The 232,753-nt window shown below is 57.4% G+C and overlaps 5 protein-coding genes across 11 annotated transcripts; 3 read left to right on the top strand and 2 right to left on the bottom strand.

The window, feature by feature from the left end:
* Window positions 1-3,749: 3,749 nt before the first annotated feature.
* Window positions 3,750-56,685, top strand: GIT2 (GIT ArfGAP 2). 6 transcript variants are annotated; one of them, XM_062182574.1, is made up of 20 exons: window positions 3,750-3,915; window positions 7,932-8,065; window positions 10,495-10,607; window positions 11,161-11,266; window positions 13,278-13,364; window positions 13,515-13,645; window positions 17,361-17,455; window positions 26,928-26,973; window positions 28,044-28,092; window positions 31,108-31,180; window positions 31,422-31,519; window positions 32,481-32,592; window positions 34,891-35,033; window positions 36,833-36,982; window positions 40,455-40,703; window positions 42,247-42,336; window positions 46,196-46,278; window positions 47,224-47,412; window positions 52,940-53,003; window positions 53,473-56,685. In XM_062182574.1, exons 1-20 carry the CDS (start codon window positions 3,864-3,866, stop codon window positions 53,683-53,685), a joined length of 2,277 nt encoding a protein of 758 aa, XP_062038558.1. In that variant the 5' UTR covers window positions 3,750-3,863; the 3' UTR covers window positions 53,686-56,685. The 6 variants fall into 6 exon arrangements, with proteins under 6 accessions (XP_062038558.1, XP_062038559.1, XP_062038557.1 ...); XM_062182575.1 differs by having other exon boundaries at window positions 28,041-28,092; window positions 36,833-36,937; XM_062182573.1 differs by having other exon boundaries at window positions 28,041-28,092.
* Window positions 56,686-63,429: 6,744 nt separating this feature from the next.
* Window positions 63,430-76,857, bottom strand: TCHP (trichoplein keratin filament binding). The gene is made up of 13 exons (XM_062182298.1): window positions 76,796-76,857; window positions 75,859-76,052; window positions 75,333-75,543; window positions 74,782-74,838; window positions 74,168-74,236; window positions 73,569-73,742; window positions 70,433-70,545; window positions 70,254-70,320; window positions 69,178-69,350; window positions 68,466-68,547; window positions 66,831-67,016; window positions 66,205-66,348; window positions 63,430-65,523 (listed from the first exon to the last, which is right to left on the bottom strand). Exons 2-13 carry the CDS (start codon window positions 76,050-76,052, stop codon window positions 65,491-65,493), a joined length of 1,503 nt encoding a protein of 500 aa, XP_062038282.1. The 5' UTR covers window positions 76,796-76,857; the 3' UTR covers window positions 63,430-65,490.
* Window positions 76,858-87,859: 11,002 nt separating this feature from the next.
* On the top strand, window positions 87,860-111,767 carry GLTP (glycolipid transfer protein). The gene is made up of 5 exons (XM_062182109.1): window positions 87,860-88,024; window positions 105,425-105,483; window positions 106,189-106,322; window positions 108,579-108,729; window positions 110,724-111,767. The coding sequence occupies exons 1-5, from the start codon at window positions 87,922-87,924 to the stop codon at window positions 110,904-110,906; spliced, it is 630 nt and encodes a 209-aa protein (XP_062038093.1). The 5' UTR covers window positions 87,860-87,921; the 3' UTR covers window positions 110,907-111,767.
* A 9,545-nt stretch (window positions 111,768-121,312) lies between these two features.
* On the top strand, window positions 121,313-159,610 carry TRPV4 (transient receptor potential cation channel subfamily V member 4). The gene is given in 18 exon segments (XM_062181965.1): window positions 121,313-121,369; window positions 134,964-135,380; window positions 140,321-140,493; window positions 145,355-145,507; window positions 146,587-146,727; window positions 147,633-147,931; window positions 149,100-149,279; window positions 150,167-150,325; window positions 150,595-150,687; window positions 150,913-150,986; window positions 152,651-152,816; window positions 153,009-153,075; window positions 155,172-155,488; window positions 157,673-157,800; window positions 158,474-158,595; window positions 159,359-159,438; window positions 159,440-159,481; window positions 159,483-159,610. Coding segments are annotated over 17 exon segments (2,619 nt in total). The 5' UTR covers window positions 121,313-121,369; window positions 134,964-134,994; the 3' UTR covers window positions 159,522-159,610.
* A 9,958-nt stretch (window positions 159,611-169,568) lies between these two features.
* Window positions 169,569-214,513, bottom strand: FAM222A (family with sequence similarity 222 member A). 2 transcript variants are annotated; one of them, XM_062182549.1, is made up of 3 exons: window positions 214,354-214,513; window positions 191,398-191,525; window positions 169,569-171,920 (listed from the first exon to the last, which is right to left on the bottom strand). In XM_062182549.1, the coding sequence occupies exons 2-3, from the start codon at window positions 191,477-191,479 to the stop codon at window positions 170,641-170,643; spliced, it is 1,362 nt and encodes a 453-aa protein (XP_062038533.1). In that variant the 5' UTR covers window positions 191,480-191,525; window positions 214,354-214,513; the 3' UTR covers window positions 169,569-170,640. The 2 variants fall into 2 exon arrangements, with proteins under 2 accessions (XP_062038533.1, XP_062038534.1); XM_062182550.1 differs by lacking the exons at window positions 191,398-191,525; window positions 214,354-214,513 and adding an exon at window positions 189,866-190,348.
* Window positions 214,514-232,753: the final 18,240 nt, after the last annotated feature.

Genomic DNA, 232,753 nt, shown 5'->3' with positions numbered 1-232,753 from the left:
ACCCCCAACTCCACGTCGGGAAACACACTAGAACCCACGAGGCCGAGCTGAGGTCCTCTCCCTGAGCCGCGGGTCTCGACGTGGACACCTCGGTCTACGCGTCACCAGCCTGTTCCCCCCTGCTCCGGTGACCCCCGGATGGTTCAGTCCACAACTGGGCCTCGTCCATTGGCTCTGCAGTCAGGGGGTGACGCCAGGGGCCCGGACCAAACCATTCCGGCTCCTGACTCCCTTTCGGCCTTTTTGGACCAGGGCAGATCCTTCCACGGTGGGTCAGAAGCCATTTTGGAAGCGGGCAACACCGCGCGACGTTAAAGGAGGAACTTAAAACCCCCGGAGGAGTGGCTTCAAAGATTTGCAGAGGAAGGCGACGGCTCTTATCTTGGGATTTCTCCACCTCAGCATATTTTGAGCATGGATAATTCCTGGCGTGGGGGCTGTCCCGTGCTCCGTTGGGGTTGGCGAGCAGCATCCTTAGCCTCTCCACCCACTCCCTGCCGGCAGCACCCCGCCGAATATGACGTCTCCAGACATTGCCAAACGGTTCCTGGGGGAGAAAAGTCGCCTTCAGCGCATCCGCTGTTCCACCCTGGGCTGTCATTCAGCGCTATCGACGGTGTCGGTGTGTTCGACGTAGGAGTGTTCAACTACCATTTGCATTCTGGCTGATGCATAAGTCCCCACGGTGGCCACAGTTTGCAGATATGAAGTCATCCTTTGGGTTGCGACATCAGGCACTACGTCCCCTTCCTGGGCTCAGCCAGCAGCCCGGTGGCCTCGCAGCAGCGGGAGCTCCGCGTTGCTGCTTGGGCTCAGCTGTCTGCTAGGAGGCCACTTGGCCCTGCACGGTTCCCCAGCGCATTCTGAGAGATTCCCCCCTGCCTCGGATGTCTGCAAGGGCAGCTGTTCAAGAAGCCTGGCCCAATCCATTCTCCGCGCTTGGGCGGCCCGGGAGGTTTGTGAGTTGACGACAGAGCAAATCAGGGTGGCGCTGGAGGCCCCAGCTGTGGGATGTGTGCGGATCGCGGGCCGCACCCCACGTCTTGGAGGCTTAGTACCCGGGAGAGAGGTACCCCAGAGCTCCTGGGGGACGTCTCGTTCTTGGAGAAGCCTTGTGGCGCTCAGCCTCTCTTCCGTATCCCAAGTTTGTTCCCTCATCACTCTGAAAACCCCCAACGGCAGGGACCACCTTAGCTTTTGCTTACCGACAGTGCCTCAAACTAACATGAGGGTACTACAAAAAAAAGTGTGTGGAAAAAAATGGGCCTAGAAGATAAGTTTGTCTCGGTGCAAAAACTTTTTGAAACCCATGCATAGAAGAGGGTCTTCAAGAAGCTCATGGGAAAATGCATACTAGGAAAAAGCTACACCCGGATAAAGATTTTTGCATCCTAATAAACGTATCTTTTAGTTCCAATTTCCATGAGCTCTCTGCAGCTCCCTTGTAATACGTGGCCTACAGTAGACACCCAATAGAGACCACAGCTCTGTTCACGTGTAACAAATACAAGAACTATTCATTAGTATTATCATCAAATCCCTTTTCTTTCACACTGATTTTCTTTTTTTTTCTTTTCTTTTCTTTTTTTTTTTTTTTTTTTGACAGGCAGAGTGGACAGTGAGAGAGAGACAGGGAGAAAGGTCTTCCTTTGCCGTTGGTTCACCCTCCAACGGCCGCAGTGGCTGGCTCGCTGCGGCCGGCGCACCGCGCTGATCCGATGGCAGGAGCCAGGTGCTTCTCCTGGTCTCCCATGGGGTGCAGGGCCCAAGCACTTGGGCCATCCTCCACTGCACTCCCTGGCCACAGCAGAGAGCTGGCCTAGAAGAGGGGCAACCGGGACAGAATCGGTGCCCCGACCGGGACTAGAACCTGGTGTGCCGGCGCCGCAAGGCGGAGGATTAGCCTGTTGAGCCGCAGCGCCGGCCCCACACTGATTTTCATTTCATTGTGTTTATTTTACAGCATCCTATATTCTCCGTAAGCTATTCTTAGTCTCAAATCACAACTATATAGAGAAAAGCAGTAATCAGAAAATATCAATAATAATGCTATCACTTACTGAGGGTTTATTATGGAGTAGGCATACCACATTTCCCATAACTTACGGAATCTGTTCTTAGCCAGACAGTAAATAGTTAGCTTTGCTAGTCACATATAATTTTTCTGGTGTATCCGTCTTTTCCCTCTTCCTCTCCCTCTCCCTCTTCTCCCTTGTTTTCTTGCGATGTTTTACAAACGTAATGTAAAATTCACCAGGCAGAGGCCAGGGAAAAAAAAATCGGGAAGGTGCTTGGCATAGTGATTAAAACGGCTGCAGCCACACCACAGTACCTGGGAGAGATAACCGCTTCAGGGTCCTGACCCCTGCTTCCCACTAACACGGACCCAGGGAAGCAGAAGCTATGGCGGAAGTAGCTGGGTCCCTCTCACCCATGCAGGAGACCTGGACGGAGTTCCCAGCTCCCAACCCCGACCCTTGCGGGCATCTGGGGAGTGAACTCACAGATGGGGGGAGCTCTCTTGAGTGCCTTCTCTTTCTCAATCAATAAATAAAGCAAAAACCAAGTCATGGACTAGAGGAAGACCACCATCTCCATTTTAGTTTCATTTTTTAAAAAGATTTATTTCTTTATTTGAAAGAGTTACAGAGACACAGAGATCTTCCATACCCTGGTTCACACTCCAAATGGCCACAACAGCCAGAGCGAGGCCAGTCCAAACCCAGAAGCCAGAGCTTCTTCCAGGCCTCCCACTTGCGTGCAGGGGCCCAAGGACTTGAGCCACCTTCTGCTGTTTTCCCAGGCTCATTAGCAGGGAGCTGAATCGGAAGTGGAGCAGCTGGACTGAGAACCAGCGCCTATATGGGATGCCAGCGCGGGGGCTTTGCCCACTAAGCCACAACGTGGCCCCAACTATCTCCATTTTAAAGAACCGCAGTATAAGGAAGGAATCATTAATACAGCTTTAACTGACTTTTTTTTTTTTTTTTTTGACAGGCAGAGTGGATAGTGAGAGAGAGAGACAGAGAGAAAGGTCTTCCTTTTGCCGTTGGTTCACCCTCCAGTGGCCGCTGTGGTCGGCTCATAGCGCTGACCCAAAGCCAGGAGCCAGGTGCTTCTCCTGGTCTCCCATGCGGGTGCAGGGACCAAGCACTTGGGCCATCCTCCACTGCCTTCCCGGGCCACAGCAGAGAGCTGGCTTGGAAGAGGGGCTACCGGGACAGGATCGGTGCCCCGACCGGGACTAGAACCCGGTGTGCCAGTGCCGCAAGGTGGAGAATTAGCCTATTGAGCCACGGCGCCGGCCCTTACCTGACTTATTTTATTGTATATCTACTCCAGCACAATGTAAGCTCTAGAAAGGCAGGAGATCTTGTCCTTTTTTTCTCGCTGACGTTTCTTCAGTGCTGGAAATAATGTGTATAACATAGTATGTGCTCAATAAACATTTAATTCTTGGTGAAATTAATTATTCCTGTTTGAATAAAGGACAGACGAATGAACTTGACAGCCATTGATTGCCTCGAGGAGTTGACTGCGCTGCTTCCCCGGCTATTAATCAGTGCTCCACCCCGCGAATTTCTAGGAAGGAAGATCTAAGCGCTGGAACAGAGGATGCTGTGGGAGGCACCTGCCCTCACGCAAGATGGCGGCAAAGGAGCTTTGCCCTTTCCGGTCACATGACCTGCCAGTCGCCAAAGGGCGCCGCCCCGCGCGTGCGCGCTGCGCCGTGGCTGTGAGGCGCTGAGGGGAGAGGCGCCGCCGCCAGCGCCGCCGTGGGGACCCGTTAGAGCGGAAGCGCAGCCGCCGCCGTCTTGGCGCTCCTGGGGCCCCCTGGTTCCCGGCAGGTGGAGGCGAGAGCCATGTCGAAGCGGCTCCGGAGCAGCGAGGTGTGCGCTGACTGCAGCGGGCCGGGTGAGTCGCGCTGGCCGGGCCCGCTCCTGGCCCGGACCCCTGCCCCGGGGCCGCCCCCTCGTGTCGGGCGTGTTCCCGCGGCTGAGCCCCGCGGCCGGGGTCGCAGTGGAGGGAAGCGGGGCCCCGGGGGCAGCTTCGGAGTGGGACCCGTCCCGGGCCTGTCAGAGCCGGGCGGGCCGGGGGCCGCCGCCCTCGCGTCCTGCCCTTCGCTGGCGTCCCCTCGGTCCCAGGCGGGCCAGGGAGGCGGCGGGGGCCGGGGCCGCTCCGCGAACAGGAAGGGGCTTGGGCAACGCACAGGAAGGCCAGTTACAGAAGTCAGATGCAGCGGCGGCTGCAGGTGTCACCCGCGAGGGGGCCCTGGCCGGGGTGGGCGCCGCTCCCGGAGACCTGGCAGGGGGGCTCGGGTGGGTGCCTTCCCCGCCGCCGCGGACCCCGCGGCCGCCACTCGTGGGGCGCAGCCCCAGGACGCCAGGGTCTGGCTGACCCCCCCCTCCCCGCCGCCTGCACTGGGGGGGGGGCAGTGCCTGTCTCAAGTCTGGGGGTCCAGACGGCCTCGGGTTCGGCTGGGTTTTGCCTCCTGGGGTGACCTTGGGCTGGTGACTTCACTTGGCCAACCCGCGGTTTCCTCATTTTTCCCATGTGGATAATTGGGAGTAATGCTCAGTGGTTAGCTCAATGAGGATCCACTCATCTAAGCCCCCCTCCCCCTTCTTCGTCTAAAGTCTCCTAAAGCTAAGGTCGAATTTCCAAGTCGTACATTAATTACACAAACAGAAAAGCACAGTAGAAGCGTATCGGGCGCCGAGATGCCGAAACCATTCTTCCCGGGCATAATATGCAGGTTTAGAAACCAGAGCCGTCCCAGCAGTCGGGACCGAGCAGGTCTCTGGCGCTGGCGCTGGCGCTTGCATTGATCAGCTTTGGGTTTGCAGGAATCCGAAGATAAGGTGGCTTCTTTGGCAGTGGCGCCCAACGAGTAATCGTGATTAAATCATCGCACATTCTGTTCTGATCTGCATCTTGTCGTTTGGAAGCAGAGACTGATTTTAAATAGCGCCGTGATAACTCAAACCTTATGTGGCTACTGCACTGCCGGTGCCGAGCAGGTGGTGGTAACCGGTTTCCTTGGCAGACAGAGAGGAGATGGAGGAGTTGGAAAAAGATGTGTTGTATAAACCCGATCAGCGTGGGCTATACGAACTCCTTTGTTTTGTCTGAAGTTGCTGTGTGTTCCACTTCCGTATTTCCTTGCCGGTTTTCAGTTGAGCTTTGCGCGGTGTGCTGGGTGCACATGTGTCTAGCTTCAGACTTCCTCTCAGAATGCGTGGCTCCTCGGGAGAGGCCAGGGAGCGCAGGAGCGGCTTCTCCCTGCTGCCCTGCCTGCTGCCCTGCCAGTCTGCGGCGCCTTGTGCATTTGAGAACACTTTGTCTTCCCCTGGATTGTTTTAGTTGTTGTCTGAGGGCCTGATCTGCAGAGAATTGAGTCACTTCCTTCCTGTTTTGAATATAATTAGGCTACCTTGAGCTGCTCTGTGCACTGGAGCAGCTAGGGATTTGTGTGGCTTTGCTGTCAAGTCCTAGTGAAAGCATTGCCAGTCTTAGGGTTAGGGCTGCCTTCGAGATTCTGGCGAATGCAAAGCCTTCTCCCCCCCAAAAATGCACCACACTCACTCTCTCGCTCAAGATTGACTCAACACAAAATGTACGTGACGTTTCTGGGAGGAGCGCATTACACACCGTGTTGAAGGCTGTTTGGGGCTGCCGTGGAGCCTAGGTTAAGAAACCCCGGCGTAGAACATGCGCACAAGCTGCAGTTTCACCCAACCTCATTCAGACAAACTCAACTTTGATTCTCTGTCTCGTTTATATTTTAATATACCTTCCATGGGGTTCTGATCCGTGACGTTGAAGTGATTGGTCAAGAATCTTGCTAATGTACAGCACATCCTTTTTTTTTTTTCCTTGTTTAATTTCCTCCAAGAATACCATGAATCCTGCGAATCATGTGAAAGCCAGAACTGTGCCCCAGCGTGGTTTCTGGTCATCAGTAGGAGTCTGGAAGTGCAGAAAGTGGCGCGTCTGGTACATCCTGCGTCTTGGTGTGGCCGGCCTTCCCTTCTTCGCATACTAGCACTGACAGAGCTCCACGTCTTGACTTGTTTTGTTGCTGTTTTATTTTGTGGCCGAGATTTAATTCACCATGATCATGTTTCAGTAAATATTTTACTTTTCTTTTCATAAGCCTAGTTTATTATAAATACATCGTACTGAGTCCATTTAGCTGAAAATGTCATTGTGACACTCAGACGGCATTTGTGTGAAACATTGGATGCTTTTTTTTTTTTTTTTTTTTTTTTTTTTTTTTTTTTTTTTTGGACAGGCAGAGTGGACAGTGAGAGAGAGACAGAGAGAAAGGTCTTCCTTTTGCCGTTGGTTCACCCTCCAATGGCCGCCGCGGTAGGCGCGCTGCGGCCGGCGCACCGCGCTGATCCGATGGCAGGAGCCAGGTGCTTCTCCTGGTCTCCCATGGGGTGCAGGGCCCAAGGACCTGGGCCATCCTCTGCTGCACTCCCTGGCCACAGCAGAGAGCTGGCCTGGAAGAGGGGCAACCGGGACAGGATCAGTGCCCTGACCGGGACTAGAACCCGGTGTGCCGGCACCGCAAGGCGGAGGATTAGCCTGTTGAGCCGCGGCGCCGGCCAACATTGGATGCTTTTAAGAATTTTCAGTCAAAAACTTTTTTAAGAGATCATGCATTTCGGTGGACTCTCAAAGCTCTATGCATAGTATTTAGGAAATGAGTTTTAAAAGGTGTGGGAGCTGACTTAGCTGCGTATTTGCTGTGTGAGAGGCACTTGCCTTCCTCTTTATGTTCTGTCCTGTGATGTGCTGTTATTCGCATTTGACCCATAGTGAGGACACTCAAGAAGAAACTTGCCTGAGATCATTGTGCAAGAAGCTGCAGAGTTGGGGTTCAAACCATGGACTGCTTGTCTCCAGAGCCAACCCTCGTAACCACCACACGCTCTGGCTCCCAGGATTTGTCTTTGATTGAAATCATAACTTTTCATTATATGGTTTGAAAGAGTTTGAATAAACTGTTAAAAATGGTAAAGATGATGTACATGCATTTTAGAGATTTTTGTGGACATTGAAGAATGTTAAAATATAGCCCTTCGACCAGGCAGCTTGAGTGGCACCCATTGTCACACCGTGGCGAGTCCGGGGAACTGCAGAGGGCCGTTCTCCACTTGGGCTCTGCGTACGCAGTGTACATACCCAGAGCCGTCCCGCTGCCCTAAGTATGAGCTGGTCCTTGTTTCAGAGGACATCTGAGCAAGCTCTGTGGGATTTCAGAGGGGAAAAAGTATTTCACATGCACCATCTTTGCCTCCGTGATGCCACTTCTTTTCTGTTAGATCAGTTGCAGAATCGATCTCGGCGGTTTGTTGCAAACAGCTAATGGGTACCATAGAGCATTTCCCTGTCCTCAGAACCACGGCAGCGAGGGCCTCCCTTCTGTCCCTCACGGGCTTCTGCTCCGCATCTGGGTGTGCTGGTTTGTAGCAGTGGATGAGAACAGCCGTGTGGTCCCCGTTGACTTCCCATGATGCCTTGTGCATAGTTCACTGTCGGAATTGTGTCATCTTGCTGTGTGGAGGTAGATAAGCAGTGATTCATCTGTACCCTTCCAACTGTGCCTCTGACGTTGACTGAGTGTGCACCTGAGATGGTAAATCTGTGTTAGAGCCAAACACTGCGGCCCTGAGTCAGAAAAGAACCGCCTCATTAGGGCTTCCGCTCACGATTTTAGTCTCAGTTAACATTGTACCGAGTCAGCCGAGGTGGGGATGGCATCACGGACAAGATCGCTGGCTGGATGCGCCGACAAGCATACTAATAGACAGCAGAAATGTCTTGTTTCTCTAAAGAGACAAACCTCAGCCATCATTTGCCATCTGGCAGGTTAGAAGCCAACTGACGCCCTCCCCACTGAGATTGCCTTCTCTTTCCAGATCCTTCCTGGGCATCCGTGAACAGGGGCACGTTTATCTGTGACGAGTGCTGCAGTGTCCATCGGAGCCTGGGGCGCCACATCTCCCAAGTGAGGCACCTGAAGCACACGCCGTGGCCTCCGACGCTGCTGCAGGTAAAGCAGGGCAGTGCCTCCAGGCTCAGGGTTCGGGTTCGAGGACCATTGCCTTAGTGCCTACAGTTTCTCCCAGATCCCAGGCCCCACAGATCCTAGGAAGGTGTCTGAGTTGTAACTGAAGAGAGGAGCAGTGCCCACCGGTCTTACGTATACGTAGCATCCATAGGAGTTTATCATTTCAGATTGTTACTTCTGTCCTGACACCGATCTCATCCCCAGTGTTCAGTTGTATGCAGATGGATAGTCATTACAATGCCATGGGGATGTGTCACTGCCAGCCTCCTTGCTAGTGTCACAAGAAACTGTTTCTAAGTGATCCTCCTGTTCCATGCACCGTTTTGAATGTCCCTGCAGGCCACTGTCTGAGAACCTTTTCATTAATGTGCTTCCTCCCGAGCACCTGCTGATACAACACTCCCTCCCTCTGATGGAGCACGGGCTGAGATTTCTCAGCAGTTCCCGAAACATCTGAACCAAGTTTTCTGCAAGGTCTTGTTACTAGCTGGAGACCAAATTAAGTTCACATGTTTGGATTGCGTGCCTAATACTCTGTTAAGTGAGCTCTTCATTTTATTTGGGGTCCAGTGTCATGTCACCTGCATTTTCATTTAGGTGTACACATTCTTCAAGTTCCCTTAGAATTGAGGAGTAAGCGTATGTTTTGCCTTCATGTGTCCTTAGTAAATCTATGGCAGCTACATAACCTGTCTCTTGAACTTGCCTGTATGAACCAAGGGACCAAGAAGAGTGGATTTGGATCTCTGTTGTGAAAAGAACTCTGCTAATTTAAAAAACAGGCAGGGCTATTTTCGAGGTCGTGCTTTGAATGAAGTTGGGAAATGGGGTTTATTAGTCTTTGGCTTAGAAGTAAAAAGAGGTGTTTATTTCTCTCAGTTCTGTCATGCTTAAAAAGTCAGATTGTAGTATAGAATCTGAATAAAATCCAGTGAGATAGGCAGTTTAAAATGCCAGGGTTGTCCAGAAAGTGACAATTCCCAAAGTATGATATGTAAAGCAGTACTTGGGACAGGTACAGGAGGTTCTCAATATGTATTTTCATAGTTGCATTATTCTAATGTGTATAAGAAAACTATTTATCACATCAAACCATAACTGTTAATGAAAGTTTTAAAAAGTGAGTGGATTGGGCCAGTGCTGTGGTGTAGCTGGTAAAAGCTACCCCTGCAGTGCCAGCATCTCATATGGGCAACGGTTTGAGTCCCAGCTGCTCTACTTCCAATCCAGCTCCCTGTAATGTGCCTAGGAAAGCAGTAGAAGATGGCCCAAGTGCTTGGGTTCCGGCACCATGTAGGAGACCTGGAAGAAGCTCCAGCCATTGCGGCCATTTGGGGAGTGAACCAGAGGATGGAATACCTGTCTCTCTCTCTATAAATAAATAAATAAAAATCTTTTTTTTTTTTAAAAAAAAAAAAGGGAGAGATTGGGCCGGTGCTGTGGCACATTAGGTTAATCCTCTGCCTGCAGCGCCTGCATCCCATATGGGCACCAGTTCTAGTCCCGGCTGCTCCTCTTCCAACCCAGCTCTCTGCTATGGCCTGGGAAAGCAGTAGAAGATGGTCCAAGTCCTTGGGCCACTGCACGCATGTGGGAGACCCAGAAGAAGCTCCTGGCTTTGGATCAGCATAGCTCTGGCCATTGTGGCCATCTGGGGAGTGAACCAGCGGAGGAAAGACCTTTCTCTCTGTCTCTCCCTCTCACTGTCTGTAACTCTACCTCTCAAATAAATAAAAATCTTTTTAAAAAAAATGAGAGGATTGTAAAAAAATGAATAGTATAAATGGTACATGGGGTTGAAAACTTTGAAAACAGTATTTGATTGGGTTGAGAGACACTGCCCTGAGGTGTCATCGTCTGGAAGAACAATGCAGTTGAACCCATTAACGTGTTTAGCACTCCAGCTGGTCAGAGTGCATCCCGTCCACAGGCTCATTGTTCTCATCCCAAAGTTAGAAATCCAGGCAGTTGTGGTGGTGCAATAGATTCAGCTGCCACTTGGGACACCTGTGTCCCATCTTGGAGCGCCAGTTCAAGTCCTGAGTCCTCCGCTTCCAATCCAGCTTCTTACTGATGCATCCTGGGAGGCAGCAGGTGATGGCTCACGTGCTTGGGCCACTGCCTGGATGGAGTTCCTGGCTCCTGGCTTCAGGCTAGCCCAGCACTGGCTGTTTGGAGGCATTTGGGCAGTGAACCAGCAGGTGGAAAATTCTCACTCTCTTGCTCTCACTCTCACTCTCACTCTCTCACTCTTTTTCAAATAATAAATCTTTAAAACCAGAAAATAGCCATCTAAGTTCCATCCCAAATATGTTAATGTTTGTAGTGGCGCTTTGTTTTCCCAGTTACTGATTCCCATTGAATATTTGTGAAAATCAATGAAAACATGATTTCACATTGCTTGCTTTCAGATGGTTGAAACCTTGTATAACAATGGTGCTAATTCTATATGGGAGCATTCCTTGCTGGACCCTGCCTCTATTCTGAGCGGAAGACGCAAAGCTAATCCACAGGATAAAGTACAGTGAGTGGAATGTTTATAAATACTTTTTTCTACTTAACACATGGAGCCCACCAAAAGGAGTGCAGCTATTTTTGATGAGGCTTCCCCAGGGCAGCACGCGAGGCACTTGGCCCAGCTGTGCTCTGGAGATGCAAATGCGAGGGGCATCATCACCTTCACCTCTTTCTCACAGCTACGCAGGAGCCGAGGCGTGGAGGCCGGTGGTGTGATCAGGCCTAAGCTTAGGTGCTCAAAAGATGTTCAGACTAAAATTTTGGTTCCAGGCACCAGTCTGCTGGAAACCTCCTATAAAATGGGACTAAAATGCCACTTCCTCCCATTGTTGCTAAGTTAATTAAGAAAATAGAAATGTGCCGTAAAAGCAGGTGCTGTGCAGCCCGGCCCTTGTCAGGACTAATGTGTTTTCAGGCTTCGGGCCTTAAACACCGCTGAAACGCATTTCAGCATTGTTCATTCCACTGTGGGTCGCTTCCTCTTCTCTTTACAGTGCTAAGAATGGGGAATGTTGTCTCTGAATGGCAAGTGAACTATTGTCTTTTTTATTTCACATCAGTCCCAATAAAGCAGAATTCATCAGAGCCAAGTATCAGATGTTAGCCTTTGTGCATCGCCTGCCCTGCCGGGATGACGACAGCGTGACCACCAAAGACCTGAGCAAGGTGGGTCGCGCCATGAGACCCCCCCAAGGGCTGGGCGACATGGCATGTTGTTCTACCTGGGAAAAGTGTAAAAAAGAAAGGGAGAAAAGCAAAAACTCACTTCTGTATGTCCAACAATTACTAGCAGCTGGTTTCTTTTTGCAGTGGTTTTGTCTTTAATCTTAATTCATGTGGCGTCTATTTGTGTTTTACCAATAATGATTTTGAAGTTACACGTCAATACATTTTCTGCGTGTTCAGCCTTGAAATAGGAACCATCTTGGAGTTGTTTCTAAGGTGGGGCTAGAAAGTTTGCAGGGCAGTTGCTGGTTTCTAATAAGGGCTAGGAAAGAATACGTAAAGGGGTAAGGTCTTCAGGTTCGAAGGTTGTGTAGTGAGTCAGCTTTGGAGAGAGAGTGTGACTCAGGGTGGTGTGCACAGCATGGTTTATTGTAGGTGAGGAGTGAGTCGATGGTTTCTTTATGAGAGCCTTGGGACGTCTCTAGAGATTCTGTGAGTTGCACATCTACGTCAAAGCGCTGCGCTTGACAGTTGCTCACTCACATCAAGCACAGTCTCCTGCAATTCGGAATTTTAAAGTTTGCGTTGAAATGTGTATAATTGTTATTTTTTTCACTAAGACTTTTTTTTCCCCCTCTCTTTTTTTAATGAAACTTTTTAAGAAGGCCTGGGTACAGGCGTTCGAGTAGCTCTCTGCTTTCCTATGGTAAAGGCCACCATGTCATGGACAGTCCAGGGATAGACTTGAAGGAGGCCGCTCCTGCACAGAGGAGCGTTTCTGCAGCGGTACAGGGTGTGGCCTGTTTCCCACCCTGGAAGAGTGTCCTGGGGACACTGTGACGGAATGCGGAGTCCTGGAGTTTACACTGGGCACAAGCTGAAGCCCCAAAGCCCGAGGTTCAGTAACAGCGACTAGAAACAGCACTTTCCCTCTCCTGGGCTCCCTGCTGAGCACCTGCTGGTACTGGTGAACCTTCACAGTGACGCTGGGACCCTGTAGCATTGTTATCACTGTTTTCCAGGTGGAGACTGCAGGTCAGCTTGCTTAAAGAATTTTTGTGAGGCCACGCAGCTTGAAAGGGGTGGGGTTTGAAACGCAGGTCTGTAAGACTTGAGAGCTGGGAGCAGCCGCCTCCTCACACTGCCTCACTCAGGTTCTGGTTATGCTGCTTGCGTGGATGAGTCACGTGTCTGGTTAGGTCAGCCTTCACAGTCCTGGTTTCCTTATCAGTAAAGTGGCCCTGTTACCAGAGAACAGCAGGGTTCTTGTCTTCGCGTAACAAAGAATTCAGGTGTGAGACCGAGAGTAGTGGAAAGTAAAACAGCAAGGTTGATTAGGGTAGAGACATCCATAAGAACGGATGGGCACCTCTCCAGACAGAACCTGAGAGAGAGTGCCTAGTCGCTCAGACTGGGGGAGAGCAAGTTTGGTTGAGTGGAGAGAATACATCTGGCCAGGCCAGGCGGGCGGCTCAGCAGAGAGGCAGCGGGCTGAGCTCGCAGTCTGGTTGAGGCTGGGGGGTGGGTTTTAAGGGGATGAGTCTTGACTTCCTGCTTCTCCTCCTGGAACAAAGGACTTTTTGGATGTAAATACAAAAAATTCCTTTCTGAGTTTTCAGACAGGGGGAAGCCTGGCTGGAGTTGCCCCACCTTGGAGGAGCCCTAAAGGAAGGATGGTTATTGGGTAGAAGGGGCGGGGCATTCGAAGTGCAGATACTGGGCTGTACCTGGGAGGTTATCGGGATGATGCGCATGCTGGGCCTCGATGTCAACTCCTTAGGCCTTGTCACATACATTTCTGACTTCCTGCCTAACAGCCCCACTGCACCTTCCAGCCCACAGGTGGCCATGATGGGGAGAAACTGCTCAGTCCCCCTTATTAAACCTAATAAATAAATAAATCTTTGAGTACATGTTTCTAATGTGGTGTGTATTAAAATAGTTACCATCAGCTCTTGTAGATCACCATCAACACTTTTAACAAATACTGTTTTTTGCTTGTGTTTTTCAGCAACTCCATTCAAGTGTGAGAACAGGGAATCTTGAAACCTGTCTGAGGCTGTTATCTTTAGGAGCACAGGCCAACTTCTTTCACCCTGTAAGAAAACATGACTTGATTCAGATTCCATTCAGTGAATGATTTCAGATTGACACTAAATGACTTGTGAGTTGTGTTTGTGTTGTCTTTAGTTTATTTCATTTGCTTTTTTGTTTGTTTTTTTGTCTACCACCTACAAATGATTCTTAGGAAAAAGGAAACACCCCCCTCCACGTAGCTTCCAAAGCAGGGCAGATTTTGCAGGCTGAATTATTGGCAGTATATGGAGCAGACCCCGGCACGCAAGATTCTAATGGGAAAACACCTGTTGACTATGCCAGGTAAGAAAGGGAGCTTCCTGCCACTTGTCTCTGGGTTGTTTTATGTGAGTGTGATTTTTGCTAAGTAGCTAATTGTGTATCATTGCAGTATAACCTCTTTGACAGTAGTGTTCTGTTACTTTGCCAAAGAAATATTTCAAAGGCAGCTGAGCTCAGCCTGGAAAAGGGCAGGATCATAAAGCAGTGTGTTTGGCTTCTCCCCTTTATAATTCAGTGGTATTTGAGCCCCGCTCAGAGTCCAAATCAGGTGTCAGAAATTACAGAAATCACTCTTTTTCTTAGTCACTGTCTGAACTTAATAGCCAATTTGTGGCCAGATCTGTGGTTAAACAATGTAATAAAATGTTATTGAAATCTTTAAGTAGTGGACATCTGGGTGCTCATTGTAAAAAGTCTTTAAATTTTTCTTTATTTGAAAATTTTAATTGAGATGCTGGAAAAATAAGCAGGCAGTATTGACTATTATTTAAAGGACTGCAGATCTTTCCTCCTTTTTCCGAATTACCTTTTCCAAATTACCGTTATTTACTGGCAAGCACCGTCCTCTGCTCCACGTAGGGTAAAATGAGCAAATGACAAACTTCTCCACTCCCACCCCGTTCCATCCCCCCAGAATTTACTTTTTGTTGGAAGAGATGATTCATAAATGCCTGAAAAAGAGTTAAACAAGGCAAGAGAGTACATGATTTATTGTCAAAAAGGATAGTTGGCCTTAAAAAGCATATATAGGGTTTCTTCACTGTGGCCCACATCATTAAGTTTCTCTGGTGGCCTTTGGAGAATAGATTGTGCTTGGGTATGTGAAGTGGGGGCTGAGGTGTCCCGGGTGAGAGGAAGGTGCGAGTCAAGGTTGGGAGGCTGGGATGAACAGGGCGCATTTTGCACCTCCACAGGCTGCATGGGGGAGATTGCGGTGCGAGTGGGGATAGCCATGGGAACGCGTCCTTCAGACCCGGGGGGCAGCGCTTGTACGGTTGTACGGTGTGTCATATTTTCATGTCGCATTACAAGAGGAAAAACACTCAGCCCGTTAAATCACGGGGCCCCAGCTATCATGGGCTACTTCCTGGTTTCACAGATGTTAAAAAGTGAGAAAAAGATGTGCATCCCAGGAATCAGAGGTGTCTGGGAGGTAGGGGTTTGTAGTGCCTCAGATCATGGAAAGGGAAGCTGGACTGGACCTTCGAGGAGGAGGGAGCCTCAGTAAATCATCGTCATCGTCGTCATTCCTTGGAGTTTCCTCACTGTGCCTTGCATAAAACAGGCTTTATTTTTTTATAATAAAAAATGTTTATTTAATAAAAAAAAAAAAAAACCCATTCCCCAAACCAGAGTAGGAAGAATTAGGTATGACAAGAGCCAAGGCGTTGTTCTTTTTTTTTTTTTTTTTAAGATTTATTTTATTCATTTGAAAGACAGAGTTAAAGAGAGAAGTAGAGAGAGAGAGAGAGAGGTCTTCCATCTGCTGGTTCACTCCCCAGATGGCCGCAACAACCGGAGCTGTGCCGATATGAAGCCAGGAGCTTCTTCCGGGTCTCCCATGTGGGTGCAGGGGCCCAGGCACTTGGGCCATCTTGTTCTGCTTTCCCAGGCCATAGTTAGAGAACTTGAAGGTACGGAGGTAAAGGAAGCTGCAGGTATGAGCCGTGCTCTAGGTGGATCTGTCTGTCCCTGGCTTAAAGCTCTTGATGTAGTTACTGGACTCTCGTCAGAGGCGCTAGCCACACAGAATCATCTGGGGAAGGACCTTTTTCAAAACATTGATCCTGGTGCACACTCCCCCCCCCCGCCCCCCATGTTCTTACTCGTTCAGGATTTCCAAGAGTGGGGCCTGGACATGGTACAAAGGCACTTCAAATAGTTCTTGGGAAAATGAAATTATAAGGTCTATTTAAAAGTTCCTGGATGGGGCTGGTGTTGTGGTGCAGCAGGTTAAGCCACTGCCTGTAGTACCAGCCTCCATGTGAACACTGATTCCACTTCTAATCCAGCTCAATGCTATGGCCTGGGAAAGCAGTGGAAGATGGCCCAAGTCCTTGGGCCCCTGCACCCATGTGGGAAACCCAGAAGAAGCTCCTGGCTCCTGGCTTCCACCTGGCCTGGCCTGTGTTGCAGCCATTTGGGAAGTAAACCAGCAGATGGAAGGCCTCTCTCTGTCTATCCTTCTTTCTCTCTCTCTCTCTCTCTAACTCTGCCTTTCAAATATATTTTTTTAAAAAAAGGTTCCTGGATAGGGCAGATGTTATGGCACAGTGAGTAAAGCTTCCACTTGGGATGCCTTCATCCCATATTGGAGTGCCAGTTTGAGTCCTGGCTACTCAGATTCATATCCAGCTTCCTACCGATGCAGCTGGGAGACAGCAAATGGTGGCCCAAGTCCTTCGGGTCCTGCTGCCTACGTGGGGGACCCAGATGTCGTTCCTCCTGACTGCTGGCTTTGGCCAGGCCTAAGCCAGACATTTGGAGAGTAAACCAGCACATGGAAGATCTGTCTCTATTCTGTCTTTCCTTCTGTCTTTATCACTCTGCCTTTCAAATAAATAAGATTTTAAAAATTTCCTGGAAAATTGGCATTATGGAAAAACTGAATTTAAAAAACTTTTTACAGCAAAATAAACATCACTATTTTATATATATATAAATATATATTTATATATTATATATATATATATTTATAAAAAGTGATATAAACATCACTTTTAAAAATTTATTTGAAAGAGTGACAGAGTGACTCAGAGATCTTCCATCTTTTGGTTCACTTCCCAAAGGGCTGTCACAGTGGGAGCTGGTCTAGACTCAAGCCAGGAACCCAGTGCTCCAGGAAGGTCTCCTAAATGGGTGTCAGGGGCCCATCTACTTGAGCCATCTTCGGCCGCCTTCCCAGGCTCACTAGCAGGGGGCTGGACAGAAACTGGCATTCCAGTATGGGATAGCAGTGTTGCAAGAGACAGGTTAACCCGCTGTGCCACGGCACTGGCCCCTAAATTTATCTTTTGATTCCATTTTTTATTAACTTTTTAAAATACCCTCATCTGTTGTTAGAAATTCAGTAGTAAAATTTTTAAAACTTCTGCCATATTAATTTTATTGTCTCGGCTGGCACCACAGCTCACTTGGCTAATCCTCAACCTTCGGCACCAGTACCCCGGGTTCTCGTTCCGGTTGGGGCGCCGGACTCTGTCCTCATTGCTCCTCTTCCAGTCCAGCTCTCTGCTGTGGCCTGGGAAGGCAGTGGAGGATGGCCCAAGTCCTTGGGCCCTGCACCCGCATGGGAGACCAGGAGGAAGCACCTGGCTCCTGGCTTCAGATCGGCGCAGCGCACCAGCCATAGCAGCCATTGGGGGGGTGAACCAACAGAAGGAAGACCTTTCTCTCTGTCTCTCTCTCTCTCACTGTCTAACTCTGCCTGTCAAAAAAAAAATTATTGTCTCACCTCAGTAAATGAAGTTATTCTTTGTCATAAGTCTTTGTGTTCCTTATTAAGCATTGTATCTTATACATTAATACCGGAAAGGGCTAGATCACATGGGGAAAATCGTATATAAAGGTGGGACTCGAAGCAGAGCTCGACAGTTACCCTCACACAAGGTTGATTATGCTGAAAAGTCAGGTTTGATAAACGGCTCAGGCGTCTCAGGAGATGCCCTTGTACTTTCCTGTGGGACAGCCAGTGAACACGGGGCCACATGAATGGTACTTTGTTTTCTCTCGGTAGGCAAGGAGGGCACCATGAGCTGGCAGATCGCCTCGTAGAAATACAGTATGAGCTGACCGACAGACTGGCCTTCTATCTCTGTGGCAGGAAACCAGGTGAGTGAAAGGATCCCAGCTTCCCCGCACCTGTCGGGAAGCTTCTGGAAAAACAAGTTGGGTCACTATGGTTTATGACCTCTGCTTTAACATATCCTGGAGAAAATCGTTAATCAGGTTTTCAGTTTTATGTAAAACACATAAAGTTAGTCCACTTGAAGTTTTAGTTTCTGAAACTTTATTTTAGCTCTAGAGAAGTGGCTTTCTCAAGAGTCAAAAAGGGTAATTGAGCCAGAATTGAATATGCATCACATTTGTTGGACATCGCAGGACTCATAGAGGAGTAAAGCCGTAACTTTTGCTGTTATTCGAAAAATTCTGTTAAGAATTGGAAAGAAGTTCAAAAGTGAACTTTGCCGTTGGCCAGCTTTGTCTTTTGAGATAGGGAACAGGGCTCAGCAGACTGTGGTCTGTGGACCACATGTAGCCTTCGCCTGTTCCATTAACAGAGTTTGGTTGCCGGGTAGCCTGGGCATTCATCCTGTTGCTTTCCCTCAGCGGCAGCAGAGTGAGCGCGCTGAGTGATCGTGGCAGAGAGCAGGCAGCCCCCAAGCTTGGTTCCTCTACGAGACAGTGCACCAAGCCCTGGTGCGTTTCTCCACATTTGTGTACGTGGTGGTTCTCCATGCTCGTTCTGGGTGAGACAACGTGAGCACGCCCGACCCTACCCTGCCTCTCCTGCTAAGTAGAACTGAAATCCTCAGACCAAATGCCCAGTGTAGTGTCTGAGAATTCTGAAAAAGGAAGTCAAACTCTTGGTGAAGGTCCTGCTGATTTTATCTCAGATGCATCTTTAGCAAGAGCCTGAAGAACTGCTTAACAGGTGCAAAGAAGCCTTCTCCTTTTGGTCTGAGGAGCAAGAAATGGAACTTCTAGAGGACACAGAGTAGGGGGATTCCCCTGGGGTTTTTCCTCCCCCTCCTCCTCCTCCTCCTCCTCCTCCCTCTCCTCCCTTTTTCTCTTCTGTTCCTCTCCAGCCGCTGCACAGGAATGTGGCTGTAGTAGTGGCGGCAGCAGCAGCACAGGCACCCAGACCTCTGACCAGGGATTTAAGGAGAATCCATGTTGCTTTTCTTTTTCTCTTTAATTTCTCACTACTTGCCCAGGAGGCAGAATCTAATCTTGTTAGTTGCCTGCTAAACCAGAAATGTTAAGATTTTCCGTAGAGGTTACAGAAGACCTAGTGTCTCTCAGCACAGTATTGAAAATGCCCAGGCTAACAACCATCATGATTCAACGTGGGAAGAACCAGGAACGTCTCCTGGGCTTGCACAGGGGAAGCTGCCATCAGGTGCAACCCAAAGATCACACAAATGTTAGAATTATCAAAGATTTTAAGCAGCTAATAACACCATGCTCTAAGAAGTAAGAGTGAACGTTCTTGGAATAAATAAAAATATAGAGAGTTCCAGCCAGAAATGGAAGATACTGGAAAAAAAAAACAAATAAGAATTTTAGAACTGGAAAATACAAACTCTTAAAAGTTTGAAACTCAGTGGTGTGCTTATGACAGAAAAGGCAGCAAATTGAAAATAGATCACTAGAAATTATGCAGTGGGGGCGGAAAGAAAGTAGGAGGAAACAAAACTGAAAGAGTTTCAGGGACATGAGGGAAAATACCAAAAAGTCTGACATTTGTATTAGTGAACTCTGAGAGATGAGAAGGAGTGCTGTGTAGAGGAAAATTATTTGAAGAAATATCAGCAAAAACCTCTTAAATTTGGTGAAAGACATAAACTTCGAGATTCAAGAAGCTCTGTGAATCCCAAAGAGGATAAATTCAAAGAAACTCATACTCAGGACATGTAAAAATCAAACTAATGAAAACTCAAGTTGAAAAAAATGTCTTGAAAGCATCCAGGAAAAAAAACACACATGTTACATAGAACATTGATTGCATGATTATGGCTTTCTCATCAGAGAATGGAAATGAAACAGAATGTTAAAGTGACAAAGGAAAATAACTGTGAACCCACAATTCTATATCCAATGGGAAGAACCTAAGAAAATTAACTGATCTCAGAATTTCTAGGAAAAATTCTTTGGATGGAAGGAAAATGATACCAAGGAGAATCTTGGAACCTTGCGAATGAATGAAGAGTAACAGAATTAAGTATCTGGGTAATATAGGCTGTTTTCTGAAATTCAGATATATGACAGCAGAAAGCAAAAGTTAAAATGTTATCCGGAGAGATTTTAGCATACTTCTCTTGACAATAACTTGAAAAGAGGAAAGGGAAAAAGAAATGTTAAGATTTTTTCATGCTACTTGAAACGATAAAAATGTTATTTCTAAATAGGCTGAAAAGTCAAATGTATGCATATTATAATCTGTAGTGCAGCCACTAAAAAAGAGTATACAAAAGTATGTGATCCAAAACTCTACAGATGAGTTAAAATGGAATGTTAAAAATTACTGGTTTTCAAAAGCATTTTTTTTTTAATTTATGTGTTTGTTTATTTATTTATTTGAAAAGCAGAGTTACAGAGAGAGAGAGATCTTCCATCTGCTAGTTCACTCCCAAAATGGCCTTAGCTCCATTCAGGTCTCCCACATGGGTGCAGGGGCGCAGGCGCTCAGGCCATCCTCTCTTGCCCTCCCAGGTACATTAGCATGGAGCTGGGTCAGAAGTGCAGCAACCAAGCTTGAACTGGGGGTCATGTGCGATGCTGGCATCACAGCAGTTGCTGAACCCACTGTGCCACAACACCAGACCCTAAAGCCTACTTTGATTTAAAATAGTCTATAGAAGAGATGTGGGCATTTGGCATAACAGTTAAGACACCACTTGGGATTCCTGCATCTCCTATCAGAACACCTCAATTCAAATCCTGGATCTTCTTCCAATTCTAGCTTCCTGCCATTGCACGCTCTGGAAGTAACAGGTGATTACTCAAGCTCCTAGGTTCCTGCCACCCACCTGGGAGACCCAGATTGAGTTCTGGGATCCAGGCTTTGGCCTGCCCCAGCCCCAGCTGCATTTAGGGAGTGAGCTAGTGGATGGAGGATTTCTCCCAAGCCCATAATTTTTAAGACACAATACTCTTCTTTTAGTAATAGAAAGAATGGATAGAAAACCAGCAAGGATATAGAACTAAACCAAACAAAAAACCTAGTGGGTCCAACAGTGGATACCCAACAGCATCACAGTCTACATTCTTTTCAAGTCCTTGTTGAATATTTTAGACAGTCCATATTCTGGATTGAAAAACTAGTCTTCACAAATCTAAAAAAATTAAGATCAGGGTGGGCATCATGGCACAGCCGTTTAAGCTGCTGCATAGGATCGCCACATCCCCTATCGGAGTGCCTGGCAGCAAGTCCTGCCTCCACTTGCCATCCAGCTGTCTGCTAACTTGCACTGTGGGAGACAAATGGATAGTGGCTGAAGCACTTGGGTCCCTGCCACCCATGTGGGAGACCCAGATGGAGCTGTACCCTCCTCGCTTTGGCTGTAGAGAAAGAACCAGCAGATGGAAATATATTTCTCTTTCTCTCTCTTTCTCTCTCTCTCTCTCTCAAATAAGTAAAAAATAAATAAATAGACATTTAAAAAAATTAAAATCCTACCAAGTATATTCTCTGACCATGTGGAATTAACCTAGAAGTTGATAATAAAAATAAAATTGGAAAATATGCAAAGTGCCTTAAAATTTTTAGACAACACACTTCTAAATAATCTGTAGATCTAAGAGAAGGTCTCATGGGGAAATTAAGATATTTTCAACTGAATTAAAATGCAGTTAAGCAAAATTTGTGGAATGTAGTTAAAGCATTGCTTAGAGGAAATTTTATAACCTTTTTTTTTAAAAAAAATTATTTATTTATTTGAATACAGAAAGAGGCAGAGAGAGAAAGAATGTCTTCTATCCACTGGTTCGCTACCCAAATGGCCGCGATGGCCGGAGCTGAGCCAATCCGAAGCCAAGGGCCAGGAGTTTCTTCTGGGCCTCCCATTCAGGTGCAGGAGCCCAAGGACTTGGACTGTCTTTGCTTTTCCCAGGCCATAGCAGAGAGCTGGATTGGAAGTAGAGCAGCCAGGATTCAAACCGGCGCTGCAGGCGGTAGCTTTACCTACTATACCACAGTAGCCTTACATTCTTAGTTAAAAAAGAAGAAAGGTCTGAAATCATAAGCTTCCCCCAAACAAACGTTGAGAAAAATAAACCTGAAGTAAGCAGAAGGCAGGAGTCAATGAAAGTCAAAGGGAAACAGTAGGAAAATATCCGTAAAACCAAAAGCTGATTCTCCAAAAAGTTAAATACAATTGATAAATATATAGCTGTGCTGACCGAAAAAAAGGAAAGAATGTGAAGATGGAGACATTTCTACAAGTCCCACGATTGTTAAAGGGTCATTTAAAAATCTTGTTGGGGTGGGCATTATAGCACAACAGGTTAGGCTGCTGCTTAAGATGCCCACATCCCAGGGCCAGCACTGTGGCATACTGGGTAAAGCTGCCACCTGCAATGCCAGCATCCCATATGGTCACCAGTCCAAGCCCCAGCTGCTCCACTTCTGATCCGGCTCTCTGCTATGGCCTGGGAAAGCAGTAGAAGATGGCCCAACTCTTTGGACCCCTGTACCCGCATGGGAGGAGCCAGAGGGAAGCTCCTGGTTCCTGGCTTCAGGTCGGCACAGCTCCGGCTGTGTGGCCAGTTGAGGAATGAACCAGCAGATGGAAGACCTCTCTCTCTCTCTCTCTCTCTGTCTCTGTCTCTGTCTCTGTCTCTCTCTGCCTCTCCTTCTCTCTCTGTGTAACTCTGACTTTCAAATAAATAAATAAATCTTGAAAAAAAAGAATAACAGAAACTTAAAATAATAATAATTAAAAAAAAAAGATGCCCACATCCCACATCAGAGTGCCTGGGATGAAGTTCTTTCTTCTGCTTCCAATCTAGCGTCCTGCTAATGGGCCTGGGGAGCAGCAGGTGAGAGCTCAAGTGCTTGGTCCCTGCTCCCGTATAGGAGACCTGGATGGAGTTCGGGCTCCTGGCTTCAGCCTGGTCCAGCTCCAACTCTCAGGACTTTAGGGGAGTGAACCAGGGAATGGAGATTCTCATTCTCCCTGCCTCCCTCCCTCCTCTACCTTTACATTCTGTTAAAACCCCATATTTCCAGATGGTTTCCCTGATCACCAGGCAGAAGTAATGTTGCCATGAAGGTATACAATACATGTGATTTATGATTTACATGATTCCCTAACTTTGCAGGTGACTTTTACTGGATATTTTTAAGTGTTTGGAATGCACATTTCAAGTTTTCTTCATAATGTGAAACATTCAAAGAAGAAACAACATTAGTTTTTCATAATTAAAAAAAAAAAAAAACAGAAGGAAAGAAACACTTTTCAACTTAGTTGATGAAGCTAGCGTTACCCTGATACTACTCCCAGCAAAAATGTAGCCCTCAGGAACATGGGCAGACATCCTTCACAAGTTAGCAAACTGAATCCAAGAATAAATAAAAAGAAACACACACTAATCAAATACAGTTTCCAGATGTGCAAGGCTGATTCAGTGTTTGAAAATCAGTTAAGACTAAAAATGAAAAATCATTTAATTACTATCAGTTAATTCAGAAATGATATTTCACCGAATGTAACATCTATTAAAGATCAGGAAAATCTTAGCAAACAAGGAGTAGACAGGTGTGCTTTCACCTGATAAAGGGGATTTCTAGAAAACCAGCAGCCAACGTCATCCTAATGGTGAAAGGCTGCTTTTGTCCTCCAGAGGAGCAACACTAGGGTGTCCGGTCTTAGCCATTTCTAGTGAGCATTGCATTGGAAATCCCAACAGTGTCACAGGCAAGAAATAAAGGTGAACAAGCTGAAAAGCAGTAGACCCTTTCTGTGCAAATGGAGTGATTTCCATGTAGCATCTACAAAAAACGTTTCTAGAACTAACTTAGAAGCTTTGCAAGGTTGTGGAATACAAGATCAGCAGCCAAGAAAATCAGTCATATTTCTTTAGACTAACAGTGAGCAATGTTAAACTGAAACTTGGAAAACAATACCATTTACAGTGGCTCCAAATTAAATGCTGGGTATAAATCTAACAAAGTGTATGTAGGAGCTGTGCTGAAAATTACAAAATGCTGATAAAAAAAAAAAAATCAAGGAACACCTAAATAAGTGGAGAGACAAACTGTGTTTATGGATTGGAAGACTCAGTAAAGTTAACATGTCAGTTCGCCACCAAATAACAAGTCAGTTTCGTTCATGTCAGTATTTTTCACAGACAAACCTTCTAGTTCTAAAAATGTAAAGAAGACAAAGGAACTACAAGGTCCAAGACAGTTTTGCAAGAGAAATTATGTGGGAAGAGGCATACCACCCAGTCTGAAGACGTGCTCTGAATCTGTACAATACTCAAGACAGTGTGATATTGGAGACAAATTACATAGATCACTGGAACAGTATAGAGAATCCAGAAATACACAAATAGGTTCAACTGATTCTCGACAAAGATGCAAAAATAATTCAATAGAGAAAGGTTAATGTCTTCAACATATGGTTTTGGGACAACTAGACAGCCATTTACGGAAAAATGAACTACAATTTAAACTGCACACCTTATACAAAAACTAACTCAATCATAGATTTAAAGATAAAACCTAAACCCATACAACTTATCAAAGAAAACATAGGAGAAAGTCTTTGTGGTTTTGGATTAAAGTTCTTAGCTATAATGCCAAAACAAGTCATAAAAGCAAATATAGGCCGGCACCATGGCTCACTAGGCTAATCCTCTGCCTGCAGCACCAGCACCCCAGGTTCTAGTCCCGGTTGGGGCACCGGATTCTGCCCTAGTTGCTCCTCTTACAGTCCAGCTCTCTGCTGTGGCCTAGGAAGGCATTGGAGGATGGCCCAAGTCCTTGGGCCCTGCACCCATATGGGAGACCAGGAGGAAGCATCTGGCTCCTGGCTTCAGATCGGCGCAGCGCGCCAGCCGTAGTGACTATGGGAGTGAACCAATGGAAAAGGAAGACCTTTCTCTCTGTCTCTCTCACTGTCCACTCTGACTGTCAAAAAAAAAAAAAAAAAAAAAGCAAATATAGACAAATTGTATTTTGTGAAAATTGAAAGCTTTCCCAAAAAGAGTGAAAAGACAAGCAAGCCACAGCCTAGGGGAAAACATTCAGAAATCAGATATGCAATGAAGAACTCATATCCAGAATAATTGAAGAAATCTTTTTTTTTCCCAAGATTTATTTATTTATTTATTTGAAAGTCAGAGTTACACAGAGAGGAGAGGCAGAGAGAGAAAGGTCTTCCATCTGCTGGTTCGCTCCCCAATTGGCCACAGCGGCCAGAGCTGTGCCAATCCGAAGCCAGAAGCCATGAGCTTCCTCCAGATCTCTCACATGGGTGCAGGGGCCCAAGGACTTGGGCCATCTTCTACTGCTTTCCCAGGCCATAGCAGAGGGCTGGATCAGAAGTGGAGCAGCCGAGTCTCAAACCAGTGTCCATATGGGATGCCGGCACTACAGGCGGCAGCTTTACCCACTATGCCACAGCACCAGCCCCTTAAAGAACTCTTATTAAAAAAAAATTTTTTTTTAATTTATTTGAAAGGCAGAGTTATGGGGTTGGGGGGGGGGGGGGAGACAGAGGGAGAGAGATTGGTTCACTCCCCAAATGGCTGCAATGACCAGGGCTGAGCCAGGCTGGAGCCAGGAGCTTCTTCCAGGTCTCCCATGCAAATGCAGGGGCCCAAGCACTTGGGCCTTCCCCTGCTGCCCTCCCAGGCGCATCAGCAGGGAGCTGGATCAGAAGTAGAGCAGCTGAGGGGCAGACACTGTGACATAGTGGGCTGAGCCTCTGACTGCGGCACTGGCATCCCATATGGTCCCCAGTTTGAGTCCCAGCTGCTGCTCTGCTGATCCAGCTCTCTTATGGCCTGGGAAGGCTGTAGAGGATGACCCAAGTACTTGGGCCTGTACCTGCATGGGAGACCTAGAAGAAGCTCCTGGCCCCTGGCCCCTGGCTTCAGATTGGCCCAGCTCCTCCATTGTGGTCATTTTGGGAGTGAACCAGCAGATGGAAGATCTTTTTCTCTGTCTCTCCCTTTCTCTGTGACTCTACCTCTCAAATAAAAAAATTTTTTAAACTTTTTTGAAAAAGTAGAGCAGCTGAGACCCGAACCAGCACCCATACAGCATGCTGGTGCCTGTGACAGCAGCTTAACGCGCTGTGCCACGGCACCAGCAGAACTCTTAAAACTCAACAGTAAGAAAACAACCCAATAAAAACTAGACAAAGAAAAGATAACAGGTGGGGGAAAAATAATAATACATGAAGATAAGCTTAGCATCATTAGGCATTGGGAAGATGTAAATTAAAACCGTAATGAGATACCACAACATACTTATTAGAGTGACTAAAATTTGAAAAACAAAACAAAAACTGATAGTGCAATCCTGGGACGACACAGAGCAACTGTAACTCCCATCTGTTGCTGTTGGGAATACACAGTGAGAGAGCTGTTCTGGGCGGAAGTCTAGCAGTGTCTTACAAGTTACACTTGGCAGTCCCACTCCTCTAGGTTTTCCCCCAGGAGAAATTCTTACGTTTACACAGAAACCTATATAAGCGTGGTCATAATGGCTTTATTCATTGAAAGATGGCTCAGTCCCTGAGAATTGCATTAGGACGTGTTAGTAACCATCCTAGGAGTAGAGGCCCTTCCTGCGTCTGCAGAAACAAACTGGCCGAACCCTGTTTTAGACTAATTTGAGCTACCAAATTGAGTGAAGTTTTGCCATCCCATAGAGCAGCCTGGTAGAAGCCTGCTCCAAGCTCATTCAGCTCTCTAAACCCTCTTCCCAAGGCAGAAGATCATCACTTCTACTGGGCGTAGACTCATACAGACTGGAGTGGGCATAGGTTTTCCAGTTGATAACATCTGGATCTCTGTACTAAAAGAAAATGGGATATGATCCTTGCTACTGACCAGGTCTTCGGGAATTTGTAGCCAGTCTGACAGTGTTGGTACCCCTCCCCGCTATGTGATTCATGATGACAAAAATACTAATTGCACATCTTTTTTAAAGTTTTACTTATTTATATACTTATTTATTGTTTGAAAAGCAGGATGACAGGGAGAGATACCAAGAGGTCACTCATCTGCTTGTTCATACCCCATCTGCCCACTACAGTCAGTGCTGGGCCAGATCAAAGCCGGGAGCCTGGAACCCTATCTGGGTCTCCCATAGGAGTTGCAGGGATGCAAGTACTAGAGCCGTCACCTGCTGCCTTCCAGGGCCATATTAGCAGAAAGTTAGATGGAGAGCAAAGCAGAGACTCGAACCCAGTCACTCCTACCCGGGGCACTGGTGCCCCAAGCAGCATCTTAACCGCTCTGCCAAACACCGGCCCCTCTGTTACACAGCTTAAGTTGAGAAAATGCATGGTGTTGCTTTACAGATCCCATGCCCATGAACAATCTGACCTGGTTTCTGTTTCAGATCACAAAAATGGACAGCACTTTATTATACCTCAAATGGCAGACAGGTAAGGCTATTGAAAACCCAATTTGATCCGTCACTAATGTTGCCTCGGTTGTATAATATTTAAGTATATATATTTTGTGTTTAACAAAGCCCATGCTTTTTTCTCTTTTATGGCTGTACAGTTTGGAAATAAGACGGCTGTAAGTAAACCATAAAACACTTAAATTTGAAAGAACACAAGCAACAAGTTTACTAATAACTTTCCTACTCATAGTTGAAGTCAGTGATATTGCCACAGCTTTCGTCAGCTGTGAACGTTTATGGTGTCTGTGGATTATAAAGTCACAGAATGTTCGTGCTGTAAGAGTTGATACTCTTGGTCTACCACAGTGGGGGTCGGCAGATGTCTTGCTAAGGGCTCAGTAGAAAACATCTTCGATCTTGTGAGCCAGGCCGCCTGTTCCACAACGACTTGCCATTGTAGAGGAAAGCACCTGTGGGCGCGCTGTAGGCTAACAGGCTGTTGCAATGACATTTTATTTCTTGACACTGAAATTTGAATTTCATACGATTCTCACATCTTCTGAAATGCTACTCTTCCTTTTTTTTTTTTTTTTCCCTCCCAGCCATTTAAAAATGTAAACATCGATTTTAGCTCATGAGCCAAGCAAAAAAGGCCATAACTTGCTGGCCCCTGGTTTGCGTGATCGGGGGGCCCCCCTCATGTGGCCAGTTAGGTTCGCACAGACGCTGTCAGGGCTTAGGAAGTGACAGCTGCGGGGGCAGATGCCTTCTTCCCGTTCCAGTGGCTCACGTCTTCCTTTTCATGTGTTCTTCTGTTATTGTGCTTTTTTTTTTTTTAAATACTTCAAACATTGTGACTTCTCACATGAAAGCCTGGGGTTTAACCTGGCAATAGCTTTCATTGTGTAGGAGGTGGATGGTGTTTTTTCCTCGTCACCGTTTTTACATGCCTGTGGTGTTGCTAGGAGGGGTTACTTTCACCAAATGGGGCCATTGAGTGCTTGGTTCCAGCAGTGTCTGTGGACTGAGATTCGTGTTTTCATCCCTCGGGTATCTACAAACATGTTTTATTTATTTGCTTATTAGTGTTGTACATTTTCTTAGCAGCCTGGATTTGTCTGAATTGGCAAAAGCTGCTAAGAAGAAACTTCAATCCGTGAGTATCCCTGTTTACTAGTGAACTCCAGTGAGGGCATCAGCGTGTCCTGCTGGCCCCTGGCCTCAGTCCAAGTTACCTGTTGCGTCAGATGACTTTGTCTCGTGCTGTCAGATGTTGTCAAGTGAGAAGCAGACCGTTGTGTAGGAGCCAGTGAAGACGGCAAGCACTGTTGAGTTTAGACTCTCGAGTTCTCTGGCTCTGCTTCCGGAGACCCCATTTCTGTCAGTGTGATAGGTGAAGACTGTGTCTTTGGCATTGTTTCTGCTCTTGAGAGCCTTGTTTTCTGTCAGTGTAAATGAGCAAGTGGGGTGTGCTTCCTCGGGATGACTTCCTAGAGCCTCCCAGAGCGCTAGGGAATGAGGAAAGCTGGCCCAGGCGTGGTGATGAGAGCCGTAGACGCGCTCAGTGCCGCTGGGCACCAGCCGTAGTTGTAACTGACTTGCCCTTCCCCGTGCCATTCATCAGAACTTTCCAGATCGACACTTGGAGAAGCCAGTAGCCCTGGCCCATGTGTTTAGAGTTGGCCCAGCTCAGCAGGTTGCAGCCTCCCTATGGACTGTGTGTTTCTCTCCAGCCTGCCCACCTCTGCCTTAGTTAGGACCCTGGCAAACTCCCCTGGGAACAGCAGCACTTTGTGCACCCCAGGGTGCTTCCTGGCCACACTGTGCTCCTCAGCTGCTTGCTCTCTGGATCAGAGCCGAGATTTGTAACTCTTCACATCTGGGGGCGCCAGTGCCGCCTCCCGCCTCAGCTTGCGCTGCCTCCCGTCATGCATGTGTGTCTCCGTGTTTCTTTGTGGGCGACACTCTCTGAGGCCAGGGGCTGCCACGCCCATGGCCTCTTCCACGAGCCCTTTTTGCCTGTGATGTTTGCCTTGCCCAGCTTCCACCCCTCACCATTCAAGGAGCAAAACTCTGCCCCCGACGGTGTAGGTGGTAGCTTTCCCGAGGCTCCCGATTTAGGACTCCTTCCCCTGCTCGCAGAAGACCCTCTACCAGCACTCATAGGATAATAAGTACTATAGGTCACATAAAATGAGTTTATCCTTGCTAGCATTTAACTGTATCATGAAATAAATGTGTTTTATGCAATTTGGTGTCTCTGTGTTCTATATCTACAGTTTTGTGTGCCTGTGTTTTGTTGCCTTTCTTAAATTAAGGAGGTCATGTATTAAGACACCTTGGGTGTCAGCACAGAATATTGTATGGTTTCCTTTTACTTATAACATGTAAGCGAGCTTTTGTTACAAGGAGCTGGACCCTAGAGAGAGCCCAGTTTCCCTCCGACCGTGTTGCATGTGCTAGGCTGGAAACTGCGTGAAAGCTGTGGTTTTGTCTGTAATCTCGGTAGCATGTAGTGGGCGTTCAGTAAACATCTGGGGCAGAGTTAAGGACAACTCTCCGAAACTCGGGTTCTGGGTCAGGCAGGTCAGGTACGTCTCATGCCTGCCAAGCTCCTCAGCCTTCCTGGGCTAGCTGTTGTCCCTTAGCAAAGGGAGCTGACGATACAGCAGAGCTGTGACGGGAAGAGCAAGCAGCTGTTCCCTGTGGGCCCCCGCTCTGGGGTCTCCATGTCACAGGGGTTCATTCTTAGCAGAGCCTGGTCGGTGTGCGTCCTCCGGTACCTTCTTCCTTTCCTCCTCTCCCTCCTGTTCTTCCCTATTGAAAAGCTGAGAGAAATATAACAAAGATGAGTACATTTAGATTTCTTGAATGAGAAAATATTAGCGTTTTATGAGCTTAAACCTGGATCTCTGGTCCCTCATGTACTTACTTTGTAACTTTAGGCAAGCTAGTAACTTGCAAGCCTCAGCATCCTTTTCTGTAAAACAGAACGGTAGTGGCCGCTGTGTTTGTAGAAGTGTTAGAAGCACCACAGCTCCTGGGATGCGAGCCTCCCGTCGGCGTTGGCTGCTGGGGCTGTGAGTAACAGGGATGTTCGTGCGGAGTCACTTAGAGGAAGAAGCTGGTTGTGAAGCAAGTTCAAGTTCCCAGTCCCTCGTCTAAACCAGCTCCGGGTTCTTAGTGTTCATTTTTATTTATAAATGTCATGTGACAACACACTACCTTGGATTCAGGCTCAGTATTTTGGTATATTTCTTTCAGTTTTTATTTCAAATGCATGCAATTTTTTTCCAAATGGAACTCTATCATTACAGAATTTTATATCCTGCTTTTTTCTCCTAACAACATATTGTGCCTGTTTTGCCATGTTCCTCTGAAGCCTTGGTAGCCAGCATCATAAATCGTCACATAACACACTTGCCGTCAGTCTGGGAGATGTTTCCTGGCCCGGTACTGCTTGTGGGGTCAGGAATACTGTAGGGAATTTAACACATTCAGCATCGATCCTCTAAGAATAGGGGGTCCCCAAGTGCTAAGTTTCGGGGTGAGTCATGAGGGCACAGAGACCTGGAGCTGCTCTGGCAAACTTAACCTTGTCTTGGTGGGAAAGGCCTGTGCTGTGTGGCGCGTCCCCAGCTGCTTCCATTGAGGGTGCTAGCACCACAGCCCACTGACGAGGAGGGCAGCTCGGTGCAAGGGTGGAGGGCCACCACCGTGGCAGGTGGCGAAGGAACGTGAGCACGGTCTGTGTGCATTTTTGTGTGTTGGCACATTGTGTTCTCTCAAGATGGCATGTTTTTACTGCCTTAACCTGCCGAGGACTTAGGATTTTGACAAACTGGCCAATGCTGCGAGGAGCAGAAGAGATCACAGGGTGATAGCTTGGGAGGAGTGAAGACTTGGAGCCTGCTTTTTGAGATTAAGCACTTTGGGGATACTCTGGGCTCCTTACAGCATCCCTGTCTGTATGTCACCGAGCAGCGAGGCTGCTGTGGTGGACAGATGCTTGTAGACCACCATACGATTTTGAAACTTACTGTCTGTCTAACACTGGGTATTGGCTAAGCACTGGCTTCGGGTGATAACAGGGTGAATTAAGTCCCAGTCCCCTCTCGTCCTCCTGGTGTTAATCGTTGTCCCTTGTGTTCCTGATATTTTTTACTTTCAGCTAAGTAATCATTTGTTTGAAGAACTTGCCATGGATGTGTACGATGAAGTTGACAGGCGAGAAACTGATGCAGGTGACTTAACATGTGGCTTTCTCTGCTAAGCTTCTGTTATCAGTGGGCAGTGACAAGCTGCCAGCCTCAGTGTTGCACTTGCCCGATTCCTACCGTCCTGATACCGTGTGTGTCGACATTGACTTTTGAGTGTGTTGGCCTCAGAGTGTGCTTTCCCAAGTCTCCCTAGTAACGCGTGAGCCGAGCCTCCCAGAGGAGCAGGTGTGATGAGATTCTGTCTCTGGCTTTTTCCTCTGGCTAGTCTGGCTTGCCACACAAAACCACAGCACCTTGGTAACCGAGACAACCGTCGTCCCCTTTCTTCCGGTCAATCCCGAGTACTCGTCAACACGAAACCAGGCAAGTGGTTCAGTTTAAAAAGTAATTAGTAGTTGTATTGGGGTGGGTGGGTGGGGATGGCTGTTTCCCAAGACAAGTCATTTAAATTTTTTGATTGACTAAAATTTCGTACTTTTTATAGTCAACTCACAAAATGATAACCAAAGCAATAGATGTAAGTAGATCACTGGAAAAGAATGTGTAATAACTCACAGATGAAGTGTGAATGGCTTACAAATATACAAGAACATTCACTCTTAGCAGTAATCAAAGAAGGCGACATAAAGGTGTTTGCCAAAGTTTCCTCAGTCAAATTAATAAAATATAGAGGATACTCCAAGCTTAAATGAACATGGCAGGGTGAGCTATCTCATGCTACAGATTTTATGTTGCTGTAGACTTCAGAGAAGCAATTTTTTAAAATTAGTTTCAGAATCCTCAAAATCCAGCACATTCCTTTGGGAATGTCCTGATAGCAGCAGGTCTGCACGCTGGCTCTCCGAGCGCTGTGTGTGCTGATGAAGTGTTAGCACCAGTCCCGGCACGCTGCTCAAGGAGCGACGCTGAGTCAGTGAGGAAGGTGCTGGAGGTTTTGTGATTATAGGCCACAGGTGAGGACAGAGCCCCTGTGTCCAGACCGTTCACCTTACTTTGAAATTGAAAGATGTTACTCCACATTAATTTTTTACTACTAGATGTACTTCAAAAAAATAAAAGAATTAATCATTTTATGTTTGGTCACAAGAATACAGTACACATTGTGAATATTTAAATGTTAGGAACTTCTCCCATATAAAGGATTTTTTGTTGTTGTTGTTTTTTTTCTGAACTGTTAATATTTGAGTCAGTTATGGCTGTGATGGATCACAGTTTTGTTGGGCAGGAAGGGCTTTGCAGGAGTTGTTGATAATCTGACCAGCTTTGTGGTCAGATAATGTGTACTTACACTGGGGAACATGGGCAATTATTTTCTCATCCTTAGGGCAGACAGAAACTAGCTCGGTTTAACGCACACGAGTTTGCCACGCTGGTCATCGACATTCTCAGCGACGCCAAGAGGAGGCAGCAAGGCAGTGCTCTCTCTGGTTCCAAAGGTAACTGCTCAGGCCTCTGAGGGCTGCGCGCTTCTGTCCTTCCAAACTCAATCCAAGTGTCAGTTTTAAAGTCGCACGTTACTGAACGCAGTCCTTCACATGGCAGCTTCGAGCAGTCCTGTAAGTTTGGTTGGAAGTATATTAAATGACTTGGCCTTTCTTATAAATTATATCCTGAAATGAACCCGGGAGTTGGACTAGCTCTTGTTAAAGAACATAGAAAAAATTCCTGATTAGAATTGCATCTTACCTGCTGTTGCTTCCTAAAGTCACTTAAATCAATTAAAATTTGCTGGGGCCTTACACTGGCTACGAGGGGCCCTTTCATTTGTTGGCTTAGTGCCGTGTTCACGTTTTTGTGGTTTTTGCTAAGGCTCTTAGTGCCTCAAAGAAAAATGCGTGTCCAGTATGCGTCATTTAGGTGTACTGTCTATTGCTGTTGTGAGCTCAGTGTCGAGTCAGTGGTCTGCAGTAGATAAGGGTCTTTAAGCAGAAGCACACACGTCTCACAGTTGAGTATTGATTGGTTAAGGAAGGGTCATGACCAGAGGCTCTCGGGAAGCTAGCCCTGTATTTTCCTTCGGAGGGTACATATTGCTAATTCAGGCTTTGCAGCCATTTTTTGGAGCAGGACTTGCAAGAATAAGAGATTGACTGAGTGTGTATAAATATGCTTAGAAAAAAGACTTCAACACAAAGCAGTGACTGTGAGTGATCGCTCTACATTTCCTATATCGAATCTTAGTACTCTGTCATCAGATTATATTTGTTTTTAAATGTTAATTTAAAAATTAAAATAAGACCTAGTAGGCCAGCGCCTACTAATCCTCCACCTTGCAGCACCAGCACACCAGGTTCTAGTTCCGGTTGGGGCACCGGATTCTGTCCCGGTTGCCCCTCTTCCAGGCCAGCTCTCTGCTGTGGCCAGGGAGTGCAGTGGAGGATGACCCAAGTGCTTGGGCCCTGCACCCGTATGGGAGACCAGGAGAAGCACCTGGCTCCTGGCTTCGGATCAGCGCGGTGCACCGGCCGCAGCATGCCGGCTGTGGCAGCCATTGGAGGGTGAACCAACGGCAAAAGGAAGACCTTTCTCTCTGTCTCTCTCTCTCTCGCTGTCTACTCTGCCTGTCCAAAAAAAAAAGACCTAGTCCTTTTAAGTAACCATAGTTCATCACAAATATACGATTCATTATGCTATCAGGTAAGTAATATTAGAAATCAGAGGTTTCCTTCAGTTGCCTGACAGGAATTGGAGAGATGTGGGTGGTTGGTAGAATCTTACGTAGGCAATGTCCAGCGTCCCATAACACAGCACTGGTTCGAGTCCTGGCTTCTCTGCTTCTGACCAGCTCCCTGCTGGTGTGCCTTGGGAAAGCAGTGGGAGATGGCCCAAATAACTTGGGCCTCTGCCACCCAAGTGGGAAACCAGGATGGAGCTCCTGGCTCCCAGCTTGGTCTGGCCCAACCCCAGCTGTTGCAGCCATTTAGGAAGTGAACTAGTAGATGGATGATCTCCTGTTCTCTCTTCCTCTCCCTGTGTCTTTCTCTGTCACTCAGCCTTTCAAATAATAAATAAATCTTAAAAAAAAAAAATTGGGATGCTTTGTTTTGAGTTCAGGCTCTATTCCCTGATTCTAGCTTCCTGCTTGACACTCACCTGACAAGGCAGCAGGTGATGGCTCAAGTACTCCCTGGCTTCAGCCTGGCCCAGCCTCTGCTGTTACAGGCATCTGGAGAGTGAACCATTGAATGGGAGATCTTGATCTCTCTCTTGTTCTTTCTTTCTGTCTGCCTTTCAAATAAATAAATAACTTTTAAAATAGTGTGTTAGGGCCTGCGGAATGATGAGTCCTGCCCACCATGGGGGATATTCCGAATAAAATGAAAGTGTGCATCACTGGATTCATTTTCCTCCCTTCTGTCTCACTGGGATTCAGGTGACTGGGACCAGGGTTCCTGTTCTCTAAACCTTAACGGTTCCCTTTCTGTTTGGACTTGTGACAACTTCACCTTCAAGGTCTGAAGCCACACTCTATCAGTAGCAGCTCAGGGACCTTTCCCGCTAGTCCGAGCCTCAGCCCCTTGGTTTGCCCACAGGCGGATGAGGGGCTGCTTCAGTCGCTCTGCACAGCTGTCCGTCTGGGGGGTGACTTCTCTGTCTGGCTGTGATGCTGCTATTCTTGTCATTTTTCTTTTTGTCCTTTAAGTGGCTAACTCTCCATTTTTATCCTCTCAGTAGTTTTTTTGGAAGGAAAACAGTTTTAAGCCTGAAGTAAAGCTCTTTGCTTCTGTTGGTAGACAATGTGGAGCTCATACTGAAAACCATCAGTAACCAGCACAGCACCGAGAGTCAAGACAATGACCAGCCAGACTATGACAGTGTGGCTTCAGACGAAGACACGGATGTGGACACAGCAGCAAGCAGAGCAAACCGGCAGAAGGTGAGCGGGCACACCTCGCACAGAGGGCTCTGCGCTTCTTGTCGAAACCCCTCTTCTGCAAAATGGCCCTACGCGTCAGGCACCAAGGCTGTGGGGCTCAAGTTGGGTTCACTGTAGCTTGGGCCAAGCAGAGGTGAAGCAAGGTAAATGGTTTGCAAATAGGGGTCCTTCGCCCTGATCAGCTGCTGGAATCACAGCCCTGCCACCTTGGGGACTTTGTAAGGCCTGTGAGGGGTGACCGGTGTCTTTTAGTCACTCAACAAATGTTGATTAAGTGACTTCTCTGGATAATACTCCACTGAGGGAGGCCTAGTCCCTTACCCCTCAGCATGTCCCTGTCTGCAGGAGAGATGGGTGAGGCAAAAGGTACAAAGTGATGCGCATGGTATGACTCACAGACGGGCGGAGGGCGAGAGAGGAGGGGGAGCTCAGTGCTGAGGGGCGCCGGGCTGGCTCTAAGACACGCCCAGGACCCAGGGGCTTAGGGCCTCTGGAGGAGGCAGAGCAGGGTGGGTAGGGCAGAGAAAAGGCGAAGTCAGGGCACCTACAGAGACAGCTTGCCCTGCAGAGGGGCAGCCTGGAGAGCTGGGACTCAGGTGTGTCAGCAGGCCTGTGACAGGAGCCTGGCCTCACACACAGTCCATAGCTCAGAAGGCTTCAGACAGGGCAAGAGGGCAAAGGTCAGAAAGTAAAAGGAGGGAACCCAGGGAAGACACTCCCCAAGAAGTCCTGATAAATTGGAGTAAGCCACCTCAGGCCCTAGGTGAGGAGGGTCCAGGGGAAAGAGAGACCACGGCATCAGAGTGAGCCAGGGAAGGGGGGCTGGAGCCCTCGGCAGCCCACCCACTCCTGCATCCCCACGGCAGGCCCACAGGAGTATTCCACAGACGTTGACGATGGGTCATTAGGAAGGCAGACTATGTAGAACGGTCTGGGCAGTAATCTGGAGGTTTGAAGTGGAGAAACAGAGTTACAGATGTGTCTGGAATTTTCCAGCTCACATGACTGAGATGGTGCCATTGGCAGGTGCAGGAGAGGCCCCCACCCAGGCTCCCTGGAAGCCGCCTGGTTCCATTACAGGACCCTCGTGATGGGCCCTCTTGATTGACTGACCTCCCAAGGCCTGCACCCTGCACATGTGCTCTCTCGGGCTGAGCTCTGCCCTCAGCCGGAGCGTTCTTCCAGACATGTGGGACTGGCTCCTGTACCTCCCAGGCTCTCATCCACACCGCACCCCCTCAGAGGCTTGCCCAGCTCCCTGACTAACATGCAGCCCACTTGCACCCCTCTTTCAGCTCCTCAGCCCCCAATCCTGCTCCATTTTACCTTTGCCCACAGCACTAATCACCATCGATCACACCATGTGTTTACTTATTTTTATTTCTCTCTCTCATGCTGCTGGGATGTAAACACCATGGAAGCAGGAGTGTTTTTCTGACACATCCCAAGCACTTAGGATATTGCCTGGTGCTCTCTGAAAATGCTGGAATGAACGAGTAACGAAGAAGAGTGAGCAAGCCAGAAAAGCAGACAAGACAGGACAAACCTCCGTAGACAGCTGTCAGCTTAGATATGTAGCCCTGCTGCCCATCCAGCTAGAAAATAGTGAATTAAATTTTTTAAGTATAAAAGTGACCCAACTTTTATGTTGTAGTTTTGTATTACTCTCAGAAGCCTTGATTTGGTTTTATTAATTTTGCAATCCAGTTGGCGTGACCAGAATTTGGAATTCTTTAGCTGTTAGTCTTTAATGTTATCATCGTCTCAGATTGTGAACATTTTCCCCAATTTATTTTTAGAGCCTAGATTCAGATTTATCAGATGGACCAGTCACTGTACAGGAATTTATGGAGGTCAAAAACGCTCTAGTGGCTTCTGAGGCCAAGATACAACAGCTAATGAAGGTGAATAACAACTTGAGTGACGAGCTGAGAATTATGCAGAAAAAGGTAACATGTTAATAAATGCCAGGGCGGTTGACTTTTAATCCCGTAGCATAAGGAAGACCCCTAGGCACCATGCTGTGGTCAGAGGGAGGATGAACAAAGTTACCGTAACACACCTAGAATTCTTCAGGCGCACCTGTCACGTTGGAGGCAAGATGTGTTTGAAATGGAATAGTCTTGATGAGAAGTGTGTCCAGAGTAAGTTCTCCCAGTCCGTGAACCCCCCTAGCCTGTGCCTGCTGGAACCTGGCTGCCCCTCCGTGGACGTGGTTCTTCCTCTGGCTGGTCCTGAAGAATCACCACATGGTGAGACAGAGCAGAGGAAGTCCTGGGTGTGTTTACACCCCACGCACACCAGGCAGGGGGGCTTTCCCATTCACACCACGCTGACTCAATGCCCGCCCCTGCCTTGGCAGCCCTGGCCCACATCCCTGCTTTATTTTCCCTCCAGACTGACCACTTAACTGTGGTATCGTTGGAGCCAGGAGCGGGGCCTGCCTGCTGCAGAGTAGGTCCACAGTCTGCTAGAGCTCTTCATCTGCAGCGGCAGCAGCTGCGCACTTAGCCAGGAGCGGTCGCGTCTGCCCAGCACTTGAGAGAATCAGAACTGAGAGCAGCGTGACTGAGTAGCAAGCAACAGACTGAAGAGGGGCTTGTGCATGCAGTAGTTTCTGGAAAGGCTAAGGAAACAAAGTGGGAAAATCCCATCATCCAGTTCTCTGAGGTTCTGCTTCCCTAGGCAGAAACCAGTCTGGCTGTTTCTGCTGTCCTTGGAGGAGTCATGTTTCAGGATTGTCTTCTAGCCCTGAGGACTGTGCTGGGCCCGTGCTTCTCTGCTCGCCGAGGAAGTGGGCGTTGAGCCTCTCCGCCTGGGGCAGTACAGGGTGCTCTCAGTGCTGAGCTCCAGGTCATCCTAGAGACCCTGCAGTCACGGCCTCCAGTGCCAGGAATGAAGGGGACCCGAGCTCCCGAAGGCCAGGCAGCCCCTCGGGAGCCTCCCCACCGTGGAACAGCACACACCATGAGCCCCTCTGCCGTATTGTGCAGGACTTGTGCTTCCTCTGCTTTTCCTGAAATATATTTCGCTTAGTGGTCTGTGCTCGTAACTGGACTGATAATTCTGTTGAGATGGCTCTTCCTGAAACGTGCTGGCCTGGCCATTGTTAGCCCATCAGGCATCACTTTTTTTTTTTTTTACCCTATGATTTTTTTTTTTAACTATAATGCTCCTTTCAGTACTTGTGGAAATCACCAGAGATAACCAGTGTCTCAAAGCCCATGTCCAGAGCTGCTTTAGAACTGAGAAGTGCAGTCACTTGCCATTGCTCATTGGTTGTCTCTCCAGTGATTAGAAAAATGCTTTTGAGTTCTAAAACCATTAAATTAGCTTCACTATCTTAACTTTTTATTTTCTGTTATGCTCCTTCCAAACAAAAGTATGTGGCCTGGTTCTTAACAAAATAAGCGTCGCTAAATTTATCCGAGGATATCTGTAAATTCACAGGACTAAAATTTTTAAATATTGAAACCTGGAACTCTTGCTCGTCTGAAAACACCTTCCAGAGAACGCCCAGGCTGGATGTTTCAGAGGTGTGACCAGAGCCAGGGTAAAGTTGCAGACCTGGAGGGCTTGTCTAATAGTCTGCCGCTGGAGGCTTTTGTGCAGACAAAGGCGTGGGCAGACACACCAGGCCTCTGCTGAAGCAGGTGTGTTGGTGAACGCTCCTCGGGTCTTTGGGCCTTGACCACTTCATGTTAAGCTCTGGTTCCCTAATCAGTCATGTTGACAGGCCCCGCATGCCTGTCTGTCCCCTGGAATGCAGGGATTTCCAGTGACTGCTTGTCATTGTGCAGCTGTTTCCTGTTTGGAAAGCGAGTCGCAGACCTAAGGTGGAGCCCGAGAACCTTTGTGGTGTGGAAGCGAGCTGGCTGTCCTTACTGGCTGTCTCCTCGAGGAATCCCAAGTCACCGGTCTGGCTCTGGAAGTGGTAGCAAGCTGCTTTTCCAGAGTCCTGGCACTGTGAATGTCAAGTCTGGGGTGTCTGTTATGGAGCAGAGATGTATTGATTTTATTGGGAAGCTAGGGAAGATTTTATATATAGTCGTATGTATCTGTATGGTTGACACAGTAGCGTGATTTGTATCTGATCTTTCACATTTAACAGTTGCTTGGAAAAGATGATAATTAACGAAGAGGAGCCGCTACTATTGGTGTGTTTTTCACAGATCGGTGCTTTCTAAGTCAAAATTGAAAGTAACTCCTAACATTGAATGGGTTTGCTGTTGACAAAGCAACCGTCCTCTGGCACAAGCACTGTTGCTTGTGGACTAAAACCTTGGTACCAGTGGGGAATTGGTCAGATTTTACAGTCTCTGTCAAAGAGTAGACAGCTGAACATCCACCACACCCAGCGTATAGAGTGTCACGGAAGATAAAGGAGCACCAGAGGGCAAGGACACGTGCAGAATGGACACGCTTCCTGGTGTTCAGAGTGCCAGGTGCTAAGGAGTAACGAGCTTCCCTGCTGACCCCTTAACTGCTCTTCAGACCCTGCGAAGCAGCCCGCATGTGAGGAGTGGAAAGAGCACACAGGGCCTCCAGGTGACAGTCCCTACATAAGTGACATGGTGCCAGGCAGGTTAGCATGTCCAAAACTGGACAGCACCATGGTCATGCTTTTTGAGTGACACAGCCGCAGGAAAGAGAGGCCAAATATTCCAGCCCTGGCTGAAAGACAGTCGGTCACCAGAGGGAAGCGAGCGCACTGCGCGGAGCACTCACGTGAAGATGCCGCCCTTGCTCTGTTGTCCTCTTGATGCAGTGTTAATATAGCAAAGTCACCATGACTCGGGGCCTTACCCCCATGCTGAATTATTTGGACTATCAAGAATATTATGTAATAAAAACTTATCATAATTTTTCTTGTTGGCCTTTGGGAAAGCACTAGCCAATCTGATTTTTCATAAACTGAACCTCAACTTCTTTCTTGCTTTGCAAAGCAAGTCTGGTTACCTTTGTGCTGCTTCCATGGTGTCTGCTGTCGCTTTGGGCATTTGCAAATTGCTCAGGGCTCATTTTAAAAGCAAGTTACCTCAGCGATGTTTTAACAATCTCAAGCCCTAGCTTGAAACAGTCCTAAAATAAATAGTCCAGGATATAGCTTGCCTGCAAACAATTCCCAGCCCCACCATGACAATTTTTTTTTTTTTAAATTGGGAGACATTTAGTTTGCAAAAATTCCGAAGTATGATTTTCCACATTCAGAAATGAAACTTGAATTTCCCTCATGATGAAGTCAGTCGATTGCTCTCCCTCATTCCAGAAGAGAGTTCTTGTTTGTGGTTGCGTTTTTACTTTGAAGTCATCACCTGCTGCTGTTCTTGTGTAAAGCTGGTAGCTGTATTCGTTTATTTGGTGTTTGCTTTTTCTGCTTGCTATAGAAAAACACAGTCCCACGCCAAACATTTCTTTCAGCTTCAAACACTGCAGAGTGAAAATTCGAACCTCAGGAAACAGGCCACCACCAATACATGTCAGGTGCAAACTGGTTCTGAGTACCCAGATCCTTCCAGCCACTCTTCCTTAAAGCGACGTCCGTCTGCCCGGGGCAGTCGGCCCATGTCCATGTATGAGACGGGATCAGGTCAGAACCCGTATCTCCCAATGGGAGAGGCGAGCCACCCCGAGGAGAGCAGGACGAGACTGCAGCCCTTCCCAGCACACGTAAGTAACCCCACTGGCGCTTCTGCCCTGTGCTCTGTACAGCCTCAGCCTGACTGCTCTGTTCCCCCCTCTGAACCTGTGGATCCCCATGCCTCTGCTTTAGCAAACTGAGCTCCGAGAGTTGCCCTGGTGTTTGCTGCAGTAACGTCCACGGGTGCTTGCCATGTTCCCACAGCACACGGGGTCACGGGCTAAAAGCTTCCCAGTCAAATGGGCAAGTCAGGTTCCACCTCGACTCCCACACCTGCCCCCCATCCCCACCGTATCCATGATTCAGTTCCCACCATCCACCCCCTTCCCCATTTCCTGAAACAGAATGGATTGTGGAGATCACCAGCAGAAGTGAGTGCGGTCTTCAAGGTAGACAGGGACAGGCCCTTCTATGATCTGGAGCGCCTAGGCTCCAAGATGCCTTCTCAGCATTTCCCACTTGAGCAGGCGGTGTCTGTGGCCAAAGGGCAGGTCTAGGAGCTCCAGGCCTTCGAAGCCTGTCTGCTACGCTCAGTGTGCCTGTCCTCTGCCCCTCCCCTTCCTGGACAAAGTGTGGCTTTGTCATAGCATAAAAATGAAATATGAGAATGCTACATCCATCTTCCAAGTGCTGAATTCCAAAGACTGTACTCTGTAGCAGGGCTCCAACAACCTCACTTTACCATGAGACAAGCATTGCGTTCTGAGGTATTCAAGTATGTTATTTCTCTTGGGTTAATTTATTTTAAAAATCTTGTTTTGACAAAATGTTATGTTATAAACTTTCCAATGTGAATTTTTTTCCAGAGACTAATATTTATGTTTTCGAGTGTCAAAGTTCTTGTTTCTTAAATCACATGTATAGCAGTTTCAAAACATTATCAGGGTAACTGTAAAGTTAAAGGATTTTAAATTGCGCCCTAGTATAATTTTTGTCAAGTTTTACCATGATAAAATTACAGCATTGTTATATTGTGCCTGCAAGTCCATTGTTTCAGCCTCTCTCTAAATTAGTTGGGTTTAACATTCTAAGGTAATTCAGCTGATGCATTTGTTGGAATGTGGATGCCATTTAATTAAGAATCTTATGTTTGTAGAATTGAAAACAAAATCCAGGAAAAGCAACCTTTGTTATTTTTCGTAATGTCCTTTCTATCTTTGAAAAATGTAGAATGTAAACATGTAGTGTTATTGCAAAATGTCTACAACTATGGTGCTAAAAGTAAGATTGGTATCATACGTCCACCTATAATCATTTGTACATTTTTCTTCTTTCATGATACTGGTCCCAGTGAAATGAATTCACTTAGTCTGTCCATTTAGAAAAGATTGGCAGATGTGACAGATTCTGCCAGGTGATGGCTTTTCCCTCATGCAAATGTAGCCTTATTAAATTCACAGTCATTCCCCAAGGTGTTGCAGTAAGGGATTCAGTGTCTCTGGGGACTGCCCCAAGCTCTCCCTGGCACCCCAGCCTCATCTCAAATTGTGTGGAGGTCTCGCATCAGTTGGTAGGTGGTCGGATTTTTGTTTGTTTTGTGTTTTCCCGAGTGTGTTTTCTTTCCCCTTCCAGATCGGGAGGAGTGCGCTTGTGACCTCCTCTTCGTCTCTGCCTTCCTTCCCCTCCACACTTTCCTGGTCGAGGGACGAAAGCGCCCGAAGGGTTAAGTACACTTGAATGGTCTGCTCTGGAGGAGGGGCAGTGCTCCTGGGCGCTTTGTGCTTGGGCCCGGCCCTCCTGTCCCTGCTAACTGCCCTCCGCCCTGCATGAGGGAGGCAGCGCTTCCTTCCTGGTTTCTCACGGCACACGCGGGCACGCACGCCTGTCTAGAGGGGCGGCCTCCCTTGTCTAACTCCACCTTGCTCGTTCTCACATCATGATTAACACAGTGCGCAAATCACCCAGGGGCATCTGTTCTGAGCACACTGTCTTTTTAAACCATAGGAAAATTAGCTGGCTGCTGGTTGAAACCTTCGTAGGGCAGATCGGTCCAGTTAGTTCAGAGCTACACTTACTGGACGGAAACGCCTGTATCTGAACTCCCTGAAGCACTAAACTGTCATACATTTGTTTTTGAAACCTCTGACAGATTTTGTGTCCGCACCACACTTGACAGACTAAGCTTTTAGTCTGCATCCTGAAATCAGAATTGTACCCCTCATGGCATTGGAAGTGGCTGTTGGCATAAAGCTGTTCACTTGTGTTGGTCAAACCCAGCCTGCTGGTATACAGTGTTTCTCTGTCTCTCCCCACCCCCGATTTATTTTATTTGCAAAGCACAGTGCCAAAAAAGAGAGGGAAAATCAGAGAGAGGGAGCGAGAGAGAGACAGAGAGAGATCTTCCATCTGCTGATTGATCTTCCATCTGCTGATTGACTCCCCGAATGGCTGCAATGGCTCTGGGCTGGGCCCGGCCAAAGCCAGGAGCCAGGAACTCCCACATGGATGGCAGGGGCCCAAGTCCTTGGGTCATCATCTGTTGGCATCCCAAGCACTTTAGCAGGGAGCTGGATTGGAAGAGCAGCTGGGCCTTGCACCAGCACTCTGATACCGGATGCCCGCGTGGCAGGCGACAGCTTAACCCTGTGCACCACAGCGCTGACCCCTGGTCCACATTCTCAGTAGCAGCGTGTGGTTCTGAGAAGTTCCTGTTAGAGTAGTTGGGCAACAAGTGTTCATCTAGCACCTCCTTCCGTCACCAGCCTTTTGTAAGTTAAGGGTCCTGAGGACCTAGGTGACATGGTCCCTGCTCCCACAGAAACCATCAACTTAAAAAATATATATTTTCATGCACAAAATGCAACATGACTGCAGCTTGGAAAAACCATGAGAGCGAGCAGGCTTTGCAGACCTGCATCCAGGTTCTGGCTCCCTCTGTCTGAACGGAAGGAGGGTGGTGTCTCTGTGGCTTTGCACAGGGCCCTTGTCTCTTCCTTCTGCACCCAGAGGATTATGGGGACTCTTCCTCGATACTGCCGTTGGTGAGGGGCTCAGCACAGCCCTTCTGGGATTCTTTACAGCACCTGAAGCAGTCTGACCAAAAGATGTCCTGATGCATGGGACTTAGTCCTCTGGGCAGGCCTGAAACTGAAGCATAGCATTTCCATTGTGGTGTTCCAGTTAAGAGAGTCGTGAGGTGTCTCATTTGAAGTTTCATTAATAAGAGTCAAGTCAACTTTTCACTCACTGTGAAACTTTTGTTTGTTTTTTTAAAAATTTTTATTGGTAGCTTTGAACATCATTGCAAGGGCTGCTTGCTGAGACAGAGCTTGATACGAATTCACAGCCATTTAAACTGATAATCACACTTGTTCCTGACAGCTTCGTCACGGGCTTAGATTTTTCTGGCTTATCTGTATTCAGAGAAAGCTGCAGCTGTATTCTATTAAAGCCACTGAACCAGCACCAGCTATCAGGTAACTTTTCTGTTAACAGCTGTGGGAGGCAGCACTTTTAACCATAGCTCTTGGCTCTGCATGTTTACAATCACTTTCCCGAGATTAAACGCTGGCTGCCTTGAAGTCCTGGCCATAGGCTTTGCTCACAGCGGTGGAGGACTCCACGTGTAAGTAACTGACTTCCGGGGCGGTGGTTTCTTGTTGAGAAACATTTCCTGGACGCTCTTACTGGGTGTGTGAGTCGCTACTCTCCTCAACAGTTCCAAGTGCAGCTCGGTACTTTTGTTCACCGGGGGTTATATAGTTGACTTAGAGTGATCAAATTGACATCAAGGAGGTGAAAAGATCCATTATAAAGATGTGGAGTTTTCTGGATTTAATTCTATTTGCTAGGTTTTTTTTTTCCTCTGGAGTGACCCTGGATGAATTTTTCAGTATAATTATTTAAATGCAAGTTTTTTTACATTCCATTTATATCTGTGTATGTCTATGCACACATCTATGTATGTGTGTGTGTGTGTATATATATATATATATTTCATTAAAAAAATTTAAAAGTTAGGTGTTCCCTGTGAAGGGTGAGAATCGTTTGTGGGGATGCAGGGTTGGTTTTCTGAGGTCAGAGCTGGGAGACCATAGTTTGACTCATTGTTCCTGACTGGAGGTGGTAGCAGACATTGATCTTGCATTTGAACTTGCAGTGGCCAATAACACTGATTCATTCACAAAATCAGGACTGATTCCTGGTAGGCGGTATAGCAAAGGAATCTCAAGAGTATCCCAGACTTTACAGAACTTAGCTTAACAGATGTCCCACATGGCTCCACGCCAGTGCTTTTCATCATTTTCCCAGTGAATCCGAGGAGGTAAAGTAGGAGTCCATGCTGCATTGTAGGAGCCCAAAGAAAGTGTCCTGCATTAGAGTAGCCAGGGAATAAAGAGCGTCCTGGGGGATGTGACAGACTTCAACAGGCAGAGGAGCATTTGCCCTGGGACAGGAAGCAAACTGGGTGAGTGGGGAGGCACCCCCGGCTTGAGGCTAGCTGTCTTGCTGCTCCCCAGAGGGCCCAGCAGTGTATCAGTGGTGAGCGAGTGACTAGACCTCCCGGAGGCCTTCTTCAGCTGACTTAATTCTGAAGTAGTCATCCTTTTGGGTGAAGCTACAGGGCCCCCACGTGTTTCAGCAAGACTTTCATTTTCAGCTACATGCTCAATTTTATTGCAGCATCCATAAAATTCCTTAGTCACATGATTTCATGAACTTGGATGAAATTCAGGGTAGAAAGCTGGAAATAGCAAAGTAATCTGCTTAGGCTTTGAATCAGCTTCTGCCAACTCCTGTTCTCGATGAAGGGGTTATCACATATGATAAATACTGAGGGAAGATCATTTTCTCTTAGACTCTTCCAGAACTAACATGGTCTCTTCAGAGGAATGTGGTCCCCATCAAGTTTTTTCATCCAGGAAGGCCCTGTGTTTAGCAGGGCTGCCATTTGCTCAAAGTATTTTTGGAATTCCTCTTCTGAATCTTATCCCAGTTTTGAATCTCCACAGTTGCCTGAATCTGTGTATTTTAAGGAGTAGATATTTCTGGAAACAGATGGAAGTGGTTTGAAACCAAGTGTCATACTGGATTAATCCATTGGTTCACAAACAACATGTGGCCATGAGTTAGTAATCGTAGTTTACTCGTGTGGTTCATGAGAGCCACCTCCAAGGGCTCGGAGGGCCACAGTGTCTTGAGCAGTAGCTGTCTTCAGAGCCCTAGGCATGGGGCACTGGAGCCAGCAGGACACAGGATACCTGGCTTCTCACTGTGTTAGAAACTCCATATTCCATCAGGAACTAAACAAAGGCATGTTGCCTTGATGTCTGTGTTAGCTTCTACCAAGGATCTATTTACGAAGTAGCCACTGAGCTAAGAAGAAAATGGTGCCGAGAGGAAATGAAATCATTTCGGGATCTGCTGCTTGTCTTTTACTAACTTTTCAGTAAAGGGTTGGCTCCTGCCCCAAGAGAGATCTGGGCATGGCAGCCATGTAGCCTAACAGGTAATGATTCCCAGGGAAGACTCCCAGAAAGGGTCTCGTGTTCTAACTCATGGGGGTCCCCTTTTCTTGTAGGCCTCCAGGCTGGAGAAGCAGAACAGCACACCTGAGAGTGACTATGACAACACCCCCAACGACATGGAGCCAGATGACCTGGGGTACATCTGCAGGATGAGGGCACGGGGGCGGGCTGAGGGAGACATACCAGAGGCCTGGTAGCAGACCGAGGGCACTCACCACCTCCTACCCGTTTTCCCTACATTCAGACTCCTAAGGTCTTGGCGTGCGTGGTTTGCCCGCTCGTCTCACATCACTGACCAAGGGCCTCTGTTCTTTTGCCAGTGTGTCCTGTGGTCCTGTGTGTATCTAGGTATCTATAATGTGCTTAAGTTAGTGCCTCACGTTGTCGTCAAGCGGCATTCTGCACTTGTACCCCACAGAATTGGCTCAACTAGGGATGGATTTCTCAGGCCACACCCAGCCAGTTATTCCCTCCCCTTGGTCATCCTGTCCATAAGAATCATCATTTCCATCCAAGGAATTGTGGAATCAAACAGCCTGGGGTGAGCTGTAACTGCCCCTTGATGAAACAGAGCCTTATGAGGCCGGCGCCGTGGCTCAACAGGCTAATCCTCCGCCTTGCGGCGCCGGCACACCGGGTTCTAGTCCCGGTCGGGGCACCGATCCTGTCCCGGTTGCCCCTCTTCCAGGCCAGCTCTCTGCTGTGGCCAGGGAGTGCAGTGGAGGATGGCCCAAGTGCTTGGGCCCTGCACCCCATGGGAGACCAGGAGAAGCACCTGGCTCCTGCCATCGGAACAGCGCGGTGCGCCGGCCGCAGCATGCTACCGCGGTGGCCATTGGAGGGTGAACCAACGGCAAAAGGAAGACCTTTCTCTCTGTCTCTCACTGTCCACTCTGCCTGTCAAAAAAAAAAAAAAAAAAAAAAAAAGAAACAGAGCCTTATGGAGAGTCTCCTGCTAGACAGGGTGAAGGAAACCCAGACTCGGCCCTCTCCTGCCTTCAGGCAGACGGCATGGCTCCAGGACACACGAGCAGCTAATGAGCACCTTCAGTGTCTAATTCAGCCACTTTAATGTCCCCAGGTCAGGCCGCAAAGGACGGCAAAGGAGTATGGTGTGGCCAGGTGACAGCTCAGTAGCAGACACAGCAGAACCCCACACAGCCCCAGGCCCCAGTCTTCCCAGCACGGAAGACGTCATACGGAAGACAGAACAGATCACCAAGAACATACAAGAGCTCTTGAGAGCAGCCCAAGAAAATAAACATGACAGGTAAGGGGGCTGAAAACCCTGCATGGGGTGGGCGTGTGTACTCGCCCTGCAGGGATTGTTGGGAACACGCTGCTCCAAGGCAGAACAACTGCGTAAGCATCGTTGGGTTTTTAGTGTGATCTTCAGTTGTTGCATCTTACTATGAAGCTCTTTTGAAGATTGCTCTGGAAATAAAATTGCAGTGGATTTGGAGTAGTGATGGGCCTTGTTCTAGATGGAGAAGAGAAGGTGCCTTATTTGTATTTGTGTAAACCTCTAAGACTCTCTGCCTGTGAAAGAAGAGTGTGTTTCCTATGAACAGAAACTCATGTTGCAATTACTCTGTTTTTCAAAATAAACATTTTGGCATTAACATGTTAAGCCACTCCTGTGATAGTAACATCCCATTTGAGCACCGATTTGAGTCCTGGCTGCTCCACTTACAATCCAGCTCCCTGCTAATGGTCGTATTAAGGTATTGGAGGGTGGCCCAAGTCTTTGGGCCCCTGTCACCCATGTGAGAGACCCAGATGAAGCTCCTGGCTCCTGGCTCCTTGCTTCAGCCCTGGCTGTTGTAGTCATTTGAGGAATAATCCAGCAGATGGGAAATCAATACCTCTGTCTCTGTCTCCCTCTCTCTGTAACTCTGCCTGTAAAATAAATAAATCTTGGGCCAGCACTGTGGCATGGTGGGTAAGGCCACTACCTTCAGTGCCAACATCCCATATGGGTGCCAGTTTTGAGTCCTGGCTGCTCCACTTCTGATCCAGCTCTCTGCTATGGCCTGGGAAAGCAGTAGAAGATAGCCCAGATCCTTGGGTCCCTGCACCCATGTGGGAGACCAGAGGCAGCTCCTAGTTCCTGGCTTCTGCTTGGCCCAGCTCCAGCCATTGGGGCCATCTGGGGAGTGAATCAACAGATGGAAGACCTCTCTCTAAGTCTGCCTTAGATAAATCTTTAATAAATAAATCTTTAGAAAATAATAAACATTTTTTAAATTCTGGGTTTCTTTTTTGAAGATTTATTTTATCCAAAAGGTGGAGTTAGAGAGAAAGAGAGACAGAGACTGAGAGAGATCTTCCATCTGCTGGTTCATTCCCCAAATGGCTACATCAGCTGGTGCTGGGCTAGACTGAAGCCAGGAGCAAGGAGCTTCATCCGAGTCTCCCACATTGGTGGCAGGGGCCCTAGCACTTAGGCCATCCTCTGCTGCTTTCCCAGGTGCATTTGCAGGGAGCTGGATCAGAAGTGGAGCAGCCGGGATTCAATCCAGTGCTCATATGGGATGCTGGTGCTGCAGACGGCAGTTTAAACCACTGCACCACAGAGCCAACCCCTAATTCTGTTTTTCTATGGACTTTTATTTATTTGAGATGCAGATAAGAAAAATCTCCCATCTGCTGGTTCATTCCCCAGATGTCTACAGCAGCTGGGACTGGCCTGGCCAAAACCAGGAGCTGGGAACTCAGTCCAAGTCTCCCTCATGGGAGACAGGAACTCAGTTACTTGAGCCATCACCTGCTGCCTCCCAGAGTCTGCAGCAGGAAGCTGGAATTGGGTAATCAGAGCCGAGAATCCAACCCAGGCACTCCCGTGTGGGATGTAGGCATCGTAACTGGCGTCTGACCTGCTGGACCAAATGCCCACCCGCTGTAGGTGTTTGTTACTCTACAGAAGGCACTGACTCAGGCTCTAACAATGCTTATGTTCACGGGGAGGAACTTCTTCAGGAACTTCTGGGAAGTTGTGAAGCCTTTTGAGTGACATCCTGTTTCCCACAGCAGGTGAAATGGAGACGCACTCCTTAAACATTGTTGAACCCCATCCCCCGAGCTTGGAAAAGCAGAAGAGTTGGCTCAGTCACAGGGCCAGCCTCATCTTTCCATTAGGTCAAGAGTTTAGGACCTCAGTGAAGAACTTGTGTCCGTGCCTGCCTGGACAGGAGGCAGTCCAGGCGCACAGAACTGCCTGCCGCGTCTCTGTGTTCCCCTCCTGGGAAAGGCGCGTCCGTACCTGTGGCTTCCCCGGTGCTCCTGGCCCTGCCGGGCGGCCTCCCCTATCTGCCCTGATTCTCTTATACAGCTCACACTTGCCCCAGTGTCACCGTTTCCCGCTAGGAAAGGGAGAAAACAGTCTGTGTGTTGAAGGTCAAGTGAGTCTTCACGGAAAGACCGCGGGAGGCTCCCTGGAGGAACCTGCGGAAATTCTCAGCCCCTTCCCCAAAAGAATGCTCACCGTGGTGCTCCCTCCTCTCTGAGACGTCCTCTGTCGCCCAAGCCTCTTGAGCCTCACGTGTCATAAACACGTAGGCCCTGTGCGTGGGGTCACAGCCTTGGCAAAGGTGACTTGGTGTCTTGTTGCAGCTGTTCCACAGCTTTCCAGAACGTGGTTCTGACAGTGGTTAGTGCTGACCCAGGCACACTGCTTCCCAGTGCTCTCCCCGTTTATCACTGCTTCACTTCTCGTTCCCTCCAGCTCAGAAGTGCTGCGCTTGTATTTCAAGCTAAACTGAAAATGTGCTTACATTGTGTGGCTCTGATAGTTGTCAGAAATATGAACATCTGCCCCAAGGCCATTTCTGGCCTCACAGATTGCAGTGTGGTGCTGGTATGATTTGGGGGTTTTTTTTGTTTTGTTTTGTTTTGTTTTTAATGTACAAATCGATTCAGCACATCATCTTTTGATTTATATTTTTAAGACCATATGAGAATGATGCAGAGGTTTTGCTCATTAGTTCTTTTTTTTTTTGGCTTGAAACCAGAGTTGGTGGGATGGGCACTGGGCCTAGCATTTGGGATTCTGGCCCACAACTCGTGTCCCACACCTGAGTGCCTGGGTTTGAGTCCCCATTGCTCCATGCTTCTGATCCAGCTTCCTGCTAATGCAGTTGAGAGCCAGCAGTTGATGCCCAAATACTTGAGCCTTTGCCACCCATCTGGGAAACCCCAGTGGAGTTCTAGTCTCCTGGCTTCAGCCTGGCCCAACCCTGCCCGTTGCAGGAATTTGGGGAATGAACTAGTAGATGGGCAGTCTGTCCTCTCTCTGTCACTCTGCCTTTCAAATAAAGAAAGAACTTTTAAATAATTTTTTTTAAATAAAGTTATGAGCTTGAACTCCCTCTGATGAGTTTGTGCCTTGTTGAGGACTTTCTAACATAGTGAACTTTTGCGAGAGATGGTCTTAGAAAGCTTCCTTCTCTGTGACAGGGGGAGAGGGTGCATTGTGTATCAACCTGAAACTAGCCAGCCGTGTGTGAGGCTTACAGGTCTCATTCTCAGTCAAGGATCTTAGAAGGTAAATTTTTTTTGAAATACTTATGTATTTATTTGAAAGAGTTACACAGAGAGAGGAGAGGCAGAGGGAGAGAGAGGTCTTCCCTCCGCTGGTTCACTCCCCAATTGGCCCCAACAGCCAGAGCTGCCCCGATCCAAAGCCAGGAGCCAGGAGCTTCTTCCAGGTCTCCCACACAGGTGCAGGGGCCCAAGGACTTGGATCATCCTCCATTGCTATCCCAGGCCACAGCAGAGAGCTGGATTGGAAGTAAAGCAGCTGGGTCTTGAACCGGCGCCCATATGGGATGCTGGTGCTTCAGGTAAGGGCATTGACCTGCTGCGCCACAGCACCAGCCCCAAAGGTAAATTTTTAAAACCCAACACGTGGGTTCTCATGTGGCCAAGCCAGTGGCATTCAGAACAGTGTTTTCCCAACGTGCTCAAAAGGGGCTTTTCTTGCAATGCTTTTCCCACATAGCGTTTCCCTCCTAAAACAGGGCTCAGTCCCCTTAGAATCGAAGCCCAGGCATGGTGGCGATGTGGTACCCAGGAACCATTGCTCCATACCATCCGTTTGTCTCTCTGCACCTCATAGCAGGTGCCACTCAAGGTGCAAACCTTTTTAAGGTGCAGGAATTAGCCCCATCTGTTGCTTGTCGTAGTACCAAGAATGAGAATCCTGGATTAAACCAAAGTCTTAGTTCTGCAGTCCTTGTCACAAGTCAGAGTGCCACTCACCTGTGTAGGAAAGATGTGAGGGGTGGGTATTTGATGCAGCTGTTAAGCCACTGGTTGGGATGCCCACAACCTGTAACTGATGCCCGATTTGGGTCCTGGCTCTGCTATCCGTTCCAGCTTCCTGCTCATGTACACCTGGGAGGCAGCAGGCAATGGCTGTAGTTCTTGAGTCCCTGCCATCTATGTGGGAACCTGGGTTAAGTTCCCAGCTCCTGAGGAGATCTGTGTCTGTCTCTCTCTGCCTTTGCAATAGAACTTTTTGAAAATAGATTTTAGGGGCCAGCACTGTGGCGTAGCGGGTAAAGCTGCCGCCTGCAGTGCCAGCATCCCATATGGGCGCCAATTTGAGTCCTGGCTGCTCCACTTCCGATCCACCTCTCTGCTATAGCCTGGGAAAGCAGTAGAAGATGGCCCAAGTGCTTGGGGCCCTGCACCCATGTAGGAGACCCAGAAGAAGCTCCTGGCTTTGTATCAGCACAGCTCCGGCCATTGGGGCCAATTGGGGAGTAAACCATCGGATGGAAGACCTCTCTCTCCCTCTGCCTCTCCTTCTCTCTCTGTGTTATTCTGACTTTCAAATAAATAAATCTTTAAAAAAGAACACAGATTTTAGAAGATCAGTTAGGAAAAAGAAAGATGTGAGTCCATCACCTGTTGTCAGAAGCCAGGCTCAGGCACTGGACGTCGGGTTTGAGCTTGGCCCCTGCTCTGAGAGCTGAGGGACCGGGGCAGGTTCTCTCTGGTCTCACATTCCTCTTTTGAAAAATGGGTGTCATAAAAACTTTCTGCCTCACTGGCTGTTGGGAGCGTTTGTCAGTTTCCGTAAAAGCCATGCTTCCACAGCTGTGGCTCTTGTTGTGCTGTCTGTGGAGTTTCTAGAAGGCCAAGTGGCCTGGAAGAAATGATGAGGACAGGCAGACTTAATGTGCTTTGTTTCCTCAGAGCCCAGCAGTGAGCGGAGACTGTTGGGACTGCACTGGCAGCATTCTGTTACATACAAACCAGCAGTGCTGACTTGCTGAGAAGGTAGATCAGTGTCCCGACAAGCCTGCTAGCAGGCCACAGGGAGATTTTCACTCCTCAGCGACTCCGATGCATCGGGGTGGCAGGGATTTAGAAGTGTCTGTGGGCCAAATGACACCCAGGCGTTGGTGTAGGTTGCAGTCCATGTGTAAAGGATTTTTTCAGTCCTGTGTTTCTCACGAGTGGCCTCTTGCAAAGAAATGCCCTTTGCCTTCCTAGAAACTGGGAATGTAGAACACCAACCTGAGGATGTGCGAATGTCTTTTTTTTTTTTTTTTAATTCTGTTTTGTGACTCTGCCAGTGTACACTTCATCCCTGGAGGCTGGTTCTAGCAGATTGGGTGAACTTTCTGGAAAGAAGAGGGGCCGTGGGCTCCTGCACCGGGGGCTGCACAGGGGCTGCTGCGGCCTCAGCCCCTTCCGTGAGGGGATAGAAACAGATACCCTCAAGTGTTCTCCGCCTCGGGGTCATCTTCCTGTCTCTGAGTGGAATAACCTCTTCTGTATTCTTTCAGTTATGTGCCCTGCTCGGAGAGGATACACATCGCCGTGACAGAAATGGCAGCTTTATTCCCCAAAGTAAGTCGTCTCCTCCTCACTGGGTTCAGACCCTTTTCCATGAACCGCAGGGACTCTGTGACTTCATGTTGTGAGGGTCCTTCCGAAGGTGCTGGCAAGTGGGCTTCAGGGGGGGTGTGTCCCAGAGGCCTTCTCAGGCGCCCTCCTGTGTGAGGCCGAGGTGCTCACAGGCAGTCCCGTCGGGCTTTGAAACGCGCTTGTCCTGCACCAGAGATGCACGAGTGAGTGCTAGCGGGGAAACCTTTCACCCGTGTGGACTGGTGTTCCCCAAACTGCCGCCGAGCGCACGCGCTGCAGGCGCTCACACACCTCTCGCTCCTGCCATGCTCACTGCGCCGCGCTGGGAAGGCGCTTCACCAGCGGCCTTGCGCTCCGTGGAACCCCTGAGCTGTTTGCGGGAGAATGTGTGTCCCTTGCTCTTGGACGCCCACCCCATAGTTCATGGCAAATGGCTGTGTTTTCTGTTTAGAAACCCAGGTCTGACATGGTGAAGACTTCCCTTCGTTTGCTGACATCCAGTGCCTACCGCCTGCAGTCAGAGTGCAAGAAGGCCCTGCCGGGGGACTCCGGCTCGCCCACGGACGTCCAGCAGGTCACGCAGCAGGTCATCCAGTGCGCCTACGACATCGCCAAGGCCGCCAAGCAGCTGGTCACCCTCACCACCAAAGAGAACAACAACTGAACCATGCAGCCCCGTCCTGTTTTCTAGACTTTCTACAGCCCAGTTTCAAATCCAGACCTGGAATTCCTCAGATTTTTACAGACGCATTGGATGATGGTTTAAAACTTTTTAAAAGAAAACACAGTATTATTTTTGCATGTTTTCTAACAAATTTTCAACTATTAATTTAACCCACTTGCCTTATTTTGTGCCTGTTTGCCAGTGTTAGTTCCTGTTGTGTTGTCAGCAGCTGTTGAACTGACCTTGGACATCCAGAAGTGGAGCTTCGTTGTTTGTGGGAGCTCCCCCATCCTCTGCCGCTCTCAGCCTGTGGCTAAAACGGAATGAGATTTCTAGTGAAACATTTTCTTGAGAGAGCTAGGTTTAGAAAAAAGAATCAACACAGCATCCGTTCCCTACCAAGCATCGTGCGGTAGTGACTCGTCCAGCCTCCTGCAGAGTCTTTGGGGCGTCTCCAAGTGCGTGTGCAGAGAGAGGACCTCGTCACTTTCTGAAAACAGTGCGACAGTCTCTCTTGGAAGGAAACAGTGAATTGACCCATCTCTTCTCGCCCTTCTGTCGTGTTAAATGTTATTTAATGTCTTTTCCCCGTGGTCTCCCGTCTCTCCCGTCTCTGCTGTCTTATGACATCCTGAAGTCTGTGGAGTCCGGTGAAGCAGTCCTCCTCCGCTGTGTATCTGATTCGGCTCCGTGCACCTGGGAGTGCCGCCCACACTGCCACCATGGCCAGGCCTCCGCCCCCCCCACCCCTGGAAGTCAGGCGCTTAGCGTCAGCCTCGCCAGCCGGAACTGGTCTGGTTCCACCCACTGTTGAGATGTCACTGCCAGGTACTGTGGGGATGGGAAGTGACTGCCCCCAGCGTGGGGTCACACCTTCCACCCGGGACTCAGCGCCTCCTTTCACCGCCACAGCCCTCTCTCCAGAGCTGCTCTGCGCCCCTCCTCATTTTTAAGGACTTCAAAGGTAAGACGTGTGCAATCATCCGAGTTAGTTTCTCCTACGTTACCTCGCCGGTTCTTAAAAACAGGACATCACCTTTCAGGGACTGCTTGGAGAGAGTGCCGTAGCTGACTGCCAGCGCTCGCAGAGATCCGAGAAGGCGCAGGCTGAAGCCGTAGAGCGTGCTGAGTTTACCTTGTGGCTCGCTGGAAAGCTGGCTCACAGCCTCAGTGCTGAAGCGCATTCCTCTGCCTGCTGAGAGCCGCGCTTTCCTCCTGGCCTGACCTGAAAGAGCAGGGGCTGTGAGTGGACGGAGGGGGTGCCAGGGGACAGCCGGGGAGCCCACGGCCCATCCAGCTGGCCCAGCATGGCCCCACCCATGTTGCCACTTAGAAACGGCAGCCTGGGGCTGCCAGAGCTTTGATTTGTCAGGAGACACCAGGAATCTGGATGTGAGAGATGCCCCCTCCGTTTATGAAAGTGGCCAGCCAGTCTGAACCTCTGCACAGAATGTGTGCCCGTGAGCTGCCTGTTCACCGCCTCGGCACGGGGGCCTGTATGCTGTGCCGTGGGAGGGCCTTCCTGGCCACACCTGGGTCAGCCTCTGAGCCTTACCTGAAAGCCAGCCAGCCTGCCCTTGTTACGTCGCTGCCGGTATCCCTGTGTCCCTGCCTTCTGTAGTGGTCAGTCACACACACGAAGAAATCAGAATCATTAAGGTTGCCTCAGCACTTGCAAAAGAAGCCGCTGTGTTCACAGAACTGGTTCGTCAATGCCTTGCTAGTTTGGACGGCACACTGGCATGGCCACGGTGGTGTGTGGTTTACTGGTCAGGGGTGTGGACACTTTTGTCAGTTTTACTACCCTGTGAGTAGCGTAGGGGAAGGGTCCACATCGCCAAGACTCATCCGCCTGTCTGCCCACGCAGCCCTAAGTGCCCTGTTACCGCTGGGTGCCTGGGATGCCTTCTGGAGGGGCCTTCCCCCACCCTCCCTCCCCCACCCGCCGTAAGCTCCAGCTCCATCTAGAACCTCACCCGCATGCTTCCACGCCTGGCTGTGCCCCCTGTCAGGCTCCCCACTGCAATCCGGAGCCTGTGCCCTTGGCCTTGTCTGCAGGAAGTGGAGCAGCGACTTCCCTGGGACTCTCACCCTGCAGCAGAGCACATTACCTGGGAAAGTGGCCGTGAGACCGACAGAGCACGTCCAGATATAGGAGAAGCCCTGGAGAGTCTGTGGTTCACCCTGCAGTGCCAGAGCTGCAGCAGCGGATCCGAGGCTGAGTGAGTGACACACAGTGACGGAGAGCTGCAAGTCCGCCCTCTGTCACGTGCTCTGTGCACTTCCTTGGCCACCTCTCAGATCCGGCGGCAGAGTTCTCTGATCCTGTTGGCAGACCGCACCTTGTCTGAACACTGGCTCCGGCCGCCTCTGCACAGGGACCCCACAGCCTCGCACTCAGGACGTCTGCGTTCCGCAGTGTGTGTTTTCAGTACACGTGCTCAGTTACCCGTCTCCCCAGCTCACAGGACAGAGGTGCACTTTATGAAACTGGCACGTGGCTGCACGGAAGGAAACCGCTCTGCCCGCTTCGCTCCTTTCGCTGAAATCGTCTGCCTCAGAAATGCAAATAGTTCTTACTCGCCAAAGAACCGTGAATTGGGCCCACAGATCAGACACAGCCTTTCATCAAATGGGAACTATCAACGCACAAGGCAGGAGCGGTTAGCTCCGTTCCTCCACGATTTCAGCTGCAGAACCAAGAACGAGACTGGCGCGTTTGCATCCTCGACAGCACCCGTGAGCGTCCGGTGATTCAGTTTCGTTTCTCTCCCGTCTCTGTTGAAGGTGAGCCTGGTTCTACAGAAGGGAGTGCTGCGTAGGAAAGACGAAATGCCTTTGGTTCAGATGTGCTGTGTCCGGGCCGCCCGTTCTGTGCTCATTTTCCCTCTTTAGTGTACATTCTGTTTCTGTAATTATTGTACCCTTTTAAGTGTTGTAAAATCGTTTTGGACTCTGTGCCTGCTCATTATGCAATAAACAGGCTCTGTAAGTGTGTGCGTGGTGATGCGCTTCCCCCTGGGGTGCTGAGGCTCCTGATCCTTGGCAGAGCGTGGGGCAGGGTCCCCTCCCCTACCGCTGTAGTTAGCGAGAGTCGGGTTCAGGGTGCCTCCTCCCGGGCCCTGCTCCTGACACCGTGTTCTCAGCAGATGGAGCTTTTCTGCAAAGAAATCCTGCGTCAGGCGCACGGTGCCTCCCTGTGTCTTGTAGCAGTGTACCTACTTCGTAAGTCTGATTTTCACAGTCAAAAAAATTTGTTTAAAGTTTTTGTGTATTTGAAAGAGAGAGGCCGGTGCCGCAGCTCAATAGGCTAATCCTCCACTTGCGGCGCTGGCACACCAGGTTCTAGTTCCGGTTGGGGCACCGGATTCTGTCCCGGTTGCCCCTCTTCCAGGCCAGCTCTCTGCTATGGCCCGGGAAGGCAGTGGAGGATGGCCCAAGTGCTTGCGCCCTGCACCCCATGGGAGACCAGGAGAAGCACCTGGCTCCTGGCTTCGGATCAGCGTGGTGCGCTGGCTACAGCGCACTGGCCGCAGCGGCCATTGGAGGGTGAACCAACGGCAAAGGAAGACCTTTCTCTCTGTCTCTCTCTCACTATCCACTCTGCCTGTCAAAAAAAGAAAGAAAGAGATCACCCATGTGCTGGTCCATTCCCCAGATGTCTGTAACCGCTAATGCAGGGCTGTACCAAAGCCAGGGTCCTGGGACTTAATCCAGGTCTCCCATGTGGATGGTAGGGACCCGAGTGCTTGTGTCATTGCCGCTGCCTCTCCAGGTGCACGTTTACAGGAAGTGAAGTCAGGAACAGAGCCCTGACTGAGCCCAGGTGCTCTGATACGGGACATGGTCATCCTGAGCAGTGTCTTATCCCCTACCCCAACACCCGCCCCCCGTTTTCTAAAGATTTTCTCCATCTATTTGAAAGGCAGAGTGGCAGCTCTTCCTTCTGTTGTTCGTTCCCTAAATGTTGGAATAGCTAGGGCTGGGCCAGGCTGAAACCAGGAGCCCAGAACTCCATCCAGGTCTGGCCATGGGTGCTTAGGTACTCAGGCCGTCATCTACTGTTTTCCCAGGCGCGTTAGCAGGGAGCTGGATTGGAAGCAGAACAGGGCTAGGAGCAGTGCTCCTTCACAGGCTGTAGGCATTGCAAGCTGCAGCTTTAACCCACCACATCAGAGCCTGCTCCAGTTTTTAAGAATCTTTTTATAGTTTTCTTTAAAGATTTATTTATTTGAAAGAGTTACACAGAGAGAGAGAGGTCTTCCATCCATTGGTTCACTCCCCAATTGGCCGCAATGGTTGGAGCTGCGCCGATCAGGAGCCAGGAGCTTCCTCCGGGTCTCCCACGTGGGTGCAGAGGCCCGATGACTTGCTTTCCCAGGCCATAGCAGGGAGCTGGATCATAAGTAGAGCAGCTGGGACTCGAACTGGCACCCATATGGGATGCCGGTGCTTCAGGCCAGGGCATTAACCTGCTGCACCACAGCACCGGCCCCTATAGTTTGTTGTTGTTGTTGTTGTTGTTATTTATCTGAAAGAGTTAGAGAAGGAGAGACAGAAATCTTCCATCTGACTGAAGCCAGGAGTCAGGAGCTTTTTCTAGGTCTCCTTCATGGGTTCAGGGGCTCAAGGACGTGGGTCATCGCCGAGAGCTGGATCAGAAGTGGAGCAGGGCCAGCACTGTGGCATAGTGGTTAAGTTGCCACCTATTCCCAGTCCTGCTCTCTGCTGTGGCCTGGGAAAGCAGGAAGATGGCCCAAGCGCTTGGGCCCCTGCACCCACGTGGGAGACACAGAAGAAGCCTCAGCTTTGGATCAGCGCAGCTCTGGCTGTTGCAGCCATTTGGGGAGTGAACCAGCGGATGGAAGACCCCCCCTCACCCCCCCCTCCCCTCTGCCTTTGCCTCTCTGTAACTCTGCCTCTCAAATAAATAAAAAAATCTTAAAAAAAAAAAAAAAAGTGGGGCAGCCGAGTCTCAAACTTGCACTCCTATGGGATGCCGGCACCACAGTTGGCAGCTTAACCCACCACGCCACAGCATGGGCCCTTATAGTTTTCTTTTTAACAGTAGTTGTATTTGTAGGGTACAGTGTGATGTCTTAGTACCTGTATACATTATGGAGTAATCAAGTGAAGCTCCTTAGCATATCCATCACCTCAAATATTTATCTTTTCTTTGGGGTGAGAATTATTTATTTATTTATTTTTTTGACAGGCAGAGTGGACGGTGAGAGAGAGACAGAGAGAAAGGTCTTCCTTTTGCCGTTGGTTCACCCTCCAATGGCCGCCGCGGTAGGCGCGCTAGGGCCAGCACACTGCGCTGATTCGATGGCAGGAGCCAGGTGCTTCTCCTGGTCTCCCATGGGGTGCAGGGCCCAAGCACTTGGGCCATCCTCCACTGCACTCCCTGGCCACAGCAGAGAGCTGGCCTGGAAGAGGGGCAACCGGGACAGGATCGGTGCCCGAGAATTACTTTTTTAAAGCCCAGCTATTCTGAAAAATACAGGAAATTACCATTAACTGCATTCACCTTGCTGTGCAGAAGGCCCCAGGACTCGTTCTTCCTGTCTAACTCAGACTTTTAGACAGCTAAGGTGGGCAGGCCCAGCATAGGCACTGTCATCTCCTAATGGGTGGCCCATCAGGCTGTGGCGTTAGTTGTGCAGGTTCACGTGGGGACTGACGGCACAGGCACAGGGGTTCATCAGACTCCACCGTCAGGAGCAGTTTCGGGAGAGGTAGGGGACTTGGGTGCTAAGTGGGAAGTCAGGGGAGGGTGCAGCATGCTCCCCCGGGGTCCCAGCCGGCATGGGAGGACCCCAGACCTGCAGTAAAAGGCAAGAGTGGCCTGGCTCTGGTTCAGGGCCTGGGAACCCTGCACACCTCACACTCCCACAGGCAGGCCCTGCACGCAGCAGCCCCACCTGCTGTCTGCCCAGATCCCCCGACTGCCGGTCCCCCAAGCACAGCTTCTCCCCAAGGTGCCTCCCTTTCCCAAGACCAAGTGACTTCCTGTTTGAATTCAGCCCTCCACGGGCCCCAAGGAATGAGCAGTTACCTGGCCCTGGCTTCTTTCGGCCAAGTCCCGCGGGCCTCCTCTCTCCCAGAATGCCCACAGGTTCTGATACCTAACCTGATCTTGCAGTCTGCACCTGGCAGCTCTTCCCACCCTCCCCGTAGCACCTTCTGCTGCCTGCCCCTCCCAGACCCTCGCTCTTTGGGGGCCTTCTCCCCTCCCTGCTTCCTTAAACCAGAGGGACTGTGTTCGGCCTCCGGGCCAAGCCCTTGGTGTATTTCCCAGTGAATCATCAAAGCAACCTCATGAAGGTATCCTCCTGTTGCGGATGAAGGAACCAAGGCTCAGCCCTCAGAGCCCAGGTAGTGGTAGAAGGAATCAGCACAGAGCCTGTGCCCTTAACCGCAGGGCTCTGCTGGCACAGGTGGGCGTCCAGGACGAGGACAGCTGCGGCAGACGGCAGGCCTGGAACCAGGAGCGGGCGAGGAATGGCTGTGGCCTTGGCAGAGGTACAACGGGAAGTCTGGGGCAGAGACGGCGTGGTTCTCTCTACGGGAGTGCTGGGCTCGGCCTGGCAGGGCCCCCAGGGAAGTGCTGCTTGCTGTGGGGCCCCCACCCACTGAAGAGACCCTGGGTGGCCTGGGTGGCCGGCTGTGTGTGTCTGGCAGTTGCTGCTTTTTGCCACAAATATTTGTTTCAAATGAGGATATCCGGTACTTAGCGCTGACATAGCACTATGATCTGTGCGTGGGGCGTTGCCCAGTGCAGCTGTTGGGGTGGTGGGAGGGTCTCCCAGATGACACAAGCACACGCGCTGGCCTGCACCGAGGCAGCAGCCCTGTGCCTGCCACCGGAAGCAGGAGGGCTCCCTTAGGGGGAGGAAGCCTTGGGCTCCGTGAGGGCCTGTGCCTGACCTGCCCCCCACTGAGAGGAGTGTGTGGTCAGAGGTGGTGTCCTGGGGGCACAGCCTCTCGGCAGTGCCCTCGCATCTCCAGGCTCGTGTTGAGATAACATTCCAAGTGTGCTCACCCAGCCACGAGGGGTGGGCGGCAGGGCCCGACCCCAGGCCATCCCCGTGGTGAGCGGTAAATCCAGCAGGGTGTCAGACATGCCTGCCTGCGATGACGAAGCCACCGCCCGTGTAACCGGCACCAGCTCACGAAACAGCGAGCGCCGCCTTTCTCTCACGTGTCCCTGTGGGCCCCTTCCATGTGCTGAGCTCAGCCAAGCCTCTGCGCGCGTCTCCAGCAGCTTGGGTTTGAAAACAAGACCTCTGCTGCGTTATGAGGTTCAGCCGTCAACGTGTGTGGCTCCAGGTAGGTGGTTTTTTATTATTATTATTATTGAATCATTTTATTTACTTGAAAGGTGGGGGTGGGGAAAGAGAGAGAGAGAATCTTCCATCTGCTGGTTCGCTCCCCAAATGGCCACAAACGCCAGGGCTGCACCAGGCTGAAGCCAGGAGCCAGGAACTCCATCGAGATCTATGTGAGTGACAGGGCCCAAGCACTAGGGCCATCTTCACTGCTTTCCCAGGCGCATTAGCAGGGAGCTGGATTAGAAGTGGAACAGACAGGAGTCAAACCAGCCCTCGGCAAGCAGCGGCTTAGCCCGCTGTGCCAGCCGGCCCCTAGCTGGGTCATTTTTCTTTCATTTAAATAGTTTTTATTTAGTTTCAAGCTAGTTCATTATCAAGGTATAGTATTGACTGAATGACTTGTCTCCCATTTTAGTGCTGGGCACTTGAGTTCATTCCTGGCTCTGTGAGGATTCTGTCTGGGTCCTTGTCTGACCAGCCTCCATAGGGTATACAGCTGGCTGCGGAAGCCAGGCCGGAGGACGCCACCGCTTCGTCCTCGGCACAGGCCGGCAGGGTATGCCCTGCTGTTCACTGCATCAGCACTGCTGTAGGAAACCTCTGTTACCTGGCTGGTCCGTCCGCACTGCAGCCTTAACTTCCACGTCTCTGATCTGTACTATGACTGCCTGCCTTGCACTGTTTAACCATTTAGAGTTCCTCTTTCGTGACGTTCCTGCTGGACAGTTCACCCGTTTTTCTGTTAGATTCTGTTTGTTTCTGTCTTATTTGTTTGACAAGCATCTACTGTTGGTGACAGCAGGGGACTGGACCAGGCTCAAGCCAGGAGCCAGGAGCTCCATCCAGTCTCCACATGGGTGGCAGGAGCTCAAGCATTTGGGTCATCGCCCACTGCCTTCTCAGGCACATTAGCAGGGAGCTGGATTGGAAGTGGAGCAGCCAGGAGTTGAATGGGCGCTCCAATAAGGGTGTCCCGAGTGGCAGCTTAACCTGCTGCGCCACCCGGCCCCTTGGAAATCATTCCTAAGAAATGCTCTGAACACCAGTCCCGTGTTGCTGGTCAGGGTCGCTCTTGCCCACGCTGTGGCTCGTTTCCTCTCAGGTCTCTGTTGAACACAAGCTTTTAAGGCAAATGGACCAGTCCTTTCCATTGCGGTTGGTGCTCTGTGGTTCAAGAACGCTCCCCTGCGCTAATGGCTGTGTGTTCTGACATCATCACACAGCGGCCCCTGGGCGCTTCCCTGTGTCCCCCAGTGCCTGCAGTGCAGCATCAGTCAGGACACGGCCCCTGGTAAAACGCAGGCCTAATTCAGAGCACCGATGTCACACGCGTGCATGTGCGGCTCCGTGCCATCCCGTCACACGTGGGTTCCTGTGACCACAGTCAGGTTACAGAACTGCTGTCACCACAGATGTCCAAGGGAGAGAGGAAGGCCTCTTCTACCCACTGGTTCACGCCCCAAGTGCCCACCACATCCAGAGCTGGGCCAGGCCAAAGCCAGGAGCCAGATACGCCATCCTGGTCTTCTGCCTGGGTGGCAGGGGCCCCAGCCCTTGAGCCATCACGTGCTGCCTCCCAGGGTGCCTGAGCATGGAGCTCAGAGTGGCTGGGACTTGAATCCGCACTGGTAAGAGAATGTGGGTGTCCCACGCTGCAGCTCAACTCTGCACCACACGAGGTTCCCCCTCTAAAGGTTACAAACATTCCATGTGGAAAATATTAGATACTTCAAGAAGTTTATGGACAAACAATTAACTTTAGGGGTAGACATTTACTCTAGTAGTTTAACATCCCTAGGACCGGCACTGTGGCGCAGCAGGTAAAGCTGCCACCTGCAGTGCAGGCATCCCATGTGGGCACTGGTTCGAGTCCTGGCTGCTCCACTTCCATTCCAGCTCTCTGTGATGGCCCAAGTGCTTGAGCCTCTGCAACCATATGGGAGACACAGATGAAGCTCCTGACTCCTGGCTTCGGATCAGCCCAGCTCCAGCCATTGTGGCCATATGGGGAGTAAACTAGCAGATGGAAGCTTTCTTTCTCTTTGCCTACATCCCTCATTGGATAACCTGGGTTTCTAACCTGGCTCCAGCTCTGGACTCCAACTTCCTGCTAAAGCAGACCCTAGGAGGCAATGGTGATGGCTCAACTGATTGGGTTCCTGTCACCAATGTGGGACACCTGACTTTTCAGCCTGGCCCCGTCTTGGCCATTGAGGGCATCTGGATAATAAGCCATGGGTGGGAGCTTTGTCAGTCTCTCAAATAAATATACCGGGGCCCCTGCCCACAGTGGGGACCTGGATTGAATTCTGGGTTCCTGGCTTTGGTCTGGTCCAGCCCCAGCTGTTGCGGACATTTGGGGAGTGAACATCTCCCTCTGGCTCTCTCTGCCTTTCAAGTAAATAAAACGTTTCTGGTGAATAAAATACCCGTTTATTTTGGCATAAAAACATTTAGCAAGTCACACCTAGTTTCTTCACAATATGCATTTTCTATGGAGATTCTGAGGGCCCCTGGGAGAAAAGCGCCCATCCTGGAAGACTGACCAGTGCAGCTGTCGGGGCCGCAGGAGCAGTGGTGTAAATACTGTGGAACAGGAACGTGATTTCTAGGCTTTCCATTCTCTTGAATGCACAGAACGACATCCCAAGCCCACGGCCCCGGCGCCAGCCATCTAGAGCACTGGTTCGCACCGCGCTAAGACTGGAAACAGCGTGTCTGTACCAGTCTGACTGGGTGTTCCATTTCCTGGGCCAGCAGGCCTGTGGCGAGTTCCAGGAGGGAACGGAGGGCCAGCCGAGTGGGGTCTTGGTCCTGGGTGCGGGAGGCCAGGGAAGACGGTGGGAGGTTTTCACGTCAGGAAAGCGGGGTGCGTTAGTGACCACACACAGCCCCGCTGGTGGTGACGGACGGGCAGACTGCAGCTCAGAGCAGGATGTCTGACCTTTGTGGAGGACTCTGAAGGACAATCGGGAAACCATTTGAGGTAGAAAAGGGTGCTTGGAAACAAGAAAGCCGACGTGCGTGCGCAACCACAGCCCAGGCACAGCACACACGAGCCAAGGGGCCCATCTACGGGCTGCAGGAGAAACGGCGAGACAGTGATAGCGCCGAATTCAGAAAACAAATAGTTTGCCCATTTAAATATTAGGGTAGAAAACAATTTTAATGCAAGCAAGAAAAATTATCTCCGTGCTTCAAAAGCAAAAAATTAAAATTAAAAAAAAAAATGTATTCAGTAAATATGCGAGTGTCTGTGACCAGGCGCGCTGGTGCTGACAACATGACTGCTAGTAACTGGGTTCTAACGCAAGCGGAGGCGACAGCACCACTCTCACAAGGGAGCTGAGTCCAGCCTGCGAAATGTGACCAGTGCTAGACAACGTGCAGAGCCGCAGGGGACGCAGGTCAGTCAGGCCATCTGTCCCCGCCAGCCCACTCCACAGCAGTGACTGCAACAGGCCCAGCCCGGGAGCGCGGCCCTCAGGCACGCGTGACGGGAGCAGTGCTCCAGGGACGGTCTTCAGAGACGCAAGACAAGACAATGCAGAGCAGCTTCAGGGCGGTCTGCAGCTTTGTTCCCGGGGTGCAGGGGCAGGGAACTGCTGCAGCCCTGCACTCGGGCTCTCTGGTAACCATGGAGCGCGCTCCCTAATTAGCTGTAACTGACTGAGAAGTGGGATCCTGACCACAATGCACTAAAACTCCAGAGTATGAAAAATAAATTTAAAAGATACAGGTCATAGAAATACGATTATTGAAGCAAGGAACTTGAGCTGTTTGTAGAGGTTAATCCAGAACGGTCACACGGATACAACGGCGGGAGACATTTCTGGCCAATTTGTGGCTCTGAGTCTGATCTCGTTTCTTCAGGTTCAGCGTTCCTCCCGCTGGGCGTGCAGTCCCTGGAGGCTGCTTGTGGCCAAGACCTCCCTGGGCACGGGGGGCTGTGAGGGTCATCCCCACGGGCTGGGTCGCCGCCCCACAGCCCCACTGAAATGCCCCCCAAAGCTCCCTCATTTCTCACGCCGTTCCACAAAGCACCCCCAGGCCACAGCAGTTTTTTCTTCCAGAATACAAAAGGCTCGATCCCTTGGGGACCGCTGAAATCAGCTGTACCAAACGCTGCAAGACCGCTTCCAACGGACAGCGACGAGGCTGGAGTCGCTGAGCGCGGGCGGCAGGAGAGCACAACTCCCAGCGCTGCGTGCCGGCCGACACTGTTCGTGAGCGCGTCACGAGGACATCGACAGCACTGTCAGCACGTCCCGCTCAGGACCCTTCTTGAGTAAGAGCAGGGAAGGGTCTCTGGCTGGGAGCTGCACGTCCCCACAGCTCCGTGCCTGGGCCCCGGTGCCCAGGTCGCAGGCAGGGCCGACCCCCGGCCCCCACAGAACCTGGTGCGGCTGCTGGGCGGCTCTGCGTCGAGGCTTCAGCATCGTTGCGCGCCGGGTGTCCGGTACCAACCGCGTCAGTCCCAGGCAATTCTGGGGTGTCCGTGAGCCTGAGGAACAAGGAAGCAGACGTGGGGGCGGTGGACGAGCACCTCAAGTCAGAGCTAGAGCGCGACACGAACGGCTCTTCACGCCCAGCTGGACGCTCTGCCCGACACGGAAACAGGCTCTCTGCGGTGGCTCCGTAAAGCCAGCCCTGACACACCTCCTGCGCGCCCTGGGAAACCCCGTCCCGAGACACTCGCTGTGCACGGCCAGGGGAGCCGGGGAGACGCTGCTCCCTGCGGTGGCCTCCCGGCTCGCATCTGTTCTACTTGGCTTTGGGACTCCCTGACCCGGAAGGGCCAGCCTCCTCCCCTCACAGCTCATGACCTCGAGAAGGCACCGCGGGGCACCAGGCGGCTTTCCTGTCTCACCAGTCGGGAGCCTGCCCCTGCTCTGTCACCTCTCCCCAGCTGTGGCCACCACCCTTCTCAGATCGCTGTAGGCCCCCAGACAGGCTGGACAGGCACGCAGCATGGTGGCGGGGTATCAGAGTCTGGGCTGCCGTGGCAGGAGCCAAAGCAAAAGCGTGAAGGCTGTTGGAGGCCCAACCAAGGACTGAAACAGACCCTGCGCCGAGGTTCCCTACTAGTCAGGAGGAGACAAACCCAAGAGGAGTGCCCAGAAAGAACCGAGACGGCTGCACAGCTCAGCGGGGCTGTGGACACGCCTGGGAGGCGCGCTCCTACCTTGGGCCGGTAGCCACGCTCGGCCATCATCTTCGCCTCTTGCCGCAGCAAGGCGTCCGACAGCTGCTCTGCCTGCCTGGCCTCCTCTTCCTCCTCCTCCTCCTGCTGGTCAGCTTCCCGTGCCTGCAGCTGGCGCTCTGCAACCTAGGCCCAAGAGCAAAGTCACCCCAAGGCAAGGCCCCCGGGGCACAGCCCTGCGCCTGCTCAGCTGGGCTGGAGGACCAGAGCGCTAAGGAGCAGGGGCGGCAGGTGCCAAGAAATGGGAGGGGACCCTGGGGACTGGAAAGACTTGCCAGCAGCCATCCGGGTCTTATACAAAGCTCCACACGTGGCTGCGTGTTGGGCAGAAGAACCGTGTTCCACCTCAGGTTGTGGAATTGGGTAAATGGAGAACTGTGGCCCAAGGAGCCACCTGTCTGCAGGTGGACAGACAGGCCAGGCGTGCCCACCAGAGGCGAAGGACCCTGTGTGGGGTGCGCCAGGGCTTCAGCTGCAGTACCCAGGGCCACCAACGCGAGCGAGCTGTGCGGAAAGTGCACCGGCTCTCAGGCCTGCCCTGCAGCGAGGCAAGGACGCATCCCCCCGTGCAGAGCTGCCTCCCGCCCAGGGCCCTGGCTCAGCCCCACCTGGGCTTCCAGCTCCTGCTTCCTGGCCGACTTCTGTTCTTCACTCTGCTCCTGCTCCCGGCGAGCCGCCTCCCTTGCCTCCTCCAGACTGCGAATGAGTTGCTCCCTGTGCTTTAAGGATTCCTCTTGCGCCCGTCGGTTTCGTTCAATCTTTTCTTGTATTTGCTGTTGTCTTCCCGCCAGGACCTGGCCTCGGCAGGAGGGAAGCAGCAGACTTCAGAACAAGCCTTGGCCAGGCAGCTCCGCAGGCGACCTAACCCTCAGCCTCAGGTCTAAAGCCCTACAGGGCGGCCAGGCCCTCTGCAGGACTCGCTCAGCGTTGACCATGGGTGCCAGGATACAAGAGGTGCTCCCCGCCCACCCCGACACACACAGGTGCAGACTCGGGTGGAGTGAGACTCGTTCCCTAGCAGTGGGAAAGCCCACGAGCCCTGCAGATGACCACAGGGAGGGTCTCGGCTCATGGGGTGACATCGCCATTCAAGGCCCCAGAGCAGCGTGATGTCTTGCACCAGTCTTGGACGGCCTTGGGAATCAGAGAGGCACCTGGGAAGCCACCAACACACCCAACAGTCACGCTCTCGGGAGGGAACCTGCAAAGCAGCCATGACCAGGACCCAAGCTGAAGCGAGGAGCATCAGCGGCCCCTGGGGAACACCTGGTAGTCACAACAGTGAAAAATCGCCAATGGAGGCCCCAGTTCCCACCGACAGGCACACGGGACTCCCTGTTCTAAGCCACTCAGAGCTCTCAGCACACAGGTGATACAGACCACCCGGCCACTGGCGTCTTCCACACGTGCTCTCCAGACCATGGCTGGTTCTCCGTGCCGAGGGAGAAATCCTCAATGTGTAAAAGCCCAAACACTCCCGGCAGCATTGCTTATAGTGGCTAAAAATGAGAACAAACGAGAACGCACCACACGGCGATGGAAAGGCACGCTGGGGAGGCCCCCAAGAGGACGCGTGGTAACACAGTCTGGCCGCTGACACGACATTTACACACGGGCAGTACGTGGAAACGCTCGCCACTGAACAGCACAGTATGACAGTCACCGGCACACACGGAAACAGGAGTTGAAAGAAAGATGCCAGTGGCTATGCCGAAGACAAGGCTCGGGTGCTGTCAGTTTTACTTTCTGCAAGTTCGTTCGTTTTTTTTTTTTGTTTGTTTCGTTTTGTTTTGACAGGCAGAGTGGACAGTGAGAGACAGAGAGAAAGGTCTTCCTTTGCCGTTGGTTCACCCTCCAATGGCCGCTGCGGCCGGTGCATCGTGCTGATCCGAAGCCAGGAGCCAGGTACTTCCTCCTGGTCTCCCATGGGGTGCAGGGCCCAAGGACTTGGGCCATCCTCCACTGCCTTCCTGGACCATAGCAGAGAGCTGGCCTGGAAGAGGGCAACCGGGACAGAATCCGGCACCCCAACTGGGACAAGAACCCGGGGTGCCGGCGCCACAGGCAGAGGATTAGCCTGTTAAGCCATGGCGCCGGCCTGCAAGTTCTTTCACCGAGAGTTTCCAAGCCCACGTAAGATAACTGGAAGAGACTGTCCCCAGCAGTGCCGGTGGGATCAGTGCTCCACGGTGGACTCCAGACACCTGCCTGGGGCCCCGGGCCTGGAGGAGACGCTGGCTTACCTCGCTCATGAGCCTGTCGCGTGCGCTCCGCTCTCGGGCCCATTCGGCCTCTCTCTTTTCCCACATCTCCTTGGCCTCCTCCCTGGGCAAACACAAAACAGATGGCAGAGGCTCCGCACCGCTGCTGCTGGCCTGCAGTGAGCCAGAGAGCACACAGGGCCCAGCACACAGCCCCCGGAGGACCAACCTTCCTGTCAGCTCTTCCCCCAAGCTCTGCAAACCTTCCCGGAAGGACTGCCTCGGTAGCTGAGGCTACCCCTTCTCAATACCTCATCTCCTAAAACCACTGCAGGCAACTTACACAGCAGCCCCTGGAGTGATGGAGACCACCAGGCCCGGGCAGGGGGAAGGCACCGCCAGGGCCTGAGCCCTGTGGCCATGCACTGGGGTCATGGCCAGTGACCTCCGTGAGTGTCAGTGACCGTGAAGCACTCGGCACAGGGCCCGGCACGCGGGAAGTGCTCAGTGGTTGTCACCTATCACGTGACCATTTCAGTCTATGGGTTAGGTGTCGAGGGCCAGGGCCCACTTTCACAGGCCCAAGAAGCCTGCAGCTTCTGCACGACTTAGAGCAGTTTCCCTGCAGATCGCCAAGATTTTACACCAGCTGAGCAGTGTCGTGAGCCGTCGTGACTTCCACCTGAAGTGACTGAAGGACACGCTCCCACAGCCAGGCCCACGCGCGCCCCGGTCAGGGGGCCTGAGAGCCCACCTCAGCAGCAGCTGCAGCTCTGCCTCCCGCGCCCTCTCCAGCTGCAGCTGCTCCTCGATGGCCTGCTTCATCCAGGCCGCGTCGGCCATGGCCTGCTGCCGCCTGGCCAGGTGGGCGCGCTCGTTCTCCTCCTCCTCCTCCAGCAGCGCCTGCAGGATCCGCTTGTCGGCCTCCTGGGGGAGGCAGGGGCAGCTCAGCGGGCGGCCTGCATGGGGCCCTCTGCACCTGCAGCCCACAGAGGCCCCTCCTCCCTGTGCCCCGTGTCCCTGCACGGCGTCTCAGAGCAGGGATGGGAAGGCACAGAACTGCTTCCAGACAGCCAGGGAGGGTTACACACCCGTGGCCCAGGCTCAGAGCCTTCCCGTGACTAAAGAGAGACCCCTCCGGCACCACAGGCCCTCAGCTGTATCTCACGGCACAGGTCCACGTCTCAGAGCAGGACTACAGCGACACAAATGCACAAAGTGCTTGCTTATCAATGAGGTGGCTTCGTCAAAACACCTAACGAGAGGACTGAGCAGCTCTTGGTAATACGGCATGTTCGGGCTCGGCGTTCTGGCACAGCAGGCAAAAACTGCCACCTGTGACACTGGCATCCACATGGGCACCGGTTCAAGTCCTGGCTGCTCCACATCCAATCCAGCTCCCTGCGAATGTGCCTGGGAAAGCAGCGGAGGATGGCCCGAGTCCTTGGGCCCCTGCACCCACTCTGATTTGGGATACAAGTAGCCGAGTGGTGTCTTAACCCCTGAGCCACGGGCTTGCCCTGTTTTGTTTACGTAACAGCTGTACTGACATACAGTTTCGTGTTTTTATATGCACTGTGAAATGAAGCTAGTTAACAGACCCATCCTCTCAAAAGGATTTTTAGGTGGCAAAAACACGCAGATCTGCTGTCTGGGCTTCTGTGGAGCACACAGCCCCTGCGCTGTACACGACGTCTCCAGAACTTGGTCACCGCACAGCTCAGGGTCTGTCCCGCTGAGCACCTCCCCGCCCCCGCCCGAGGGCGCCCTCTCGCTGAGCGTGGCGCACATCTCGGAGAGGGTGAGAAACACCCAGGCTCTCAGACTCACCAGTTCCTCTTGGATCTGCTGGGTGCGCCTGCTGAGCTGGGCGTTGTACTGATGCCGCAGAAAGCGCCTACGAGAGGGCAAAGTATGGGTCACCGTCCGTGTCGTGACACGGAGGATGGACACGGCTCGCTCTGCTGTCTCTCACGGCTCCCGTGTGGGCCGGCCAGGCCCGCACCCACCCCAGCTCGGCCTTCTGCCGCAAGGCCGCCATCCGCGCCCGCTCCTCCTCCAGCTGCTCCAGCTGCCAGCGCTGCCTCAGCAGGTTCTCCTGCTCCTTCTTCAGCTTGCTTGCCTGTGGAGACAGTGAGCGGGCCCTGCAAACCTGACGCAGCGAGCGTGGCTGGGCTGCGCGGTGCTCAGGACCCCCGCCCGCCGCCAGGGCCCAGAGCCCCACAGCCCAGCTTCCCTCCCCCCCCTCGTCCCATCTCAGCAAGAGGCCCCACCTCACGGGTCTCCCCTGCCCGGCCAGGCCAGGAGAGAGGGCTTGTTCCGGCTCTACCGCTAGCACCTAAGATAACCAGTGGACACTAAGTTCTGAGTCCCCCAGGCCTGGGGAGGGAAGGAGAGAGAAAGGGGCACAGGGGCCTCGCTCATCTCCAAGGGAAGACCCAGCCCTCACAGGCCAACAGCACAGCGCCCGCAAGGGGCAGCCTCCGGGACCACGAGCCCGCAGACCCCACGCCCGCCGCCTGGGGAAAGCCGTGTGCAGGCCACGCCGCGGAGTCCTGTCTGTGTGAGGCCCTGGGAGACCCACGCTCCCACACGGGCTGCACAGAAGGCAGGCCAGACGAGCGAGCGCCCGGCCGTATTGCGGCACTGCACTCCCACTGTCCTCACTTCTCAGAAGGCGGCCCTGTTTGGTTTGCCATTAGAGAGGAAGAGAGAGAGAGAGCGCGCCCTTCCCGCGGTTCACTCCCCAGAGGCCCCCAACAGCCAGGCTCGGGTGGGGAGGAACGGACTGGAGCCACCCCTGCTGTCACAGTGTCTGCGGCAGGAGCCAGAGCAGGGATGGGCGAGGCGGCCCACCCCTGGGCCACGTGCCCGCCAGAGCAGGGATGGGCGAGGCGGCCCACCCCTGGGCCACGTGCCCGCCAGAGCAGGGATGGGCGAGGCGGTCCACCCCTGGGCCACGTGCCCGCGTCGAGGGCTTTTGACTATTGTTTAAGTCTGCTTATTTCTTTTTCTTTACTTGGAAGGCAGAGCAGGGGGGAGGAGCAGACATAGCTTCCATCTACTGATTCTCTTCCCAAATGTCTACGGCAGCTCAGGCCAAATCCAGAAGCCAGGAGCGCCATCTGGCTCTCCCTCATGGGTGGCAAGGACCCAAGTACTTGAGCCATTGCTACTTTAGCCAGGGTATGCACTGGCAGGAAGTTGGATGGAAAGAAAACAGAGGTGGGAGTACATCCCAGGCCTCCGCAGCAGCTGCAGGCCAGGGGCTGGCGCTCACCTCCACCTCCCACAGCCCAGGGGCTGGCGCTCACCTCCACCTCCCGCAGCCCAGGGGCTCGCGCTCACCTCCACCTCCCGCAGCCCAGCGGCTGGCACTGACCTCCACCTCCCGCAGCCCAGGGGCTCGCGCTCACCTCCACCTCCCACAGCCCAGGGGCTCGCGCTCACCTCCACCTCTCACAGCCCAGGGGCTCGCGCTCACCTCCACCTCCCGCAGCCCAGGGGCTCGCGCTCACCTCCACCTCCCACAGCCCAGGGGCTCGCGCTCACCTCCACCTCCCACAGCCCAGGGACTCGCGCTCACCTCCACCTCCCACAGCCCAGGGACTCGCGCTCACCTCCACCTCCCACAGCCCAGGGGCTAGCGCTCACCTCCACCTCCCACAGCCCAGGGGCTGGCGCTCACCTCCACCTCCCACAGCCCAGGGGCTCGCGCTCACCTCCACCTCTCACAGCCCAGGGGCTCGCGCTCACCTCCACCTCCCGCAGCCCAGCGGCTGGCGCTCACCTCCACCTCCCACAGCCCAGGGGCTCGCGCTCACCTCCACCTCCCACAGCCCAGGGGCTCGCGCTCACCTCCACCTCTCACAGCCCAGGGGCTCGCGCTCACCTCCACCTCCCACAGCCCAGGGGCTGGCGCTCACCTCCACCTCCCACAGCCCAGGGGCTCGCGCTCACCTCCACCTCTCACAGCCCAGGGGCTCGCGCTCACCTCCACCTCCCGCAGCCCAGCGGCTGGCGCTCACCTCCACCTCCCACAGCCCAGGGGCTCGCGCTCACCTCCACCTCCCACAGCCCAGGGGCTCGCGCTCACCTCCACCTCTCACAGCCCAGGGGCTCGCGCTCACCTCCACCTCCCACAGCCCAGGGGCTCGCGCTCACCTCCACCTCCCACAGCCCAGCGGCTGGCACTCACCTCCACCTCCCGCAGCCCAGGGGCTCGCGCTCACCTCCACCTCTCACAGCCCAGGGGCTCGCGCTCACCTCCACCTCCCGCAGCCCAGCGGCTGGCACTCACCTCCACCTCCCGCAGCCCAGGGGCTCGCGCTCACCTCCACCTCCCGCAGCCCAGGGGCTCGCGCTCACCTCCACCTCCCGCAGCCCAGGGGCTCGCGCTCACCTCCACCTCCCGCAGCCCAGGGACTCGCGCTCACCTCCACCTCCCGCAGCCCAGCGGCTGGCACTCACCTCCACCTCCCGCAGCCCAGCGGCTGGCACTCACCTCCACCCTCCTGCAGCCCAGCGGCTGGCGCTCACCTCCACCTCCCGCAGCCCAGCGGCTGGCACTCACCTCCGCAGCCCAGCGGCTGGCGCTCACCTCCACCTCCCGCAGCCCAGGGACTCGCGCTCACCTCCACCTCCCGCAGCCCAGCGGCTGGCACTCACCTCCACCTCCCGCAGCCCAGGGACTCACCTCCACCTCCCGCAGCCCAGGGACTCGCGCTCACCTCCACCTCCCGCAGCCCAGCGGCTGGCACTGACCTCCACCTCCCGCAGCCCAGGGGCTCGCGCTCACCTCCACCTCCCGCAGCCCAGGGGCTCGCGCTCACCTCCACCTCCCGCAGCCCAGCGGCTGGCGCTCACCTCCACCTCCCGCAGCCCAGGAGCTGGCGCTCACCTCCACCTCCCGCAGCCCAGCGGCTGGCGCTCACCTCCACCTCCCGCAGCCCAGCAGCTAGCGCTCACCTCCACCTCCCGCAGCCCAGGGACTCGCGCTCACCTCCACCTCCCACAGCCCAAGGGCTGGCGCTCACCTCCACCTCCCGCAGCCCAGCGGCTGGCGCTCACCTCCACCTCCCGCAGCCCAGGGGCTCGCGCTCACCTCCACCTCCCGCAGCCCCAGCGGCTGGCGCTCGCGCTCACCTCCGTCTCCCTCAGCTTCAGCTCCTCCATCTGCTGCAGCAGCGCCTCGGCCTGCAGCCTGTCCTCCTCCTGCCGCCTCTCCTGCTCCGCTCTCAGCCGCTCCAGCGCCTCCCTCCGCGCCACCTCGTACTCGTTTTCCTGCCGTCTGCTCTCCTGCTCCGCGGTGGCCTCTTGCTACAAGGAGCAGAAGGAACCCGGGAGGTCAACACGTGTGACCCACAGCTGGCCACGTGCCCGCTCCTGGGCGCGGTTCTCGATGGAAACCGCAGCAAGGCCAGGGGGGCTGTGGCACGGGGCTGACACACAGCGGAGGGGCTGGACCACGTCAAGGCCCCTCCCCCTGCCACAGGCTCCACGCACTTTCTAGAATGGAGCCAGAGGCAAAGCAGTGGGGGCGTGGAAGGGGGTGCTCATCCTGGAGGCGCCGCTGTGGGCCAGCATCAGCGTTCAGGAGACGAATTTCATCAACAGAGACTGCCGACAGCAAAGGTTCGCTGCAGGCCGCCCGTGCCCCCTCCCACTCCCCGGCCCCCCCACCCAGCCTCACTCTGCCAGACTCACGCCGTCCCAGGGGCATCCCCCAGAGGCAGGGACAGTACCTGCTTTTTTTCTTCTCTCTGCGCCTCCCACGAGTCCACCACGTGCTTCCTGTGAAGGTCCAGCTCGACCTAGGATGACAAAGGGCAGACTCCGGACTCCCTCCCCGGCTGCCCTGACGCTCGCCTCGGGGACCGCGTGCTGCCTCCTGTGCCACCGGCCGCCATGTGGCCCTGACTGCCCATGTGAGGACCCGCGGCAGCCCGGCTGACCGGCGGGGGAGCAAGAGTGGCCCTGAAACAGCAGCCGATTAGGAAGTGCACGGAGCAGGTGTGAGCACACCTGCCTGGGAGATCCCAGTGCCCCGGGGCTGAGCAGGGAGGCTGTCAGCACACACACACAGGAAAGTACCCCTCCCCGGCCTCTGAGTGGGTTGGGAGCCCGCCCCCTGCCCATCTGCCCAGGCCTGTGCAGGAGGCAGGCGGTGTCACTGCACGGGGAGCTCCCCGAGAGCAGGCCCCACGCGCCAGCGGCAGAGGGCACAGCCGGGGCACCGCCGCGGCCAGGCTGCCCCAGGTCCTGCGCGGGGCTTTGCAGCCAGCACAGACACATCATTAAAAACAGCCAAGGCGTGACTTCATCCACAAGGCAACTCGATGGGAGGTTCTGGGTTCACCTCTCGAAGTTCTGGGTTGTTCTGTTTCCAGTGTTCATACAGAAGCTGCTCTGCGATCTATCGGGAAAGCACAGAGATTCAAATCCAATCACGTTCGGACAAGGCTCAGTGGGGTCGGCTCAGGCTAAGGGCTCCTCCGCACCCACGACTCTGTGAGCCAGACTTCGGGAAGACCCGGATGGCAGTGCCAGGGACCCCCGCAGAGGTAACAAGAGGGGGTCAACTGTTCCACCCGGTATTTTTTGCAAGAGAAAGGGGAGCAGCGCCAGGCCCCGTGGGGAGTCAGACCTCGAATGAGGCACTAGGATTCATCTGTAATGATGTAAGGGGCGAAAGAGAACAGAGCTGATTGAACAAAACTCTCCCCGCCCGCCAGCGTGGAGCGAGCCCTGTGCCCTGGCGGCTGTGGTGTCGGGGGTGGGTGTGTGTGTGTGTGCTGTCACAGCAGGGTGCCCGGGCTGGCCCATGTATGCAGCTCCCTCCACGCTGTGAGCACCCGTGAGAAGGGCACGCGCTGCCCCACCGCCGCCCGCGGCCCCGCGACCAGGTACCAGTTTCCGCTGCTCCTCTCGGGCGGACCGGAGGTGCCCGTGCCGCTCGCGGAGCCGCCGCTCCCGCAAGCTCACGCTCAGCCGCAGCTCCTGCAGCTCTCTGGCCAGCAGCTCCTGCTCCTCCAGCACGAGCCGCCGCAGCCGCTCCCGTCGGGCCTCCAGGCTCCTCCTCTTCTCCTCCTTCATCTTCTCGCGCTGATAGGCGTGCATGCTGGGGAGAGGGAGCCCGCGGTCAAGCGCTCGCGCGCGGGCCACGGCTCTGCTCGGTGGGGAAGACGCACGTGGCTCCCTCGGGGTCGTGCAAGGGTACGCGTGCTGGGAAACGCCTCGTGGGCTTGCACAGGCGTGTGCTGTGACGATAACCAGGGCCCCCGGGCAGCCCACGTGCCGGCACTGCACACGCGTGTCTGCACGTGTGAGTCTCACGACGGGGGCTCTGAGACGAGGAGGCAGGTGACAGGGCCGGGATCTCGAAGCTCCGTGCGCTCCTGTGTCTCTCTAAGAACGGGCAGACGGGCACAGTTACCTGCGCAGGTAGGAGGCGCTGGAGCTCCACTCGGCCTGCTTGGAGCTGCAGATGTCCGACAGCCGGAAGTAGCGGCTGTTCGCGTCCCACTGCTGCCGCAGCCGCGCCGCCTGCTCCCGCTGCCGCTGCCGCGCCGCCTGCTGCTCCGGGAGCCTCCGGCTGCACCAGGACGAGGGCAGCGTGGGGAGGGCCATCTGGTTGGGGGCGGCAACGGCGGGAACACGGGGTGAGTGCCAGCCCCGGGGGCCCCTCCGAGCTTGGCCTCAGCCCTGGGCTGCACGCAGGCATCGCCTACTGCAGCTTTAAGAAATACGTTTGTGCGTGCCCATCCTGACCGGGGGAGGGGGCTGCCAGTGGACGGCATGAGCCGGCCGGCCCTGGCTGTGGGCCGCCCACCACCCGGGGCCGGCCTAGCAAGGCTGCAGGAGGCACAGCGGGCAGCAGGGACAACACTGAGGGGACCGTCCCTGGGTGCCAGGCACTAGGCGTGCACGCCGCCTCCCCTTCGCGCAGCCACCCCGCCATCCGGCACAGAGGGAAGGGCCTTGCCCAGCATCACAAGGACAGGAAGTAGAGGAAACAAGGCGGTCGGGACGCTTGGAGCACAAGCTGTCACACCGGGAGCGTTGTGGGGACAGCCTGGGAGAGGACTGGGTCCCCTGGGCGACCGGGAGACCCCCCCCCCAACGCAGCAGGTGCGCCCGGGCGCGGGGTGGGGGGGGAGGCACACGAAGCCAAGTCCACGCCGAGAACCTCAGACGCAGAGCCCCCCGGGGGCCTCGGGCCCGAGCGCGCTGCAGGCCCCACACACGCCGAGCTGGCCTCGGCCGGGGCAGCAGGTGCGGGATGGCCACCGGCCCCCTGCGCCGCCCCCGCACAGGGCGCACCCCGCTCGCAGCCCCGACCTCCACATCCGGGGCCCCACCGCCGGACTCACGTTTCTCCCGCACGCCCCAACCCGGCCCGCACAGTTCCCGCCGCAACACCGACGCCGGCCGTTTCCCGTCCGCTGGTTGCCCCGGCAACCGGCCCGAGGACGGAGCGCCGCAAGGGCCAAACCACCTGCAGCGCGATACCGGACGCAGGCCGAAGGAAAAGGAGACTTTTTTGTTCTGGCGCCCCCTGGTGGTGGGCGGGAGACCAATCGCAAACGTCTAAAGAATCCACCCCCTCCCCAAATCCAGGATGGTGGTTACCTGGAAGGCGTGAAGGTAAACTGTAAAGGGGGCAGGAAGTCAAGGGGAATATAAACCAGTGGTTCTCAAATAATGGCTTTACTTGGGAGTCAACCAGGGAGCTCTTGGAAGCCCAGATGGAGCTGGGTGTTTGGCACAGCGGTTGAGACTGGGACGCCTGCATTCCGCATCCCAGGGCCTGGGTGAGAGTCCTGGCGTGGCTTCCCGCTAACGTGCACCTTGGAAGGCAGCAGGTGACGGCTCAGGTGGCGGGATTCCTGCCGCCCGTGTGGGAGACCCAGATGGAGTTCCTGGCTCCTGGCTTCCTCCTGGCCCAGCCCTCACTATTGTGGGCGTTTGGGGAGTGGACCAGCCTATGGGATTTCTGTCTGTCTGTCTATCTACCTGTCTCTGTGTCTCCAGATGCCCAGGCAGATCCCACCAGGTGCCCTGAGAGTACCTATGTTTTTCGAGGTTCCCCACGTGTACTCAGTGTGCAGCCAAGGCTGACCACTGGCACAGTGGATACAAGTCATTAGCAGCTTTGTGCTGTAGTCCTAGATCGGCAGTGGGCTCAAGGCTCAAGCGTGTTTGTTGTCTGTTTTATAACATACGTGTGCCACCCGTCCCATGACAAAGCAGAGACGTCATCATTGTCTTTCCCACTCCCGCTCCTGTCCTCCACCCCTTCATCCATGTCTGGTGGTGCCTGGAGGCAGCACAGCATTCCGGTTGGCAGCGTGGCTTCCGTGACCGGGATGCCCAGGTTCCAGTCTCCACCTCGTAGCTGCAGGGTCTGTGCCTCAGTTTCCCCGCAATGCAGAGCACCTGGTGGGTCCCTCTCGAGCACAACCGAGAGTCGTCTTTCACAGCTGTGCTCCATGCGTGGGGTTCCCCAGGGTTGCCCCCAGTGTGGCTCAGCTCGGGGCTGTTCTTCCGTGTTGTGGGCAGGGAGGAGGAGACAGCTCGGCAGGAGTGGCCCTGCCAGCACAGCAGCCCGATCGCTGAATGTTTATTTTTTTTAGAGACTTATTTACTTGAGAGGCAGAGTTACAGACAGCAAGAGGGAGGGACAGAAAGGTCTTCCATCTGCTGGTTCACTCCCCAAATGGCTGCCAACAGCCAGAGCTGGGCCAGGAGCCAGGAACTTCCTCCAGGTCTCCCAGGCAGGTGCAGGGGCCCAAGCACTTGGACCATCTTCCACTGCTTTCCCAGGCCATAACAGAGAGCTGGATCAGAAGGGGAGCAGCCGGGACTAGAACCGGCACTCACATGGGATGCCGGCACTGCAGGCGGAGGCTTTAACTCACTGCACCACTGCACTAGCCCTTCTGTCTTATTTATTTATTTGACGGCGTTATAGTGAGAGAGACAGAGAGAAAGGTCTTCCTTCCGTTGGTCCACTCCCCAAATGGCCACCACAGCTGGAGCTACGCCGATCCGAAGCCAGGATCCAGGTGCTTCCTCCCGGTCTCCCATGCAGGTGCAGGGCCCAAGCACTTGGGCCATCCTCCACTGCCTTCCCGGGCCACAGCAGAGAGCTGGACTGGAAGAGGAGCAACCGGGACCAGAACCCGGCACCCAAATGGGATGCTGGTGCCGCAGGTGGAGGATTACCCAAGAAAGCCACAGCGCCCACTCTGTCTTAATTATTTAAATAATTTAAAAATGCATGAAAAGGTGAGGAGCGCCTCACATTGAGTCTCTTCTCTCCCCGCCCCTCAAAAGAGAGAAGAGGCTGCCGTGTGGCACAGCAGCGTAAGGCGCTGCTTGTGGTGCTGCCATCCATATTGGAGCGCTGATTCGAGTCCGGCTGCTTTGCTTCCAATCCAGCTCCCTGCTAATGCACCCAGGGAAAGCAGTGCAGGATGGCCCAGGTACTGGGGCCCCTGCACCCATATGGGAGACCCAGATGGAGCTCCAAGCTCCTGACTTCAGCCTGGCCCAGCCTCGATCATTATAACCGCCCTGGGAGTGAAGAGCAGGTGGACGATCTCTGTGTGTCTCTCGGTCTCCACTCGCCCCCCTGCCCCATAACTCTGCCTTTCAAATCGATGAAGACATCGTCAAGGAGAACTGGGGAGAGAAGGGGGTGACAGGGAGCGGCTCTGATTAGCGGAAGCGGGCCAGCACTGACTGCCCCTTGAGCCCCACTTCATGAGCAGGTGGCACCCCTGGGGCGTGCTTACCCGGGCATGTCGACCTCGGCCGCCACGGCTCCTCTTTCCACCCTGGGCTGGGCTCCCCAGCTGCACAGGTGGACAGGTGTGCCAGGATCCCAGGGGTGGCGCTCAGACCCCCAGCTGTGAGCCTTAAGAATAATAACAGGGATCAAGAGATGTCCATGAGAAAAACCACATAAAAAGGTCTTCACACAAGGCTGGTGGGGGGTGGAATTGTGGGGGATTTTCATTTTTAGTCTCCTGTGTTTAGTTTCACAATGGTTACTGTTGCTTGTTTAATTTTTTAAGCTTTTTGGGAAAGATCTCTTTTTTTTTTTTTTTTTGAAAGGCAGAGAGAGAAAGAGAGAGAGAGAGAGAGATATCTTCCCTCCACTGGTTCCCTCCCTTCTTCCCAAATGACAGCAACAGCCAGAGCTGGGCCAGGTCAAAGCCAGGAGCCTGGAACTCCATTCACGTCTAGGTGGCAGGGGCCCAAGCACTTGGGCCACCCTCCGCTGCCTTCCCAGGCACATTAGCAGGGTGTTGGGTTGGAAGTGGAGCAGCCAGGACTCAAACCCGTCCCCCTAAGTGATATCGGCCTGCCAAGCAGCGGCTTCACCTGCTGTGTCCTGACACTGGCCCCTGGGAGCAGATTCCTTTGCCTTTCTAGACTTCTTAACGCCCGCCACACTCCGTGGCTCGTGGCGTGGCTACTTTAAGTATCTTTCTGGCCAGCCACAAAAGTCTCTCTTGTTCTTCTGAATTCAGTCTCATGTCTCCTGCTGACCACAGCTGGGAAAGCGGCTCTGTCTCTAAGGCCTCAGCGCCCCCCTGGATAACTCTGAACACCCTGCCCCATCCCCATCTCAAGGCTTTTAACCTCACTCCCCTCTGCAGTCTCTCGTACCACGTGAGGGTCCTGGGGTGGCAGGTGCCCACGTCTTGGAGCGACATGTCCCTTGCTGCTTCCCAGGGTCTGCACAGGCAGGAAACCGGAGTCAGGGGCTGGAGCCAGAAATCTAACCCGGTATTCCTAGAGCGACACAACCACCCTAACTGCGGTCTTTATCTTTCTTCCTTTTAAGATGTGTTTATGAGTTTCTTTAAAAGGCAGAGTGAGGAGGAAGAGGGAGTGAGAGAGAGAGAAAAAGAAAGATCTTCCATCTACTAATTCATTCCCAAAATAGCCACAAAGTCAAGTCTGGGCCAGGCTGAAGCCAGGAGCCAGGAACTCCAGCCAGGTCTCGCACGTGAGTGCAGGGGCCCAAGCACTTGGGCCATCTTCTGCTGCCTTCCCAGGCGCGTTAGCAGGAGGCTGGACTGGAAACAGAGCAGCCAGGACTTGAACCTGCACTCCCATACGGGATGCCACAGTCAGAATCACAAGCAGCAGCTTATCCCACTGCACCGCCCCGACACCCCACTAACTGATGTCTTATAAGTGCTCGGCTAGGACATAAACACCTGGGGAAGTCATTCGTCCACCTCACTGTGGTCCACTTCCATTTACTGCCCTTCGGCCACGTGTGTTTTATTTCTCCGGGACACCAGGCACCTGCAGAAGCAGGCAGGGCAGGGCAGCCATGCGCACAGGTGCAGCGTCCAGGGGGACCAGGGGCCGAGAGGGTGGTCTGGGACTAAGTCACAGGCTCCAGCTGGCCACACGCCCGGTGCCGCGAGCCCCCACCCCATAGCTTTCTAGAAGAAATAATTAAGCATCTTAGTGCTTAAATCATTTTCCCATCACTCGCAAGTGATGGATTTTTCCAGACTGGCATTCCTGAAAGTGTAATTCTTTTAAAAAATAAATACCGTTGACTGGCGCCGTGGCTCACTAGGCTAATCCTCCACCTTGCGGCGCCGGCACACTGGGTTCTAGTCCCGGTCGGGGCACCAGATTCTGTCCCAGTTGCCCCTCTTCCAGGCCAGCTCTCTGCTGTGGCCCGGGAAGGCAGTGGAGGACGGCCCAAGCTTGCGCCCTGCACCCCATGGGAGACCAGGAGAAGCACCTGGCTCCTGCCTTCGGATCAGCGCGGTGCGCCGGCCACAGCGCGCCGGCCGCGGCGGCCATTGGAGGGTGAACCAACGGCAAAGGAAGACCTTTCTCTCTGTCTCTCTCTCACTGTCCACTCTGCCTGTCAAAAAATAAAAATAAAATAAATAAATAAATAAATAAATAAAATAAATAAATACCGTGAGGGGCAGGCTTTGTGCATAAAAGGCAAAGCTGCCACTTGGAATACCCACGTCCCGTACTGGAGTGCCTGCACTTCCGATCCAGCTGCCTGCTAATGCGCACCTTGGGAGGCGGCAGATAATGGCTCCAGTACTTGGGCCCCTGCCACTCATGTGGGAGACCTGGATGGAGTTCCTGGCTCCTGGCTCCAGCTGGGCCCAGACCCAACAGTTGTAGGTATTTGAGGCAGTGAACCAGCAAATGGGAGATCTCTCTGTGTGTGTCTCTCTCTCTGTCCCTTTGCCTTGCAAATAAATAAAAAGTAAATAAAGAATTAAAATAAATATAAAACAAACCGTCCAATTAGCACTCCTCTCGGGAGTTCTGCCTGGGTAACCACCCTGCACTCTCATGCTCTCTCTCTCTCTGTCCCTGTACCAGTAGAACAGGTGACACAGGTAGTGCCACCGTTCCCAGCGGCCCCTGGAGGTCTGGTGGCCCCTTCTCTTCGGGATCAGTGAGGGGTGAAGGTGACTTCTTTGAGCTGGTGTCTTCTCTTGTGCTGCGTCCTCTGGGGCTCACCTGATGTCTCACCTGAACCTGCTCTGTCCCGGCCAGGGCCAGCTCCTAGAGAGTGGCCGACACTGGACACAGGTCACACGAGAGCCTGGTCATGGGCGAGACACGTGGGCATTCGGCTGTGTGGCCGGCACACTGGGTGCTCTTGTGACATCCCCCCCCCCCCCGCCCCCAGGATGAGACCCAGGCTGCCTTTCCCCCTCCTCTCCACTGTGTAAATGACCCAGCGGCGACTTCCCCCCAGCAGCTGAGAAAAACTGCTCCAGCCTTTGGCTGCAGTGGGCCGTGCGGTAGCCGAGATCGGCAGCGGTGGGGCCCGGTTGGCAGGTGTCGCTGTGGCTCTCATTAGGCGGAAGCCAGCGGCAGCCAGGCCCTGTGCTGCAGCAAGGTGGCTTGGCACGGAGGCTCGTACCACCCAGAGGAGTTGGCACAACAAATCCCATTTGGCGCAATTTAGTCCTGCTGGAAACCCGGCAGTGGGGAGGCGACACAGTGCAATCAGTCCCCTGCGCGCTCGCCAGGCCTGGGGAGAAAGAACTCAGGAAACAGATGGGATGCATCGTGACGGCCTGGCTCCTGGAGGGCTGCCTGCCTGCTGACTGCCGGCTCCCCTGAGCCGCTGGTGGTGGTCCTCATCGGACAGCCGGCTGAGGCCTGGAGGAAGGGGGTGTGTGAGGCAGACAAAGCGCTCCCCAGCTTCTCGCGCCCCGATCCCCACAAGCTGGGAAAACACACTTTGCAAATATAATTAGGTGCGGGATCTCGAGATGGGGAGGTTATCCTGGATTATCAGGGCGGGGCCTAAATGCCTTTGAAGAGTCCTGATTATCTAGTTACTAAGAGCAGAGCGCTCCCATCTGCTGGTTCCCCCTCCCAAATACCTGCAGTGGCCCCGGCTGGGCCAGGCCAGAGCCAGGAGCAGGAACCCAGTCCTGGACTCCCACACTGGAAGCAGGGATCTAACCCCTGAGCTGTCATGGCCTCAGGCTGTGTCCTGTTAGGAAGACGGTATCAGAATCAGAGCTGGGACTCCAACCCAGGCCCTCCAACATCAGATGTGAGCGTCCTGCCTGGCAGTTGTTTGTGTAAGAGAGAGATGCAGGGAGACTTCCCACGGTCGGGAGGAGGTCGTGTGAGGACAGAGCAAGAGGCTGGAGAGGTACAGCCGTGCCAGGGGCACCTGGAGCCACCAGAAGCTGGCAGGGTAGGGGACGGATTCCTCTCCAGGGCCTCATGGGGGCGCGCCGTCTGGCCAATGCCTGGGTTTTGCACCCCCTGACAATGCTTTTGGATGTTTGCCCTCTGGACTGTGATAGAATGCATTCCAGCTGTGAAACTGCCCTGTGTGTGGCCATCTGTCCCAGCGGCGACAGCACACCCCAGGTCGGGACTTGCCCCCGGGCCACATGGCTAGGACACGGGGTGCTTGGCATGGCATTGCATACAGTCAGTGCTCAATACATGTGAGCGATGATGATGAGGATATTGATAGTGGTGGTGCCCGTGGAGAGGCTGTGTTTATGGGATGAAATAGCAGGAAGGCCGTGCGCTGGGCAGAGACGGGCCGCCTAACCAGGCTCGGATGATTCAGTTTGGGAGGACGTTATTAACCCTGGGTGGAGCTGATTCAGGAACATGATGCAAGCGTGCTGGCTGGGCATCTCACCCCCACAGAGTCAACTCCAACCCCTACCATTAACTCCACTGGCCACGCTGGTCCTGCTGATCTGTTTGGCTGGGGGGTGGGGGTTTGCGGCTGGTGGAGAAGTTGTCGTGGTCCAACAAACCCAAACAGACCAGGTGGCTTTGTTTTTTATGTAACTCTCTGTCCTCCTGATTCAGCCCCGGGGCCATTAGGTGGATCCCAGCAAGATAAGCAGGAGCAGTGATGAGGGGGAGGAGGCCCGGGCTGGTGCAGGGAGGAGTGCTGGGGCCCGGATGGCATTAGAAGGGGTTGGGCAGGAGGTGCGGGTGGCCCAGCACAGGGGGCTGCGTCCTGCAGGTGAGGGAGGGGGGTCGTCATGGAGCTCCCGTGGGGAGGGAGCCACAGCAGCAACAGGAAATGGTTACGGATGAGGGACTGGTCAAATAAGTGAGCGTGGGAGAACCAGTGAGAGCCCCAGGTTTCTCCCAGTCTGCGAGGGGAGTTACAGATTTGGAAAGGGCGGGGAGGAGAGCTAAGCCTGAGAAGTTAGATAGGATGGGAACTACTGGGGTGAGGAGCACGGTTTTCAATAGTGATAGATGACTGCAAAAGCACAAACAGATGCATGTAGGTGTGTGTGTGTGTGTGTGTCCGCCGGGAGGACCCAGCAGATGGGACATCCCAATGACCAAAAGCACGCCTAGATCTTGGTTTCCAAGTATCATCCTCCCACTAAGGAACTAGGGCTCTTTGGCCAAATGGTTGATTGCGGATGAAGGCGAGGAAAGCACAAGACGAGCCCGGGATATCTCGTGCTGGAGCGTGATGGGCACGCGGCAGAGCGACGCACGAGCCAGCTCATGGCCACTGGCGTGGGCCCTAAATGGGACAACACAAACCCCAAAATAAATAACAGCAACAGATTATAGCCATGGAATCTGCACTCCGTGCCGATGTAAATACGCAAGAGGGAAGTCTGATGGCTGCTGGGCGATGCACCTCATTCCAGAGTAGGTCCCTGCTGGTAGCAGTCAGCCCCGACCTCAGCTGCTGCCCCACTGCTTCCTCGCGGCCATTATGGCCCAGCCTGTCCAGCTCAGGGACCGCCCACAGGGGAGGCCTGGATGGAGTTCCTGGCTCCTGATCCCTGACTCCACCCTGGAGTGGACCCGCAGAGAGCAGATCTCTGGCTCTCCCTCTCTCTCTGTTGCTCTGCCTTTCAAATAAATAACATAAACCTTTTAAAGATAAATCCCCTATATTTTGGGAAAATAAAATAATAAGAACGTGATGAATTTCAGAGGGAGAGGTGGGCTTTCCAGTGGAGGCATGGAAAACACGATGTTATTCAAGTGATCACAGTCGGTATATTCAGTAAGGGAACAAGTCCAAACCGCGTGCACCTGTCAGGAGGCAGTGGGAACAGCTCGGCCCTGCACCTGCCATGTTGGTGGTGCACAGCCTGCACAGTCACATCCCACCAAAGGAGACAGGGAAAATCTAACTGTGAGGAAACAGCGGACACAGCCACGCTGGGGGCCGCCCACAAACTCCCCATCCTCTTCAAAACGTCAACGTCGCCGACCTTCAGAAACAACCGAGAAATGTTCCAGGCGCGAGGACACCCCTGAGATGGGCTGATTGCATGCAGCCGGCCATCCTAACAGGATCCACCTGCTACGAAGGACATTAGCGGGACGAACAGCAAACCTTGAGCGGAGTCTGAGGATTTGATGAGAGTGAAGAATCGGGGTTGATTTTCCGTGTTGGCGATACCCTGTGAGTCTGTAGGAAAATGCCTGGTCCGGGGGAAACGCACGTCACGTCGTGGGTGATGGAAGGGTGTGCGGTGTGGTAGCAACACGTGTGCACAGGGTTCAGGAAAGAAAGTTGTTCGTACTGTACTTGGATCTTCTCTGTATCTTTGAGATTTGTGTGGCTTATATAATGTTTCTTTTTTTTAAAAAAATATATATATTTTTTCATTTGAAAGAGTTACAGAAAGAGAGAGATCTTCCATCCGCTGGTTCACTCCCCAAATAGCCCCAGTGGTCAGAACTCAACCAATCCAAAGCCAGGACACAGGAGCTTCATCCAGGTTTCCCACATGGGCACGGGGGCCTAAACACATGGGCCATCTTCTGCTGCTTTCCCAGGCACATCAGCAGGGAGCTGGATCGGAGGTGGAGCAGCTGAGACTCGAACCAGCTCCCTTATGGAAATGCTGGCACTGCAGGGGGTGGCTTTTACCCGCTAGGCCACACTGCCGGCCCCTACACCATGCTTCTTAGATTTTTGAAATTAGTTGCCAACACGTAGAAGTCAACCGACGGATGCCTGCAATTCCAGGTCTTGGGCTTCTCTTGAGGAATCTGAAAAGCTAAGAACTCTGGGCAGCGACTGGTCAGCTGAGAAGCCCCGGGCCCTCTCCGTGGGATGTGTGACGGCCAGTCCTCCAAAGTCCTCACCCCTCCTTATGGCCTCACATCTGGCCCAGAGGCACCAACTATGCTACCAGCTTGACCCCTGGCACTAGTTCATCTCCTGACCTAAGCTGTGGGGACAAGAATCCACCCCAGATGGGCAGATGAGTGGGCCAATGCATAAACAGAACCCACCCCAGACGGGTGAATGGGCCAATGGATAAACAGAATCCATCCCAGATGGGCGGGTGAGTGGGCCAATGGATAATCTTCAAGACACTTCATTATCCCAGAGCAAAGTCCCGTCTCGGGACATCAGGTACATGTTCTACCCAAAGGTGCTTCCAGCAGCCATGGTTTCTGAGCGGCTTGCCCAGAATGGAGCAAATTGAGAAATCAGGGTGTCATCTGATGACAGAGGCCGGCGTGTGGGCTGTGATGTCTCCACAGACTTGATGGAGGCGCCTGAGAAGTGGGTGGGGTTCTGGCACTGGGTTGGGATGCTGGGCAGGCCAGGGAAGCTTTGAGAAGTTGGTATTGTTGGATGCCTGAGGTGCCGAGGTGGGGCGGGGTGGGAATGAGCCAGCGCAGACGGCCCAGGCCCCTATCAGTGGGAGATCTGAGTTGATTGTGCCATGGGGAGATCTGACTTGATTGTGCCATGAGCAAGAGGTGACGATGGCACTGTCTTCCCAAGCCCCTATCACTTCCTGATCCTCCTAGGGTCATGGTCATGCCTCTCATCTGCCCCCTGAAAGGCTCCATTGAAACGATTATTAACAAGGTTTGGCAGGCATTTTCCTGGCTCTAGTGGTTTATCATCTCCCTCAACGTGAAATCCAAAGTCTCCCCTGGTACCGGTCTCACCCAATGTACTCCAGTCCCTGCTCACCTCCCTCAACAGTGAGCCCTCAACTGCTATGTCGCCACTGCCCGCCTCTCCCCGGTCCCTCCAGCTTCTTGCACACAGCGAGGGAGTGACAAGTATTTATCCTGGAATACAGAAGAGGCTCTCAAGAACAGTGTGAGGACCCAACTACCTAAGTGAGTTCAGTGAATTGCAGTTCAGATCGTGGGAAGCACCTGCCGCAGGTGGTCGAGTTTGACTGGGCTGGGCCCAGTAGGGCATACCCGCCTGTTGAGGTCGGCCCGGAGCCCAGCTTGGGGAATCAGGACCCCAGCTGGGCAGTGTCTGAGCGAGGCAGTGTCCAACAGGTTTGAAGTCCCTGAGGCTGAGCAATCAACCGGTCGAGGTCCCCCTCCAGCTGGTTGTAGAGAAAGGGAAGAGAAACGCGAGGGATGCCCCCACGGGTCACTTAGCGTGGTTCGGAGACAGCCCCTGTTTAGGGGGGCGGCAGGGGTTCCCAGGGGCGCTGGCTGGGTTGGGGCTGTATCGTGGGCTGGTGGGTGGATTGTAGGCTGTGACGGGGATAGCTTCACCTTCCCAGACGACCCAGCCCGAGCCGGCTTGCCCGGGTTGGGAGGGCGAAGCCCGGGGCGGCGAGAGACACACCTGCAGCAGGTTCACCTGGGAGCGGCTCACCTGGGCGGACCGGGACTCCACGAGTCGGCGCGCTTCCGCATCGCCCCGCCTCCCGACCAATGGCGACGCAGGGGCCCACGGCGGCGGGCGCGGATTGGGCGGGCTAGCGCGGCCGCCGGCGCTGATTGGGCTCCAGCGGGAGGGGCGGGGCGGCGCGCGGAGCGGCTTAGGCGCTCGGCCGGCGGGCGGCGCTGAGCGCCCGGCTACGAGGGCGCGGCGCAGGCGGAAGTGGCGACGCTGGCGTCCCCGGAGCCTGCGGCGGGCGGCGGTGACGGCCCCAGAGCGGACGGCGGCGGCCCGGGGGGCGGCGTGGACGCCCGCGGCGCCGGCTGGGGCATCACCGCGGGCCTCGATCCCGAGATGGCGCTGCTGGCCGAGCACCTGCTGAAGCCGCTGCCCGCGGACAAGCAGATCGAGACCGGGCCCTTCCTGGAGGCCGTGTCCCACCTGCCGCCCTTCTTCGGTGAGCCGGGGTGAAGGGGACAGCTGGCAGCAGCCCTGGCCCGGGAGTTCCCAGACGACTTGCACCCTCCTTTGCCCGGGCATGCCCGGGACACCCCTTCCCGGACCCCCAAGTCCTGTTTCCCCAGCCTCCGGCCCCCAGCCTCTCCCTGGCCCCGGCGGCTCCCCGGTGCCCTCTGCGCTGACCCCGACACGTAGCCCTCCATCCCGCGGGCCCCTCGCCTTCCTCCTTATCCGCCTCGGACCCCCATCCTCCACTTCCTTGTGCTCTGCCTGCTGCCCAGCTCCCCCCGAGACACCCCTTAGCCTGGCGGCGTCCCCAGCCCCTCGTGCCTCGCCCCGTGTCCCATGCCTTCAGCACGACCCCTCCTCTTGCAGCGAGTCCTCCCATCCCCTAAGCCCCCTCTTTTCCTTACACCCCTGCATCCTCCCCCTCCTGAGACCTCTGACCACTTCTCCCCCCCATTCCAGAAGAAAGACACCGCCCACCCCACCCCCACCCCCACCCCCATTCCAGAAGAAAGATACCGCCCACCCTACCCCCCAATCCGCGCGTCCCGGGGCAGGGAGCCTGGTGGGGTAGGGCAGGTGCAGGGGGTTGAAGATGCCAGCGACCACTGTAGAGTTGTGCGTGCATTTAGCGGGGCATTGGGGCGATGTCAGCCCTAGGGTGCTAGGTGCGGATCCCGCACTCCCTGTGGACTCCCAGACAGGAAGACTGTCCCCCGTGTGTCACGGCGAAGGTGGTGTTGGGAGCACGAGGGAGGTTTCAGATCCTCTTTCCTCTCTCCAAGCCCTGGATGGAAAATGGGAAATTGAAGCCAATGCCTTTGCCTTTTGGGTCCCGGGAAGCGATGCAACCTGAACCTCTGCTTTCTTCCCTCCCTCACACCGCTGGGCTCTCCCAGGACCCCGCCCTGCAGGGTCAGCTGGTGGCCTGGCAGGGCAGAGTCCAGCAAGAACCCACAAGCTGGCTTGGACGGGAGGGAGGGGACACCCAGAGCAGTCACTTCGCCCCGAAGTGGATGAGCATTGGGTGTTGTGGGCGGGGATTCCCGCAGAGCCCTGAGCTCCAGGTGCTTGTGGTTATGGGGGGGACAGTTCCCCTGCGCCTCCTGAGCCTTCCTGTCCTCATCTGTGAAATGGGGATGCTCATGTCCTAGGCCAGCCGTGAGGAGTCGGGAGGGTGGAGCACCAGGGCCCTAACTGCCGAGTGATCTGAGTTGTGCAGGCAATGGCTTCGTTGTATTGGATTTTTATTTGTTTTTCCACTCGAGAGGCAGAGGGAGATGGAGACCTTCCATCTGCTGGTTCCCTCCCCAAGTGCTCGCAGCAGCTGGGGCGGGGCCAGGCCAAAGCCAGGAGCCAGGAACTGAATCCAGGTCTCCCACATGAGTGGCAGAAACCCAGTACCTTGGGTCCTCACTGCTGCTTCCCAGGGTCTACACGAGCTGGAGCTGAGAGGCAAACCCAGGCATCTTACCCAGGAGGCTAAGCGCCTGCCCTGGTGAGGGTGACACCCACACCCACACACATACATACACACACGCATGCACACACACACAGTTGTATATCTATACTTTGTTCCTGGGCTGACTTTTGGTTTCTTTCTACAGTAAGTGATTAGTTGGTGTTGGAGTAAGGGCAGCTGCCCGGCCGGTGTGGTTCTGAGACCTGGGAAAGCAGCCTGAGGGCAGAGTCTTGGTCTTTCCCAGCCACTGCCACTCCCCAGGGCCCAGAACGGTGCCGGGCGCATGGTGGATGCTCCGTCGGGGCTGCTAGGTGCATTGCACTTCTGTCTGCTCAGAATCGCCGTCTTGGGCCAGCGGCTTGGGAGTTCTGTGGCTTTAGCGTTGAGGTGCTTGTCTGCGTGACAGTTCTGCTTTGCTTGTCTGTTTCTTGGGCAGTTCTATGAATATTGCAAGTCAGAGCCCGCTGGCCCTGGACAGGGGTCGGGATCTGTTTGAGGCAGGCAGCTTTGGCCCTTAGGAGCCATCAGGCAATGCTGGAGACTTCTGGGTGGCAGGCTGGATTGGCATCTCACAGGTGGAGATGAGAGGTGCTGTTACGCACCCTGCAAGGTGCAGGACAGGGCCCTACCACAAAGAGCCGTCCAGCCCCAAATGCCAGCAGTGGTGAGGCGGGGGAGTCCCCGGGGGCCAGCTCTGTGGCCTTTTCTTCCTGTGTCTTCAGTGGCATCACAGGTCAGGTCTGTGCAGGGGGGCACTGTCATTGCATGCGAGGGTCCGGGGGCTGGACAGGAAGAGGGGAGGCGGTGCTGGAGCCAGCAGCAGTGTTGGGCTGGGGAATATCTCCTCCTCCCTCTCCCACCAGTCTCAAAGGACCCTTGTCTTGGCTGCAGCCCCTGCGCCGTGGGTGTCACATCTGTGGACAGAAGCACCATTTATCCCAAAGCCTCTGTGGGGTCAGTCCACAAAGGGTTAACCACCACAGGGCCCCTGCCCACTGTCCAACAAAGAGGATGATTCTTGGCCTGCTTTTAAGGGAAAAAAAAAGTGAATTGGGGGGCCTGGGGTGCAGGCCCGGCTCCACTCCTGATTGCAGCCTCGTGCTGACACACCCCTGGGAGGCACCTGCTCCAGAAGTTGGGTCCCCGCCCACTCCTGGGCGAGACCTGGATGGAGTTCCTGACTCCTGGCTTTGGCCTGGCCCCGTCCCAGCTGTTGTGGCCATTTGAAGGGAGGAACCAAGAAATGGGAGATCTCTCTCTATTTCTGTCTCTCTACCTTTCAAAAAAAAATAGTTATTAAGTAAGTAATTCATAGGTGGAGAATTTGTTAAAAGGGCAAACCCATTCTGAACCTTTGTGTGGGCCCTCCTGAGGGTTGAGATTCAGGTTGGAGGAGGATCTTTGCACCAGTAGTTTCTCTCCAGTGTTGACGGGGAGCCCCTGCTGGCCCGGGCTTGGGGGCACCTGGACCCGGGGCCACCAGGAGGGCAAGTGCATATCTTGAATGGACCTGGCCGTGGGTGAGGGGTGCAGGGAGTCCGATTGGCACTGTGGTGCCGGGTGACTCCTGGCCAGGGCATTTCCACTGTGGGCATGGCCGACGGTTGAGCTGGGTCATTCTTGGGGCAGGAGGTGGAGGGGCACCATTCAGTGCCTCACCTGTTGTAGAGCAGGGTAGATGTGGCCAAGTGCTGAGAGCTGTTTCTTTAAAATAAATTCTAGGGTGGGCGTTGCAGCACAGCGGGGGAATCCCCCACCAGAGGCATTGGTTCACATCCTGGACCTGCGCCTCTGATTCCAGCTCTCGGCTAATGCACACCCCGGGAGGCAGCAGGGCATGGCCCCACGTGGGAGACCCGGATGGAGTCCAGAGCTCTTGGCTTTGGCCTGGACCAACCCCATCTGTTGTAGGCATTTAGGAAGTGAACCAGCAGGTGGAAGGTCTTTGTCCCTCTTCTCTCTTTCTCACTGTTGTTCTGCCTTTGAAATAAATCATAACAAGAAAATAAAAAAGGATTGAGAAAAGTAAGGAAATCTTTTTAAAAAAAAAAACTTAACTCTGCAAAGAATAGCAGGTGGCAGCTTTACCCGCTACGCCGCGGTGCCAGCCCCTACATCTGTTTTTGAAAAAAAAAAAAAAAAAAGTATGTGTCCTGTTCTTCCCACCTCATGACCAAGCATGGCCAGTTTTCCGTGTCAGTCATCGTTTTTCTCATAGCTGCTTGGAATTCCATTGTCTGAATGTGGCCAACACTTGTTTAACCAATCCCCTGCGGTCGGACATCATTCACTTTGCTGTGTGTATTTTGTTATTATTCTGGTAAACAACACTGCTGTGAACATTCTCGTAAATATTGCTTTGCACGCTTTATTGGTTGTTTCTCCTTTTTTAAAAGAGTTTTATTTATTTATTTGAGAGACAGAGTTACAGACAGGGAGAGAGAGAGAGAGAGAGAGAGGTCTTCCATCCGCTGGTTCACTCCCCAAATGGCCGCAATGGCCAGAGCTGCACCAATCTGAAAGCCAGAAGCCAGGAGCTTCTTCCGGGTCTCCCACATGGGTGCAGGGGCCCAAGGACTTGGGCCATCTTCCTCTGCTTTCCCAGGCCCTGGCAGAGAGCTGGATCGGAAGTGGATCAGCTGGGACTCGAACCGGTGCCCATAAGAGATGCTGGTGCCACAGGTGGAGGCTTAGCCCACTATGCCACAGCGCCAGCCCCATTTCCCCTTTTTAGACGTGCATTTACTGGGCCTCAGGACATGAAGGCTTTTAGCCCGCGGGAGCAGCCGCAGGTCCCAAACCTTCATCAGGTGTGGCTGTGGCAGACTCGGCAGGGCCTGGTGGCTGCTATTCCGCTCCAGTGGGCGCGGGCTGCGCATCGGTCTCCTGCTTGCCTGGTGCAGAGCAGCCACCCCCCGGGCTCACCCCTGCTCCATATCTCCAGCCCGCATCTCTCAAGCCATACAGGTTTTACTACGGCCACTTGGAGGCCGGCACTTTGTCCATCTTTTCTGTCTACTTTGACCCAGTAATCGGACCTCGGCTGGCCGATAGGTTTGCAAGGCTGACTCGGTGAGGCCTGCGCTCTCATTTTTGAGGTCGCCTCTGCAGCTGCATCAACACCCGGAGGGCAGGTGGGGAGACTGAGACCTTGCTCCATCTTGTCGCTCCCCCCTGGCTCCTCATCACCCTACCTCATGACCTGTGCCATGGCCTCTCTGAATGGCCAGCAGCCCCACAAATGGCCCTGGGCCTGCCCTTGGCTCCAGCGCTGTCCCCCTGTCAGCACAGTCCCCTCTGCCGGTCCCCCATGCCACTCTGCAGCTCACCTCCCTTTCATTTGCCTGGCTGGGTCCCACTTCTGAAGGTATCAGCTTCCAGTCGCCTCCTCCGGGAAGTCGTCCCTGACTCCCCTGGACTCCTATGGAACCTCTCACATTCTGGGCTGCTGAACCTTCTCGGTGCCTAGCACCTGATGGGCTCGTGATAGTTGCTGACCGAACAACGCGTTTGGTTCCGTTCCCGCTCTCTGGGTTCTTGCTGGAAACATTTCGCCTTCCTCCGTCTGAATTAAAATACATAGCCTGTTCCACGTCCTGTACCTGTGGCAGACATTACTAATTCATCACAGTACCATTTCCCCTGTTGAGTCTAGATACAACCTCAGCATCTCTCTTTAGCACAAGTCCTCCAGGCCAGTTAAAGTCCATGCATAAGCTGACACCTGTTTGCGCTCCCTGTTGAGGAAGAAGGCAGAAGCGGAGGAGCCAAAGGTAATGCTTCGTGCCTCTGGGTTCTTGAGATCCAGATTCTGTGGGTGGTTTTGGCTCGTTCCTGCCTCTTCGCTTGCTTCAGCAGATGCCCCTAGAGCCTGGCCTTGCAGGCGTCCGGCACGCACGAAGCATCCTGGAGTGAGCCCCGAAAGAGTGGGTCCCCATCACTTCTGCTTGCTCCATTTAGGGAAGCCCGTGGCAGCCTGGAGAATCATCTCCTTGCCTTGCAGCCAAAGGAACCGGGGCCAGAGAGGTTAGGAGACTCGCCCAGGGTCACACAGCCCCTGCATGGCCAGGGAAGCCAGCGCAGACCTCAGGCCCCTGACTCCCTGTGCAGTGTTCTTGCTGTCAGTGTCACCCCTACCTGGAGAGGAGCAGCCCCACGAGGAGCCAGCCTGCTTGGCCGCTGCGGAAATCCGTGGTCCTCCCAGGAGCCGCAAACCTGATGTACGGGTTTCCTCTGAGGGTGTAACTCACGCCCGGCCTCCCACTCCTGCTTGTTTGAGTGCAGATTAGGAGGACAGAGGTATGGGCGGCATCGCCCCAGAAAGCTCAGCGTTGCCTTTAATTGGGGCTTCGGGAGCCACCCCCCCCGCCCTCCCTGCATCCCACATCTGGGAGGTGGGAGCCTCCCTCAACAACAACCAGCCCTGGGGCGTGGGGCGGCTTGCCACAGCCCTGCCACACTCTTCTGTTTTTATCACTCTTTATTTGAAGAAGAGAGACGGATCTCCCATCCGCTGCTTCGTTCCCTAAATGCCCTGTGCAGCAGCCAGGGCTGGGCCAGGCTAAAGCTGGGAACGAGGAACGGAATCCGGGTCTCCCCACATGGGTGGCAGGGACATGGCCACTTGAGCCACCTGCCACCTCCCGGGTGTGCATTCACAGGAAGCTGGAATTGGAAGCGGAGCGGGAACCCAAGCAAGCCCAGGCCTTGATGTGGCTCTCAGTTGTCCCAAAGGGTGTTTTAGCCATTAGGCCAAATGCATGCAAATGTATGTTTAGTTTTGTCTGCACTTTTATACTTTAGACCATTTTAGCGAAGACAAGAAACTGTGTGTGTCATTCTCACATTGCTGGGTCGTCGTCATTTTGGGTGAGTGTGTTGAGGGCCCAAGGGGATGTAGGTTTGTGCCTAGGAAGGAGGCAGGGAGGAAGAAGCCACCGTGGTGGGGAGAAGGCGCCAAGTCGCCACCTTCTGCAGTGGTTTTTAGGGTTTCAAGACCTTGACGGCCGGCACCGTGGCTCACTAGGCTAATCCTCCGCCTTGCGGCGCCAGCACACTGGGTTCTAGTCCCGGTCCAGGCGCTGGATTCTGTCCCAGTTGCCTCTCTTCCAGTCCAGCTCTCTGCTATGGCCCGGGAAGGCAGTGGAGGATGGCCCAAGTGCTTGGGCCCTGCACCCGCATGGGAGACCAGGAGAAGCACCTGGCTCCTGACCTCGGATCAGCATGGTGCGCCGGCCGCAGCAGCCAGTGGAGGGTAAACCAACGGCAAAGGAAGACCTTTCTCTCTGTCTCTCTCTCACTGTCCACTCTGCCTGTCAAAAAAAAAAAAAAAAAAAAAAAAAAAGACCTTGCCGTCCAGCGTGCACTGGAGGTGCATCCACAGTCGTGCAGTGCGCACTGGGGCCACGTTGCTGGGTCATGGCCATCACGTCACCTGTCCTGGGACCCAGAAGCTCCACAGCCCCCATCTGCCTCACAGCCTGTGAGCGGGCCCATCTGAGGCTCACAGGGAGAAGCACTGGGGCCTCTTGTCCTGGGACGCCCGTGCTCTGAGCACCGGGCACGGCCGACTGGAAGAAACAGTGCGGTGGGCAGCTTTAGCACCACAGCAGGGCACCGGGGACACGCTGCTCAGCTGGTTGGTTGGTTTAGAAGCCAAAAGTCCAAATGGCACAGTGCAGGCTCTGGCGGGGGCCCCGTGGGGGTGGCAGGCACATCCCGAGGAGGGGTCACGTGGCCAGCAGAGTTCCAGAGAGCGAGGGAGGCCAGACTGGGCTCAGAGCAGCCCTCTTGGGAGAGCTCTGCCTTCCTTTTTTTTTTTTTTTTTTTTAGTGGGAGGTAAAACAGCAAGGTTTATTAGGGAAGGGACATCTGAAAGGACAGATGGGCACCTCTCCAGACAGAGCCTAAGAGACTGGGGAGGAGGAAGGAGGGAAGTTACATGTTGAATGGAGAGATTACACCTGACCAGGCCAGGCGGGCTGCTCAGCAAAGACGCAGAGGGCTGAGCGCACAGTCCAATTGAGGCTGGGGGTTTTTAAGGAGATGGGTCTGGCTTCCCCACCTCTGCTCCTCTTGGAACAAAGGGCTTTTTGGATGTAAATAGAAAAAGAGCTCTGCCTTCTAAGAGGTGCCAGTGACTGCTGACCGGTCCCCAGCCTGCAGCCGCCACCACTCCCGGCAGTGCCACCACTTCACATGTGGGCCTCTGTGGGACACTGCATATCAAAAGCTCAGTGCATGTATGCTAGTATCCCACCAAGCCAGCTGCAGCCTGGGCTCTGTAGGGGTCTCGTATGGCCAACACTGTGTGCCCATGTGCAGCCACGCCCCCTTCTGTCCCGCAGCCACAGCTGTCACGCAGGGAAGCCGAGCCTGGCTGCGGGGTCTATGTTGGGAGCTCTCAAGTGTGGCACCCGGTGTTGCGGTCAGCCTTCAGGAAATAGTCTTCCAATAAGGAGCCACCTCGGAGTCTTGATGACCGAGGGATGGCCAGAGTCCCGGCTTGCGGCCTGGCTGCCTCTCTCTACAGATTCGCCCCCTAAATGCAACAGCCACCACTGGGCCAGGCTGAAGCCGGGAGACAGGAACTCAACCCAGGTCTCCCACGTGGGTGGCAGGGACCTGAGTACTCAAGCCGTCGCCTGCTGCCAGTGTTAGTGGGAAGCTGGCTCCAGGGGTCAAAGCGAGGCGTCAGACCCAGGGATGCCAACATGGGACACAGCATCTTAGGCAGCGTCTTGCCCTCATGACTGAACACCCACCCTCACCTGGCTATTTCAGTCTGGGAGCTGTCACTGTAGTGCCCTTGCTTATAACGCCTGAGGGCCAGCACAGAGTGCAGACCAGCGGCTTCCCCTAGCCCGGGCTGGGAGGTGACATTAGATCACCCTTCTTTTCTGTGTGTGGAAAAGTCTGGCCCCAAGGTCAGCACACGAGGTGGGGCCTCTGCCGATGGAGGGAATGGAATAGAGGTCGGGAGGGAAAGACCCACGTGCGTGCACTCCTGCCTGTCCTGCTCACCTCCACTGTGCACCTGTAGCAGTCCACTGGGCACCCGGCGAATCCCATCAGGCCCTCGTGGACCCACAGCCTGGGCACCCAACCCAGCAGCGGGTTAGGGAAGGAATGGAAAGAACGCGTGACAAAGGACTCCGTGAAGTGTAGGGCGTGACCCCAATCCCAGCCAGCCTAACCCCTGTGCTGTGCAGCTCCCCGGGTCAGGGGTCAGACCAGCCAGGAGCAACTCATTTCTAGTCCCCATGACGACCAGAAGCAATGGAGTTGGCTCCGTGTTAGAGAAGAGGAAACCGACATACACAGGGCTAGAACGTATCCTAACGGGCCCTGGGGTGGGGGCAGCCCTGAGACAGGCAAGACCAACCCCACGCCAGGGGACCACCAGGTGCTGTGGCGGCCCTTTCCAGCTGTGTGTGTGTGTTGGGGGAGGGAACCGGGCAGAAGTTCCCCCAGGGCCCACAATGCCTTTCTTTCAATGAGCCCAATTGGAATGAAAACATTGCTTCCCGTCTTAGGTTTCATTGTTTCAGTTCAAAAACTGCAGGCTTGAATGTTGCCTCCTTTTGTTACATGCTTACAATGTTCCTCTATCAAGGTCTCTTTTTAAATTGTTGCCACGTTAACTGTATCTGGGCTTTTCCAAGTCATTAGCCAGCAGCCTCTCCCGGGCCCTATAGAAACCAGCGCGTGCCCGTTCTGGCTGCCCTGCGCTCCAATGTGATTCATCTTCTGCGTTCCCAGCTCCTTACTCTACTCCCTCCTGAGATCTATTTTTTAATGACACGAAATACATTTGGAGTGATTATTTTAGGACTGGGAGATAGCTACTAATTTTACTCCTATCAGTCAGTCAATCGCTCTCTCTCTCCCTCCCTCCCTCTCTCTCCTTTGTTTTCTTAGTGGCTGGCATCATTATTTGCTGGGTTTGCTCTCCGAGGAGAAGCGGGGCCTGCTGGGGAAGGGGAAGATGATATAATTTACAGTAATAAGCAGAAGCCGTAAGGCCTTCTTGTAGACGGAGCGCAGAGTGGGTGCCGCGAGCTCTGTTAAGCCCTTTGTTTGGACAATGACATTGAAGCCTGCCAGCCACCCTGTGATGTGAGGTGCACGATTAGCTTCGTTTTGCACGCAAGGAAACCGTGCCTCTGAGAGCCACACAGCAAGGGAGAGAAATCATCTTCCCCAAACAGGCACTTGTGACAGAGTTGCTTGTCATGGAGGTAACTTTTTTTTTTTTAATTTTTTTTTTAAATTTTTTTATTTTTGACAAGCAGAGTGGACAGTGAGAGACAGACAGAGAGAAAGGTCTTCCTTTTTGCCGTTGGTTCACCCTCCAATGGCCGCCACGGTAGGCGTGCTGCGGCCGGCACACCGCACTGATCCGATGGCAGGAGCCAGGTGCTATCCTGGTCTCCCATGGGGTGCAGGGCCCAAGGACTTGGGCCATCCTCCACTGCACTCCCTAGCCACAGCAGAGAGCTGGCCTGGAAGAGGGGCAACCGGGACAGGATCGGTGCCCTGACCGCGACTAGAACCCGGTGTGCCGGCGCCACAAGGCGGAGGATTAGCCTAGTGAGCCGCAGCACCGGCTGGAGGTAACTTTTAAAATTGGCCTTTTATTTTGAGAGGCCAAGACAGAGAGAGACAGAGAAAGCCCTCATCTGATCCACTCCCCAAATGCTCAAAAAATGGCCAGGGCCAGCCTAAGACTAAAGCCAGGAGCCAGAAATCAGTGTGGGTCTCTCGGGTGGCAGGGACCCGAGGACTTGAGCCGTCCCTGCTACCTCCCGGGGTGTGTGCATCGGGAGCAGAGCCCAGGCACTCAGATACGGGGCGCGGGCACCCCAGCCAGCTCCGTGACCACAAGGCCAAACACCGTTCCCCGTGAGCAGCGTTTTGAGTTGTGCTGTGGATTTCACAGTGAGTTTAGAACAGGCTTTGGGCTGGGGGCCGCGGCCACTGCCAGCACCCTCGTCCTGCAAACCAGGCATCCTTTCTGGGCTGTGGCAGCCCCACCCTGAGCCGTGGCTGAGTTGCCTCTACCGGCTGCCAAGGGAGCACCTCCCATTGTGCTGCTGGTAACCCAGAACCTGTGAAGTCAGCCCGGCCCTGCATTATCCAGCACTGGCAAACAATGGAACTCGAAACAGAACCGCCCCAGTGCCAGCTCCCCGGGCCCCCGTTCCTCCTTGTTGGGAGGTAGAGCTTAGGACCAGGGCAGGGCTGGCCCCTCCTGAGTCATCCAGGCCCATGCCCGCTGGTGCATTTCACAGTCGGAGCTGTTGCCGACCAGGATTGAGATGGTGGCCGGGGGGGTGGGGTGCGGTTTGGCCACCTTGTTGCCCAACCTCGGGAACCTCACTGTGGCAGGAGGCGAAGGCGCTGAGGGCTGGCCTGGATGGAAGGCTCCAGGTACCTCCCGTGGTCCTGCCCAGGATGGACAGGTGCTGTCCAGCTCCAGGGCTGGATAAAGAGGAGAGGGGTGCGGTCTGTGTGGCTCTGTGGACAGTGCTGCCCGTCTGAACTGGGGCAGAGACCCAGACGGAAGCCCCGATGGCCCCCGTCTCAGAGGTCGCACACAAAGCCCTTCTTGGTGCCAGTCTCCTTTGCTCACAGGGGATTCTGGCCCAGTTGGCTGCATGGTTCTCAGCTGGCTAGCAGCGTCCGAGCTCTGCAGACAGAGCTGGGAGACCCTGAGGACACAGCATCCAGAGCCGTGTGGTGAAGGCCGGAGGGGCCTGCGGCATGCTGGGTCACCCTTGGTCACAAATCGTGTCTGTAATGATGGCCCTGTTGGGAAAGGCACAAACAGCTTGCTATGAAGTCAGGGACATTTGGGTTACATCCTTGCTGAGTTCCGTCCAGAATGGTTGAACTAGGGAACGTTGGTGCGTTCATCAAATTATTTGGCTGATGGGAAATAGTTCACTGTTTTAATTTATCTTCTTTCTGTTGTTGAGCTCAATATCAGTCAATGATTGAGATCAAGCACCTTTTCATTTCTTCTGTGAATTGCCCATTGTTGTACCAGGCTGGGGTTGTATTTTATTGATTTCTAAGAACTCTTTACATATGAAGGATGCTGCCCTTTTAAAAAATCTGTTACTATCTGTTATGCAGACTGCCCCTAGTTTGCTGTTTGACTCTGACTGGGGTCGGGACTTCCTCCTTGTCCTGTATGGGTAGTTTCTGGATTTCTGTCATCAGATGTATTGGTCTTTTCCTTATGCTTTCTGGGTTGAATAACATACTTGGTGGGGGGGAACTCCCACTAAACCGAAGGGTGGCCATTTGACAGGTGTCCCAGCCAAGCAAAGCTTTTCCGTATTCAGAATCTGCCCACCCGAGCCTGCTCTGTGAAGTCAGACTGGGCGATCAGGCCTAATTTCTCCTTTTCTCTGGCATGGTGAGAGGCGAGAATCCTGTGCAGGCTCCCCCTTTCCCGTCCCGAGCCAGATGGGTTCTGAGTGACGTTTTTATTAAAGAACCTGCTTGTTAATAGTCATGGGGGGAGGGGGTGGTGGTGGGAAACCCGAGTTAACTGCAAAACTGGAAAAACAAGAAGGGCGATCCGGGGAGCAGGTCGAGGCTGAGCAACCAGCTGGGCCGAGTGAGCTGCGTGCGGTGCGAGCAGGGAGAGCTGTTAGAGCCCGTGAGCTTCAGGTCCTCCGCCTTTCCTTCCAGAGCCCCACCACCACCACCAATTTCCCCTGCGTTGCCCTGACCCAGTGGAAACGTTCTAGAAGGGGAGGTGAGGCTGCGGCGGGGCCAGCGTCGGCTGTGCCCTGCGTCACGTGTGACCCTGAGCAGCTCCTGTGGCGTGCCTGGGCTTGGTGTCCTTGGACTGCGCCGGAGGCAAAGGCAGGAGGGACTCTGAGGCAGCGCGGGCGGAGGCCAGCACACCTGGCACGGTCCCTGCAGGCGCAGTGCCCACCCTGGGCCAGAGTGGCGGAGTCCCTCAGCCAGACACTCCAGAGCCAAGACCAGAGCCCAGGAGGACCACTGATGGTGGCGCTCTCTGCCACTTCCCCATCTCTCCCAGACACCACGGCCATCAGTGAGCGCGTGGCACACACACAGAGGGCCTGGCCGTGCCTTTCCTGCCAGGGCTCCCTCTGGGCATGGCACAAAAAAGTGGATCCTGGGGTCCTGTTCCCCTGAGCCTCCAGCCTGCCCCCTTCCCATGGGGTTGGCCTCCCGAGCCGACTCTGGCCCCCACCCCGGCTGCAGCAGCAGCCGCGACCCTGCGTGGCAGCCACAGCATGATAACAGGCACTGTGGAGCCCCAGCTCCTGCTGACTGGCAACCTCGTGACCCTCAGAGCGCTCTGTCAGGGGACCTGAACAAAAACCCTTTCTCCTGTCCCCTGGGTGGGGGCCGCTCCGAGCCCGGGAAGCTGCGTAGCATTTCCCTGCGTCTCTAGAAAGCTCAGGAGCTCAGGAGCCACCCTTGGCTGCTGGCGATCCCCTGCCAAGCCCCACCTTCCCACTTCTCCCTTTGAGCTGCGGCTGAAACCCAGCCTGGAACCTGCCCTAGCCACCAGAAGTTTCATGTTACCGGCAGGGAAACTGAGGCCCGAGTTCCCTACGTATGCCCCCTGCCGATTGGGTTGCACAGGGAGCCTAAGACCAGGGCAGGGGCTTTGCTGTGAACCACTGGGCAGTGCATAGAGTGAGAGCCTGGCAGGGAAGCAAACAGCGACGGATGCCACATCCGCCACCCTCCGTTCCCTCATCTGTGCCGCACGTGTCGCCCAGGCACTGCCTGGGGTCAGGCGTCCATCTGGGTGCCACAAACACAGCATGGAAGCAACCCAGTCCCTGCCGCTCTCCGAGCCTGGGGCTGGTGGCTGTAGCGTTACCCACGTAGCTGTAACTGCCGGGACGACGAAAGGGGCGTGGAAGGGAACGGAGAGGGGAGAAGGATGGCTTCCACGAGCAGAGGCACAAAAGGCTTGGCATCGTTTTCCCAGTGTTTTCTACGAGGCAGCAGCATTGGAAGAGTGTTTACCGCGAATACTCGTACACCCACCACCTGTTGTTGTACTGTACCGTCTGCCCGCCCCCTCTCCATCCATCAGCCCACTGCAAACCTTGGGCGTTTACAGAGTTTTGAAAGATGAGGGTTATAAAGCCGTCGGCTGGAGCTAAGAGCAGCCCGTCCTTGGTACCTGGCACCAGTGAGCTTGGCTGGGAGGCACTATAAGTGGAGGACAGAAGATTTCGGCTCTGTTGCGTTACTTAAGTCTGGGATATGTTGTTCTCTGGGATGCCAACGATTGTATGGTGCTGGAAGAGAGAACCTTCTAGGGCTCACAGGTGCGTCAGGTTCAAGGACAGGTTCATGGAGCCATCACCTCTTGATTGCCATTGGCAGCTTATCTGGGAGGACAGAGCACCCAGGATCAGGCTGCCTGGACCCTGACCCTGCACCTAAGAGTGGCTTTTGACGTGGTCACCCTAGGCAGGGCCCACAAGCAATGAGAAGAGGCACCGTAGCAGAGAGGAGACCGCCCATAGCTCTGGCTGACGGTCATATGCTGGGAGCCTGTGACAGGACGAGGTGGCAGAAGTAGCAGCCAGGCCCAGGAGGGACCGGGAGGAGAGTGGACAGCGGCAGGGGGTGGGTGCAGGCCGCATGGGATTCCCACTCAGCAGCTCAGCAGAGGTTCATTGTTGTAAGGCTCAGCAGACGTCTCCCAGGACCTTGCTGCCTGGCCTGGTAATGACAATGAAGACGTAAAAATAATCGAAGTCCATGTATTTGGTGTTCAATGTGTTTTGTGTTTTTTTTTTTTTTTTTTAAATTTTTACCTATTAAGAGACAGAAGAGATGGACAGAGAGAGCTTCCATCTGCTGCTTCACTCCCCAATTACCCACAACAGCCAGGGCTGGGACAGATTGAAGCCAGCAGCCTGGAACTCCATCTGGGTCTCCCACGTGGATGGCAGGGACCCAAGTACTTGAGGCGTCACTGCTGCCTCCCGGGGTGCACAGTAGCAGGGAGCTGGAATTGGGAGCAGAGCTGGGCCCCAAACCCAGATGTTCCAGTGTGGGATGCGAGCTAACCACTGGGCCAAGCACCCACCCCTCGGTGCGTGATTTTCAGTTGCTACAGCTCTGAGATGAACACTGCTCCTGCCCCATTGCTCACGGAGGAAACCGAGACCCTGGAGGCACAGAAAGTTGCCATGGAGCAGTGGGCTGAGAATTGGGTGGGGGTGGGGGGATCTCTGGCCCCCCAGCCCGCCTTCTTTCCATTTGGTCTGGGAAGGTTTCATTGAAAGTGTTGGATGCTGCCTCCCAGGGCTCAATTTGCAGCTACTGAGTGTCCCTGGGGCCCAGGCAGCTGGGCTGTGTCCCCTGGGGTTGGGCCTGGACCTGCAGAAGTTCCTCTGGCCGGGCCTTTCCTCCGTGCCACGCTCTAGAGGGAGCTTGGTGCCGTGGTGCCGTCCCCTGCCCAGGCTGCTCACCCCTTAGTGCAGTCCAGGGTTCCAGGCAGAGAAGGTGTGCGAAGGTGTCCGCTGTTGGATGATGCTCCGGCAGGCGAGGGGGTCTCCAGTGTTCATGGAAAATGGAAGGAAAAGGCAAGTTATCTTGGTGTCAAACATTTTTGAGGTCTGTGCCTGTCTAAAGTGTGTGTTTCCCATGCACACGTCACAGTGTTCGGCACCGGAACAAACTTACCTTTCGTTCCACCTCCCACGCACCTGTTGAAGTTCCCCGGGTTATGACTCGCCAAGGAAGGGGAAAGCCTCCATTCCAGAGCGGTCCGACTCCAGCAAACGAAACGTGTGCTTCGGATAGGAGCCGCCCGGAGCCGTCCTCGCCGCACCGCCGTGGTCGGTTCTGTGTCCCCATTGGCTTGACAGGTAGCAGGAGGCTCAGAAAGCTGAGGGGAGTGCCCAAGTCCAAGTGCATTGTGCCTCCAGGGGCGGGGACTCCCTTGCTGGTGAGGTCCCCGTGCCCGGGCCCCCCCCCCCCGGGTTCTCAGGGGCGGGCGCAGGCCTGTGGAACCCAGTGAGGTCCTTGGGAAATCCACCCCCCTCCTCCCGGCCGGCTGGCTGGTCAGTGATGCTCTGCCCTGTAGGTCTCAGTGGGTTTCTCGTGGCGTTAGTTCTCCAGGAAGCTGTGTGTTGCCGCTGCCCAGCCAGTTCAGGGCTATCTCAATGAATGTGTAAATAAAATTACAGTTCCTAGGCCGGCGCTGTGGCTTAACAGGCTAATCCTCCGCCTTGCGGTGCCGGCACACCGGGTTCTAGTCCCAGTTGGGGCACCGGATTCTATCCCGGTTGCCCCTCTTCCAGTCCAGCTCTCTGCTATGGCCCAGGAGTGCAGTGGAGGATGGCCCAAGTGCTTGGGCCCTGCACCCGCATGGGAAGCCAGGAGAAGCACCTGGCTCCTGGCTTCGGATCAGCGAGATGCGCCGGCCGCAGCGGCCATTGGAGGGTGAACCAATGGCAAAAAAGAAGACCTTTCTCTCTGTCTCTCCCTCTCACTATCCACTCTGCCTGTCCAAAAAAAAAAAAAAAAAAAAAAATTACAGTTCCTTGGTGGTGCTCGCCGCCTTTCCCGGGCTCATGAGCCACCAGAGGGCGCTGTAGTGGCGCAGGTGTGGGCCTGTTCCCAGCTCCGGCTCCTGGCCCCAGCTGCCTGCCCAGGCAGTGGCCATGGCTCAAGGACTGGATTCCTGCCACCCACTCGGGACATCTGGATTGAGTTCCTGCTCCCGGCTTTTGCCCCCAGCCCAGTCCCAGCTGTCGTTGGCATCTGGGGAGTGAGACCAGCAGATGGAAGTCCTGGCTTATCTTTGTCCCCCAAATAATGCTTTTAAAGATTTGTTTATTGATCTGAAAGGCAGAGACAGACAGGTTTTCCACCTGCAGGTTCATTCCTCGAATGGCCACAATGACCAGGGCTGGGCCAGGTCGAAGCCAGGAGGTTGGAAGTCCAGCCAGGCCTCCAACATGAGTGGCCGGGGCCCAGCCACTTGGCCATCTTCCTCAGCTTGCCCAGGTGCATCAACAGGGAGCTGCATCAGAAACAGAGCAGAGAGCAGCTGGGGCTCAAGCCGGCGTCCGATGTGGGTGCTGGCGTCGTGGCAGTGGCTTGTCCCACTGCACCATGGTGACAGCCCCCCCCCCCATTAGTCTTTAAAATCAGGAAAGGACAGGGCTGAATGCTTGGCACGGTGGTTCAGACGCCTCTGGGATTCCCCAGTCCCATGCTGTGGTGCCTGGGTCTCAGCCTGGGAGGCAGTGGCGATGGGTCCCCGCCAACCACAGGGGAGCCCCAGAGCGCGCTCCCTGGCCCTCGGCTGGGACCCAGCCCAGCCCTGGCTGTTACTGACGCTGGGGAGCGAGGCAGCAAATGTCACTCTGCCGTCCAAGTAAAATAATCAGTAAGAAAAATAATAAGAGATCGTCACCATCATCGCAGAAACTTGTCTTGGACCGTGGTGTTCTAGGGAGAGAGTGGTGTGGGCACAAGGATTTGTCCCCTGGACCTTCCACCTGCGTCTTTTTGTTTGAAAGATTTTTAAAACTTTATTTGAAAGGCAGAGTTACAGAGACGGGGCTCGATCTTCCATCCGTGGGGTCACTCCCCAGATGGCTTCAATGGCCGGGGCCACACCAGGCTGCAGCCAGTAGCCAGGAGCTCCATCCAGCACTCCCAGTGGGTGGCAGGGGCCCGGCTATTTGGGGCATCTTGCACGGCTTTTCCAGGTGGCAGCTTGACCGGCCAAGCCCCAGTGCCAGCCCCTCCTTGCACCTGAAGGCTCTCAGGTGCCCTGCTTTCCACCAGCTGGGAACAGCTCTGCTCCCCGGCCGTGCCCGGTGGCCTCCTCCCTGGCCCTCCATGTAGCCCCTGCCCTTGGCCGGCTCCACAACTCTTCTCATTCCCCCCCAGATTGCCTTGGGTCCCCGGTGTTTACACCCATCAAGGCGGACATCAGTGGCAACATCACGGTACGTACTTGGCCCGGCAGCCCCAGCCCCTGTCCTTTCCCCTGCCCCTCTCCTCCCCTCCCCGCCACCTGTTCCACTGTAGGCTCCCTGGCCCCGGGGAAGGGAGGGGCATGTGCGGTCCCTTGACCTTGACACCGAGCCTCCTGCTTCTTCCCTGAACCCTCACTAAACAGGCGGAGCCCAGAGTCCCTGGCGGCTCTGCCTCTCCCAACGCCGCCCCGGGCCTGGGGCACGCCGCCCCACGTCCGTTCTTCACCCTGGCGGCCCCCTGACACTGCTCTGTCACTAGGCCCCTTTCACAGATGAGAAGGCTGAGGTCAGAGGGGTTGAAAGACTCACTCGGGCCACACAGCAAGTCAGGGCTGGGGCTCAGGCTCAGAGGCCTGTGTCCCCGGTCACCTTTGCACCCGGAGAGCCCGTATCCTCTCATCCCCACAAAAGCGAAACTCCAGGTGCTGGGCGGGGGATGTGGGCTCTGGAGCCAGCCGGGGGCCTGGGCCGCTGTCGGCTGTGCGACCTGGGGCTTGGTGCTGCCCGTCTCTGAGCCTCGCTGTTGCTGCCGATGGCAGCCTCGGGGTTCCCGCCACGGCGAGCCTCATCCCTGCCCTGTGTGGCAGGCGTGAAGGGAAGGGGGCACCCCCGGCCCGCCTGCCTTCCCCAGGGATGGCCCCACCAAGGTGGGTGACCCCGTGTGCTCCCTTTCAGAAAATCAAAGCCGTGTACGACACCAACCCCACCAAGTTCCGGACCCTGCAGAACATCCTGGAGGTGGAGAAAGAAATGTATGGAGCGGAGTGGCCCAAAGTAGGGGCCACGTTGGCGCTCATGTGGCTGAAAAGGTGATGGCGCGGGGGCGGGGCCTGCGCCGCAGGGGATGAGACGTGGGCCCGCGGGAGGCGTAGCAAAGTGTCGGCTCCATCCTGGATGTTGTGCCAACACCCTTTACGTGCCTGACTGAGCTGTGCCCGCTGTGAGTCAGCCGTGGTGACTCCCAGCTCACAGAGCAGGCCGCGTTGGCTTCTGGAAGCTACATCATGTGCCCAGGTCATCCAGGCACAGTTGTGCAGGTTGTGCACTGCACAGAGGTGTCCTCTTTGGGGCCAGTCACGTCACACACACACACACGGTGGCTTCGTGTCTTGACTGAAGCGTGGCGACCTGGGAGAGGAGCCCACCTGACTTGCCCTGGCATCCTGCGGGCTGCTCTGAACCCAGCCCTTAGCTGTGCAGGGGCCACAGGCCCCAGCCGCCGCCCCACAGGTGCTCCCAGCGCCGCCCCTCTCTGCCCCTGGAGCCACACAGGTGTCCCTCCCTGTCTCTCCTCTGGCCGCTGGAACTCGCCCCCTGCACACACAGCGCTGCTGGCGGGGAGCCGAGAGGCCCAGGTCTCATTAGCGCCCCCTACAGTGCTCTGCGGGCACTGGCGTTCATGCGCTTCTCAGGAGGAGCCAGGCAGGTGGGGCAGTCCCATCTCCCGCCAGCTAAATTGCTGTGGGCAGAGCCCGGCACCCGGGGCGTGTGCTGGCGGCCGGCGACCGGCCGCAGGTGGGGTGAGGAGCGGCGGCCCGCGGCCCGCGCGCTGCTGGGCCTGGCGTCAGAGTCTGGAGCAGAGAGGGCAGGGAGGGCTTCCTGGAGGAGTGGTGCAGAGCGGAGTCCAAGTCTGAGCGGAGCGGTCCCAGTGGAGGAGGTGCTCAGCCCGCAGAGGGGCGGGGCGTGGGCGTGGGCGGGGCGGTCCTAGTGGAGGAGGTGCTCACCCCACAGAGGGGCGGGGCGGGGGCGGGGCTGGGCAGTCCCAGTGGAGGAGGTGCTCAGCCCGCAGAGGGGCGGGGCGGGGGGCGGGGCTGGGCGGGGCAGTCCCAGTGGAGGAGGTGCTCAGCCCGCAGAGGGGCGGGGCGGGGGGCGGGGCTGGGCGGGGCAGTCCCAGTGGAGGAGGTGCTCAGCCCGCAGAGGGGCGGGGCGGGGGCGGGGCTGGGTGGTCCTAGTGGAGGAGGTGCTCAGCCCGCAGAGGGGTGGGGCGTGGGCGGGGGCGGGCGGTCCTAGTGGAGGAGGTGCTCAGCCCGCAGAGGGGCGGGGCGGGGTGGGGCGGTCCCAGTGGAGGAGGTGCTCAGCCCGCAGAGGGGCGGGGCGGGGTGGGGCGGTCCCAGTGGAGGAGGTGCTCAGCCCGCAGAGGGGCGGGGCGGGGTGGGGCGGTCCCAGTGGAGGAGGTGCTCTGCCCGCAGAGGGGCGGGGCGGGGGCGGGGCGGTCTTAGTGGAGGAGGTGCTCTGCCCGCAGAGGGGCGGGGCAGGGGGCGGGGCGGGGCAGGTGTGTGAGACACCTGCGCTCCCCACAGGTCTGGCCCAGCCAGGGCTCTGACCGGGAGGCAGGAGCTGGGAGCGGGGAGAGACGAGCCGTGTCAGCCTAAGCGGGGGTCCCCAGGAGCTGCTGAGGGGCAGGAAACGGGGTCAGAAGGAGCTGGGGTAACCCCAGCCTCGCTGCTGATTGGCTGGAGCTGGGGTGGAAGAGGCGGGACCAGGCGGGATCGAGCCCCGTGGCCTGCTCCACGTCCACACTGACCCCTGCTGGACAGAGGCTGTGATGCAGGACATCGGCCCCACCTCACAGGGAGGAGGCTGGACTCAGTCCTCAGGCCCAGCGCGCCTGCCCAGAGAACCCCCTGGCCTGACCTCCAAGTCCCTCAGGGAGAGAGCAGCGCAGTGCACCCAGGGTTCCCCGGGGCGACGGTGAAGGCAGGAGCTTGGCCCCGTGACCCAGCCCTTTGGCGGAGCCTCAGGGCCCTCTCTGTGAAATGGGCTCATGGGGCCGAGGGCGGAGGCGGGGAGCTGTGTGCCAAAGGCCTGGCGCCGCTCGCCCTCCCCGTCAGCCTCGCCAGGCCCCGAGGGAGGGCCTGAGTGGGTGTCGGGTGCGGGAGCCGAGCGTGGAGGTTAGGAAGAGCCGGGCAGGTACCGGGCCAGGGATGTGGCGGCCAGCGCTGCGACCCTGGGCGTGGATCGGACGGCCCAGCGGGGAGTTGGGAGCGGCCGGGTGCCGGGTGCTGGCTCCGGCTCCGGCGGCTCCGGCTCCGACGGTGCTAAGAGCCGCTCTGTCTGGGCTGCAGAGGCCTCCGCTTCATCCAGGTCTTCCTGCAGAGCATCTGTGACGGCGAGCGCGACGAGAACCACCCCAACCTCATCCGTGTCAACGCCACCAAGGCCTACGAGCTGGCCCTCAAGAAGTACCACGGCTGGATCGTGCAGAAGATCTTCCAGGTGAGCCTGGTCTGTGCCCCTGGGCTGTGGGGCGGGGCCGGTGGCCTGAGGGTCCCCATGGGTGCTTGGCCAGCCCTGCTCGTGCCTGGCGGGCACAGGCCTATGAGGGAAACCCCGGGCATCCCAGGGCATGGCTCCCCCCACCCCCCGACTTCACCCCTCACAGCAGGGGCCCAGTCCAGGGTGAGGGGGACAAAGGGGACAGCCACTGCGAGGTCCCGGGCCCGCAGGGTTCCTGGTGGCCTCTGTTGGAGTGATGGTGGCCAGGGACCAGCCCTGGCCTCCTTAGCTGTGGCCCCCGGGGTCACCAGGCTGAAAGGCCCACGCAGGGACCCTGCATGCCGTGGCTGGCCCTCCACCTCCGGCTGCGTCTCATCCTGCTGTGCGTGGCCTCGCCAGCCTGCTGTGGCTGCCCCCGCCTGCCCCTCCTCCCTGCCAGGAGAGTGGGGCTCTGATGGGCAGGGCTCTTCCCCAGGGGCCAGGGCTGCTCACGTGGGCACCGTGAGAGTCCCCTTCCCCCTGGGCCTTGCCCGCTGCAGGCCTCACTGTCACCTGCCCACCCCCGCTAACGGTGGTGTGGCCTGGGCACCTGGCCTTCCCCAGGGCACTGCACCTGCCCCAGTTCACAGATGAGCAAAACAGCGCCTGGACAAGTGAAGAATCTCGCTCAAGGTCCCCCGGTACCCACGCAGGGAGCCTCAGTGTCCTCAGCTTTCAAATGGGCATAAAACAGGCCCTCCAGGGGCCGCCGTGATGTGAGGGGAGTTAATCCATCCCGGAGCGTGGCTCAGCTCCTGGAAGCCCTGAAGCATTATTATTATTATTATTATTATTATTATTATTATTATTTTGACAGGCAGACTGGACAGTGAGAGAGAGAGACAGAGAGAAAGGTCTTCCTTTTGCCGTTGGTTTACCCTCCAATGGCCATCGTGGCTGGCGCACTGCAGCCGGCACACCGCGCTGATCCGATGGCAGGAGCCAGGTACTTATCCTGGTCTCCCATGGGGTGCAGGGCCCAAGCACTTGGGCCATCCTCCACTGCACTCCCGGGCCACAGCAGAGAGCTGGCCTGGAAGAGGGGCAACCGGGACAGAATCCAGCGCCCCGACTGGGACTAGAACCTGGTGTGCCGGCGCCGCAAGGCGGAGGATTAGCCTAGTGAGCCGCGGCGCCAGCCAAGCCTTATTATTATTATCTTTAAGATTTGTTTCATTTATTTGAAAGCCAGTTACAAAGAGAGGTAGAGGCCAAGAGAGAGAGGTCTTCTATTCGCTGGTTCATCCCCCAGATGGCCACATGGGCTAGAGCAAGGCTGATCCGAAGCCAGGAGCCAGGAGCTTCTTCTGGGTCTCCCACGTGGTTGCAGGGGCCCAGGCACTTGGGCCATCTTCCACTGCTTTCCCAAGCACATTAGCAGGGAGCTGGATTGGAAGAAGAGCAGCCAGGACTCAAACCAGCACCCATATGGGATGGCAGCTCTGCAGGCCGGGGCTTTAACCCGCTGCGCCACAGCGCCGGCCCCAGCCTTATTATCACACTTCCCTCCTCCCTTCAGGTGTGGGTCTGAGCTGGGTGTCTGGTTGCATCTCCCTCCCCCCCCCCCGAAATTCTGTGAACTTCCAGTGCTGTGCACTCGTGTCTCCCCACCCCACCCCCTCCAAGAACCCAAGGACAAGAAGGAGAGGCCCCAGCGGGTCAGCAGTGGTCTCTTGGGTCTTCTAAGCAGTTCGCCTCTCCCAGAGGGAAGAGGCCCACCCCTGCTGTGCACCTGCCCCGCGCCTGGCGCCAGGCCCAGCACTGCCCTGATTGGCTGCCATCGCTGCCCCATTATGCAGATGAGGAGATGAGGCTCAGAGCGGCTAAGGTGCTTGCCCAGGGCTCCCAGCTAGGTGGCGGCACGAGCGAGAATTTGCGGGAAAACGCGTCTCCGTCTCGCTTTCCAACGCGGCCCCCGCTCACGCTGTGCCGCCTCCCCTCTCGCCCGCCCCAAGGCAGCGCTCTACGCAGCCCCCTACAAGTCTGACTTCCTGAAGGCGCTGTCCAAGGGCCAGAACGTGACGGAGGAGGAGTGCCTGGAGAAGGTGCGCCTCTTCCTGGTCAACTACACGGCCACCATCGACGTCATCTACGAGATGTACACCAAGATGAACGCCGAGCTCACCTACAAGGTGTAGGCGCCGCCCGGCCCCGCCCCCGCGCAGAAGCAGGTGCACCCGCGTCACTGTGAAGCCACCCACCCGCGGCCCCCGCGGCCCCAGGGCAGCCCGGAGGGGCCCGCCGGGGCCTGCAGGGGATGGCCCTGGCTTTTATAAAGTTTTTTTTTTTTTTTTTTTTTTTTTTGGTGTAAACTAACAGAGCAATAAATAATGACCCTCCTCCCGGATCTCCTCTGTGTGGTGGGTGGCCCCCACCCCCACCGGCCTAACGTCCCTAACAGATCAAGTGCTGGGGTGTCCGTTCCTGGCCCCCTGCCCCGCGCAGCGCAGGGCGTCCCACACCGGCCTTCAGACAGAAGCACACGTGCCCCCGGGAAGGTCGCAGCCCGAGTCGCAGCCCGAGCCGCGGCCCTGGCGGCCGGGACACTGCTGTCCCCCGCTGGCCTTGGCGGGGCAGTTTTGTTTTGTTTTTAACTAGCCGAACCCAACCAGCAAAGCTGTGCCAGCCGGGAGTGTTTTCTCCCTCCGCTGCCCAGGCGCACAGGTGACCTTAGGTGACAATTTGCCTTGTCCCCATGTAACCATGGTTATCTTCAGGGACGCATCTCGGCCTGGGAGACCGGCCACGTGCCCCGCCCTCTGGGGGTGGCAGAGCCCCGCCCCCTGCTGCCGAGACCCCAGACTCCGCCTCACTGCCTTAACTGCCCTCCCCAGCACTAAGAGCTGTATTTTTGCAAGAGTTGGGGCGACCAGGGCAGCCCCAAAAGAACTGATGCGTGTTCATGAGGAAAAAAACAACAACCAATGAAGAACAATTTGGTGATTTTTATGCAGAAATGAAATAATCCATAATAAACAAATCTCTATTTTGGAATCTCATCCGTGTGCTGTCGTGGTACCCGAGTTCCCTGGCCCTGCAGCCCAGCCCAGCGCTGGGGACTGCTGACCCCAGATCCGGCCAAGGAGCTGTGTTCTGGCCTCTGTGGGTTTTAAAAATAGAGCTGGTTGCCACATTGCGAACTGGGACGATTTCACATCAAACTCTCAAGTTTCCTGGATCTTTCATACAATCAGGTTGCCTGGCAAGAGCTGAGAGACGGCTGCCCCCTCGGCTGGACAGGCCAAGGAGAGGAGTTGGGGTGGGGTGGGGGTGGGGGAGATCCTCCACTTTGCCTCAGTCTCCGCCCGGCCCTGCTGTCCTCCCGGCCCCGGGCCCCAGGGTTATTTGCACGTTTTCTGATGGCAGAGTTAAATGCAGAGGGATATGCTGGCTCTGCTCATCGCTGCTCCTGCAGAGCTGAGGGGCTGGTGGGCACGCTGGACCGGCGAGTCGGGAACAAGGACTCAGGGGCCGCGTTGTGGCACGGCAGGTTAGGCCACCCTTGCAGCACCATATCCCGTATGGGCACCAGTTCAACACCTGGCTGCTCCACTTCTGATCCAGCTCCCGGCCAGCGCACCTGGGAAGGCGGCAGAAGCTGCTCTGTGGGAGACCCGGGTGGAGCTCTGGGCTCCTGGCTTCTGTCTGACCCAGCCCTGACTGTTGTGGCCATTTGGGGAGTGAACCAGTGAATGGAACACCCCCTCCCCTCTTTCTCTCCCCCTCCCCCTCTGTCACTCTGCCTTTAAACACCACACTGGTGACACAGATCGGTCAGTGCGCAGAAGGAGCCTGGGGTGCATCTGAGGAAGTCGGGGCTTGTACTGAGGCCCCGTGGAAATTGGGAGGATGGACAGGGGGCATGCCACGGCACAGGGTGAAGGATGGGGACACACCATGGCACAGGATAGAGGGACAGGGGACACTCCACCGCACAGGGAGGGGGGACAGGGGACACACATGGCACAGGATGGAGGGACAGGGGACACACCACGGCACAGGGTGGGGGGATGGGGGACACACACAGCACAGGGAGGAGGGACGGGGGACACACCGCGGCACAGGGAGGAGGGATGGGGACACGCCACGGCACAGGGTGGGGGGATAGGGGACATGCCACGACACAGGGAGGAGGGACGGGGACACGCCACGGCACAGGGTGGGGGGACAGGGGACATGCCACGACACAGGCTGGGGGGACGGGGACACGCCACAGCACAGGGAGGAGGGATGGGGGACACGCCACGGCACAGAGACCTGGGCTTGACCCAGAGCAGGCTGTGTTGAGTCACAAGGGATCTGAGCTTGGCTCTGAGAGTCAGGGAGCGCTCTCCAGGGTCTTGTACCCAATCCAATGCCATCCAACCTGACAGCTTGTTTGGGGGTTCTAACCGGGGAGGGAAGCAAGGCTCTGAATACTATGTGCATACTCACGTACTCTTCCCCCCTTAGCTTGAGAGAGAGAGAGAGAGAGGATTCCACCACTGAGAGAGATTTCACCCCCCAAGTGCTCACAACAGTCAGGTCTGGGCCAGGAGCCTGGAGCTCCATCTGGTCTTCCTCATGGGAGGGAGGGGCCCAAGCAGTTGAGCCGTCACCTGCTGCCTCCCAGGGTCTGCACTGGCAGGGAGCTCGATCGGAAGCTGGGGAGCAGAGACTCGAACCCGACACTCAGATACGGGATGCAACAACTTCACTGCCACCCCGAACGCCAGCCCTACTCTTGGTTGCAGAATGGTGCTCCCTGGTCGAGAAGGGTCGCCCTCTTGGGACAAGCTTGGGGCGACGAGGGAAGAAGGGCAGTGAGGGATGAAGCAGCCAGAGGAGTGACACCAAGCCAGGCAGTAGTAGGTGACAGGTGTCAGCCAGACCGCACCCGTCCATCTGGGGCGGATTCTGTTTATCCATTGCCCCACTCACCCATCCATCTGGGGCAGATTCTGTTTATCCATTGGTCCACTCACCCGTCCATCTGGGATGGATTCTGTTTATCCATTGGCCCACTCACCCGTCTGGGGTGGGTTCTGTTTATGCATTGGCCCACTCATCTGCCCATCTGGGGTGGATTCTTGTCCCCCCATAGCTTAGGTCAGGGGATGAGCTGGTGCCAGGGGCCAAGCTGGTAGCATAGTTGGCGCCTCTCGGCCAGATGTGAGGCCATAAGGAGGGGCGAGGACTTTGGAGGACTGGCCGTCACACGTCCCACGGAGAGGGCCTGGGGCTTCTCAGCTGACCAGTCGCTGCCCAGAGTTCTTAGCTTTTCAGATTCGTCAAGAGAAGCCCAAGACCTGGAATTGCAGGCATCCGTCGGTTGGCTTCTACATGTTGGCAACTAATTTAAAAAATCTAAGAAGCATGGTGTAGGGGCTGGCAGTGTGGCCTAGCGGGTAAAAGCCACCCCCTGTGGCACCAGCATTCCCATATGGGAGCTGGTTCGAGTCTCAGCTGCTCCACTTCTGATCGAGCTCCTTACTACATGCCTGGGAAAGCAGTGGAAGATGGCCCAAGTTCCTGGGCCCCTGCACCCACATGGGAGACTTGGATGGAGCTCCTGGCTCCTGGCTTCACCCTGGCCCAGCCCTGGCTGTTGCAGCCATCTGGGGAGTGACCCAGCAGATGGAAGATATCTCTCTCTCTATCTGCTGATGCCTCTCCCTCTCTGTAACTGACTTTCAAATAAAATAAATACATATATTTTAAAGAATGACCTTTGTTGTGTCTCTGTGTGCCAGGCCGGGCACTGTGTCTGAGGCTTGGAGGGATTTCACCTGCCAGGTGCTGGGAGTCCTGGGGTTGACCCCAGAAACAAAGCCAACCAAGCGTCTCTGTCTCCCCATTTCACCCTGGCCAAAGTGGGACTGAGTTCTGCTGAGGCAGGGACGGAACAGCACACATTGAGCGCTGGCTGTATACCAGGCCCTGCAAAAGTCCTAAATACGGGGGCTGGCATCGTGGCACAATGGGTCAAGCTACCACTTGCAAGGGCCAGTTCCAGTCCCCACCGCTCGGCTCCTGTTCCGGCTCGCGGCTAATGCACCTGCGGAAGCAGCCGAAGTCAGCCCGAGGGCTTGGGCTCCTGCACCCACGTGGGAGACCTGGATGTAGATCTGCACTTTGGCGATGCAACCATGTGGGGAGTGAGCCGGCGGATAGAAGATTCTGTCTCTCTTCTCTGTCACTCTGCCTTTCAAATAAATAAATTCATGTTGAGAAAGGGCCAAACACGCATCATCTCACAGCCAGCTGTGACTGGGCCCCTGTGCTAAGAATCTCCGGGCGCTAGGGATGGGGCAAAGGGGTTCCCCGGCCCGTCCTGGGGTCACCGGGGTTTCCAGCCGACTCCACGTCTTCCTCAGCCATGTCCACTTCCGGTGCCCACCAGGACGCCCCCACGCCCAGGCCGGCCCCCGGCCGCCCTGAGCCCCACAGGAGCCCCGAGATTCTACCCGGTTTGTTCAATCTTGCGTCGCTGCAGTTAAAGCGCACGCAGCCGGTCCCTAGGGACTACCTCCTACTCGCCGAGACGCCCCCGGCCCGATCGTCTGGCCCTGGCTCAGCGGTCCGAGCCTCGGTCTGCAGCTCGGAGGTGCTGCCGGCCCCGCGTCACAGGGCTGCGGGGAGGCTGCGGGGCGGGGAGGGGAGCGCGGGACCCGCGGACGTGACTGACGGTGGGGGGCGGTGCAGGCAAAGTCCTCGGGTCCCGAAGTCCTGGCTCCGCTGCTAACGCGGGGAATGGCCTCGGGCACCTCGTCCAGTGCGGACACCGACGGTTCCCGGCGCACCAAGACAGCGAGGCCGCGTAGCCACCATCGGCCGGCTGGGGACGCACGGAGGAAGGACGTCGTCCCTCGGTTTTGTTGGTTGGGGAGTGGGCTCTCCTGGAGTGCACGGGCCTGCAGTTCCAGCGGAGGCAGGCAGGGGGCGCGTCCGCCCGCGGCATCTCCAAGGGCTAACTTGGGACAGCTCGGCGCCCCTCTAGCAGGAGTATTGGGGGATTCAAGTCCAGGTTCTGACACTTTACAGCTGCGTGGCCCAGGCCAATGTGAGTCTCTGAGCCACAGTGTCCACGTCTGTAAAATGGGACACATACACGTTTTCCTGCAGGATGACTTTTTTTTTTTTTTTTACTTATTTGAAAGACAGAGTTATAGAGAGAGGTGGAGACAGAGAGAGAGGTCTTCCATCCGCTGGTTCACTCCCCAGATGGCTGCAACGGCCAGAGCTGCGCCAATCCAAAGCCAGGAGCCAGGAGCCTCCCCTGGGTCTCCCATGTGGGTGCAGGGGCCCAAGCACTTGGGCCATCCTCTACTGCTATCCCAGGCCACAGCAGAGAGCTGGATCGGAAGAGGAGCAGCCGGGACTCGAACCGGCATCCCATATGGGCTTCAGGCCAGGGCATTAACGTGCTGTGCCACAGCGCCGGCCCCTGGCTGACTTAACAGAGTAAATGTAAATGCTCAGCACACCGATGTCTGTGCTGCAGCCTGCCAGGCGCTCCTGGCCCCCAGGCCAGTTGGTCAAACCCTAGCCTGATCACTCACTCCTTGTTCGTAAAGGGCCCAGGTCAACATGTCGCCGAGGAACGTTCCAGAACTTTCCACACCAGGCGCATGCAGTCCGGTGTTAGTCCTTGCTCTGCTCTGGTTGGCTGGGCCTCCGTTTCTCCATCTTTAACATCAGGGAATTGGAGCCGAGGCTGTGGCCCAGTTGCTTATGGTGCCGCTTGGGACGCCAGCACTCACGGCAGAACTCTGGGTCAAGTTCTGGCTGCCCCGCTTCTGATTCAGCCCCCAGCTAACACTCCTGGGAAACGGTAGAAGATGCCCAAGTATGTGGCCTCCACCACCCACGTGGCGGTTCCTGGCTCCCAGCTTCAGCCTGGCCCGGCCCCTGCTGTGTGGCCACTTGGGGAGTCACCTGGGACACAGCTCACCTCAGAGTGCCTGGGCTCAACTCCCGGCTCCAGCTCCTCATTCCGGCTTCCCGCTAATGTCGCACCCTGGGAGGCCTTTGGGGAGCAAACCAGCAGACGGAAGATCTCTCTCTCTCTCTCTCTCTCTCTCTCTCTCTCTGCCTTTGGAATTAAAGATAAATACATAAAGGGCAGGTGATGAGGAGAGGGGACTCTGGCTGGTGCGGAGGCTCTGAGGCGGGAGAGCGAGCAGCAGGCTCAGAGGACAGAGAGGGCCTGGTTCTGCAGAGCCAGGGAGGCCGCCCATGGCATGGAACCTACAGGTGCCGAGGCTGGCAAGAGATTGATTTTGTTGTCTGTTTTTTAAGGGGAGCCTACATGACTATGACTGGCTGGGACCATGGCCCAGGTGCCCCCTTGCCTCCCTGGGTCACGGCCTTTGGATGGAGGCTGGCGCTGGGGCACCTGTGGCCATTGGAGGCTCAGCCACACCCACGGCCGGCCGCTGCCCAGAGGAACGACCTGGGCGTGGCTGTGCCCATGGCAGCGGTCACCCAAGGGGAAGGGCTCCCTCCCCACCTGGCCTCGGGTTTCTGCCCCCAGGGAACATTCCAGAAGAACCTCATTGTGCCTGGCAGGGTGGGGCCTCCGGTGCTGGGCACAAAGGCTGGCTATTTGCACATGGGGGGGACAGAGGAGCTGCCTGTCCCTGGCTGGCCTCGATAAATCCTGTTGCTGAATGGGGCGTGGGTGGTCTCCTGACCTGCGTGACCGGGCAGGTCCCTGCGCCGCCCTGGATGGGCTTCCTCTCTTGTGGCTGGGAGGAACTCTTGCGTTCGGAGCCCTCCTCCACGCTGCCTGGCACACAGCAGGTGCTGCCTAAATGCACAGTGCTAGTGGTGGTGCCTGGAGGGTGCGGTCTGAGTTCAGAGCTTCTTGGGCTCACAGCCTGACTGCACCCCCACAAGGGCTTTTGTTGTGCACAGCCTTGGTTTGTCCATCTGCAAACTGGGCAGGAGGAAGGGAAGAGACACTGGTGCACGCGGGGCTGGGGGCAGGGCGGGCGGGGGCGACAGGGCTCTGCAGGAATCCAGCCCCACAGGAGGTTTGGCTGCCTCCATAGCTCGGAGGGCCACTGCAGGCCCCTGGGGACCTGGACACCCACTCTTGGCCCAAGTCCAGCTCTGGCGCTGTGCAGCCACCAGCTGAGCCCGTGGAAGAGAGGAGCGGAGGGGGCAGAGGCAGCACAGCAGGGCTGTGGGGAGGCGGCGGGCGTGGGGCAGAGCTGAGACCGGGACACCTGCTGCCTCCCGGGCGCGGAGGTCACAGATGAGGGAAGTCACAGAGAGGCAGGGACACCTCCCAGAGTCACACAGCTTACAGTCGGGCAGAGCCACACCCAGGTCCTCCACTGCCCATCACCATGCTCTTCTCCTTTTTTTTAAAGATTTATTTTTAATTTATTTGAAAGGCAGAGTTAGAGAGAGAGAGAGATTGAGAGAGGGAGAGAGACAGGAAGAGGGAGAAAGAGAGGGGGGGGGAGAGAGAGAGGGAGAAGGAAAGGGAGAGAGGGAGAGGGAGAGAGGGAGGGGGAGAAGGAGAGGGAGAGGGGGAGGGGAGGGGGAGGGGGGAGGGGGAGAGGGAGAGAGAGAATCTTCCATCTGCTGGTTCACTCCCCAAATGCCCACAACAGCCAGAGCTTGATCCGGACCACAGCCACGAGCCCGGAGCTCCATCCAGGTCTCCCACGTGGGCGGCAGGGACCCAGGACTTGAGCTGTCACCTGCTGCCTCCCAGGGCACACATGAGCAGGAAGCTGGGATCCGGGGCAGAGCTGGGACCTGACCCGGGCGCTCCGATATGGGATGCGGTGCCCGGCTGTGCCGGTCACAGCCCTGACGTCATTCCTTTGTGCTGTGGAGTTCTATTGCGTCGTGGGATGCAATGTGTCATGTTTGTCCGTTGCAACCAGAGGCGTTCCTCCTCACGAGCCATGTCAGGGGTGCTCCTGCTGTTGCTCTCGGCCCTGTTCCTGGGGTGGCGCTGCGGGCTCGTGTGGCAGTTCCGTGTTTAGCTTTTCGGTTTCCACAGCGGCCGCACCCCCTCTCGTGCCCGCCAGCCAGGGGCCGAGGGCTCCAGGTCGTCCGCATCCTTGGCCCCACTGGCTGTCGTGTGGCTTCTGGAGCTCAGGCTGTGACTGCACGCCACACTCTGCCGGGCCTGGCTGTGGCTCCTGCTGGCTCTGGGATCTCAGGCCGGGGACCCGGACGTGAGAATCCCACCCTCCAGGCTGTAAGGCCACAGGCAGGGTTGGCAGCTGTGTCAGAGCTGTGCCAACGATAACGTGTGCCCAGGATGCGTTTTTATTACTGGGTGCCCCGGTGTTAAGCCCCTCAGATCCTGACCCATCTGGCTCACCAGTTCCTCCCCCTGGCATACAGCAAGCGCCTGGTAAGTGCAGGCCCTGCATGCAGTGGGCACTGCATATGTGCATGCCTGGCAAACAGTAGGTGCCTGGTAAATGGTAGCTTTGGGATCCGTATGGAAGGAAGGCCTGTACTTCCGGGAATGGAAAGTTCCTACCTGTACTTCCATGGGGGAAAAGTCCTTGTCAAGGTCCCTGCGGGGGCCTAAAGGTCAACCAATGAGGATCAGACCCGCCTCAACCTTTAACCCCCATGCCCTGAATCTATAAAAGGAGCCCTCCCAATCTCTGACGCACAATGTTCTGTCGGGACCGGGGAACCTCGCCCGGGAGCAGAACCCCAGTAAAAGCCTGTGAATTAATTGATTCATCTGCCTGGGAAGACTTGTTATATGCCGGACACCTTGCAGTAAACACAGGCCCTTGGCTGATGCCCAGGAACCTCCCGTGGCAGAAGTGGCTGAGCCTACCTGGTGCACCGTGGGGTGCCAGGCCGGGTCCCCATATCTTCCCTGTGACCTTCAGCTGGTGCTAAGGCCTTGACTTTTTCTTCCTGGCTGCTAGGAGTCTTCGGTCCTTCCAGGGCAGAGGCTGGGGGTGGGGGGTCCCAGCTACAACCTGACAGCAGCCGCATCTCGGCCAATGAGGTCCCACTGGGTGTCCCGGGCCCAGCACCTCCCCTTCTCTTCCTGCTGCCCCCTTCTGGTGAGACACTTCTTCACGCTGTCAGCCAGGACGAGGGCACATCCGCAGGTTCATGGGAGATGGAATTGAAAGGTAAGTGTAGGGGCCAGCGCTGTGGCACCTGCAGCGCCGCATGCCCATACGGGCGCTGGTTCAAGTCCTGGCTGCTCCACCTCTGATCCAGCATCTCCGTGATGGCCTTGGAAAACAGTGGAGGATGGGCCAAGTGCTTGGGCCCTGCACCCAGGTGGAGACCCGGGGGAAGCTCCTGGCTCCTGGCTCCTGGCTCCTGGCTTCAGATCGTCTAAGCTCCGGCTGTTGTGGCCATTTGGAAAGTGAACTGGCAGGTGAAAGATCTCTCTCTCTCTCTCTCTGTCTCTCCCTCTCTCTGTTTGTAACTCAGCCTCTCAAATAAATTAACAACTGTTTAAAAAATTTATTTATTTGAAAGGCAGAGTTAGAGAGAGAGAGAGAGAGCGAGCTTCCATTTGCTGGTTCCTCCCTAAATGGCTTCAACTGTCAGGGCTGGGCCAGGCCAAAGCCAGGAGCCAGGAGCTACATCCAGATCTCCCACGTGGGTGCAGGGCCCCAGGTACTTGTGCCATCTTCACTGCTTTCCCAGGAGCATCAGCAGGGAGCTGGATCAGAAGTGGAGCAGCCGGGAATCGAACCCCGGGCTCTGATATGGGATGCTGGCATTGCAGGTGAGGGCTTCACCCGCTGAGCCACAGCGCGGGCCCCATGCGTTAATTATTAAGATTTGCTTCTTTGTAAATGTTTCACACTGGTGGTTTGAACACATTGCTTCTGCTTAGTCTCTCTCTCTCTCTCTTCTTCCCTCCCTCCCTCTCCCTCTCCCTCTCTTCTCCCTCACCCTCTCCCTCTCTCCTTCTTTCTCCCTTTCCTCCCCACCCCAACAGTTCTGAAATTCCCAGGGAGCTCCTGTGACTGGCCAGCTGACGAGAAAGGACCTGGCCAGCTCAGCTTAAGGAAAACAATGATGGAAACGGCCCAAGTGTCCCCCAGGCTCCGTCCGGACCTGGTGCCCCCAGCATCTTCTCGGTGATGTCCACGTGTCCGTGGGGACCTCAGGGACTCGCTCAGGCCTGCTTGGAGAGCAGCTACAGATGCGAGGGCTGGGCCTGCGGCAGTGAGCTGCCCGTCGGTGGAGGCATTCAAGCGGTGTGCTTGTGCCTCGGCACCGCGCCGTGCCAGGCTCCACGCGGTACTGAAGGCACGCACACACGTGTTCACGGCAGAACGTCGGCGGCCCGGCTGGGCTGGCAGCTCCAGGGTCGCGCTGGGTGAAGAAATGAGTGAGTGAATGAATGAGCAGAGGAAACAGTGCCGCCCCAGGCTGAGCCCCGTCCCGCAGGAGCCCGCGGGGGATCAAGACGCCCGTTTGCCAGGTGGGTAAACTGAGGCCGCCCCCCGGAGGCGGGCGGGCCGCGCGCGGGGCCGGCCAGGTGGGCGTGGTGCCGGCCGGGGGCGGTGCACGGGGCTGGAACCTGAGCCGCGGGAGGAGCGCCGCGCGGGCGGGCGCCGGGATTCAGGAAGCCGCGGCGCCCGCCGTCCCGGAGGTGAGTAGCGGCCGGGGCTCCGGGGGACGGGCCGGCCGCGGACCCCTCGTGGGCCTCTGGGGCCGTCTACGCAGCGCGTCCGGCTTGGGGGACTCCCGGGGCACCGAAATCCCAGCCGGGTGTGTGTGTGTGGGGGGGCGGTGCCCGGAGGCTGGAGGAGGGCGGCGCAGGTCCGCCTGGATGTCCCCCGGGCAGGCACCGCTCCTGAGTCTCGATTTCATCACCCATGAAGTGGGCGCCCACGTGGGCCCTGGGGTTGGCGCTGGGGGTCTGGGGAGGTCTCCGCCTGGCAGGGCCCTGGGGGCCCCGAGGCCTGCAGCCCACCTTGGGGCGCTCCCGTCCTGGGGATTTGGAAGAGAGACTGGGAGTGGGGGTGCCCTAGGGTTTGGCTTCTGCTTGGGGCAGTCAGAGGGAATTGGCCATGGTGCTCCCCAGGGCCACTTCCTGGCTCCTTAGTGCCGGAGATGCCTCCTCCTCCAGGGGGCCCACAGAGCTTTAACCTCCAGCTCCACCCAGGAGACTCCAGGGTGGTCCCTGAGGGCGGGAGAGAGACCTCCCACGCTCGCTCCCTGCTTGCCCAGGGATGCCAGCCCCTCAGCCTTGATGAGCTGTCTGCTAACCCAGCTGGCCCCAACCCCCACCCTCGCCTCCCCAGTTTGCCTAGAGGAAATTGAGGCCCAGGTGCTCCCACCCCCAGGTCCAGGGGGATTTCAAGCCAGGGGCTCCCCAGCTCCAAAGCCCTCTGGGGCACCCCAGCCTGACTGCCCAAGAGCCAGTTCTACACACAGGGTCTGGTGCCCACAGGGCGCCCAGGGTGGAGCCCTGTGGCTGTTCTGGCTCAATGCCCCAACCCGGACCTTGTGCTGGAGGAGGGGCTGGCAGCCGGGTCAGCAGATGCCACCTGCAAACCTTGTTGGGGAGGGGAGGGGGCGCCAAGGACCCGGCCAGGACTCAAACTCTGCCACTGTGCCCCAGCGGGCAAGGGCAGGGCATAACTTGGGGACCGCGGAGAGTGAGAAGGGGCCGGGCCGGGAACCCCTTCTTCCCCACCCCGGGTCGGCAGATCCAGCATGAACGGCACGTGGCAGGCGGGAGTTCAGCAGAGTGAGGCTGCCTGGGACCCCTGCCTGGCTGGAGCCCGAGGGGTGGGGGCTCAAGCTCCCCAATGCCCGGATGCCGCCGCCCCCGCATCCTGCTGCCCCCCCCCACAGTGGGCACTTGGCCAGGTGTGCACCGGTGGAAGTCATGTTGTGCTGTGTTGAATGAAGGGGCACGGGGCTGGAAGGGGTGGAGAACGGTGGGGCAGGAGCGCCGAGCAGACCCAGAGTGATGCGGGAGGTGTTTGCACCGCACCTCTGCGGGGAAATGTGGAGGAAAGGGCATTCAGGTAAAGGGGACGGCACAAGCCGAGACATGACTGTCACCTGTCACCTGGTGGGCCAGCCTGGGCTTTGTCTGCAGCGTGGGATCCGACAGGCAGGGGCCGAGGCTGACCCAGACGCCCTGCAAGTCCAGGCTGGGAGGGACAGGGTAGTTCGTGTGGTCTCGAAAGTTCCCTCTGGCAGTGACGTGGGAAAGATGGGAGCACGCCAGAGAGGCGGCTGGCCCCCTGGCTGGGGCAGCCGTCCAAGCCCCAGGGTGCCGAGTGGAGAGCGGCAGCCGGGAGAAGGCAGAGGAGGGAGAGAGACGCACACAAGGTAGCCTCCCTGTGCCCGGCGCGTAGTAGGTGTTCAGTAAACTGCTACCACACTGATTGCGGCTGATCGTGGTTGCTGCCTGAACAAATGTTTTTGAAGGGGTCTGGGTCCCTTGTGTTCCTTTGCTGTGCCCAGGGACATTCGGCCTGCACGGAGTTGCCGTCTCTCGACCCTGCTGGCTGCCTCAGTTTCTCCAATCTGAATGATAGGCAGCCAGGGGACGGCCCCCCCTCTTGTAGCAGTGGGGTCTGGGGAGCTGGGAGAATGTTCATTTCACCCCAGCCGGCCCTAGGCTGTGCCGCGCATCAGTGATTTGCTGCAGAATTCCCCTGTTAAAGATTAATTCAGATCTCTCGAGATACTTGCGGCCCCAGGCCCTGCAGCCGCTGCTCTGAACTCTGGGTACAAGGTTCTGTGGCTTTAGCCAGGCCAGGGCTGCACCAGCAGTTCTAATGGTGGCGAGCGTTTCTTGGGCACTGACTGTATGCCACGCTCTCCCAGGACATTTGGATACAAAACAGTTGCTGTACCCATTTTTCAGACGGAGAACTGAGGCCTGGGGGAGGAAGTTGCTTGCACGAGGTCTCTCCGCTGGGATGGGAACTGGGATCTCAGTCCTGTGTGTCTGGTTCCAAAAGCAGTGCCCTTCGCCTCCAGGGTGGTGTGTCCCTGTTTGTCTGCGACCTCCTGGAGGAGCTCAAGGTCACGGATGTTGGCGTTAAGACAGGACCGGGCCCACTTGGGGAAGTCACCTGGCCTCTCCGGGCCTCGGTTTCCCCATCTGTCAAATGGGGCTGTCGGTTCCCCGTCTGCTATTCCAGGGCGCGGTGTCCGCCAGCCCCCATCACCCCTACGGCATCCCCTGAGCGAGGCGGATGGAAAGTAGCAGTGGGGCAAAAACCAGACTTGCACCAGGCTGATTCTTCTTCAGCCACGAAATCTTTATGGGCCTTGACCGAGCGCCAGGAGCCGTCCACGTTTCCCGCTTGCCTGGTTGGTTGCTGAGAAGCCAGAGCTGGGGCCCGACCGTGCGGGGTCAGAGCCCAGCTCCCGGGCAGCTGCCTTCCTCCTGTTGCCTCCGTGTGTTCATCTGTTCAGTGGGGACGATGGTGGCGCTGGCCTCGTGGGGTGGTGGTGACGTCTGCTGCCCTGTGTTCCATCTCACGCTGTCGCAGCCCCTCCCCTAAGCAGGTGGCAGGGGCAGGACGGCTTGGTCTCATTTTACAGCCACAGAAGCTGCGACTCAGAGTGGGAAGGAGTTTACCCAGGGCTGGACCTGGAAGCCAGAGTGACTGAGGTGTCCTAGGGTCCCTGAAAAGCCCAGTGTCTGGCTCAGCTTCCTGCCCAAAAAGCCACCTTGAGCCCCCCTCAGTTCACCTCCCAGCTCTGCCGCCTGCTGCTGTGTGACCTCAGAAGGTGGCTCAACCTCTCTGTTCCTGGAGCTGCCACTGGGGATGGCTGGAGGTCAGAGCGTCGCCCGCTGGAGGAGGCTTTGGGCTATTGTGGCGGCCACTCCCGTCCTGGCCTTGGCTGTCCTTGGGTCCCCTGCGCCGGCACCCTGGCCCGGCAGGAATGACGAAGGGAGAGGAGCCCTCGCTCTCACCGTGACCACGACTTCCTTGCCGCCCCAGCCCCTTCCCGGCCGCCTGCGCCTGCTTCCTCCTTGGTGAGGGAGGTCACAGGAGAGCAGGCCAGGCCACAGGAAGCCCTGGCAGCTCTGCTCCGCATGAAGTCAGGGCGTTGGAAAAGGCGCAGGAGGAGGCGGGGCGCCGGGCGGTTGGGCAGACAGGCGGCCGGCGCGGAGGGGCTGCTCTTATTTGTGTTTGAGAGTGAGTAAGGCTCTTCCTGCCGCCCACCCGCCCCGCCTGCTCCCACACAAAGAGCCGCTCAGTCGCCCCAGTTTGTGCCACAGGGTGGAGTGGCCTGCGCCCCACCCGCCACCCTGGGCAGGGTGGGGCCCGACCACCTTCGAGACAGCTCCCGCTTTGTGTGGGTGTGCTTGTGTGTGTGTGCACTTGTGCATAGGCGTGCGCCTGTGGGTGTGTGCTTGTATGTGCATGTGTGTGTGTGTGTGTATTTGTGGGTGGCGGTGGCCCCAGGGACTCTGGGGAGACCCAGGCAGGTGAGGAGGCGGATGGTGGGCATGTGGCCGACCGACCTCAGGCAGGGACCCGCCAGCCTGGTGCGCTGCTCTCTCCACTCCACTTGGCACACAGATGTGGCAGGGAGTCCCTGGAGGTAAGGGGAGGGAGGGAGGAGGGAGGGAGGCGGGCTCTTGCTTCGGTGAGTGTCCTGGCCTCACCTAGCCTCAGTTTTCCTCATCTGTGAAATGGACTCTGACAGTGGTCACCCTTACAGGAGTGTTGATCTTGTAAGTCAGAGAAGAGGTGCACATAGTAGGTGTTCAGGAAGTTCAAGGACGGGAGGGAGGAAGCTAGCTCGCTAGTTACTTGGGCGGAGATTCGGCTTTTGCAACTCGTCCATCTTAGGTAAAGTGACTAAGCTTGTCTTTGGCTTTTTATCTGAATTCATTCACACGTTCCTTCATTCAGCAAATTCTAGGGAACTTCAACAATTTCAAGAATTAAAAGATAGATTAGTGGGAGCAGGTGTCGTGGACGCCTGGATCCCACAGCAGGGTGCCTGGGACCGAGTCAGCTTTCACTCCAGCTCCCTGCTAATGCGCCTGGGAGGCAGTGGATGATGGCCCAGGTCCTTGGGCCCCTGCCACCCACATGGGAGACCCAGAGGGGGCTCCTGGCTCCTGGCTTGAGCCTGGCCCAGCCCTGGCTGTTGTGGGCACTTGGGGAGTGAACCAGAGGATGGAAGACCTGGGTCTCTGTTTCTCCCTGTCTGTCTGACATTCTGCCTTTCGATCCAATCAATCAATCAATCAATCGGGTAAGTTTAGGGGAGATCATTTAGCCTTGCAGTTAGGATGTTGGTTACGACACTTTGTGTCCAACCTCAGAGGACCTGGATTTAACACTTAGCAGGAGGTCCTGACCCCCAGCTTCCTGCCAGTGCAGACCCCGGGAGGCAGCAGGTGATGGCTCAAGTCCCTGGGTCCCTGCCCCCAACGAGGGAGACCTGCAAGGAGTTTCCAGCTCCGAGCTTTAGCCTGGCCACGGCAAGCATTCGGGGAGTGAACCAGTGGATGGAAGCGCTGTCTTTCTTCCTGTCTTTCTCTCTGTGTCTCTGCCTTTCAAATAAACACAATCTTAGAGATAACCCCGGGTTCCAAGCACGGATCCCAGGATAAGGGGAGAGGGATCAGTTTCCTGCTTGTCTTCGGGGCCTAATTATCTGTTTAATAGTAAGAGCGGCGCCCTGGTTCACAGCTGTGGCTATTGAACGTGGATTTCATGGGCTTGCGGAGTCGCGTCTCCTGGGCTTGCGGGAGGTGCAGAGGAGCTGCGCGCGCAGGCGCATCCCTGAGTGTGGTTGTGCAGGGACCCCGCAGGGGTGCCGAGGCAGTGTCACCCTCGCTTGTGATGGCACGGCCAGGAGAGCGGAGTGGGGCAGGAGGAAGAAGTGGGAGGTGGCGGGGCAGGCCATCAGTCTTCACGCCTGTGTCCCTCATCAGAGAGCCGGGCTTGGACTCCCACCTCCAGTTCCTGCTAATGCAGAGCCTGGGAGGCAGTGGTGAGGCTCAAGTGCTTGGGCCCCTGCACCCATGTGGGAGACTCACATGGAGCTCCCAGCTCCTGGCTTTGGCCCGGCCCAGCCTCAGCTGTTGCAGGCATCTGGGGCGTGAACCAGCAGATGTCTCTCTCTCTCTCTCTCTCTCTCTTTCTCTCTCTGTTTTTCTTTTTCTGCTTTGCAAACAAGGAGATCACGGGTGAGCATTTGGCACAGCAGTTTGGATCCACATCCCACACTGGAGTGCCCAGGCTTGGGGTCCTGCTCTGCTTCTGATCCAGCTCCCTACAAATGCACACCTGTTACCTGGATCACTGTTACCTAGATCCCTGCTGGAGCTGCGCCGATCCAAAGCCGGGAGCCAGGAGCTTCTTCCGGGTCTCCCACACAAGTGCAGGGGCCCAAGCTCTTGGGCCATCTTCTGCTGCTTTCTCAGTGTATTTGCAGGGAGCTGGATCAGAACCGGTACCCATATGGGATGCCGGCTCTGCAAGTGGCGGCTTTACCCTGCTACGCCACAGCACCAGCCCCGCCAATGGATTTTAAAGCAGTTGTTTGGGATCCTAGCCACATTCTGTTCCCATTGAGCTGTGACCCCAGCTGGGCCTTTTGGTCTTTCGGAGCCTCGGTTTGCTCATCCATGATATGGGAATCACACTAACCCCTGCCTCTGACAAGACATGGGAGTGAGCATTGCTCAGGTATTGGATAAACCTCAGCGCCTGCCTCCTTTCTCCCAGGACTTTGTCTGTCTGGAGACAGTAATTTTTTTTTGACAGGCAGAGTTAGACAGTGAGAGAGAGAGAGAAAGGTCTTCGTTCCGTTGGTTCACCCCCCCCAAATGGCCACTACGGCCGGAGCTGCGCCGATCCGAAGCAGGAGCCAGATGCTTCTTCCTGATCTCCCATGCGGGTGCAGGGCCCAAGCACTTGGGCCATCCTCCACTGCACTCCCGGGCCACAGCATAGAGCTGCTTGGAAGAGGAGCAACCGGGACAGAATCTGGCGCCCCAACCGGGACTAGAACCCAGGGTGCCGGCGCCACAGGCGGAAGATTAGCCTAGTGAGCCGCCGCGCCAGCCTGGGGACAGTAATTTTTACCTGGGAGAGCCATGGTGTGGTTGAGAACAGAGGTGCCACGTGCTGAGCACCAATGAGGGTCGGCCCCAGGTGATGGGGGATTCAGCCATGAGCCTTGGCCACCGATCCAGGCCTTGAGCGCCGCATCAGCGGCCAGCGTTGGTATCATTGGCATCAGCGGGAATGCGAGGCAGGCTGGGGCAGAGAGAAGATCTCTCGATGCTTTCTCACTGCTCCTGCCGCCTGCCCCTCCTCTCTCCTCCTGTTGGCCATCCCCAGGGCTTTTGCCCCTGGAGATGGGTGGGAGGGCCGTGTGCGGGGCTGGGTGGGTGCCTCGTCCTGTTGGGGCTCAGTCTCTCCAGTGGAAATAAAGTGCCGTGAAACCGTATCCAAGGGCAAGGTCGCTGCAGAGCCACGAGCCCGCCCTGGGGTGGTCATTGTCACCTCCATTGTACAGATACAGAAACTGAGGCCCAGAGGGAGCCAAGGGACTTGCTCAGGCCACACAGCCAGCGAGGGGCAGGCGAGGAATAGAAGAGTTCGGGCAACGCTCCCAGCCCTCCCTGGGTGGGTTTCTCCATGGCTGGGCCGGGGAGGAAGAGGTTCTGAGGGTATGATGAGGGCCCCTGGCTTCCGCCTGGGGCCAGATGGCGTCTCTCTCCTGGCAGGGCTGAGGTGGAGCCTGGGGCTGGGTGTGGCCAGGTGGACTGGGGCGGGGTCTTCACGTCCTGGAGCTCCTGCCATGCCCGAGAGCCTGGGCTAAACCCTGGGTGTGTGTTTAATCCTCCTGTGCCACGAGCAAACTGAGGCCCAAGGAGGGAAGCGGCGTGTCTGAGGTCACGAGCCAGGCAGGGCCGTGCGCACTGTAATTCATACAGCACCCAACTCAGCCTTTCCAAGTGTACGCCCCGTGGCTCGTTAGTGGATCCGATTGATACAGACAGACGCCATCACTGGTTCCAGCATCGTCTCATCACCTCCCAAAAGGAGCCTCATACCTGGGAGCCGTCGCCAGCCCTCCCCTCCCCCACCCCTGGCCACAGTGAATCCGCCAGCGCCTATGCCCAGGGAGTCAGTGGACTCCTAGGAGGTGCAGCCTGCCGTGTGCGTGGCACAGTGCCCTGAGCCGCGAGGCCACACTGCCTCCCAGTAGCTTCCACCCCGGGGCAGGGGGCTTGGGAATGAAGGGGTCTCTGTGACAGCCGGGGCGGGTGTTTGCATGCATCGCCCCGTGCCCCCAGCCCAGGGCTCGCCGCTGACCCTGCCCTCCGCAGGGCCCGGTGAGTCACCCCAGACCTGCCCCACCCAGGCCCTGTGAGTGTGGAGGGGGGGCGGCCTCCTGGGTGGGGGGCACCGGGCAGGACACTGGAGCTCTGTGTGCCCGGGACAGGCGGCCAGTGTGCTGAGAGCAGGAAGCGGCTGGGCCGAGACCCGCTAGGTAAACACAGGCGGCTGGGGAGTGTGCCCGGCGTGGCGTGATGCCCCTGCGAGCCGCGGGCAGCCTGGCAGGCGGCAGGTTCCGCCGGGCCAAGGAGCCGAGCTCCCAGCCGGCTGCTCCCAGCGGCGACTGCCAGAGTCCCACGCCCAGGCTCTGGGTGCAGCAGCCCTGTTCTTTGGAGCGGTCACACCTGCTCCAGCCTGTGGGGCGCCCCCCCGCCCCCCCACCGGCACTAACAAGGCGCCGATGTCCGCCATGCTGGCGGCAGCTGTCCTGTCCCGTGCTCTTGCCCCCAGCGCGCGCTCCATGTGGGGCACAGGGCTCTGTGCTTCTCCTCTTATCTCAGTCCACTCTCAAGACAGCCATCCTGGGACAGGCGCTACCATCGTCGCCCCTTGATGGGTGGGGAAACTGAGGCACAGAAAGACCAGAGACTGTGCTGGCTCCCCCTTGTCTCGCCCTCCTCCTCAAGCCCCTCCCTTCTTCCACCCCGCCCTTCCAGAGCCCCTTGGTCCTTGGAGAGTGCCTGTCAAGCTGCCAGGTTGTGGGGCCCCGAGTGGGACAGCGCCAGGCTCAGTCTCCTCACCCTGGGCGGGGAGGGGTTGGACACCTCTGGTGCTGTCTCTCTGGCCCCACCCCCAGCTCCCTCTAAGCCTCATCTGGCATCGCAGGTGCTCCAAGGTGTGCTTATCAGAGGGCATGTGAGGAAGTATGGGCACCACGGGGTGGGCGAAAGAGGAAGTGGCCCTGCCCTGCCCACCTCGCCACCCCCCACTGCCGCCTCGCTTCCCCCAGCCCCCCCACCCCAGGCTCCCGCTCCGCAGCCTCATCTTCTGCGACTGAGACGGGGGGGGGGGGGGGGGGGGGGCGGCGCCTGTGCGCCATCTCAGAGGTCCCTGGTCTTACAGTCTCCAAAAGCAAACACATGCCCACGCCCCATCCTGGTGGGGCGCGATGCTAACCCCTGGGGGCACCGCGGACGCGCCGTAGCCCCTAGCTCCCGGAGCAGAACCCCGGCAGAACGCTGTGTGAGTCACTGCCCGCGTTCCATCCTGAGAGCAGGGAGGCACAGGTTGTTCTCCGAGCGCGGAGGACCGGTTTGGACCGGGCGGCGGGCGTCGGGTAAACTGGGAGCCGCAGAGCGAGTAGCAGCCGGGCACTGAAGGGACAGCGTGCCAGGTGGAGGGAACAGGCCCACAAAGACATGGAGCGGGGCGAGCCATCTGCCTTCCCTCCTGGGCTGCGGGTTCTCAGAGGTTCTCCTCTGTGTCTCCCTGATGCCCTGCAAACCTGTGGCGCCCAATAGATGCCTGTAGGGCTGAATTGATCCCCAAAGGGAGGGAGCGAGAAAAACGGCTCCCTGGAACCCTCGCCCCAGGCCGGGGTGGGGCGGCCCTGCCCGCCCAGACTTGCCCCAGACTTAAGCAGCTTTCCTCGGTCACGGTCACGGAATCAGGAGGATGGGATTTGAGAAATGCGTGTCCCGGTTTCCATGAGCTCAGGCGGAGCGGCGGGTGACGATGACGGTGGCTCTCTCGCTGCCCTCCACAAGCAGAGCCAGGGTAAGCCAGCGCAAGCCAGCGGGAGACTCCCGGCCTCTGTGGAATCGGAGTGGCCAGGGAGCGCAGCTGGCTGTTCAGGGAGCACTGACGCGGTGCCAGGCGCCTGGACCCCACGAAGATCCCCTCCGGGGGTATGAGGCTCAGAGAGGCGGAGGAACTTGCTCGAGCTCACCCTGCTAACGAGCAGTGGCGCCGGGGAGCTGCCCTCCCTCCCCCACCCCCCCCACCCCCCGCTCCAGCCCGTGTACAGGACAAAACGCACACCCTGGCATGGCCCGCTGGCTTTCAGAGCAGAGGTTCAGCCAGGTTCCCAGGAAGTCTGGGGCAGACAGTGACCCTCGGGGACCCTGGACCTCATCCCCAGGCTCGGGGACCCCCATGCCCCTTCACTCGGCAACCCCCGCCCTGCACTGAGCCCCTCTGGTCTGTGCGGCTCCCGCACCACGGGACATGACTCTGCATCTCACTTTCTTTGTTCTATTTCCCCGCCACAAGGTCAGCCCCAGGAGGGATTTTTATCCTCTGCCTCCCACCTGTGTCCCTCGTTCCTTGCACGGAGGCCGGCGCGCAGTAGATGCTCAATAAACTTTTCCCTGACCGAATGAGGAGGAGGATGGTTTCCGATCCTGCTCCTTGGGGCCTGAGCCCACCCTGCTGTGACCTCCCCTCCCCCAGGCCTCCCCTGCTGTGACCTCCCCCTCCCCCAGGCCCCCTTGCTGTGACCTACCCCCCCCCCCCCCACCAACCAGGTGCTTGTATCCAAACAAGGAGCTTAGAGGCTTGAAACGCAAATGCTCCAAGGCCACCACGGCCCGGACACGCTGCTGTGACACTTGTGTGTGCAAAGCTCACACTTCTGAGCTGTACCCCAGGCGGGCACCGCAGGCAGCAGGGTGCTGCCGCCTGCATGGGGTTCTGGAGAGCGGTGTCCAGAGGCCAGCCTGGCACACAAGGCCTCCCTGGGAGTCCGGCTCACCATGGCCCCATGCACACACATGTGCACACACACACGGAGAAAGACACGAATAAACACGGCCTTCACACACACAGGAGCCACGCGGAGCCACAGGCGGCCTCAGGCCGGCTCCGCGCCTGCGCCCGCCGCCCTCTCTCCCGAGGCTGGCACGGGTTAGGAATGTGTAATCACAGCCTTCAGGGCAAACGAGAACAGGGACTGAGCTCTTCCCCAACCACAGGGGACAGGGCAGTCTCTGGGGAGGGCACTGCCACAGCGCAGCAAGGCCGTGTGTGCGTGCGTGCGTGTCTGCACACGTTAGAGTGTGTAGTTGCACTCACACTGGGGTGTGCACGCTCCTGGGTGGTGTGGGGGGAAGGAGTCCATGGCTAGAAGTCCAGGGGTCGCCTTCAAGGCCATTTACTCCCCAGAGAGCCGCTCAGAGCTCAGTTTACTCGGCTGTACAATGGGAGCAATCGCCTAGCTTTGCTCACCTGGTTCCTGGGAATTCAGTGCACAGGTGGCTGGGAGGGGCGCCGTGGGTGGATTTTAAGGTGGGCTGTGGCCGGCGCCGTGGCTCAACAGGCTAATCCTCTGCCTTGCAGCGCTGGCACCCCGGGTTCTAGTCCCGGTTGGGGCGCCGGATTCTATCCCGGCTGCCCCTCTTCCAGGCCAGCTCTCTGCTGTGGCCCGGGAAGGCAGTGGAGGATGGCCCAAGTGCTTGGGCCTTGCACCCGCTTGGGAGACCAGGAGAAGCACCTGGCTCCTGGCTTTGGATCAGCGAGATGCGCCGGCTGCAGTGGCCATTGGAGGGTGAACCAGCGGCAAAAAGGAAGACCTTTCTCTCTGTCTCTCTCTCTCTCTCTCTCACTGTCCACTCTGCCTGGCCAAAAAAAAAAAAAAAAAAGTGAGCTCTGCAATCCCAGGCTGTGTGGGGGCGGCAGGCAGAGGACAGGGAAATGGGGCCATGTGGTTGCGATGATGATGGTGATGGTGATGGTGAAGAGCAAATACAAGAACCAACGTCCACCACGTGTTTAGTAGGGGCCACAGACCCCTGATCTGCCCGCCTCCCTGAAGCCCTCCAAGGTAGAAGCCATCATTGCCCCCACTTGGCACCCATGACCCTCCCCTCCCAGGGGGCACTTGTGAAGCTTGGATGAGACCCTGGAAGAGCTCGGGGTGGTTCGTGGCCCCCAGTCATGCCTGGGAACCTGAGGGGTTCCGGCAGCCAGGACTCTGCAGCACATACCTGAATCGGAATTCTGCCTCTGTCGCTAGCCTGCTGGGAGGCCCTGGGCAAGTCACCTAACCTCGCTGAGCCTCAGTTTCTGCATCTGTAAAATGGGGATCGTAGCAGCTGCTACCTCCAGGGCAGGGTTTCTCAACCTTTGCACAGCTGATGGTTTGGCTGGATCATTCTTTGTGGTGCGGGCTGTCCTGCGCTCTGTTTCGTGGTGTCCTCCTGGCCCTGACCCCCGTGCAGTGGTGACAACCGAACATGTCCCTGGACGGTGCCTGGTGTCCCTGGTCTGGAGTCACCGTGACGACTGGGTGAGCCTGCACGGGTGACACGCCCAGGCCTGAACTTGGCCCAGACGAAGCTGCAGGACCCCCAGAGTGGCGGCTTATTCCCTGACTGCTTTCTTGGGGAGCGCTTGGTGTTCCCGCCGTGCGATTGCCCACGGCCACACAGCGCCAGTGAGTGGAGGTGGCTGGCCCCCTCCTCCTATTTGAGGGCTCCCTAGAAATCTGAGATGCTGACCAAGCTGGGGTCCCTTAGGGGAGAGGCTGCAGGTGTGGTGCAGGGCCTGGAAGCCAGAGACCTCTTCCCCTACATCTGCGTGGCTGCCCGTTTGAAGCCACAGTTTTCTCATCTTGAAATAGGAACAAATGGCTGGTGCCGTGGCTCACTAGGCTAATCCTCCACCTGCGGCGCCAGCACCCCGGGTTCTAGTCCCGGTCGGGGCGCCGGATTCTGTCCCGGTTGCCCCTCTTCCAGTCCAGCTCTCTGCTGTGGCCCAGGAGTGCAGTGGAGGATGGCCCAAGTGCTTGGGCTCTGCACCCCATGGGAGACCAGGAGGAAGCACCTGGCTCCTGGCTTCAGATCGCGCAGCGCCGGCTGAAGCGGCCATTTAGGGGGTGAACCAACGGAAGGAAGACCTTTCTCTCTGTCTCTCTCTCTCACTGTCTAACTCTGCCTGTCAGAAAAGAAAAGAAAAGAAAAGAAAAGAAAGGAAGAAAGGAAGGAAGGAAGGAAGGAAGGAAGAAAGAAAGAAAGAAAGAAAGAAAGAAAGAAAGAAAGAAAGAAAGAGGAACAAATGATACTTGGCTTTAAGGTTTATGTACAAGACAGGTGCATTCCTTGCCTCCTGGTGCTTCACAGTGTAGGATTTCTCTATGCCTCGAATGACTGGAATAAAACCTACAGACATTGGGGGCATGCAGCCTGAGGGAGAAGGTGGGGGGTAAGGGGGAGGGCTCCCCAGAGGAGGGTGGGAGTAAGCCAGACAGACAGGGAGGGGAGGGGGCAGCATGGTGGAATGGATTTTGTGCACTCGGGGCCTCAGTGTCCTGTTCTGTGAGATGGGGGTCAAGGTGCTGGTGCTGGGAGGTCTCACCCGCACGGTCACCCGCCCATGTCTGCTGAGCACCTGCTGTGTCTGTGGGGAGCGGGGAGCTAATGGCTGTGCTGGGCAGGTGCTCACCCAGATGCTGGGGTGCATGTTCTCTACTGTTTCTTCCTCGAGGCCTGGACGCCCCCATTTTTCAGATGAGAAACCAGGACGGGGAGATGCCGACTCGCACACGCTCGCAGTAGCTAAGACTGGATGGGGCCTGGATTCGAACCCTGTGCTGTAGGGCTCTGACGCTGGCCTTGAGTGGTCAGTAGCAGGCTCCCAGCTTGAGGTGCAGGGCCTGGTGTGGCCTTGGAGGCTTTCGCTCCTCTGGCGGGTGCCGGGCAGGGCCGGGAGGCGGGTAGCTGGAGCTGCACCCGAGGCAGAGTCGAGTTTCCAGGTCCTTGAATGAGGCTCCTGTGGCGCCTCCCGCCTGGGGCTGGCCGCTGACCACATCTGGGAGCGGCCTCCGCGGGCCCCTGTCATTACAACGGTGGCTTTGAAGCAGCTGGCAGCAGCGCTGTTTTCCCACGTGGGAGGGGGCTTCCTGGAGCCCTTGCCACTGGCCCAGCGCTGCCCAACTCCTCTCTCACTCCCCTGCAGGCTGAAGAGTGCAGACGGCTCTGGGGCTGGCATGGCAGATCCCAGCGACAGCCCCCGGGCAGGGCCTGGGGAGGCGGCTGAGCCCCCCGGGGATGAAAGCGGCACCGCTGGTGGGGAGGCCTTCCCCCTCTCCTCGCTGGCCAACCTGTTCGAGGGGGAGGATGGCTCCCCTGCGCCCTTGCCCGCGGATGCCGGGCGCCCCGCTGGTCCTGGTGACGCACGGCCCAACCTGCGCATGAAGTTCCAGGGTGCTTTCCGCAAGGGGGTGCCCAACCCCATCGACCTGCTGGAGTCCACCCTGTATGAGTCCTCGGTGGCGCCGGCGCCCAAGAAAGCACCCATGGACTCGCTGTTTGACTATGGCACCTATCGTCACCACCCCAGTGACAACAAGCGGTGGAGGAGGAAGGTTGTAGAGTGAGTACTGGGGGCTGCCTGGCTGGTGGGCTCTTCCTCTGTACTGAATCCATCCGTCTACCCCCTCACCCATCCACCCATCCTGCCCACCCACCCACCCATCTTCCATCCACCTACCCATCCATCCATCCACCCACCCACAACCATCCACCTCCCTACCCATCCATCCTCCTGCCTGCCCACCTGCCCACCCACCCATCCATCTGTCCATCCACCCAACCATCCATCCATCCACTCAACCATCCACCCACCCCAACTATCCACCCCCCATCTACCCTCCCTCCACTCATCCATCCATCCACCCACCCCAACCATCCACCCCCCATCTACCCTCCCTCCACCCATCCATCCATCTACCCCACCCACCCCTCCATCTTCTCCCCCAACCCCCCCATCCATCCTTCTATCCAACCATCCATGCACCCAACCACCTTCCATCCGCCAGTTCACTCACTTACCCTTCTGTCCATCCATTCATCTCACTCATTTGTACAACTACTTACCCATCTGTCTCCTCACTCACTCATTCATGCACTTTTTCATCCACCTACCATTTATCCCCTTACCTGTCACTTGTGCACCCATACACTCATGTAACCAGTTTTCCATTTGTTAATTATAATGCACTTATTTATACATATACTTACCCATCCAACACCCACTATTCAAATATCCTAGTTAAACTTCCATCTGTTACATGTCCAGCCATCCCCCATACAAGTAAATCTACCTACCATTTACTAATCCGAGTATCCATCCATCCTCTAATCTGCCTGCTGTTTATACTCACCTAGTATTCAGCTAACCAACTATTCATAATTCATTCATTTATTTCCAGTGCTTGAGTGGTAGCCTGCCTGCCTGCCTGCCTTCCTCTCATCTAACTACAAGTTTGTCAGCTCCTTGTCCACCTATTTGTCCATTCAGTCATTCATTAGCAGACTCATCTATTCATTCATCCATCTTTTCATCCATTTGCCTATCCATCCATCCATCCATGTATCCATTCATCCATTCACCCATCCATACATCTATCCTTCCACCCACCTACTCATCCACCCACATACTCATCCACCCATCCATCCCTCCATCCACCCATCCCTCCATCTGTGCATCCATACATCTATCCTTCCACCCACGTACTCATCCACCCATCCATCCACCCATCCACCCACTCACCCACCCATCCACCCACCCATCCACCCACCCATTCATCCATCCATCCATCCATCCATCCATCCCTCCATCCACCCATCCATCCACCCATCCCTCCATCCGTCCATCCCTCCATCCATCCATACATACATCTATCCTTCCACCCACCTACTCATCCACCCATGTACTCATCCACCCATCCATCCATCCACCCACCCATCCATCCATCCATCCCTCCATCCACCCACCCATTCATCCATCCATCCATACATCCATACATCTATCCTTCCACCCACCCACCCATCCACCCATCCAACCCTCCACCCACCCACCCATCCACCCATCCACCCACCCATCCATCCATCTGTCCATCCCTCCACCCATCCATCTGCTTTCTGCTGGTGGACAGTCCAGCTGCCCCACCCGGGTCTTCTCCAAGCATCAGCTCCATTCCTGGGCACCCAGTGGCTTTCCTGGGGCTCTGGGAGAGCACCAACCATTTCTCTCCCATGGAGAAGGCACAGCTGTAAGTGAAGACAGAGAGTGGGGAGAAGCCGCCCAGGTGGGGTCCCAGTGCATGGCCCCCTGCGATGCGTTCTGTGCCAGACCTGGGAACTCCCAGATGAACGAATGGGACCTCCTCCTCTAGCGGGTTCTGCTGAACTGCGTCCTGCGGCCCCGGACTCAGGCGCCAGGGCCTCTGACTGCTGTGCAGGTGGTCTTCGGCACCCGCAGGTGTCTGTGACCTGCCGACCCCGTGCCTTGTGGGGCTGAGCGCTCCTTCCTGGTCTTTAAGGGAGTCCAGAAACTTCTCTGTGTTCTTGGAAATTTGGGGGTGGGCGTGGGACTTACAGGCTCCATTACCTTCCGTCTGCTTGGCCGAGCCAATGTGGGGTATGGCCCTTTCTAGGTCCTGCCCTGCCTTCCTGGATTGACCCCGACTTGGAAGCTGCCCCTTCCCCCGAGTGCGCTTTGAAAACCCCTGCTGGCCCCGCTCTGTGTGTCACGGATGGACCTGCAGCCTGCCTGGCCCTCTTCTGGCCGCCCACTCACCCCGGCTCGTCTGCTCTTGAATGGCGTCTGTTCACCATCTCACGCCCTGCGTGGCTGGGCGCTGTCCTCTTTATTCCTGGATTTCCTTCAAAGTCCTTTTCTAAACAATGTTTATTTTTATTTATTTGAAAGGTCTTCTGTCCACTGCTTCACTCTCCCAAATGCCTACAATAGCCAGGGCTGGGCCAGGCCAGAGCCAAGAGCCCAGAACTCCATCCAGGTCTCCCACATGGATGGCAGGGACCCAGATACCATTACCTTCCAGGGTGTGCTTTGGCAGGGAGCTGGAGTTGAGAGAAGAGCTGGGACTCAAACCCAGGACCTGCAGGAGGGCTCACTGGGTGCTGGTGGATGCAGTGTCTTCCTTTGCTGCCCCTCAAGCTGTCCTTCTAGCCCCACCCCCACCCCCATCACAGGCAGTTGGATCTGGAGGCGCTGGAGGATTGGGGCCGGGGGGCGGGGATGTGGCTGCACATCAGGGGGCTTCAGAGACCCTCCAGGGCTGCTACAGGGAGTCTGGCGGGGGGGGGGGGCTCTTTTTATTTGTTGGCTCTGAGCTCGAAGTTCAAGAGCAGGTCAAGTGGGGGCTGCCAGGTGCCCTCATTAGAGACCGCCCCAGTCTCTGCCCCTGGTGAGCAGGAAGCACCTGTTAGTCACCCATTGGTGCCAAACGCCCACATCCCGGTGCCCCCTTGGGTGCCTGCTCTGAGATGGGAAGCTTGGGCCCTGGCAGGGGAAGGAGGGGGTGTGGATGTCCCTTCTCACAGGGACAAGGGCTGGGAGCAGCTAGACGCAGGCCTGGGCCCCCCTTGCAGCCCCATGCCCCCCGCCCCCACAGCCTGCACTGGCTCACTCTTCCTGGCTGCCTCCGCCCTCCTCTCTCAGGCTTCAGTTTAGGTCCTTCCCTCTCTCCTTCCTCCCAGACTCTCGGCCTCCATCTTTTCCTTACTCAGTCCTCTTATTCATGGAACAAATCTTTCCTGTGGCCCCATGTGCTGGGCACTTGGGCCAGGGGAGGATGGGACAGAGAGGATTCCTTCCCATATGACACCTTGGCTAGTGCCTTCTCTCCTAGAACCCAGCACACAACAGGTGCCCAATTCATGTTTGTTGAATGACCGAATGAGTGTCTTGAAGCCCTCCTCATCTCAACGTCTCTTCTTTCTGTCTGATCCCCTCCCCCAGCCCTCTCTTCCACCTGCTTCTGTAGTTAGTGTCCTTTCAGGCACATACAAGCACAGGACACAGAGTAGGTGCTTATTAATCATAGCCACATTCTTTCTTTCTAACATTCATTGAGTGTTTACTGTATGGCGGGCACTGGGCTAAGTATCTGTGTCTCAAATGTTTGTTGAGTGAATACATTGAGTGGGTTATGAAATGAATGAATGAAATGCTTTATCTTTAAGTCTACTGTTCCTTTTTTTTCTCATGGCTTTTGTCTCTTTGCATCTCTCTCTGCCTTAGTGCTCAGTAGATGACCAATAGATGAGTGGGTGGATGGATGATGCAAGGGTAAATGGATGGATGAGTGGACGAATGGATGGGTGGATGGGTGGGTGGATGGATGGGTGGGTGGGTGGATGGATGGATGGGTGGGTGGATGGGTGGGTGGATGGATGGATGGGTGGGTGGGTGGATGGATGGATGGGTGGATGGGTGGATGGATGGATGGGTGGGTGGATGGGTGGATGGGTGGATGGGTGGGTGGATGGATGGGTGGGTGGATGGATGGATGGGTGGGTGGGTGGATGGATGGATGGGTGGGTGGGTGGATGGATGGATGGGTGGATGGGTGGATGGATGGATGGGTGGGTGGATGGGTGGATGGGTGGATGGGTGGGTGGATGGATGGGTGGGTGGATGGATGGATGGGTGGGTGGGTGGATGGATGGATGGGTGGGTGGATGGGTGGATGGGTGGATGGGTGGGTGGATGGATGGGTGGGTGGATGGATGGATGGGTGGGTGGGTGGATGGATGGATGGGTGGGTGGATGGGTGGATGGGTGGATGGGTGGGTGGATGGATGGGTGGGTGGATGGATGGATGGGTGGGTGGATGGGTGGATGGATGGGTGGGTGGATGGGTGGGTGGATGGATGGGTGGGTGGGTGGATGGATGGGTAGGTAGATGGATGGATGGGTGGATGGGTGGGTGGGTGGGTAGGTGGATGGATGGGTGGGTGGGTGGATGGGTGGGTGGATGGATGGGTAGATGGGTGGGTGGGTAGATGGATGGATGGGTAGATGGGTGGATGGGTGGGTGGGTGGGTAGATGGATGGTGGGTAGATGGATGGATGGGTGGGTGGGTGGATGGGTGGGTGGGTGGATGGTGGGTAGATGGATGGATGGGTGGATGGGTGGGTGGGTGGGTGGGTGGGTAGGTGGGTGGATGGATGGGTGGATGGGTGAAAGGGTGGATGGTGGGTAGATGGATGGATGGGTGGGTGGGTGGATGGGTGGGTGGGTGGGTAGATGGACAGTGAATGGATGAGTGGATGGGTGAGCAGGCTGTTTCTTGCTGATCGCCTCCGCCTAACATGCGTGGGTCCTGCCTATAGTTTTTGGATAAAGCATCCCTTGGTCTTCCCAGCCATCCCTTGCCTTTCAGTCTGGTCCCTCTCCAGGGCTTCAGCTATTTCTCACCTCTAACCCCTGGATCCCCAAGGCCAGGGACTGCTGGGCAGGCAGGGGATGCACCCTGCATCTTCGCACTTTCCGACCCCTCCAGGAAGCAGCCACAGAGCCCCAAAGCTCCCGCGCCCCAGCCGCCTCCTGTCCTCAAAGTCTTCAACCGGCCCATCCTCTTCGACATCGTGTCCCGGGGCTCCACCGCCGACCTGGACGGGCTGCTCCCCTTCCTGCTGACTCACAAGAAGCGCCTCACGGACGAGGAGTTCCGGGGTGAGCTGCCCAGGGGGCGTAGCAGCGAGGAGGGGGGAGCCAGGGGCTGGGGAGAGGCCTGGCTTTCGGGCTCCCTTCCCCCTCGGCGTGTCCCTTCGGGTTGGCAAAAGTGCGTTGGTCCAGAAGAGCACTGGACAGGGAGTCCTGTCCTGCACGTCCTTCTCCACGTTGCTCAGCCTCTCTGGGCCTCCGCTGGTTCACGCATGCGGTGAGTGTGGCAGGTGGCAGAGTCGCCTGGGTTCAAGTCCCGCCTGCACCGCTTGACTACTGGGTGTCTTTTCCGAGTCCTGGTTTCCTTGTCTATGCTGGGTGATGATAGCAGAGTCGTGGTCCCTAAGGATAGATCATTTCACACCATGCCTGGGGGCCTGGGAGGGGAGCCCCAGAGGGGTAGGCGGGGCCTGGGACCTGGGCTTCCGGCTTCAGCTTTTGAGGGCTCTGCTCCACCTGCACCCCTTACCCTAGGCTGGAGCCCCGCCCACCCTGCAGCCCTGTCCAGCTCCCGTGGCTGCTCCAAGCGAGGGGGCCTCTGAGCCCCTTGACCCACTGCGGCCCGTGCCGTTTGAGCCCTGGGGAACTAAGTTGCCCAGGATTGCATGGATCAATAGAAAATGGTAAGAATCCTGACGCCAGCTGCCCGGGAGCGCCTGTGTCAGGCCGGCCGGCTGGGGTCTGTCCATGCTTGGGTCTGAGAAAACTACCAGGAGCTCCAGACAGGCCACGGTTGGGACTTCAGCACCTGTGAGTCAGTTACGACCCAAAGCAGGGTGGCCGGGTCTGCGCCTCGCGTGGACCGATGTCCACTGCAGTGGGGGTTTTCCTCATTTATTATTGTTTTTAAAAAAGATTGATTGGTTTGAAAAGCAGAGTTACAGAAGGACGGAGAGACAGAGAGAGGTCTTCCTTCCGCTTGTTCACCCCCTAAAAGACCACAATGGCAGGAGCTGGGCCAGGCCAAAGCCAAGAGCCAGGAGCTTCTCCTACGTGGATGCAGGGGCCCAAGCACTTGAGCCATCTTCCACTGCTCTCCCAACCGCATCAGCAGGGAGCTGGATGGGAAGAGGAGCAGCCGGGACTCGAACCAGTACCCATATGGGATGATGGCACCACAGGAGGCAGCTTAACTTGCCACGCCATAGCACCAGCCACAATTATTTGTTTTTTTTAAAAAAGTGTATTGATTTGTTTGAGAGACAGAGATGCAGAGATGGACAGAGACTGAGACAGATAGAGGGAGCTCACTGGTCCACCCCTCAAATGGCCACAGCAGCAGGAACAGGGCCAGTCTATAGCGAGAAGCCAAGCACACAACCCAGGCCTCCCATGTGGGTGTCAGGAGCCCATCACTTGAGGCGTCACCCCTGCCTCCCAGGACGTACGTTCGCAGGAAGCCGGAGTTGGGGGCCAGAGCCGGAATTCGAGCCCGGTACTCTGATGTGAGACGTGGACGTGTGCATCGGCAGCTGAACTGCTAGCCAGACAACTTCCGCTCAGCACCCTAGTGATACAGCACAGAGTCCTTGTGTCCATGAGAAGGGACTGCTGGGGGGTGGGGGTAGGGACAATGCTGTGGCGCTCGGAATCCCGTATGGGCACCGGTTCGAGTCCCAGCTGCTCAATTTTTTTTTGTTTTTTTCGACAGGCAGAGTTAGACAGTGAGAGAAAGAGAGAGAGAGAGAAAGGTCTTCCTTCCATTGGTTCACCCCCCAAATGGCTGCTATGGCCGGCACACTGCGCCGATCCGAAGCCAGGAGCCAGGTGCTTCCTCCTGGTCTCCCATGCAGGTGCAGGGCCCAAGCACTTGGGCCATCCTCCACTGCACTCCCGGGCCATAGCAGAGAGCTGCTTGGAAGAGGAGCAACCGGGACAGAATCCGGTGCCCCAACTGGGACTAGAACCTGGTGTGCCAGCGCCGCAGGCAGAGGATTAGCCTAGTGAGCCACGGTCCCAGCCCTCAGCTGCTTCACTTTTGATCCAGCTCCCTGCTGATGGCCTGGGAAAGCATAGAAGATGGCCCAAGTGCTTGGGACCCTGCACCTGCGTGGGAGACCTGGAAGAAGCTCCTGGCTCCTGGCCTTGGGTTGGCCCAGCTCTGGCCATTACAGCCATTTAGGGAGTGGACCAGTGGATGGAGGACCTTTCTCTCTGCCTCTCCTCTCTCTCTCTCTCTCTCTCTCTCTCTCTCTCTAACTCTGCTTCTCAAATAAGTGAGTATTAAGAGAGAGAGAGAACTGCTAGAATCATCTAAAAATACTCATTCGTGGTCCCCAGCCCGGCAGTGTGGCTTCCCTGGGGGGCAGTCTAGGACTGGGGGGTCCGTTGCCCCTTTCTGCCCTTGGCGTGTCCTGGCGGCAGGGCGCTTGCCGTCACTTGGAGCGCTCCTGCACCTCTAGCTTGGCCAGGTGGCCCCTCGTGGCCCGCCAGGTCTGTTAGCCGAGGGAGGGCGGTTCCGGGCAGAGCGGATCCTGTGGGATGGACGATGGCACCCCGGCCTGCTGCAGGGCAGAGCAGTGCCCACGGGGCCACCCACGCCTCCAGCGACTCCTGAGCTTGGGATGGAGTCCAGGGCTCTTGGCCTGGGGGTTCTGGTAGGGGCTTGTGAGGTGGGGTCTCTGAGTTGCTGGTGAGCGTGACGGGTGGGGGTAGATTTTCCACCATCCAGGGCCCTGCACTTGCTAAAATTCCTTCTACAGCTCTGGACCTCCTTGTGTGTTCATTTTCCTGAACGGGGTCCCCCAATTCTATAAGCCTCAGGCCCTACAAAACCTGGACCCGCCCCTACATGTGTTTCTGGCTACAGGGTGATGAGTTCATACGATTCCCAGGGGAGTCTGGGGACCCCCCCCCCTTCCCTTGCCAAAGTTGCACAACCACCAATTTAACAATTGTCAACTTAGGGCCCTGGGGTTCAGATGTCCCTGTGGCCTGGGCTGCTGCGCCCCCTGGTGGCCAGACCCTGGAACGCCATGTCTCGCCCCATCTCTTGGAAGATGGCCCCTCTGACAGCACACCCCAGGGCCCAGGCCCAAAGACCCCAGCCCCACTATAGCCTGCGTCTGCAGGTGCACAAGTCCAAATCCAAGGTCTAGTGCCACTTTGGGCTGCCTCATTGCCTCCTTCATTGAACGTTTATCACCTTGGCTAGTGGGTATTGGGCATCTGCTACGTGTCGGGCACTGGGCCAGGATTGGGTGAGCAGTCTGCTCCCAGGATTCCGGTGCCTGTGAGAAGCTGCAGTAGGAGGTTTGGCCCAGGGAAGATCTGTGAGAACTCGTTGGAGGAAGTGGCACCTAAGCTGAGTGAGTGGCAGTTCACCAGGTGAAAAGGAGAGGGAAGTCAGCATGGTGGAAGGCCCTGTGCTCTCTCACCATGCACTCAAACCCGGAGGCTCTGAGCATGTGCAAAGGGCCCGTGGCTCAGTGCGTTGGCGTTGCAGCTCTGAGATGACCGTGCTAGCCACTGTGTAGAAAGTGGATGGAGTACGTGAGGGAGGCTGAGGGGTGCCGACAGGGGTCTCAGGTGTGTGAGAGGGGGTGGCTGGGCCAGGGCAGTGGCGGTGGAGATGGAGGGCTGCAGGGGCTGGGAGAAGCGGGAGGTCAGGTTGATAGGACACGCTCGGGGTGGGCGTGCGGCAGCAGGAAGGGCATGGCCAGGGTGATGCCAGGGTTGTGGCCAGCAGGGGGTGTCATCCTCGAAGACAGGGATGCGTGCAGACTGGGGTTGGGGTGCGGAAGGGGATGCTGAGGCCAGCACAGGCAGCTCCAGTGGCCCTGACAACGGCAGTGAGAGCATGGTCTGAAGCCGCCTGGAAGCTAGGGCCCAGGGCAGGTGCGTGTGTGTGAGTGTGTGTGTTTGTGTACATGTTAGTGTGTGTATAAGTGCATTGTGTGAGTGTGAGTGTGTGTGTGAGTGTGAGTGTGTGTATTGTGTGTGAGTGTGAATGTGTATAAAGGTGTGTTGGTGTGTGTGAGTATGTGGGGTGTGTATATGTGTACATTTGTACATGTGTTGTATATGTTAGTATGTGAGTGTATATGTGTGAGTGTGTGTTTATGTACATGTTAGTGTGTGTATAAGTACATGTGTGTGAGTGTGTTTATTGTATGTGAGTGAATGTGTGTAAAGGTGTGTTGGTGTGTGTGTATGTGAGTATGTGTGTGGGGTGTGAATGTGTGTACATTTGTACATGTGTTGTGTGTGTTAGTGTGTGACTATATATGCATGAGTATGTGTGTTTATGTATATGTTAGTGTGAATAAGTGTGCATGTGTGTGTATGTATGTGTGTATGAGTGTATGTGTGTGTATATATGTGTATGTGTGTATGACTGTATGTGAGTGTGTATATATGTATATATGGGTGTGTATGCGTGTATGAGTGTATGTGAGTGTGTATGTGTGTGTGAGTGTATGTGTGAGTATGTGTATGTGTGCATGTGTGTATATGTGTGTATGTGAGTGTGTATGTACATGTATGTGAGTGTGTATGTACGTGTATATGAGTGTGTATGTGTGTGAGTATGTGTATGTGTGTGTATGTGTGCATGTGTGTATATGTGTGTATGAGTATATGTGTGTATGTGGGTGTGTGTATGTGTATGTGGGTGTGTATGTTTGTATGAGTGTACGTGTGAATGTGTCTGAGTGTGTGTGTGTGTGTGTGTGTGGCGAATCCCCAGGGGCCCTGGCGGCATTCGGGGCAGGCCCTCCACCTTAGGCAGAAGGGGAGCAGACTCGGTTCTGGGCTGGGGAGGAAAGCAGTGGGGGCGGGGCTCCTCTGGAAGACCTGTGCAGTACTGCCCAGCAGCTCAGGGCCACAGGCTGGGGCCCGGCCTCATGCTGTACCCCTGCTGCCCCTCCAGAGCCGTCCACGGGGAAGACCTGCCTGCCCAAGGCCCTGCTGAACCTGAGCAACGGCCGCAACGACACCATCCCCGCGCTGCTGGACATCGCCGAGCGGACCGGCAACATGCGCGAGTTCATCAACGCGCCCTTCCGCGACATCTACTACCGAGGTGCGGCCCTGGGTGGGCAGGGGGCCGCGGGGTGGGGCAGGGGCCGCTCTTGCTCATCGGACTGCACAGCTTCCATCTGGCCTGCAAGCACCGGCACGGATGGATGATATGGGAATGGGTGGGTGGGTGGTTGGAATAGTGGACAGGTGGACAGACACATGGATAGGTGGATGGATGGATGCTGGATGTATGAATGGGTGGGTGGACGGATGGATGAATGGGTTGATGGATGAGTGGATGTATGAATGTACAGATGATAATGTACTGAATGGATGGATGGATGGGTAGATGGATGGGTAGGTGGATGCTAGATATATGAATGGGTGGGGGGACGGATGGATGGACCGCTGGGTGGATGGTCGGTTGGATAGACTAATGAATGGATGCTTAAATGGATGATAGTTGTATGAATGGGTTGGTGGATGGTGGATAGATTGGATGGACGGATGGGTAAATGGGTGGACAAATGGATGAGAGAACAGTACCCATTCCTCTCAGCTTTGATCTTCGGAGTCTCACAAGGATTCCAAGATTCTGAGATGCATCGAGCCCTGTGGTCCATGAACTTGGACTTCTGGGCCTAAGATGGGACGGTTCTGGGTCCTCTAAGGCTCTGTGGTACTGAGCCAGCAGCTTGGAGAGGCAAAGGCAGCCCTGGTCCAAGCTCCTGGTTCTATGATCTGTGATTGTAGGAAGTAGAATTAACCCTGCAGAACCCTGGATGTCAACATTCGAAGCCAACAACTTTTCTATCTAGAATCCCAAATTCTGCAAGACCCAAATGCCATTGTTTCCTCTAGAATTGAGGCATTGAGCGAGTCTGAGAAACTCTCTCCTCCGAGAGGGGAGGAGCCCCCGAGCTGGGCAACCTTTGAACTTGGAATTCAGATTCCTATTGTGGCCGATCCAAGACCCCGGGCTCCCAAATCCCACGTCCCAGGGAAGGTCTGCCAGACCGCTGGCCGCCCACAGGTGCTGCTGGCCGAGGCTCTGGCCCGCAGTTCCACAGCCTGGGTCTCAGCCCAGCCCCCCCACTGCCCTGCCAGCGCCCAGCTGACCGCCCCTCCCCCACGCCACAGGCCAGACCGCCCTGCACATAGCCATCGAGCGCCGCTGCAAACACTACGTGGAGCTGCTGGTGGCCCAGGGAGCCGACGTGCATGCCCAGGCCCGCGGCCGCTTCTTCCAGCCCAAGGACGAGGGGGGCTACTTCTACTTTGGTGAGCAGGGTCCTGGTGGGGCTGGGGGCGCACGGGAGAAGCCTGGGGGTGCAGACACGGGGTCCAGGTTGGCGTCTTCAGCCCAGACAACTCTGCAACACCTGGAGCCTGGCTGACCGGGGGCCCGTCAGTGGCACAGAGCCTAGGCTGCACGCCGGTTCTGCTTCCTGTGCCTGAGTGCCCCAGGAGAGCTTGGAATGAGGGATCTGAGTTCAAATCCTCACTCTGCTGCTTCTCAACCAGGCGCCCTTGCTTTCTGGAGCCTCTGCCTTCCCATCTGGGCAATGGGGTCATAGGAACCCTGAGCTGCCATGGGCTCTTATTGTTTAAAAAGGTTTATTCATTTATTTGAAAGGCAGAGAGAGAGAGAGAGAGAGAGAATCTACATCTGCTGGTTCACCTTTCAAAGGTCTACAACAGCCAGGGCTGGGCCAGGCTGAAGCCAGGAGCCAGGAGCTTCTTCCAGGTCTCCCATGTGGGTGCAGGGGCCAAAGCACGTGGGCCATTCCGCAGCTTTCCCAGGCCATAGCAGGGAGCAGGATAGGAGGCGTGGAGTGGCCGAGACAAGCACCAGCACTGGAGAACTGTTCTTCCTTCCACCCCTGCTCCCGGGCACACGTCCGGTGTGTCCCAGGGACAGCACCTGGGGAAGAGCCGGCCCGTCACATGTCCCTGGCACTCACAGCCTCCAAGCTGCAAGGCCACACCCCCATCGCCACACCCCGTGGCCCCAGCATCTGCGCCAGTGTGCAGTCGCCATGTGATGCCTGCGCTCTGGGTGCCGTGTGCCTGTCACACTCGGGTGGCGTGTCGGTCCCCGAGTGTCCCCAGCCGCAGCCCCGCCCGGGGGCCCCCTTCACTGACCTCCCATCCCCCACCCCCGCCCCGCCCCACCCCGCCCGCAGGGGAGCTGCCGCTGTCGCTGGCCGCCTGCACCAACCAGCCACACATCGTCAACTACCTGACGGAGAACCCGCACAAGAAGGCGGACATGCGGCGCCAGGACTCGCGCGGCAACACCGTGCTGCACGCGCTCGTGGCCATCGCCGACAACACCCGCGAGAACACCAAGTTCGTCACCAAGATGTACGACCTGCTGCTGCTCAAGTGCGCCCGCCTCTTCCCCGACAGCAACCTGGAGGCCGTGCTCAACAGCGACGGGCTCTCGCCCCTCATGATGGCCGCCAAGACGGGCAAGATTGGGGTGAGTGGGGGGCTGGGCCCAGCCGCCACCCCTCCCCCCCTACACACACGCAGGGGCCACGGCACCCTCCTCCCGTCCTGCTGACCCCCAGAGTGCAGAGGCCGCAGCTCAAGAGCCTGCTACGGCTCCCTAGTGTCCAGCCAAGCTACTCCGATTCATCCTAGAGCCTCTCACCTCGTCTCACCCCCACGGCCCCACGGCTCCGCCCACTGAGTCTCAGGGCTCCAGCCTTGCTCTGCTCCCAGCCCTGACCTGCCCAGTGGCCCCACATCCATGGCTTCACCCTTTTCGGCCTCACAGCTTTTCAACCCCGGATGTTTGGGGCATTCCTATGCATTCCTGGCCTGGACCAGCTAAGTCCCCCGGCCCCAACACACACACTGTGACCACTAGAAATGTCTGCAGACATTGCCGAATTGTCCCCCAGGGGGCAGCATCGCTCTGCCGGAGAACCAAGGCCGGAGCGGCAGGGAGTCAGGTGCACCTGGTCTAAGCCGGGTCCCTGCCACGCCCGCCCCCGCCGTGGGACCCCGGATATCTTCCGCCCCTTTCTCGGCCTCAGTTTCCTTGTCTGTAAAGCGGGGGTAGTGACAGTTCCCTCCGCTACGGCATTGCTGGGGCGGGGAAGGGAGGTACGCGTTCTGCAAAGCGGCAGGAATCACAAGTCTATTTTTAAAAAAGCAAAAATGGCGGCATTCCTGGACACTCCTGAATCCCAGCATCCGAAGCAGTCAAGAAGACTTGGCCTTGCCGGGCTGTGTGGCCTGGGGTGACTCCTACCTCTGGCTCCGTGCCTCGGTTTCCCCGGGTATAAGCCACAAGATCGCGGGATGAATGCGATCATCGTGAGTACGGCTCCTGCCTGGACAGGGCTGAGTCGTGGCTGCCGTAACACTGTGAGAGGAGGCACAGACACGCACGGTGCTCAAGGCTGGCCCGGGTTCGGCTCCTGCTGACGGGCTGTGTGGCCACAGGGAATGCCCTTCCCAGATGCCCCGCTAGCTCACCCGTGAAGCACCATGGTAAGAATTAGGCAAGATGGGGTCCAGCAAACAGTAGGCGCTCAGTGTTCTCCATCCCCTCCTTCCTGCTCCCCGGGGAGGCGCTGTTGGATGGGCTGAGCCCCGCCCCTGGTCCCTGACCCCCTCGGCTGCTCCCTCCCCCACAGATCTTTCAGCACATCATTAGGCGGGAGGTGACGGACGAGGACACGCGGCACCTGTCACGCAAGTTCAAGGATTGGGCCTATGGCCCCGTCTACTCTTCGCTGTATGACCTCTCGTCCCTGGACACGTGCGGGGAAGAGGCCTCCGTGCTGGAGATCCTGGTGTACAACAGCAAGATCGAGGTGGGCACGGGGTCGGGAGGAGCTACGGCTGGGCGGGGCCCAGGGCGGCGGGGCCCTGGGCCGAGTGCAACACAGGTGCCAATTCAGTGCCCAGAACAGCATCTGGCACTTGGGAGAGACGGGCAGGGCTTGTGGGAGGCTGGGTCTTGGGGGCAGGTGGGATCCTGGCTCTGTAACACGCACATGCTGGCTGATTCAGGATGAGTGAGTCACCCTCTCCCTGCCTTAGCTTCCATGTGTGTAACCAGAGGTTAAGGAGAGCGCATGTCCTTGGCGTTGCTGGGAGAACCAAGTGAGTTACCTTTAGAACAGCCTGGCCCAGGGTCATCAACGGATGATGTCATCTGTCACCTGTTATCGTTATGGTTGTGGACACATGCCTCAAATGTCCACGACAGCCAGGGCTGGGCCAGGCCGGAGCCAGGAGCCGGGAACTCCATCCGGGTCTCCCCCGTGGGCAACACGTGAGCCCTGGTCTGTGGCTTCCAGCACATTAGCAGGGAGCTGGGTCAGAAACATGCAGGGGCCGGGACTTGGGCTGCTGAGTGAGAATTTCTGAGGACGGAGCGTGGGGCTTTTTAGCAAGCCGCACGGGCCATTGCTGCCAGGAGCTCAGGACCACTCAGGGTTTAGAGTCTGGGGGGCATGAGAACGGATGCCCTTTAAGGAACTTCCTGGCTGTGGTCCCCTAGAATAGAGCCCATCGGGTAAGTTGAGGCAGCCTCCATTGCTGGGCTGATTCTGAGCGTCCCTTCTGTTCCCTGTGGATCCCTGCTGTGTTAGGAGGGAGAGCTCTCAGGTTGGGGGGAGGGGGCTGGAGTGGCCTGTGGGCATCCCCCAGATGGGGAAGGTGACCCCCATCCCCCCACCCCGCCTGCCTATTGCAGAACCGTCACGAGATGCTGGCCGTGGAGCCCATCAATGAACTCCTGTGGGACAAGTGGCGCAAGTTCGGGGCGGTCTCCTTCTACATCAACGTGGTCTCCTACCTGTGCGCTATGGTCATCTTTACCCTCACCGCCTACTACCAGCCGCTGGAGGGCACTGTGAGTGCCCAGAGCCAGGCGGGAGCAGGGGCAGGCACAGGGCCTGGCCACTGGGGACTGGGGCACTGGAGGAGGCTTTGAGACAGGTTGGGATGTGCCCCTGACCCAGATATCCGGGGGTGGGTCTGAGCTGGGACGGGACCCAGGGGGCAACGAGGCAAGGAGGAGGCTCCGTGGGGGCCAGACGTGGAGGGCACTAGGGAGCGTCTGGATCGGGGCACAGGGGTTGGAGGCGCAGGCTGAGGACCGAGTGTGTTCCCCCACCGCAGCCGCCATACCCTTACCGCACCACGGTGGACTTCCTGCGTCTGGCCGGCGAGATCATCACTCTGCTCACCGGGGTCCTGTTCTTTCTCACCAGCGTGAGTGCTCAGCCCCCCACCCCTCCCCCCTGCGTGTCCCGTGCCTCCCCACCCCGCCCCACCCCGCCTGGCCTCTGCTGCTGCTTCCCTTGCACCTGCTCCTCCCAGGACAGGAGTCCATCGCCTTCCCTGGGCCCCGCCTCCGCCTCGCCCTTCCCGTCCCCTCCCCACCCCTCCTGACTGCCCCTTTTTCCCTTCTTTCCCCCCACCCCACCCCCGCAACAGATCAAAGACTTGTTCATGAAGAAGTGCCCCGGAGTGAACTCCCTCTTCGTGGACGGCTCCTTCCAGCTGCTCTAGTACGCAGAGGCTTCTGGCGCGGGAGGCGGGGTTGGGCTGGCCGCTCAGCCAGATGTGGCAGAGGTGGCCCTACAGCCCGGGCAGCTCTCACCCACAGTCAGGACAAGGCTGGGTCAAGCAGCAGGGTGTTCTGGGTAAAGAGATAATGGGGGGGGGGGCAGTGTTGTGACAGCAGCTTCAGCTTCTGCCTGTGTTACTGGCACCCACGTGAGTGCTGCTCCACTTCCCAGCCAGCTCCCTGCTCTGCGCCTGGGAAGGCAGTGGAGCATGGCCCACGTGGGCCCGGCACCCATGTGAGAGACTGGGATGGAGTTCCAGGCTCCTTCAGCCTGGCACAGCCATGGCTATGGAAGCCGTTTGGGCAGTGAACCAGTGGATGAAGATTCTCTCTCTCTCTCTCTCTCTCTCTCTCTCTCTCTCTCTCTCTCCTTCTCTCCTTCTCTCTCTGTAACTCTGCCTTTCAAAGTAAATTTAAATACATCTTTAAAAAACAGAAGAGATGAAGAGTAAAAGTTGGAGTAAAAGTGTACCTGTATAATTATTATTTTTTTTTTTGACAGGCAGAGTGGACAGTGAGAGAGAGAGAGACAGAAAGGTCTTCCTTTGCCGTTGGTTCACCCTCCAATGGCTGCTGTGGCCGGCGCACCGTGCTGATCCGAAGCCAGGAGCCAGGTGCTTCTCCTGGTCTCCCATGGGGTGCAGGGCCCAAGCACTTGGGCCATCCTCCACTGCACTCCTGGGCCACAGCAGAGAGCTGGCCTGGAAGAGGGGCAACCAGGATAGAATCCGGCGCCCCGACCGGGACTAGACCCCGGTGTGCTAGCGCCGCAAGGCGGAGGATTAGCCTGTTGAGCCACGGCGCCGGCCCCCTGTATAATTATTTTTAAAAAATACAAGTGTACTTCAAAACATTTTTGAAAAAACAATTAAAGGGTAAGTTTATTTGGGTGCAAATTTTTTTTTGAAACTTCTGCTTTTTTCACAAGACATAATTTTGATGATTTTTTGAAATCCCTTTGAATGCATGGATTTCAGAATTTTCTGCACAAAAATAAACTTATAATTCCATTTTTCTACAAATTTTTTGAAGTCCCCATGCATTCTGGTTCCCGGGGAGTTACTGTATACACCACGGATAGAAATCATTTAAACTTCTTTCACTGGTGATTGATTGCTAATGCCTGCCTGGAGTGCCATGTTGATGGGGGGTGATGGTGGCTGCCACTGTGTTTAGTGGGAAAGAGTGCTGTGCTTGATTAATGATGTCTGCCAAGGGCACAGGATCAGGGAGTTAATGCCTGTGGGCTCCATCTTTTTAGAATCAGAGAACAGTGAAATTTACTGAGCCGTGAAATCTCTGCTGAGTACCCATGAATCTTTCTCTATGGGTTTCAAAGAGCATCATTTTGGGGTCTTACAGGCCCTCAGCGCCATCACACACACGTATGCGCACACACACATGCACACACTCACACGCACACACACAGTTGCCAGTTAATGGAGCCTTCTGGTTAGCAGCATTCCAGACAATGCACATTGTGTCTCTTCTGGGGGCCTGGAAGACGTCAGGAACTCCTCTGGAGCTGGGGGACACGTGTAGCCCCCCGAGGCCTCATGGCCCCTTCTCCCCTCTGGCCTCTCCTGCGGTCTCTGCTGCCCATAGCTTCATCTACTCCGTGCTGGTCATCGTCTCCGCGGCCCTCTACCTGGCGGGGCTCGAGGCCTACCTGGCCGTGATGGTCTTTGCCCTGGTCCTGGGCTGGATGAACGCCCTGTATTTCACTCGCGGGCTGAAACTCACAGGCACCTACAGCATCATGATCCAGAAGGTACGGCTGGGGGTGGGAGGGGCTGCACGCACCAGCACACGGCGCAGGCGTCCCCAGACCTGAGGACCCGGGGCCCTGCGTCCAGACACTGCGGACAGCCAGGGGAGGGGCGGGAGGGTTGGGGGCGCAGCCGTGGGAAAGCGAGACAGCTCGATTCTCCTCTTTGTCCCCCGATCTCCCTGGGGTCTTCAGATCCTCTTCAAAGACCTCTTCCGCTTCCTGCTCGTCTACCTGCTCTTCATGATCGGCTACGCCTCAGGTGAGCCCTGGGTGCCCTCGTGGGCCTGGCGGGGGAGGGGCGAGGACAGACAGCAGCCACAGCTGAGCTGCAGGTTAATGGCATCAGCTACTGTGTTCTCACTGTGGACCAGGCAGTGGGCTCAGAACCGTGCCGTTCACCCAACAAGACTGCCAGGGAAGAACCTTTCTTTTTAGATCCCCTTTTATAGATGAGGAACTGGAGGCTTACAGAAGTTCAATGATTTGTCCAAGTTCAAAAGCTCGCGTGCGGTAAAACTGGAGTATTAGCATAGTTGCAAAGGAAGCCCCCAAAATGTAGTGGCTTAAGACGACAGCCGTTTGTTCCTGCTTGTGCGTGCGGGTCAGCAGGCCCCTACGTCTGTGGTCGGCGTGCGGGTTGGCTGCCGGCTGACTGGTCCAGCCAGGGCAGCCTGGGCTGGAGGACGCTAGCTCTGCTCCCTGTGGTCACTCGTTGTCCAGCCAGCTGCCTTGGGCTTGTTCCCACAGTGCCCTCAGGGCTCTAGGAACAAGAGCGGAAGTGTTCAAATCCACCTCCTACGGGACAGCACCGTTCCCGCCGTCTGTTGGCCAAAGGAGGGAAACAGAGTCCGCTTCTTGATGGGAGGACCTAGAAGGTCACGTGGATGGGCTACGGACACAAGGGTCCGTTCAGGAATTCATCTACCAGCCCAGGTCTCTCCTGGAGCCCAGTGTCGGCTCCCTCTGGTGCGCCTTCTCCGTGATGCTGTGGTATAGCACTGAGGGATGCTGGGACCTCCGTGGCACAGGCCCTGGGGGAAGCACCATGGGTGGGAGAGTCACGAAGCCATCAGGCTGGTCCCTGAGGGGCAGGGTGACCGGGCATCAGTGCCCCACATCCAGAGGGGTGCGGCCACCTCAGCCTGGACCAGGCCACCTTCCCGTCTGAGGGAATCTCTCTCGGGACCAGCATGGCGGCAGGGATACAGTGGTGGCGATGTTTTAACCTGGGTGGTGCCAAGGTTCTGTGTGGACTGTGGTGGAGTAGTGGGACTGTAGCCTTGGCGGGGAAGACAGGGACAAGATAACAGCTGCTCCCTCCCAGGGCTGGAGTTGGAAAGAACAGGGCAGAATGTCCAGGCTTCCTTAAGAGTCCGAGATTCAGGTCAGGAGTCCCAGCCCCACTGCAGTCCTGATTGGAGAAACTGAGGCAGGAGCTTGGGACTGAAAATAGCAACTCAGTGGTCAGTTTGGTCCCAAGGCGTCCCCTGCTGGGGTCCACTAGATCTGGAGTCTGGGATTGGCATAGCATAACCACAGCACATGTGCTGCTGTCGCCCACTTCTGTGCCCATGGCAGACCTTGCTAATGGATCACAGAACCGAGTGCAGAATCCTCAACACAGTGGTTCAGCACCCATTACACAATTAGATAGTGTCAGCCCACGAGCCCATGCTCACCATGAAGCCTGGTTTGCAGGCTCCCGGGAGACTAAAGGCGCTGAGCCTCTCTGGGCTCCCAGCCCTGGCTGGTTCAGGGACACATTGTTGCTGCTGAACTGGGTTGAGGGCTCTGAAGCTTCCTCTGGGCTTAATGAGAAAGGACATTTAAGACTCTGCTGGGGGTGAGGGCCCTAGGGAACACGAGTCCTCGGACAGTCCAGACAGGTACCTGGCGCCAGCTTCCCTCCTTCTGTGTGTGTGTGTGTGATAGGAGAGACAGACAGCACACCGGCCCAGGTGGCATTCCAGCGCTCCCAAGGCTGCTAAGAGTGACAGGCATCATTAGAGACCCTTGGGGCCAGCTACTGCTCAGTGGTGAGGGCCGTCCTGGGCCCTCTAGGGTGCCGAGGGGTGTCCCAGGCCGCCCCACCCCGTGTCTCTAGACACTGCCAAGTACCCCGCCCCCACCAGCCCCCGGGGCGGGGGGCTTGCCCCTGGCTGAAAACCACAGAACTGGATCCCCAAGACCTCTGTCTGAACAGCCAGAGCACATGGGGAGGGCCAAGGCTTTGAGATCCGGCGCTCCGTCCTGGCCAAGCCTCCACGGTCCGCTCCGTGCAATGGGGGCGCGGCGCTCCCCGCCCGCCACCTGGCGTCCTCGCACTCAGCCACGCGGCCCCTGTCCCGCCCACAGCCCTGGTCTCCCTGCTGACGCCCTGCGCCAACATGAAGGTATGCGACGAGGGGCAGAGCAACTGCACCACGCCCACCTACCCCTCGTGCCGCGACAGCGAGACATTCAGCACCTTCCTCCTGGACCTCTTCAAGCTCACCATCGGCATGGGCGACCTGGAGATGCTGGGCAGCGCCAAGTACCCCGTGGTCTTCATCATCCTGCTGGTCACCTACATCATCCTCACCTTCGTCCTGCTGCTCAACATGCTCATCGCCCTCATGGGGGAGACGGTGGGCCAGGTGTCCAAGGAGAGCAAGCACATCTGGAAGCTGCAGGTGAGCCCCGCCCCGCCCCGCCCCACCCCGCCCCGCGCCGCCCAGCACCGCCCAGCACCGCCAGCACTGCCCTCCGGCCAGCCACACCCAGCCCCGCCCGCCACCCAGCCCCGCCCACCGGCCACACCCGCCCTCTGCCCCGCCCAGCGCCGCCCAACCCCGCCCACCGCCCAGCCCCTCCTGCTGCCAAGCCCCGCCAGCCCCGCCCTCCGGCCAGCCACACTAAACCCCGCCCAGTCCTGCCCACCGGCCAGGCCCGCCCTCCGCCCGGCCCAGCCCCGCTCTCCGCCCCACCCCGTTCTCCGGCTGTCACCTCCCCCAGTCTTCCCTCCATGGTGCGCCGCCTGGCGCCACGCTGCCTCCACTTCCCTGTGTGGACCAGTGGCCATCGCAGGTTGCTGCCCCCTTGCCAGAGCCTCCGAGAAAAGCCGAGGGGACTTCTTGCCTGTCCCCAGGTCCTAGTGTCCGATTCTTCCCGTGGCCCAGCTCGCAGGTGCAGCCGGCACAGTTGATTGAGCTCCAGTGGCACGGCCGGTCTGAGTCTCTTGGGCCGCTGTCTGTGCTGCAGCCATCCAGCTGGGGCCCCATAATTCAGAGAGAGTACAGGTTTACTTGGCTCGAGGACCTGGGGGCTGCGGAGCCGGAGAGCAGGGCGCTGGCCTCTGATCAGAGCTTCTCATGGCTTCGCGACGTGGGAGAGGGTGCCCCGTGGAGGGACAGAGCAAGGGCGCTGGCTCTCCCTCCCTCGTAATGCACACCGATGCCATCCTGGGGCCCCACCTTCCTGGCCTCATCTAACCCTGGCCACCTCCCAGAGGCCCCTCGCCCAAACACCGGTCACATAGGCCTTTGGGGCTTAAGCTTCCAACCAACGTGTTCTGGGCGACACACACCGCTGCAGGGAACACCTGCCCGGCAGGGGGCTCCTGTGCTGAGCCCAGGCGGCTGGCATGCCCCAGCCTGGCCCAGTGGACAAGGCTGGGCTGGGCCTGGGTCTGGGCCACTCCTACCCAGCATTTCCACTGGGGGGGGGGGGCTTTTATTTTTAAAATTTTATTTATTTATTTTTATTTTTTATTTATTTATTTTTTTAAGATAGGCAGAGTGGACAGTGAGAGAGAGAGACAGAGAGAAAGGTCTTCCTTTGCCGTTGGTTCACCCTCCAATGGCCGCCGCAGCCGCGCACCGCGCTGATCCGATGGCAGGAGCCAGGTGCTTCTCCTGGTCTCCCATGGGGTGCAGGGCCCAAGGACTTGGGCCATCCTCCTCTGCACTCCCGGGCCACAGCAGAGAGCTGGCCTGGAAGAGGGGCAACCGGGACAGAATCCGGAGCCCCAACCGGGACTAGAACCCGGTGTGCCGGCGCCGCAAGGCGGAGGATTAGCCTGTTGAGCCACGGCGCCGGCTATTTATTTATTTTTAAAGTAGAGTTATAGAGAGGCAAAGACAGAGAGAGAGAAAGAGAGAGAGAGAGAGAGAGAGGTCTTCCATCCGCTGGTTCACTCCTCAAATGGTCACAACGGCCAGAGCTGCGCTGATCCGAGGCCAGGAGCCAGGAGCTTCTTCCAGGTCTCCCATGCAGGTGCAGGGGCCCAAGGACTTGGGCCATCTTCCACTGCTTCCCCAGGCCATAGCAGAGAGCTGGATGGGAAGTGGAGCAGCCGGGACTCGAACCAGTGCCCATGTGGGATGCTGATGCCTCAGACAGAGGCTCAGCCCTCTAAGCCACAGCGCCGGCTCCCGTGTAAAATTTTAGAAATAGGAGATTCCACGTGAACCTGTAGACTTTTGGTCTTGGAATGTTGGACGCCCTGCGGTGTAGGGCCCACACTTCCTGCCTGGCATCCCGCGGGGGAGGGGTTGGCCACCGCCACCCCTTTACACTGGGCATTTGCTGTGTGGTTGGCCCCAGGCCCCACCCTTCCCTAAGTGTTCCCAGCACCGGATGGCAATGGCCGAGTTCTTGGCAGGGGCTCGGGCTGCAGCCTCTCTGACCGGATCCCGCATCACCCAGGGCTTTCCTGGTACACACCGGTGGGCACAGGGACCCCCTGCCCTGCCTGCAGGGCCAGCAGAAGCTGGGAACCCAGGTTCTCTACCTCCTTGTCTCCGTCATGGGGGTGGGGGTGGGGGGCTGGCAGGTGTGGGCCAGGGCAGGCTCAGCACCTCCGTCCCTCCCCGCAGTGGGCCACCACCATCCTGGACATCGAGCGCTCCTTCCCCGTGTTCGTGCGGAAGGCCTTCCGCTCCGGGGAGATGGTGACCGTGGGCAAGAGCTCCGACGGCAGCCCGGACCGTAGGTGGTGTTTCAGGTAAGGTGGGCCAGCAGGGCGCCCCCGCCTCCAGCTCTCACCTTCCACCCGCTGCGACTCCCAGAGCCGCGGGGGCCCCAAGTGGCCCCGCCAGGGCTCAGGTCCCCCAAGCTGGTGAATTCTCTCAGCCTCAGTTTCTTTGTCTGTGGAGTGGGGCGATGAGAGCACCACCTTCCCAGGCCGGCTGTGAAACTGAAACTGCTTAGCCCAGGAGGACGGCTGGGCTCGGGCCTGGACCACGCCCCGCAGGCCACCCACTGGCTCCTCGGGGAGACCTGGAGGCATCTCACGGCCTCCTCCGCTAGCCACCAAACAATGGGGTGCACCAGGGTGCTGTGGCTCAAAGGGAGCAACTGAGGAGTCAGAAGATCTTTCAAATAAAAGGAAAATTAAAAAAAAAAAGGCAGAAAAGCTGACTGGTGGGGATCAGAGGTAGGTAGGAGTGGGGTTAGGGAGTTGTAGCTTCCAGGAGAGAGAAGTTGCATTTGGGGTGATGGAGAATTCTGGAACCAAATTCAGCCCATGGAACTGCACACAGAGAAGTGGCTCTCGTGTGACACGTGTTTTTCCATAATACACGGAGGAGGTGTGGGGATGCTGGAGCAGGGACGCTGCAGGGGTGGGGGGCTGTCTCGGAGGGGCTCCCCCCAACCTGCTGCTCTGGCCCCGCCAGGGTGGATGAGGTGAACTGGTCTCACTGGAACCAGAACTTGGGCATCATCAACGAGGATCCGGGCAAGAACGAGACGTACCAGTACTATGGCTTCTCGCACACTGTGGGCCGCCTCCGGAGGGGTGAGTGCAGCCGCTGGGTGGAGGCAGCCCTGCCCGCTCCTGTCACTCCCCTGCTGTGAGCCATCCCAGTGCCTTTCTGGGACTGAGTGGCCACATGTGGAGAACGGGAGGGGAGATGGGTTGGCCACGGAGCTCCCGTGGCTGCTCGTGCGTGCCTGGGGCGTCTCCCCTTGGTGGCTTTGCCCTGGCCTCTCCCTGTGCTGTGACAGGAGCTGCTGTGGGCAGGTAGGACAGGGTCCCTGGGCACTCTGGTGTGGAGAAGCCCCTCGTTTGTCCGCTAAAGCGTGAGCGCTGGAGACACCAAGGGCGCTCAAGGTATCATGACCCAAGCGCCAATCCTGGCTCCTCCTTCTCCATCCCCCCTGCCCCGTGCTCCCAGGTGAGCACCTTGACCTCTCTGAGCCCCAGTTTCCACCTCGAAAATGGACATTTAGATCACTGTGGAGTGACCAGTATACAGCAGGTGCTCACGTGGTACACAGTAGGTGCTCACTATGTGCATGTGCTGTCTCTTCCCCCTCCCTCCTGCCTACCTGCTCCTGTGCAGGTCGCTGGTCCTCCAGTACACAGTAGGTGCTTACACAGTACACAGTAGGTGCTCATGCTGTGCCTGTGCTCTCTCCTCCCCCTCTCCCTCCCTCCTGCCTGCCCCCCATGTAGATTGCTGGTCCTCCAGTACACAGTAGGTGCTCACGTTGTACACAGTAGGTGCTCACGCTGTGCCTGTGCTCTCTCTCCCCCCTCCCACCTGCTCCCTGTACAGACCGCTGGTCCTCCGTGGTGCCCCGCGTGGTGGAGCTGAAGAACAATTCAAACCCAGACGAGGTGGTGGTGCCACTCGCTCACGTGGGGGAACCCCAGCGGCCCCGGCCACCAGCAGAGTCACCCCCCGCAAGTGGCGGACTGATGGTGCCCCCGCCCTCTAGGGGCTGCAGCCCGACCCCAGCCCCTGCACCTGCCTGTTCTAGTCCACCTGCATTTCAGTGGCACTTCCTGGGTGTCCCCCCACATGTCCCTTTGACCCTCAGAGGTGAGGGCTGGTGGAGATGCTGGCAAGGCCCAGGGCGCTCTGGTCCCGGCTCGTGCTCCCCACCTGAGCACGGGCTCCTGGCCGCCTGCCTCACTCCCACGGAGTCACATCAGCCAACGCCAGGACCCTCTGCCTGGGGGGACCCCTGCCTGCCTCTCCATTATTTATTTGCTCTGCTCTCAGGAAAGCCACGTGACCCCTGCCCACCCCCAGCTGGAACCTGGCAGAGGCCTGAGGACCCTGTGCCAGCTGCACTGCCCTGCCCGGCCGAGCCCCCAGCCCCAACCTGCTCCCCCCTCCCCATGTGGGCGGTGGGGGCTCTGCTGAGGGGTGGGGGCCCTGGGAGTGGGGCCAGGCCCTCTGTGTGTTCTCTGGAGTGTCTGGGATTTGTCGGTGCTCAAATAAATGTCCATTTGTTCGTGGTGGGGCTGACGGTAACAGGCATGGGGGTGACACCAAGGCCGGAAGCAGAACTCGAAGCTGCCTGGGGTGGGAGTGAGGGCAAGGACGGGGGCGCTGGGGGGACGGGGGGGCTGTGACATGTGCGTGGGATTGCAGCAGCCCTGGGGCAGGCAGAGGGGAAGGCACCACAGGGCTTGGGGTCTGCAGACCCTGTTAGCACCCTTGCCCCAGCCTTGGCAGTGGGCTGCTTTGTTGTGGGGGCTTTGTGGGGGTCTCTTGACTTCTCTAGGTCTCCAGGTCAGAAAAGTGAGGGTTCAAGGCAGGAGAGAATCCGGGGCAGCGAGTCTAGAAGCTTCCACGAGGAGGAAGGATGGACTCATGGGGAAAAGATGCTTCCAGAAGTCGGTGGAAACATGGACTACAAAGATGTTGACTTTTTTTGGAATCCATGTATATAAGAGGCCTTCGAAAAGTTCTTGGAAAATGCAAACTGTGAAAAAAATTCTATGCATAGATCTGAAAGATAAACTTTTAATTGCATTTTTCCACGGACTTTTTGAAAGCCTCCCATGTCAACGCCCAGGCTCCAAACCTGGTTTCCATTTGCCAATCCCACACCCAGCGTCCAGGCCAGCATGCGGACCAGGTGAGCCCAGAACCATTCTGATTGGACAAACATGGGTCACATGGCACGCCCGAGCCAATCCCCACAGCCGGGGGAGGGACTGCCGAGGAGGGGCAGACTCACATCCGGCTCTGGGCGGGGCCAACGACTAGGAAGGAGGACGCCCTGCGGCTCCGCTCGCCTAACGGAGGAAGGCCCGGGCTGGGAAAGGTCCCGCTTTCTCTTTTCCTCTCCTCTGGTTGCGTGAAAACACCTTCCTGAAGTTGTTGGTGCTGGAGGTGGGCGCCGGGAAGGAGGGGAGGCCCTAGGGACTCGGAGTCGGCTTCCTCCTCCGTGAAATGGGCACAGCCGTGAAGACCAGGGGGTTGCTGGGCTGCGTCAGAGAAGAGACGTTGCATCCCCCACCGCTGTGCCATCCCAGCAGCAGGTAACGGAACACTTAGAGTGAGAAATGGGCTCTAAGGTCTCAGGGCGCCGGACGTCCTCCGTTTAGGCGGGGTTTAAGGCTCATTAATAATTCCGGGCTGCCTGTAATTCACCAGAGGCCCGCTTCTGCCTCCCCGGCATTCCTTCAGCACGTGTGTGTGGGGTTGCAGCCAGGCCAGCCACTGTGCTGTGTGCATGTCCCACAGCGGCTGCCTCGGGTACACAAGATGGCGCCCCAGACCCAGGGCACAAAGCGCGCGGCCCGCGTCTCTTTATATGGGAGGAAACACCTGCTGTTGTGTGATTGGCCAGAACTGTGTCACGTGGGACCTGCCTCAGCCAATCAGCAGGCAGGAAGCGGTGGCGGCAGCATGGAGGGAGCAGGTGAGCCCCTCCGAGTCTCAGTTCTGTGAGCCGGGCGGGAGTGACTCGGGACGGCCCGGAGGACCGGTGCTGTCCGCCTCGGCCCTTTGCCCAGGTGTCTGCCCTCCCCCACATGGTCACCAGGAGTGGCTGCCGCTCGAGCGTCCTCCCGGCCCCTAGGCGCTCGGCGTTTCTCGAGGAAAGTGCTCCATCCGTTTATGTTTCTGTTCTATCCTGAAATGGTTCGGGCGCTGAGTTTTCCTGCGATTGCGCTTTTAGGCGGGGTAACTTTCAGCTGGTTTTTCTGGAGGTGATCCCTGGCTGGGGAGGAGCTGCGGCTAAGTCGCTGTTTCAGGGGAGTTACGTGTTTTCAAGTCTTGGGGAGTTTGTTCCAATAAGGTTTTTTTTTTTAATTTAATTATTTATTTGAAAGGCAGAGTTAGAGAGAGAGAGATCTTCTGTCTGCTGGTTCACTCCCCAGATGGCCGCAATGGCCAGGGCTGAGCCAGGAGCTCGGTCCCCGTGGGTGCAGGGACTCGGGCTCTTGGGCCGTCTTTCACTGCCTTCCTAGGGGCGTTAGCAGGAGCTGGGTCAGAGCTGAGCAGGTGGGACTTGAACTGGCGCTTGGGTGGGGGACACCGGCGGCACAAACAGCCGCTTAACCCGCTGCACCACAGCACCCACCTCAACGGGAGCATCTTAAAGATGGCCTCGCCCAGGGTCCTCCACACCTGGATGTGCCGGCCGAATGCCACCGTAGATGCAGGTGACGCATTGGACATAGACTCACATTAAATAAAAAAAAGATTCTAATTCTCTGTGCCTGGTCATGTTGAGCTGTCAGTTTGCTTCAAATCTCTCATTTTAACAGTGAAAAGCCTTAGGGGCTGGCACCGTGGCGTAGCAGGTAAAACCACCACCTCCAATGCCAGCATCCTATTTGGGCGCCGGTTCAAGTCCCAGCTGCTCCACTTCCGATCCAGCTTTTTGCTACAGCCTGGGAAAGCAGAGGAAGATGGTCCAAGTCCTTAGGCCCCTGCACCCGCGTGGGAGACCCGGAAGAAGCTCCTGGCTCCCAGCTTCAGATCGGCCCAGCTCAGGCCATTGCGGCCAATTGGGGAGTGAACCAGCAGATGGAAGACCTCTCTCTCTCTCTCTCTCTCTGCCTCTCCTTCTCTTTCTGTGTAACTCTGACTTTCAAATAAGTAAATAAATAAATCTTTTTAAAAAAATAGGCTTGCTGAGCCGGGAGTACTTGGGCCATCTTCTGCTGCTTTCCCAGGCCATAGCAGAGAGCTGGATTGGAAGTGGAGCAGCCGGGACTCAAACCAGGGCCTATATGGGATGCTGGCACTGCAGGCAGAGGCTTTACCCACTACGCCACAGTGCCAGCCCCTCAGCAATCCTTTTTTTTTTTTTTTTTTTTAAATTATTTATTTGGAAGGCAGTATGACAGAGAGATCTTCCATCCACTGGTTCACTCTCCAAATGGGCACAGGAGCCAGGGCTGGGCCAGGCTGAAGCCAGGAGCCACGAGCTCCATCTGCGTCTCCCATGTGGGTGGCAGGGCCCCTGGCACTCGGGTCATCGTCTGCTTCCTTCCCAGGTGCATACGCAGGAAATTGGCTCAGAAGTGGAGCCATCTCAGATCGGGGGCTGGAGCTAGCACCCCCAGACCGTGGGAACTGAGGGCGAGGCAGAGCAGCCCCCGTGAAAGCAGTAGGCATGCCGACGGCTGACACCCTCACCGGGCTGCGTCCGGGGGGCCCCCACTTCCCCACTCCTCCCCCTCCCCACACCTGTGGCCTTGTCTCCGCCATGGGCAGAGTGGAATGTCCCATGACCACCAGGGGGAGCTCGGCACACCTGCCCAGGCTTGCTCCTGGGGGAGGAGGAGAGGCATAGGGCCGAGCCAGGTTGCCACCATCAGGCACCGCGCCGATGCGTGAGGAACGCGTGCTTTTGGGATCGCTGCACCGCTGTGGTTGTGGAGTGGAGGCGGCAAGAGCTCACGCACACCAGGCTAGGAGAGGGAGTACAGAGAGTGGCCAGGCCGCAAGGAATGCGGCCCATTCCACAGATGGGGTAGCCAAGGCTGGCCCAGGGCGTCCGACGGCCACATTGGGGGCGGGGATGGGACGTGAGCCCTGGTGTCCGTCCTCAGAACCCTTGCTAAGGAAGGGCGGGCGGTGGTGAGGCCAGGCCGCTTCTGGAGCGAGACCCCGGCCGTCACCTGTCGCTTGCACCGAGCCCCATGCCGCCTGCCCGCTCTCTTCGGAGTCCGTTGCCTTTGAAAGCTCCCCTGTCTGGCTTCCGAGCGGGATTTCTGATCACGCGTGCGTGTACGTTTAATAGCGCTGAAGCGTTTGGATGTCGTATATGACAGGAGGGCTGCCTCCCCCCCAAGTCTCAAGCACTACTGGGAAAAAATTACCGTGACTGGCGGCCAAGACAAAGGGACTGCGTCGGGAAGGGCAGCCAGGGAAACTCGGATCCCAGCGGCACGGGCGCCTCTGCCGCTGGTGGAGTCTGTTTCCACGTCCCGTTCTCATCGGCTGTTGGGACGTTTAAGGCGAATGCGGGGATTTTGCCTGAATGTAAGCCCCGTTCATCCACACTGCTCGTCTCCCCAGACGCCAGCCGCTGGTGTTTCCAGCTGCGATGGGGCCACAGTGGGCGGTGGTCAGCCACTCCTTGCGCCCTACCCCATGGACCGTGACTCCTGTCAGTTGGGCACTGTGGATGGGGCAGCCACATCCAATCAAGCATCTCTCACCTCGTGGTGTATTTTTAGGAATCCGCAGTCCTGGTGACAGTGGGGTGAGCTTTGTTCACTCTCAGCCTTTGGGGCAGGGGAGACGCAAGCCCCCGAGGTTGGGTCAGGAGAGGCTGGGCTGGGAGTCTGTTCTTGCAGGGGTCACAGGAGGGAGAGGCGGGTGAACAGTGTGGAGGCCTCTGCGGCGCCCAGCGTCTGCCGTTCCAGCCTCGGGACCTGCAGGCAGCGCCGATGGATGCGCGGTGCGTGCTGGTGCTGCCCAGGAGTGCCTCCCCCCTTCTTCAGTCTCCGATTTTGCTCAGGAGTTCCACTCTGTCCAGCACCCCTGTGAGTTCCCCACCACCGTGACTGTTGTCCTCATTCAGTGGCCATCTGACCCAGGAGACGAGAGGCTACATCTGCTGGGGGGAGGGTTCTCCTGGGAATGTCACAAGCATCGGAAGAGACTGCCTTCTCCTTTCCTGGGTATTGTCAGGTCTAGATGTGAGGCCTGGAACTGCAGCAGCCACTTTGTGACCGTGGAGGGAGTGGGTGGCAGAAGAGAAGGATGAAGATATGGTTGGTGAGGACACCATTGGCTGCCAGATTCACTGATCAACCTCTGGGACCAACAGTCTACATTAAGTCGTCGTCTTTTTTTTTTTTTTTTTTTTTTTTTAAATCATGCACTTCCATATAGGATGCAGGCTCGCTCTCTCGCTCTCTCTCTCTTTCTCTTTTTATAAAAAAGATTTATTTATTTGAAAGGAGAGTTGGAAAGAGAGAGAGGTGTCGATCTTCCATCCTGTTTCACTCCCCAAATGGCTGCAGTGACCAGAGTTGGGCCAGTCCTAAGCCAGGAGCTGCTTCTGGGTCTCCCATGTGGGTGGCAGGGGCACAAGTCCCAGGCCATCCTCTGCTGCCCTCCCAGGCACGTTAGCAGGGATCTGGATTGGAGCAGTCGGGACTTGAACCAGTACCCATATGGGATGCTGGCATCGCAGGCGCGGCCCTACTTGCCACTCCACAGTGCCGGCTCCCCCTGCCCAGGCTACTTATGACAATAATTGAGATAATATATTTTCTTTCTCATTGAAACCAGTCGAGCTGGTGTTTTCTGTTGTGCAAATGCAGATACAGATTCTTATCCCCATTACACAGATGAAGAAAGTAAGAGCCAAGAAAATAAGCAGCCATGCTCAGAGAGAAGCAGCCTGGATGTAGGGGGGCCAAGCTTTGAACCTTCCTTTTCGGGAGGGGAACCTGCCCAGGCAGTGGCAAGCTTTGTGTAGTGGTTTTTTTTTTTTTTTTTTTTTTTTTTTTTTTTTTTTTTTTTTTTTTTTTTACAGGCAGAGTGGACAGTGAGAGAGAGAGAGAAAGGTCTTCCTTTGCCGTTGGTTCACCCTCCAATGGCCGCTGCATCGCGCTGATCCGAAGCCAGGAGCTTCTCCTGGTCTCCCATGCAGGTGCAGGGCCCAAGGACTTGGGCCATCCTCCACTGCACTCCCGGGCCATAGCAGAGAGCTGGCCTGGAAGAGGGGCAACCGGGACAGAATCTGGCGCCCCGACCGGGACTAGAACCCGGTATGCGGGCGCCGCAGGTGAAGGATTAGCCTATTGAGCCGCGGTGCCGGCAAGCTTTGTTTTTAAACTTAGTGTTTCTGGGGCTAAGGTATTCCCATGTCCATTTCTCCAACAGGAGAAATACAGAAAAGGCATATGTATCTAACATAATGGTAATATAACTGTGCCGTGTAGCAGCAGGCTGTGGCGTCCAGCAGTTGAGGGCAGCAGAGGTTGGGTGAAGCTGGAACTTACACCAAGAACCGCAGGTCCCAGCTCAAGTTCATCGGTGACATCAGTGACCCTCGGTTTGGGATGCACCTGCTGGGTCCCACAGGTCACCATAGGATGGGGCGGCTGAGATTCCCAAGATTGGCCACTGGGGGTCGCTGTGGTCACAGCCAGCGAAACTTGCAACCTGGGGATGTTGGAGGAAGAGCCCCTGGCGGTAGGTGTGCCCTGAGGCTGTGAACACCCCATCGCCACCCCCTCTCAGGAGGGCCTAGATCCCTAGATCGGCTCAGGCCGATTCCTCCCCCTCTCTGAACCTGTTTCCTCTTTTTCAAAATAGGCAGCCGTCAGGTATCTCAGATGCCGGCTTCCTCCCTCTTCCTGGGGCACCCCCCGCCCCAGTGCCTAAGTCTATGGTGGACAAAGACCAACTAGGCTGCGGGGCCAGGGGAATAAGGCCCAGTGAGTGCAGGTCGGGGCTGCAGCAGACTCACGAGTCCTAGTGCTGTGGCTGGGAAACTGAGGCCGAGGGGCGAAGGGACTCTCGGTTCCCCCAGCTGCAACCTGGGAAGCAGGAGTCGGTATTTCCCGAAGTCCTATTTGGGCCTTGGGCAGGAACAAACACGTAGGCCATCGGAGAAGCCAGGGAGTTGCTGGGTTGAAGCTAAAAGGGTCTCTCATTTGCGGGACTGGCCACAGCCTTGACTAGTCCGATGTGCTGTGCGCGTCTCCCAGAGCCGGCTTAGGCATCATTGCTCAAACTCTTTTTCATCCAGAAACTCACTTTCCAGGGCCACTTAGACATAAGCTGGCCTGGGGGAGGACGGGGTAAAACCGCTAACTTCATTGCCGCCTGTTAACCTCCTGGCTCTGGGACCTCCGGGGCTGAACCGCCCACCTCTCTCCCTCTCCCCTCGGCTCAGCGCTGCATGGTACCTGCTAGACTAGAATACAGATGCGCCTCCACTCTGAGGGGGCTGCATCCCAGTCAGCCGGGTGGAGCTTCATGGGACAGCTTAGCAACAGTGTAGCGCATGGCTGGTTACACTCTGCCACTGTGATCCTGGTCCTGGGGCCCACTGAGCCCTGCAGCCCACCATCACTAGCTCAAGTACAGACCTAAAGTCAGAATTTAACGTCAGGGTTCTTCTGGCTGCCTGCCTCCTGCTTCAGCGTAGTCAAGAAACTGTAAATCTAACCGTCCAGGTCAGGGCCCTCTGCCTCGGGGAGCTCCCTGTTATGGGATGAATTCGGGTGCCGCCCTCCCCTCTGACAGATGTGGAAACTGAGGCTAGAGAAGCCATGTTCTCCCAGGCTGGACGCCGAGGCCGGTTTTCCCGCCTCCTTCCCTCCCCTGGCCACTCGCTTGGGGAGCTGCTGATGGGCGTGACCTAAGCAGAAAGGCCTTTGGCCACAGGAATCGCTCACCACCCTGGACAACGGCAAGGCCTCACCTACCAGGGGGGCGCCATGGGGCCGGGCTGGGCGCGGGTCCTTTAAGGGTGCCTCGGATGCGCAGGCCCGCACAGCTGCAAGGGGCTGTGAGCCAGGATCCTGGAGACAGGAGGGGTTGCAGCTGTGGTGGGGAGGGGGTTTGCCACGTTAGGAGCTCAGGGTTGGCTTCCAGTTCTGTCGCTGCACCAAACTCATTGTGAATCCCGCTGTCGTGCTTGGGGAAACTGAGGCCCAGAGGGCGGTGGGACTCGGTCTCCTCACCCCGACCCGGAGCGGCCGGCCCGTGCTCTCCACAGTTGCGTCTCTGTGCCGCCTCAGCCGCGTGACTTCGGGCAGCTGATCACCCTCAGCTGGGCCTTGGCAGCGGCGTCTGCCTCACGCCGAGTGGTCGCGAGGGGCCCGGCGTCCGGGCTGGTTGCAGAAACCGCGGCGCTGGGTGACTTGGGTGGTGTGTTTCTGCTCGTGTCCGCCCCCGCTGGTGTGACTGTAGATGCAGAGCACGCTCCCACGGAGCGGGCGTGGGCCTGGGCACACGGGGAGTCTGTGCTAGGACAGGGTGAGAAGCCCGGCTGGGCCTCTGGTGTCCCGCTGTGTGCCAGGCACACAGACCCCGGCCTACAGAGCACGGGGTGGGGGTGGGGGGCTCTGCCTGGGAAGGTGGGTGGGTGCTGAGCCCCAGTCTCCGAATGGGAGGAAGCTGGCCTGGACGTGTGCCCCAGTCTCAGCACTGATGGCCCAGGACAGGTGCACCTGGGATGCCAAACTCCAGTCTGGTGTTGGGTAACCGCAGTGGGGGCCCCTGCCATCAGCTGGGCCCAGCTCCCTGCCCGGCCCTACCCTGGCCCTAGGTGCTGCCCTGGCTGTCCCGCCCCCTCCCAGGTGCCCACTGGATTTGGTCTCCTTGGACCCCATCTGTGCGCTGGCTCCGCTCCCTTGGGGATTGCACTGGTGCGGGGTCTCTCAGGGTAGAGATGTGTGGAGTGGAACCCAAGCCCAGCTTTGTCCAGGGGCCGGGCCTGCTCCCAGTCTGTCCTGGGCGCTGGGTGCGCCAGGTGGGGGGCGGGGCTCAGAGCTGAAACCCCTGGTTCCCTCTCACAAACTCCTGCTGGCCGTTTCTCGGGCTCTCCATGTCCGCCCCTGTAAGGTGGGGGTGCTCCTCAGACTTGGGAGAGGTTCCTGTGAGCTCCGCTGCTGTTTGCGTGGGTCACACGTGATGCGTGAATGCCTTGGCCGCTGCCCATGGAGCCCTGCCTCCCGGGCTCGCTCACCCTGTGGGCTGGGGGAATGAGGATGGCCCACGGCCCTGACTCCTGCCCGGGACACGGCCCCCTCCTCCGAGGACCAAGGGTTGCTGTGAGGCTGGGAGGGAGCCTGGGAGCCGCTCCATCTGCTGCCGGGATCGGGATCTGGGCGCCCCCACCATGGCAGCCCCGGAGCGAGGCTGTGTGCACAGGAGGGGCCCCCAGACGTCAAGTTGGAGGGAAGGGGAGGCAGGGACAGGACATGAGGAGGAGCCTGTGCTGTGGGCTTTGACCCCAGCTTGCTGTGGACCTGCTGTGAGATGGCCGGCAGGTCGCTCCCGTCTCTGAGCCTTCTTCCTCTCACCCCCCCCACACACACCCAGACATGTGCGCACCCCCCGTGCCTGCAAGGGTAGGTAGCGAGGCTGCAGCAAGATCCAGTGCCCAAACCAGTCTGCGCTCCTGGAACAGAGCAGGCCCCAGGGCGAGGGTGTGTGTGTGTGGGGCAGGCAGCCGGCTCTCCCCCTGCTGCTGGAGCTTGGTGCATCCAGGCACAGAGGAAGAGTTGGAGGGGACGGAGTGATGGCGGGGACGCCACCCCCAGACGGCGTGGAGCGGGCCTGGCTGGGTTCGGTCTCTGCCGACCCCTGGCCATGACCCAGCGGCATCCACACGGACACAAGGTCAGAGTCAGTGTCCGCCCTGCCGCCAGAGCCGGACGGTAAATGAAACGGCGAAGGCAGCAGGCCCCAGGCCGGGGGAGCCCCGCAGGCTCTGGCCTCCCCGGGGGCCGTCCCTTCGGCCGGCTCACCTCTAAGGCAGCGGGGAAGGAGGCGGAAGCGAGCGCTGTGGAGGAATCCGACGCCGAGACACCACTGCGTTCCTTTTTTTTTCTTTCTCTTCGTTTTTAAAACAATATAGTGCCGACCGCACTTCTCACAGTAGAATATAATGGTCAATTTTAGTATAAAAAAACATTCTCAGAGATTTGTAAATGCACTTAGTGCTTGGACAGGCCTTGGAGAGAGATACAGTACCACTTCTGGAGCGCCGGGGCCCGCAGGGGACTTCAGGCCTCAGGGGCGTTCACGGGGGGGCTTCTGCCTCCCGCTGGGGTGTGGGGCAGGCCTGGGCCGGTGGCTGGCAGGAAAGGAGTTGCACTGGGGCCTCCCAATTAAACCCCGGAGGTTGTCCCCCCACCCGGAAGGCAAAGTGGGGTTCTTCTGAGTGGGCTCTAAGCCTGCAGGCCCATCACCAGCCCCTGCGGTGCCTTTGTGCGAATAGGAACAGGGTGCCCCTTCCCCAAAATGCGGAAAATTGGAATAAATATACAAGTCTAGGATGCGCGTGGCGGCTCCTTGGACAAGGTGCCCTTGTAGAGTGCACAACCTGCACAGCTGTGCCCAGCAGCCCTGTGAGATGTGGAGGGAAGGGGAAGATGGTGTTCCAGGGTTTGGAGAATGGGGCTGACGTGGTTCTGCTAGGAAGGACTGGAGGCAGGGTAGGGCGGAGAGGAGGGTCTGAGGGAGGGGTCGGGGGTCTGGCAGTCCCTGGGCTCAGAGTGCTGCTCATCTGGTGGCTTGGGGAAGACACTCTGGACCCCAGGACTCCCTAGAGGTCCCCTTCGCTCCTTTCCCAGGAAGCTGGGGGGCCCCGGCCCTCTGACCCCCACCCCGACTCCACATCCTAGCCTGGCCTGAGCTCTCTCCCAGAGACCCGGAGAACCATTCCTGTCTGTAAGGGGTTTCTCTCTCCCTGCTGCGGCCAGCCTGGGGGAGAAAGGGGTGGGCCTCAGCGGCTGACCCCGGCCCCTCCCAGTGTCTGGGGCAGCCGAGGGCAGGGTGGGGTCACCGTGCCTTCCTTACCCGCCGACAGCGGGACGCAGCCAGCCTGGCGTCCCTGCCTGCCACCCCCAAGCCCGCGCCTGGTCCGAGCGCGCGGCGCCGGGCAGCCCTTATCTGTAGACGGGCAGGCGGATGTGGGCGTGCTGGTGGTCGAGCAGCCGGGGCACCGCCACGGTCTCGTAGCCTTTGCCCAACATTTGCTCCTTGATGCACGGCGGCCGCAGGTCGCTGATGAGATACTCGAGCGACTGCAGGCTGCTGCTCAGCACCGACGTGTTGCAAGCGCTCTTGCTGGGCAGGCCGGAGAGCACGGCCGCCGGAGGCCCTGCCAGCTCCCGGGCCGCCCCGGGCCCCAGCTCGGTCACCGCCCCCGCCGCGGGGTTGTAGCAGTCACTGGTGGGCGTCACCAGCACGCTGTTCCAGGGGGCAGCGAAGTACTGGCCCACCGTGAAGCCGGCGGGCAGCGCCACGCCGCAGTTGAGGGGCGACCCGCCGGCGCGCTCGTAGGCCCGCCCCCCGCAAGCCTCGGGGGACTTGCTGGTGAGCGTGCTGCCGCTGTAGGCGCGCAGCGGCTGGGGCGGCGGCGGCGGCTTCTGTGGCCACAGCAGGTAATCCAGACCGCCCTCTGCGCAGCCCGCCGGCTTGGCCGCCCCAGCCAATGTCAAGGCTGGTGTGGCTCCCTGGCCCAGCTCTGCGCCTTTCCGGCAGTCGGGCAGCCCGGCGGCTGCTGAGTAGGCCATGCTGGGGAAGCTGGGCACGGGGCCGTGCTTGGCTGGGCTGGGGTGCGGCACGGCCACGCCCTGGCAGGCTGCAGGTGCAGCCCCCGGGGCCTGGCACTGCTGGTTGAGCTGGTAGAGGATGCTGTGGATGGAGGGCAAGTTGGAAGGGGGCAGGGGCAGGCCCCGGCCCGGCAGGGGGATGACGGAGGCCGCAGTGGCGGCTGCAGGCAAGCTGGGTGGTGGGGCAGGTGCCTCGGGTGGCTTGGGGTAGGCCAAGGGCCCCAGGGTGCTGGGCGCCGGGTAGGGCGCGATGCCCACCTGCACGGCGGCCGGCGACAGCTTGGTCCGCTTGCCCTCGGCGCTCTTGAGCACACTTTTGGCGGGCCCAGCGGGTGCGGCCGCACTGGAGGAGGAGGAGGAGGTGGCGGCCTTGACGATGGCCAGCAGGCCCTGGTAGCCGGCGGCGGCGTGCTGCGGGTAGGGGCTGTAGCGCTGGCCGCTGGTGTCGTAGCCGTTGACGGTGCGGCCGAGGTGCTTGTGCTGGGGCACCCGGATGTTAGTAGGGAAGATCTTGACGGACAGCGGGCTGTTGGCCACCTTCTCGGCGTAGGCATCCAGCTCGGCTGGGCTTGGGTAGCGGGAGGAGTGCATGGAGCTGGCCGCCGTCTCGCCTGCGGGGACGAAAGCACAGGTGAGAGCCGAGGCCACGCCTGCCCGGCTCCCTTCCGGAACTCATGGGGCTGCCCAGCCCTGCCTCCCCCATGCACCCCGCCATGGATTTCTCAGCTTCGAATCCAAGGGTGAGGTGCAGAAAGGAGGGTGCCGGGTCAACTCTCCCCAAAGGGACACACCCACATCACCCCCACATGCCCATCCGCTCCCTGGCCAAGTGAGCCACCATCTGGGCCTCTGACCACACGGAGGCGCGTGCCAGCCTTTGGTGCTGGCGAGAGGACTCCTGCACCGTTGTCACTGCGGCCGCCCTTTCTCATGGCGTGGCCACCTGTTGGTGTGTCTGTCGTCTGCTCTTGAAACCGGTCGGGTCCTGTGCAGCTGACACAACTACTGTTGCGGCCCCGGTGCGGGAGCTGTGCTGGGGCCTCGGGGAGGCGACGCTCAGCAGGAGGAAGTGCTAGCGGTCTGCCCAGGGGCGGCGCCAGCTGCACTCCCGCCTGCCGCGGCGCCCAGGTGTCCCCGTGCCTCCACCTTCCACGATGCTGGATTTCATCTGTCCTTCTTCTTCTTCTTCTTTTTTTTTTTAATTTTTTATTAATTTTAACATTGTTTCTTATTTCTTGGAAAGGAAGAGAGTGGGACAGATAGGAGGCTTTCCCATCTGCTGGTTCACTCCCCAAGTGTAACAGCCAGGACTGGGCCAGGTTGAAGCCGGGAGCCAGGGACTCAGGCCGGGCCCCCACGTGGGTGGCAGGGACCCGACCACTTGAGCCATCACCTGCTGCTTCTCAGAGTGCACACTAGTGGGAACCTGGGAGTGCACAGCGGGGACTCGAACCTTCGGATAGGGGCTGCAAGTGTCCAAACTTCCTTATGTCTCCACTCCAGGGGTGTTCCTTCCTTCTAGCGCCTTTGTTTCCTTTTAAATATTTTTATTTGTTTGAAAGGCAGAGAAGGGGGTGGGGGAGAGAGTCAGACAGACAGACATATTTCTTCCACCTGCTGGTTTACTCCCCAAATGGCCGCAGCAGCCAGGTCTGGGCCAGGCCAAAGCCAGATGCCAGAAAGTCCATCCGAGGCTACCATGAGGGTGGCAGGGCCCAAGTGCTTGCGCCAGCACCTGCTGCGTCCCAGGTGTTAGCAGGAAGCTGGGTCAAGTCCTGGCTATTTGGTTTCCGCCCTTTATGGGACGCCAGCATCGCAAGCTGCACCGCAACCCACCGCGCCACAGGGGCAGCCCCCTGCTGTCGTATTTCTCAGCATCTCAGTGCCCCCTCCTGACCACCTGCTGTTTGTGTGCCCAGCGGGCCCTGCCACAGGGGCAGCGGGTTGCTGGCGGCAGACCCCTGGTCCCATCCAGAGCCTTTCCCTCGTCTCGGACGTCTCCGGGTGTAGTCCTGGCTGTGGGTTTCTGTGGGCCTGGGCCGGCTGTCTACCCAGTGGAGGAGCCTCAGTTTTTCCTCCTGTGGAATGGGAGTGATGATTGTCTTGGGTCCACAGGGTGGCCTCAAAAAGGTCAGTGCCCAGCAGGGGGCGAGGGCTCAATAGGTGCTGGGAGATCGTGACTCCAGTGGCATGGGGGGTAGGGGCTCAGCTCTCTGCTCATCTGTAAAAGGGGCAAAGGTGCTGGCGCTGCCTGCCGGGTACCTGGAGGGTGTAACAGCTCCTGTGCAGTGGGTGGTATTGGAAGCAGGTGCTCAGGAAGTGTGAGTGTGGCCATAGCTGCTGCCCGCCCGTCTGGGGCAAGGCCCTTCCAGGGGAGGATGGGCAGGGGCTTGCGCTGCCCTTGCAGCACAGGGTGGGTGGCTGGCTGGTACTGGGGGGCAGAGTGCGGCCCCTACCGTCTTCCCCAAGCCTCCCCTGGCCCCACCCCTGGGCTCCCAGCCAATCCCAGGGACGTGGGCTGTGATGGGGAGGCACAAGCCGTGTAGGGGCTGGGGGGTTCGGAGCCCTGGGCAGCCGGGCCTGAGAGCCTTGCAGAAGGAATGGCATCCAGGCAGGCAGACGCTGGAGGGTGGGAGGACGTCCCAGGGGAGCGTCCGTGACGACGCAGAGGCACACGCAGGCGCAGGGCTGACGTCTGGGACACGTGTGGTCGTCCCAGTGGAGGGGCGCCCCTCCCCCACACGGACTTGTGCAGCCCCAGAAGTTAGCAGGGCTGAGCTGGAGAAGCCCTGCCCGGGGCACTGGACAGCCAGCGAAGGTTGTAGGCAGAGGGCAGGACAGGGGCAGGCCCGTGGCCCAGAAAGAGCACTGCCCCCTGCCCCTTTGACGAAAGGAAGGAGGCGGCCGCACGGGGCACCCTGTGGGGGCAGGGGCTGTGGCCCTCCGGCCTAACCTGGGCCAGCCCCCTCCTAAGTGGCCTAAAATAAACTCAGTGTGGAGAATGGAAATGTCACTTTGGCCAGCGGGGGAATCTTTCTCCGAGATTGGATTTAAACTACATTATACAAGCAATTTCATGGGCACTTAGCACTGCTCGGAGAGTCCCGCGAAAAGGGGCCTCGCTCTCCATTTCCCAGCCGTAAATCAGCGGCTGCTATAATGAGCACAGAAATGTCACTTTTATGCAATTTTACAGATGAACAAAACTGCTGAAATTAACTGTGGTAACCTACTGGAGTCAGCAAAAGCAGCGGCTGGGGGCGAGGGAGACCCTGTCTGTGTGAATCCCCGTTCCCCTCACTCTCCTCCCGAGCCAGGCTCTGCCATTGTGCCGGGAACGCTCGTCTGTCCTCGCCATTATACTTTGCTTCGGAGTTTATCTTGAGTATCCAATGAGCCACCAACTGTGAAAATGATTAAATCTACAAAATCTATCTAATGGGTGGAATAAATTAGGTGTTTAAAACCTTAAGCAGCGGCGGCAGCAGTGCCCAAGCCTCGTCCTCGATCACAGGTGGAAGCAGTCTTGCTCCTGTCCAGCCAGTGGGGCTCGCCCAGGGTGACCCTCCCAGGCCGCCACTGGCTGAGGGCTTAGTGCACGCTGGGCTCTGGGCCCAAGGCTTGGCTCAGCGAGGCCCTAACGGCATGGCCAGGTGGAAGGCGCTCCGTGGTCTGGGTGAGGAGGCGGACATGGTGGAGCCGTGGCCAGAAGGGCCTGTCCAGGGGTTAAGACACTGCTTGAGATGCCAGGGTCCCCTGTCTGAGTGCCTGGATTCAAGTCCCACCTCCACTCCCTAGCCCAGCTCCCTGCGGGTGTGTGCCCTGGGAGGCGGCAGTGACGGATCATGTGTGGGGGGCCCCCATGCGTTCCCTGCCACCCACGTGGGAGACCTTGCTGTAGGTCTTGGCTGCTGGCTCGGCCTGGCCCAGCCCGGCTTTTGTGGGCATTTGTGGAGTGAACCAGTGTGTGTGTGTGTCTGCCTTTCAAGTAAGAAAAGAGGGAGGCAGGTGGGGTAGCTCTAAAGCGTGTCCACAGACTCTGGCACAAATAGCAGGATCTTGTTTCCCTTCGCCTGCATCTGTGGCACAGGGCACAGCCGAGTGAGGCTGTGGACTCGGGGGCTGCGGTGGGAAAAGGTCACGTGGCCTCACCAGGACGTGGCTCCCTGGCCCGCAGGCCATACAGAGAGGCCACGTGTGAGTGAACAAGCCCTCGGGAGATTCCAGGCACCCGACCTGGACAGAGATGCCGTCCACACTGTGCCCCGTCCCTGTTCCCAAGCACGACACGTGGCTGTGGGAGACCACGAGTTCTAGAAGGCGGTGTGACGTGGCAGAGCGACCAGCCCGGCAGGGTCTGGGGACTGTGAGTGACAGGAGGGCGGTGCGCCTGGCCCGGACACAGCCTGCAGGGTGGCTTCTCTGGGAAGGGGGCAGGGGCTGGGGCAGGGGGTGGGGGGTGGCGGGGAAACTATTTCTTCTCTGGGTTTCTGGATTTGCGGGCGGCTGACTGCTTGTACTGAATGAGAATGGTGGGGGTGGGGGGCACACAGCTCCCTGCCCTCCCTGGGGTGTGCAACTTGCTCCCAAGCATCCTCTTCCCTGTGCCTTAAGCAGCCCACCGGCCTCCACTGGCTGCTGGCCCCTGGCCTTCTCACACAGCGCCTGCTCTGTGCAGGGTGCAGAGGCGGGGGGTGGGGGTGGGATGGGGGCCACGAGTCCATGGCTTTGTTTGAACGCCAGCTCTGCTGAACACTGACGGTGTGGCCTCCGGCCCGCGCTGCCCTCCTCTGAGCCCGTTTTTGTGTAAACTGGGTCAGTGCTGCCACCAGGCTCAGAGGGTCTGGGTGCGGAGCAAAGGGCCGGCGTCGCCCAGTGCCTGCCCCCCGTGAGTGCCATGCTGGATGGTGGTGGGGATTCCTCGAAGCTCCCAGCTGCTTCTCTCGGTCACCTCCCCCCCACACACACACGGAGCCAGTGTGTGTAAGGTCTGAGCTGCTCAGGGTGGCTGGCACTGAGCCCCTGGCCACCTGGCCCAGTCCTTCTCCCCAGACCCCTGGGCGCGTGCTCAGTGTCCCCAGCAGCCGCCTCCTGCATGCTCCCCCAGGCCAGGCACTGCATCAGGCCCTCGGCTCACCCTCGTGTGGTCCCTGCAGCAGGGAGGTGGGCCTGGGCTTTCAGAGGGGGAGGTCAAGACGCTCGAGGGACCGGGCAAGTGAGGATGGGCAGGGACTGAGGGGGTGCGGAGGAGGGCCTGTGCCCCCGGAGAGCGCTCATGTTCAAACAACAGTCAAGAAGGGGGTGTCAGGCACAGCTAAGCTTACAGGCCTCTCGGACACCTACATTCTGTAGCCGAGGGCCTGGGTTTGAGTCCCGTGTCCTGTAATGTGCACCCTGGGAGCTGGCAGGTGATGGCTCAGCTATGTGGGCCCCTGCCACCCACTGGGAGACCTGGGTGGGGTTCCTGGCTGGGGCCTGGCCCAGCCCTGGCTGTTGAGGGCATTTAACAGATGGGAGATCTCTCTCTCTGCCATTTTTCTTTTAAATGTTTATTTATTTGAGAGGCAGAGTGATAGAGGGAGAAACAGGGATCTTCCATCTGCTGGTTTACAACCCCAGTGGCTGCAATGATTGGGGCTGGGCCAGGCCAAAACCAGGAACCAGGAGGCTTCTGGCTCTTCTGCGTTGGGGGAGGGGGTCATGTGCTGCTTTCCTAGGGGCAGTAGCAGGGAACTGGATTGGAAGTGGAACAGCCAAGACACCAACCGGTGCCTGTAAGAGACGCCAGCGTGGCTTATCCTGCTACGCCACAGGGCCGGCCCCGTCTTTGCCTTCCAAATAAGTGAAGTGAGTTCCACTAGTGAGGTGACACCCAGACAGACACTGGGCAGGGCCAGCCGCACGCCAGGAGGCTGCCCGCTGGAGACCTCTTGTGGCAGAGCAAGGTCACAAGAGCCCAGGTCATGTGCTGGGTCACCGCGGCGCACCAAGGTTGCAGTGTCTCACTGTGCCCCTTCCCTCAGTGACCAAGATCCCACTGACTGCCCGCTCTGGCCCTGCGGAGAAGCGCCCGTCTCCGGGCCCCAGTCCCTGTCCAAAGTGCTGAAGCGGGCGCTGGGCTCGAGACTGTCCACGATCCACAGGCAGGGACCGCGTGTTTGCACTGCAGTGCCTGGCGCACAGTAGGAGCTCACGCTGTGTGCTGGGTGGGCACAGGCAGTGGCATTGCTTTCAGCCCTGCTCCGGCCGGCGGGAGCTGGGAGCGGTGCCCCTCCAGGTCTCAGCAGAGGAGCCCCACCCTCCCGCCCAGGACCCTGTGCCGTGGCTGTTGGTTGACCTGTCCCCTGGGCTGGAGACTTGCCCTCTGAGGGCAGACCCTGCTCTTCGTCACTGCCCCAGTGTCTCCGTGAACGCGTGGGACCCCCACGGCAGGTGCTCGGGAACCTCTCTGCCTGTCGGTTCTAAGGCTGCGGACGCCTGGTTCTGGGCCTTGTAAGTGGCTCCGGGGCAGCTGCCGGCCAGAGTCGGGACTCGGGCGTGCAGAAGCCCAGGCACTGGCCCTCGCCACGAGGCCCCCATGAAAGGCTGGGGAGGAAAGCGCCGGGCGAGCCCTTTGCTGCCGTTAAGTTAATGTGATGGGCCTTTTACAGGTGTGTTAAATAGACATGGTTATTAACGAGTGTATTAAGCCAATTAAGTCCAGCCCTTTGAGTGGGGTTTAATGTTGCCACAGGGAGAGGCAGGGACAGGCCTGGCCACGTGGAGGGGGAGTGGGCACAGAGCCAGCAAAGCAGTCAAGCCCAGCTCTGCCCCCTTGTGGGTGACCTTGGGCAAACCACTGAGTGTGTCATCTGTAAGAGGGGGTAGAGGGGTGGGGGCGTTTCGGGGTTACCATGGACATGTAACATCCTAGGTGGTTATCAAGGAATGCCACCAAGAATTCCTGGTCCCACAGGCCCCCGGCAGCTGTCGCGGACAGAAGCCAGGCCCGCCGGGCACTGCCTTGCTGAACGTGGGAGGTGGGCTGAGCTGGGCCGGGCCGGGCCAATGCAGGGAGTTGCACGCTTTCCCTAGCCCTGTCCACCCAGGAAGTGCATTCTGGGGCTGCCCCCATCTGACACAGAAACAGACTGAGGCTCAAGGGGGCTGTGCAATTGCTCAAGTTCCTGAGGCTGCGGGTGGAATTGGGTTCTGTGGTCCTATAACCCCAGGTTCCCATGGGCTCGTGGGACAGGGTGGTTCCCTCCCTGGAGTCCATTGTGGACACAGAATGGAGCCAGCTGTCTGCAGAGGGCACAGGGAGGGCATGGCCAGCACACAGTAGGTGCTCCCAAAGTCTCTGTCTGGGCCTCCTCCCTTAAGGCTTGGGGGGTGATGGGGCATTATCTGGGGTGCAGTGGGGGAGGGGCGGGAGCAGGACAGAAAGGGCCCCTGCCCGCAGGCAGGAGCAGCCCCGCCTCTGCACTCCCCTTCACCACTGTGACACTGCCCTTGGAGGTGGCAGAGCCTCCTGAATGCTCAATTAACGTGACACTAATTAGCTGGTGGCACGGGCAGAATCCCTAATGATGGGGCCCAGGAGGGGGTGGGGAGGCGGCAGGGCCGAGGCGCACACAGCTGCTCTCAGAGCTGCAGGATGGCTGAGCAGCCCCTTTCTGGCCATCCCAGGGACCTTGGCCTGCCCCCAGCCCACTGCCCAAGATGAGGCCCTTTGAGGTCTAACTCGATATGAATCCAGATGCCCCAGTGGCCGGCCAGGGGACCTTGGGGAAGGAACTCCACTGTCTGGCCTCCGTGTCCTCTGGGGGTGGGGTGTGTGGAGCGATTTCATGACAGAATGCATGTCATACAGCTTAGTATACAGTAGGTGCTCAGCAAAGGCTGTGGAGATTGATGCTTATCACAGGGCACTGCACAAAGGATCCTCTCAGCCCCTGCCTTTGTGTGTGCACCCATGTGCAAACTCACGTGTCGGTGCTTAGACGCTCGGCACAGTGTGGAGTCACGAGTGCCCAGACAGGCGGGTGCTCCCAGGCACACGTGTGTCTGCCACCTGCCTTTCCACTCACTGGGCCCTGGCTGGAGCCCCGAAGTGGCTGAGGTCTCCCCTTAGGTGCGGGTGCTTTAATCCCGCACAGCCCGAGTCCCCCGTGCCTCAGTTTCCCTTGCCTGCTCCTACCTGGGCTCCTTGTGCCCCGCCTCTCCCCCGAGCCAAGGCCCCATCCTGCCACACTGCGTCACCGCCCGCCCCTATATCCACTGCAGCTTTCAACGACTGCTTCCTCCCGGGCCTTCCTGCGTGTCCTCCCTGCCCACCCTGTGCTCCATCACGGATGTGGGGCCGTGATCTTTGCTGTGGGCACCCTCTCTCCATTCGTGACTTGGTCTTTTTTTCCCTAAAGGACAAGCTGGGTCAGTTGATTTTAATGTGGTCTAACCTTGTCTCCTTCATTTATGATTTTTTCCTCCATTTTGGAAATCCTTCCTACCCCGGGATAACGTGTGCCATTGTTTTCCTCAGGGATCAGTGCGGTTTTGCTTTTTATCTGCGTGGGAACTCTTTGTGTGGTGTGAGGTTGGGCTTCTTTGGCCACTTACAGCATACTTCAAAAAGTTCATGGAAAATGGAATTTGTAGTGACCTTTGCCTTGGTGCAAAAAAAAAAAAAATATTGGGCCGGCGCCGCGGCTCAATAGGCTAATCCTCCGCCTAGCGGCGCCGGCACACCGGGTTCTAGTCCCGGTCGGGGCACCGATCCTGTCCCGGTTGCCCCTCTTCCAGGCCAGCTCTCTGCTGTGGCCCGTGAGTGCAGTGGAGGATGGCCCAAGCCCTTGGGCCCTGCACCCCATGGGAGACCAGGATAAACACCTGGCTCCTGCCATCGGATCAGCGCGGTGCGCCGGCCGCAGCGCGCTACCGCAGCGGCCATTGGAGGGTGAACCAACGGCAAAAGGAAGACGTTTCTCTCTGTCTCTGTCTCTCACTGTCCACTCTGCCTGTCAAAAAAAAAAAAAAAAAAAAAATTAAAAAAAAAAAAAAAAAAATATTGAAGTCTGTGTATAGTTTTCTCCATAGTAGTGATTTTAGTGAACCTTTTGGCTATCCTCTGTGTGCATGGACTTCAACTTTTTTTTTTTTTTGCAACAAAGTAAAACTTTAATTTTCCCCAGAGGCTTTTCAAAGGCCAGTAAGCACATGAAGATGTTCAGAAGCCTTAGTCATTAGACAATGCAATTCGGAATCGGGAGAGGGGCTGGCATTGTGCAGAGGGTGAACCGCCGCCGGGGACACAGGCGTCCCACTGGAGTCCTGGTTCGTGTGCCTGCTGCTCCGCTTCTCTCCCGCTCCCTGCTAAGGTCCTGGGCGGCAGCAGAGTGGCCTGGATGATGAGGCCGCTGCCGCCCAGGTGGGAGACCCGGAGACAGTCCAGGCATGTCCACGCAAAAACGTGCCTCACGCGTAAGAGCCAAAGAGGGAGGGAAAGTCCACTGACATACGGGCACCTGAAATGCAGAAGAACCATGTAATGAAAGGTATGTTATTGGCAATAAGGAGTGACACGCTGACACCTCCTAGTCCGTGGAGGGCCTCTGACAACGTTAGGGTTCGGGCCAGGGACGTGGCCCAGCAGGTTAAGCCACTGCCTGCAACACCAGCATCGCATTCCACTTCCAATTCCAGCTCCCTGCCAACAAGTCTAGGGAAGCAGTGGAGGATGGCCCGAGTGCTTGGGCCCCTGCCACCTATGTGGGAGATCCTGGCACCTGGTCCAGCCATCTGGGTGTGAACTAGTGGATGGCAGACCTGTCTCTCAAAGTGTTTTTGTTTTGGTAAGAAAACGTTAGGGTAAGTGAAAGCAGCTAGTCTTAAAGGGCCATGTGTTTTCATGAGCCCATGTGTGCAGGATGTCAAAGCTTTATAGGGACACCAAGTAGGGAAGTGGGTGCCTGGGGCTGAGGGATGTGGGGAGAAGCAAGGAGTGACTGCAAACGGGTTTGGGGGGGTGAGAAGTTCCCGAGTTTGACCATGTGATGGCTGCCCCACTCTGTGAACAAGCTGCTGTGTAGACTGGGGTGGATGTGTGACCTGAGTCTCCGTGAGCCCTAAGACTGGAGCGGCGTGGCCGTGCAGAGGCGCCAGCACCCCACTGCGCACTTGCCCCGGGGCCACGGCACACCTGTGCCTCTGTGCCGGGGTGGCAGGTTGACCAGTCATCCCCTCCACTGCTTGGCCCACAGCTGAAAACAGGGGCTCTGTCCCGGGAGCGTTTGCAGACTGTCACCGAGGAAGAGCAGCTATCCACAGCATCTCGTGGGGGTCTTACTCTTGTGGCCTTTCCTGTGCATTTAGTTTGACCCCTTTCTAGTCCGGAGACCCTCTCGTGTAGCCTCCTGTCTTAGGGACCCCTGTGCAGTGCACCCAAGCAGCCATCCGCATCTTGGTCTCTGCTGTTTGCAGCGTTGGGGTGCTCTGTGATGGGGAGGAAGGCGAGCCCCCTTCCTGGTTCTCTGTGAAGTCACCCACGGGCGTGCGGCCTGCCTGCCCCTCCTGCTCTCCCAGGCTCCGTGCCTGCGGCAGGGTTGGCACCAGCCCCCCCGCCCCCAGGCTGCGCTCAGCGACATAATTGAATCTGCTGCGCTGCCCGAGATTTGTTTTTAATTTTATTGGAATTTTCAATTGCTTCGTTTCTTCCGTCCTCTTGTGTCTGCGTGGGTGGAAGCAGCGGCACCTGCAGGGGTTGCGTGTGGCGGGGGCCTGTCGGGGCTGCTGGGGTTTTTCCTAGCCCTTCAGAGCTTCCCATCCAAGAAGATGGGGGAGATGCGTTGGGATGGTGGGGATGGATGTCAGGGTGGGGTGGCTGCTTCTTGGGGCTCGGGCTCCACCCTCTGAGCAGGCCCATCTCTGAGTCCCCAGCTTGCCAGGGCTCTCAGCAGTGCACAACCCAGTCAAATATTTACTGTGAGTGGCGAAGGCCCTGGGCAGCTGAGAGAAACGGGATTCTCTCCCTGAGGTGGCCAGGTCCTGCGTGGGCCCCTAGGACTCTGGCCAGCTGGAAACAGCCCCAAATCTTAGGCCTGACCTGGGGAGGGGAATGGACAAGGCTGCTTTAGTTTTTGTCCGGTCATCTGTGGGAATAGGCCACGACAGCCGGCTGCCCAGGCTCCCAGACACAGCTGGCTGTAGCCTGGCTCCCCGGTCCCGCCTGCCCTGGGGTCCCAGGGAGGTGAACTGCACTCGTTTCCGGTTTGCTGGGTGCACACCGGGTCCAAGGTTACATTCCCTGGGCCTGGTCGGACCTGTTCCTCTCCTGGGAATGGCAGCATGGCCCAAGGGCTGGTCACAAGGCTCAGGGTCTTGGTTCTGGCCGGGGAGCAGAGGTCAGGAGCCCCTGTGGCCGAGTGTCCCGGCTCTGACCAGCAACAGGGCCCCCAATTGAATTTGCTTATCTCCCTTCCTGCCTCCCTCTTTCCTGTACTCTTCAATTACAGGCAGCATCAGTGTCTTTGCCAATAATTGCAGAGACGGCAGAGGACCTGATCGAGCAGGGGACGCAGGCCATCCGGGGTGGCCCTCCACACCCTCCGTTCCAGCAGCAGCCCAGGTCCTTGGGCGCAGTCCCTGCCTCTGGCCAGTGGGCAGCAGGCCTAACGGCCGGACAGGAGCGATGACAGGTTGGGACGTGCAGACCCTTTAAGCCTGCCGGTCCATCTCTGCACCACGACTGAGAAGTGTGAGAGACTAGAAACAACCTAAACGGCCATCAACAAAGGAATGTGATCCTTTGTGTGTGCAGAACGCAGTGCACCTGCTAAACCCCAAAGAAACAAAAAGCCGCTGGATGGGTGGGGCTGAGGGAAGAGGCAGACAAAAGGTGCCACAGCTGCAGACCTCAGAGTGGCAGTGCACACTCCAAACATCGGGGCGCAGCCGGAGGTGCAGAGTCTGCGCCCCTTCTCTGCAGCAGTGAGAGCAGGAGCCCCCCCCGGGGGGGGGGCACAGGAACTCACACAGACAAGCCAGGTCTGCACATGGAATGCTGGGGCGGGCATCGTGGCACAGCAGGGCAAGCCGCTGCTGGGGACTTGCACTTCTCAGATCGGTGGTTCGAGTCTCAGCTAGGTCACTTTCAATCCAGCTGCCTGCCCCAGGTAGCGGAGATGGCTCACGTGCTTGGGTTCCTGCTACCCACAAGGGAGACCTACATGGAGTCCTAGGCTCCTGATTTTGGCCTGGCCCAGCCCTGGCTATTGTGGGCAACTGGGGAGTGAACCAGCAGATGGAAGAGCTCTTTCTGTCTCTCCCTCTCTCTGTTACTGTGCCTTTCCACTAAATAAGAAACTCTGGGTCCTAAGAAAAATCCCAGTTAGCCTCTCCAGCTTGAATCTCCTGCAATAACTGGGCTGGGGAAAATTCCCTTCCTCCAAAGGGGAGGAAATGCAGATGGCAATCCCCGTCGGCCCCAGTCAGAGTTGTCAAAACGTGAACGCAAGGCCAAGCAGAAGGAGCAAAAACTACTTCCTCCCAGAAGTGAAGTTACAGGCAACTGTTTCATCATAAGGCAAAAAACAAAGTGGTAAGCAACTGTTCTTTACAGCAAAACCACCAAGGAGACAGAGGAGGAGAGGAAACTTTCCAGAGTGCAAGAGTTTCTAAAAGTTCATGAAAAGTGGAATTGCAAGGTACGTGAATCTGGGCACAAAAATGTCATGCAGTCCACGACCTTTTCTGTAACAGTTTTCACCAACTGTTTGGAATCCACATGTTGTGTGCATGGATTTCACTGTTTTTTACACCAAAACAAACTAACCTAATTTCCCATGAGCTCTCTCAAGTTCCCTTGCAGAGGAACCACAAAGCAACAGGTGCTGGGGTGGGGGCGGGGCCCCTGGCTAAGCTGCCTCTTGGGTCACCTGCAGCCCAGACCAGAGCGCCTGGCTTGAGGCCCAGCTGTGTCGCTTCCGATCCGGCTTCGCTAACGCACACCCTTGGGAGGCAGCAGGCGAGGACTCAAGTGTTTGGGTCCCTGCCACCCATGTGGGAAACCTGAATTGAGTTCTGGGGTCTTGATTCTGGCCCGGCCCAGCCCAGCCCTGGTGGTTCTGGGCATTTGGGGAGTGAATCAGTGGATGGAAGATCGCTTTCTGTGGCTCTGCCTTAAAAAAAGTGAAAAAATGAAAAAGTTGAAAAAGTTTAGAAGAGAGGAGCGCTAGGGAAGGCAGGTGAATGGAAGCTGAGCGAGGGCGCAGTACCCTGTTCCGGGAAGGAGGGACGCACAGGGACACTCAGCAGGGAGCAGGGCAAGGCCTACAACAGCCCCAAGGAAACCATGGGACCTAGGAGCCTTCCTTGCCCACTTAAGTAGACCGGCGATGGAGAGACTCCTCCGAGCGGGCGGCAGCTCCAGGCCATGGTTCACCGTCCAGATGGCTGCAACAGCCAGGGCCGGTCCACATGCTCCTCCAGGTCTCCCACGTGGGTGGCAGGGACCCTTCTACTGGTTTCCCAGGCTCACTATTAGGGAGCTGGAATGAACCCCCTACACCGCAACACTAGCACTGCCCACCAGGGTGGAGCTCCCGCTCCAGGCGGTGAGGACCGAGGGCACAGAGTGGGTGGTGACAACGATGCTTATCTGGAGACTGGGATGGGAACAAATGCGGGACTCAGTGACAGAGATGGACGTGGACATCCTAAGGCAGCTTCAGGAAGGGGGACTGAACAGCTGCGATCAAAAGGAATCATTTGGGGCCAGCACTGTGGTGTAGCACTAGAACAAGTACCAAGTAAAGCCACCGCCTGCAGTTCAAGTCCCAGCTGGTCCAGCTCCCTGCTAATGGCCTCAGAAAAGCAGTGGAAGATGGTCCAAGTACTTCGGCCCCCACCACCCACATGAGACCCGGATGAAGCTCCTGGCTCCTGGTTTCAGCCTGGCCTAGCTCTGGCTGTTGTAGCCAATGGGAAGTGAACCAAAGGATGGAAGATCTCTCTGTAGCTCTGCCTTTTAAATAAATAAATATTTTTAAAAAATGATTTGAGAGGCAGTTACATAGAGAATGAATCAATCCATCTTCCATCCTCTGGTTCACTTACCAAATGGCTGCAACAGCTGAGGCTGGGACAGGCCAAAGCCAGGAGCTTCTTCCAGGTCTCCCACATGAGTGCAGGGGCCCAAACACTTGGGCCATCTTCCACTGCTTTCCCAGGCACATTAGCAAGGAGCTGGAGAAGCCAGAACTTAAATTGGTCTTCCTTTTTGCCGTTGGTTCACCCTCCGATGGCCGCTGCGGCCGGCGCATCACGCTAATCAGGAGCCAGGTGCTTCTCCTGGTCTCCCATGCGGGTGCAGGGCCCAAGGACTTGGGCCATCCTCCACTGCCTTCCCGGGCCATAGCAGAGAGCTGGCCTGGAAGAGGATTAGCCTATTGAGCCACAGCACCGGCCCCAAATGAATCTTAAAAAAAAATTTATTTGAAAGGCAGAGATACAGAGAAGGGGAAAGAGACAGCTCTTCCATCTGCTGATTCACTCCCCAAACAGCCACAATGGCCAGGGCTGGGCCAGGCTGCAGCCAGGAGCCTCATCTGGGGCTCCCACGTGGGTGCAGGGGCCCAAGCACTTGGGCTGTCTTCCACTGCTTTCCCAAGAGCATTAGCTGGGAGCTGAATCGGAAGTGGAGCAGCCGGGTCTCAAGCTGGCACCCATATGGGATGCTGGCACTGCAGGTGGAAGCCTAACCTCCAACAAAGCATCAGCCCTGTAAGAAAATCTTAAAAGTGTCAGTTAAAATTTGATGGCAGGGTCCGGCACTGTGGCGCAGCAGTTAAAGCCCTGGCCTGCAGTGCCGGTATCCCACATGGGTGCCGGTTTGAGTCCCAGCTGCTCCACTTCCGATACAGCTCTCTCTGCTGTGGCCTGAGAAAGCAGTAGAAGATGGCCCAAGTCCTTGGGCCCCTGCACCCACGTGAGGAACCTGAAGGAGCTCCTGGCTTCAGATCGGCACAGCTCCGGCCGTTGTGGCCAACTGGGGAGTGAACCAGCGGATGGAAGACCTCTCTCTCTGTGTAACTCTGACTTCCAAATAAATTTTAAAAAATACAAAGTAAACTCCAGGAAATACACTAATGTAGTTTTGTCTTACAGAGAGCCTGTTCTAAATAGAGGAAGTGACTAAGTAAGGGACTAGAGCCACACCACCAGCACAAGTACCCGCCTTCCTTGTGATTGGCAGGTATAGGGATCACAGCAAAGAACACAAGGATTGGGAACCATGCATCTGTCATATCAATAAATGTAAACAGGTGAACCTCTCCTATTACATAAGGAGGTGTTCGGAGTGGATCACAAAGCTGAAACCAACTCTACAGTGCATGAGTCACACCTAAAAGTAACTCACAGATCAAAATAAAGAATCCGCAAACGTTTCCAAAAAATGTGAAATGCAAAAAGGAGACATCACCATTTTAACAGACAAAAGTATCTCTGCATTAAATAAAACAGTATCACCATTCACAAACGAGTTCTAGGTGCTCTAAGGAAAAACAGACTGGACCACGTAGGCAGTGGGTGTCTAATTCCTTCTCCATCCATGACAGGGGAGTCAGACATGGAAGACCCCACTAATGTGATTATTAGGGTAGGTATAGTTGGTATACTCCAAACTCTGAATCCTGCAAACAGAGTCAGACCTTTCCAAAATGCACAAAAAAATCACCACAGATTATCTCACCAAGAAAAAGTCAAGTCCAAGGAAATGGAGATAGACAACGTCCCCTTATCTTAGTGTAAAAAGACAACAACGGCCAGCATTGTGGTGCAGTCCACTGGCTGCAACGCTGGTACCAGTCTCGCCTGCCCTTCTTCCAGCCCAGCTCCCTGCTGATGTGCCTGGGGAAGCCGCGGAGGACGGCCCAAGTGCACCCATGTGGGAAGCTGGGGTGGAATTCCAGGCTCCCAACTTCATCCTGGCCCAGACCTGGCCCCTGGGGGAGTGACCCAGCAGATGGAACATCTGTGTCTACAACTCTGCCTTTGAAATAAATAAATCTCTAAACAACAAAACAACTGGAAATAAACACAGAAGCACTACTACTTGAGTGGATAGCAGGCTCTCAAATGAGTTTTGGGTTAAAGAAGGAATCAAAACCAAAAGTATATCCAGAAAACACCGCACAGCAGAGCTCACAAGAGACGCCTCGAGAAGTGCTCAGGAACTTCAAAGCCTTAATTTTTCCCCTTAAAAAAAAAAAAAACACCTATATCTAAGTATCTATAAAAAATTACCAAGGCAAGCAAAAGAAAGGTTTTAATACAGATAAAAGCATAAATTAATGAACCAGAAACCAGAAAAGGGTAATTACTAATAAATCCTGAGGATGAATCCATGGGGAAGGGCAATAGATAATATTATGAGCTAACCTAATTTAAAAAGGAGGGGGAGGGGGCGAGAGCACAAGAACACAACGAAAGAAATAATGGAGAAATCGCCACTTAAGACTTCAAAACTGGTTCAACTGTATGCAAATTTGAAGATCTGGATAAAATGGAGCGTCCTCTCGAGAAGCATGAGGCCCCAATCTCATTCAGGAAGCCACAGGACAACTGAAACAGGCCCACCGTCACAGAACCAACAGAGCAGGTTCTGTGGCCCGGTGTCACGGGAGCAGCCCAACTTACCAGATGGTCCCAGCTCTACAGAAGGTGTCAAAGCACGGGGGAAAAGGAAAGCCTCTGGTGTTTCTTTGTTTTTAAGATTTATTTAAAAGGCAGAGTTTCAGAGAGAGAGAGAGAGATCTTTCATCTTCTGGTTCTCTCCCCAAATGGATGCAACAGCCAGGGCTGGGATATTAAGAACTCCGTTATATCGTAGAGTCCCACTGGATTAAGTTGGGGGGACCATGATCCTCCTCGTACACGATGAAAAGTCATTTTGGCAAAGTTGAACTTTCATTCTTGATTTTTAGAATCCTTCATAAAACAGGAACGGCTGGAGACTTAACCCAATAGACTACCTGCCCTGAAGCCAGTGTTTGCTTAATGGTGAAATCTAGAAGCTACGAAGTAAGAACGTCCGTTATCGCCACTATTATGTTTCACTGTTCCGGGGATAAGATCCAACTCTATTAAGGAAAGCAAAGAAATGAAGGGATAAAGCAAAATAGGAAGTAAAATTATCATCTGCAAATGATGTAACAGTGTAACTGGAAAACCCAAGAGATGGAATTGAAAACCCATTATAATCAATAAAATACTTGAGGAAGGTGGCAGAAGTTAATAGCCTTCCTATAAACAACCCCCAGTTAGGGAAGAAAAGACGAGTCAAAGAAGCTTAAACTCCCAGCTATAAGAGCACCCCAAGATGCACAAGACATGAAGCCGTCCTGGAGGGACAGGCGCGGCAGGGTAAGCTGCTCCTGAGATGCCGGCGCCCATGTGAGCGCTGCTTCCAGTCCCGGCTGCTCAATCACTTCCGATCCGGCTCCCTGCTAATGCGCCTGGGAAGGCGGCAGAAGATGGCCTGAGTGCTTGGGCCCCTGCACCCATGTGGGAGACCGGATGGAGTTCCTGGATCCTGGCTTTGTCCTGGCCCAGCCCTGGCTCTCGTGGCCATCTGGGGAGTGAACCAGTAGATAGAAGGTCTAACTCTGCCTTCCAAATAAATATTTCTTTCTTGAAAAGCACATCACGTCTTGGAGGAAAGAGTGAATCATGAAAATGTCAGCTGTCTCAAGTCTCTGTGAATGTAATCCCCGTGCAAAGTAACCAGGGTTTCTGTAAGTGGACGCTGTGGTTCCGACAGGACAGTACAGGAAGGCGCCAAGGAAATTCGGGATTAACAAGAACAAGCCCCACCTAGTATTAGCGTGAGATACGCCTGCCAGCACACGGACTGGCCACAAGGAGGCGATCGCTCAGGAAGCCACAAAAGCTCACAGCCCGTAGGCTTCCATTCTTGCTCAGCCCAGCCCAGCCTGAGGACTCTGGAGAAGGGGGGCGGGGGGCAAGGTGGTGGTCGTTGATGGTTACAGGGTTTCTCCCAGGACACATTCTAATGCCGTTACAGCACACCAAGAACAACTGGATTTTGCACTCAGCGAAGACGGAATTCACATCACCGTGGGCGAGCATGCCCGGCACTGTCTCCCTGCCTGACTTGGTGTACCACAGTGCCCCAGGACCCCAAACACCACGGCGCTGATCCTTCAAAGATAATCAGGTCAGAGCCTTTGAAAACCACAGGAGACCTAGAAGAAACCCTGGGGAACCTTTCTTTAAAAACAAACACAACGCAACATCTCAGCCCGAGCGAGAACATTCGTAGTACAGCATAAAACCCAGAGACCATAAAATGAAACACAAATGTCACTTTTCAGAGCCTTCTTTCACGACTGAGTCAAAAACAAATGACAAATTGGGGGAAACATGAAAACAACTGTAGTTCACAAGACCTAGCGGTCCATCATATACAAATAGTTCCTACAAATCAACAAGGACAAAACAACCATCCTAAAAAATGGACCATAGTGATGAGCTCATTCAAGGAAAAAAAGGCTCATACCTGAGAAGATGTCTAGCTGGATTCGTAGCAAACTAAATGAAGAGTCTGTCGTGAGCAGTCAGTGCCCCGGGGAGCAGAGCCTGAGTGTGACGTCCACACTGTGCCGTGGGTGGTTCATGGGTATGGTCTCTAATGACGTCAGAATACACTGGCCCAGGCTCCTCAGTGTATCCTGTGGCACCCAGGGGCTCTATTGCTGCCTGGCCTGTGCTGGCAACAGGTTGGTTACAGTGTAGTGAGAGGACTAGCCAGGTACACCATGCTTCATCCTGGGGAGAGAGACCTCTGTGGCAAAGGTTGAGGAAGCGTTCTTTCTAGAACCTGACCTGCAGGGGATAGTACCAGGTCAAAGAGTGACCTGGACGCTGTGGAAGGCACGTGTGCACCCAGCATCTCCCAGAAGGCCGCCCAGCAGGCGGTCAACCCCGGTTGCCTCTGAGAAGGGGAGCAGGTGGCTGGGTAAGTTGGAGGCTGTTGTCCATACTCTCCTTCCCTCCTCCTGAGGATCGGACCACATGGATGCCTTACCTTACCTACAGATAGACCTGAAAGGGAAAAACGGCAACAGCGCCAGCCTACGGATAAACAGGCGGGTCCCGGGTTCTAGCACGGAGGCGATAGGGACAGGTGGGGACTCTGGTGAACTGGAGACGGATTTTCAGCTCTAACCAGGAGCTGCAGCGAGGAACTCGGGCCTCCGCCAGCCGACCCTCCGAGTTCTCACACGAGACTGTTTGTGGGTACTTCAATGCTTTTTTTTTCTTTTTCAACAAACAGTATGGTGGCTAAAAGGAATCAGCTCAGAGGACTCCTGGCGCCAGGCCATCAAGGCCAGCCCCGAATCTGCCACCCTGAGAAACCACGGCCTGCAGCCAGGTCCCGCTCAGGGCGGTTTGGCTTCCAGGCACCCTCTCCTCTGGTAGTGCTGGAACATGATGGCCAGTGAGACCTGGCGTGCGGCACGTTGGGGCCCGCCGGAGGCGGCCCTGGGGGGCGGCCCAGACCAAGCAAAGGCCTGGAGCCCCCAGAGAACACAGACGTTAAGACAGGGTGAGGGAGGCCGGCGCTGTGGCATAGTGGGTAAAGCTGCCTCCTGCAGTGCTGGCATCCCATATGGGCGCTGGTTTGAGTCCCGGCTACTCCACTTCTGATCTAGCTCTCTGCTATGGCCTGGGAAAGCAGCAGAAGATGCCCCAAGTGCTTGGTTCCCTGCACTCATGTGGGAGACCAAGAAGCTCCTGGCTTCGGATTGGTCCAGCTCTGAACGTTGCGGCCAATTGGGGAGTGAGCCTGCAGATGGAAGACCTCTCTCTCTCTGCCTCTGCCTCTCTCTCTGTGTAACTCTGACTTTCAAATAAATAATAAATAAACCTTTAAAAAAAAAAGACTGTGATGGGGGTCGACATGCTGAAGGGACTGGCCCTGCAGGCCCCTGCGTGACCTGCCCTACGACGGCCTGCGGTGGGTCCAGCCCCAAGGACTCAGACCCCAAGGGGAGGGGTGGGGCTGGGTCAGGGGCAGGTGCCACTCACACTTGCGCAGCTCCAGGCTCTTGCTCGGGCAGGCCAGGTGCTGGCCCGGCGGGTTCTGGGTCCTCTGCAGACAGGCGAGCATGGCGGAGCTGGGGGCCCACGGTGGGGCGCGCGCTGCGGCAGGGTCCCTGGGAGGATGGAAACACTGGTCACTAGAGGCTCTGTGGGGTCCGCGTGCTCCCCACCGCCCTGCAGGAGGAAGCAGACGCCCTTCCCCCACATCTGTCAGGTGTGGAGACCAGCGCCCGTGGGGGTGCCCGGGGGGCCAGCTGGAGCAGGGAGGCCCCTGAGTCCTCCCGGCTGTACTGGAGCGAGGGTCAGGATGGCCGCTGGAGGTCCAAGGGGTACCGGCCTGGCATGTGCCATTGCCCGAGCGAGGCCCTCACCCCTCCTGGGAAGGGAGACCCACCCGGCGCTCCCTCGTCCATGCGCAAGCTCACCCTACTGTCCCCAAACCCACCCTCCTGCCACTCTAGGAAGCCAAGGCGCAACCGAGACACAGGAGCCCCCATCAGGGCTGGCCTGCGTAGAGGCCGCCATGAGAGGGCGGGGCCTTCCCCGCCAGGCCCCACCCTCCCTCTGTTCCATCAAGGGTGCAGCCCCGGAGACCCTGCATGACCCCCCAACCCAGGGCGCCCAGCCCTACCGCCTCCAGGACCACCCCCTGGTCCAGCCACCTCCATCCTCCTGTGGGTTTGAAGAACGAAGGAGAAGAGGGAAGGGGGTGTTGAAGGGAAGAAAGGGAAGTTATTTAATACTAAACAGGTGTCTGGGCCCTAAATTCTGCGCGTTCCCCTAATAATGAAGTATTCATGAGGAAAAGCCTTTTTTCACTACTTTCTTAAGATACTAATTTCACAACAAGCTCCTTGTTACGGCGCAATTATTCCAATCTTGTGTTTCCCGAGCCGGTGGCAGCCTCCGTCTGTCCTGGGCTCCCTCCCGGTAATGAAAGACAATCACGCGGGCACCTTTCATTACGCTCTATTTTACTTTCAGCAAAGGTGCCCTGAAAGAAATGATTTCCTCTGAAAGGGACTTTTATTCAGTTTCAAAACCAATTTTCTCCTATTACTGTCTCAAAAAAAAAAAAAAAAGTGAGGGATGGATGTGGGGGAGGGCAGGTGATCCCCTCCCCCCCAGTTACCAGTCTTAGCGCAGCGGTGCCGTAGGCGCTGTGCTGCCCCCTCCCCAGCTTTGATTTCAGGGGGATTTGAAAATATGCCATTACAATCAGGCAGAAATTACACCGCTTCCACCGGGGACGGAGTGGGGCCCACGCCCGCGAGGGAACCTGGGACACGAGCAGGTGTGGCTCGGCCACCACTACCTCCCCCTGGGATATGGGCCCCGAGGCCACATGGTGCCCGCACTGGCCTGCTCAGGTGGGCTGTGCTGGGCGCCCAAGCTCTGACACCATACAGGTTCACACACACGTACACGCTGAGTGGCACAGCTGCTGCATGGGCAGAGCTGACAAGAGGCAGCCCCAGCCCTGTCCCTCCACAGAGAGGGAGGTAGCAGGCAGCCGGGCTGGGGGAGCCTGCCGCTCACCACTGGGCTCCGCTGCAGCCCCCGGCCTGGGCAGTGGAGGAGGGCGGTGGGAGACCTGCTGGGCTGAGGAAACCTCTCAGACCCCCCTCGCTGTGGGACCCCAGATGGCCGCCCGCCTCTCTCTGCCTGCCACAGGGGCCCCTCCCTCCCAGGGTCCTGGCCACGCCTGCTCCTACCCCCAGCTTCTCACGAGGTGCTGGGGGCCCAGGAGCCCAGGCCCTCTCCAGAGGTACCCCCCCCCCGCCTTCCCCACGGGCCTACATCCCAGCATGCTTTGCTGTGGGGAGGGAGATGGGGAGGGGGAGGCTGCCTGTGCTGGGCCCTCCCGGGGGGCTGGGTTCTCCCCGTGCTCTGACGGCTGTGCAGGCCCTGGCAGTTCCGGGAGCCAAGAGGGGGCCTCGGAGGGTTTTCAGGGGGTGACATTAAGGCCTCCGCTGGGCTTTTCCAGGTCAGCTGCTTGGATCGTTCGAAACATTTTGAGTTTCCAGGGGACGAGCAGTGACGCCTGCAGCCTGGGCCCATCTCCACAGCTCCCTGCCCGTTCTGTGGCCTGCTGCTGGGCACAGGTTGGGGGCGGGGCTAGGATGCGGCCAAGGCTGCCACCAGCTCCAGTTCTACAAACAAGACTGCCTCATTGTCTTGTGGCCTCTGAGCAGAGCCCCGCCCTCTCTGCTTGGCCTTCAAGGCTTCCCCGGCCCGGCCCTCCCCACCCCTTTGCACTCGCTGGTGGCTCTGCCTGCCACGTCCTGGAACTCAGCTCAACTGCCCCCTCCTCCGGGCACCCCCATCGCAGCCCTAATCATGCCGAGTTCTAACTGCCAATTTTCACGTCTGCCTCTCTCCACTGCGCTCTGAGTTTCTTGTTTCTCTTCCCAGCGCCCGGCACTGAGTAATCATTTCCTAACAAACAGGCGTTGACTGGGCGGAACCAAGGGATCGGCAAGTGTCTCAAGACAAAGTGGCCGGGGGCCCAGAGAAACCAAGTGTCCGCCTGAGGTCACACAGCAAACGAGGGACATCACAGTCTTCCCTCCCGGGGCTCATTCCTCCCTGCCAGGACTGTCTGGGGAGCGCCACTCATTTGGAAACCCTATCTGCAAATCAGACTGTTTATAAGCTCAAGGTCTTTTGTGACTTTCATAATAAAAACCGAGGAGGGGGTGGAGGGAAATGTCGAAAGGCTGCGTGATGAGAATGCGGGCTGATAAGATGCGCCTTTATCTCCGAGACACCCACGCAAAGGTCCCCTCGTCAGATAACACCCCCAGCTGTCCTTTCATGGAGGGGGGATTTAGATAAAGGATGACAGGGCGGGGAGAGGGGAAGGCCTCTGCAGCCCAAGGACAGCCGGTGTCTGTGGCCCTGTGCGGCCCACCCCGGCAGAACAATGGATAGGATGGCAAAGGCTGCCTGCTGCCTGGCCTGCTTTACTGAAAGAACCAGGAGGGGTCTCCGCCGGCCGGCCTCAGGTCTGGCTGCAGGGGGCCTGGCCGAGAGGAGCTCCGACCCCTGCTTCCCGTGGGCCTGGCACCCCGGGCATCCTGAGCCTCAGCCCTCACCCCCGCCCTCTAGTGGCCCTGTGGCCGGTTCTGGTGGCCCTCTAGTGGCCCCGTGGCCAGTTCTGGTGGCCCTCTAGTGGCCCCGTGTCACCGATGCGGAAGCAGGCAGAGAGGGGAAGCCATTCGCACAAGCTCACACAGCTGTTAGGTGGCAGCAGCCCAGGGCACAGTGACGCCCCTGTGTCACATCCTGGGAGGACAGAAGTCCCTCCGGGGATGGGCGGGCACTCGGCACAGCGGTGACGACGCTGATCATGCGGCTCAGAGCGCCTGGTTCGATTCCCAGCTCAGGCTCCTGGCTCCAGCTTCCTGCTGACGTGCACCATGGGAGGCAGCGGCGACGGTGAAGTAGTTGGGTCCTTGCCACCTACGTGGGAGACTTGGATTGAGCTCTGGCTCCCGGCTTTGGTGCTGGCCGTTACAGACGTGAACAAGCGACGGGGACCCTCTCTGTCTCTAAGAACCAGAGAGAGTGGGTGTTGCGGCCAGGCCGCCACTTGAGAGACCACATTCCCATACTGAAGGGCCTGGGCCCCTGACACCCACGTGCGACCTGGATGGAGCTCCTGGCTCCTGACTTTGGCCTGGCCCAGCCCTGGCTGTTTTAGGCATTTGGGGAGGAACCAGACAATAGAAGAAGATCGATCTCGAACTCTGCCTTTCCAAGGAATGAATGTTTAGAGAAATTACAAAGAAAACAGTGTCCTGCCACCCGCCAGCAGACCTGACCTCCAGAGCGCATGCCAGTCCCCGTTGCAGGCGGAAATCTCTGGCCTCACCCCTGTGCCTCCGACATTCCCGAAGCACCCAGGCTGGGCTGTGACCCTGTGAAGGCCACAGGCTGTGCTACCTCCGGCCCTCCCCCCAACCTCATCCCTGGCACTGCCTACACTGGCTCCTGTGGCCCCACACAAGGCCAAAGACCGGCTCTGGCTCAGAGGGTCAGGGCCAGGCAGGCCCTGCTGGCCTCACACGGAATGAGGATTTCGGACAGGAGCGCTGGCCCCGGGGACCTCAGGCAGACGCTGGGGCCTTGAAGCTGCAGCACGTCTCTGAGCCTCAGGTTTCCCTAACTGAAACTTGATGGGGTGGCAGCAAGCCCACGTCACGAGGACCTGCCCAGAGGGGAGGCTCAGCCGGAGTCCCTCTGTGCATGAGCCACAGGGCCCGGTCCTCAGCCTGTCGGCCCCTGTCCGCAGGGATTCGGAATCTGCAGGACAGGATGGGAAGCTGGGAAAACCCAGCAGTCCTTGCGGAGAGCTGACTGCCCAGTGGGAGTCCGTCCCCAGGAAGCAGGCAAAGGAGAAGCCACCACTCCCAGTTCTCAGCTCATCGCTCTCGCCCTGCTGTGAGTGACCTCTCCTTCCCCCTACACTGTCCTGGCCACAGGGCTGGAGGCAGGGAAGAGCCACGAGTTTGGCCGGGGGTGGGGGGTGGGGCAGGGAGGGGGGGGGCGCCGTGGATGGAGAGGAGGAGACCCAGGCTCCAGGAAGACAATAGCCCTGGACTGGGGTGCTGCGGTCAGACCCGTGGCCACTTCTCTGGACCATCGTGTCTTCACAGCCAGGGGCCAGACTCCAGCCCACCCTCGCCCAGGGCATCTGGGAGCTCAGCCACGGCCCCAGCCCCTCTGAGACCTCCAACGGGAGGCTCAGCGTCCCTCTCTTCCTCTCCTCTGTCTCTACCCGCCCCTCACCCCCTCTACCTCCCATCTCCCACTGTCTCTCCCTCCCCTTTCCTGACCTCTCTCCGCTACCCCTCCCTCCCTTCCTCACCCCACTCAGCAGCCGTGGTAGCGCCCACCCCCACCTCCCTCCTGCGGCTCCCTCCCCCACCCCTGTTCAGAGCCGGAGGCCTTCCAGGGGACCCTGTTAATAATTAAATGTTAATCTAAAAAGCAATTTGAGCTGCGGCTGGGCAGATCTGGTTAGAGATTACATTAGCATGGAGGAGGCCAAGGGTAATTTTCTTTAACCCCTCTCCTGATCTCTCAAGCCCGAGAATCTTCAAGTCACACCAGCACCACCGCTGATTAAACCGGCCCAGGGCTGGCTGCGGATAAGGGGCCTGTGAAAAGTGATTATTTCCCACTGCAGCTGCAGTTCGGCCGTGGTACCAGAAAGGGATTTGCACTCTCTTTCTTAGAGGCTGGGGGTGGAGGAGGCACCATTCCCGCGCATCCGCCCAAAAGCCTTCGTGCCAGGGGTCTCTCTAAAATGCAAATCTGGGCATGGCGTGTACCAGCCCCTCTCCCCAGTGATTGGGCCCTAGCAGCCCATCTGGGCCTGGCTGGGGGCACTGCAGTCACAGATGCCAGTAGTTCTGGGTCACAGGGGGAGCCCCAAACATGAAGTGACAATCGTGAGTTCTGGGTGACAGCCAGAGCCCCAGGCGGGTGTCCCTCGGCACAAGCCTCTCCCCTGTGCACTGAGGCTTTTGCCTGCGCAAGCCTTGCCCGGATCTCTGCCCCTTAAACTCCTCCTTGCCCTTCAGCCGAAGCCCAGGTTTCTCAGGGTTCCCCAAGATCTAGCAGGTGCCTGATAAATATCTGATGGTGGATTCCCCTGAGGCTCTGACCCCCCCCCCCCGCCCCCAGACTCCCAGTGCTGCTGCCAGTGGCTGTGCACGGTAGGGAGACATCTCTCCAATGAAGGATGGGCGAGAGACAGGCTCGGAACTGTCCTACTGGGTGTGGGGCGGGCGCCTGGCCCAGAACCCTTCAGCACCATGGCCAGCTCCAGACGCCCGGGAGAGAGGGGAGGGGCTGAGGGCTGGAAATGGAGCGACCTTTGTCACCTTCCCAAGACGGCATGACCACTGAGCATCTACTGCGTGCCAAGCCCTGTCCTAGATGCTGTGGCAGCAACAGACCCCGAAGGCTGGGACACATCAGAGGGGTCATTAGAAGGCAAGGAGACAGGCCTGGCACTACAGTGCAGTGGGTAAAGCCAACAACTTCGACCTGGCAGCCCACGTGTGTGCCAGTTTAAGCCCTGGCTGTTCAGCCCATGACCCAGCTCCCTGCTATTGGCCCGAGAAAGCAGTGGAAGACAACGTGATTGTTTAGGGCCTCTGTCACCCACGTGGAAGACCAGGATGAAGCTCCTGGCCTTGGCCTGGCCCAGTGTTGGCCATTGCAGCCATCTGGAGAGTAAACCAGCAAATGGATCTCTCACTTTATCTCTGTAACTCTGACTTTCAAAATAAACAGATCTTCAGAAAGACAAGGAGACAAGGGGTAGCCAGGATGCAGCCACCCTACCTGGCCTGCAGGTGTCAAGGAGAGAAGGCACCGCAGGGGAGGGGCCTGAACTCATGGCCTGGGCACATCCCCACATCTCTCGGAGCCTGGTTCTTCCTCTGAAGAGGTTAACCCCTTACCCCGACCCGTGCAGACAGAGTGCCAGGCTCACCGTGGTAGCTGCCGGCGTCGGTTACTAACCATTACTGCTTTGTTTGTGACCACAGCAGCAGGTAAGGAGGAGGCGGACAGGGAAGAAGGCAGGGGCAGGGGTCTCAAGCAAGGGACCGCACACACGTGCACAGACCCTGTGGGGAGTGGGGAGACCCTGATGCAGCTGTGGGCTGAGGAACAAACCCTCCTGGGTACCGGAGGGCACCCCTCTGTGCATGGCCAGGAGGGGAGATTGCTTCCTGTGAACACGTGGGGCTCAGGGCGGGGTGAGACTTGGAGAACATCCTGGAGGTGGGATCTGAAGTCTCAAAAGCACCCACCCACCCCCACCCCCACCCCCACCGTCAGATAGGGAGGGGCTGTTGTTGCCATCAGCAACAGGGGTTAGTCCTCTCAGGACCACGCCCACTGAGGGCAGATCCTAGGGAGGCAGTGGAGGGGTGGGGTTGATTTTCATGCAAATGAACCTTGGGGGGACCAAATCTAAATGCCCAGACCCAGCTCTCTCTGTTCATCCTACCCAAGATCCTGGGAGGAATGAAGCTACGTGGGGTCCTGCTCACTTATCAGCGCCATGACACCAGGGCTCGGCAGAAAGCTCCCCCCCAACACATACACCCCAGGTTTGGCAAAGGGGTCCAGGAACCAACTAGTAATTGGTAAATGGAGACCAAAGGGGCGGGCGCTGCCGGAAACACTAGGGAGAGGGGTTCCCTGGGAGAGGGACCATGGCAAGACCTAGGGCAAGGGTACTCGTGCTGCCAGCCCTCCCCCCCATCCACCCAGTTCCCAGCCCTGCACCCTCAGCTCGGGGTTAAGCCAGGCAGCGGCGGCGAGGATCGAATAGTAAGAGCAATACGGAGAGCTGGGTTTTATTTTTAGTGTTCCCCACGGGCTGAGCACTTTACAGACGTCACCTCACTTAACCCACCCCGCGCCGGGGACAAAGACGCGGTGGCTGCTGTCCCCAGCAGGGAATGGGGAGGGGGGCAGGTGTTGCAAAAACAGCCTAGTGGAAGAGGTGGGCCTGGGACAGTCAGGGCTTGAGGGTCCGACCCAGAGGGGAGTGGGGGGGGGGGGAGACAGAGGCTGAGGATGGAGTGGACAGAAGAGCCTGGCAAGGTCTGGCCTGGACCAGAAGCCTGAAGCCAAGGTCAACAAAGGCTTCCGGGTCGGGGGGCAGGGAGGGCCAGGGGTCAGGCTGTGCCAGAAAGAACAGAGCCTTCTGGGAAGACCCTGGCCCGGTGACAGCAGCAGCACTCAGCCCAGCACCTCCAGCATCCTGCAGTTCACACGTTCCACCTGTTAGAACCTCTGATGGGAGCCACACGTGCCCCTCACGCATGGCCGTCGCCAGCTGTCCCCTGCTCACGCCACATCACCCTGCCACCTGTTAGAACCTCTGATGGGAGCCACACACGCTCCTCACGCATAGCCGTTGCCAGCCGTCCCCTGCTCACGCCACATCACCCTGCCATGGGGCTCTGTGCGGCAGCCAGACGGCCGGGTTCCAACCAGGGCCCAGCCCAGCCTGGCTGCCAGGCTGTGCTTCTCTTCTGGGAAGTCTGTCTGTCTGCTTTGTGCTTTCCCAACTCCTCTCCAGTGTGCACGCAGCCTCGTCTGGTTTCCTTTCCCTAGGAGTTCACACTCCTGCAGTTGGGAGGCTGGAAGCTGGCTCGTTCCCTGGCGTGGTAGGAACAGCCACTGAGGCGGGGGAAGCTCCGGAGGCCTTGAAGTCCTGGAGCCCCAGGAAGCGGTGGGCTTCCTGGGGAGCCCCATTTATTTATCTGAGAGGCAGAGTGATGCCAGCATCCCGAAGGGACCCCAGCCCCCTGCTAATGCACCTGGGAACACAGCAGAAGATGGCCCAAGTCCTTGGGTCCTGTGCCCCCCAGATGAAGCTCCTGGTTCCTGGCTTTGGCCAGGCCAAGCTCTGGCTACTGGAGCCATTTTGGGGGTGAATCAATGAAATACCTATCTCTCCCTCTTTCCCTATAACTCAGCCTTTCAAACAAACAAACAAACAAACAAACAAACAAAAAAGGCAGAATGACAGACAAGAAGAGATAGAGATCTTCCATCAGCTGGTTCACTCCCCAAAAGCCTGCAACCGCCAGGGCTGGGCCAAGCTGAAGCCAGAAGATGGAACTGAATCCGGGTCTCCCCTGTGTGGGTGACAGGGGCCCAAGGACTTGAGCCGTCACCAGCTGCCTCCCAGGGCTCCCATTAGCAGGAAGCTGGGAGAGAAGTGGAGGCAGGATTGGATCCCAAGCACTCCGAGACGGGATGCTGGCGCACCAAGCGGCAGCTTAACCCAATACCCACCCCCTTCCGTGCATCCCTAACAGGGTAACCTCTACCCCAGGGCCTTGCACACGTCATGTGTCTCCCCAGAGACCCCACAGGAGCACTGTCCAGTGGAGACATGTGACGGGGCAAGCCCCAGGTGTAGGTTCCCCAGCAGCCACGGCCACGTGGCGTCAATCACAGACTCTGCTTCAGCCCGGTACCTCCCCCGGGCTGGCCCTTCCATCTGCAATCAGTATTCAGAATTTGCTCATCCAAAGCCTTTAAAACCCAAGGTGGATTCCACACTGATGAGGACATCTCGGTGCTCACCTCCCTGTGTGACTCAATAGCCGCCTGTGGACACCGCATTGCCGCACTGTCCCCAACATGCCCTCCCCAGCTCAGACTCATTCAGGCCTCAGCTCAAACATCGCTTCCTCCAAGAAGCCCTCCTTGACCACCTCTCATCCGCCTTCGCCGTCATGGCCACTCTGAAATTCCCTCGCTGACCGTCGGTTTAGTGTCTGTGTCCTCCACCAGAGCACCACTCCGGATGGGAGACGCGTGTGCCTCTCTCCCACTGACTATGAGAATACTAAATGTTAAGTAAATATCATCAGAACAAATGGAGAACTGGGTTGAGGCTTTTCCTTCTCACAGCCCCTCCCATGGCCCAGGGGCTCAGTCCCGCCCCACCCTGTGTCCCAGCACAGTTTTCCCACCTCGGCCTGACAAACCCCTCTGCAGGGGCCGGTGCCCTGGTGTGGCAGGGAAAGCTGCCACCTGCAGAGCTGACAATTCAAGACTCGGCTGCTCCACTTCCTGTCCAGCTCTCTGCTGTGGCCTGGGAAAGCAGAAGATGGCCCAAGTCCTTGGGCCCCTGCACCCACACAGGGGCCCTGCATGCACCCCTGAGGGTGCAGAGTCCCACGCCAGGGAGCAGGGGCTCAGAGAGGAAAAGGGCCTGGACCTGAACTCAGCTCTCCTGGGCTCTAAGGCACAGCCGGGCCAAGCGGGCGCTGGGGACGCTAAGAGGGTACTCAGTCTCCCACACGACCATAGGCCTGAAGGGGTCACCCTGCGGCCTCACTGGCCAGGTCCCGACAGGCAGTGTCTGGGGCAGGCAGCGCGGCTCCGAGCGGAAGCACCAACCCGCAGCTCCGCTTGAACTCCAGCCCTGCCCCTTGCAGGCAGAGCTGGCCGCGGTCACCGAACCTGCAGGGACCTGTTCCTCCCCCTGAGGAACGCAACCAGAAGTCATGTCTGCCTCCATGGCCACAGCGAGGGGTCACTCAGGCAGCGCCCGCGCACCTGCACGCCACCCCCGAGGCAGCAGGGCCCACCTCAGCCCTCACCGTGCCAGGCCAGCGTGGCAGGGAGGGATCAGTGCAGCGAAGCCCTTTGGTTGCAGTCATGTGGTAGCGAGGGGGCGAGGCTGGGGGAGGCCCCTGCAGTCCAGGGCTGGGGAGCCTTGAGCGTCGACACCTAAACCCCAGCTCCTCCACGTCGTCCTTTACCTTTGAATGCCCAGGGAGGCCGGGCCTCCCCAGGACCAGCAGCTTCTGGTACACGGGGCACCTGAGCCCCTCGACCAAGCCTCAAGAGCCAGGGCAAGGCCTGGCATGGAGGCCCAGGGCACCCAGCAGGGGCTGGTGAGCAGGGAGCCCGGCCTTGTGGAGTGGGGGTGTTGAGGCCACTGCAGGTGCAGGGACCACACCCTGTGCACATGACCCCTCATCTGGGCCAGAGCCAATGACTCTCCAGAGGCCCTAGGAGAAGAGGCTGAGGCCCAGAAGCCACAGGGCTGGGGACAGGTGGAGCAGGGACTGGAAGGCACAGGTGTCCACACGCACAGCCCCGGGGCAGGAGCCACCCACGCGGTGGGCACAAGGGAGGAACAGACACAGGCTGGGGGTGCCAGGGGCCAAGGCCTTGACATTTCACCCACAGGCAACAGGGAGACACGGAGGAGATGCAGGGGCTACGGCGTGGACTTCAAAGCCCCAGCTAAGTCTTCCACTTGCCCGCTGTGCAGCCTTGGGCAGGTCCACAAACCTCTCTGTGCACTCAGGCCAGGGAGGTGGGATTCAGGCCCACGGTGAGTTTTGTGCGCTTGCCAGACTGAAACCAGAATGCGGCAGGCTGCCGTGGGGCCCAGGCAGGCTTGGGGGGCAGGGGGAGCAGTTTGGTGGCTGGGCACTGCTCCCACCTCTCGGGCCAGGTGGGTGCCAGGCCTAGGGAGGGGGCGGCCGCGGCAGCTCCCAGCCTCGCCGGGGCACGCGCCAGCAAGTACACGCGCGCGTCTGTGTGTGTTGCCGCGGCGGCTTCTATGCAAACATGTTAATTTGTTTTCATTTTGTGTTTTTTCCCCTGCAGGATAATTGGGTGAGTTTGAAGTCTTGGCGAGGCTGCTGATTATAGCTATTTGGGTGGTGCCCTCGGCAGGCTCAGGCCCTGCCTCCTGCCTCTGGCGGGGAAGGAGGCGGCTGGGGGTGTCTGGAGGGCTTCAGGGAAAGGCCTTGGGATTCGGGGGCTCTGGCTGGCTGGGGGTGGGGAACCGAGCCGTCGCGGGACCCCCACCCCAACCTCGGCAATCCCATACCCTGGAAGGCCGCGGTGCTGCCCACACACATCTTGCCTTTGCATGGTTGCTAAATCACAGAAAAACTAAACTTCCACCTGAACCCTCATTGCCTGCTTTCTCTTGGGAAAACCAAGCCACCTGGCCGCCTGGGAAGCACCGAGGCCCCGTCTGCGCTGCCGCACCTGTGTTGTCTAACCTGGAGAGGGTGGCCCGGGTCTGAGGGTCACAGGGTCCCTGGGCCCCTGACCTCGGCTGGGCTCTGGCTTTCTGGGCCTCTTCACTCACCCGGAACCCGGCTGCCCCGCCTTGGGCGGACTTGGAGGACGCAGTGGGCAGGGCCCTGTCTGGGTCTGTTTCTCCCGCTGGGGGGGGCGCGGGGGGAGCAGGCCTGTGAGGCTGGGCTGGCATCTGCGGTTCAGACTGCCCTGAATGCCCACTGGGCACCCGCTGTGCAGGATGAACACGGGAGGGGGCGAGAAGGCACGGGTGGGCGCTGGGGCCGGCAAGCAGGCTCTGAGACCCTCACCCTGCAGAGGCACCACGTGGGGCCACTCGTGCCAGGCAATGGGACAGCAGAGCATACCCGGTGGCAGCCCCAGCCTGAGCAGAGGCACAGAGGAGGGGGGACACGGAGCAGGTGCAAACCCTCCCAGGGTGCCAGAACACACAGGAGGCAGCCAATGGCCTTCGGGGGCTCCCAAGTGTGGCCTGGGTCTCCCATGGGGCTGGGTCCACAGAGGGGACTTGGTCAACATGGGGGTCAGGAAGAGGCCGAGGGCTGGGCCTCCCCAGAAGCTAGAGGGGCCCTGGGGCCCTTAACAAAGCCCTTTCGCCACCTGACCCTCAAGCTGCTGGTCTGCAGAATGGGGCTGCGGTGCGACCAGTGAGAGCATTCCTGCTCCTGCCCCCGCACTGCCCTGCCTGCCGCCCGCCCACTGCCTCAGCTTGGCCGTCAACCTGCCTGGGTCCAAGGCCCTGGGTGGTGTGGCGGGGGGGGGGGGGGGGGGGGCAGGTCCTGTTCTGCTTCCCTTCTCAGCTGACATGAAGGCTCAGAGAGCGCTGAGTGGGTGGGGCATGCTCACCAGGCCTCTAGGCCGGGACGCAGGGGTAGGATGGATGCCTTGTGCCTGCCCAGGAGCTCAGAGAGCCTGCAGCCTCCCCGAGGTCACCCAGAGCGGCCCAGGAATCCCAGCCCCCAGCACCTGTCTCTGCTTACCCCCTGCACCTGGAGTTGAACTCTGGGTCCTGGGGCCAAGACCAGCGAGGCACAGTGTACAGCTAATTCCAGGGAGAGAAAGGGCTTGGAGGGCAGTCCCATGCCTGGCCCATGGCCAGCGTGGCGGGTCGCTGCGCGCCCTGAACCTCAGGGTCATCACCCACGCCCTGGAGCTACGACCTCCCCACCTGCAGGCCTGCAGCGAACTAGCTCAGCGGGGACTGGCAGGTGGAAACAAGAGGAAGACACACACGGAAGACGATGGCAGGGCCCTGGCTAGTCCCCTGGGGGCAGCCAGAAGCCCTCAGCAAGGGCACAGTCCCAGGGGTGGCAGCTGGCAGCGCCTGTCCCCCCGCCGGAGAGCCGCACAAAGGGGCCTCTATTCCCACTCTGCACATTTGTCCCGGGCCGGCTGGGCCACACCGCCCTGTCCGCTCTCCACTGGCTGCCCTGCCTGGCCCGAGCCTACACAAAGCCCAGTGTGTCCCTGGCCAGCCGGCCTGGCCTCAGATGACCCTTCCACAGAGAGCCGGGGCCCCGGGGTGGGGTGGGGGTGCAGAACAGCAAGGACTTCAGAGAAATGACTCAGGGTCGGGGTGGGGGGAGGTTGGTGGATCTCGCTTCCAGCCCCCCTCTCCACCCCCACCCCCCACCTCCCAGCTGTGTGACCTCAGGTTCCTCTTCTATGCAATGGGCACTATGACAATATACCCAGTCCTCCCAGGCTGTCAGAGGCCTCAGGGAGGCCACACGGGGCCTGGCCGGAAGTCAGTGAGGGGAGGTGTGGCAGGCAGGAGCCTCCATGGCGTGGCCAGCCATGTCCTCAGCCTCTCCCTCCTCCATCCTACCCTGCAATCCCAGCTCCAGGGGTGGGGTAGGGTGGGCAGCAGCACCTCTACCTCCTTCTAGAACAATCCAGCCGCCCTCCATCCAGCAAGGTCCCTGTCTGTTGGTGCTGTCCCCATGGGGTGACAGCAGCAACTGTTCACAAACAGCTGGGGCGTGCTGGGCCACTCCAGCCGTGGGACTCCAGGGCTCACACTGCCGGTTGTTCAGAGGGGCAGCCGGCCTTCAGAGGGTCTACGCAGCCACCATGAGCAGAGGAAAAAACACGCAGGATGCCCCTAGGCCCCAGCAAGCTTGGAAGCCTGGCCACTGGGCAACATCCCCCAGCCCACAGATGGGCAAACAGGCCCGTTGAGTGCACGGTGTGCAGGTGGTGACTGAAGCTGTCACTCCAGGAGGTGGAGTGGGCGGGCTCCGGGCCCCACCTTCCCACCTTCCCTCTCCCTCTCCCTTCTCATTTCTCACCCCAGCCTGAGCCTTGTCCAAGCACAAGGCAGATCCCCGGCCCTGGGCCCCGCGCGCCACCCCAGAGCCGGGAACGCCGCGGAGTCCCCCTGTGACGTTCATAGCGATTGCATGAACACGTGCAACATGGAGCAACACCACCTGACACGTGAGACGGAGCAATAGGACCCCAGGCCCGATCGGCGTTCACTGGGCGCGTTCACACAGCTCCACGCGCGCCTGGCGTCGGCCTTGAGTGAACGCTCCCTTCTGATGGTTCTAGCGCCGACCGCGGGAGCAGGTGCTCACCCAGGGGTGGGAAACGGGATGCCTGGCGCCTGGCCCAGCTTGCCTGGGTCCTGGGGGCGGTGCCCATGCCCCACTCTCCCCTGCTGCCTTGTGGGCGGGCTGTGCCAAGTGCCAGGCACTGGGGCCTCAGGTACTGGTTGGCACCTACTGTGCTGCCAGTTTATAAAGCTGACGGGGAGGGAGGGGCCAAGGCCCTCTTGCGCAGCAGGGGCAGGAGACTCCCCAGGTGCCGGCTGTGGGATCTCGGCCGCGGCCCGACTCTCGTCACCTATAACGCGAGGACGACTGGGGGCTTGGAGCCGCCCAGGCCACGGTTCTGATTCTGGCTCGGGCCTCTGTTAGGTGGCATGACCTTGAGAGCGCCCTATCAGCCCCTGAGCCTCAGTTTTCCTCACCTGTAGAATGGGATTCACAAGCCCTGCAGGTCGCAGGGCAGTGTAGACCCCAGTGAGAAAGGGACTGAAAGCACCAAATTCTTGACAAGCCTGGGTCCCACTCCCTCCCCGACAGCTCCCTGTACCGCTCACACACAGGTACCCATCACCGTTCACTCAGCACACACCAGGGGCCTGCTCAGGAGCCTGAGAAAGGCCCCCTTTCCCCCGGAAAAGACAGCAAAGGGCCACATCTGGGTGGCAGAAGCGATGCCGGACCAACAGCGAAGCCCTTCATGGGCACCATCCCGCTGGCAACCTGTGCCCATTTTACAGACGACAAAACAGAGGCACAGACAGCGAGAAGCGCAGCGTGTGCAGTGACCAGCTGGGATGAGCTGGCGTGAGGCTCACACCCCAGCAGGTATCTGCGGAGGTGAGACCTCCCAGACCCCTCCCCGCAGCGAGTCCAGCTCACCCTGAGGGACCCCGCCGGGCTGGGCACCAGGGCGAGAGGCTCCCCTGGAAAGAAGGGATTCTCCTGCATGAAACGCCCCTCATCACTGTACCCCCTGCACCATTAACTCACACCTTCCCAGCCACCCAGCCTCGTCGTGCAGGCAAGCCCCGAGCCAAGGCCCGTGCAGGCGGCATCAGGAGTGTAGCCACAGTCCTTGAACCTCGCGTGTGGAAAGGCCTGGAACTGTGTGTGGAAAGGCCGGGAACCGCGCGAGGACCCAGTGCGCAGAGGCCAACATGGCTGCTGTGTGAGGTTCTCACTGCAGGGTAGGGACCCTCACCCCTCCCCCCACCTGCCCTCTGGCCTCGCCAGGCTCACCGGCAGGAAGCCCCGAGGATGCGTCCCAGCTCTGTGCCTGGCTCAGCCAGAAAACCCTTGGCAGTTTTTCCTTTTGGAGTTAGTTTGGGAGCAGGGCGGGGAGGGGAAAAAAAAAGGGGGAATTTTTTTCTCTTTTGCATATGGTGGCACAGATGGGCCCATGATCCATCAAAACTGTTTGCAATTAAACTCCCACTTTGCATGGCTGGGTTTGTCAGTTGTCTGAAGTGAGAGTGCGGGGCTGCACACTGGCAGGGAGACGGGACAGGGTGCGAGGAGGCTCTGCGGGATGGGCGGTGGCCCAGGAACCTGCTCCGGGCTCGGGGCCCGGCTGCTGGGGCGTCCCAGCAGCCCTGCCAGCTCCCTCTCTGGGCATCCCCCAGCCTTCGCCAGGAGTCGGAGCGCGGCCAGGCCGCTGGGCTGGGGCTTGGCAGAGCTATGCTGCTCAGCAGGGGCTTGGCCAGTGCTGGGTGCCCCGGCTGCGGGGGTAAGCAGGGTGGACAGAGTGGGCCAGAGACTGGGTCTGGGTTGTGCGAGCAGTCGTGGGGGTCCAGTGGGGAGAATGCAATGGCGAGGTTCAAGGCCAAGGAGCCAGAACCTCTGGCCCAGTTGGCAGAAGGGATAGAGGGTGGCTCCAGGAAGGGCTGCCAGGGGCCAGGACCGAGAGGAACTGGCCAGGCCTGCTGCTGTCCCCTTGCAGGTAGGGACACCAAGATAAACCCAAGAACGGCCCACAGGCCCGAGCTTCCTCTGCCACGCCAGTGGGCTCAGTGAACTTCTCAGGCCTGCACCTGCCACACCCCCACCCCCCAGCTGCTGCTCCAGGAGGCTGGCTTGTTTGGGTTAACAAACGCATCATTTGGCTTGGGGAAATCCTGAGACCGCTAATAACTGCTCCCTGATGACAAGGAATAAGGCCCCGATACCCCTTCCTCCCCGCCCCCTCCAGGCTGGGAAAGAAAAGTCATAAAAATAGCTTGTTATCTCACCTATTGAGGCTCCGACTGGATGTTACTGCTAATTGGGTATAACATCCTTGTCTTGTTCTCTCAGAAGCTAAATCAAGAAAGCGCCACTGCTGTGAACTAATTATATCTCCGGCCTGCAGCCTGTCTCTCCCTTTATTGAGTTAAAAAATGGTCAGGCACCTTCATCTTTCATCCCCCCAAGCGCTGGGCCCGCCACGCATGGTGGCCACGGGAAGGGTGCGCGGAGAGGGGTCCTGCAGGCAGAGAAGCCCCCGCCCCAGGCACCTGCCCAGAAGCCTGCCAGTCGCCGTCTTCCTCAGCGAGCACTTCTTGGACGTCTGCCTGCTGGAGCCACCAGGCACGGCTCTAGGCCACGGCTCCCGGCAGGATCCTGACCCGGCAGAGATGAATGGCGACACCCACGTGGGACCTCCTCCTGGCGACTGCCATGGCGTCTTCCACAGCCCCGCTTCTCCACCGTCCAGCCACACCCAGCCTCACGCTGGGCCCTCCGCTGCCTGCCTCTGAGCTGCCTCTCATGCTGTTCCCTCCACGCAGAAGGTCCCTAGCCTCGCCCTCTCCCTGCAAGCCTGCTACCCAGCACCCTGCCCCAGAGCTGGGTCTGATGCCACCCGGTAAGTGCACAGCCCTCCTCTGCTTCCCTGTCGTGAGCCTCAGTTTCCTCATCTCTAAAATGGGCTAAGGATTCGCCCAGGAGGTCTACACAGCATGCTGTGGGTACTGTGCAGAGCACTGAACAGGGGGTCCAGGAGGGACCTCACTCCCAGAGACCTCAACAAGCACCACCTGTTCTCACCCAGGCTGTGGGTGTCGGAATGTGCGTGGATAGGCACACGTCTCTCTGGGAGTCGGAAGAAGGTAACTGACTCCCACACCTCAGTGGCTCCCACTCACGTCCTCAGGGGTTCCCCCAGAATCTCTTATGTGGGTACCCGGGTCCTCTGAACCACAAGCCAGTAGACGAGGGACGGCGGAGCTCATGGAGGCCCTGCAGGCAACCAGTTTCTGCTCCCAGGCCCTGCTGATTGATTGGTGCTGCCTGCCCAGAGCCCTGGAAAGAGCCCAAGGTTAGAGGAGGAGCTCAGCAGGGGAAGAGGGCAGCAATTGATTGGCAATGTCTGCCAAGGGCACAGCGGTGTAGGGCAAGCCAGGTCTGCCACAGATTTGCCATCCTTGACATTCTGCGAAGGACGCGGCTGAGTGTGGGGTGCGGGGGGTGGGGGTGACTGAGGATCCTCCCACGGCAGCCACACGGCTGACCCACCGCCCCTCCCCAGCGTCAGCTTCTTCATTTATGCAACAGGGCCAAAAACACCCTTCTCAGGGTAAGGATTAAGCCAGAGAGAAAAATGCCGAAGCAGGAAGCCTGGGCTGGCACCTTGCCGAGGCCAGCAGTGTCCCGTGATCCTCATGATGGGCCAAGATGTTGGAAAATAAGTCCAAAAAAAAAATCCAGTTATTACAGTGCCTCCTCCTCCAGGGAGCCTTCCCTGGCCTCCCCACCTGACTCCCCGTGTGCTTTGGCAGATGGAGGCCCGAGGGCAGGGTCCCCGTGGGCCCCCAGCCGTGTGGCTCTGCTCCTGGCCTGGGGGCTGCACATTGAGCCCGCTGTGCACCGGTGCCTCTCCCTCGGAATGCGCCACCTTTCGAGGCTTCGGGGGCCCGTTCATCTCTGTGTCCCCAGCAGCTGGCTTGGAGCCTGGCGCGGAGCAGTGAATCTCTCAATGAACGGATGCACAAGGAGTAAAAATAGCTGTTCCTGTTTACTGCCCACTGGCCCGCTGACTGCCAGGCCACACAGCTGCCCTCCGAGGTAGACGGGGCACCCGGACGCTGCAGCCGCGGTGCCACGCTCAGGCCTGGCCTGGGAGGCAGCTGGCCCTGCCCTGGCACAGACCCTGGAACAGACAGCTGATGGCTGGACCTCCCTCCCCCACCCTCCCCGCCCTCCCCACCAACTCTGTGCCATTAAGTCCCTGTCCCAGGGAGCCTGTTCACAGACAGCCCGGCCTTGCCCTCTGACCCCGGGGCCTTTGTCCTCAGTGGCCCCTACACAATGGCCAGGGCCCCGAGGGCCCCAAACAGCTGCTGCGGCTGGGGCGCCAGCTTGCTGTGGGGGCTGGGGCGGGGAGACTGGCTGGGGCCAGTGCCTGAGCCTGGCCCACTCAGCTCTGAGGGGCTCAGCCAAGCCCCTGTCTCCTACTGGCCCCAGGCTCACACAGTTCATCCTGGTTCCCACCCCCTTGCACAGATGAGAGACTGAGACTTAAGGGGGTAAAGGGAGTCCTAGGCGAGCGTCCGGTGGGAGGGAGCCCAGGGCTGCGACTCCCAAGTACCTTGCCGACCCCACCCCCACCTCCAACACCACCCAGACACCTGCACCACGCGAGGGCCTCAGCCTGGTGCTCCCCGGCCATGCCCTTGGGGTCTTGAACTCCCAATCATGCCACGCCGGGCAGATCCGCTGGGTTTTCAGAGCCCAGAGCCAGAGCCCCCTCTGCCAGGAAGCCCTCGTGACCTGCAGCAGGTTTCCCCTCTTCCTCTCTGGCTCTGTCCAGAATCCCAGTGAGTCAGACTCATCTGATCCCCTGTGGGGGACGTGGGCTACTCATTCCTGAGCTCTGCCTCCCTGCTTAGTGGCTGGTGGGGTGGGCAGGGTCTCCGCAAGGCTGATGCTGGGTGCTTCCAACCACAGAAGGTGGAAGAGGGGATCGGGGAGCGGAATCTGGGCCTGCCCTGTCACCCGCTTCTCCTGGCCCAGGCCGACACCGCACACCTCTGGTCACCAATGGATCTCACTCTTCTGCCCCTCCTGGGGTGTGACCTTGAGCAGTGCCTCGCTCTTCCTGTGCACCCCCCCCATTTCCTGGTCAGTAAGGTGTATGGGGGTACTATGAGCAGGTGCATTTCACAGGGCTCTGACACGGACCCTGGAACATTCCAGATTGGTGCTGTCTCAAAGGCCTGCACCTGGCTCAAGGTGTCCAGGGACCCACGTGTCAGCCAATTCCTGGCCCGGTGGCTCCTTCCGGGGGGGTGGGGGGTGTGCTCTCTTTCCCAGTCTCTGAAATGGTGCCCACAGAATGCAAGCTCCCCTGGTGCGCACCCTGTCTTGTCTGAGGCACACAGTAGGCACTCAGACATTGCCCCGCTAAGTCATGAGTGGTCCAGCCAGAAGGAACCCACCCACAACCCCCCCCCTCCCAGCCCTAGCCCGGTGCAGACTAAAATAGTCATTAGGCAGATTTCAAAAGATGTCAGTAGCTTATAATTATAGTCGATATCCTTCTGAGATAAAAGTGATTACCTTGGATGCAAATCACTTAGCAACCAATGGGGGCAGCGGGCAGCGCCCGCGGAGGTGACCGGCCAGCAGCACGGCCTGCAGCCTCCTCCCTGGGCCGGCCAGGCTAGCACAGCACAGGCCGCGCAAGTGCACAATAGCTCTTGACACGCAAATGGGTTAACACAATGAAGGCGGCTCCCCGCCGCGGGAGGTAATAAAGCGGCCCTTTTGTGCGCCTCCCGGTTCTCACCCCCGCCCCGGCCCGGAGGAATCGCCGGGCGATTGAATTACCGTGCCTGAATGTGAGCTGCTCGCTCCCCCTGCTTCCGCCCCCACTTGGGAGGGACAGGAAGGCAGGAGGAGCCAGAGGAGGAGGCTGGGGAGGGGGCTCCGTGGCAGGCGTCCCCTGGGCGGAGACAGCAGGAAGGGTGGGCGCCCTTTGATCTTTGGCTCAAGGCACTGGAGGCCCCACTCTGAGGATGGGGCTCCCTGGGGCCCCCACCAAATCTCGCCTCACTCCAGGGCAGCAGGTGCCACCACCAGCTCCTTCTCCAAACTGAGGCTCGGAGAGGGGAAGCTACTCACCCAAGGTCACGCGGCCAGCAAGTCGGGGGCCTGCAGAGGGGGACTCAGGCCCAGCACCCTGCAGAGCCCCGCCCTGAGCCACTGCCCGTCGCCGGGGAGCCTGGGGTTTCTCGCCAAGGGGGTTGAGTTGCCCAGCCCAGAGCTCAGGAAGGACAGAGGGTGGACGAGCTTAGGCCCTGAGAAGGATTACTGGGGGGGCAGGGCAGGCAACCGGGGAGAGGGGACAGCCCTGACAGAAGAGAGGTCCAAAGGGGCTGAGGCCACCTAGGCTCTGGGGTGCAGGGCCCCCACACCCCTGGCACAAGGGTGGGCAGCCAGCCCACTGGAGTCGCACAGCACCAGCAGCTCGAAGTTCCCCAGGGCCTGCCGGCTGGGTTGGAAGCCACGCCCATCACAGGTGCCACTGCCTGTTCCCACCAGCTGAGTGACAGGGTTGGGGGGGTGTCCCCGGGCTGGGTGACAGCAGCCTTGCCATCCCCTCCAAACAAGTCCAGAGGAGCAGGCGACACGCACAGCCCTTCTTGGCAGGCAGGCGTCATTCCACAGGGGTGGGGTGTGCGGTGGGCTGGCCGCAAGGTCAGGGCAGAAGTGGTGTGGACGAAGCACCTCCGTGGGACCCAACTCCCTCCACAGCCAGCGGCCCCTGTCGCCTACATGGACCCACGGAAGGGGTGGGGAGAGCCAGGGGCTCGAGGCAGGGCCTTGCAGGGCCAAGCCTCTGTAGCTGTTGGACTGAGAACCCGTGGCCCATCAGTTTGGACCTCAGTTTGCTCATCCACAAAATGGGCCACAGCACGTCAGCCGTCACATCCTAAAAAAAAAAAAAATGCCTGGCACAGGGGGAGCTGGCACTGCCTCGCCGAGCCCAGGGAGCCAGGGGGAGGGAGCAGAAGGAATCGCCCAATTCTGACAGCGTTTCCCCGCCTTGGCTGTGGCAGTGTAAATACTTGAAGGAGGGCCTCCAACTGCCTGTGTTTTCGGATCTCTGGCGCGCGCGCTTGGGGTTTGTTTCTAAACTGGGAAGCTTCGAGAGGCAGCACTCCCCCATCTGCTGTCCCTGGAAGCCTGCGTGTTTAACGACACAGCTTCAGCTGGGAGGCCATCTCCCTGCCACCGCCGCTCCCCTCCCCCCCCATATACTCCCTGACCTGTGCCTCCAGCCAGAGAGCAGGGGAGGACCGGAAACAGGCAGGCTGCGCTGGGCCAGGGCGCCTGGCTCCTCCAAAGGACCCCACCGAGCGCACGCACCCCCGCTCCTCCGACCCCCCCCCCCCCCCGGCTGCCGAAGCAGTGACCCCGTTTTCAGACCTCCTAGACATGTCAGCGCGGCACCGTCGCCCACAACCCACATCCGACACCGGCAGTAATGGCTCAGGGGAAGAATCACAAAGCCAGCCGGCCTCAAGGTCCCGGCTGGGAGGCTTCTCCGAGCCTCTGCAGGGACCAGGGCAGCAGCGGCGGCGGTGGGGGGTGGGGGAGACGGGGCTGGCATCCAACACCCGGCCAAACTGGCCCTGGCAGACACTTTATCCAGCCCTTGACCCTCACGGGCTGGCCTTGCCCGCCGGGCACCTCGTGTCACGGCGCGGCGCTTGTCAAACCCTCTCCCACCAAGAGGAGAGCGGTCGCCAGGAGCTGGGGCTCGCCGAGGCCCCTAACCTTGGGCCTGAGCAGTGGGGACTCCCCCCACCCTGGGTTCCTAGGGGCAGCAGGCAGCAGCTCCCCTGCCCCCTCCCCGGCTGAAGGCACCTGCGTTTTCCCAAGCAGAAGTAGCCTGCAGGAAACCCGGGGGTCCCCAGGGCTCTGGGCCTGCTGGCTGGGTACAAGGTGGGGTTCAGGGCGGCCTCCTTAGCCTTTCCCTTGACAGCAGGAAGTTGCCGGAGTCCAGTGCCTTCAGGCACTGCCAGGCTACATGGGCAAAGCTCTGAACACCTGTCCTGGGTGGGGGTGGGGGAGGAGCATCAGCGGGGACAGCTGGCACTGCCCCCTCCCCCACCTCATGGGGCGCTGGGGATTTAGGTCAGAGGACTGCGGTGGGGGGAAGGAGTCGGCCCCCACCCCTCCAGCACTACAAAAGCGGCCAGCTCTGCCCGCCGGTCACCACGACCCCGCCCCCTCCGGCCTCGGGTCAAGGCAAGTCGCGTCGCCATGGCAACCCCGGTGACGTCAGAGGTCGGGCAGTGACGTCACGCCGCCGCAGCCACCCCCCACCAAGGCCCCCGTGAGTCATCGGCTTGGGACCACGGGCCGGAAGGGAGACCCCGCCACGGTCCAGCCCCAGCGGGCACGACCCGAGAACGTGGCCGGGTGCCCACCCATACCGCGCTCCGAGCTGAGGTCCCCCTGTAGCCCTCAAGGCTGTCCCCTCCTGGGTGCCCCCTGGCAGCGCCCTCGAGACGCACGGGCCCCCGGGGCAGGATCGGACGGCGCAGCCGCTACCTTTGTTGGCTCCAAGGTGTGTGGGGGGGTGACCTTTTCTCTGGCATCCGCCCTGCCCAGGTCTCCGGCCGAACCCCAACCTCTGCCCCCCAGCCTGCGCTCGGGCTGGCCGGCCGGACAAGTTGTGAGTGGGAGGGAGAGGGGCGGACGCGGGGGAAACCGGGACCCCCAAGCGCCCAGGGTCCGGGACGTCCGCGCCCGCCGCGCAGCCCCGCCCCGTGCAACTCACCGGGTCAGCCAGGCCGTCGGGGGGCACCGGGTCTCAGCGGCCACGTCGCTGCGCTCGGCGGGTCGCAGCCATGCAGCGGCGGCAGGCGCCGGCCGACGAGGGCCTCCGGGGGCCGACGCCTCTCTCCGGGTGGGCCGGGGCGCTGGGGGGCGCCGTCCGAAGTCGGGGGTGCGAGCCGGCGCCTCGGCTCAGCGCGGGTCGCGCCCGCCGGGAGCCCGGGCCGCGCGGGCGCTCGGGCGGCGCATCCTGGCCGGGGCCTGCGCTCGCCGCGTCCGGCGGGCGGCGCTGCGTCTCCCCTCCGGGCCTCGCTCACGGCCGCAGCTCGGCCCGCGCCGCTCCCAGGGCGCGCTCTCCGCCCGCGCTGGGAGCCCGGCGGCCGCGGCCCCTCGCGCCAGCCCCAGCTGCAGCCTTTGTTGCTTGCTGTCGTCCGCTCTCCCGCCGGCGGCTTGCGGCCCCCCGGGTCCGCGCCGGGGTGGGAGGGTCGCCTCCTCTGGGGGTGGCACGCACCTGCAGGCGCCCCGGCTGCTCGCCGGGCATGCACCGGCCCCCGCAGGTTGCAAAGAGCAGCGGCGAGAATGCACCAGCCCCTCCTCCTCTCGCTCCGAGCCACGGGCGGGCGTGGGGGAGGGGAGGCCGGCGAGCGGCGGCGGCGGCGCGGAGGAGCCTCGGGGCCTCGGTGACGAGAAAGAGCCGGTCCCGGTGGCGCGGCGCGGACGCGGGGACGGCCCGGGGGACGCCGCACCAGGCTTGCGGGCTCGCGAGCTGCGGCAGGGCCGACGTGCACCGGACTCTCACGCGCCCATGGCCCCCGGCGGTGCGCGGGGGCTCCCGGGGCCTCAGCCTCGCGCGCCGGCGCCTCGCCTGGCTCCCAGGCCCGAAGGCCGAGCGCCGCGCCCCGCTCTCCGCCTCCCCCGGCCGGCGCACGCAGCCTCTTCACTGAGCCGCCGGCCCGGCCGTCCTGCCCGCTGCTCCGCTCCGACCCGACTGACAGACGCGAGCGCCCGCAGCTGCCGCGGCGTCTCGCCCCCGGCCCGCCCCCCGCCGCCCGGTCCAATCAGCAGCGGCCGAGAGGCGGTTACCAGGGTGACGCGGCGCCGCGTCCTGCAGGGGGCGGGGCCGGGGGCAGCCACGCGCGCTTTTCGCGGCAAAATTCAAAGGCCGGCAGGGCGGCTCTCCAACCTCCTCCCCCAAGCTGGGACCAGGAGGGCCTGCGGCTCCAGGACTGCAACTCCCAGCGTGCCACGCGCCGGCGCCGAACGGCGGGGCCCCGACTGGGAGCGCAGGGCATGCTGGTACTTGTAGTCCCTTTTGGTCAGGGCCCCAGCGTGCCCTCTATTGAGGGCAAAATGCTGAGTTGAGTGCCATGTCTGTATTGCTTCATTTAATCTTGGGAGCAACCCCGTGGGGAATTTGTAGAGAATAACAAAAACCGCTGTCTAACACGCAGCAAAATACAGTATTTTATGTCATCTTCACCACTGTGTGTATCATTGGCCCATTTTACAGAAGAGAAAACTGACATGGCTGCTGCTATTATCATGACCCAACGCGTAGAAGAAAAGATGTTGTGGGGTTTTTGTTTTTTTAAGATTTATTTATTTATTTGAGAGGCAGAGTTACAGAGAGAGAGGAAGACAGAGACATCTTCCATCGGCTGGTTCACTCCCCAGATGGCCACAATGGCTGGAACTGGGCTGATCCAAAGCCAGGAGCTTCTTCTGTGTCTCCCACGTGGGTTTAGCGACACAGGCACTTGGGCCATCCTCCGCTGCTTTCCCAGGCACATTAGCAGGGAGCTGGATCAGAAATGGAGCCATCGGGAATCAAACCGGCGCCCATATGAGATGCCAGCACTGCAGGCGGTGGCTTAACCCCATAGCGCCAGCTCTGCTTTTTATTTCCTAAGTAGCTTCATGAGTTGGCCTTTGGGTTGTCTGATTGCCCAAGGGTGGCCCATTTAACAGTCACCATTGACAGCTGGGGGATTGAGCCCTGGGAGGGGCTGATCCCTATTGCTCCGTGTCCATCACTCAGCAAGCTGGGAGCCAGCCCTGCAGGCTAACCCTCAGGGTGCCCACAGAAGTGCAAAGCAGCATCCAGAGCCCCCCCCACACACACACACACACTCACACAGCTCAGGCTGTGTCACCGCGTTCTGGCTAGCTGCTGGCCTTGGCCAGGTACCTCCACAACTCTGCGCCTCCATGTGCAGCCTGGGAGCTTGGGGGGCACCTCCATTCCTATCTCACGGGGTTGTCGCAAGAGCAAAGTGCATTCGTGCCCGTGAAGGGCTCCACCACTAAGTGCTCGGTCAGTGCCAGCTGTGGCAGGGCCCCCAGGCTGCTGAGCATGGCCAGGGCATGGGCTGACTGCAATCAGGCCCTAGGAGCTGGGGAGAGGCACCCACAGGGGACCTCCAGGGCCGGCCCAAGTAGGCCGCCGACCGTCTTATGTAGGGCAGGAGCTGGCCCTGTTTCAGGCCTCAAGTGGCCGCCACGTGCAGAGCTCCTGGCTGCTCAGGGCCTCGGTGCCCCTCCCAGGGCCCCCCTCCCCCTCCCTGAGCTGGGGGAATGGGTGGGGCTTTCCCTGGAAGTGTGATTGGCCACAGCTGCTTCCCCCCCCCCCCCCCGGCCAGCAGCCAGAGGTGCAGGGATGCCACCAAGGTGGGTTGTGGGGGCACTGGCTGGGGGGACCCTGGGTGTGGACAGGTTGGGGGGGCCAGAGGCTCAAGCCAGAGTCAGGGAAAGAAAGGGGTGAGGAGAGGGGAGACGGCTGTGGCAGGCCACACAGAGTCTGGGGCTTTTTCCCTTATAGGCTGCTAATGACCTTGGTCCCCACCACGTTTGTGTTCAGCCAGGTTTGTGTTCAGCGCGAGTTCCAGCTCGTACAAGTAGTCCTGCCTCTCCCTGCCCGCACAGCACTGGTCTTAGCATTTTAGAGCAGAGGAAGGCCACAGGGCTTGCCCAAGGCCACACAGTGCTAGAAGCAGGTCCCAAAGGCCAGAGCCCCTGACCCCGAGGCATGGAGCCCTGTGCCAACCACAAATTGCCTGGGTGTGGCCTTCAGGGCAAGTTTCCACTCCCTGGGCCTCAGTTTCCTCCGCTATAACGGGGAGGGTGGAGCCCCCGGCCCGGCACTGCCAATCAGACATCCTGGAGGTGGGTCAGTAGCTCCCCTGGTGTTCACAGGGTGCAGCCAGGCTGACAGATCTGGAAAGGCCCCTGGGTCTGTGAGTCACTGTTGTGCCGATGGTGGGATGGCGGCGGCAGCCAGCCCAGAGGCTGCTGGGGGGGGGGGGGGCAGGAACTCGGCAGGAGGTGGAATGTTCCATCAGAGTGCCTGGTCCAGTCCCCCCTCCTCTGCTGCCCAGTCAGCTCCCTGCTGGTGGGCACTCGCAAGGCAGCAGGTGGTGGCTCCAGTCCTCGGGTCCCAGCCACTCACCTGGGAGCCCCGGACTGAGTTCTCGACTCCCAGCTTCGGCCCGGCCCAACAGTCCCGGCTGTTGCACGCATTTGGGGAGGGAACCGGCAGATCAAAGAGTCTGTCTCATTGCCTTTCAAGTAAAATAAAAATCAATGTTCAAACTTGCTATACGGGAAGTGGAATTAAAAGATGTTTCTTTGGGTGCAAACATTTCAAAATCCATGCAGATGAGGGGTCTTCACAAAGTTCATGGACATGCATGTTAAAAAAAAAAAAAAAAAAAAAACACTGTTCGTGGATTTCCGAATTTCTTCATCCGGGTAAGAAGGTCCCAGCCTCCCAGGGGCCTCCTGGGCTCCTCCAGGAAGGTGGATTCTCCAGAAGATGCTCACTCATGCCACCCACCCCCCACTCCCCGAGCCCCCGGCCCATGTCCCCACCGCCCCGAGGTCAGCCCTCCTGTCCCTGCTCTTGGTCGTGTCCAATAACTCAGCATTATTTGACCGCAGACAGTGTCAAGATGGATTTGCCACGGTTCGCAGAGCCGCTAGGCTGCCGAGGCCCCGAACACTGGCTGAGGCCGGGGGTCCAAGAGGCCCCGAGGGGGCCAGGGGCATGGAGGGCCCCCCTTTCCACAGCAACCCTGTGGAACCCCTGCACAGCTTCCGAGGGCCTCGCTCGCCGCTCAGTGCCCCTCTGCGGGTAGCTGACCACCGCTCCGCCTTCAGACATCAGCGTTAGTGCTTCCTCCTCTGGGAAGCCTTCCCTGACTATACCCCTGCAGGATGGGGCTCCTCCCCCTTCATGGCTGTCCTAACAGCTCACGGATTGGTCAGTTTCTCCACCAGCCTGAGGGCTCTCCAAGGGCAGGGTCTGCGTTTGGACCCTTTGATCTCTAGTACCGGCCTGGAAACAGAGCGCTCACGGAAGGTTGGTTGGGTGAATCGACAACTCAGCTGGGTTTTGGCTTTATTTTGTTTTTTATTCTGGGAATGGGATGGGAGGAGGGAGTGAAATCTGACTGGGTTGTGAGCTCGTGCCTCAGTGTCCTCACCTATGAAATGGGATGAATTGCCACATAGGCATAGCTCAGAGGTCCTGGAACCTGGACTTTTTGTTCCAGCCTCCCGCCGACAGGAGATTGGTCATGGCCCCACTCACCAAGGCCTGAGCAGTTTCCCTTTAACTCTGCTAATTCCTCCCTTCATTCAATGTTTCCTAAGTGCGTGCCCTGGGAATTCAGCGGGAACCCAGACCCAGACACGGGTTTTGTGGGACTCACGTGCCGTGGAGGACATGGAGTGGGCGACCCGCAGATGTCACCAAGCAGTGGGGGGGGGGGAGCCCCAAGCAGCTGGTGATGGTGAAAAGCTGGGGCCGCCTGCCCTGAGAGATGGGGGACAGAGGCCAGTGGGGAGGGGTGGGAAGACTGCACGGGGCGGGGGGGGGCTCCCAAGGAGGGGGCAGAAGTGGGTCGGGGCTGTGCCCGCCCTGGGGAGAGGTGGGGAGGCAGAGGCGGGGCCTTTATCCCGGCCAGGGGAGCGGAGCAGCCCCCCCACCCCGTTGCCTCACCTGCCCTGGTTGCTGTTTCTAGGCCAGCGCCTGGAGGGAGCCAGGCCCCCACTGGTGCACACCACGCAGGGCGCTCCGAGATAATTTAATCAGAGCTATTAATAAGCAGGGAAGAAAGGGCTCTTTATGCTCTTGCTGGAGTTGGTGGAGCAAAGGGGTGGCAGGAGCACGCGCAACCTGCTTCCTCTCCCGGCCCCGCCCCCCGTACCTGCAGCGCTGGCTGGCTCCCTTACTCGCTCTTTGGGGCAGGCCTGGGGGGAGCAGTGGGCACACCAGAGTGTGGGCGATGGACCCCTGCCGGACTCCAGGCCACACCCCACCCTCACCTTGAGCCTTTTTTGCCTCTGATTCATGGCTGGGAGGTGTCTCTTTCCCAGTTTGTATGAGCCGTTCCTTCTACTCCTTCAATGGCTCGTTCATTCTCATACTTCAGGTTGGCCACCCCCTCCAAGAAGCCTTCCTTGACTACCCCATCTGAAGTTATTTTCCCCTCCCTGGTAGCTGGTCACTCTCTCAGTGTACCTGCAGGTGGACTGACTGCTCTTCTTCTCTGTCTTGCTGCTGTGTCCCCAGCACCTTACCCAGCCACTAGCACAGAGGTCAGTATTTGCTGATGGGGTTGGGGAAGATCTGGGGGCCTGGGGATGGGAGAGCAGAGTTGGGACAGGAACCAGGGGGTGGTGCAGGTCCCTTCAACCTGGGAGACCCCTCAGAGAGGGGAGAACATTCCCCTTGTTTTACTGTTGGGGGTGAGGGGACCCAGAGTGGGAAGGTTATACAGTCAGGTGAGACCACGCCCCCAGAGGTGGACTTGAACCCAGAGCCCCTTTAGGACACGCCGTTTTAGACGAGTCTCGTCTCCAACACTGCTCCTTGTTGAGGAGGACTCTGAAGCCTCACCCAGGCTGGGAGGGGAAGAACACGGTGCGGCCATCGACTGGTGATGTCTGCCTGGAGTCAGGGCTTGGGTGTTGGGGAAGGAGCTGCATGAAGTGCAGTTTTTGGGTTTGTGTTTTTGAGTTTGAAAGAGCAGTGGGCTGGGGTCAGGGGCTTGGGTGGCTCTTTGTTGGCGGTGCTCCAGGTCATCCTCTCACCTGACCCGTGGACAAGACGGACAATCTCCCTGGCTGACTTTCCTCATCTGAAAATTGCAGGGTTGGGGGGGCAGCGCTGTGGAGTAGCAGGTAAGGCTGCCGCCTGCAGTGCCGGCATCCCATATGGGCGCCGGTTCAGGTTCCGGCTGCTCCACTTCTGACGCAGCTCTCTGCTGTGGCCTGGGAAAGCAGTACAAGATGGCCCAAGTGCTTGAGCTCCTGCACTCACGTGGGAGACCTGGAAGAAGCTCCTGGCTCCTGGTTTTGGATGGGCCCAGCCCTGGCCTTTGTGGCCATCTGGGGAGTGAACCAGCAGATGGAAGACCTCTCTCTCTCTCTGCCTCTCCTCTCTCTATGTAACTCTGACTTTCAAATAAATAAATAATCTTAAAAAAAGAAAAAAGAAAATTGGAGCTGTCTAGTCCTGCCCCGCCTGTCGCAAGGACAGTCACAAGAAAACGGGTCCAACGTCTCTCCAGGCCTGGCGGAATCTATGAATATGAGTCAAACTGATGGCTATTACTGCAAAATACATCTCTCTGTCTCTCCATCTTTCTCTGTCCCTGTACCTTCCAAATACATAAAATAAATCTTTTTTAAAAAAAATTAAGTCGCAGCATCCGTCTTGAGAGACCCTGCCATGGACGAGGCACTGCCCCAGGGGCCTCACACATGTGAGTGGCCGACCCAGCAACAGGCCCTTGTTCCAGATGTAAACACTGAGGCCGGGGTCAGGGGCCTTGCTCAAGGTCACACTACACCCCTGAGGGGGTGGAGCTAGGATTTGAACCTCGGCCGGGTCTCTTTGGCAACAGAGGGTTTCCGACTTAGCTGGAGGCCTTGCAAACAGGAACCAGGGCCTGGAGAGAGAGCGCCGTGTCCTCCCCGCCCCCCAAGGTCAGCTCTGTCCTCTGGCCAGCTGGGCCTGGTTCCGCCGGGCTCTGGGTGGCGGGGAGATTTCCAGGGGATTAGAGCGGGCCGGCCCCGCCTCCCCGCTGACCTGGAAAGGCCTGCGCCCGAGCTCCTTTGTACAGATGCTATTGACTTATCAAGGTTAAAATACATTCAGCGCAGGCCAATAAAACAGGGATCCCGCCGCATCCCGGCTGTCATGTGCGGCTTGGTTTTCATGGCAACAAGCCCTCTCTGCACATTAAACGACTCAGTTGTGCAAAGTTCAGGCGTTACATAAACAGGGAGTTAACAGCAGCCCTGGAGATCAATGTCTGCCCAGGCATGGCCTGGAGAGATAGCATTGATTGGGCCCCCGGCCGCCGAGAGGCCCGGGCCCTGCTTCCCGCCCAGCTGCCCTGCCCCCCTCCCTGCCACAGCCCCCGGTCCTGGGCCCAGACCCAGAGGACTCCAGGAAGGCGCCCCCTCCACCCCCAACCCCAGCCCGTGCCCCTTCCTGGCTGGGATCCAGCCACGAGGGGTTCTGCCAACCCATCTGTAGCCGTCTTATAAACCGTGATTGCTCAGAGATGCCGCTCCGTGGCCTTGAAATACGTCCACGCCGTCGTCGACGGAGAAAACACGCCACGGCCGTGGAAAGCACCCCTGTGATTGCCTTTAGCCGTAAAAACCACAGGTGCCCCAAGCAGGGCCCCCGGTGCGACCCACGGACCAGGAGGGGAACCCCTGCTGGCTGTGTGACCTTGGGTGAGGTGCTGTGCCACTCTGAGCCTCGGCTCTCTGATCGGCTCGCTGGGCTGCGAGGGAGGAAGAAATGAGGGGGTGCGCGTGGAGCCCCTGGCGCGGGGGCTTGAAGGAGGTGGGGTCTGCGTGGGGGAAGCCGTGCTTCTTCTCTGACAGGCTCAGAGAGCAGGAACGGGTTCAGACCCCAGCTGCACCCCTCGATGTGCAACCTGGGACAAGTCCCGTCACCACTCCGCCCTGGCCCCCCCGCCCTTCCACTGAAACAGACTTCCAAGAACAAGGGAAAAATCAATGAACTCAACCCCGTGAGTGAGCTGGGCACACATAAGGCGCCTAATAACGGTTCATCAGATCAGATCCCTCCTCCGGTGTTCCAACCTCGGATCCTTTGGAAAAACTCCCGGGGCCTCTGCCCACAAAGGAGAAGGCTCTCTGTTCCATCTCCCGGCGGGGTCCAGAGGACAGAGGCCAAATCCTGACACAGGTACACAGTCAGAGCCTAATACATGTTTGAACAAAGTTAAACTCCTGTGGAGGGCAGGCCAGCCTCTCTCTGACCTGGCATGGAGGCAGGGGGGATGGTTGAAATGATAGTAGATGGCCCCGGGAGGGTGGGACTTCCAGCCATACTGGGTGTGGCAGAGACCGCCCACTCGCTGCTGAATTCCACACCCCCCTGCCCAGGGTGGGAGGTGGCGAGGTAGCAGTGCCCAGCCGGGGACCACATGTCCAGGCTCGGCTTACCGTGGAAACACAAGAGCGCAGAGTAAGCCGTGGTGCCCTCGCTCTGCCCGCCTTCCCATCTACCTCGAAGCAGAGGATCTGCCCTTCGAGTACCGGGCAGGACAGAAAGATAGACCGAGCCTGGATCCTGGAGTCACCTGGGGAAGAGAAGCTGCCCACCCTCAACCTGCTCATCCACACTACAGGCTCGGAATTCTGGGCGGGAGCTGAGCTGCTCCGTGTCAGCACTGGTCCATAACGGGAGACTTAAACGCCCTGGCACGGCCCTCTGTGAGCCCTGGGAGTGGGCAGAGCTGGGAGGGTGGCCGTGTTTGACAGAGCGGGACAGGAAAGTGTTACTGGTGGCCCGCAGGTGGCTTTTTCACTTTGCTAGCTGGGATGTTTCACAATAAAATGCTTGAGAAGAACATCAGTTACTGTACTTTCGAAATCTTTCTGGGTACCTCGGGCTTTTAGCGAAGCGTCTTAGGGACCACTCGGTGGGGGTGGGGGGGGCTGGGCAGACGGGCCACACCCCCAGCCCCTACCCTGCCAACTTCAACCAGGGTCCATTCACTTCCACAGCTTCCACAGTGGGGTTCGCGTGTGATTTAGTATTTTCAAAAGGTTGCTAAGGATCCGCTAAGACAGGCTTGAGAGCTGCTGGCTTCGCCCCCTCAGCTCATTACTGGGGACACTGAGGCCCAGACAGAGGAAGAGACCTGCCCCAGGTCACAGAGCAAGCCACAGGCCACTCAGCACAGCTTCGCTTGGGAGCGTCTCCCTTCTGAGCGCTGCACACCAGGTTGGGCGCCCCCAAAGCCCGCACTCACCAACCAGCACCCTGAGTTCGTGGTGAGGGACCAAAGTGTCCTTTGGGGGGGGGTCATTGATTGGGAGGGGACTGGGAAGTGCTGAAAAGAACTCCGTGGCCGGGGGCCCCAGGGGCAGAACCCTTCCCCTCCACTCCTGCACCGCGCCCTTCTCTGGAGCCGCAGGGGCGAAGATGGATGGGAGGGAGCAGGCCTGGGACAGACCACTCGGCAGTGATGGATTCAGACCCCAACCAGAGGCTCCCAGGATCATCTGGGGTCATGAGCAGAGGCGAGAGGTCACGCAGCCAAGGCAGGTGGCTTAGTAAAGGACAGGCACGGGGCATCAGCGCAGGGGCCAGAGGGCTGGCACGGCCCAGAGCTCCTCTAATGCCACACGCATCGTTCATTCATCATTTATTCATTTGGTCATGTTGCATCTCCAGGGGATCACAGGGCAGGGAGAGAGGGGAGGGGACACATCGTGCCACGTGACCCAACACCAGCCACATGACCATCATCCCCCTGGGCTCCAGTGTCACCATCTGAAAAAGGGAGGCCATTACAAGTGGCCGCCTGTGTGACGTCGTTGGCACAGAGTTTAGCGTGGAGAACTGGTGGCCTGTTCCCCAGGCTTCCAGCTGCAAGAGAAGAGAAGGGTCTCCTGCCCCGGTCTGGACGGCCTCAGGTGAGACAGGGCCGTGGGTTTGAATCCCGACCCCACCACGTGTTGGCTGTGTGACTTGAGGTCAATCACTCACCCGCTCTGGGCTTCGCTTTCCTCCCCTGTTAAACAAGGATAACAATAAAAACTGCCTTTTCTGGTGGCTCTGGCATCACGGTGGGGTGACGCGGACCCCTGGCCAGTGCTTTGTGAGAGCTAGCCTTGGGTATTCCTGCTGTGCTGGGCTGTGGGCTAGGAGAGCAGCAACAACACTGCTGGACAACACGGGCTCTGTCCTCGAGAAGACTGTGGCCGCCCAGTCCAGTGTGTGGCAACCCCAACCCCCTGGAAGGAAACACCTGGAACACTGGCTCGGTTGATTCTGCTATTCCATGCGGTCCAATGAGCATGGTGCTGCAATTGATTAGCAATGCCTACCATGGGCAGAGGAGGAGATAGTGACAGGAGGCGTCCTGTCATTCACCCATTCCTTTTTTTTTTTTTTTTTTTTTTTGACAGGCAGAGTGGATAGTGAGAGAGAGAGACAGAGAGAAAGGTCTTCCTTTGCCATTGGTTCACCCTCCAATGGCCGATGCGGCCGGCGCATCATGCTGATCCGAAGCCAGGAGCCAGGTGCTTCTCCTGGTCTCCCATGCGGGTGCAGGGCCCAAGGACTTGGGCCATCCTCCACTGCACTCCTGGGCCATAGCAGAGAGCTGGCCTGGAAGAGGGGCAACCGGGATAGAATCCGGCACCCCAACCGGGACTAGAACCCGGTGTGCTGGTGCCACAAGACGGAGGATTAGCCTGTTAAGCCACGGCGCCAGCCACTTTCACCCATTCCTGATGCTGCTCCAAGCCCTCTCATCGTACAGATGGAGGCGCCAAGTCTCGAGATGGCGGGAGACTTGCCCAGGGCCACACAGGCTGCCAGAAACAGGGCTTCTGTGTCCACCTCCTGATTCCTAACTGGGCCCTGGTCTATGTCATTTAATCCTGTGGAGGAAAGTCATTATTTCTCCATTACATTTCCCAGCCTGTTTTCTGGAAGGGAGTTAATTGATTTAAACTTTTCCAGGATGATTCTCCCTCCCCCGGCCTTCCCCCGAGTCCCAGATTCTATTATCGCTCAGCCATTCAGAAATGAGCAGGTGGCATTGTGAGCAGAGGCCCAGCGGTCACCAGGCTGGGCCTCCACGCGGGTGTGCAGACTGGGGGCCCTGCCCGGGGCCTGGCCTTCCTGGGACTGCCATGGTCAGTGACAATGGCTGCAGGGAACCCAGTGTGCGGGGCCGGGTGCTGCGGACGGCGGCTCCCACCTGCTGAGCTGCACACTCTGCTCAGCACGGCTCAGGGTGCTCGCTGGCTCCTCGCTTCCACCCAGTTTACAGAAGGAGACACTGAGGCCCGGGGGACTTCCCAGAGCCGCCCTGGTCCTGGGTGCCTTGTTCTTTACCCTTCAAGACCACGGTTTCCCCAACTCTTCCAGAATCTGGGGCAAGCATTTGGAGCAGTGGTTAAGGCTCCTCTTGTGGAGGAGCGCTGTGGCGTAGCGGGTAAAGCCGCCGCCTGCAGCGCCGGCATCCCATGTGGGCACTGGTTCGAGTCCCGGCTGCTCCACTTCCAATCCAGCTCTCTGCTGTGGCCTGGGAAAGCAGTGGAAGATGGCCCAAGTCTTGGGCCGCTGCATCCACGCGGGAGACCCGGAAGAAGCTCCCAGTTCCTGGCTTCAGATCGGTGCAGTTCCGGCCATTGTGGCCAACTGGAGAGTGAACCAGCAGATGGAAGACCTCTCTCTCTCTCTCTCTGCCTCTCCTTTTCTCTCTGTGTAACTCTAAAAAACAAAAACAAAAAAAGGCTCCCCTGGGGACCTCTGCCTCTCACATGGCGTGCTTGCATTCGCGTCTCGGCTCCACCCCCGAGGCCAGCTTCCGGCTGCTGCTGACGGAGCAGGTGACGGCTCAGGCACTTGGGTCCCTGCCATGCACGTGGGAGACCTGGACTGAATTCAGGCTTCTGTCTGGCTCAGCCCCAGCTGTTCCAGGCATTGAAGGAGTGAACCGGTGAACGACAGATCTCCCTCGGTCTGTCTCTGCTCTTCAAACAAATTTAAAAATAAATTTTAAAAAATCTGATCTCCCCCAAAGCCCTTTCAGATTCTCCCCCGCCACCTGTGAGCTGAGCGGAGGGGGGTGATTGACACGCAGTTTGACAGGTGATGAAGCCGAGGCCCAGAGAGGAGGAGCGACTGAACTGGAGCCACACAGCGAGCTGAGCGCAGGCCCGGGGAGGCAGGGAGGGGCAGGGTGCGAGGAGCGAGGGGCAGGGCTGGCCGCGGCAGCCTTCCCGGCCGATTCATCTCCCAAGCTGAAATATTTATTTATGCACCCATTTAATCAGGATATGCCGCAATTAGCGGCAGATTTGTGCCTCCTGCCCGTGGTGTTATTTATTTCAGGTTCCGGGCGGCTACTTCCTGAGCGGAGCATTCTCTGGGCCTGGATTTCAATCAGACGGGGCCACGGCAGAGCTGTCCCCGGGGACCTCGTGGCAGCGAGGCCCCCCTCGGAATGATAAATGAGGCTGCAGACAGCAGCAATGCCGCTGGCTGCTCTTGGGGGCGGGCGTGCGTGCGTGGGGCAGGGACCGGGCTGTTCTCGCCAATCCCAGGGTCTCGTCACCAAGGAAGCCCCTCCCCACAGCCACGCAACAGCTTGGCATCTCCAAGCCCGGGGACACCACGCACACCAAGCTACAGTCTTGCTCCTAGAACCCTAAGGCTGGCTGGCACTTGGGAGGGGCCCTGGCCCTGTGTCTGTCACGGGATGTTTTCATCTCAGCATCTCCTGACCTTGAACGTGGGGTTCACACTCCTGTTTACAGCTTCTGGGGCTGGGAAGGTCTTTTTGGGGTTTAACTTCCTTAAGGTCAAAGCATCAGCAACTCTCCATCCGGGTCTCCCATGGAGGTGGCAGGGTTCCAAACACTTGGGCCATCATTGGTTGCTTTCCCAGGCCATTAGCAGGGAGCTGGATCAGAAATGGAACAGCCCAGGCTCAAACTAGCACTCACAGGGGATGCAAGCATTGCAAGTAGTGGCTTAACCCATGGTGCCATGACACCAACCCCAACAATGGGCAGCTCTGAGCCGTGTGTGACCCCACAGACGACACGCCCTGTCCCTGACCAGAAGGAGCTGGAGGAAACTGGACGTGCAGACTTCTGGGTCAGGGCCGGGCTGAAGGCAGGAGCCAGGAACTGCATCTGGCTCTCCCATGTAGATGGCAGGGCCCGGGTTCTTGTGCCATCATCTGCTGCCTCCCGGTGCATCAGCAGGAAGCTGGGTTGGAAGTGGAGTAGCTGGGACTCGAACCAGCTTTCCAATATGGGATATGGGCCTCCCAAGCAGGGTCTTACCCGCTGTTCCAAACACCAGCCCTGCACTGCTATTATCTGCTGGCTGACTCCCGTGGTCCCTGCCCTGGCTGGGACAGGGCCAGTGGCACTGCCTCCCTCACTGGCTCAGCAGGAGACGCCGCTGTGACAGGGGGAGGGGTGGAGCTTGTCCAGGGCTGACCCAGCCCCCTGTGTCTCATTGTACAGACGAGAAGAGTGAGGCTCGGTGTACGAGGGGAGTGGACATGCCAAAGGCGCAACCTGGAAGCCTTGGAGACCCTGGCAGGGGCAGCCCCAGATGACGCTCCCTGACACCCACCTCGGTTGGGCCGGTGAGGCCCCGAAGTGTCAGTGCTGTGTGGCCTTGAGGGAGTCACTCCACCTCTCTGAGCCTCCCAGGCCCAGGTGCCTCAGGGATGGTGTGAAGGACCCCAGGGAATATGAGGACCACAGGGTGCTGCATATGCTGGGCAGTCAGGGGATGCTTGGCATAGAAGGCAGGAAATGTTCAGGGGCGGGGGCTCTTCCAGGTCTATACTGGGCACCTTCTCACCTTTGCCCAGGCTGTGCCCTCTGTCTGACATGCCTTTCCTGGTTCCCTTTTCCAAGCCAAATTGTCATTGCTGGGTCTCAGTTCAATTGCCACCTCCACCAGGAAGCCCTCATGGACTCTCACCCACCACGGACCAAGTTCCGCCTCTATACTCCAAGCAGCATCGCCCACTTCCTTCCCCAGGGCAGACAAGGCCCTGCACGTATCTGGTGTGCATGGCTGCCCTGGTGTCCAGCGTGGGGCCTGGCACGTGGTGTGTGTTGCTGACTCCCTGAGCCACTGAGGGAGTGGACGCAGAGCCAGTGGGTGGCAGCCCGAGGCCCAGCCACATGGGAATCGACCTCATGGCACAGACACCGCCCGGATATAAAACCGGGTTCCCCAGCTCCGGACTGGTTGGGTCAGGCAAGTGCTCTGCCAGGGAGAAGCGGGCACCGGGCTGCCCACCTCTGATGCCTCCCAGAGCGGCACAAGAGGTTGATCTGGAATCTGCAAGACCTGGGTTCAAATCCTACCCCGAATGCCTTCACCACCCGACCCTCGTTTTCCTCATCTGTGAAATGGACCTGCTGCCGCGCGGAAGTTGCCCTCGGTGAGGCAAAGGCCACACACACACACACACACACGGGCATCGTCTGTCTTAGTTCTCAGCCTCCTAGCCCAAGGGGGCACCCAGGCCCCAGCTCCCAGGGCGCTGGGCTTCAGGGACCCTCCTGGTCTCCCCAGCCTGGCCCTCCCCCGCCCCACACACTGATGCTGAGCCCTTGTCCTGGAGATGTCCCCTGGGAGAAGAGCCCAAAGGACGCAGTCATTCACTGAGCACCCACTGCGTGCCGGGCGCTGCATACTCCTTAGCCTCCTTGGTTTTCCTCTCTGGCCCCATTTCACAGGCAAGGAAATTGAGGCTCAGAGAGGAAGAACAGGGGCCCAAAGGCACACAGCTGGGAAGTGCTGGACAGAGGACTCGAACTCGCGGCTCTGAAACCAACACTCCTTGTCTCGTGGACCCTGGGACCCACAGGAAGCATAAAGCAAACCTCATCTCCCAGCCTGGGCCCTGCAGAAGGGAACTTTTGGGGGTCGGAGGGGTTGGAGCTGTGAAGATCTCCTGTGGAGGCCTCTGTGGGTCATGGGAGCGCTGTCTGGTGTCCACGGTGAACAGGCTCTGAGCCTGCGGCAGGTGCAAGGCCCCAGGAGGCCCCACCAGCACTCAGGACAGCTTCGAAGTGTGTCCCCAGGAGTGAGCGTTTGGCCAAACGGGTAAGTCGCTAGTTAGGATGCCCACGTCCCATCTCAGAGTGCCAGGCTCTGAGTGCTGGCTCTGGCTCCTGACTCCAGCTTCCTGCTAACGGGCACCTGGGAGGCAGCAGGCGATGGCTCAAGTCACTGGGTTCCTGCCGCCCATGGGGGAGGCCTGGATGGAGTTCCTGGCTCCTGGCTCCAACCTACTCCTGGCTGTTGAGGGCACCTGGGCAGTGAACCAGCACCTTGGGGCTTTCTCTCCTCTCTCTGCCTCTCAAATAAATATATACATAGATTAGAAAATTGAAACGTGCCCCTGTTTTAAAGACGAGGCAGCTGGGGCTCAGCCAGGCTGGGTGGTGAGTGGCGGGCAGTGCAGGGTTTCCGCTCCCCTGATCCCTGGGTACCAAAGCCATGCTCCTGCCAAGGACCTGGCCCTGCAACTGCACCAGCACATGGTCGTTGACTGACTGGCTGAAAGAATGAATGGAAGACTGACTGAATGGAGGAGCAAATGGCCAGCCCTAGGATGCCTATGGTGGGGAGGCAGGGGATGGGAGAGCAGCCTCCACGTCCACACCAGCGCCCCCCAGGCGGGCCTCCTGACCTCCCACAAGGCCTCCACGTCTTGGCTGGCCCAGGGATGGGGAAGGGGAGGCCCCCGGTGGGCAGGAGCTGGGGCAGGGGCTGGCCTCCCAGCCTCTCCCCCGCCCCCCAAAGGCTGGCACTCTCTGTGACTTATTGTTTAACTTTACAAGCCCTTGGCTTTTATGAGGGTTATTTATAAAGCTCTGGGCTTTGATCCACAGCATAAAAAAGCAAAGGCCTGTATCTGAGAATGTCACAGGGATTAGGGGAGGCTTTGAAGTCCCCTCCCGGCAGGCAGCCCCCACCCAGCTTCCCTCCAAAGTGCCTCCAGGCCTGGGAGCCCCAGCGAGGGAGAGTGGCCCCTGTCCAGGTGAGTGACAGGTGGGTGTCCCCTCCCCCACACACTCCTCCCAGCCCCTGGCACCGGCTGGGCCCACCCCCTCTGCAGATGCTGGTGGCATCTGTCTCTCGCATTGATGGACAGGGGGAGGCTGCTCTCTCACACCCTTGAGCCCAGAGGTAGGGACAGCAGGGGTTTTAAAAACAGGGTTCTTATAACTGGTTTGGTGGTGGTGGTGGTAGGGCTGGGGCTGGACATAGCAAGGGAGGGAGAACAGTAGCAGGCAGGTGGCTGGCTCCTCCCAGTCCACGCCCTTTCTCCCCATCCTGGTCTAACCTTCCACCCTGCTGTTTCTGTAGTCGGTCAGGTCCCAGCTGGAGAGGCGTGGGCTGGCTCCTCTGCACCTCAGCCTCACCTGCTCCCTGCCGTGACGCGGCGGCTCAGTGGCCCAAGCACTTCAGGGCTTTCCCTGCCACCCTCTCTCTGGATCCCGGCAGGCAAATGTCAGGGAGAAGGAGAGGGCCCAGCTCGCCCGGCTCTGAGCTGTGTGATCTGGGGCAAGCCCTAGCCCTGTCTGAGCTGCCATCCCCCTATTTGGGAGACCAGGAGCCTCACACCAGACAAGGCTTTGTGGGGATCAGACAAGGCCTTTCCTGGGAGCCTGCGGGATGCTTGGCAGCTGCCCAGGGAACAAGTGGCCCCTTAACACCTCCTCCAGGCCCTGGCCCAGGCCCGGCTTCCATCCTTAGCACACAGGGAGGAGGCAACCGAGCCGCCTCCCGTGAGAGGGAAACGTGCGAGTCACGGAAATGCTGCCATGACCATGACCATGACCATGACCATGACCATGGCGTTGCTTGCAAGGCTGCAGACTTTTGGGGCCAGCGCTGTGGCACAGTGGGTTAACGCCCTGGCCTGAAGCGCTGGCATCCCATATGGGCACTGGTTTGAGACCCGGCTGCTCCACTTCCTGTCCAGCTCTCTGCTATGGCCCAGGATAGCAGTAGAAGATGGCCCAAGTCCTTGGGCCCCTGCACCCATGTGGGAGACCCAGAAGAAGCTCCTGGCTCCTGGCTTTGGATCGGCGCAGCTCCGGCCGTTGCGGCCATCTGGAGAGTGAACCATCAGATAGAAGACCTCTCTCTCACTCTGCCTCTCTTCTCTCTGTGTAACTCTGACTTTCAAATAAATAAATAAATCTTTTTTTTTTTTTTTTTGACAGGCAGAGTGGACAGTGAGAGAGAGAGAGAGAGAGAGAGAGAGAGAGAGAAAGGTCTTCCTTTGCCGTTGGTTCACCCTCCAATGGCCGCCATAGCCGGCGCACCTCGCTGATCTGAAGCTAGGAGCCAGGTGATTCTCCTGGTCTCCCATGCAGGTGCAGGGCCCAAGCACTTGGGCCATCCTCCACTGCCTTTCCAGGCCACAGCAGAGAGCTGGACTGGAAGAGGAGCAACCAGGACAGAATCTGATGCCCCGACCGGGACTAGAACCCAGTGTGCCGGCGCCACAGGTGTAGTATTAGCCTATTGAGCCGCAGCGCCAGCCAAATAAATAAATAAATCTTTAAAAAAAAAAAAAAGGCTGCAGACTTTTATGAAAAGTCATCCAACTAAGGGCTTCAAATGAGTGAATTGTGTTGTATGTAAATTACATTTCATAAAGCTAAAAGCAAAGTGGAAAAAAAATACCTAGGCAAATAGAAAACAATTAATCATCATGGAAATACAAAAGGAAAAAATAAACAAGTGAAACTCACTCCTGCCTTCACGTCCAGTCCCTCAGAGCAATGAGGCACTCCCTCAGCTCATCTGTGGGCCCGTCACAGGCTTCATAGGAAACGGGAATTAGCAGGGGACAGCGGTGGAAGCTGGTCCGAGTCCTGGGTCCCTGAACCCACGTGGGAGACCTGGGTGGAGTTCCAGGCTCCCGGCTTTGGCTTGACCCAGCTCCCGCTGTTGTGGCCATTTGGGGAGTGAACCAGCAGAGGGAAGACCTCTTTCTCTTTCTCTCCCTTTCTCTCCATCATTCTGTCTTCCAAATAAATAAAAAATAAATCTGAAAAAGTAAATTCATCTATGAGAGAGAGCAAGCAAGTGCTGTCACCCCCAGGTCCACTCCCAGGTGCCTGCAATGGCCAGGGCTGGGCCAGGCCAACACCAGGGGCTGGGAACCGAATCGAGGTCTCCAATGTGGGTGGCGGGGACCCAAGTACTTGAACATCCCCTGCTGTTTCCTGGGCGTGCATTAGCAGGACCCTGGAGTTGGGTACGGGAGCCGGGCACCCCTGTGTGGGAGGCAGCCATCCTAAACCTTAATCCTTGGGCCCAGTGCCGCCCC

The sequence above is a fragment of the Lepus europaeus genome, chromosome 23 (genome assembly GCF_033115175.1).
Source record: "Lepus europaeus isolate LE1 chromosome 23, mLepTim1.pri, whole genome shotgun sequence".
NCBI lineage: Eukaryota > Metazoa > Chordata > Mammalia > Lagomorpha > Leporidae > Lepus > Lepus europaeus.
Note: the sequence above shows the minus strand (reverse complement) of the source record. Positions and strands in the feature narration are given on the sequence as shown.

Excerpts from the sequence above, each read along its gene's own strand:
- GIT2 (XM_062182573.1), top strand. The coding sequence starts at position 3,864 with ATGTCGAAGCGGCTCCGGAGCAGCGAGGTGTGCGCTGACTGCAGCGGG. Across the intron at positions 26,974-28,040 it reads ATACCTCAAATGGCAGACAG|CAGCCTGGATTTGTCTGAAT; the intron begins GTAAGGCTATTG and ends ACATTTTCTTAG. Across the intron at positions 53,004-53,472 it reads TGGCAGCTTTATTCCCCAAA|AAACCCAGGTCTGACATGGT; the intron begins GTAAGTCGTCTC and ends TTTTCTGTTTAG.
- TCHP (XM_062182298.1), bottom strand. The coding sequence starts at position 76,052 with ATGGCCCTCCCCACGCTGCCCTCGTCCTGGTGCAGCCGGAGGCTCCCG. Across the intron at positions 74,237-74,781 it reads ACAACCCAGAACTTCGAGAG|GTCGAGCTGGACCTTCACAG; the intron begins GTGAACCCAGAA and ends TTGTCATCCTAG. Across the intron at positions 67,017-68,465 it reads GCGACAGGCTCATGAGCGAG|GTCCTGGCGGGAAGACAACA; the intron begins GTAAGCCAGCGT and ends TGCCGAGGCCAG.
- GLTP (XM_062182109.1), top strand. The coding sequence starts at position 87,922 with ATGGCGCTGCTGGCCGAGCACCTGCTGAAGCCGCTGCCCGCGGACAAG. Across the intron at positions 88,025-105,424 it reads CCACCTGCCGCCCTTCTTCG|ATTGCCTTGGGTCCCCGGTG; the intron begins GTGAGCCGGGGT and ends ATTCCCCCCCAG. Across the intron at positions 106,323-108,578 it reads GCGCTCATGTGGCTGAAAAG|AGGCCTCCGCTTCATCCAGG; the intron begins GTGATGGCGCGG and ends TCTGGGCTGCAG.
- FAM222A (XM_062182549.1), bottom strand. The coding sequence starts at position 191,479 with ATGCTCGCCTGTCTGCAGAGGACCCAGAACCCGCCGGGCCAGCACCTG. Across the intron at positions 171,921-191,397 it reads GAGCCTGGAGCTGCGCAAGT|GCGAGACGGCGGCCAGCTCC; the intron begins GTGAGTGGCACC and ends TCGTCCCCGCAG.